We start from the raw sequence: 224,769 nt of genomic DNA, 5'->3' as shown, positions 1-224,769 counted from the left end.
GGGTGTAACACTAGATGGAGACAGATGCCTCTTCTGCATTAACCACTAGATGGCAACGGAAACCTGCACCTTGGTTTCTATGATCAGTGGCTGTTCCACAAGTCTACTCCAATCCATATTTCTGTGCTCAAAGCATAAAATGCACATCTTTTTAAAGGACTGCTGTTGCTGTTGCTCTTTTGTAGCTCTCTAATATCAATTCGGTGGACGCTAAAAACAACCACCCTATTATGATAAGAATCCCTCAGTTGTGCCCTTTGTTCCTTGCACTTTTCAAATGTTTTACAATATCACACTCTTTGCATTGCAGATTAATTCATCTCAAATCACTGCTCTGCTGCCTTTTGAGCATTCTTTAATAGTTACTAACATTATACTTCCTGTTCCACTTTAGGCAAAGTCTATACATGACAAGGCTGGGCTCTTGACCAACAGATTCCTTCTTTCAAATATCCAGACACAACAGCCTGAACGATTTTGCCCACTCCTGGTTCGTATTAGCCACTGTCAGAGCAGATGTAGTTTCTGAAACCTGAAAGAATTTGCACCAGCCTGAGCAATGTTTTTTGGCTGGAATCTACTACGGCAGGGGAACAGTTAAAGAACTTGTCTGGACTTCAAAGTTCTGACTCAGGAGACCTAAAGCTCCCTGAAAGTTATTGTTTTATCAAATTCTGGCCCAATGACAGCAAACCATGAATCAAGGGAAGGCTGCTCTATTGGAGAGTTGACTTTTTAAGGAAAACGCGTCTGAGGCTCATGTCAGAGGACTATACACTCTGGAAGCTCTTATATTGCTCTGCACTCTTGCTGAGGATGTAATGAATACCAGGCCTATTTTCCTTCAGTATTCGCATGTCTAACTCTTCCCTCTTTCAACTCCCTCTCATGGTTCTGAACTCCAGGGAGATTTCACTTTTCCATGGGTAACAATACCATAGGAGAAACTGTGCAAGCAAGTCTATGATCTCATCATTGTCATCAGGGGAAACCAGCCCCTGACAGAACTTTTCCATTGTGTTTTTCCATTTCTGCATGCAGGGGGTTTCCTGTAAATGGCTCGTGTGAACTCTACCAAAAGCAGCAAGGAAGCTTGATTATATAGATTCTCCCCAGGGGAAACCCAGCCTCTGTCTCTCCCCCATATAAGGAATTGTGATTTATTAATCATAGCTTTTCCAGGAATGTGTGTCTTTTATACTGGGTTTTCACATTTGGATATATTGTTTATATTTGCGTATTTTTTGGGCAGCAATTGCTGGCTGCATTTTATTGAGAGTACCAAAACTTGCTACAGGTCCCTGTCCCTTAATGGATTGCAGAGACTTTCTGGAACCCAGTATGTAGTATGCAGGAGTTGGGGGAGGTGGATTTCGATGGCTACCTGTCCCAGATGATATATGGCATACCCTCTAACACTTCTCTGATGAAAATAGGGACATCCTAAGGAAAAGTGAGACAACTTGGAGAACCTTGAGGAGGGATTTGCAATGAGTCAGAGAGGTGGGTGTTCTGAGGGGAGTTCCAGGACTTTGGGGAAGCAAGAGAGGAGCAGAAGATACTCAGGCAACGGAGGGGAAATCCTGTGGAAGGAGATACTGGGGTGTGCGGTCAAAGGGGGTCACAATTCCTCCTATTTATTTTAGTCTCACTGTTTTGCTGAAGTAGCCTTTTCCCCTGTCTGGTCTGTGAATGACACAGACTAGAATGGGTGTGGGGTTAGGGTTATAAGGCTTACTCACCAGTTAGTCATCAGCTACTCGCTCTTGGGGATGATGGGTTCAAACGAAGTTCTGAAAGGTGACCCAATAAAACTGCTGTAAAATGTCCCAGGTGAACGAAAACCTGGCTTGAAGTCTGGATCCTCCATCATATGTGGTTTGAAATGAAAAAGCAGCATCCATTTCCCCCAACTAAGCTAAAAGCCATATGGACAGGCTGAGCCACAACATTAGTTAATCTGTAGACTGAAACCTTATTTTTCACAAGTGTGACAGCGATACCTTCAGGAGGCTGTTTCTCAAAAGGGAAGCCTGAATCCCATGAGCACTTGGTGCCTGAATACAATTGTAAATGTCTTGTTGGATTATTCCAGACAGAAGTGGCTCCACAGCTCACAGTCTGAAGGATCAAGTGAATGTATTCATGCCCACTGCTCATTCTGGTAAAACATGTTCAAATTGATCCAGGCAGACTATGATGTGTGGGAGTCCATATCAGAAAACAGGCTTGGCTTTTTAAAAATAAAAATAAATTCTGGGACTTAAAATTTCTTCCATACAAACTGATTCCCTCAGGAGCAATCAAGTTTCATAACCAAGTTGAAATAAGCTCTTGAGGTCCAGGGGCCTCAGCGCACTCGTTGGGAGGGGATAAAATTCACATTGAGTCAGAACATTTGCTTTTGATAAACACATAAATAAAAATATCTGCACATTAGTTTTCCATTGGTTTCTAGGCTTGGGATTACCCACTGTGTGCAGGGGAAGGGGTGGAGGAAGATGGGAAGAGGAAGACTCATCCATTCTTGGACAGCTTTCAGGAAGCTTGGCTGAAAGCTGGTTGGTTTCCAGCAAGAAGTCAGAATTATGTATTTATCAGATTCCTCTTGCTTTCTCCTCGCCTTTAAAGCCAGAGATGCAAAACTTAAAATATCACATTTCTAGTTCTGAAACCTGGCATTGATTTGATTATTTGATTTTTCTTTATCAGAGTTGTGTGCGTCCTACATCCTTATTTCAACTGCACTTCTTATTCTGTAAGTACTACAGAGTGCAATATAATATGACCAGGAAACCTTTCTTTGTGGGGTGCTGGATAATGTACTACAGAAGTTTTGGTTAATGTATGACTCTGTGTTTCATTGATAGTTTTTTCGCTTGCTTGAAATAGTAGTTCTATAAAAACCTGCTCAAATAGTTAAGGCGTTCTAGATACACTCTGATGAATATTCAAGTAGATATGAAAGCCATGGGAACTGATTCCAGACATCTAAGGTACCCTGGCGAGGCTGTAAGACAAACACGTACCTGCTAATCTTTTCCCCAGAAAATGAAGAACTAGAGAGAAAAATGTGAGTTTAGCATTCTTAAGATCTGAGACATTTTAAAGAGAATTTAAGGTACAGTATGATCACATCTTATGCACATTTAACTTGCACAATTTCAACTCTGCATGGTTGAAGTTAGGCTAGTTAAATGTAAGCAAGGCAAAAAGCTCGAAACCTATTTTTGTGCTCTCTGCCTTGGTGTCCTAGTGTCTCCTGATATTTTCCAAAGAAATAGGGACAGTCCATTTCAAGGTGTGTCACATTTTGTTGTACAGTGAAACCTTGGTTGTTGAACATAATCTGTTCCGGAAGAGAGTTCAACTTCTGAAACATTCAACAACCAAGATGCCGGCCTGCAAAATCCATTGAAAAAATGGAGAAACGCACCTCGGAAGCTGTTCCACTTTCAAGGCATGTTCAGAATCGGAAGCATTCACTTCCGGGTTGTTGGCGTTCAGGTTCTGAATTGTTTGGCTTCCAAAGTGTTCAACAACTGAGGTTCCACTGTACCTTGATAAAATCCTGATGATGAAAGAACTGAAGTAGATAGCTTATGAGAGCAACCAGGATGTATGTTCCTTGGAGCAGGTCCCTAAGGATGCTAATAATGAAACTTACATAAATGCATTTTCTTGCAGCTAGTTATGTACTTGGGAGGTACTGTAGGTGGCTGACACCCAGTAGGAAGAGAAGGTATTTAGCATTTCCAAGGCATCCCCATCAGTGTTGCAAGCTACTACTACTACTAATTTATGATTTATATGACGCTCATCTGACTGGGTTGCCCCAGCCACTCTGGGGAGCTCTGAACAAAAAATAGTAAAAGCACAATACAACACCACACACTGAAAACTTCCCTGAAGAGGACTGCAGCAGCAGATCCACTGCTTACCCCTGATTAATAGTGTGGTGGGCTCACCCACTAACTGCCCCCAGTTATATATGGCACATACGCCTCACTGTATGCCATTTATGCCAAGTTTTACAATTTACCATGGGCTATCATGTGGGGAACTTGTGTGAGGGAAAACTTTGTGATTAGAGTCTCAGGCAGGAATTGATCAAATGAGCGGGAAAAGTTTTATTAAACAAAAGAAATTTGTGAAACAAAGTGGGCTAGGGAATGCATTCTTTCAAGTAGAATTTAACTTATTACTAAAACTATATATAAAGGTGTCACAGGCTTAAACACAGTGTTATAGTCACAGCTTCTCTTAACCTCTCTTTACTCAAATTCAGTTTCTGTTACTTAGTTATGACAGTTAAATACTTTTAACACCATACAGCTTCCTTCACAGATGAATACCTTGGTTCATGAGCAAGGGGCACTCAGTTACCCACTCTTCACAATCCTACACAATTGAGGGTTTCCAAATAGTATAACAGACATAGGGGATCCCCTCACCTTTGTGACTGGTTTGGGAGTCTTCTCTGCCTAGAAGAACCCTCCCCTCCTGGCTAGAATGAGACCCAGGTGTCGCCTGCATTCTGATTCTCCCGGCTCAGACTCGGCCCTCCAGGTAACTCCTGTCTGTGAACCTTCCCCAGACCCTCAACATGTCTCCCTGTCTAAGCTGCAAGGCTCTGCCCTCTTGCCATAGGCAGTCTCCTCACTCAGTGTTTAACTCAAATCTGAACCAGTTCTCCCTATCTCACAACTCAAATCAAACCCTATCTATCTTCTCAAATCCAGCCCTATCTAACTCTCTCCTTTTATTCTCCTTTTTATGCTCCTCTGCCCTCTGTGGCTAGCGGACTTTGTAGCCAATCAGCCACAGGCTCCCGCACTCTGGTGGAATTTCAGGGGGATTGAAATGCATCACAGCTGCCTTCAGGTGTCTTAAAAATCACATAGCTGACTACCGAAAAGGCCCTCTGCCTGGTTACCTGTAACCTCTCCTCTTGCAATGAGGGAACCACTTGAAGGCCCTTGAAGCTGGATCTCAGTGTCCAGGCAGAACGATGGGGATGGAGATGCTCCTTCAGGTATACAAGGCCAAAGCCATTTAGGGCTTTAAAGGTCAGCACCAACACTTTGAATTGTGCTTGGAAATGTACTGGGAGCCAATGCAGTTCTTTTAGAAAATGCTTTTTAGGATTGTTAAATTATTGTGGTAAACTCTTACTACATTGCCAGCTTAGTATTAGACCCATTACTCAAGTTTTTGCAAATGGGAGCAAGGTTACAGTTGGGGTGTGAACAAGGTACAGCTTTTGTGGAAGCAAATAAATTATTGAGGTTGTTTACAAGACACAATGAAGAGTCCCATGGCACTTTTAAGACTAAATGAGCAGAAACTACACAAGCACACTGAGGCACGCTCTAGCTGTATTTCATGTCCAGATATATTTTCCTTCTGAATGCTCCCCCCCATGTTCACTTTCAAATGCGTCTGTTCAGGACTGCTGCCCTGTATACATACCTTTAGCTCTTATTAATTAACACAGAACTACAAATTATTTCTTTTTTTTTTTTAAATAATATTTATTAAAATTTTTCAAAAAATGCATAATCACTTATGGGACTCCCCCCTTCCCCCACCCCCACCATATTCCCATTTCACATTGTTGGCCGCACAAATTCCCCTTTCAAATTAAAGCTTAATTTGTTTTACCCTTAATAATAATAAACAACCCAATGTTCTTTCCCCAGGACCCACCCCCTTTCATTCCACAATTTCCATTTTTGATAAAAAAAGCACCCCAGATAATAACAATAGAAAAGGTAAAAAATAAGAGATATAATGAATAATAAAAAAGAAAGACCAATTCAACAAAAAAGAACAAAGTTGGCAAGCCTTTGGAGTTTTAGTTCTCCCCCCCCTGTCCCCGGTTTAATTTCCCCCTGACCATCAACCCCTAGTATCTGCCTGGAATTCTTAAGGCCATAAATCACAACTTTTCCCCAACTCCAGCTGGCTTTCCCTTTTTTTTTAAAATTAGAAATAAATTTTTTGATAATCAAAATTATTATTATTATTATTATTCTCCAAAGCTTTAACTTCAGTCTTTAAGAAAACTGTAGTAAAACTCCCTCCGTTGTTCTTTCCGGTTTGTAGTCTAATTTCCTTTTGTTCCGCTGCTTAAACGTTGTAATTCGCAAATTTGGTAAGTCTGCAGGGATGGTTGTTGTTCAGGGGCAAAACCTTACGTTCAGTCCCTTCCTTTCTTCAATAGAAAAGTCTATTGTCTCCTTTAAAAAAAAAAAAAAAAAAAAAAAAAAAAAAGAAAACACCCTGCAGACGAGATGTTGTTTCCGTTTTGCAGCTTTCCCAGAAGGTAACCAGTTCTGTAAAATTCCATTGGTGTTTTTCCACTTTCCCAGTCCTTGTAATGTCCCGAAGCTCCTCGAGGGGGATTGTTATAACTTTGTTTCCTCTAGTCCAAAAGTCAAGTTGTTATCCATATTCGCCATTTTGTATCCAGATTTTAACAAATTGTAGCAAATTGAAGCAAATTTAACCAGCCAAGTTCTCATAATAAAATCCACTCCACTTTCCGACTTTGACAGCTATTTTGAAAACTGTCGAACTCTCCGACTCCTTTCACCAGGCTCTCTCTTCAATCGCCCCGGTTCCCAGGGGGGGGGGTTGTGTTTCCCTTCTCCAGTTCCTCCTCCAGCACAGTTCTTGTAGTTCCCCATCGTGGAATTGTAATTTTTATCAGCAATGCAAGCCTTTTTGGGTCTTGGTTTCCCCGTCTTTGTTTTAGACAATTTACAATAGGGAGGGGACTGACTTCCTTTTTGAATCCCCCCCGCTCGTATCCAATTCGAAAAAAAAAATTTCTTTTTTCCTCCTTTTGAACCCGATTTCCAGATTTACTCACGGGTTATTGTTGAAAAGTCCGAATTTTCAATGGAAGAAGTCAGCGCTCTCCGCCGGATGGCATGCGGCTGCGCTCAGCAGGGGAAGCAGAGGACTCAAGGCACCACGCTTCTCCCCGGCACCCGATCCGTAGCCTTTAAAAAGGCTCCTTCACGAGTCGGGAGGGCGCTAACGGTGCAAGCCGAGTCTCCATGTCCACGGCCTCCGTGGCCGTGGTTTCTAAGGGTCCCCGCATCGCCGGTGCGGTAGGACCCAGCCCCTGCCGAGCAGACTCCCTCCGGAGCTCGGAGGGAGTCCGCCATTCGGCGATGGCGCCAACCCGGAAGTCCCCAAATTATTTCTTGATTCTATATTCACAGTCACTAAAGTGAATTAGATGTTCCAGTTCACTTATCAGCATTGACTGAAGTGGAATATCCATTCTTTTAGCACCCTGTAAATATAAAAAGATGGTTAAAGGGTGCTAAGGGAGATTTACTTCTGTTTATCCAAACAGCTGCAGCAGCATAATAAGGACCAAGTGAAAGCTGAAATTAATGATGATACAGCTTGGATTCTGCCCCACCCCCACCAATGAATCTCCACGGCTGCCTGAACTTTTGGGACCTTGACTATGAGTCCTTCTTTATGAAGATGTATATATGGGAGGGCCCCACCTTACTTTCATAAGACTTGCTGCACAGAGTACATCTGTTTCCTGTTTCATAAACCGCAATTTAATGCTTGCCATTTTTGAGCAAGCTATAGTAACAAAAAATTGTTCCCACTTCCATCTGCTGCATGAATGTGCAAATCTGGCAGATAAAACTCTGAACGCTTTGTGTCAAAATCATGGTTTGTCTTCCTATATTTCAGATTCTCCCTCATCACAACCTCTGGGACTTTTAGAGTGTTATGCTGCTCTATAGAAGCGCAAAAGTAAACTGTTATTTACGTACCAACAGTTTTAATTGATTTCCCCCTCATAATAAATACATGACTAAAATGCAGTTTGCAGCATACTAATTTTGACATTATTGTTGAAGTTATTAGTATTTTATTTTTATTAAATCACACAGCAGCATCAATACATATGCCTTTTTAGTTTATGGGAACTCTTCAAAATGCTATGTCTAGCTAAACCACACATTACAGAGAATTAGGCAGCGGACTGATGTGGTACATTTCTAGACCATGTTGGCTTCTGTCCTCTTGCTAAAATTGTTGCGTGTTAGTTTGCTTGAGCGGAGGAGCTTTCTTTCTTTCTTTCTTTCTTTCTTTCTTTCTTTCTTTCTTTCTTTCTGGGTGTCTATAGATGTTTTGCATATTGTTTGGAGGGAGTTGTTTGTGGTGCCCAAAAAAGTCTCTTTGTGGCAAACTGTGTTCCTAGGTCCCCAAAGGCTCCTTTTCCAGACCACACCAGTTCTGACTGCAGGTGGAAGCAAGGCTGAGTGAGTCATACTTGCACGCATGCTTATTGTTTAAAAAAGGAAATAAAAAGTAAATTGCCTGTATTAAAGCTACCGCTTTAAAGTTTCGGCGTATCATTCTCTCATATATGCTACACAGGAAGGGAGGTGTTTTGTCAGAGCATTCAAAAAATATGATGTCCTGCGTACTCATGGAAGTGACACAGCCCAGAATCAAGCTACCTTCACCGCCCACCTCACTCTGTCTGTCTGGGGTGGGGAACCTGGGGCCCTCCCAAAGTTGCTGGACTTCCACCTCCCATCAGCTTCAGCCAGCATGGGCAGCGGCCAGGTATGATAGGAGATGCAGCACCCAGAATTGAAGCTCTGCTAACTACTTTCAGTCAAGTATTGCCATTTTCATTTCTGCCAAGGCTCCAGTGTGTTTAATAGTCACCAGGCATGTAAAAAGTAATTTCCTATTATCATTTATCTTTGTATCTGCATCTTTGGCTCTCCTGTCCATTGCCCCATCCCCATCCTCCTGCATGTCCTCTTACCGCATAAGGTGGGCTGTAGGTGTGTTGCACACCACAGAAACATGCAGAATGCCATAGCAGAAACTGCAGGGGACACTTATGCAAAAAGAGCCAGCTGCACAAATGTGAGATGGGGGACACCTGGCTTTCTAATAGTACATGTGAAAAGGATCTAGGGGTTGTAGACCAAAAGCTGAACATGAGTCAATAGTGTGATGCAGCAGCATAAGAAGCTAATGCTATTCTAGGCTACATCAACAGTAGTAGTAGTTGTTATTGGGATGCGAATGGTGCTGTAGTCTAAACCACTGAGCCTCTTGGGCTTGCCAGTCAGAAGGTTGGCGGTTTGAATCCCCATGATGGGATGAGCTCTTGTTGCCCTGTCCCAGCTTCTGCCAACCTAACAGTTTGAAAGCACACCAGTGCAGGTAGATAAATAGGTACCGCTGTGGCACGATGGTAAAAGGCGTTTCCATGTGCTCTGGTTTCTGTCACAGTGTTCCATCGTGCCAGAAGTGGTTTAGTCATGCTGGCCACATGACCCGGAAAGCTGTCTGTGGATAAACACCGGCTCCCTCGACCTGAAGCAAGACGAGCGCCGCAACCCCATAGTTGTCTTTGACTGGACTTAACTGTCTAGGAGTCCTTTACCTTTATAGTATAGTGCCCAGATTAAGGTAAGTAATGTTATTTCTCTATGATCCTATTGTTCTATGATTTGAGGAACAGTATTGAAATCCTGTGTGTTAGTGATGATGGCCGTGAGTTTAATCTTTTCTTTGTATGCTGACACTGGAGATTGTTATCTGGTGGTGAAAGAGTTAAATGAAAATGTTGCAGTATTTTGTACTGTACAGTATTTGTTTTCATTCTGGATGCCACAAGGAAATGTGGTTGAACCCTCTGGAACTGTGCAGGCCTTTAAAATGTTTAAACTGCAGAAGAGGGCATTGGTTAAGTTAAGCTGTGATCATGGGAACAAGAGATAAAGATAGTCCCTCTGGGGCTGGAGTGAACTTTGTGATGGTGAGTCTTGAAATGCAATTGCTATGGAATTTCAGTTACAACTGCTATGAACCACCTGTGGATCCTTCTGTTTATGACAAAAACTTTTATTTCTGTGTTGAAGAACTGATCTGGAAAAGGAAGCGGTGGTGGAGTGGTATAGGAATGCGAGGGAACATGGCTCCAGCACCTGTTTTTTGAGGGGATCCAAAATTTCAGGGTTGCACATTGATCATAGCATTGCCATATTTCAAAAAGTGGAAATCTCCAAAAAAGAGAGCAGTTCTAAAGTTATTTTTAAGGGAAAAATAAACACTTCCAACACCATTTTCGACGGACGAATCCTGGCTGTGTCCAGGAAATTCCAGACGCATGGCAGCCCTACAAGAGCAATCGACAGACCCTCCCTCACTAACCTAATCCTTATCTTTCCTGTGTGTTGTGTTTCAAAGTAAACGAAGCAGCTAAAGAATGTTCCATCTATTCTGTTACTGCTGAGCTCCTACTTCCATTTCCCGTCAACTCATCAGTGTATTAGTATGCTGGTTACGTACAGTTAAAAGCACTGTGGAAAAGCCCTCTCCCACTCTTTTGATTTTATTTCATCTATGAAAATGGCGAAAAGCTTATTTCAGGTGTCCTCGACCTTTGGGTGACTGAAAAGCTAGTAGGGTAATGATGTCACTGCACTTCATGCCGCTGTAGCCTCTCAGTAACTGAGATCTCATGCAAGGTTTACTTTCCCTCAGGTGATGAATTCATTCAGGGGTTTAACTTTCAGTAAACATATGCATATTGCTTCCCAAAGTGAATTGAGGGCTTTTTCTTTAGGCTGCCTAAAACATTTTTTTCCTCCTTCTTTGGTCAGACAGAGTTCTTTTTATTTTCATACACTCCCTTCAATTAAATGTTCTGACATTTCTGAGTCACCCTACGTTCTCCCTAGGAAAAGAAGGAAATTTCTGATAGCTCCATGCTGGAGGGAGGGTGGGAAAGCAAGCAGAAAATTATTTTGCAGTTGAGAGCAGAGGAGGAAGACTTGGAGGTTTGTTAGCCTTCTTTCACATTTCACTCATTTTACCACTCATTGCTAAACAGAATGGAATGATACCCCTGCCTGATTCTGATGTATTTTTTCTCCTTCCATCTTTCATTCTTCAGTTCATAGAGGACCTCTTGCATCACCATCATGAAGATCATGATTATTTATTTGATTATTAATGGTCTATTTGCAGCACTTGTTCTGAAACAAAGGTTTGAGGACTGGGCAAGAAACTGGGGGGATATGATATTCCATTTTAATCCCACATTGTCTTCTTCAGTTGACGGCTTTGGCCAATGAGATATGTCCACAAGTATAATTCTAATTATCAGATCACTAAGACAATGGTCACCACTGAGGGATTATCCATGCTTCCTCTTGTCCATTTGCTTTCCCTCGGGGGGGGGGGGACTGCTCTTTAGCATTCACTTGGAGCGAATGGTAATTTGGGTTTTCTAACAAAAACCATTCAGAGCTACGCTTTCTAGGCATGGGACAAGTGGAAGTGTGGATGAGCCCTGACTTGCTGCTTCATCAGTCTTTTGACTGCACTGAGTGGCAAAATGTTAGTGTAGTTTGTCAAACATTTGGGGTTCCTTTTTTCAGTTAGCAGAGTCACTTAGAATCTTCCAGAATCTCCTTTTTTAATTCAGCTGCTCATCTGTTGGTGAACTCCCATGTGAGAATAAACACCTCACCTATTTCAGTTCTTCATAGAGTATTTATTGTAGAATTAACACTACAGTGTATATAACTTACATAACGAAGAAAAATAAAATGGAACTATATTTTATTGGAACCTCGGGTTACGTACTCCTTGTGAATGCTTCGAGTAATGAGCTCTGCTAACCCAGAAGTAGATGCCCCTAGTTGTGATCTTTGCCCAGGGATGCGAGCGGAAGTCGTGTGCCGGCGGTGCGGCAGCAGTGGGAGTGCGCCTCGTGTTAAGAACAGTTTCGGCTTAAGAACGGACCTCCGGAACGAATTAGGTTTGTAACTGGAGGGACCACTGTACCGAGAATCATTCTATCTCACTGCTCTTCAGCCAACTGGCCAGAGTAACAGTCTCCACACCACACACTCTCTCCTGCAGAGCATGCCTTATAAAGAAGTCTGTTGTCAAGGGCAACCCTGTTACTGGGGGAGTCTGCTCACCTTCTAGGATGGGCAGTGTTGCGGTATGGCCCCGAACCATGCCAAGTGATCAGACAAATGACAGGCCAGATTGACCAGCAAATTGGCCAATGCTGGCAGACATTAGCTGGGAGTTCCTTTGGTGGCAGGCCCAACCAACCAACCAATGGTGATGCTTGGGGCCACTTCCAGGGGAGGTTAAATTGTGGCATGCCTGGCACCCTTCTCAGCCCTTTTGTTATTAGATGCACTTCCAGCAAATGGGAATAGCAATGAGTGGAATAGCAATGGCTTTACCCAATGCCTATGCCAAACCGTTCACTACTGTAATCAATAAAGTTGTGGCCTTATTCAAACCCAAAACCCAATATGCTGTTGTCCAGTGTGGTTATTTATCTCCCCAGGGAACTGCGGAGTCACGGGGCCTTGGCACACAAGGCCTGTTGCTAGGGGCAAAACTTTTCAAGGATCATTTCAAGTCTCTTCTGTGGAAATGATGTTTCTCCTTTTGTTAAGGTCATGGTATATACATCATTCTAAACTTTTCCATTACTGCTATACAGGGATGACACTTTGACTTCCAAGAGCACTTGTTTATAGCATGGAGGGGATAGAGGATGATTCAAGTCTTTAGGGCATAGTTTATTCCAAGTTTTAAATGGTTCCTCAAAGTGCTCAGCAAAAAATGTTATGATTCAGATTTGTACTTAAGGTTTACCTTAAGTAACAACAGCCCACTGTTTCCAGAAATCCTCAACCAGTGCAGAGAAAATATTTATTTATTTAAAGCATTTTTACTCCATTCTTCAGCCAAAAAAGGCTCCCAGAGTAACTTACAAAGAAGTACTTGTATGTGTGTGTGTTTGGGGTGGGGTGGGAATTGGAAAAATATTCCTCTAGCTGCTTGGATAATATCCTTCTAGTTACTGCTAGGCAGATTTCCTCCTGAGGTCTACATGCATGCCTATATGCATAGACCGTGCAAACATCTGTAGCAGGGAGGTCTTTACAAATACAGCTGTGCGCAGGAAGGTTACCATGCAGTTAGGAACCCAATGCAATTAGGGTTCCCAGTCATGCAACCTTTGTGCAAACAGCTGTACATGCAAGGGCTTCTCAGATGACTGTGTTGTTTCAAAGTTATAACAGCTGTTTTGCCTCAGTTAACTGAATGATGAATACATACAGATGTCCTCAAGGCAAACCAAACGTTGAAAAGCAGTGGTGCTAATGAGCTTCCCATGGAAGAACTGTCTTTTACTCCTTGCAGCCATGTTCTGGGATCATTTTCCCAATTCTGTGATGAAGCAGTAGTAAAATAACTTGGATGATTTTTATGAAGCACGAGCAGTTCCTCTTCCATTTATATTTTATCAGAAACAAGCCTATAAGGACTTGCTGGAGCTGAGAAGGTAAGAGAGCAGTAGAGGTGACCAAATTCATCAGCAAGTTCCATTCCCACCTCACCATAAAGCATAACCATTCATATGACAGTCATTCACCTCTCTCATGATAGTAGAACACAGAGGTCACCCTACGAAATTGGTTTTCAAGTCAGTTTAGGCCAGACAAAAGAAAATGCTGGTTATACAACATATAATTATGGAATTCACAACCACAATATCTGATGATGATCACTAAACTAGATGGTTTATTTAAAAGAATAGACATATTCATAGATGGTAGACCTCTCAACGGCCTTGACAGCAAAATGAGGTCTCCAGATGCTGTAGTCAAATCATAGGGGATGATTTTCATGCCTGTCTTATAAGCAGGGCTTTTCCAGGGAGAACTCACAGGAACTCACTTCTAGCACCAGGTGGGCGCCACTGCCATTCTAAGAGAAGAAGGGGAGGTGTTCATGGTGAGTTCTGGCACCTCTTTTTCTAGAAAAAGAGCACTGCATAAGGTTTCAGAGGCCACAGTCTCTGAAAGGCAATAACCATTCAAAAATAATGCTAGACTATAAGGATGTTTACCTAATTCTTTCTGGCAAGGAATATTTGTATGGGGAGCAATTAAATCTTTGGCCCTACCAATGTGGTTCCTTCATCTAAATGCTAACCAGAAATAGATGGAAAGAAGCCACGAGGAAGTGATTTCTGCAGTAATGTGAGCATACACAGAGCAGGCTTTGCTATCAAAAATGATCTTGTGAAGCTCTTGTCAGAAGTCCCTGCTGGCATTAATGAACAACTTTCAACCCTTCGAATACAACTTGCCAAAAGCCAGCAGGCAGCTATTTTAAGTGCTTATGCACCAACCCTGGATGCTGATGAAGACATTAAAGAAAAAAAATATTCTCAGCTGGATGCCATCCTATCAGAGACACCTAAGGAGGATAAAATTAGAGTTGGGTGATACTTCAATCTGTGGTCAGGGACTATTGGGAAAGAAGGAATTGGCAACAGCAACCAGAACGGAATCTAACTTTTGACAATATGTGCAGTGCACAACTTATTACCACCAACGCACTCTTTTGACAAAAAAGTAAATTAAAAATATAATGGAAGCACCCTCAGTCGAAGCACTGGCACCTCTTAGACTATGTAATTCCCCGAGCTAAAGATCACTGTGATGTGCTCCTTACCAGAGCTATGACCAGGGCTGTAGCTAGGGGGTGGCGAGGAAGGCCCTCGCCAGGGGTGCAGCAGCAGCAGGAGGAGGGAAGGGGCTCCCTCCGGTGTTTGCACCATGGTGTTCACACCATGTCCCTGCCTCCTCTATTGTCCCTGCTGCCGCTCCCAGCTCCAGCTCCAGTATCTGCAGCAGCAGGTCTCTGCCAACCGCGGGGGCTCCCAAAAAGTTGGTGGCGCCCCCCTTGACCAAGCGAAGCCTCCTTGGAAAGGTCATGGCAGCGTCCCCGCAGAGTGCCCCGGTGCCTTCTCGAGCTCTTGGCCCAACACATCTCTCCCAAGGCAGCTGCTGTGCAACAGAGGTGCCCCAGCCACCAGGAACCCCCCCCCACACCAGCTGCCCTGGCCATGGTGGCGCCTCTGGCGGTGTGAGGCCACTCGGTCGTGGGGCTGCCATGCTCAGGCGTGTGCTCCAGTGAGAGCCTTTGTGCGGCATTGCAAGTGGGGTGTGGAGAGGCCGCACTGTGCTTCTTGCTCAGCCTGCCTCTCGAGGCCATCTGGGTGCTGAAGCACTGGAGCCTGGAGAAGCAGCAGCAGCTGCAGCAGTGAACACATGGGAGGATGCCCCGCTGCTCTCTCTGCCTCCCAGGATGCCACAAAGCGCCCCCTGGCTGGGTGCTCGGCCACCGCCGGCCAGGGACTTGTGCGCCCTGCTGCAGGTGTCGCTGCTCAACGAGCGCCACCGCTGTGATGATGTGGAGTACAACGACGACGTTGGGGTGGCCAGCGCCCCTGGAGTGTGGGCGGCCAACGAAGTTTTTAATGGAATTATGTCTGAAATGAAAAAAAGATCTCAGGTATATGATACATCAGATTTCAGTTTTCTAGCAGGCAAAGTTTAAAATGAAAGTCCATCTTGAAAAATGTGCCACAGATTTTGGTACCAAGTACAGCCGAAGAAGGTTTTGAATTTGATATCCCGCTTTATCACTATACATCCCTTAACCCATACTTGGTCATACATTTCAACATATCTAAATAGGAAGCCGTGCCAATGTTTTCAAGTAGTTTTGCTGCTTGAAATTTGAAAGAAGCTACTTCATTTACCAGTTCCACTGCATCAATGTCTCGTAAATGTGTGATGATAAAATGGGCAAAAGATCTGAGATATAATATTCAAATGAATGATGGAAAAACTTTGGAAGGTGGATTTGAAATTCACTGCATGTACAACACTGAAAGAGACCTATATGAAAATGATGTACCGTTGGTACATAACACTGGTAAAACTTGCCAAAATTTATAGAACAAGTTCTAATAAGTGTTGGAAATGTAAAGAAAAAGAGGGTACCTTTTGTCCTCTACAATTTCTCTTTGAAATCTGGATATTGTATAACTAAATCCTGTCTTTTTATCCTCCTTAAAAATCTCATTTAATTGAAAATATTGTAACCAATCTTGAATTGGTTACAATCTTGAATCTCATTTAATTGAAAATATTGTAACCAATCTTATTTCTTCAAATTTTCTTAATTTTAATTGAATTTCCACTTCAATTAGGAGCTCTCTATATTTTGGCCAATTTGTCCTCATATTTATCTTTTTGAGAGATATTGCTTTCATGGGTGACAACCACCATGGTATCTTTTGTTCTATTAATTTTTTTGTCTCTCTCCCTTAGCAAACCCTCTCCTAACTATATCTGAGGATACCCTTCCTGAATCTCCTGAATCTCAAAATGGTTTCCAACAGTGGATATGATTCTCACTGCCTGACAGCTTCAAGAAAAATGCAGAGTGCAAAACCAACCCCTGTATATGGTGTTTATGGAGCTGACTAAGGCCTTTGGTACTGTAAATTGTCCTGCCCTGAGGACTATCCTTCTGAAAATTGGCTGCCTGGATAAATTTGTGAAAATCCTTTGTCTCCCCCATGATAATATAACAGCAACAATCACTGATAAACACGAGGTAGAAATTATATCTCAAACAGATGGAAAGCTCTTTAACTTGAGTAGGCTGAAAGCAAAGAATAAGGTTACCATAACTTCCATCATAGGGACGTGGGTGGCGCTGTGGGTAAAAGCCTCAGCGCCTAGGGCTTGCCAATCGAAAGGTCGGCAGTTCGAATCCCCGCGGCGGGGTGCGCTCCCGTTGTTCGGTCCCAGCGCCTGCCAACCTAGCAGTTCGAAAGCACTCCCGGGTGCAAGTAGATAAATAGGGACCGCTTACTGGCGGGAAGGTAAACGGCGTTCCGTGTGCGGCTCTGGCTCGCTAGCAGCGATGTCACGCTGGCTACGTGACCCGGAAGTGTCTTCGGACAGCGCTGGCCCCTGGCCTCTTTAAGTGAGATGGGCGCACAACCCTAGAGTCTGTCAAGACTGGCCTGTACGGGCAGGGGTACCTTTAACTTCCGTCATGGAGCTTCAATATGCTGATGACAAAGTAGTATGTGCACACTCAGAAGATGACCTCCAAACCATCCTAAATATCTTCACAGGAGCTTTTAGAAGACACATGAAGGCAGCCCTGTTTAGGGAAGCTTTTAATGTTTGATGGACTACTGTTGGAAGCCGCCCAGAGTGGCTGGGGAAACCCAGCCAGATGGGCGGGGAATAAATAAATAAATAAATAAATAAATAAATAAATATTGTTATTATTATTAAGAAAAGCTTGGCCTATCACTCAATAGCCAAAAAATTGAAGTGCTGCACCAACAAACACAAAACAACCCCTCCGCAGCACCACAGATCCAACTAATGCTGTAACAGTGGAAAGTGTTGATCACTTTTCCTACCTGGGCAGTTATCTTTCCACAGGGGCTGACATCAGGGCTGAAATCCAGCATTGCCTGAGCTCTACGAGTGCAGCTTTCTCCCAATTGAAGCACAGGACTGGAACATTGACAGGGAGACCAAAATACTTGTTTACAAAGCTATTGCACTGCCAACTTTATGGTACGCTTGTGGACCACTTATATACGCCATCTGATGGATAGATTCCATCAACGGTGTCTCTGAAAATTTTTACATATCACTTGGGAAGACAGGTGAACTAATGTCAGTATACAAGAAGAAGCAAAGATCACCAGTGTCAAAGCAATGATTCTTCAACATCAACTTTGTTGGACTGGTCATGTTATTTGGATGCCTGATTATTGTTTTCCAAAGCAACTACTTTATTCCCAACTTAAGAATGGAAATTGAAATGCTGGTGGACAACAAAAGAAGTTTAAAGACTCTCTCAAGGCAAATATAAAAAAATACAGTATAAGCACGTATAATTGGGAAACACTGCAAGTGCTCCAATTGAAGTGCTCCAATTGAAGAATAGCCTCTACCAAAAGCGTCATGGACTTTGAAGAAGCTCAAACTCAGGAATAAAAGGGAGAAATGTGCTAAGAGGAAGGCATGTTTGGCAAATCCTCACTGTGACCAACTCCTGCCCAGAAACCTATGTCCTCAATGTGGAAGGACATTTGGATCCAGAATTGGCCTCCATTGTCACCTATGGACTCACTGTTAAGACCATATTCATGGAAGACAATCTTACTCGGCTATGAGTGATTGCCAAAGAAGAAGAAGAAGAAGAAGAAGAAGAAGAAGAAGAAGAAGAAGAAGAAGAAGAAGACAGTCTTGCTGTATGGTGAAGATAGTTAATCTGTCCTCCCAACTAGCATGGCCATACAGCCAGTCTTCTGGATATTTCTGTCTTTAAACTGCTCTGCCACTGTAGCCATGACACTTTGGATATGGATGGAACTATGGTGGCAGTCATTTACTTATACCTAGAATAGCCCTCAGCTAGTGAAAATAAGTCTCTCACTGAAGCCTCTGCTGTGTGGTTTGTTGTCTTCCTCCTTTCCCGATTGAGTCACAGAAAGTGGCCTCAGTATACTTCTTGGTCTGAGGTGGCGATGTTTTGCTTAAATGGAAAAGTCTCAATAAAATTCTGGGGCAAGGTCAATTCTCTGAGATAGCATTGCTGTCAAAATTTAATTTGCCATCATATTGAGGCCTTGGTGCAGTGTTGATTCAAGGGGCAGAGGAGGTACACCACCTGAACTGCCAAACACCACGGAACTGTGGTCTTTCCTGGCTATAGATCTAGGGAGAATATACTTCTGTTTCTCTTTTGCTTTTTATTTATCCTAGGTTATTTTCCACCATGCTAGACTTCCTTGAGTTCTTTCACTGCTGTGAGATGTTTGACTACTTGTCTAAGATTTTGTTCAAGACATAACAACTGGTGTTTAATCAGTGGCTGAAACTAACCACACAAAGAGAGAAGTGAATAATTCCTTTTGATGTGAAGCTGCCATCCAGCCCACATGACATCTCTTGTAAATACTATTAGAGATGGAGTCTTTTGGTTATTTGATGTCAATTCTATAACTGGCCATTTCGCAGTTGTCTCATTTAAAAACAGAAAGTTCTTGTCATATTAGCTCCCGAGAATGATATCGTTTCAGTCAAGTTTAATCAAACTGTTGATGGGGGAAGCTTTCCATGTACATTTCAACCTACAGTGAGATGCACCCAGGTTTTCTCCTTATCCTTTTCCTGTATGTGTGAGTTGTGCAGTGCAAAAAGAAAGCATGCAATACACTTGTCCTGTGTGTGCTCAACCCTATATTTGGCATTCATGTGTCAGTGATTCTTCATTGCCAGACCCTTCATGGCCCCACTCAACTGCAACCACTGATTAGTTTTCCCCATGAAAAGTGGTCCCATTCCTTCTAGTAATACTGATGTTGCCATGCTGTCAATCATGCATGATGACGTCACTGAGGGTAAATGAAGTTCAGAGTGAGGGTACTGTCTATGCAAAAGTTGGCGTCATTTGTTCTTGGTGAAATAGTCATATTACCAAATCTGAGTGGCTGTATGACCAAACTAATAGGGAGAAAGAAGACATACTTTTAAACAAAAATGGTACTGAAGTTAACTGCTAATTGGGACTGTGAGCCTATGAGCAACAGCAAATAGTTTTGGGAAAGGTAAATTTTGGGGGACCTTTCAGAAATCTCCCACTGCAGAAAGCTCTTATTTGTATCCAACATGTTCACTGGAGAAATTCTGCTCACTATCCCTATTGATGGAAGCTTCAAAAAAGAAAACCAGACATCCTTCTGATGGTGTGATAGTATGCAAGAATTTGAAGAAATTGTGGTAGGCTTTTTTGTTACTTCTAATTTAAGGACTGATTTAAAATAGTTTATATAAAAAGCACCATTGATAAGATTAAAAAGCAGAGCTAAAATAACTCTATGTTTATCCAAAGATGACTAAATGTTCCCAAATTAAAATAGTCTTACACTGAACATTTCTTCCAGATCTGCTGAAAACTCTCAAACTAGGGTTGCAATGAGCCAAGAAGAGGACATCTTCACTGACTTCTAACTATGGCTCATGGTGATGACTCTCTTTTAAAATGCCCCTCCTATATGTAGGCTATAGAAGCTGCAATATATTGCTAATAGCCATGTTCTTGACTTTCCATGGCAGAAGAAGAAGAAGAAGAAGAAGAAGAAGAAGAAGAAGAAGAAGAAGAAGAAGAAGAAGAAGAAGACAGAGATTTGTATTTATGTGATGGTGTCAACATGGGAAAGGAATGAGAGATCAGGAATTTGTAGTGCAAGTGATCATATTGGTTGATGTGTAATCATCTCACAAGGTCTCTGACCTTGATCATCTCTGACCTTGAAGCCTATGTGAAAATATCCATATGCTGTTCATGTGATTTTTTAAAATGAGAGGTTGAATCACCTGTCTTGGACGCTTGAGCTGAGATTCCTGCAAAGCAGGGGGCTGCATTAGATGAGGCTTGAAGTCCCACCCAACTCTACCATTCTATGATTCTATGAATGCTGGGGGGGGGGGGGAGGTTTAAGAATCATATGGATGAAATTGAATTTGAGCTGAACATGAACCAAACTACCAAACACACCAGACAACAACCACAACGAAACAACAGTGAACAAATGGATGACATTAAAGAGGAAAAAGAATAAGCAGAAACGAAAGGACAGCGCAAACCAACACAGCCAAGCACTGCTCACAGAACAGTCCTGTCAAATATATGACACAAAACTATGAACCAACCTCAGCTAAGCCCATACACCATAGATTGACAACCCTGCAATAACAACCATTGCGTACGAAGCAGCTGGAAACCACCTTGATCTGACAAACTCTACCCCCTGCTATTGTTATCACTATTACTGTTACTATCTCCCCCACCCCTTCATAGAGACCCCACAACTCCCACCCTCACCCGAATACTAACCCAGTTGACACTCTTCCTTTCTCTCCCATCCCACCAACACCTTCCCCACCCCCACCACACTGCCCCACTGAAAAAATAAGCACACAAATAAAAAGAAAACTCACCTCTGCCCCTTCCTTCAACACACAAATGCAACAAACAAAACACACAGGTAAAAAAAAGAAGACAGAAAAAAGGAAACTCATACTAACGAAAACGATACCCCCAATCTCAATAAAACAACCAATAAACAGGCTACAATCTGACACACAACAAACATAGTGATAGCACCAGAGCATGCCAATACCTATATCCCCATCCTAACATCCCAAAAAACCAACAATGCTGGTAGCTATACTGCCAACATTGTTTATAAACCTTGTACCCAACACAAGCACCACAACGACACTTGACACCACCTCACTGACCCTCCCCTATCTCAAGTGAAAGAGAGAAGACCTGTTCCTAAACAAGGCCCTCCACACTGGCTGAGACCCAGCACCAACTGGTTGGAAGCCAAACGGTCTAAATTACCCCTATATAACTACATATAGGCTAATTTGTGTAATCTACCCCCCCCCCACTCCCCAGCCCAACTCTAACTCTAATTTCCCTCTTCCCCTACCCATCACACTTTAGGTCAGTGCAACACAGTTGGTTCGATAGACAATATAAGGTGAGAGATACAGGACAACCCAGACGGGTTTGCAGGGAATCATCTTATACAGTAGATATGCAGAATGGCTACCTTAAAAGCAATCACACTAAATGTGAGGGGGCTGGAAAACCCTATCAAAAGAAAATGCATCACCTCATACATAAACACCATGAAACCACACATAGCCTTCCTACAGGAAATATATAATCCACCCAAAGGAAGCAAATGCCTAAGTGAACCCCCCTTCAGTCAACAATGGGTTGCATCTGACTCAGGAAAGGCTAATGTAGTAGCCATAATACGCAGTAAAGGTAAAGGGACCCCTGACCGTTAGGTCCAGTCACGGATGACTCAGGGGTTGCGGTGCTCATCTCGCTTTATTGGCCGAGAGAGCCAGCATACATCTTCCGGGTCATGTGGCCAGCATGACTAAGCCGCTTCTTAGTCATGAGAACCAGAATAGCGCATGGAAATGCCGTTTACCTTCCCGCTGGAGCGGTACCTATTTATCTACTTGCACTTTGACGTACTTTCGAACTGCTAGGTTGGCAGGAGCAGGGATCGAGCAACAAGAGCTTACCCCGTCACGGGGATTCGAAATACTCAGTAGAGACCTGAATTTTAAAGCCACAACAGTGCTAAAAGACAAAAGAGGCAGATTCATTTTTGCCAAAGGGTTGTTTGTTTGTTTGTTTGTTTAGTCGTGTCCGACTCTTCGTGACCCCATGGACCAGAGCATGCCAGGCCCTCTTGTCTTCCACTGCCCCCCGCAGTTTAGTCAAACTCATGCTGGTACCTTCGAGAACACTATCCAACCATCTCGTCCTCTGTCGTCCCCTTCTCCTTGTGCCCTTCATCTTTCCCAACATCAGGGTCTTTTCTTTTCATGAGGTGGCCAAAGTATTGGAGCCTCAGCTTCACGATCTATCCTTCCAGTGAGCACTCAGGGCTGATTTCCTTAAGAATTGATAGGTTTGATCTTCTTGCAGTCCATGGGACTCTCAAGAGTCTCCTCCAGCACCATAATTCAAAAGCATCAATTCTTTGGTGATCAGCCTTCTTTATGGTCCAGCTCTCACTTCCATACATCACTACTGGGAAAACCATAGCTTTGACTATACAGGCCTTTGTTGGCAAGGTGATGTCTCTGGAGGGACCTGTCAGGAATAAACATGGAACACTGGTATTAGGTAGTATGGGAAACAACCTTACTAAAAAAGCTAGTCAATAGACTGAAACTGACACAAGGACAAATAGAAGAGGACACCTTCATTCCAGTATGGCTCCCCTTTATCACATACACAGTCCAACAGGACAACAACATGAATCCACTGACATAATATGATTCAAAATAGCTAACTTAACAAACAAATCCCACTGCAGCCAACCAGAGACAATCAAACACACCCTAGACCACCCCAGCCTCTCCCGCCATAGGAAACATAACAAGTGACTAGAAAGAGAACCTACCCCAGTGATGCTGACACAAAACCCCCACATATACACTAAGCAAAAGAACATAAGCTTTACCACCCCACCCCCTTCATCCCATCCCCTCTCTTTTCTTCCCAACCCTATACAGTGGTACCTCGAGTTACAAACACCTCAGGTTACAAATGCTTCAGGTTACAAACTCCACTAACCTGGAAGAGTTACCTCAAGTTGAGAACTTTGTCCCAGGATGAGAACGGAAATCGTGCGCCGGCAGCGCAGCAGTAGCAAGAGGCCCCATTAGCGAAAGCACACCTCTAGTTAAGAACAGTTTCAGGTTGAGAACGGACCTTCGGAACGAATTAAGTTCGTAACTAGAGGTACCACTGTACTACATATAACACCAATGTCTCACAACAAATGTAACTGATCTGTAGAAAACACGACCTGAAGAAAGAGACAATCTCTCTCTCTCTCTTTCTCTTTCTCTCTCTCAAAAGCATGAACCAAACTAACTGGTTTTGTAAATGGATGAACATGAATTTGAATTAATTCCTTTTTGGACATGTTGAACCAGTTCCCTTTTAAAAATAGAGCTTTCCAAGAATTTGCTATTTGGCTTTTTGGTTCATTTCATCACCACCCCACACCAGCCAGCTGTCCCCGCTTCCCGGTCCCCTCATGCCCTCCTGTGCTGGACAACAACCATGGTCATGAGCCTGCATGACTTTGGCCCACTGCAACTGAGACAGCGCAAGCTCCTGGCTGCATCATCGTCAAGGCAGGGAAATGAACTGCCAGCTGTCTGCACGCACATAAGGGTGCCTGCGCATGCCTGCTCTCTCTACTTGCCACCCAGCCCCTTGCACTCTGCAGACCCGCTGCCTTGCTCAGCCTCTCTCACTCTCTTGCACCCGCGCCTGCCCACTCGCTCCGACACCAAGGGCACCAAGTGTGCCATCGGCCTGGATGCACATCCGGAAAATAAGATTACACAGGGCTGGACGTTTCCTAAAAAAGAGGACAGGTCTGGGAAAACCTGGACTCAAGCTGTCTAACTAAGGAGCTTTGTTGGGCTGAATGGTGGGATAAAAATATTTAAAAAGAATGAAATATTGGATCAAGTTAACAGTAAAGGAAATCTTGCAGGTGACTGGATCAAATACATTCAGAAGGAGTGGGAGATTTTTTTATGTTTTGCAAATCTGGACCTCCCAAGGAGAATTCTTTTGCTGAAGTAGAAAAGAGGACCTTGTGTAATTAAATGTTTTGTTTATAAAGGATTCTTTAAAATTTGGGCCTAATTAACTCAAAATATGCAAACTGGTTCTTTTTTATAAAAGAAAATGGCTAAAATACACTAAGGAACTGTTATGGTTTGCATTAAAAAGATTATTGTGCTAACTTTCATGCCAACATCTGGTAAGGCATGGAGTAGAAGTCCTCTCTCTCTCTCTCTCTCTGCCAGATGCTAGTATGCCAAAGAGAGCATGGAAAGTATTCAGTATCAATGCGTATCATCATTTTCCGTTTAGATGATTCTCCTGATGCTGCTGCTTACCTCTTTTTCTTGCTAGTAGAAAGGAAGAAGGCTTCATATCTCAAAGATTCAGGGCTACTGGCAGGATCCTTTAAACCTGGTAGAGCTTTTAGCTCTGTGTGTGATTCTGCATAATTCTCCGTTTACCTGGTATCTCTTCTGGTTCCATTTTCACATTTTACAGTTAAATCACAAATCTAAATTTACACATCAAAACATCCAATCATTGGCCCCCCTCCCCCCTTTCTGCGGTTACGTATGTTACATCTTTCCCCATTGCATATCCAGTTCATATATATTTACTAGTCATCCTTTATGTTCTGTTTAAGTTTTTCTCACCGCACATTTTTATTTCAGTCCTGCTAGTGATTTAAGTTGTTTACAATAATTATTCAGATAATCAATAATCTCCCCCCATTCTATATTAAAGCATCTCTCTTACTGATTTCTTAATCTCCCGGTAAGTTTCACCATTTCTGCACACTCCATCAGTTTATGTTGCCAATCTTACTTAGTTGGAATTGTTTCTTCTTTTCATCTCTGAGCATATAACGTTCAAGCAGCCATGGAAGCATACATAGCGTAAATAATTTCCTTTGCTCTTTGGGTATCTCTGAACCTATTATTTCTAAAAGAAAAGCTTCTGGATTTTTACAAACATTTTTTTCAGCATTTTTTTCAACTGTATATATCATTTTCCAGTATGCTTTTGCTACCTTGCAAGACCACCATATATTTGAAAAGTACCCTCTTTCTCCTTATACTTCCAACAGGTATCAGATTCTGACTTATACATTTTTGCTAGTTGGTATCTGACTCCTAGTAAACTATCTATACATCATTTTCATATAATTTTCTTTTATCCTGTAACATGCAGCAAATTTCATGTCAACATTCGACAATCGCTCCCACTCAGTTATTTCAATATTATGACCAATATCTATTGCCCACTGTATGCCCATTGATAATCTATTGCCCAGTGTGTCATTGAAGATTTCACCTGTTCATCTTTTGTTTGCCATTCTAGTACCATCTTAAACATTTTAGACAGTGGTTTATTATTATCTAGCAGGTCTCTTTCCAAGGACTCTTTTGAGTCACAAAACCATTCCTCTTATCCAATATGAATACCTCATTAAGCTGATGATATTGCAACCAACTTGTTACTATTTCTGCAGCCTCATCAAATCTCTTTAGTTTAATCTCACCATCTACTTCTGTTATTACATTTTTATATGTTACTCAGCCTTTTCTCATGTTCCCTTTTTAACCTCTATGACTTCTAAAGGTGAGAGCCAAAAAGGTGCTTTCCTTTCCAGAAAGTTTTTATATTTATCCCATACAGTATATAGATTTTTCCTAATTACACGATTCATGAAACTTTGCTACATTTTATTCTTTCCCTACCACACATATGCATGCCTGCCATATATATTATAATGACCTTCTAAATCCAAAACCTATGTGTACACATTGTTGCCTGCTACCCCAATCTCCAAGTGGTGTGAGGGCTTCCAGGGTTCATTTCCCTTGGAATGAGGGACAGCAAAGACTGTGATGTCTTTTTGATATATGGTTTATTTACACACCTATAGAACCTGGGCCTACAATGGAGTTGCTCCCAGCATCAATACCCCAAGAAGGTCTTGCTTCTCCCTTAGTTAAATCCTTGGATTCGAGCAGACGTCAAGGATGACGCTTGTTCTCTGGTTTCTGCCCAGCTCACACAACTCAACTCTGGCCTTTGTCCTTCTCACTGCTAGCCAGGTGAGAGAAGGGGCCCACCCATTTGCCATCTGGCACAAAGCCATTTCCTTTGTTATGGTAAGGAGCAGACTTAGGCCCCTAAACTCACCAAGAAGCTGGCCGGGCTACTTGCACAACTGAATCCTCCATTAGATTTTAACCCTTGCGGGATTCCAAGAATTACAAGGGACTCGGGCATCATGCAGACTAACCCTTCAAACTCACAACAATATATAAATTGGTTCCTTGGCATCTGTCTGTCTCGAGAGACACTGGAAGAATGTGTGGTGAAGTCAAACTGTACAAGAAGCAACTGCTCCCCCCACCCCCTTAGATCTGCTTATAGTCCACATCCACCCTTACATTCACGTAGAGAAACTGCAGCAATGCAGCTCTGGGATTTTAATGATTTCTTGGGACTATAACAATTTCATTTAGAAATACAATAAAAGAGCTTTAGCATAGCAGAGTGGCTAATAGACTGAGCTGCATATTAGGATATCCCCAGTTCAGATCTCAGCTCCACTTTAAAAGTAATGTGATGCACTTAAAAGAAGTGTATCCATGTGAGGTTACATCATACCCTCTAACATTTCACAGATGAAAACTTTGACATTCTCACAATGTCCCTATTATCACAAAAAGGGTCACTTTGCAAGCCCCACATTTCCCACTATGACTCAGTGCTGAAGGTGCTAATTGTCTGCTGTAAGTCATGTGTTCGCCTGCTCTGCAACAGCCTGTCTTCCACTGATCTAAAATATTTTGGTTAAAGATACACTTCAAAAAAGCAATTTGTCCCATGAAATGGTATCAATAGTTCAAATATACTCTAGCAGCTGCAGTATGTGAAATACCAGGCTGCACATGCATAGTGTTGCACGGTGCCTTAGTGTTCATGTGCATATATTTACTTGCACATCCACCTACCTCCTCAGAGATTTAATTTATAGAGACTCTAGAGGAAGGAAACCAGATCCTGGAAAATGACAAGGCTGGCAACTCACACTAACAACAACAACAACAAAGTAGCAAGGAATTCCCCAAAGGCAAAACAAAAAGCGCAGGTACTGGAAAATAGGGATTGCACCTGGTGGAGAGAGGCTGCTGAAGCAAGTGCAGTAGTTTCATTTTAATATCAAGTAAAATTATCACATGCCAGGAACCCCCACCTTGAAGCTTGTGGTCAGGGCCGGATTTAGGTTTGATGAGGCCCTCAGCGACTGAAAGTAATGGGGCCCTTTATATGTCCAGCTGTCCTGTGTCAACAACAAATTGTCGCTGTTTTTTGTGTTGAATATATGCTATATGGTAATTTATGGAACTAATAGGTATCTAAAGCCATTTGCCCATAACAAAATATGTGATATTTTAGGGAGCAGACTAGCAGGTGGGGCCCATTACTTACATCATAGGAGCATACACAACACAAAACACTGTTGCTGTATCTAGGTTTTATTTTATTTGTTTTTTATCTTATATTTTGGAAATGTACATCCAGGTTTTTTCCTTTAAATTTTTTTGGGGGCCAAGAGAGTGGGGCCCTAAGCTATAGCTTGTTTAGCTTATACGTAAATCTGGCACGGCATGTGGTGCATGCAAGTGGAACACCCCAGGGCACTTCCACATGAAGCCGCCTGCCAATTTATTCCCCCTTTTTATTCCACTTTTATCGGACCATGTGATAGCATGGCACTTTCCACACCCTTCTGGATCTTATATTTTCCACATTCATGGTATCGCATCCACACCAGAGGGTGTCGCATGTCGGAAAATGACCATCTAGTACAAAACCAATACAAAACTGGAAACCTTCAGCCAAAGAACTGGCTGATTAGTCCAAATCCATGAAAATTCAGCCCTCCCACCACTGCCTTTTGGCCCTCATCGTCTCCTGTGAGCAGCGGGGTCACAATGCTGCTTTGACTGCAACTTGGAGAAGAAGAAGGAAGGAGGTAAAAGTCTCAAAGTAATAAGTCATCTACCAACAAGTAGTTATTCACTGCAAGCCTTGTTGGTTTACTCCCAGCAAAGCTGGCGGCTTCCCCCACATAATCTGGTCTGCACCTTCTTTATTTCCTGAGAAACTAAATGCTCTGAGCCATCCCACCGGCTCTGCCATGGCAGAAGGCTTCACCGGCGGAAGAGCAGAACAGCAGGTGTGTGGTGAAAACTAATGCATAACATACCCGAATACAAATTAACTATTTCTCTTTAATATGCTCCAGTGAAAACATATTTAAATCTGATTTATTGTGCCTCAGAAACCAGAGTTTTAGAGCTAGATTAATGGCCGTTTTCAAAGTTACATCATGCACACAAATTGTCAAGACAGAACAGTACTAAAATTGCAAAGGACAGTTTAGTCATAGTCTCTTGTTAAAGGAATGAAATGACTGCTGTTTCTAAGTAACTCAGCATGATAACCTAGCAGATAGGTTGCACAAGGAATAAATCTGGAAATTTTTACCATCTTACGTAGTACTGTAGCAGTAGAGATGGGAGTGAATGCATCGTATTACATGAGCTGTATATTTTAAACAACTGAGATGTGACTCAGGCTCATGTCTCTGCTCTGAGTTAATGAGAGTGGTTTTCGCCGTAGATCATACTTTCACACATTGCAGGAAAATTTAGTTTTACTTGCACTAGACATAGTGGGAGTTGGGACTAGTTCCAGTGGACTATTTTTTCCACACAGAGGAATGGCCTGTAGGGTAAGATGCTTCCCTGCAGTCTCTTTCAATTCAATTTCCCATTGTTGAAGTAATAATAATAATAATAATAATAATAATAATAATAATAATAATTCCCCTGTCATTGTTTGCATGCAAATTCAATATATGAGGTTTACAGAGGCACAGCAGGATAACATATTGCATTTCAGATGGATAATTATGTAGTTATTAGACTACAGTACTCTTTTAAAACCAACATGTTGATGTCAATAATTCTGAAAGTCCAAATAATCTCGGACTGAATTTGAGCCCCAGACATCAGATTCTATAAGAGCCAGCTACTAGGGGCAGAGGTCCCTTTGCCCCCCCCAATAAAATATTTAGTGGGCATTGTTAATGGGCATTGCCATTCAAATGGTTTGCATGTGCTGCATGATGCGATCAATTATACCGAGTGGGGCTTACCTGCCCCCCCCCTATTTTATTCAAGTTGTATCCCTGTCAGATTCCCTACCCCTGATCTAGACTTTGGAAAACTTTCCAAAATGTGTATTGAAAGTGCACAGTCGTTTGCAGTTTTGTATGGGGGCACTTGCCAGAATCTGGCAGATGCACCCACAAGAAAAATATGTTGGGACGTGCCATTAGACTAAAAATTACCAGTCTTATGGGTGTTGGAAAATATTATTTTTAAAAAATATTTCTGTAAGATCTGTACATAACTATAGGATCTATCTTCCTTTCCTAGAGTAACTAGGGAATCAACTCATGCTGTGGGTTCAACTTTATCTATCATAATTCAATCTGTCTTTCTAATTCCTCTTTTTCCTTATTTCTAAGAAGCAGAGGGATATTTATGGGCATATGTATGACAAGGCAGAGGGAGAAAATGTCAATCAGTTCTTTTCTTTGCATTCTGCTGATAGATTTCCTATCCTTTCCAGATACAGTGGTACCTCGGGTTACAGAGGCTTCAGGTTACAGACTCCGCTAACCCAGAAATAATACCTCGGGTTAAGAACTTTGCTTCAGGATGAGAACAGAAATCGCGCAGCAGCAGCAGCGGGAGGCCCCATTAGCTAAAGTGGTGCTTCAGGTTAAGAACAGTTTCAGGTCAAGAACGGACCTCTGGAACGAATTAAGTACGTAACCAGAGGTACCACTGTAAATTGAAACTGGCTGTCAGAGTTCCCATCCTTCCACACAATTTCATAATAAGACCTAGGGTCCAGACAGATATTCCAATCCCTGAAACAATGATAACGTCACCAGGCTATTGTTTGCCTGGACATGCAGTCACAAATGCTCAAAGCCTGAATGTGTCCTGTGCTGGAAATTTTAAGTTAGGTCTGTTTGCACTCAAATGTGGCTTGGCTTTGTCTTGAAGCTATCTCTCAAAGACTTGTATCAAAAAGTGGCAGGTGGGGGGAGCGTTTCCTCCTGTGCCAGTGCTGTCATTTTCCACTGTGTGGATATTGCTGATCCTTGGTTTCTTGCTGGGTCCAGTTTCTGCTTGCTTGCAAACTTCTGCAAAATTATTCTGCATTTTTGCAACTGTGACAGGTCTGTAGAAAGGCAGGGCACCGCCTGGATCTGTGTCTGCTTCCACAGCATGAACAATAATTTGTGTTGTCATTTGCAGCTTCATTCTGGGGTTTTCTTGTACAGTTCAAATTGCAAAATTCTGCCCTTTTGAGCCTGCATGCCCCATCAGCACTGAGACTGGGCTGACCCACTCCACTCTTGCATGATTGTCTTACTTTCCCTCCAAAACCTGCAATCTGGTCTGGTTTTTTTTTCCAGCTTGAGAAAAAATCTGATTGATTTTTCTGTTTAAATCTAGGTTCTCAAAGTACCCTGTGCAAAACCAAAGTTGGGGCCCACTGCCTCTCACCTTCCATTCTACTCACTTCACTATGTCATAGTTGTGATGCCCTGCTGCCCCCCCCCAGGCTTGGCACCCAGTGTGGTGGAACTGGGCATGCCGTCCTAAATCCACACCGTCCTGAATACTGGACACCAATTACAACTTGAGAATATCCCAGGTTTCCAAAATTGCGCAGATCTGTAATGGAAGATTCAAATTTTCCCCACTTTGCATGTACTTTCATATAAAGCTGACAGATCCCAAAGAATATATTTAGTTTAGTTTAGGGGGTGAATTATACCTAAAATTCCTACAACTCTGTCTCATAACCATTTGACAGATTCTTAACTAACAAGAACAAAACCTCATTTCGCTGTCAACTGTGGTACGTTTGTATCTTTCTGTCTCTTGGCAACTGAAGGTCCCATTATTTCTCATCTGCACTTTCATAATTCTCACCCAAATGGCATTATAAACAAAGAGTGTCTTGTCAAGGCTTCACTCTGATGACTTCAAACTGTTCAAGATAAGCTTTTGGCAGTTCTGTATCCGGCTCGCTTGTTGCAAGCTGAAACATGCTGCTTTTGTGTACAAATGCATTTGTTTTTCAGTGCTTTAGGGCCACAGTAAATGAAGCAGTTCAGCTGACTGCCCAAGAAAACAAAATTAAAAGTCTGCAAGTGTATTTTTTTCTGGCACTTTTATGTTTACTCCAAACCATGGGATCTTGAAAGCAGCCAGATGTGCCATGAGCAGGCCTGGCCCTGCCTTTACTCAAAGGGACCATCAGGTGCTGGGTGGGCAGGGACAGCAGCTGCCTTCTGGCTGTTCCTCCTAAGCCCCAGGGCTGCCACACACACACCCCCCCCACTGTAAGAAGAGTTGCAGGGCTTTCTCTGCTACGTGGCCAAACAGCCCTGGATAACCCCTGTATGAGCCTGCTGCCTCAGGTACAAGGGGGACACCTGCCCATCAGCAGAACTGAAGTAAGATCCAGCTGCCAGCCCTGGTGCCTCCGTAGGTGGGGAGGGGGAAGGGGCTCCGTGTTGTCTTTTGCCTCAGGCAGAAGCATGTCTTGGGTTGGTCCTGACCAGGAGAAGCCATCTATACCCACTCTAATTCTGTCTAACGGCATTTGTACCTGGCTTAAAACACCATTAGTGGTACCACACTAGCGCTGGAGTAAACGATATTGTGTACACAGCCTTAGTCTTTCACAGACAATACTTATTTTCTCTCTGGACTCTTTCCTTCCCTCTGTTGTGTTTCCTTTCTTGTTGCTGGCATTAACATAAAATCATAGCATTGTAGCATTGGAAAGGACCCAAAGGACATCTAGTCCAACCCCCAAATGAGAGGAGAGGCCAAAGATTCAAAGGATGCAGAGATCCACTGAAGGAAGCTAGAGATTTCCAAAGAGAAGGAGCCCTGGGAGAGAGCAAGACGCTCAGTTTCTGCTCCTAAAGAGAAAGTTCTGCTTCCATCCACTTTCTGACTAGCAGGAGGAGGCCCAATGACAGTGGTTCTGGGTATGGCGTGGGTGGTGGGGCACATGGCACAGGCAGTGAGTGACTATGCTGTGTGCCAGCCCCTCATCAGCCGCCCTTGGGTCTGCAGCTGCTGTTGAATGCCAGGTCAGCACAGAATAAAATCTCTCTCATCCATGATCTGATTATGGATAAGGAGGCTGATTTGGCTCACTATCACTGAAACCTGGGTTGGTGAACAGTGTGGAGTTGATCTCACCCAGCTGTGCCCACCTGGGTACTCAGTGCAGCATCAGGCCAAACGTGAGGGTCAGGAAAGGGGAGCTGCTGTGGTCTGTAGAGATTCACTCACTATCTCCAGGCTCTCTGTCCAGCTGTGTGTTCCTGGCATCTGGCAATCAGGACAGATTAGGGATTCTTCTGGTTTACCGTCCACCTTGCTGCCCAGCAGTCTCCCTGCCTGAGCTGACAAAGCTGGTCTCGGAGGCAGTGTTGAGGACTCCCAGACTGCTGGTTCTGGGAGACTTCAAACATCCATGCTGGCTCTGGGGTGGCTCAGGACTTCCTAGCCACCATGACAAACATGGGGCTGTCCCAACATGTCACTGACCAATGCACATGGCAGGCCACACTCTGGACCTTGTTTTCTCGACTAGGCAGGAAGAGGGTGATCTGAAGGTGGAGGACATTGACATCAGTCCCTTGTTATGGTCAGATCACTTCCTACTGAGATAGAGGCTGTCAGTACCCCTTAATAGGGGAGACCTATTAGGAAGGTCCGCCCTTGGAGGCTGATGGATCCAGTGGGATTCCAAATGGCTCGGGGGGGAGGGTTCTGGCTGATATGACTGGTGCCCCTGTTGAAGCCCTGGCCAACCTCTGGAACCCCCGAATGGCTCGAGCCATTGACATGATCACACCTGAGTGCCCTCTCCCACTTTGTGGAGTCTGTTGGGCCCCCCGGTATACGCCAGAGCTTAGGGCGAGGAAACAAGCTGGGAGACGGCTTGGATGCAAGTGGAGGAGAGATCCGAATGAATGCAACCAAACACAGCGCCACCCGCGTCCCTGGGGAACCACCTACACCACCCTAAATCTGGTGCTGAAGGGGGCCATCAGCCAGTCTCACTCTTTCTTCCTAGAACTATCAGCAGGGCACAGTGTCATTTCAAATAAACAATTATTAAATTAGGATCTTCATTGTCAGGCTTGGGGAATTCTATCCTCCCCCGGCGGCAGCTTGAAGCAGGAAAAAACAAAGAGAGTTCTTAGTAATGAGTTTATTCAAACATCATGGTGAGAGACAAAGAAATCCAGTCAGTCTCCCATGATGGTGTTGTTCCAACTGAGCTCCTCCCTTCCTAGCAACAGCACTTCCCCTTATGGTGGCTGCTAAGGGCTAATTGTCTCTGCAAGGGCTAATTGCTCTTGCACCCTCAATGAACGTCCAGTTCTAGGAGAAGGGGGTGGGGTGGTCAGAAATATTATCCAGTGATAACGTGTCAGTTGTCTCCCCTGGCTCTGCCTCCCCCCTCTCTTATCCCAACACCTCCCAACTTTTCTGTTCATCTGTCTCTCCTTCCTCAAACCACTTCTGTAATTTAATACTCCCTTCCTTTTCTCTGGGGGGGGGGGGGATCTCCACCATTCCTCCTCCCCTTCAGTCCAGTCCCTGACATTCATATATCCTCATTTTTGGTGGGTTATGAGTTTTGAAAAATATACATGATTTAAACAGGGTTTTACAAAAAGCAGTGGTTTGGTATTAGCAAGCAGTACTGTTGCAATATTGTTACAAAGTGCTATGGAGTTTCATTTTAAAGTTTAAATGCTACTTGCAGAACAGAGGAACAGATAGAAGCATAAAGCAATACTATTGGCTGAATCATCTGGAGCCAGAGCCTAAATGTATCCAGCAATGTGATTTGGAATGATGTACACTAAATCAAAGTCCCAAGAGGAATTCAGTCATTAGAAAACAATTTTTTTACACTGAAGTTGGCTTGGCAAGTCTTATTACAAATGAAATTCCCCTTTAAGGGTGACATTCTGGGAAACATTTGCCGTGTGTTACAGGTCAAATTGTGAGTTGCTGGGAAAACCATTTCCGAACTTGAGCGGAGGTGGAGTTGCGGGCTTCACGCCCCCTCCACGTGCGCGGGGGGGGGGGGGGCTGGCTCTCAGCCCCCGCGCGATTGAGGGAATCCCTGGTCGCATCAAACCCAGGGACGCGGGTGGTGCTGTGGGTTAAACCACAGAGCCTAGGACTTGCCGATCAGAAGGTTGGCGGTTCGAATCCCCGCAACGGGGTGAGCTCCCGTTGCTCGGTCCATGCTCCTGCCAACCCAGCAGTTTGAAAGCATGAAGTGCAAGTAGATAAATAGGTACCGCTCCAGCAGGAAGGTAAACGGCGTTTCTGTGCGCTGCTCTGGTTCACCAGATGCGGCTTAGTCATGCTGGCCACATGACCCAGAAGCTGTACGCCGGCTCCCTCGGCCAGTAAAGCGAGATGAGTGCCGCAACCCCAGAGTCGTATGCAACTGGACCTAATGGTCAGGGGTCCCTTTACCCTTTACCTATGGTAAGGGAGGGAGAAGGCAGACACTGACAGAGGAAATAAATAACAAAGCGGAGGGGAGGGACACAGAGGAAAATGGTGGTGTTAAAAAACAGCAGAAGATTGAATAAAGCAGAGATGGAGGAAAACTGAGAGAAAAAAGTGGTGATCTTAAACAGGCAGAGGTCTGAGTGAGTCAATGACTATATATCTGTATTCTTTTGCTTTCATAAATTATATGTATATGCATACATGTGTGTATGTTTCTCTCTGTGTATATGTGTCTGTGTGTACACACACACAAACACACACACACACACACACACACACACACACACCTGAGAGCACCCCTTGTGTTTGTTTTCCACCTCCAAAAGTTATTCAAGCATGATAATATGAAAAATGGTATCTTGTACCTGCAATTTGAATGTATTTCATTCTGCCTCCTCAGAGCTTTGACACCTTTCATTTGTTCCCTTATTCTGTTAGATCTAGACCAGATCCAAGAGAAATAAAAAGATCTAAGAAAAGCAATCGAAGCAACAGTAACAGACAATATGCCTTATTAAATGCTCTATCTCTTTTATAGACCTTTCCCACATTCTGGCAAAGATGCAGCTTTCTCAGAAGAGGCAGATACTGTATAATGGTTAACAAAGTCATCAAGTCCTAACCAAGAGCTCCTTGTTCCGTATCTCTGAGACTTCTGCAAATGGTTAGTCAGAGGTAATGATTCTGGCCTGTCTGCTTCTGAGTCAGGGGCCAGAACTGATAAAATTGCTTGTGTTGCATTATCTATGTCCAGCTTTTTCTGGGTCTGGCCTCCATGAGTGTCTGTGCAAAATCCCTTGAGGCCTGAATGTCCTGAGGCTCAAACTCCTACGCATCCCACGCAATGTGATTTTCTTCCAAGTTTTTGTCAGGGATTAGCTGGATGAGGAAGAGTGATGGGAGTCACCCGCCCAAGAGCCCCCGGCCTGGGAAGGCACTGAAGACAACAACTTAGATCCCAGATCCTGGTGGTGGGCCAGTGAAGAACAGTCTGCAGAAGGGATGAGTTGGGAGGTGCCAGAAGAAGGGGATTTGAGTGATCAAGAGGGGTCAGGAGAAGGAGGGTCTACCAGGACAGGGTTAGAGGCTGAGAGTCACAGTGTGAGTGCAGACTCAGAGAGGAATCAGAGGTTGCCCTTGCTACACAACAGCAGGACAGTCCCAGGCCTGCTATCTCTCCTCCCCCTCTGACAGATCAAGGAGAGTTCTGCACGTTGCTGAGCAGTGGGCCAGACCGGGGGCCCATCTGGGAGATCTGGGGGGCCAAGGGCCCCCCAAATTTCAAGGAGGGGGTTTCCATAGTAGCCGTGCACACATGCTGTGGGGCATGCTCATGTCACTCACACATGCTGCAGGGCATGTTGCACAGTGTGCATGAGTAACTTCAGCATGCCCTGCAGTGAGTGCATGGCATCAGAACCCCCATAGCATGCATGTTGCATGGCCCTGGTCCCCTTAGTCTTGGGGGCAAGCCAGCACTCTTGGGCCAGACAGCCCAGAGGAGGAGCTTGCCTCCTTCGTCTGCTTAGGAGTGATCCAGAGGGAAAGGTTAGAGATGGGAGGGGGAAGCTAGCGGTCACTTTTGGCAACATCTCAGCTGGATTAAGGCGAACCAGAGGACTCTGCTGTGTTGTTATTTTCTGATAATAAAGAGCTAATTGCATCCCATGCCTCCCCTTGGTTGACCTGGCTTGTTGACAGCTCCTTGACAGTTTTTAACTCAAAGGAACTGCAGGAGGATGCAATCTTAATTGTTATAGGGTTTTTTATTTATTTCTTCCTGGAGGATCATAAATTTGACACTGCAAGAAAGATGTTTGCGCTGACTACTGCTCATACGGTGCTGGTGTCATGGTTGTCCTCTGTGGCCTGGTTGGCATCCATTCTTCTGTGTATTCACTGAAGCTCAGCATAAAGCCTGTGCATTTCACACAGCTATTGGGATGCAAGCCCCACTGAGGCTGTATCATCATTATAGCCTGTTCTACAGAACATCAGGCCCAATTCATGGGGTGTAAATGGGATTTAAGCCATTTTGCCTCCTTTGAGTTTCCTCCACTGTGGTGAGCCTATGAGCGCTGATCATGCTTTATGCTTCCTGCGCTCATTGCTCCTTCTCCAGTCCTCAGTCATCTGCACACCAGTGAGAAGGTCTAAAGTGAAAACCTGCTATAGACCCATAGCCTTTCAAGTTGATAAGGCAATGTGATTGTGCTCTCTTTTCAGGCTTTCCTCCTCATGAATGGATGGGGGGCTGTGCAGACAGGGCCAGCCAGTATGCCCTGCTACCCCATTCATCCAACTGTAATTGTGTGAAGGGACAATGCCTGAACAACACATAGGTGTATGCCTATAAAATCATAGTTCCGTAGAGTTGGAAGGGATCTTGATAGTCATCTAGTCCAACCCCAGCGATGCAGGTTTCTCAACTAGCTCATACATGACAGATGGCCATCCAACCCCTGCTTAAAAACCAGCACTTCTTGTGGGAGTCTGTTCCCCTGTCAAACAGCTCTTACCCTCAGGAAGTTCTTCTTAATGTTTAGCTAGAATCTCATTTCTTGTAACTTGAATCCATTGTTTCGAGTCCTACCCTCCAGAGCAGGAGAAAACAAGCTTGCTCCATCTTCCACGTAACAGCCCTTGAGATATTTGAAGATGGCTGCTATGTCTTCATATCAGATTGCTCAGAACCTGGAGTTGTAGACTGGTTGTAATATTGGTAGCTGACCATCCAAACCAGTGCACGGGGATGACTGTGCAACCAAGTTCTAGCCGCCAATTTAATACAAAATGCTTTGCAATGCATAGCAGAATAACAAGAACAACAATATCCCATTTTCACTACCAGGTTTATTTTTTCCTTTTTACTTGACTATTGACTAATGAGTCTATTGAATCTTTTAGTAAAAATGCTGAATCATAGTGTTTAGCCCCCATGTTTTGAACATCCTAGTTGTACTTTGGAAAGCAACATGACAACAGCCAAAATAGAAATCACCCTGTTCAGTAAATAAACGTAGGCTGTCTGCAGATTTTAGCTTCAGACTGCATCATAGGAAATGCAGACGGGTGAGTCACTAGAAGATTTGAGACACCCAGCCTGAAAGCCACCTACAAAAACATCCAGATTTTAATGCAAAGCACAGAGGTCTGCAAATAAAATTATGTTTCAAAGCAAGAGGCACACAGTAAAACAAATCCAGCCTCTTTTTTTAAGAGCCGGGGTAGCAAAGCAGGTAAGACTCTGGTTCTGATTTAATCTCTGCTAGGCAAACCAGTCACAATCAGCCTCACACCTGTAATTTTGGGATAATCACATTTACCTACCTTACTGGATTGTTGTAAGAATTACAGGTTAATGTACTGTATGTCAAAAGTGCCACAGAAATGCTAAGTTCTGCTACACAGTTGTCTGCCCCCTCCGACAGCTTCTGCAAGCAATGGAAAGCTCTAGGGGCAATACTTTATTCTTTTAATGTTTATAATCACAACAGCAGTGTCATTATTGCTGGCACTCCAAATCAAGCATAATTTTGGTCTGTATTAAATCCCACAAATTAAGCAAGGTTGTCGAAGCCAAAGCGGTTCTGTGTAAGTGTGCATTCACTTTCCTTGACGAGGAGTATTGCTGATCCTTCCAAACCAGCCTTCTAGCAAATACACATGGACTGTAAGATACATGCTAATGTTAATGGGTGCACTGGCACACGAGCAAATCTTATAACAGGCTCTCCACTTCAGATGATTACTTGGAAGATGATTGAAATGCTCACCAGGGGCGGGGCGGGGTAGCAAGCTATTCCCCATATCCCCTCATTTGCTAGTTGATACTTTAATACAATTTCTACACAATAATATATAAAATCCATTAAAACAACAACAAAAAATTATACACAGTAAAGAAGGAATTTGTTTCGCTTGGCATCATCAGTAGCACCTGTGCTATCCAATAGGTGCTACAGTGACAGTCATACAACCACATTTTAACAGCAATCTCAGCTGCAGTCTACATGCTAGTTAAGAGGACACTGAATTGTGGTTTGGATCCTGGATGTTCAGTATGGGCATATACTGGAGGAAATATGACCCTGTCCTGTGCATACAAAGGGTTAATACATGCCACGACACGAGAGAATAAAACTAAGAATTGTCTGCCCATACAATGGCCCTGCAACAAACTTTATTTGTCAGATAAGGAATGGATGAAGAGACTAGGGCAGCGTGTTTCATAAACCAAGGGAAAAACAACATCAGAGCACATTGGCTTGCTGGTTTGCCTCTGGATCCACACCCAGTGGAAAATAGTTCTGTTAGCCACCAAAGTTCCCTGGTGTGTGCCAGATCCGTTCATGGGCAAAGATGTTTGCGCCAAGCTAATTCACACCTCAGGAAGAAATTCTAAGGGTAGGGCTGGCACAGTTAGTATGGGGTGTCGGGGTAAACCCAGATCAGTGTTTCTGTTTCAGCACCCTCCTGCAAAACTAACTCTAATGACATTCTTCTTCCTGTGGCAGCTACTCTAGGTTGACTGGAGTTAAGCAGTGTTGGGTTTCAAACATGTCCTTCCATTGGCATTTCCAGGAAAAACGCAATAAATGTGTGGATTAAGGCTGGGAAAAACCTAAAAGAACACAAGTGAAATCTTAAAGGCATGTTTAGTTTTAGAGGTTAAAAGGTACTGAGGAGGCTGGGTGAGAAGTTAGATAATTCCATGTATTCTGGGCAAATTTGCTTGTGAAATCACAGCTCCAGGAGGGGAAGAAAAAAAACTCAGCCAAAGGAGTGGTTCTCTTCCTGTCGCTGAATGAAGACAAACGCCTTAAGCTTTCTCAGCTAACTTTATATCAACCTCGCAAATAACACAGAAGCAAAGCAAGAAGAAATTTAAGTCACACTTCTATACATGCACATGTTCTATACATACTTATGTGTATCACAGCTCTTAGGTGCATAACAGTGCCCCAGCAACTCAGCTTCTTGGACTTGGAAGCAATACTATTGGGGTGGCAATCTAAGGCCACCTCTTTGCTATACATTTGAAACCAGTTAGTGGCTTCACCCAAATAACAATATGAGGCGAATGAAAATTATTTGCTACAAGATTTCCAGCCCTTCACAGAGTTATAGTGCTGGGAGCCACGGCAGTGAAACAGTTATGACACGCCATAAAATTACTTTTGTATGCCTCTTTGAAAGAAAGAAAGGAGGGAGGGTGAAGAAAGAAAGAAAGAAAGGAAGGAAGGAAGGAAGGAAGGAAGGAAGGAGGAAGGAAGGTGTTGATCCATGTCAAGCTATTCCAGGGTGTCACCTAAAACAGTGAGCACTAGTATTTATGCATTGCTCCCCAGTGAGAGATGGTTCTATCTTACCAATATTTATTATATTGAAAGAAGGCATGTTAATGATAGGAGCGAGATTCTGGCCCTTTCAACATTAGGGCCTTTTAATGCTGTTACTGCATTGGAATTATGATTGTGGTTCGACATGGCACCAAATTCCTGACTGCAATCTTACAAGGCACGGGCAAAGTCCTAAAGAGTTTACATTCTGTTTGGTGTAGTGAGACTTAATTCCTTGAAAGTCTTCAGGACTGCAGCTTTCAGTCAGCCAAGTTCTCCTGCATTTGTTTTGATCTAAGCAGCTTCTGCTTCTCCTACCATTACTGCAATTGACACTTTTGTTTTCTAAACTGGTTTCCTTCCAACCATCAGCATACAGTCCTCAACTCATTTTACACCATTACCACCACCACCACAACTTTATTATTATGCTTGCACAAAATCAGAATGCATTATCACAATCACTGTAATAATCACCATTATTAAAATCAAGCCTTCACAAAGGCAGCCTAAGCAAACAGAAGATTAAAAATAAAAATCAGAGCCCTAGGTGGGAAGTCCAAAAGCTTCTGAGAGGGGGAAGGAAGAAGGGAGAGTGGAATGTTCAGAAAAAGTAGCAGAGTGACCTCTCCAGTTCCAGCAGGCGGTGGAGAAGGCCTTTCCTGTTCCCACCCTAACTGCACACAGCGCTTCCCGAAAGAACCTGGGTGAGGCCTGCATTTGTAAACAGCCCAAGTGGACGGGAGGCGGGGAAGATGAATATGGTGGACAGCGAAGTGTCCCAAGGGTCCCCAGTCACCAGCATAACTGGCCTGCCTTCCACCAGCCGGCTGACTCAGCTGTGGAGAGGTGGCACTGCTGGCAATTCAGACGGCCAGGTCAAACCACCATGGTGACTGAAACACATCCTCTCCTGCAGCCAGGCTTAGAGCCTCTTTTCATGGCCTCAGCTAGATGGTTTTTTCTTCCCTTGTGCTCCCGTCTCCACTCCGCCAAAGGGCCAAGCTGAGAATCCAAAGTGCTTTGCCAGCCCACACCAGACAGGCAGTCACTGCAATCGCGGTTCAAGTCAGGATGACAACGTTAAAGAAAACACTGAAATGCAGTCAGTTTTAAAGGAACATTGTCCGGATTCTCCAATAACATCAATTCTAGAGAAAAGAGCGAGTGTGCAAGCAACCTTGGCCTCAAGCAGCTGCATGGTGGGAATGTTTATTTCTTTGGCTTTCTTCCCATGGATTGGCTGATGGGTTAATTCTGATTTGGCATCTGACTGAATCCAGAAAGAGTCCTCAGAACTGGATTTAAAAATAGGGTTGTGCTTGGTGGGGTCAAGCAGCTGAATTTCTTTGGCAGTTTTTATTTTTATAATGAGGAAGATTCATTGTTATAGAGAAAGGCCTAAAAACATAGCATTCAGAATATCCTTACCCCATGCATTGCCGCACCCCATCACCTAACACCACCTGCGCTTCTTCAACACAGCGCAAAATTGTGCATCCTCTTCTCTTTCCCTTTTTTTTGCCAGAGTATCTGCTGGGGAAAAGAAAATAATATTTAGACAAAGGCATGTGAAGTCTGATAATAATGCTCCCACTTTACAGATTGGACATTGTCAGAGAAAGCATAGGCAGCCCTATGAGTTGAGGGCTGTGCCCAAGGCCAGATGAAGGTGGTTGGGGGCCCTGGTGTAGTTCCCAAAATAGGGTCCTCCTTGCCTGCAAAAGGAACAAGGACTTCAAAAGAAGTCTTGTGGGATCTAAAAGACCAACAAACATATTATGGCTTAAATTATCATAGACTACTCTGAGCATGTGTAGTTTTGTACCTCTCAGCAAAAAACATTCCGGCAACCTGGATAAACAAAAAAGAAATTATGTATGTGCAAAATGTGTGTATTGGAAGGGTCCCAGTTTCATTTTGTATATTTCAAATGATTGATAATTCAGTTTTCTGATTATCTGGATTTCTCCTTTTTTGCCAAATTTTAATCCCCCCCCAAATGATTACAGATCATTATCAAATTTATTCAATTTAAAACAGTATTCCAAATTGTTACAAATATTTGCCAAATTAATACAATTTAATACAAGTTTCAAAAACTGGTTTCCTACTCTCCTTGCAAGATATGTAAACCCCTGTTACTGCATTACTTCTCAGACTCCAATTAACATCCCTCAGTATTTCTCAGTAATATTTTCATAAGCTGCCCCTTTATTTCCTTGCATGCAGAAAAAACATCAAGGAAACCTTAACATATATATCCAATAACTGCATGTGTTTTTTGTTTTTGTTTTTAAAACCCATCTCACTTTAATAATTTACTTGATTATTAATAAGTTCTGTTTTTTCCAGGGTTCGGTGGTGTTTTTCAACTTGTGTCTTGTTCAAATCCAGTTTTTTCCTGTTTGACTACAGATCTTGTTCACTCTGCCCAATGCTGATTATCTGGGTCTCTGATACTCTGACTCTCTGACTCTGCCACGGCTGAGTGAAGCTGAAGGTAGATATATGAAAAGCGGACTATTGATTGTAGGAAGAATGAATGGGACATCATGGGATTTCAGGGGTCTTTCCCCAAGTAAAATCCAAGGGAAATGTAACAAAATCACCCAGCCCTGGACAAAACAAAACAAAACAAAAAATTGCTGATCACACCTTTCACTTCACTCCTTGTCTAAACCCACATGAGCAGTCAGGCTGACCCATCTCACAGAAATCACAGCTTGCCTGTACTTTTTGCCTTCTAACTTTCCCCCAGGGAAAAAGCCTAGAGGCTTTCAAAATGAGAACTCAGAGTATGGGGCCACTGATGGCCTTGGTCCAGTTGGTCTGGTTGCACCATAATAATTTGGCTGTGATGTCATTTGAATGCAGGTCTGTGTGATCCAGATCTAATGATCTGTTTACAGAATGACACTAAGTGTCTCATTTGAAAATGAAAACGAGAAAGTCAATCTACTAGAAATTGTTTCGGACCTCCAAAGAGTTGCTGCACTCCACACTCTAGAAGCTTTCTTTTACTTTCTGAGCATGCTTTTTGCTACATACAGTATCTGACAAGCCTCACAGGCCTAAATTATCCCAGCTGAGTCTGACCACAAGCTTGTATTCAGCAAATTGGCTCCATATTTGTTTCCAATGACAACAGAAGCAAAGAATGTATGGATCTTGATAAACCCACCCATATGGACACAGACTGAACACCCTTTTTGGAAAAAAGCCATTTGGAAAAAAGCTGCTAGTTTATAGGCTCTGCTGACAGGAAAGCTATTTATTTTGCAGGTTTAAAAGAATGGTTTTGGTAAGCAAATATCAGTCACTTTCTATCAGTTACTGGCCACACATATATCTTACCTAATTGGTGGAGTCTCACAACACAGCTCAGTGCTGAATGGAGGCCACCTGCTTCTGCAGCATTCTTGAAATGGGTGCGAGCTGGATGGATACCTGAATGGGGGGTCACCACGTCCCCCAACTAAGCAAGCTTTCTATTAAAAAATTAAAAGGGAAGAACTGGGTATAGGTTGAGTTGAGTAAAATATTCAGTTGCGCAGCGTCTGATCAAGCTCAGTGTGCTGCAAAACTAAAAAGAAAAAAGGATAAACATTTTGTTCATGTGAACAAAGGCACACCGTATTAACCCTTTCTGCTGGGGGGTTTACTGCATTCCGAATACTTATTTTCCACTTTTCCCCAGAGGGATACTGGTGTTCTTCTTTGCTTTGGCCCCCTCCACTGAGCCGGCCCATTTAGTATGTGCTTCCAGAGTTAATACTAAATACAATACTTATGGTAAATGAGCCACCATAGCTGTGCCCCAGGCTTTTTAGACTCGCCCATTCATGTACTATCTGAAACCAAAGTGGCACATACTTGGCATTATTTTCAGCTCCGCCGCCCCATGAACCTGCCACCAGGCCCATGGAGCTAAAAAGGGGAAAGGGGCAGTCACCAACACGGGAGGCTTGCTGGTGTGACTAGGCCCTACAGTGGTGCCTCGCAAGACGAAAAGAATCCGTTCCGCGAGTCTCTTCGTCTTGCGGTTTTTTCGTCTTGCGAAGCAAGCCCATTAGCGGATTAGCGGATTAGCGGATCAGTTCCAATCTGTTACCTCCGAGGATGTGGACAGGCTGCTTGGACGAGTGAAGCCAACCACCTGTCTCCTGGATCCTTGCCCATCCTGGCTTATAAAAGCTAGCCGGGAAGGACTGGGCGATGGACTTCGTGGGGTGGTGAATGCTTCCCTCCGTGAGGGAGTCTTCCCAGACCCGCTGAAAGAGGCGGTTATTAAACCGCTTCTTAATAAACCATCTTTAGATGCGGCCACGATGGCCAACTATCGCCCAGTCTCAAATCTTCCATTCTTGGGCAAGGTGATTGAGCGAGTGGTTGCTGAACAACTCCAGGCACGCCTGGAAGAAGCGGACCATTTGGATCCCTTCCAGTCGGGATTCAGGCCTCATCACGGGACTGAAACTGCCTTGGTCGCACTGGTTGATGATCTCTGGCGGGCTAGGGACAAAGGTGAGAGCTGTTTCCTAGTTCTGCTGGATCTCTCAGCGGCGTTTGATACCATCGACCATAACATCCTTCTGGACCGTCTTGAGGGGCTGGGAGCTGGGAGCACTGTTATACAATGGTTCCGCTCCTTCCTCCTGGGCCGTGTTCAGAAAGTGGTGGTGGGGGATGAGTGTTCAGACCCCTGGGCTCTCACTTGTGGGGTGCCTCAGGGTTCTGTCCTCTCCCCCATGCTTTTAAACATCTATATGCAGCCGCTGGGAGAGATCATCAGGGGGTTTGGGCTGGGTGTTCATCAGTATGCGGATGATACCCAGCTCTACCTCTCTTTCAAATCAGAACCAGTGAAGGCGGTGACGGTCCTGTGTGAGTGTCTGGAGGCGGTTGGAGGATGGATGGGGGCAAACAGATTGAGATTGAATCCTGACAAGACAGAAGTACTGTTTCTGGGGGACAGGAGGCGGGCAGGTGTGGAGGATTCCCTGGTCCTGAATGGGGTAACTGTGCCCCTGAAGGACCAGGTGCGCAGCCTTGGAGTCATTTTGGACTCACAGCTGTCCATGGAGGCACAGGTTAAATCCGTGTCCAGGGCAGCTGTGTACCAGCTCCATCTGGTACGTAGGCTGAGACCCTATCTGCCCGCGGACTGCCTTGCCAGAGTGGTGCATGCTCTGGTTATCTCCCGCTTGGACTACTGCAATGCGCTCTACGTGGGGCTACCTTTGAAGGTGACCCGGAAACTACAACTAATCCAGAATGCAGCAGCCAGACTGGTGACTGGGAGCAGCTGCCAAGACCATATAACACCGGTCTTGAAAGACCTACATTGGCTCCCGGTACGTTTCCGAGCACAATTCAAAGTGTTGGTGCTAACCTTTAAAGCCCTAAACGGCCTCGGTCCAGTATACCTGAAGGAGCGTCTCCACCCCCATTGCTCTACCCGGACACTGAGGTCCAGCACCGAGAGCCTTCTGGCGGTTCCCTCACTGCGAGAAGCCAAGTTACAGGGAACCAGGCAGAGGGCCTTCTCGGTAGTGGCGCCCGCCCTGTGGAACACCCTCCCACCAGATGTCAAAGAGAACAACAACTACCAGACTTTTAGAAGACATCTGAAGGCAGCCCTGTTTAGGGAAGCTTTTAATGTTTGATGTATCACAGTATTTTAATATTCTTTTGGAAGCCGCCCAGAGTGGCTGGGGAAACCCAGCCAGATGGGCGGGGTATAAATAATAAATTATTATTATTATTATTATTATTATTATTATTATTATTATTATTATTATATAGCGCTATTAGCGGCTTAGCGGGCTTAGCGGATCAGCTGTTAAGCGGCTTAGTGGCTTGGGAAAAAGGGGGGGGGGAGGAAAAAACCCCCGCAGGAACTCGCAAGACATTTTCGTCTTGCGAAGCAAGCCCATAGCAAATTCGTTTTGCGAAGCACCTCCAAAACGGAAAACCCTTTTGTCTAGCGGGTTTTCCGTCTTGCGAGGCATTCCTCTTGCGGGGCACCACTGTATTTATATGGCTTTCTAGAAAAGGATTATTATGGTGCCCTGGTGGATGGAGGCACATACTCTTTTGAAGGGAGTCTTGCTCCCTTCTCTTTTTGGAGTAAAATTAAATTGAGGTAACATTTCCTGTGTATATAAACCTTCATGAGGATGCAATATTACAGTTGTAACTAAAAGTCTGGCCTAGTAAGTCACTAAATAGGATTCAAGTCCTGCATTATGTTTTCAAGCACTAGCAGCCAGGTGTCTCCCAGAAGCCTACAAGTGTGGTATGAAGTCAGCACCCCTCTTTTGCTCCTTGCCCCTTAGCAGCTGGTTTCAGACAGGAGTCACTCCAAGCCCTAAATGGAGATGCCTGAACTTCTGCAAACAAAGCAGTTCTCTGTCACTGAGCAGAGGGCCTTCCCAACTCACTGTATAAACAACACTGAGTTACGATAACTTTTTAAGTCATCTGAGTTAGTGGCAATGACCACATCCTGTGGTTGTGGAATAACACGCTTCCAACCTTGAATACTGGACCCAACAGTACAGCCAGTGCAAGCTGGGTTCAAGTTGTTCAACAACAGAAAGGCTCACCAGCAAGTTGTGTTGATCTGACCACAAAATATAATATGTTGTTACGTTAGCTGACAGGCTACACAGGCACAGTTACTATTTCTCAGCCTTTGTTCTCCATATGTAGCATAGTAATGATTACAAGACTGTAATAAAAAAACCCACAATGCTCTTGAATACAACTGAATATTAATATGAGTGGTGTACGTTGGATTTGGGCAAATCCCAAATCCTGAGCTGAAATAGCTGCTTTGGAAAGATTTGGAGCTTTTCAAACTGAAACAGGATCCCTTCAAAGCACCCTGAACTGCTACAGGAAAGAGCCCTCTGGAGAGTTTCAGAGCCCTTCAGATATTTGAATGCTGAAAATGCACTGCAGACAGCAAGTCTGTCAAAAGTGAAACCTTAAGAGCATAAGAATAGCCCTGCTGCATCTAGCCACGGACCCATCTAGTCCAGCATCCTGTTCTCACAGTGGTCATCCAGATGCATGTGGGAAACCAAGGAGCATGTGGGAAACCAATCAGTGGCTTCCAAAAGCTGGTACAGTGGACGCTCAGGTTGTGAACGTGATTTTATTTTATAGCCATCTACGCTGGTGACCATCACTGCCTCCTGTGGGAATGAGTTCCATAGTTTAAATATACACTGCATGAAGAAGAGCTTTGTTTTATCTGTCCTGAATTCAGCTTTGTTGGATACCCATGAGTCCTAGTGTTATGAGAGAGGAAGGGGAACTTTTCTCTAAAATTTTTAAAAGAAGAACAAAAAATCTGCAAGGAAGAAATAAACATTTTTTGAGTGGCAAAAAGGGGAAGGTTTTCTCTATCTACTTTCTCCATGCCATGCATTATTTTCTAAACTTCTGTCGTACCACCTCATACTTTCCCCCCAAGCTTGCCATATAAGGAAAGCGCCATGGTGGAGAGAGCTTTTTATGACTGACAGGTCTACCTTCTAATCAGAAGAAATAATTTCAACGAGGCTCTTCATTCACGGTGCTTTGGGGGAAGGATTTTGAAGTAATAAATGCCCTTGCTCTTCTTTGCTTGTTGCTCTTGACTAACCAGCTTTGTTCGCTTGAGTTGTAGCTGTCACACTCACTTTCCTTTCCCCGCCTTACTGTCAGGAGGACGGCAGGCAGCCATTCATTGAAGCATTTTGCGCTTAAGCTCTGAGCAGCCATGTTGGCAGGTCACCCTGTATATTTCATGACAAAGTGTTTGCAAAATGCTTAATCTTTGCCAAAAACATCTCACCAAATCAGAGCTACAGATCCTGGCTGAACGTGTTCCCTCAAAATTTATGCTGTAAACACATTAATTTTTTGCTTTTGAAGATTGGATGACTCAGCTATAAAAAATGTGTTCACATGACATGAACGTAGCTATACCCACCAAATTTAGTATTTTTCCTAAATGCTTTAAAAAACAAACAAACCCCAGAAAATTCCCGGGCCTATTGGAGGGAAATGAGAAGTTTGAGTGAGTTGTTGGTGCTGATAGATCTTAGTTTATTTCATTATTCATATTTATATTTATATTCCATTCTTCCCCCAAGGAACTCAGGGTGGTGTACTGGGTGTTAACTCATTTTATCCTCATGATAATCTATGGCATATGTATTGATGAGAGAATGTGTCTGGCCCAATACACTTCACAGGGTTTGGTTTTCAGTCTCAGTGGTCCAAGCCCAGCACAAAACTACTATGCTACACTGACTCAGCCTAGTTGCATGCTTTAGCCAGAGCTGGAGCTAGAACACCTATCTTTGGCCATATATCTGACACCCTAAATTTATTCTCAAAATGCATTTGGAAATATGGATTTCTTTCAAACACCTTGCCGCTTCCACTATTTCAACTTGGATCTGATAGCAGTAAAAATATACAAAAATATGGGCAGAGTGCTAAAATGGCTTATACTTTAGTGCCCTTCAGAGGCTCTGCCTTATTTATTTCCCTCACAAAGGCCACTTTAACACACACACAGCACTGTGCTGTATTTGAAGTTTTATTCAAATGGAACCAGGAAGAGCAGTAAAGAGTAATGAGTTAAATACCAGCAGAGACAAAGAAAGTAGGATTCAGGCTGAGACAGCAGAGCTGTGCATAAAGAACTATGAGCCCCCACTCTCCAAACGTGGAATAGTATATCTGGGGAGAGCAGAGGAGCCAGTTTTGTTCTTCTCTGTTGCCTTTTTGCTGCTTTCCAACTCATGGAAGATGACTGTGATGTGGGAAATATTTTATATCTATGGAGATTCCGTGTGTGTTCTGGAATCTTGGAAAATCAGTGTTCCAAAAGGCATGAAGAGCTGCCACAAACAGAAAGCGCTTCCCGCCCTACACAGTAACCTTCCATGTGTTAATTGTGAGGGGGGGGGAACACATCTTTTTTTCATAAAGATGGAGTAATACATGCATCTCTCAAAACAAAAGAGAAAATAAGCATGCATTCTGTTCATATTGGTGCATGCACATATATCTCCCTGGTAAGAGGGAAGTGTGTTCTCCCTTGGACATTTGCAGAGTTCTTTGGAGGGGATCACATTCTCCCATGCATTGGAAGATAGAGCGGCAGGAAGATACACTAGCAATACTCATGCTCCATCTCCATGTCCTTATATCAGATGTACCACCCAGGCTGATGGCCAACAGCCTTCATGGTTGTGCTAACTGAGATACTCTTGGCTGTGGTGTTGGAAGATCCCAATATCTTTCAAGCTCAGGGATTCATCACCCCCAGAGAATCCAAGAGGGGTCCCTCAGTTATCCCCATGAGCATAATTGTGAGCAAATTTGAGCAGACAATTCAACAGTCGGTCTGTGAGCACTTAGAAAAGGGTGCTGGGATTACTAAAACCCAGCATGAATTTCTCAAAAAAACCCAAGTCATGCTAGACAAATCTTATTACTTTTTTTTTATGGAGTTACAAGCTTAGTGAATCGGGGTAATGCTGTGGACCTGGTGTGTCTTGATTTCAGTAAGGCTTTTGGCAAAGTCCCCCATTATATTCTCATGAAGAAGCTGGTAAACTGTGGGTTGAATGAGCTAACTGCTAGGTGGAGTTGTAGCTGGTTTGCTGAATAAACCTGGAAAAAGTGACAAGTGGGGTGTTGCTGAGTTCTGACCTGTGCCCATTATTGTTCAACATCTTTAGGCCCAGCAGTTCCCACTGCTGCCACTGTTGCCTCCCAAGGTGAGTAAGATGGTGGCCTTACGTTTAGCTTTGCCCAGTCTTCATTGGGCCGCTAAGTTTGTGGGCCTCCTCTTCCCAGGCTGCTGTGGGGCAGTGTGAGGAGACACCTCTCTCTGGGGCAGCTCAGAGACCAGGGTCAGTGGCAGTGGATGCCCAGAGGACTCCCAAGGAGAGGGGAGAGGAGACTGACGGAACACTCCAGAAGGGAGGGTTTTCAAAAAAGGGTGAGAGGCTGCCAGCTCTGAAGGCAAGGGATGATATAACTGGGCCCCTGAGCCCCACAAGGGTGCCATAGAAAGAATATAGTTGGTCAAAGGATCCGTGGACTCAAAAAGGTTGAAAACATCTATTGTAAATTGCTGTCTGAAAAAAGCCTCAGTTGAGAACTTCCTTTGGTTCTTCAAATCCACACACAATGTATTTCTTAAGTGAATTGTTTCTCATGTATCTGAAATCAGTTTTTTGTGGCTTCTTCCCCTATTCAGGAACTCCTTTCTAAGCAAACTTTTCCATAAGAAGAGGCTGAGAATAGAGAACTATTTTGGAACTGTTTTGGAAAATAAATTAATAGATCAATCAATCCATAAGTTGCAAAAGAAACGTAAATGATACTTTTGACACAGAATAAACTTCGGCACAGGGCTTTTATTTGTGTGTCAAAAGAACAGACAACTAACTGAATATACACATGCAAACTTACATGGACCTTCTTCCTCCAAAGAAATGTGAATGTCCTGGCCTGGGTTAAGTACCCTAGTGATGATGTCTGCTTTCCCAAATCATCACTTTACTAAAATATCAGACCGCGACATGTTCTTCTGCCAAGTTCTTCATCAGAAGAGTCCTTGTTTATCCTAGCAGAGCTTGGCAGAGGGAAATGACAGCATCTGAGTACTCATCGCAACCATTTTTTATGTCTGTGAGTAGCTATGTCTTCAGTCACAAAAAACCTCCAGATGGGATGCTCATTAAAGGAAACAAGGCTGGGGAGTGTAATTCTCCCTTTTACAAGTTTGCCATCATAACCTGGCCTCACAAAAGCAAAAATAAAATGTGCTGAAATCCAACTCACACCGAAGCCAATAGAAATCTTTCCGCTAATGTCTATCAGATAGAAAATGGGTCAGTTCTCCAATTAATTTAATGGAAGTTTTATTGTACTCTTAATAAGCCTTACAAACACCCCTGCATAGAAATGTAGACTTCTTCATTCAAGTCCATCCCGTTTAGCCCTTTGCAGGGAGTGCCTTCAATTCAGTCCCAACTAATAAACATAAGGTCAGTGCAGCTTTTGTAGTTTCTTCATTGCGTCATTCAGTGTGAACTGGCTTGGATGGAAAGCTCTCAACTCTACTAATGCTATGCCAACATGTTCCTATTTAGCAGAAGTAACTTAATCCTGAAGTACCTCAACAGATCTGTTTTATGCCATACATTCACAAATTTATCCCAGTGTAAATATTCCAAGAAATCCATTGCATCTCTCAGGAACTGAAAACCACAACTTAAAAGGCAAGTTTATTGGCCTCGTTTTAAAAACTGACAGCCCAGAAACCAGAAGTAGCCTAGGATGGGCTTCCAGGGGCAAAGGATGGAAAAGGTCTTCTCATGTTTCTTCCCTATTTTTGGTAGTGCATCTCAGTGTGGTACCGAGAAATGTTGTTGCTTAAAATAGCCTTTTACCCACTTGGATGTCAGCCTGTCAGGATGTTGGGGAACATTGTGTAGGAGATTAAACTAACCTTCAAACTTCAGATGCAGAGCCAGCCTTGGAAATTCTTAAAACTATTGGTTTGGTAGGTTAATTTGTGTACTTTTCCAGCAACGTAACACACTCTGCCAAGCAAAGTCAGAATCATGTAGGCCAGTGTCACGTAGGCAAGAGTTGCATCTGGTTGTGGGAAGCCGAAGTTCAGCTCCCCACTCAACCATAAATCTCACTGGGTGGCCCCAGGCAAGTCACTATCTCTCCTTTTAACTTCAGTTATCAGATCCTCAGGGCAAAAAAAATGAGACAAGAGTTATGAAGTGTTTTGTACAATGAAATCCTGTATATAATTTATTATCACTCGTAAAGAATTATTTGGACTATAGGCATTTTATACTGCCTCAGCCCCTCTGTATGAAACTATATGCAGAGCCAGAAGCGATAAACTTGCTGATTATCTGGGATGGGGATGGGAAGATGAGATGATTTTTTTCATGAAATCTCACCCATTAGAAAATAATCCAGGGGTGGGGAAGACAAAGCAGCCCCACTTGGTTAAGGTTGCTGCGTTTGGTGATGAAGAAGCAAATGAGTCTCAAGTGAAGCTACCCAACTGAAGAGTCAATCTTCTCTGTGGTAAATTCATGATGTGAGTGACTTGCAATTCTAAAACAAGACTTCACTTCACCTATTCTAATGTAGGAGGTGACTTTTCTAAATTGCTTGGGCAGTATTGAACGTGTGACCTATATTGGGGCCAATACAGTAAGTATTTCTCATTATGGGCTCCCTGTATGGACCATGTGTGCCAAAACCTACTTCAGGCATGGATTTCACAGAAGACTTTATAGAAGAAAGCACAAGGTGCTTGTAGAATTGCCTAGTGGCTGTAGGCGATTGTAGATGTAACTATTTGACAGGAGCATGCTATTCTTATATACTTATTTTAAACTAGTTCTTTAATATAGCAGTGGTCCTAAATCCATAAAATAAGTAGCCTACAAAATGTAGCAGACAATTGGTGAAGAAGGTAGAAGTATTTTCAGCCAGTAGTTGCCATCCTTCCTTGACTACTGACACCTGTTTGCTAAAACCTGAAACCTTCTTCCAAGCTTTGAGGCTTGCAAACATGACTCAGTGATGAGTTACAAAAATTACAAAAATGTGCCTGGCAATATACACCCAAAGGCAAGCATTCTGTTTCCAGACTCACTCTGAGTCTGAGTCTGAGTCTTGTTCTCCCCCTTTCATCCCCTTATGCCCTTTTACTGGGTTGGTTGACGCCTTTGACAAAATGCATTCATGTGCCACAGCCTGAAAATTACCCAACAACCAGAAACCCACAGGTTCTGCCTATTAATAGGTGATTAGGAGATGGGTTGGTGATGGTGGTATTTATTTCTGACAAAACGCAATGGGTTTATGATGTTGGAGAAGAGTTATTTAAACTGCCTCAGTGTCAAGCAAGCGCATGATTAAAACAAGCATTTCTATTACATATCGGAGAGGTGAAGTCTAATAAGGTAAGATCAGTGCTATTTTTCTAGAAAAAGAGGTGCTGGGACTCACCACGAATGCCTCCCTTATTCTCTTATAATAGTGGCGCCCCCCACCTGAGAGGTGCTGGAACTGAGTTCTGGTGAGTTCTGCTGGAAAGTAGGACACCACACAGAACCTACAGCTATAAGAAAACATCTTCTGTTTGCACTGAGTTCCTTCATATGAAAGGAGTTCTGTGCCTCAAGACTGAGTTACCCAAGGCTCTCACTTTGTGGAGACAGCTCCCTGCTGGTTATGGGCAGGCTCACCTAGATGAAGGATGAAGGGTTAAAAATCCGAGGGCTGTCAAAAAGTTCAGCACCTTCTCCCACAAAACCCATCAGCCATACAAACACTCCCCCCAGCCTCCATTTCACATCTGGACACAGCAGATCTGTGTTTAAAGATTCAGGTCTCATTATGTGTTGTTTGCACCTTATGTAAGAATACACATTTAGGATCACTTAATACAGATGAGTTATGTCAAGTTGTGAGTCATGGGGGTTCTAATTTAACCTACCCCCCCAAAAAAAACCCCAGAAGATGATGTGAGACTGACGTCAGTTCCTTCCAGGCTGAACGAGCTATGAGTGTAACTGTCCCAGAGGAGCTGCAGACGCTGGTACAGCCTGCACCAGCCGCAGCTAAAAGTAAACAAGAGCGTTCCTGCTGTTTACCAGCTACTGCATTTCAACTGCCATCGTCCCACTTGCTACTTGTGCCACTGTAGGTCAAGTTGATCCATGGACTCAGGGTACAAGAACATCCTTGGAAAACCTTGGAAGTACCAGTGAAGATGAGGCCAACCCAAGACTCCAAAGCAATAGGTTGCATCCAGTGCTAGTCTTACTCAATGTAAACTCATTGAAATTAATGAACATGACTAACTTCAGACCATTAATTTCAATGTGTCGGAGTAAAACTATAATTCTATAGGATATACCCCAGTGTTCCTTCTAATATTCTTTCTTTCAACCAAGCAATGGACAAAAAGGAGTACTGTTCTTTATATTTTCTGTGGTGACAATTGTTTTAATGACAATTGGATAGCTTTCTAAAGCTAACAGAGGTATGCGAGTTGAATGCATTTTCCTAACCATGAGCCAGCTGTGCAGATTTACAACAGCTGGACTCTGGGATACTAACAAACCTAATTCCGTTAAATTGGGCTTCTAGTCCTATATTTTGGTGCCAACCACTCCTACTATATTAACCAGCCACGAAATAGTTATTTAGTACTGGAAGTTTACTGTAAATCATTAAACAGGAAAAGAATATTAAAAGTAAATGCATCTGATCCCAAAGCTCTGGTTCATATCCAACTCAAATGTACAGGGACTTTCAGCAGAATTAGCTGTGATATATTTCAGTGTTACTAAAGTGCCTTGAATCTGTCTGACTTCAAAGCTGTCTACAGAAATGCTTTTAATAATTTGCATAGCACTTGCATTGTACATTGTGTTTTACCATCTTCAACTTGTTTCCTTTTGCAAAACCCCCTTAAGAGTGGTCTCTAATTCTTATTCCCATTTTTCTGGTAGACAAATTAGGCTGAGGGGCTACCCAAGGCTACCCAGTATATTTTTGCTTGGAATGGAATTAATGTTAAATCCACTTTGTCACTCTGGCTTGTTGATCTCATTAAGCTACTGTGGCTTAAACTCTGACTCCACTATAGGTTTTCTGGAGTCTTGCACAAATCTGTTTTGCTTCAGGCCAACAATCTCATTCACAGAGACCTGAGGAGCCATTCAGGCAGGCCTCAAATAATGTTAGTACACTTCTGCAATAATTGCAAGCAAGCCATGTTGCCTTTAATTCTGGTCCAGACACAGCAGATCCCATTACAGAGAGTCTACTGATATGCAGTGGAAGACATGCCTGACTGGTATTCCAGCTTTTGATGGCAGCAGGTCAATGTACACTTGCACTTTGGAGCAGCCTGTCTACTGAGAGCAAGCAGGTGCCTCCACTGGGCTCTTTTTGGTATCTGCTTAAAACATTCTTGCTTAGCCAAGCTTACCCAGGTGCTTAGAAAGTTGAGGTAATTTAAATGTGTTTTTGTATTTTGACTTCTGTATGTTTTAAGGTATGGCTGTGGATTTTTCTGTTTTATTGTTTTATCTTTGAGGGGTTTTTTTAGAGTCAAGCAGTGTATAAATTTTATGAAATGAATGAAAGAATAAATGAATGAAAAAAATGAATAATATTTTGGTCTGCTTATACTAGACAGAAAATGGTGCATGTAAGAGCATTCTTGGTTGTCTCACACTGCTGATTCTGTTGAGAATGATTATGTTTCTGGGGTGTTGTGCAGTGAGATCCAGCACGTGAGGCCAGTGAAGGAAGTGGGGATACTTGATTTTTGCAAACTCTCTGTACAAAGAGCTGCTCCCGCAGGTTAGGGAGCTCCTACAGTCAAGGCCAGAACTAGGGTGGGGTGGGGGGGGGTCCTTGTCCCAGATGCCTGGTTCAAGGGGGTATCAAACGACAATGAAATATAGACAGTAGAACCTCATCAAGCACAACTCTGTATACGACATAAGAGTATATTGTATACTAAATATCTCAATGCAACATGTAGTATAACCCAAAATAATGCGAGCTTAGAGAATGTATATATACAGTCTCAAATCAGTCTTGAAGAGATACAGTTTTACAGATTACTATTCAATGTCACCAGGTTCAAAAGGTCAACTGTAATGTACTGAAGACCAGAGTGCAGATTCTTTGTGTTAAATCATGTAGTTAAGAAACTGTGTACGAGGAGGACTCTGACAAGTAAAATCTCTGTTTCATCACCCTTCTTCAGGTCGGTCCAAGTACATTGCTAAACAATACATGCCAAAGTGTTAATAACTCATTAAATACAATCTTATGTGCAAAACGCCACCAAAAATAATCCAAAAACATTGTAAACGCTCAACTGTTTCACTTACATGAACAGGCAACTTAATGTTCAACAATTAGGCCAGCTCCTGCCTTATGTGGGCGCTCAGCTCCTGGTGAAATGCTGACATTAAGTTTTCTGCTACATTAAGTACCGTAGCCCCCAAAGGGTGGAGTTTCAAAGGGACCATAGCATTCAACCACACTCTGAAATGTTGTGCAGTAAAAAATACCAGAACAATGCACTAGAAACTGCTCAAATCCAGGTTAAGATTTAAACCTTTAGGAATAACTGTGTTCAGATGCAAAATCCATCTGGATTTCAGTTGTAACAAAATTTTTCTTACATCAGGTCTAGGTGTGGTTTATATACTTGTAAGACCACGAAACCTTTGCCCTCATCAGTGTGACCATGTTGTATGAAGTATTGTACCAGGGGTGCCTCCATTTTTGTGTCTTATTCTGGACATGTGTTCTAAAATCCTGATTTGTATAGACCGGAGTGTACATCATGTTGCATGGGCACATGGTCCCATACGCCACCTTGATGTTTGACAAGTCGAAAAATGGTTCAGTTTCCACGTGTGTCCTGTTTGTGGATGTTTAGCACCATAGGACATCCCAGGAAATGTCCACATTTAAAACGGCTCCTTGGGTGGTATTGAGTGGTATCTCCACTAGAAGAATGTCCGGTCTGGTTTTGGATTCCTTGATGGTTTTGCCACAGGATGTCCCGTTACTGGGGGAAATTGACAACCCGGGATATGCTGAATCACCTGCCAGTGTTTGAGTATTAATTTTCTAATTTTTGTGGACAAACAGGAAGAATCAAAGGCCCCAATTATTCTGTGCTCCTAGATGTTGGTCCGGTTATGGAATAGAAGTTGGTCACTTTCCAACTTAACTGCATTGTTTATGAAGTGTTCCAGGTATCCCCTGTTCAAAAATTGTCTGGCTAGTCTTTGGATTCTCTAGCAAAAGCCCCAGGTAAAGTTGAGTTGCATTTAACCCTAATCATCTGGCTTAAGGAGAGGCTGTCTTTTAAGTGGGTGAAAGGAATCATATCTCAAGAAGGAATTTGTATCCGTTGGTTTGGTATAATTCTTCACTCCCAGTTGCCCATTTGCACTTCTATATATGATCGAGTTCAAGAAGGTTCAAGAAGGTGGCAGCAACAAAATATGATTGACGATATGCATATAAAAATAATATACATATCACATTATTTACAAAAGTAAACCCATATTTATTTTAATAATTATTGATAATGGGTCAGATTCAGAGTGGAGGCAGGACACAGCTGGAACAAATATAATAATGTGTAAAGTAAGATTGCTGGCAACTGGGCAAAAGTTACAAGAGCTGGTTAGGAAGCACGTGACACAGTCACAGATGGCTCTGCTCTGCTCTCGGCATACATGAGTGCAGAGAGCATGTTTGTGTCAAAGCAAAGCCTTCCCTCACAGTGTCACAGTCCTATATGCATATGAGCTTGATGTGGGTCTTGTCTTTTTTCCTGTTCTGTTCCTGCGTTGGGTATCTCACTCATAGTAGACTCACTGAAGTTTCTACCCATCTTGACTTACTTTTGGGAACTACCGGTAAATTGTCTATGGTGAATGTTACAGAGCTAACAAATGTGGTAGTGGATGTGGAGCTGAACTATAATTATCTGCTGCATAAATTTAATCAAATTTAAATTCAAGAGTCAGCAACAAGCTTAGATCGCCTGAAAATAATAATCCATTTATATTCATGAGTTCTCATTGCTATTTCCAGTTTTGAATAAGACTCTATTAGTGATCTAAAACTGGAAATAGCAATGAGAATATTTTAAATTAGGAGCAATTAATGAAAGAAGCTTTAGCAAGTTAATTCAAACATATCTGGGCCAAGAGAGATTATCAGATAGGACAACCCTTTTGATTGAAATGAAATTACAAAACAAATTATTTTTAACCAAATAATTGGAAGGTTACATTACAAGTTAATGTTTGAGGGTGTTCTGATTTGAATTTTTAATAATTTTGTAATACAGTGGTACCTCGGGTTAAGAACTTAATTCGTTCCGGTGGTCCGTTCTTAACCTGAAACTGTTCTTAACCTGAAGCACCACTTTAGCTAATGGGGCCTCCTGCTGCTGCCACGCCGCCGGAGCACAATTTCTGTTCTCATCCTGAAGCAAAGTTCTTAACCCGAAGTACTATTTCTGGGTTTGCGGAGTCTGTAGCCTGAAGTGTCTGTAACCTGAAGCGTATGTAACCCGAGGTACCACTGTATTTAAAATTATTTTCTAGTGTTCTGTGTGATCTAATAAGTATTATTTTATTAACACAACTGGAATAAATAAATTTACCAATGTTAATTTTTTTACATAATAAAATACAGGTTTGGCTTAGAGGTACAATTTCATGCCATTTGTCCTGGGTGCCAAGATACCTGGCTCTGGCATTTATTGTGGGGGCTGCAGCAGGTAAGGAAGATCAACTATTCAAAGGGATTGGCTAGAGCAGAAAAGGAGGAAATTTTCCTGACCACACAACACCAAGGCTGCTTCCACACTGGGCATTTACTGTGGGCCAGCAATACTTCGTTCACTCACGTCTTCCTAGGCATTTGCATTATGTCACCATCAAATGGTCCCCCTTCCATGCTTCCCTGTTAAGCTTCCCGACCACACAGCCAAGGCCCCTTTCCAGCCAGAACTTGCCAGTTCTGGAACCTCTCAGGTGGGCACCATTGCCATTATAAAAGAACAAGGGAGGCGTTCATGGCAGGGGCACCAACTATAGGGGCGGAAGGGACTTTGGCTCCCTCAGTATTTGTGGGCAGGGGACCAAGCCCCCCATAGGGAGGGGGCCTCAAACAGACTGTCTGCAAACACTCCCTCCGCGCTCCCCATCTGCTGCCATCAGGCTGGTGCTCTGGGTGGAGGCAGGATGTGCGGAGGGTGAAGAGGGTTTGTGCCCCCCAGATGGTGCATGGCATGCGTATGATGTCACACGATGCTGGGCCCCCTCAACGTGGGGGGCATTGGTGCCCCTGCTTCATGGCGAGCTCCAGCTCCTCTTTTTCTAGAAAAATAGCAATGCCCACAACTTCGTCTTTTGCACACGATAGAACTCCTGCACAATCTTACTGCTATTCCAGCCTATCATGTGGCTAACCTGGTCAGTTGTGACCTGTGCAAATTGTGCAAATTATTTTCTAGACAATGGAACCATTTCCCTCTCTAGGAATAAGCCAACGTTCTATTTCCAAATGGCATCGTCTTTTTAATCAGTTTCACCCCCTTGCCTTTATTGGAGGGGGAGGGGTCATGACCGGAAGTTTTGCTCTTCTCCTGTTGTCTTTGTGTGCCAAAATAGGACAAACTAGACTCAGTTCAAAGATTTCCTTGAGTTCCCCATATTTAAAACAATCCTTGAATGTCTTGCCTTGAATATGCTGAGTCTGCTGACCTTAATTGAAAGCTGCATTGCAGTGGCTTATCATTTAATTAGAGAGTTCAGAACAGACCATAAAATCTGTGTGGCAGGGGATAGAAGGTGCCAGACTTTTGCACATGTGTATGACTGTGCGCACACACTTACACACCAGTTTCTTTTGCTACAGCTGCTTAAAACATTTCAAAGAGCTTTCTGCAAGCTGTAATATTTTCTTTCACTGCTGGAGAAAAGTTTTCCATTTTCAGACTGACAAGAAAAAAACTTTACCAAACATCCAGGTTGAGAAATCTAACACAAAAGGTGAAAAATATGCACCCTCCACAGATTCTCGCAGAACTGAGTCCGTCTAGACAGGAAGGAATGAGTAATTAAGTGGACCATTCCAATTGCACGGGTTTTAAAGGAAATGTACTCCAGCAAATAGTTCATTCCCCCTCAGTTTACTCTTCTTAGGGCTCTTGCATTTGATGTTTCAATTATTATTTCTGATTAAAGGTTCTGTTCCATTCTCCACAACCATTTAAGAAATAAGGTTCCCTCTAAATCACAATTTATTTCTCATTTTGCTTCTTTTGTTCTGAAGTGCAACCTGCACAGCCTAATCTGCAGATTCCCGGCTGGAAACCCTACAGTTGTTGCATTTGACTGGGCTCTGTCTTCCAAGGTTTGTCCATTTCACCAAATTGTCAGGAGAGGGTTCCCTTCTGTGAGTAAAATGCAGAAGGAAGGTGAGTATAAAGACATCAAAAGAGCCTTTCTGGATCAGACCAAAGCACAGTCCAGAACGTCTAGTATCCCTGCTTCCCACGATAGCCAACCAGATACAGGGAGTGAGGAGGACTGCCTCCTGCTCATTGGCATAGTGAAGTCCATCATGCTGTTTTAAAGGTTTTCAGATGCTCTAAATGTTTTGCATTGGTTTTAGCTGGTATTCAGATTGTTTAGAAATGTTTTAAGGATGCTGGATTTATCTTTTATTAACATACATCTTTATTGAAAGTTTAAAAGTACACAATTATATGTGCACTAAACATGGTGAGACATAAATGAAAGAGAGAGAAAGAAAAAGAGAATTTTTAAAAAGGAATACAAGCAATATATTCAGAACAAACTGCAAAATTAATTGTAAATCAGGTGATAACGAATGAATGTAAAGTACAAAAAGGAGCAAGTCAAGGATGACCTCTATCACCGTTATTATTTATCCTGGTTCTGGAAGTACTTGCAAGAAATATAAGAGCAGATAAAGAGATCAAAGGGATAAAAACTGGGGAATATAAATTTAAGTTGAAAGCCTTTGCTGATGAACTAGTAATTAGCATAGAAGATCCAAAAAACTCTCCCTAGAGTAATAGAGAAAATTCAAGAATTTGGAGAAGTGGCAGGATTCAAATTAAACAGAAATAAAACCAACTTACCGTATTTTTTGCACCATAACACTCACTTTTTTTCTTCTAAAAAGTAAGGGGAAATGTCTGTGCGTGTTATGGAGCGCATGCCTGCGGGTGGCGGAGGGGATCTGCTGCAGTCGTGAGCAGAGGATCCATGGTTCCCCTTCCTTCCCTCTGTGGCTTGCTTTGAAACAGCAAAGCGGGAGAAGAGCCGTGGAGTGGGGAGGAGAGAGGGACAGAGAGCCTGCTTCTTTAAAGGAGCAAAGCGGGAGGGGAGAGGAGCCTTCTCCCCTTATACCCCTCTTCTGCATTATTAGCAGCATCCTTCTCCACACACCCCACGCGTGTTCCTTCTCCCCTTAAACTCCTCTCCTGCATTATTAGCAGCATCCTTCTCCACCCACCCCACGCGTGTTCCTTGTCCCTTGAGTGCTTTCCCTTCCTTCCCCACTTAAAACGTGGTTACAAAGCACGGATCCACATGGATCCTCAGGATTTTTGCACTGGGTCACCCCAAATTCACCATCAGATCACATAGCATGTCCATGGCTACATCTTGCACCAAAAAAATCACGCACCCACTGTTGCCTGGGGCCTCAGTGGTGCAAAAACGTGGTTACAAAGCATGGGTCCACATGGATCCTCAGGATTTTCGCATTGGGCTACTCCAAACTCACTGTCAGATCACATGTCTGTGGCCACAGCATGAACCACAAAAATCATATATCCACTGTTTCATTTAGAATATTTTTTTCTTGTTTTCCTCCTCTAAAAACTACGTGCATGTTATGGTCTGGTACGTGTTATAGAGCGAAAAATACGGCATTAGTTAAAAATTTAAAAGAGGAAGAGAAAAATGATTTGGTGCAAAATATTGAGATAGAGATCCATAAAAGGTAGAATATTTAGGGATATGGTTAACAGCAAGAAATATAAATGTGTATAAAGACAATTATAAAAAAGTATGGTCCGAGATAAAAAGGAATTTAGAAATATGGAGTAGAATGAATCTTTCCCTACTAGGAAGAATTGCAGTGATAAAAATGAATGTGTTGCCGAAAAAGCTCTTTCTCTTTCAGACAGTCCCAGTAATGGTTAAGGATGATTGCCTCAAAAGATGGCAAAAGGATATTTCCAAGTTTGTCTGGGGGGGACAAAAGGCCAAGGATTAAATATAAGATACAGATATAAAAAACAAGGCTTTGCCTTCCCAGATCTCAAACTGTATTATGACGCTGCATGTTTGGTCTGGATTAGGGACTTGATAAAACTGAAAAAGGAAGAAGCATTTGATTTGGAAGGTCATGATAACAGATATGGATGGCATGCATACTTATGGTATGGGAAAGGGAAAGTACATAAAGGATTTTACAACCATATAATTAGGAAATCATTAATGAGAGTGTGGGAGAGGTATAAAGATTTAATAGAACAAAAAACACCTTGGTGGTTATCACCAGTTGAAGCTTCGTTACTCAAACTTGGTAAAAAGGGAAAGTGGCCTACATATAGAGACTTATTGAGAGATCAAAAAGGAAAATGGAAATTAAAAGATTATTGGTTGCATTACAGACAACTATATGAGATGTACAAGGAAGATAACAAAAAAGGGTTTTCTAGATTCCAAAAGGAGGTTATAGAAGAAGTGATGCTGTTGAAGAAAGCATATAGTATTCTGCTAGAATGGGGAATGAAAGATGAGTAGGTCAAATCAGTTATGATCAAATGAGCACAAGATATAGGACACAACATACAATTTGAGGACTGGGAAAAGCTGTGGAAGGTAGACTTGAAATTTACAGACTGTTTTCTTTGAAAGAAAACTATATGAAAATGATGTATAGATGGTATATCACACCAGTAAAAATGGCAAAAATGTCAAATACATGTTGGAAATGCAAAGGAAAAGAAGGTACCATATTTTTCGACCTATAGGACGCACCTTTTCCCCTCCAAAAATGAAGGGGAAATGTGTGTGCGTCCTATGGGGCGAATGCAGGCTTCGCGGACCTCTCCGCAAGCAGCGGGAGCGCTCCCGCTGCTTGCGGAGAGCTGCCTGCATGCTGAAGCCTGCGCGCGCTGAGCTCAGCATGTCCAGGCTTCGCGGACCTCTCCGCAAGCAGCGGGAGCGCTCCCGCTGCTTGCGGAGAGCTGCCTGCATGCGGAAGCCTGCGCGCGCTGAGTTCAGCGCGTCCAGGCTTCGCGGACCTCTCCGCTAGCAGCGGGAGCCAGCACTGGGCTCCCACGGCTTGCAGAGAGCTGCCTGTTTGGGGGCTGGGGTCGGGGGAAGCTCGAGCTTCCCCAACCCCGCGCCTGGGGGGGGAAAATAATTTTTTCCCTTTATTTCCCCCCCAAAAAACTAGGTGCGCCTTATGGGACGGTGTGTCCTATAGGGTGAAAAATACGGTACTTTGTATCATATGTGGTGGGAATGCAGAGGAGTTAAAAAATTTTGGGAGATGATATATAATAAATTGAAAACAGTGTTCAAAATGACATCTGTAAAAAAAACAGAAGCATTTTTGTTAGGGATTTTAGACCTGCCAAGAAAAACAAAGAACTTATTTATGTATGCTACAATAGCGGCAAGAGTCTTGTTAGCACAAGGATGGAAGAAAGAGGAAATCCCAACAAAAGAACAATGGCAAGAAAAACTGATGAGCTCTGTGGAGTTGGCAAAGTTAACAGAAAAATTACGTGAGAAGGACAACCGTGACTTCAAGGAAGAATGGGAACTTTTTACAAACTATTTAAAAAGACAACAAAAGGATTTGGACTCCTTGGCAGGTTTTGCATAAACACCCACAAATCTATTAGTAGAACATATGATAGATAAGGCACTGATATGCACAACTGTACAACATGCAGAGAATAATATGTCTAAACAAATCAGAGAGGGAAGCTGAGGGAAGCCTTTGGTGGGTGGGAGAGGGAGGGAAGGGGAAAAAGGGGGGAAATGTAATTGGTCATACTGATTTATAATTTGACTTGTTAAATTTGTTCAATAAAAAATATTTAAAAATAAAATAAAAGGATTTCAGACCAATAAAAAGAAAAGAAAAAAAATTGAGATCTCTAATTCTTTATTCCATTCCTCCCTCAATACCTGTATATCAAATTGGTTTGCTAGTAACAAAGATTTATATATGTTGATGGCCGTTTTTTTGTTGCATAAGAATTAATCAACTGCCTCAATATCTCTGGGGTCTCAGAGGCTGTAAAAGCTGCTGGTCCGTAGATGGTGGTTAGCAAGTGTTTTATTTGGAGATACTGCCCCTGAGCATTTCTAGGTAATCTGTATTTGTTTCTTAAAACGGAATATGTATAAAATTCACCCTCTTTGTTTATCAGCTGGTTTAACATTAATATACCCAAATTCATCCACCTCTTCCATACAACCATTTCTTTCCTGATTTTTAAAGATGGGTTTCCCCACAATGTCATTTTGTTGTAGGAGAAAAGGTCAAATTTATATTTTGGGGGCATGTGGTGCCATATTGTTCAAACTGATGTTATTGTTTCAATAGCATCTCGAGTATTAATGTATTTAGACCCGAGTGCCGCCCATCTTTCTAGAGGTGCTACATAGGAATATTCCAGAGTAGCCCAATTTGCACAGTTGTTTTCAGTTGTGGGTCTCCAGAATTGTGTACCTGACAGTAAAGATGTTAAGATTTTTTAATCACTGTTTATTGAAGAAATTAGGTGATAGTTAGCACATTGCATTAGGTCCTTGCTGGGCTTTGGAATAACAGTAATATAAGCGGGTTGAATAGTGTTGAGCTGATTCCTTCTCTAAATACAGTGGTACCTCGGGTTTGTCTCTTCAGGTTACAGGTTTGTACGCTTCAGGTTACAGATGCTTCAGGTTACAGACTCCGCTAACCCAGAAATAGTACCTCAGGTAAAGAACTTTACTACAGTGTGAGAACAGAAATCGCGCGGTGGCAGTGGGAGGCCCCATTAGCTAAAGTGGTGCTTCAGGTTAAGAACAGTTTCAGGTTAAGAACGGATCTCCAGAACGAATTAAGTTCTTAACCCGAGGTACCACTGTATCTAGGTGACAGGAGATCGATATATGGTTTATACCATTCCACTGGAAAACTGTCTAGCCCTGTTTGGCATATAGCATTTGAGATTGTTTCCCTAATCTTGGCTTCTGATACTGGAACAAATCAGTAGTTGTTTTTGTGTATTTTCTAACCCTGGTAGTTTAATTTTTTTGAATCCCCCCCCCCCCCATAACGTCTTCTGGTACCTCTTCTGGTTTACTATACAGGTCCAAATAGAATTTTAGGAACTGGTTGTTAATCACAGTTGGAGATGTATGAACTTCACCTAATTCACCTCTGATTTATGACATTTTTGACTTTTCTTTCTTTTGCATAAGTCGATTCGCCAGAATCTTACTGTCCTTTTGCCTGTCTCCCAATACTTTTGTCTGGCTTTATTTTAAATTGCATTGTTTTAGCTTTTTAATGTTTGTCGCCCTGGGGTCCTTTGGGTTGGGTAGAAACTCAACAGACAGGCCGTGATAGAACAAGAATCCACATGCTTCTCTTTCTCTCTTTGACAGCCTTCTAAGCCAGTGGCCAGCATGTCATCTGGTGGAGGAGAACTCTACAAATTAAATGTGCAATGAGTGAAGATGTGCTTCCCTTTTCCTTTCCTGAATCCACTGCCAATTAGTTTCATTGGCTGATCTCAAGTTACTGTATACCCTTTTACCTTTTACCTTTATTGTATGAGAGAGCTAAGGGTAAAGAATCTGTATACAGTGGTACCTCGGGTTACATATGCTTCAGGTTACATAGGCTTCAGGTTACAGACTCCACTAACCCAGAAATAGTACCTTGGGTTAAGAACTTTGTTTCAAGATGAGAACAGAAATCGTGCTCTGGCAGCGCGGCAGCAGTGAGAGGCCCCATTAGCTAAAGTGGTGCTTCAGGTTAAGAACAGTTTCAGGTTAAGAAAGGACCCCCAGAACGAATTAAGTACTTAACCCGAGGTACCACTGTACATTTCTGCTGCCACATGCATCACCTTCATTCATCGTTTAGTTCATTGTAAACTAAAAGAGCCAGAGTCCACTCACGAGCCTGCACAAGGTCTCCCACCAGCGCAAGGGTGGCCCCATGTGCCCCTCCACTTGGCTCAAGGGAGGGGGGGGTCAGGAGGCCCCTCCAGAACGACCCACAGAAGGAGGAAAAATGCTTGTGCTGCTGGCACAACCATCACAGCACTGCATTGAATTCCTCCCAGTGGCCCCAAACTTTAGGGCTCAGGCAGAACTGTATGCAGTTCAGCTGCACCAGGCAACTCCTCCCATCTCGTGCATCCATGCAAGTAGGATTATGTCTCAGGGAGAGAGGAGGAAGTGACTAGTGCATTAATTCTGAGGAGCAGCACATTTCTGTACATAAACAGTGCTCATAAGAGTCAATTAGTCAGGATGTATATTTAAAGATTCAGCAAATACTTGCTCTGGGAGATGATTTCTCAAACACATCAACAGATGGTTTTATCAAAGACCCTTTTAACAGACAGACGATGGAAAAATATATTCAAAGACTCATTTCAGCTCTGCTGGGTGTTGCTTAATGTTAAATTATTTTAGTGCTTTGCAGTCAAAAATTCGGCTCCCTTACAGTTGTGGGCGCTATAGATGGGGGTACTTGAATACGAATGGCAGCTATTGCACTGAAAATCAAAACAAAGTCTGGCAGCACTTGTGAAACCCAGATGCTTTGAAATTTATCTTTTTTGCTGCAAGTTTCTAGTTCCCGAGCTGATTGAGGACATTTGAGTGGGTGTTTGTTTTTTGCAACTGGAGGCTAGAATAAATTTTTCTAATATTCGGTAGCCGTGAGTTCTTCTCATGTCCCTACCTCCTTGTCCTGCTGCCTTTGCAGAATTACCCATAGTTTTAAAAGTCTTTGCTGCTAATAGATGATTTGTGTAGCTGGGGAGGGCGGAGAATCCTCTTACCTGATAGCGAGATAACTTGTACTGAGAATATTTCCTTAGTTCAAATGTTGAAAACAGATGAAAACAGAATTTTGAAACTGAGCTTATATACCAAATGTAGTAATGTCAATTTGATTGCGTAAGTCACTTTGAATTGCCCTTGGCAAGATAAAGCAACTAGAAAATATAATAAATTATTATTATTATTATTATTATTATTATTATTATTATTGTTATTATTATATATAATAATAATAATAATAATAATAATAATAATAATAGCTATTTATTAAACTGTTTGGATTTATTTATTAAACTGTTTGGATCCAAAGCATGTCTGTCTCCTCAAGGGAGTTATACTTATCAGAGAATTATAGTGAATTTGACTCAACTGTAACAAGGGTGGCAAACCTATAAGCAAATAAGTAACCAAGACACTTAGCTTTTTAGCAGTTAAGTTGAGGGTAGGCAAGCCATCGTAAAGCCAAATTTGGCAGGCAGAGGCATTTCCTTTCAGTTCCTTTCTTTGGTCACAGATGGATGGTGACATTCAGGCTGAATCCCCATCTGTCAATATCAGGTAGTCAGTTTGAGAAACAGTTTGAGCTTGGTCAGAGGCTGGCTCCAACTAAGAGGCAAATCACTACTATCGACACTAGATGAAGCTCCAGAAAAATATTCAAGTTCAAATCCACACTGAACAGTAACCCTGTCTCAAGATTACATGAATTATGGTTTTGGATTATGGTATGCCTGTGTCCAAAATGAATCAAAGAATCTTGGAACTGTAGAGTTGGAAGGGACCTTAAGGGTCATTTAGTCCAACCCTCTGCAATGCCGGAATTTCAACCAAAGCGTCCATGACAGATGGCCATCTAACCTCTGCTTTAAAACCTCCAAGGAAGGAGAGTCCATCACCTCCCGAGGGAGACTGTTCTACTGTTGAAGAGCTTTTACTGTCAGAAAGTTATTCCTGAAGTTTAGTCAGAATCTCCTTTCTTGTAACTTGAAGCCACTGGTTCGGGTCCTGCTCACTGGAGCAGAAGAAAACAAGCTTGCTCCATCTTCCATGTGACAGCCCTTGAGATATTTGAAGGTGGTTACCATATCTCTTCTCAGTCTCCAGGGCTAAGCATACCCAACTCCATCGACTATTCATCATAAGTCTTGATCATCTTGAATGGGTCTCTCTGCTGCCCATCAGGCAAGGGCTTGTTCCACCTGCCTTGCCCCACCCTCCATCCCTCAGGGCCCTAGAAGCCTTCAGAACAGAGTTGTTGCCAAATGCACTTTGTGTGTGTGCCTTTTGAAGAACTGAGTGGAAGATTATGAGTCACGCAGGTTGGGAGAGTGTGTGTGAAGTCAACAATGCTTTGCTTTGGGTTGTTAGTTTGTTACTGTTGTTAATATCGTTTTGTGGATTATGAGTGCCTGTAATGCTTTGTGAATTTTGTAAAATGACTTTTCTTGTGGCTGTGCTGTTTAGCCTATTTTTAAAGTTGTTTTGTTAATAGTGTTTTATAGAAGGTGGTTGCTTTACTGATGATTTGATAATTATTTTATATGATTTGTGTTTTAATTGTGATGTTCTACCTTGTTATTATTTATTGTATGTAAGCCACTTTGTGGTTCGTATGAGTGAAAAGTGGCAAAATAATGATAATGAAGAAATGAAATGAAATAATCTTTAGAAGGAAAGCTGAGGTAAGCATTCAAACAAGTAATGGGTAAAATCCAGTTGATGACCCATGTTCATTCTTTATTTGAGCCAAGGGTGCCCAACATGACAATATCACTCAATCATGGATGAAAAACTAGAAATTTGCCTGGAAAAATTATTATCATAGTGCTAACTGAGAGGAATGGCTGTACTATCATCGTAGGTTTTGCCTGCACAAAGTCTCCAGGCTCAATCCTGGGCATTCTGGGAAAGATCCCTTCTTGATATCCTGTTTCCAGTTTTGAGCAAGAAGGACCACTGGTCTTGCTCCGTATTAAACAGCTTTCTATGTTCCTATTGATTGACATGGAAAGTATGGGAGATGGTCTTCTTATCAAAGAATTTGCTCCTCAGTCTCCTCTAACTTCTATAAAATATTCAGAGAAGACTTGTAGCCTTCTGTGTATGAGGGCTAGGTTTAATATAGATCTGACCCTTCCTGTCTGTCAAGTGTCAAGTTCTACAATGAGAACAGTGGTGGACAATGGGAAACTGACAGAAGAAAGTGGATCCCATGAGACTGGTGCTCTGCTTAGCTATTTCTCCCATGTTATTTTCTCACGCTGGTTCATACTGCTTGAATTAAATATATTATCATTGGTGACTCATTGCGTGGCTGATTTTAAGCAAGGCTGTGGCCTTTTGTACAGAGCTGCAATTCATGTTGAGCCCTCTTCACCACAGGGGAGGAAGATCCCATGGTAACTGTAATCAGCACTATTTTTCTAGAAAAAGAGGTGCTGGAACTCATCCTTGTTCTCTTAGAATGGCAATAGCACCCACCTGAGAGTGGCTGGTAACTGTGAGTTCTAGCTGAAAAAAAGCCCCGACAGTAATATATCAGATAGCCAAAAACATATAGCCACTAAAATATGTTGAGGAAAACTCACTTAGAATGTGCCTTTTAAAGAGCCAAGTGAATCAGCTGCTTCCCCAGGAAGAATCAAGGTGGAATAGAACATACTATTTGCAGGTAAAAGTAGAGACATCACATTGCCAACAAAGGTCTGTATAGTTAAAGCTATGGTTTTCCCAGTAGTGATGTATGGAAGTGAGAGCTGGACCATAAAGAAGGCTGATCGCCAAAGAATTGATGCTTTTGAATTATGGTGCTGGAGGAGACTCTTGAGAGTCCCATGGACTGCAAGAAGATCAAACGCATCCATTCTGAAGGAAATCAGCCCTGAGTGCTCACTGGAAGGACAGATCCTGAAGCTGAGGCTCCAAGACTTTGGCCACCTCATGAGAAGAGAAGACTCCCTGGAAAAGACCCTGATGTTGGGAAAGATGGAGGGCACAAGGAGAAGGGGACAACAGAGGATGAGATGGTTGGATGGTGTTCTTGAAGCTACCAGCATGAGTTTGACCAAACTGTGGGAGGCAGTGGAGGACAGAAGTGCCTGGTGTGCTCTGGTCCATGGGGTCATGAAGAGTCGGACACGACTAAACGACTAAACAACAACATTTGCAGGTAACACAAAACCATACAGTACTTATCTTGCACTTCGCCAGGTATTTTGCTGGATGGTTCACAAAATTTCATGGTAAGCAACAACTAAAAAAGTATGTCGTACTTTTGGGTCTAGAGTTTGCTGAACTCCTAAATAATAAAAAGTCAATTAAACAACAATGCTCCTTTGCATTGTTGGAATACTTTGAGGATGGTATATTGATATCTATAGACCCATTTCATTCTGGGTTCAGGCCTTGGTCACCCTGGTGGATGCTGTGTGTGGGAGGGAAGTGTGTCACTCTTGATTTTGCTTTTAAATAGGTTTGCTGTGAACCTGGACTAGCTGCAGTCCGTTTTGCTGAATTTTTAAAATTTCATCTTTAAAATTTCATCTTTCAAAAGTGCATCCCATTTTAATTCCTCTCTTTCTATCATTGTGATCAGCAATTTCGTTTTCTTACATTGTATCATATGATTTTGAGTAAAGGGTGTCGAGCACCAAGTGGCCATTTTATATATTTAATTTTTTTAAAAACAACTTACTCTTTTATTTCTGAATAATATTTGCTGCTACATTTGCAAGCTGTAATTCAGGATTCTTGTTCTGATAATGCTATTTTATTTATTTATTTTCATAATGTATATTGTACACTGACTACACACGTACACACTTTCACACACCCTTCAACATTCCTCAGATGAAAATAGGGGACATTTCTTTTTGATAAAGTAATTATTAATACTTTTCACATTACAATTAAAGACAAACTAAATACATAAATAATGATAATAATAATTAGAACAAAAGAACAGAGAAAAGATAGTAGAGCTAGATAAGTACAGAATTCCCTCTTGCAGTTAAATCTGAAATTTTGTCCCATACAGAAGACGGTGTGTCCTTGCAGCTCACATCTGGGAGCATCCATCTCTTCTCTCAGCCTCTCACCCTGAGAGATTTCCACCTCCAATAATTTCCCCCAGAAACTTCAAGGGTTTTGCCCATTATAATTTTTTTCATCTGTTCTCTCTGTTCCTGGCATAAATCTTGTAACACTGCCAGGCCCAACTTGGTTAATTATATTTAGGCTCTGCTAGTAATGGCTGTTCTGTCTTCGCATTCTTGGCATTCTTGGCATTCCTTTCTGCCTGCCCCTGACACTGCAGCCGCCATTCATTTTCTCACAAAATCTTGTTTATTTAATTATTAAAGATTTTCTTGGGTTACAAAAGTATGTGCTTTGTCTCTATTTTCAGGTCGTGAACTCATTTCTACAGATCAGTTGCATTTAATATGAGCCATTAATGTTGTTTACAGTATAAGGTTGGAGGAGAAGAGGGTTTTGGGGTAAATTTACATTCTTTTACTTAGTGTATCTGTGAGGTTTTTGCATCAGATCACTTGGGTAGGTTCTCTTTCCATTCACTTGTTATGTTTCCTTGGCAGTGAGGAAGGTTGGGGTGGCCCAGGGCACGGCTGGTTACCTTTAGTTGACTGCACTGAGATCCCTTAAAAAACAAACATTCTCAAAAATTAGCAAAATAGAACAAGACATCCTGGCCCTCTCATCATGCTACAAACAGGAACTAAGAAACTCCTTAAACTCATAGAACAAAAAAGAAGGGAAACTGACTCACTCAAAATCAATAAAACAACAATCAACATCCTATACCCAAAAGAACACTTCTATGAATATGGAGGGAGAAACTCCAAACTACTGGCAAACAGCTGCAGGGAAAAAATCACTCAAAACAAGAATACATTGCATAACCAAAAAAACACAGTAACATAACATTCTCCTCCAAAGAAATAACCTCAGAATTTGCTGAATTTTACTCTATACACCTCCACAACACATCTGAGCAGGAAATCAGAAACTTCCCAGCAGGGCTGACCATGCCAACCTTAACCACAGAGGAACAAGAATTCATGGATAGTCCTGTCACCCTGGAGGAAATAGAGATGGTTGTAAAAACCTGAAACCACACGAAGCCCCAGGTCCGGATGGCTTCACAGCAGAATTTCATGAGACATCATCCTTTGGGGGAGTGGATATTTTGCCCATTGAAGAGAACACAATGAGACATGCTAAGCATGGCTGTTTGTTATCTTAATTAACATTTACCCAGAAGAAAGCTTGCACCCTGGGGCAGTCTATCAAGATACGTTTAAACAAGCTGGAGTGACTATAAACACTTCCGGAAATCACATCTGCCATCTGGTATGTTCCTTGCAGGGAAAGTTTTAGATTTACTATGACATCCAAGAGTGTGACGTTAACCAATGGCCTTTTATCTGTAATCGTCTTGAGATCTGAAGAATCTTGCTTGAAGAGTGACAGTCCTGGAAAAAGTGCTTTAGAAAAGTTCTTAGCCCACTTCAAAGGAGAGGATGGGTTTGCAGTTTGCTGATAAATTTGGAACCTACTGTTCATGGAAGACAATCTTACTAGGCTATGAGTGATCGCTGAAGAAGAAGACACATTTACAAAAGAGGAAATCACAGATCACTTTAAGGCACTTTAGTGATCTAGTCATGTTCATTCAAATATTGTGGACAGTTTGGATCAGTATCTACTGCCTTATATACTTCAGCTATAATTATGAAAAATAGTGAGTTTCGGAAAGTGTATAATTTGAAGCCACCAGGTCTGATGTTTCATAATAAGTGATAATATATTAGCAAAATTCTTTCTGAACTCTATTACTGCCTATAAATTCCATCATTAATACTTATGTTAATATGTCTAATTCCTGAAGAGGAAAGAACAATGTCCAATAAGCCCCAATAAAAAAAAGAAATTGTAAAATGTCCATTTACCTTCAGACATCAAAACAGCCAAGAAAAAAAGTGTAATTTCATATCTGAATTATTTCCTGTATAAACAAGCAACTAAATATATGTTTAGCAGGGAACCAATCTGATCTTCCCATTTAGATGCCCAGTAATAATTCACATAAATTCTCTACTTGGATTTCAGATCTATGCATTTGTTTATTTTTCAGACAGAAGATACAAGTAAATTTGCCATTGATGTTCTCAATAGGAATTGCAAATGATTGAAAACTAGATAAATCTAGTTTGTTCAGACAAAGACGGGGGGAAAGAAGCAAGAAGGTATTACAAGCAACACACTAGCATTCTTCTTTCCCAGATGTGCTCTTTGATCACTGTTCAGAACCAGCTCATGTTCTTACTAGTGAGCCTGGACTTGTCAGAAAGGTGTGTTTAAGTCAAAAGGTGAGTCTAGGGTGAGTTACAACTCCTGTTAACCATTATTGCACTCCAGTATTCCCATCATATCCATTTTTTTTTTTTATCTGCCGTGAACAAATTCTTTGCTGGATCTCAGCTGCAATAATTCACATTCTTCACTGCAATATACTTTTACCCATGCAATTGCTCACCAAAACCTTATTATCTCAATGGCTGTGCATTCCTATGCATCTGAAAGTCCTTTTGAGTTCAGTGGGGATTATTCCCAGGTTAATGAAGTTGGGACTGCAGTTTTAGCATGTGTACACACTACACCCTTGTGCAAATTAATTGAAACAAAGCATGTTTTCTATGCCACATCGGTCAGTCTGTCAAGCACCCACAAAAGAAGATGTTTTGGGGATGCTTCAGTTATTAGGGTGTTGGAAGCCTGCAGCCAATAGAAGGAATGATGCTCTCGCCACAATATATTGAGGTTCTACGAAAGAGAGTTATTCCAGAGCTGGAAAAGAGGTATCCTGACGATACTGGGATATTGCAGCAGGACCTAGTCCCCTGTCACACATCGAAAATGGCAGCAAATGCAGGTACTTGATTGGCCAGGGAATTCCCCGTACATAAATCCCATTGAGAATTTGTGGGCTACAGGCAAAAGTCGCCTCCGTGCTGTAGACTGTACGACTATGGAGAAGCTCATTCAGGTGCTGATTCAAGTGTGGTACAGCGATCCGAAAATCAGCAGTGACTGTTCAAAACTAGTAGACTCCATGCCAAACCATTTTCAAATGCTACTTAAAAATAGCGGAGGCCATATCCGTTACTAATGTACATATATTTGAGTTTTGTACATGTATATGTGAGTTTTGGACAATAAACTACTGTACTAAATTCATTGTTTGTTTCAGTTAATTTGCATATACCGTCAGGATACTTCTTTTCCACCTCTGGAATAACTCTCTTTCATAGAACTTCAATATATTGTGGTGAGCACATCATTCCTCCTATTGGCTGCAGGCTTCCGACACCTTAATAACTGAAGCATCCCCAAAATATCTTCTTTTGTGGGTGCTTGACAGACTGATCGATGTGGCTTAAAAACATGCTTTGTTTCAATTAATTTGCACAAGGGTGAATACTCTTAAATCACATTAAAAAGAAATGTTAGAATATGAGTGAAACAAGATTTAATTTACAAACAATAGGTGAGGTTTCAGAAATGTGTAAGAAATTAAGAAGGGAAGGAGTATCAGTCAAGTTGAGGGAAGTCAAAAAAAGAGATTGGATGTAAAAAAGATGTATGAATTGTATTAATTTTTCTTTTATTGGAAAATTGAATAAAAAATTATATATATATATAAATAAATCACATTATTTCCCTCTAAAAATTCTGAACACCCAGCAACACTTCACTAACTACAGGGACCCTCAGATTTGTTTGCAGGAAATAATGTGCTTTAAAGGTATAGTGTGTGTACACAGCCTTAGTCCTGAAGATGCCACAAGAACCTTTTGTAATTTTTGCTGGCCAATGACTAAGTCAGGCTAATCCTCTGGAATTTGTCACTTTCATCAGATACGGATCCGATATAGCAGTCACAGAGCAAATTGAAGGGAACAATTTTAGCTTGCAGAGACTCCATGCCGGGGACAGCATTTAGCAGCAAGGGCAAAAGACAAATGTCAGCTCACTTAACTTTCACAAATGCGCAAAATTAGCTCCCACCGCTGTTGAGTTTTATTTCAGAGCTGTCATATGAAAACATTACATTACATAAGGTTTTTCTCCAGCATTCAAATTGTGACCATTATTATTGTATTTCCAAATGAAATTCAACCCCATATTTTCCTCAAATTCCCTACCTGCATATGTAGAGGAAAATCGTTGTTAGCAAATGTATTTAGGTAATGTTATCTTTTATTATCTGTTTTTGTGCAAAAGTAGATGAATAGGGGTATAGAGTGCTTCAGCAGTTGAATCAGTACAAGTTTTTTTTAGAAAAAAGAATCCTACACACATTGTTTGTATAGAAACATGTTTGTTTTTTAGCATGGATATATACCTTTCCTATGAAAGTCAATGAGGAAAGCAATGACAAACCTAGACAGCATTTTTAAAAGTAGAGACATCACCTTGCCAACAAAGGTCCATATAGTAAAAGCTATGGTTTTCCCAGTAGTGATGTATGGAAGTGAGAGCTGGACCATAAAGAAGGCTGATCGCCGAAGAATTGACGCTTTTGAATTATGGTGCTGGTGGAGATGCTTGAGAGTCCCATGGCCTGCAAGAAGATCAAACCTATCCATTCTTAAGGAAATCAGCCCTGAGTGCTCAGTGGAAGGACAGATCGTGAAGCTGAGGCTCCAATACTTTGGCTACCTCATGAGAAGAGAAGACTCCCTGGAAAAGACCCTGATGTTGGGAAAGAGGGAGGGCACAAGGAGAAGGGGACGACAGAGGACGAGATGGTTAGACAGTGTTCTTGAAGCTACAAACATGAGTCTGACCAAACTGCGGGAGGCAGTGGAAGACAGGAATGCCTGGCGTGCTCTGGTCCAGGGGGTCACGAAGAGTCGGACACGACTGAACGACTAAACAACAACAACATGCAAGTCAATGGTAGGACCCCCCCCAATCCATGGGAAGGCAGGAGCCCACCTGCCACCAAACCTTGGGGTCACGGAGTTTATGCTGAAGAGGGAGTAACACCCTGCTCAGTCTTTCCTGAGGATTTGTGCTGTTTTCCCCACCATCCTCACCCCCCATGAAAGTCAGGGGAGAGATCTTTCTCTCTCAGGGAGAAGAGGCTGTATCCCTAGTAACTGAAACACAACCCACACCCACCCTAAGATTCATAGGAGTGGTCGGCTTGTTTGCCTCATCAGGGGTGGCCATGCAGATCCGCACCCTCCCCAATGTATCTGCGTTAGTATTCCACACCTCCGATGCTGCAGATGAGATTGGTGTTAATCACATGCCTGTCTGGGAAGAGTGTTGGAACATCTCTTCCGCTGTATGTACTATTGTACTGTACTTTTGATTTTACTTGTTCCTGTTCTTCTCTCGGAGCTGGAGAAAGAGGACCCCATGAGTCCTTTTTCTGTACATAGTGTGTAAATAAATATGTAGATTAGCTCTACGATGTCTCACGCTTCTTGCTGTGTTATGCTGGAAGATTAGTGTGCATATATCATTTGATATATGTCGTTGAAGCGCACTGGAGAAGAAGGGAAATGCCTTTTCCAGAGCTGAGCATACTGGAGAACGCTCAGAGTTCGGGGCTGCAGGGACACCCCCAGGGCGTTTCCCAACAATCTGCTCACAAACTGGCATGCTTAATCCACTCTGTAAGGATTCTACAGTCTATAGAGGTATGCCTGCAAATTTCATTCAGTTCTGTGAAAAGGGGAGAAATTAATAGTAGGTTTTAGATTAACCATTATATTGAATGGGGATGGGGAGCAGACTCCCATCTTTGATAGATTTAATTTGATTCCAAATAACAGATCTAATTGGAAAGACACATTTTGGCTCCAAAACAGACTGTGTTGCTTTTCCAAAACTATAGATACAGGTTGAATCTTCCACAATCATGGTGGAATTGTTCATTATAAAGGCTATGTGTATACTTTTAAAAAACTAATTACGTTATTGATCAAACTGAATAGATTCACAAAGGCAGCAATTATTGCACTATGGATTTTTAAATGATTGTATTTAAAATGTTGTCTTAATCAGGTCCAGTTTTATTAAGAATGTATAGTTAATGTCTGTTACAATGCTTGGTAAAAAATTTTTAACATAGCATATGGACTAAGGTCGCAAAGGCCTTAGGCCTTTACACAATTAAGCAACTACAGCAGGGCAGTGCTTCATGAGGCTCTTAATCTCGGGGTTATGGGTTCAAGCCCCAAATTGAGTAAAAGATTCCTGCATTGCAGGGGGTTAGACTAGATGACCCTGGTGGTCCCTTCCACTTCTTCCACTTCTATGATTCTATGACTACTGTACCAATGGATGCAGGTCCCTGATCAGGGTCACCTGATACTGCATCCAACTCACTCAAGTGAATGGAGAAGGAATGTTCAAAGTAAACAATGTGGTTTATAAAACATCCCCAGAAAATGGAATGAGTAACTAAAGAGTTAAATATTTCATTTCATTTCTCCACTAAGCTTTTTAAAAAAAATAAAAATATGAATCTCTTAACAACCTTCTTCTCTCACAGTATAAGAAGAAAAATCTTCCCATGACATCCTGCAGTGTTACTATTTTATTTACTTTTGGCTAAATACTTTGCAAACAGATGTTATTCTGAGAATCTGGTCCATGGGAGCCAAAGTTGCTTTCTTCTTCTTCATGCTTCCTCATCCTTTCCTTCTCAGATTCTTCCAAACGTAAGATGATATAAATGAAATAAATGGAAGGCAGGAAGCTCTGTCGCTGAATATATTTCTGCATGCAGAGATCTGCAGAACTTTGAACTGTTGACATTTTACCATTTGCTGCTGGCAGATGGTTGCTATCAATGGCCCATGCACAAAAACATTATTTTCTCCGCATGAAGGCCACCCCATTGGCTGAAACTGGGTTCCACAAGGATCCGCTGGAAGAGGCAAGCTAGAACTGCTCGCCCAATTTAATCAACTTGAACACTACTTTAGGCTCTGTTGAGACTCAACATTTTTTGTCTGCACTTCTTTGAAATGAATTTGTGACTCAGCAGTGAAACAATGCCATAGCCATACGTGCATAATGATACCTGCCTGTTTTCTGATTTACTGTATTTTTCGCTCTATAAGACGCACCAGATCACAAGACGCACCTAGTTTTTGGAGGAGGAAAACAAGAAAAAAAAATTCTGAATCTCAGAAGCCAGAACAGCAAGAGGGATTGCTGTGTAGTGAAAGCAGCAATCCCTCTTGCTGTTCTGGCTTCTGGGATAGCTGCGCAGAATGCATTCACCCCATAAGACGCACACACATTTCTCCTCACTTTTTAGGAGGGAAAAAGTGAATCTTATAGAGCAAAAAATACGGTAAACTTTTGATCCATTTCACATTATGTTTCAAGCGGTTCCACAATGGGCATTATTGGCTGTATGAAATTACTTACAGATATTATTGCCAGCCAGGGAGACCTCGGAGGTGACACCAGATTGTAGCAGCTCTTCAACACTGAGTGGTATCAAAACAGTTTTACAACAATGGCACAAAACAGCAGGAGGAAATAACTTTGCACCCCAACTACCGGTAATCCCCATAAGTACATGCCCATTTCTCCATATCGCCAGCTGACCCCCAACACAAGTGTACCCTAAATGTGAAACCATTAACGGCGCTTTCCAAATACAATCTTCATTTTGCTAAGCTGTATGCCTAATGAAAATTTCCAAGCAAAGTTTACTTTTCACTCTAATTCTTTTGTATTGCTTGCCTGTTATCTTTGCTTATATAGAGTTTGATTTATAAATGTCCCAGGCTTATGGAAAACAGCGGACTAAGGAATGACTGGCACTCCTCCAAGCTTAGAAAACTATTATGCTCTTGAGTCACTTGGGTCTTGTTTCATCCACTTGCATTTCAAACTATTTATTAAATATGGCTGGTTTCTAGAAGCCAAAGTGTGTTCATAAGGTGTCCGGATAAGAATGATGGGAATGACAATAATATTGTGGTTGTAACACTAGTGGATTAACCAATTTGGAATGAGAAGCTTTACTATTATTACTTGAGGGAAGTAACCTTAATGTTACTCATGCCTTTGGAAAATACATCTTCAATAAACCTCTCCACCCCAGTGCAAAGTGTTCCCAAGGAGACCTTTGTGCCTCAGCCATAGTACAGTCAAGCTTGACCAGAGTCCTCTGAGGGAATTCTGGAACTCCAGAATCTGAGGCTGAAACTCTATCCTGGATTTGGGAGAGAGTAAATGTCCTTGGCATTATTTATTCTAATGTGTGGAATGGCAGATGAAAGTTATTGACTACATGGAATCAGCAGAAATGACTGGCAGAATCAAAGACCAGGGAGACGAGACGGTGAAGGAAGACTGGAGGAAGTTTAAAGACTACTTACAGAAACACTACAAGATAATGAATGTTTGATGACACCAGATTGAATTTAAAAGGCTATTAGTATAAAAATTTAAAGAATAAGAAAGATTAATAAATTTAAAGATATATGGAAATGTAACTATATTAAGACACTAAGATTATGATGAATCTAAAATATGACTGAGGGAAGGAATTTACTGTCAGAATATATGATCTGGAATACAGAGAGGGAAGGTCTGGGGAAGTCGCAGAAACAAGTTAATGTAAAGATTATAAGGAGACAATGATTGTTTTTAATACTTTTATTTCTTTTTCCTTTTAATATTTTTTACTGTATGGTATTTGTATGTTGTTGTGCTGTCTTTTTTGTATTATTTGTTAATGTGTATTGTGCTTTTTCTTTCTGTTTATTGACTGTAAAACTTAATAAAATATTATTTTAAAAAAATTTATTGTAATGTGTGGGGACAAAACCTGCAGCGCAGCTCCAAGACTCACAAACTAACATTTGCATACATGTACCCAAAATTAATGTCTGATCTAAAACACTACAAGTTCCGAAACTATTTATTTCCTTAATTTTAGGGCATGGAAATACTGGTTTGCAGCAGATACTGTTCAGCTAACACAGAGTTATCTTAAGAATGCTAGACTCAGCCAGCCATTAAACACCTGATACATAATAAACAAAGAAGAAATGCCTCTTGAACTGTAGGGATTGCATTTAGTCACTACAGTGCTAATCACTGTGTATCTGAGATAAAGCAATATCCTGAGCTCTGGCTGCTTAATCTACCCACAATCCCTGCCCCTAAATCTACTTATTTGACAAGCTTGGGTTGATAATTAAGGTTTGGAATTTTTGTAAATAATTATGCCAATAATGCTGTGCTATAGCTGGCAAAGATGTGTCTGGAAGCAGTGGCGTAGCGTGGGGGGTGCAGGGGGGGCCGGCCGCACCGGGCGCAACATCTGGGGGTTAGGGTTAGGGGGCGCAAATCCACGGGTTAGGGGGCGCAAATCCACGGGTTAGGGGGCGCAAATTACTTGCCTTGCCCCGGGTGCTGACAACCCACGTCACGCCATTGCTGGAAGGACCACTTCAGGACCACAAGTAAGGGTTCACATGATTAAATGCTCCTCCACACCCTCAAAATAGATTAATATCCATGCAGAAAACTAGCATGCAAAGTATAAGAATTTTAGTCCAGCCCTCTTGCTGACATTCTAGTTTTCTATGTGCAAAGAATACATTATGTAGTATATATAAGTGTGTGTGTGTGTGTGTGTGTGTGTGTGTGTGGAGAGAGAGGGGGGGGGGCTCTGTCCTTCTTTCCTTCCCTCCCTTCCTCTGATGCCCTCTCATGTCTTTGCCTCCCAAAGGCTCGTGTGGTTGCAGTGGCCCTGGCTCCAAGCTGCACATGCAAACGGTGCCCCTGGGGCTGGCTGTGGGGTGCTGGTTGCTGAGGTGGCCTCCGAGTAGGCAAACAAGTGGGTGAGGGAGCCCAGCCAGCCCGTCCGCCAGCCAGTTGAGAATGGGCGGATAAGTGGGAGGCTGGGCAGGAATGCAGACGCCGCCCTGGCCTTTCTTGTACTTGCTGTGTGCAAGGCCTGCCTGGGAGCTGAGTGTCCGGGTCCGTAGAGGAGCCTTGCTGCCATGCAGGCCTGGCGGCATCTTTTGCTGCTACTGCTGCCTCCCAGAATGAGTAAGGGGCCCTGGGAGCCCTGCATCATTTCCCAAGACTTGAAAAAATGCGAAAATGACACAGAGTATGTGGGGTCCGTGAGCAGGTATGCGCTCTGGCCCTTGTGAGCCCAGTGCTGCTTTTGTGAGTGGCACTACTTGCAGGGAGGGTGCAGTGGGCTGTTGCGTCCTCACTGCACCCTCCAGCTGGGGGTGGCTGAGAGGGAGGGCACAGGCACGTGCCCTGGCCCCTGCGAGCAGCACCATAGCACTGGTCTCACAGTGTCCAGGGTGCACGCCTGTTGTGCCCTTCTCAGATGCCCTCCATCTGGGTGCTGAGAAGTACAGAACTGCTCATGTCGGGGCAGGGTGCTGTGATGCCCCACCCAATAAAACTGTGCCCAGGGTAGGAGAGCCAATTTGGGCTGCAGGTTATGGGTGCCCAGTGCGCCCCCGACCTCGGAACCTGACTTCCAGTGGCACAATACCTTGGAGATGCATCTTCCAAGGTCTCGCAAGGTCTCAGACATCATCTCCAAGGCCTGTTGAGGCCTCAGAGATGCTGTCTGAGGTCTTCCGCAGAAGTTGCGCCGGGGCCCCTGTGGTGTGGGTGCTGAGCCCACCAACAATTTTTTGTGGGGGCTCAGGCATCCAGCCCCCTTTATAGTTGGCACCCCTGGCCTGGGGTGACAGCCCCCTCAGCCCCCTCCCACACGCTATGCCACTGGCATGCTTGACTTGGTAGCATGTTGTGCTGCTACTGAATTAAAAAGCAGCTTGGTGTACAGAAATTAATTGTTTTTCTAGCCCAGATAAAAAGGCATCTTCTGATTAATTTGTGTCTCCTGTCAGTAACAGTAGTATGGCCAGTTTTTAAAAAATAAAATAAATAATTTGGTCACTGTGTGAATGGATGCAGATCAGGTAAGTCAGGGATGGGATGCAGTTCTTTTCTGAATGATGATATTTTGGTTTCTGAAGGAGACAGAATAAAAAGCTGAAAAGGAAATGCTGGACTTTGGCTATCAGGTCAGGAAATCCTCCAGCTTTCTGGTTTGTCAGCATGAGAAAATGTTGCCATTCTATGTGCCCCTCCTTGCCCCTCAATTGCCTTCTCCCTGAGCAGCAGGGAGGAGCAGCTGATACAACAAACGCTCTGCCGATTCCACACACCTTTTGTGCAAGTGAAGAATTTCCTTATATCTGGGGAATAGCCTAGTTTTGAACTTCATTTGGCAGCCATCCACTTTTTCTCACCTGGGCACCATTGCGCCATGGATGGTATGACACAAAGTATCCAAAGTCAGAACATTTACCGGTATACTGTGAAGAAAGGTCACATTTGTTAAATGTTGTCATCCTGGCAGGAGATCTGTTTTCATTCTCATAGGTTTAACAGCCCATTTGCTGATTATGCCATTAAAGTATCCATGTATTTTCTGTCTCCACAGGGTCATTACTCTTGCAAAAGCATCATAAATTCAATTCACTGGAAGGTCACCAACACAATTAAATTCCTATTTAAGTCTATATGCAAGTGTCCACCGGCTGAGAGAGGCGTGGGTCTGTCTGTTCGCCTGTTAGCAAACGCGCAGCTTAGGTTCAAATTTTTCATCACATGGCAATTTCATCATTGGCTATTTTACTTTTCTGGCATTTCCATATACTATACACGACGTACAGCTTATACGGCACAAATCTGTGGCTCTCGCATTCCCTTGCTTGTACATCCCTGATGCCTTGCTTGTACATCTGTGCTTACACTTCTTGTTTACATTTAGCACCAATTGCAATCACTTTAAATTCAGAAGTTGGGACTAACAGTTGTATTAGTAAGAAGCTAGTCAAATTTGCATATCTGTGTCAGTGAGGCACAGGAGAAGCAGAGCAGTGTTGGAGGGGATGCTGGGGGCAAGATCAGCCCTGAAGGAATCCTCTGCACTTAAGTGCTAGCAGCTGTTTGCATCCAGCCAGAGAGGCTTTGTAAACAGGATGTGCCTTGTTCTGCATCCAGAGAACACAATTGCTGAGCTGACCTGGGACGGAGAGGCTGCATTTAGGTCTGCGTACAAAAGGAAAATGTTCCTAGATTGAAAAAAAATGTCCTAGGTCATCCTCTTTATATTAGTAGATGCAACAGTAAGTATAAATCACCAACACTGGTGGAGAATTAGGAGTTTTCTCACTGACTCTCAGTATAAAAAGATAAAGAGAAAACAGCTCATAAAGACTTGAACTTCCAGCCCAATTAGGACAAACTAGAGTAGATATGTGAACAATACCAGACTGATTTGTTTGAATGGATAGGAATGGAGTGCAACAGCAAGAGCAGCACAGGCAGCTCCACTCTTTTCCTTGCCATTCTTTGTTTGTTCAAAATCATCCTTCCAAAACATCAAAAAATGACTCCACCACCACAGCAGAGGGGACACAGAAATGTCCCCTAGGACCTCCCTGCCCTGGGGCTACAAATATCAGCTGCCTGACAACTCCCAACAGGCATGTGTGGGAAATGTGAACTGTATATGTTATGGTTCTTTTTGTCATCCTTTTCTTCTTTCCTACCAGTCTTTGCCCCCCTCAATATTTGTTGGAAAGGGCCAGGGACCCCTCAATTTAGACATCACACGCAGCACGTGGTGTGCAGCACAGCTTCAGCGGCCAGCTCCTCCAAAGCACTTGGACTCCTCCAGATGACACAACCTCATTAATTTGGTGTTGTTTTCTTCTCCCTTTCTTTTTCCCTTGGCAGATACCTTCAGTCCCTTTGCTTGTCTGTCTGATCCCTCCTCTTATTTCTCAGCTCTAACCCTCCCTGTTTACTCTTTCCCCATCACTGCTACAAAGTGATATAGTCCATCTTCAGGTCCCAGTTTCTCATTGGAATGTGTACGGAAGCAGATGACTTTCTCGGTGCAATTTTGTTTCCCATCCCCCTCTATTTTGTGAAGCAATTCACCTTATTGTCATCCTCTTTTTCTTAATTTCCCAACTGGACTTTTCCATCTGAGATGATGAAGCTGTTCTGGATGAGAAGATTGCAGTGGATGCAGGTCCATCAGGGGGAAATGGGACACTGCCCAATTAACGCTGCCCTTGACCATTCTTATTTGCAACCAATCTATCGGCTTCCTCATCCTTAATCTCAGTGTTGCCCTGTAGACCTCAGCAAGGTGTAAGATGGGGCAACATTAGAATTAGTTGGCTCTGTTTGTCACTGGCAGATAAATGGTCTCCTTGCATTCTGCCCTACCAACCTAAATGGGCACCAGCTACCACTGGAAGGATTACTATTTGTGCATATTCCACATACCTGTGACTACCCATGACTTCAGTGGGTTATCAAATGGCTATAGCAGACCCAACTCCAAAGTAATGCAGGTTTATATTCTCACATGGTCAGTTCAAGTGGTCCAGAAAACAACAGAAAAATGTAAGGTCTCTAAACATTTTGCCAATCAATAGATTTTGTTGTATTATACTGAGGTTCATAGTGCGCAGGAGAAATATGACTCCTAGCTGCTAAATGTAGTCAAGAAACAGGAGTTGGGAGAACAATAACAAATCCCAGGAACAAGTTCAAACTGAAGAAACTTGCCTGCTGAAATGGGAAACTGGGGGAAGCAAAATGGTGTAAATTGGCTTACTCCTTTATTTTGTGCACCTGAGAATTCCATACTAAGAAAATTATTGCTCTCAAGTGTTGTCTGCTTTTCAGTGTTAATAATAATCGGAGAGAATGAAGTGTATGTTTTATCACAGGAAAAAGAAAATTCCAGACAGCTAGACAACTGTGTACCAAGGTTCCTATCTCTGGTCTTGACTTGAGCAGACAAAAGATCTTTTAAGTCTGCACTGCTGTTCTTTCTTCAAAAGACATCTTATCTGGCTGGCTATCTACAATAATGCAAGAAAAGAACAGAAAAAGGAAAACCTGAAAGCTTCTCCAGAGAAATAGCTGAAAGTCGGAGCGTGACCTCAGCAGTTGTTAGCTCTAGTTATTTGACCTCACTGTAACTGAAATTAAGTGGTTTGTTTTTTTTTTAAAAAAAGAGATCATTTCTCATGTAGCTATAACTTTCATGCTGTTCCTTATTTGGTATTGTTTCAGTCAAGCACTACAAAGAAGATTAGAAGTTTATCTTCGGGGAAGTCAGAGGTGTGCCACATTTAACTGCCATTTGTTATAATTTACAAATCCCCAGCCCTGACAGTAGACAGACATTCTGGAGCCCTTGACTTTCTGCACCACAGGTCTATAATGTCTGTCATATCCATTAATAAATTGCTGCCTTCATAACCGTTTAGATCTGTGATTTTTCTGATTTGTTTGTTGGATTTTGATTTTATTTGGTTTAAATTATGAGTAACAAATAGTTCAGAAAGTAATCAGAGGCGTGACCAGTTAAGCAGCCTTCCTAACAGGGGGCCCTCCAGACAGGCTGGTGGGAGTTGTCGTTCAAACCATCTGGAGGGCAAAATGGCAAGAAAGGCCAAATTTCAGCAGTGCTTCTCAAGAAGTGTACGAGGTTCCTTCGAATCTCCACGCGGCAACCAGTAATGATGTTAGGCAAACTTCCTTGAAAGACAACTTGCCGCAACGGCCATCAACTTTGCAGCCCCAGGAGAGTCTTTAGCATATTTTGGGGTGCACGCTTAGGTGAGACGCAGGAAAACTGTGTTTTGTACATGTTTTGAATTGGGCTCTGAGCCTTGGTGCCGTAGGGAGTTGTTTAAACCTTTCCTTCCATGCCACCTTCCCACACTTATCCTCTCCCAGAAACAGCTGCTTGCTGTATGAGGGGAAACAAACACGGACCCACATTTTAAAGACCAGCTTTGAGAAGTAGTTTAGATTTGGGGGCGGGAATGTGGGCAGGTGGTGATTAAACTTTCCCTTCTCGGCACCACGGCCTGGATCTGCTCTCCCTCCCTAATACATTTCTGCTTTTAACTTTAAAAAGGTAGATGAAGATTCTGACTGAGTGTCTCTTGCATTACACCTAAGTTACATTACACCTCAGTTCTCAGAGTGATGCTCAATATACCAGTAAAATACCTCATGTGAACAAAGGGCATCTTGTATCATGCTGAACTGGAATCTATTAGCAGATGTGACATTGGACCCATTCAAACATTCATGTCAAAATGCAGCTACTGTAGCTCTTGATCTTAAGAAATCCTGAGACTGTCTAGTTCCCTACAGAAAATAATTGTTCCACCTCCCATGAGCTGATTTTTTTTAACATTATTGATTTTGCCATGTCTATTTGTTACCAGTAGATTTTCATCAGGATTTGAGTCTCACCCATGTTGGCTGGATCTTACATTCACTTGCCGGGATTCTATATTAATTTGTGCTCTGCAAGATGGCGACAACCCTATCGCTATCTGCTGCATCGCTTGAACTTTTGGCCTCACTTTGTGAATCAGCAATTTGAATTAGAGAACTAAAACAAAAACTTCCACATATGAAGACCAATTCATTCTCTGGAAGCAGGGAGGAAGACGGCAGATGTCTGTTGCAAAGCTTTGTTTGCTCCAGCAGACTAACTTTGTCTTTAGAGGCACATTCAAGGCAAAGAGTGCTTTTGAGTAATTGAACTACATTATCACATGTAATTCCATAATTATGTTTTTTTTCTGCCTTAAAAAAAATACAGTGAATGTAAAGTATTGCACTTGGGCAAAAAAAATGAGAGGCACAAATACAAGATGGGTGACACCTGGCTTGAGAGCAGTACATGTGAAAAGGATCTAGGAGTACATGTGAAAAGGATCTAGGAGTATTGGTTGACCACAAACTTGACATGAGCCAACAGTGTGACGCGGCAGCTAAAAAAACCAATGCAATTCTGGGCTGCATCAATAGGAGTATAGCGTCTAGATCAAGGGAAGTTATAGTGCCACTGTATTCTGCTCTGGTCAGACCTCACCTGGAGTACTGTGTCCAGTTCTGGGCACCACAGTTCAAGAAGGACACTGACAAACTGGAACGTGTCCAGAGGAGGGCAACCAAAATGGTCAAAGGCCTGGAAACGATGCCTTATGAGGAACGGCTAAGGGAGCTGGGCATGTTTAGCCTGGAGAAGAGGAGGTTAAGGGGGGATATGATAGCCATGTTCAAATATATAAAAGGATGTCACATAGAGGAGGGAGAAAGGTTGTTTTCTGCTGCTCCAGAGAAGCGGACACGGAGCAATGGATCCAAACTACAAGAAAGAAGATTCCACCTAAACATTAGGAAGAACTTCCTGACAGTAAGAGCTGTTCGACAGTGGAATTTGCTGCCAAGGAGTGTGGTGGAGTCTTCTTCTTTGGAGGTCTTTAAGCAGAGGCTTGACAGCCATATGTCAGGAGTGCTCTGATGGTGTTTCCTGCTTGGCAGGGGGTTGGACTCGATGACCCTTGTGGTCTCTTCCAACTCTATGATTCTATGATTCTATGATTCTATGAACTCAAGTTGAGAAAATTGGTGGATGAGGTGGGGCTGAGAGTAGGATGTTTAATCCTTCCTTTGCCAGCTATTTGTCAACTCAAAATTCATCCCTTGTTCCAAAATCCTTCCCACTGGAGCAGGTTGAAGGGACTTGGACAAATGGCTGGGAAGATGAAGGTTAAAAAATATCCTCCTTACCTGCCACTCAACCTGAAGCCACCAATAGGAGTTTTGCTTTTCAAAAAGAAGTTGGGAATAACCATCATGTAAGGTATAGTTAGGCCCCATATGTTGTTTTTCCCAAGCAGATTATGACTGCTGCCCCTCAGGAATTTATCTACATGGTATATTTTGTGTTACAACATTACAGTAGTTGTAATGATTTTCTGTCAGTTCTGGATGACTACTCATTTAATTTTCCTCCCACCTGTACTCATGCTTGTTTACAGATAAAATGCTTCAGGTGTTGAATTTCTTCCTTGTAGGGGACTTGCTTCAACTGCCTGGTGAATCTGAGTTGCCCTTTTCTAGCTCTGGAATATTATTTTTGAGGTACAGCACCAGAATTGTGCACAGCACTCCAAGGGTAGCCACACCACAGCAGTTTGTATAACAGCAGTTTTAGTTTCCTTTCCTAATTATCCTTAACGTGGAATTTGCCTTTTTTCCACAGCTGCCACACACTGGTTTGACATTTTCATTCAGCTGTCTACCAGAACCCAGGATCTACCAGTTCCATGGGATCTATATGTGGATCATTTTATTTTTTGGCCCACTTTACACTTGCTTACCATTTGTTTGCCATTTCAAGTGTAGTTGTAGAGTTGTGGGGTAAGAGCATCTTCTATCCCTAGGTTGCAAATCTGAACCAGGATATGATACGATATCTTTATTGTCATTGTCCCATACAGAATATGACCATCAATAATATTTGGTTAATACAGACTAAGCAATTTGGGCTTTTTTGTGTGTGTGTGAACTAATACGTGTCTACTAATACATTACTTTCTGTGCACCGCCCCCCCCCCCCCGCTGCATCATACCCAAAACTTGCTGACGCACATTAGAAAAAGGGTACGGGGAATTTGATAACTCATGGAAGTCCAAATTGCATTGCTTACATTACTGTTATGCTGACACAACTGCTTAGATGTAAAAACTGCAATTTACAAAAAAAATGTACTCTACAACCTTAACAAAGCATTGTTTCAGCCAGTATTGCTTGTTTGAGTAGCATTCAGCACTAGTGTTACTCAGAGTAGATCCAGTAGAGTTAATAGATGTGCAATATTAGACTTGTTAATTTCTTTGGGTTTGCTCAGAGTAGAACTTAGTTGAATACACTCTTTATATCTTATCCCATCCCAAGAGATCAGGGCAGTTAGCTGCAGTTTTCAATGATAGATAGATAGATATATAGATAGATAGATAGATAGATAGATGATAGATAGAGATGATAGATGATAGATGATAGAGATAGATGATAGAGATAGATGATAGATAGATGATAGATAGATAGATAGATAGATAGATGATAGATAAATAACCATGTTCCCTAAAGAGTTCATAAGAAGACAAGGCACATAATTTTTAAAAAGGAAATTAATCAGCCAGCGTACCAGATGGAGCTGGTAGACAGCTGCCCTGGACAAAGAATTAACTTGTGACTCCATGGACTGCTGTCCAAAATGACTTCCAGGCTGCACACCTGATCCTTCAGGAGCACAATTCACAACTAGAGAGTCTCCCACCCCGCCCACCCCCTGTGCTCCAGGTGTGCTTCTGTCTTGTCAGGATTCAACTTCAATCTATTAGCTGCCATCCATCCTGCATCTGTCTCCAGACACTTACACAGGACATTCACCACCTTCACTGATTCCAGGTAGAGCTGGGTATCATCTGCATACTGGTGAACACCCAGCCCAAGCCCCCTAATGATCTCTCCCAGCCACTTCAATGTCATGTTGTGTCATGTTACATCACGTTACGTCACAGACGTCATTGGGCACCCATAACCTGGGGCCCAAGTCAGTACCCCTGCCACCCACAGAGGAGAGAGTCTTCCTCACAGAGCAGTAAATTCAAATACAGTCATACCTCAAAAGTCGAACAGAATCCGTTCCAGAAGTCCGTCCGACTTTAGAAATGTTCGACTTCCAAAGTGCGGCTTCTGAATGCCCTGCCGGATGTTCAGCTTCTGAAAGAACGTTCGAAAACCAGAACAATCACACTTCCAGTTTTCAATCATTTGGCAGCTGGAATGTTCGACTCTGAAGGCGTTCGGGAGCCGAGGTACGACTGTATGCCATTACTGGTTAAATATTGGTGCCTTTTCCTCCTGTTCTCCACCCTGTCTTTGAAAGACGTGAAATGCTTCAATTCTCAAGAGCTAGAAGCAGCACCCCACTTCTGCCCTCATGAGCAGTTTTCCTTTAGATGGACACTTCACATTCCACGATAATCTTGAAGTGATGAAGCCACAGCAAGGAAGGTGGGTCTTGATGGTGGCAGTGGCTGAAAGACAGATTCTCTTGGGGTCAGTCAATATTGACTGACTTGATTGATTTGGGGTCAGTCAATATTGACCCCAGCCTGGCGTCAGTCAATATTGCTGCCTAAATCCATCTGGGGGTGGAGCCAGCTGACAGCCATCTTCAGTCCACATATTTTTTTCCTAACTAGGTTCCAGTCATTTTACAGGAGATCTACTGGCTTGATCTAAACTTTGATACGCTCTTACAGGCCTCCCCTTAGAGGCAGCTACTTCCATGGCTGTGGCTCCATAAAGAGAGCCATTAATAATGAGCACACCTCACCAGTCACATATCTTCCAACATTCCTCAGATGAAAACAGGGACTGCAATTTTATTTTATTATTTGGTAGATTTATAAAAAGAAAAGCACACACCAGTAAATAAACTTTAGAAAGGGGCAAGATTAGATGCGGACGCACAAAGCATTTATCTATTTTTTAAAAATCAAGACTTCTTGTCTTCCACTCCCTCTTTCTTCCCGCTCAAGGCGGCCCGGTCTTCTGCCTGCCCCTCAGAGCTGGCGCATCATATGGGTCTGGGCTGTGGCGGCAGCAACCTCCCTCCTTGCCCGCTCTCCAGCAGTTGCTAAGAGCTGTCCAAGGGAGGAGGCCAGCAGCAGCAGATACAGTAGGATATTTGGCTCTCCTTCCAAGCAGACAGAGCGAATTTGTGTATAAAACAAGAGAGGCACAATCTAGCAGGAGTCCCATTGGCTTGAATGGAAGAGTTCCATATATGCTACAATCTCTAAAGTGCTTAAATGTGACCGGGTGGTGCTGTGGCTGCTTATGTTTGTTGACATCCACCATGGCATTTAGTCCAACAGCAGTCAGGATGAGTTATCATCACAAGGGAACAACCATATTTTTAATGGAAGTGCATCTGGCAGATGCATGTGACAAATGCTCACAGGAATACAGATGGCTGCTTCCTTCCTTCAGCCTGGATGTTGATTCCAGGTTCTTCAAAGGAGATGTGGAAGTCAGGAAGCCGAGGAGGAATTTCACAATACTTTTGGGAAGTATCAAAACTTCACATTTCATACCAACATTTGAAATCTGTAAACTTCAATCACTAGGAATGACATTTCTAGGCTACTGGTAGTAGCAGAGGACACTGTTGATGATGTCAGCGCAAGAATCCAGTGTACTGTCTTTGAAATCTTGGAAGAAAGATGGTCAACAAAAGAATTTCACTAAATGCATATGAAGTGGACATGCAGTTAAACATTTTTTTTCCATTGTGAGACATTCAGTGCTATCCTCATGCAGTTATAAAAAATGTTGCTTATGGCTCAGAGACTTCCTTTTCACTGCTGTTAAATTATCATGTGCAACACACACACACACACACACACACACACTTGATACTGGCCATTTTCCAACTCTAGGTATAACAAGGCAGCAAGTAATGTTTTCAACATTCTGGCAGCTTCAGACACTAATTCATGCTGTAGCTGCTTATGTGTTGGAGTCTTAAGTGAACAGTTTTAAGTCCAACAATTCTGAAAACTACTATGCTTCATCCAAGCATAATTGATTTGATATGGATTGATTTGAATTGATAAAATTGGTGAATCAAAGATGCATTGCTTTTCGTGTTCATGAAACTGATGAGAAGGTTCTGTATCTGCTCAATTATTATTATTTTTAAAGTCTACAATATGTAATGGAGTTGAGCCTGCTGTTCTCTAATAATTAATCAAGATAACTGATATTTATTTGGGAGATGAGTGTGTTTGTTTCTAAAAGCAGACAATGGAAGCTTCAGCCAACAATCTGCATGCTTCAGATAAGAATCTCGTACTTCCCTTCTATCTTAATAAGAGACTTCTATTTAAGGGTTCCCTTTAATGGTAAATCCAATAAAGATTTTCTCACACTTGTGAATGTAATTAAAACAGTCATTAGAGTTTCTGATAAACCTAAATCTCCAATAAATGATTAGCAGTGCAATTGTAGGCATGCTTCTTTGGAAGCAAGTCCAAGGAAACTTGGAGTGTAGCTTACTCCCAGGTAAGTGTGCACAGGATCACACAATGGGAGTCATATTCACACCATACATTTAAAGCACATTATTTCCCCAAAGGAACCCTGGGAACACTCTAAATGAATTACATTTTATTAGCTCCATATTATGGATAGTGCAAGACTGACCTATAGATTTCTCCACCATATCTTTTGAAGTCTTCCAAGTTAGAGATTAAGCATGGTAATTGACTAAATTTCACTCAGAGTGCACCCAATGAAATTAAGGAGCATGACTCAGGTAGGCCCATTAATTTCAGTGGGTCTACTCTAAATAAAACTTAGTTCAATACTACCCTCAGCATTTTCACACAGTTCAAAGTGTAACCCATCCAGCAGAGTAGCAATGTCTGCCAGCACCTGGGGTGGAGCTTTGAGATGCGGACAATGGTTCCGCTGCCCTGCATGGAATTACTACCCGGATGCTTAGAAAATTGAGGTCATTTTAATGTCAGATTTGTAAGATTCTGTGCTACAACTCTGCTTCTCGTAGTGAAAACTTAAACCCATTGGCCCAACCGCTTGTTTCAAACTCGTGCATCGCATCTGTGAGCATTGTTCACACAGGATGGCAAGTGGAAAGCAAACGGTTTTAAGTCCGTTCTAAGTCCATTCTATTGAATGATGAATGTGGCAAATGCTAAAAATTTTAATGACACTTGTGAACATGAATTTAGGCATGAATGGAATTGCAACCCCCAGCCCTAGACAAACAGACAACAATTCAACATGTGGATAAGCTCCCTGATGTAAGTTTCCATTTAACTTATGAACTGTAGACATTACATGGAAATAATCCCCATTGATTCAAGATCACTGATAGGTAACAACCCCCAGTAGCTTCTTCTTGGCAAAGCGGCTTCTGGAAGAGCAAGTAGCTGTGGAGATGAAGCCAGAAGCCCTTGACCCTTCTCCTGCCAACTGACTTTCTTCTTGAAGTCACCCCAGCTGTTCCTCTCCCAATGCAGAAAAACCTTGCACAAAGGTATATGGGGGATTAATGATGTTTAGTTGTTATTTTTACTATTTAGATATTTTCCCCACCCTTTCTTCAAAGAGCTCAAGGCAGCATATATGCTTCCTCCATTTCTCCTCACAAGAACCCTGTGAAGTAGGCTAGGCAGAGAGACATTGGCTGTCCCAAAGTAATCTTTGTGGCTGATGGAAAACAGGGGCTGACGTGGGCTGATGGAAGTTGTAGTCTAAAACAGGCATAGGCAAACTCAGCCCTCCAGATGTTTTGGGACTACAACTCCTATCACCCCTGACCACTGGTCCTGTTAGCTAGGGATGATGGGAGTTGTAGTCCCAAAACATCTGGAGGGCAAAGTTTGCTTATGCCTGGCCTAAAACATCTGGATGGCACCAGGTTGACAAAGGCCAGCATAGAAACAGCAGCCTGTGGTTGTGGGTGGGTGTGTAACATGAAATTTAACAAGGAATATTTCGATTAAAAGTTTGATCTCAGCACTTACCATTCGGTGCCCATTTAGGCTGCTAAAATCCCACTACAGCTTAATGTTCCTAATTAATTGGAAAGTATTGATAGGGCTGGTACTCTTTCCTCTCATTGCACCTCTCAAAAAGGTCATTGTAAAGAAATGCCATATTTCTCAGCAGAAATAGAAACAGGAGCTCCATGCTGCCCTCACATATTTCACTACACCTTTTCTCCTACTTAGCAGGTTACCTTTTAATACATGAATGCGAAGATCTGTAAGATACACTGTTTAAGGAATTTTGTTTTTACCCAGTATGTCCATGACATTACTGTACAGTAACAGACTAGATGGAAAATATGAGTTTGGACTGGAGAGTATGAGATTTGCTGTCTTTCCAAGTCATGTACCTTCAAGTTAATTCAAAGCAGAAGTACTCTGTATATTCAGGCTCCAAAGCTCTTACCCCATTCTATAATTTTTACAAACATATAACAGACAGCAAAAAGGGATTAACTAATCTAGCTAGATGAATTGCCAAATGCACCTGACTAGTTGCATATGGTAAGGCTTATTTTCCTCTTGCCATATCAGACAATATGAAGTTATGTACTACAATAGATATTGTTCATGCAGGCTCTTCAATGAAAGTGGAGCAACCAAGTAGTCACTGGGGTAACATTCTGAGATTGGGGTTAGACTCAATAGACTCAGATAGGGTAGATAAGCTTCATATTGAAAATCTCTTTTGCCTGCAAAACAAAAGAGCTGGCCAAGTACAAGAAACTTGTTGCCACAGAAACGAAATAGCTGGGGATCCTTTGTGGGGGTCCTTATCCTCCTCTCCCTCGGCTGCAGGTGATGACAACATCAAGGTGTCTGCTTCTGAAAAAGAGCATTAAACTGGCAATCCTGGGATTGGAGACTCTGAGAATGAAAGCCCTGACTTGCTATGGCATTTAAAAGCTAATGGGAGAGCAGGACCCTTCAATTTTATATCCAACCTATTTATATGTGCATCTATGTGGTTAGGATTGCTGTGTAAACATAATATTGACAAAATACAATAAACCCCGTAAAGCTGAACATGCCACATGCTGAACATACCCATGTTGGGCATGCCAAGCTACCAAGACATTTCATTTCGTGAACACAGAAATGAGTTATGAGTTAATACGTTTGGCAGAGCTATCCAAACGAGTGCTGCAGTGATTACAACAGAACATGTGCAAACAATTATCAACTTTCAGTGCCAACAAAAGAAAACTTGAACTCCCCATAAGGAATATCTAAAAGTTCAGGACTAATTCAATGCACAAATCACAGAGCAGATATGCTAGGGTTAGAGTTCGAAAGCCTTCTTTGGGGGAAGACTGAGTTAGAAATAGAAATATTTTGACTACCTTGTGAACCTAGCCCAGGTAAAAATGTGTAGAGGTAGGACAGAGGGTTGTGTGCTCAGACCTTGGCCTCTACATGTTCAAGGTGTTATTTGCAAAGCAGGCCATAAGTATACACTAGAATATAGTATACACTAGTATATACTAGGCTGCCTGTGCATGATGCTTGCCCTGCATTAATGAATGAATGGATCCCATGCATGTAGAAAGCTTCTCCAGTTGTATACGGGACTGTATGTGGATGAATCCAGGGCCAGCCCACCCATGAGGCAAGGTGAGGCAATTGCCTCAGGCAGAAGGATCCACAGGGGCAGCAGATCCAGCCTCCAAGAAATGCTGCAGCTGCTGCAGCTGGCAGGAACAGCTGTGGCGCACTCCTTCAAGGCTGGATCTGCCCCCTCCTTGGCAGCCCCACCCACCCACTGAATGCTGCTTCTACAGAGGCCTCTGGGTGAATAGAAAGTGCTGCTGGTCTCCTCCCCATCGCTATTCTTCACTCCCCCTTTCTTCCCAGGCAGGAGGGAGCATCATTTTGAGTGCCTGGAGGTGGTTGGAGGATGGATGGCGGCTAATGGATTGAAGTTGAATCCTGACAAGACAGAAGTACTGTTTTGGGGGGACAGGGGGTGGGCTGGTGTGGAGGACTCCCTGGTCCTGAATAGGGTAACTGTGCCCCTGAAGGACCAGGTGCGCAGCCTGGGAGTCATTTTGGACTCACAGCTGTCCATGGAGGTGCAAGTCAATTCTGTATCCAGGGCAGCTGTCTACCAACTCCACCTGGTACGCAGGCTGAGACCCTCCCTGCCCGCAGACTGTCTCGCCAGAGTGGTGCATGCTCTGGTTATCTCCCGCTTGGACTACTGCAATGCGCTCTACGTGGGGCTACCTTTGAAGGTGACCTGGAAATTGCAATTAATCCAGAATGCGGCAGCTAGACTGGTGACTGGGGGCGGCCGCCGAGACCACATAACACCGGTCTTGAAAGACCTACATTGGCTCCCAGTACGTTTCCGAGCACAATTCAAAGTGCTGGTGTTGACCTTTAAAGCCCTAAACGGCCTCGGCCCAGTATACCTAAAGGAGCGTCTCCACCCCCATCGTTCTGCCCGGACACTGAGGTCCAGCTCCGAGGGCCTTCTGACGGTTCCCTCATTGCAAGAAGCAAAGCTACAGGGAACCAGGCAGAGGGCCTTCTCGGTAGTGGCGCCCGCCCTGTGGAACGCCCTCCCATCAGATGTCAAAGCGATAAATAACTACCTGACATTTAGAAGACACCTTAAGGCAGCCCTGTTCAGGGAAGTTTTTAATCTGTGATATTTTACTGTATTTTTTGTTTCTATGGAAGCCGCCCAGAGTGGCTGGGGAAACCCAGCCAGATGGGCGGGGTACAAATAAGAAATTATTATTATTATTATTATTATTCACCTCATTTGCCGATATGTCTTGGGCTGGCCCTGTATGAATGTTTGCATGTGGCCTTGTTCCCCCCCCTTTTGGAATGGGAAAACTGAACGAGATGGAGAGATAATGAGGCTACCAGTCTCCCTAGTGAATATAGCATACAGACCAGCTCCTTGGCTCCATTGGACTGAATCACAAAGTCTCTTCACAATAAAGTACGTATTGGAAAAGTGCTACTCCAAATGAAGACTCGAGAAAGAAGGGTTCCTAGCTGTGAACTGGACATGAACTTTCCCTAACTCAGAGGGGCATATTGCTCATCATGCCAAAACTTGTCTGAATTTCTTCAGTGGTTTGTGAGGCAATGGGAGGAACAGATGTGGCTAAGAGGGGAAAAGACAGTCAATGGTTACGACACATGTCTATGCTTAAAGGCCCTCTTAGGTTTGTGAACCAATGTGCAGACAGGCTACCTCCACGCTCTGTTTTCCCTGTGTCATCTGCAAGAAACCAATATGAGAAAAGGGGGGTTCCAACCATTGTTCTTCCACTGTAGGCTACAAGAGGAATTTTAATCCACCACCAGCCACACTTAGGGGTATCTTGCTGTCTTCCATTCTCATGCTGGGCATGGCATAGCCGCTGGGGCAGAGTTGACCCCTCCCTTCCCGATTGGTTGTCACATACACCTTTCTCCCAATATGGCATTGCTCCTCTCCGTGCCACTTTGGCACCCTATTTTTGGTGTGTGCTTGTGTGTGTGTTTACAATTTGTGAAGCAGTAAAATTGCATGTGTGTGTGTGGTATTGATTTTAAAAAGGCTAAAAGGACCGCAGCTAGGATGATTTCTTACAAATTGGGCTGTAAATCCCACCTGAATTTCACATGATGGCGTCTGATCAATTTGTTTATTTGTTTATTTAATTATGAATCACTTACTATGAGGCATCCCTAAGCGATTTACAATATAAAAAAACATATATAAAACAGACTAAAGGTGTCCCATTGGACATCTGATGAGCTAGTCAATGGCGCAGCTGGATCCAGTCATATCTACTCAGTTTCCCTATCCATCTACAAAACTTTTCAGTTTAATTTTCTCTTCTTGGTCCCTGTGTTATTCTGCTGTGTGTGATTAAAAAATTACAATAATGTCTGCAGCAAAGGGTTAGCAAATTGCAGTCTTGCAGCTTAAGCTACACGAATCTCAGAGTTTATTCTGTAAGAAAAAAGATGGACAAACCTTGGGAAAACATGCAAGGATTACAACTGGCCTACAATGTCATTGTAAAATTACATGTAGAAGGCATGGCAAGCGCACGCTTAGGTCACATCCACGCAGGACCAGCCCACTTGTGAGGCAAGATTCCTAACTGCCTCAGTGGCAGGGGGCAGTGGATCCCAATGTAGTACTTGCTCCTTATGTAGATCTTGACTCACCCCTTCTTCCATGGCTGGGGTGGGGGTGCCACTTTGTCGTTCACTTCAGGCACCAAAAGGTCTTGGGCTGGTCCTGCATCTGCAAGGCTTCCCCTAAGCAGTGGTTTTCAACCCGTGTGCTGTAGCACCCTGGGGTGCCTTGAATGGTAGTCAGGGGTGCTGCGGGCAAGACTGGCCTCTCTCCCTCTTTCCTTGCCTCCCTCCTCTGATGCCCTCTTGCGTCTCTGCCTCCCAAAGGCTTGCATAGCTGCTTACTGTAGCAGCCCTGGCTATAAACTCAACAGGCAAATGGTGGCTCTGGGAGGCACCTCTCTTTGGAGCAAGGGAGACCAGGGGCGGCAGCAGCAGCAGCAGCCTGGAGGACTCCCAAGGAGAGGGGAGAGGAGAGGAGGCTGAGGAAACACTCCACAAGGGAGAAATTCACAAAAGAGTGAGAGGCTGAAAGCTCTGCAGGCAAGGGGTGACATAACTGGGCTCCTGAGCCCCACAGGGGTGCTGCAGAAAGAATGGAGTTGGTCAAGGGAGCCGTGGACTCCAAAAGTTTGAAAACCTTCCCTAAAGAATCCTGGAAACTGTAATTTTTGGGAATTGTATCTCTGTGAGAGGTGACAGATCCCAGGATGCTTTGGGGGAAGTCATTTGCTTTAAATGTATGATGCAGATGTGATCCTAGAAAAGGATTCCTGGATCTTCTTTCCAAATCTTAGCATTGTTTACAAATTTGTATGCAATCATAAATATTTGGGTGGTGAAGGATGTATAAACTATTTTTTGGCACAGATCTTCATAGGGTTGGGTTCTGGGTTTTTTTAACAGCATAACCCTATGCATATTTATTCACAGGTAAAGTCCACTATACTGATCTGAGTTCACACCATAGGAAGCTTATTTAGGACTACAGCCTGATTATATATTATTGTATGCTACCTTTCTATAAAATTATTCTAAGCACCCCTTAAATAGGACAAAGTAGCCATATTTTAAGTGCCTTAGAATTATAACATTTAGTCTTGCCCCAGAGAAAGTGGTGCAAGTTAATAAAGTTGATGTGTTTGGCAACTAAGGGCTGGATTGCAGCTGGATTCAAGATTACCAGGCAGCAGAACTGACAAAACATCCTGAACCATTTCAACTCCCAAAATGTTCAAGTGCTACAGAAAAAAGTCAAAGGCGTTGTATATTAATCATTTTGTTCAAGTGGAACTGCCAGCATTTAATTCAACAGTAGCACCGCAATAGCTGGATCTCAAATGTCATCTGTACTGACATCTGCCAGGGTCACTTGTGACACGGGATGAGCTGTTCTTCTTCTGCTTCTTTTCTTGAAGCACAGGACTGGATTTTTGCCTTCCACGGTACAAGCAGAACTCTCTTGGACTTCACTTCTGTTAAGTACATGGCAGTAGATAATTTCCTTTAACGGTTCTTAACCTAAGTCTTAGCAAGCAATCCAGCTCCTGCTGAAATTGACTGGAGAAGTCCAATTACTTTTAAAGGTTCAGGATTCAGTCCTAGCTGAGTTTTAATTCCACATAGCTCACTAATCCACAAATAACTTAAGGCAAACTTACTTTAGCTCCATTGAGATCAGTAGGGCTATAGTGCCTTACATACAACTTGAGTATAATTGGGAGATGAAATCAGTTGTTGCAATAACTAAATTTTAGTTATTATTGCAACCCACTGTTAAATCAAAGATCAGCTTTTTAAAAGTATTTTGGATGTCACAGAAAAACTTAGATTTCATCAATAAAAACTCCAATATGCTCCAACTGTAACTAATATCTTAAACATTATATGGAAGTTACATTTACTAAGTTACAAAGGAAACTTGCTCTCAAATAATAGGCCTAGTACTCAGTGGTGGAGCTTCATGCTCCAGCACCGGGGGGCGGAGAACAGGCGGGGGTGGGGCGGCGTGAGTCCTGGGGGCATGGCACACTGCCTGCAGGGGCATGGTGCCCAGTGCGGGTGGTGGGGGCAGCCGTGATGGCACCCCACCAGGATCACGCTGCCAGGGGCGGGGCAGTCACCCCCGCACTCCGCTTCCTCCACCACTGCTAGTACACTGCTGCTGTGAATCATTTGCAGGGGAGAATTTGACCAGAGGTTTCACACCAGGGTGTAGAAGAAAACAGTAAGTAACTGCAGCCACACTTTAGTTGCAGGCAGATAAATGAAAATATGTTAAGAGCCACATTTGCATGTGGGGTGAAGTCCCAATGGGGTATCCCCAGAGAATCTCATGTACTGTAAAAAAAATAATGGGGCTGCCCTTTTAAGCAAACATACTGTATTTTTCGCTCTATAAGACGCACCAGACCACAAGACGCACCTAGTTTTTGGAGGAGGAAAACAAGAAAAAAATTATTCTGAATCTCAGAAGCCTGAACAGCAAGAGGGATCGCTGTGCAGTGAAAGCAGACATCCCTCTTGCTGTTCTGGCTTCTGGGATAGCTGCGCAGCCTGCATTCGCTCCATAAGACGCACACATATTTCCCCTTACTTTTTAGGAGGGAAAAAGTGAGTCTTATAGAGCAAAAAATACAGTATATTTGCGTGTCGAGGCCCCGTGACCACTTAGTTCCCTAGGGTTCAAATAACTTGACAACACACAGAATATTGGTTTTGGGATCAAATAAGGCCACAACTTTATTGGTTACAGATGTGAAGGTTTGGCTATAGGCATTGGGGTAAGCAAGTGCGTATATCACGCCAGCCCGTCTGCTGGTGGTGTCACTAAGGGTGAAGCCAGCTGGAAGGGATGCCCTATGACCTGCGTCAAATTGGAGCGCCTCCAAGTTGGAGGAGTGGTCTGGCCCCAGCCCCTGTCTGAGCACCGGACAGGAGCCACTCCTCCCAGATACTTTTAACAGGATACACTTTTACCCGTGGAGGGGCAGGCAGAGGCTAAACCTCCCCTCCAACCAAGACCTATGCTTACTCAATGCCTTACAAAGTTGTGACGATTGCTATGAGGAAGGCAAAAACCAAATGGCTGGTGCCAATCTGCCAGATGGGGGAAATTCCTGCCTGGCCCCAAAATATGGTGACCAACATCATCCATAGCAAGGTTGTACCATCTGCAACATCCATAATCTGAGGGAGTGTGGGTAGGAGAACCGGCACAGCGAAAAAAGAGGCCAAGATTCTGGCAAGCCCAGAATTTATCCTGGTCCTGGGTGCAGGGCCAAGTGCCACTATCGGGCGTGGTTTCACGCCCAGGGAACGCCCTCCAATTTCTGCCACCATTTGGCGGTGGGGGATGATCTGGCCTGCAGTATGCCAGTTCACAAGGCAGGCCTGGGGCACACCCACAAAGCTGCCCACCCAAGAAGGGATAAATGGATCTAGCCTGCAGAGACATTAGCACTCTGCTGGTTGTGAGTGCTAGCAAGTCAGGAGTCTTCTAGGTTTAGTCAAGACATGCAAGAATTTTGACCATCAGAAGGCAAGCTCTAGAGAGGTAATATAATGGGAAAAGTAATAAATCAGGATATGTCCCTGGTTCAGTTCTCATCCCTGCCATGAACAGACTAGTTGGGCTTAAGCAGCAGGTCATTCATTCTGTTTCAACCTGTCAGTCTTAATGTTAGGACAATCATTCTGACTTAACTTGCAGAGTTGTTAGGATTACACCAGGATAATGTACATGAAGCATTTTGAATAAGGAAACTGTGTTATATAAATGCTTATTGCATCCCTCTCAGTAACAATACTACATAGTTCCAGCAAAACATTTAATCTGCATGCAATGCTAACTGCAAGGAACCCAGAGCTATTTCCCAAAAGGACCAAGCTAAATTGAATTCCACCATAACATCTACCCCAACTTACGGTACTCCATGGCCGAATGTCATTCCACTGTGTGTTTCCATGCCTCAATTAAGCATTATTTGCAGTCACTGATAGTGTACACTGTAATGATGTCAGGACATGAGGTAAGCTGTACTGGATATTACAGACTGGGAGGGGAAAACTTAACATGGACCTGGTGCTGCGGCAACAGCCACCCCCCTTGTCTTCCTTGTAATGTTTAGTTTTGTCTTGAATTCAGAGTGGTAGCATAATGGCATTTGAGAGTTCTAGTACAACAGAGCTCTGGGAATACCAGAAAACCAAACATTTGCTTGCATCACTGTGTGGTGGCTGGCGTCCATTAGAACTGGAAGGACAGAAGGCAGGGAGCCCAACGGTATGTGGAGCCAGAGCCAATGACTTTTGTCCTTATGCTTCTTCCTTGTTGAGTTCTACAAAACCTAACTTCCGTTTGCCCTATGATTTCAAGTGATTTCAAATCACAGGTCTGAGTGGTGCCCCCCCACACTGCCCATCCTGCCACTTTCCCCATGAAAACCTGATGTTTATTGCTGAATATTCAGTATTCAGTTAGCCACTGCCAGGCACCAGAAATGCAAAGATTTCAGCTCCTGGCCTCACAGAGTTTCACTTCCAGCTCACAACAGCGGCTCTTGCAAAACATCTGATAACTCCAGGCAGCACTGCTGGGTCTCAATGTGTCATGGGAAGAAATCCTGTTTTAGTGAGATTTCCACATGACAGGGAGAAGAAGGAGATACCAGATAAATCAGTGATTGCACAATAATTGCACGTTGCACAATGATTTCCTGTGCTTGCTCAATTCAGACATAAGGTTGCCCCTCCGCTCTCAGGTTTAAAATTGTCTGCTGCCTGGTATTGAGGATAAAATAATTAGACAACCAACATTATGGGAATCACCACAAGGTTCTAGGCTTTTGAGTAACTAGATCAGTTGATAGATGGCCATAGCGCCGCTATCTGTGTTCCCTTCCTTGTTGCTACGTGAAGTGGGGAAATGGTTGCCCGTGGGGTGTGATTGAGGAGGCAAAGCAGATGCCCTGCGTCTACAAAGAGATATTATCTCTGAAGGAAAACCATAAGTGGGAGTTCACCCATACTCATCTGGCCCCAAATACTGCCTGGAATTGATGCAGCCTGAGTAGCTTGATCAATGGAACAAATTGTGCTCCCAGTCACCCACACTTGTAATCCCAAGTAAATAAGACTGTCCACTGTGAGTAAGAGAGAAGAATTTATCTTACTGGCTGTGAGTTTTATTGGCAGACAATCCCATTGGGTAAGGCGAGTCAGGAGAATATCTTAAGCATGCTTGGGGTGGTTTCTAGAATAAACAAGGAATCTAAAAGGAAAAGGACTTTTTTTAAAGAGTCCCTCTGACTGTCCCGTCTGAAGCCCAAGAATTTGTAACCAGATGAAACGGAGGGCATTTGACCCCATTAAGGGTCAGGAAATGTAACTAAAAGGCAGTTAAATGTTTGGGTTAAACATTACCATTAAGCAAAGATACAGAAGGTTACTTATTTTTAATCTCCATTGGCTTATTAAAATCCCAGTTGAAAACCAGAGCACACACTACTGACTTTCTAAAACAGGCAGGAGAAAAATCTGATGTCTAACAGCCCAAAGCATTTTCCCACTTAATGCTTTTGGTGTGGTGTAAAGATTTATGGGATTTCTTTGACTTGACAGACCCAAGCCAAGATGGTCGAGCTTGTGAATATCAAAAGATTACATTGGTTTTCAATCTAAGGACAATGAGTTAGCATAATGTCAGCAGAAGAATGCAAAAGTCAGGTCACAGATGTGATTTTTAAAAGGCAAAGATTCATTATTGTGAGTTGAACCCATACCTATGTGAAAAATGTAATTTAAGAATCAGATTAATCATCTCTAAAATAGTATTCACAATTCTAGTTTTGTCCATTGATTTCTCCATTAAATCTTTACTGGAGGCTAGACATTTGACCAAGTTCGCCCAGTGAGCATCACTGCTGGGCAGCCCATCTTTTTATCCATTGCATCACATCCACCTCACATGAGTGCGAGTGAAGTGAACTGCTGTGTGGCAGGCACAAGGCAAGCTGAGAACTACGGTTCACCTCTGACTTTAGCCATGAACTCACTTGGTGGCCTTAGGCAACCCACTCTGTTTCAGCCAAGCTTCTCACAACAGGAAGATAACAATAGTGACCTGCCTTGCAAGCTGAATCCTTTTCTCTCCCTCTGACAGACATGTCTAATATGGACTTACCAATATTCATGAATGCTGTTTAAAGACTTTACCTTAGAATTTACCGTATTTTTTGCTCTATAAGACTCACTTTTCCCCTCCTAAAAAGTAAGGGGAAATATGTGTGCGTCTTATGGAGTGAATGCAGGCTGCGCAGCTATCCCAGAAGCCAGAACAGCAAGAGGAATTGCTGCTTTCACTGTGCAGTGATCCCTCTTGCTGTTCTGGCTTCTGGGATTCAGAATATTTTTTTTCTTGTTTTCCTCCACCAAAAACTAGGTGCGTCTTGTGGTCTGGTGCATCTTATAGAGCAAAAAATACGGTAATTATTTAGCTGTTTCAACATTATACCAGGAAAGAAATTGTGTTGCTGTTAACAATTAGTTTGCAGGAAAAGTTTTCCAAGGTTGCAATCCTAACCCCATTTAGCTGACAGTAAGCCTTATTAAATGGAACAGAAATTACTTCTGAGGTGACATGGTTAGTGTCTGCAAGGTACACATGTAGAAAAATATCAAGCCATTTCATATCGGAAATTTCTCCAAAATGAATGGTTTTGTATATTAGGAAACATGTGAAAAACCAAGGGAAATTAAGATTAGCATCATGGGTTCTTTAGAAAATATTTCTATATTGCTAATCTCTATGCTTCCTTTTGGGGTAATTCATGGGTTCTGAACCTCCTAGCCATCTGGTATCCAAGTTGAAAGTCTGGTATATATACATGGCCAGATCAGTCTGCTGTTGACTGTATTTATGAATGGAGCTCCATTGTCTGCTAGCCAGTCCTCCGGAACGCCCGTCCCCCCTCCCAATTCAGTTCTGGGAGAAAGTGGCTGCATGAGCAGACTGTAACATCACCTCTTCCTTGAGGGCTATGATCCACACCTGCAGGTGCAGCGTCTGGTAGCCTTTCCACATGCCTTCCCATAAGACACTTGATCTTCAGATTCAGAGTTTGTAGATGCCACTAACCAAATATTTTAAATAAATTGTATAAGCAGTATTTCTTTGTGGGGGTAGATGTTCAACTATGCATCTTTTTACAGAAAACTACACAACCAGACAGCAAGGGTTCCATTCTGCAAATGAACATTTAATCCTGAATATGAATATGTGAGGTATTTCCAGTTTTGGATGTCTACTTCTGAAGATATTTTGAAGATTATTTTGAATTAGAGCACAGTTGGCAAAAACAACTGGAAATAATTGTGTTAGAACAAATACAATTTTGGAAAGGATTCTGACAATTATTTTACAACCAAATCATGAGGTTCACTTCTCAGTCATTCCCTCACTGGCATGACTTGGGACAAACCACATTCGCAGTTCTCTTATTTATTAGATAAAAATAAAAATGACGCGAGGGTTGCATTGACAGAAGGCTTATGTCAAACTGAATGACATACTAGAGACTGTATCCAAATTTATAATTAATTAATTAATTGCCACTCAAAGCAATGAATTATAAATGTGTCATACACATTGCTTGGTGGGAGCATTTTCAACAATATTGTCAAAGTAGTCAATGAAGTTCTGAAGTTGATCTGGTTTTGAGTTTATTAGGAGAATGCAAAGTAACATGGAAAGAAACTTAAGGAGGAGTGCTGCTTGTTTCTCTGTTGCTTTGTGGGCATTCTACCTGTGCAACTCATAAGCTTGTATATTACTTTTGAGATGAACTGGACCAGTAAAAGCTTTTGAGCTTTTTAAAGTTTCGCCCAGAGTTTGCTTTCTTGAAAAATGTAGAAAAATAGAAACGTTTTCGAGCTATTTTTAATGACATTCGTCAAAATCGACACTCCTGGCATAGGTTGCCATACACCCACATTTTCACGGACATAAAAAACCCGATTCCCACCCAAACACTGTTTCCGACGGCCGATTTCCGTCTGTGTCCGGGAAATCCCGGGCGCAGGGCAACCCTAATTCGCAATGCTTGGGCGGGGTTGTGCAAGGCGGGGGGCGGGGTTTCTAGGGGAAGCCCCGCAGCTCCTGCCTTGCCAGCACAGGGTCGTGGGGTTCATCTCCGGCATCTCCTGGTCCCCAACCCCGCCGAGCCCCTGCTGCCAGCCCGTGTCCGCGGCACCGAGCTCGATGGACCCAATGGTCTGGCTGGGGGCAAGGCGGCCGATCTGCTCCTCTCCTGTTCCGGAGGCGGATCTGCTCTCAGCCCTTTTCCCGGACCGGGCAAAGTGTGGGGGGAAAGGGCACTTGGGGGGGTCCGGCTCAGGTGCCACAATGTCTTGCAGTGCCCCGCTGCTTCAGGTTGTGCTCTGCCCCCCCCCCACCTGGGCGGCTTTGATGCTGGAGATCCCTGGGGCGGGGCTGCGGGCGGCGATCTGGCGAGGGTGCCCCCCCCCCGGCCCCCCAACTCGACTTCGCCCCCCGCCCGCCCGCCAGCCGCGTCTTTTGTTCGCCCTGGAATGCAACTCCCCACGACGTCACCCGCCGGCCCGGGCCAATCAGCGAGCGGCTGGCCGTTCCAAAGGGGTGTCCCGGCGCCCCTCCCCGCCCCCCCCCCCCGCGCGGGGTCTCCGGCGCCAGGAGCTCCATATAAGCCCGCCGGGACCCAGCGCGCACCCGCAAAGGAGCAAGAGGCAGCCGGAGCAGCAAGAGGGGCGAGCAGCAAGGTGCCCCCCCCCCCCAGCGCGCAAGGAAGAGGCGCTTTCTCCGAAGTCCGCTCTGCTCCCCCCGATCAGATCGCGAAGATGCCCGGCAGTCCGTCCCGCCGGCTGCTTCTGGTGCTGCTGAGCCTCTCCTTGGGGGCCGGAGTCGAGGGCGCCAAGGTCCCGGCCGAGAAGACCCGCCGGCAAGCCCAGCACATCGTCCAGCCCCCGGTGCCGGCCAGCCAGAGCAAGCGTGAGTGCTCCGAGGGGAGCGAGAGAAAGCCAAGTTCGGGGGGGGGGGCAGGGTAGAGCCCGCTGCATGCAGATCCCAGGAACCCTCCAAATTTGAGGCGGGTGAAGGAGGCAGAAACTCCTCCGAGGGTCTCTCTGTTTTACACCCGTGTCTCCCGAAGGGTTTGAGAAACTCGGGAGAGCACAGGAAGTCTGCCTGTGCCAAATGCGCTCGCAAAGCTCCTTATCTCACCCGCCTATTGAGCGCTGTAAACTTGCAAACGGATTACCTGGGAGTGAGCTCCAGTGAACTCACTGAATTGCAGTATTAGTTGGCGCTGTTGTTTTAAAAAAGTAATTAAATCCTGATGTTTAGTGTCTCAAGCAAGACTCATCCAGTACCTTGCATGGGGTTCTGGCTTTTTTAAAAAAATCGGTAGTGTTTGGGGTGTTGCTGAATAATGGAGGGTCCTTTCAGAGAAGAGACATCTGGCAATCCTATTGTGCTTTGGGCAGAGGTGTGAATTGATCTGGAAGTCTTCCTGTTCCTCTCCCTCAGCCCTCCCCCCAACCTTGTGCTCTCGAAATGTTTGGGACTAAAAGTCCCCTTGCAGTCTGAAACATCTGGAGGGCAGCAGGTCGGGGAAGGGTACTCTTGCCCAACTCCCTACCTGTTTTCTTAGTACTTTAACAGTAATTGTGCGGTGTGTGTGTGTGCACTATTCAACACATGGGGTTTCAGAATCCTGAAATATTTGCTTCTGCCTAAAGAACTGAGACATTTGCCAAAGTCCTTCTACTTAAAACCATCAGAAGTGGGAGAGAAAGCTTTCGAGGAGGTGGATGTGAGGGGAATGTTTTCTGGCACTCCAGTCTGTTAAACATGAAATACTCGTTCTAGGGAAATAGGGTGCATAGAATTTACCCATAACCTCACAGGGCTTGCAGACAGGCTCCCATCCAGGCCGTGACAAGACCCAGGTCCACTTAAGCCAGAAAGCTAAAGTTAAATATCATTGATCTTAAAGGGAGTCTCTGAGTAAACATGTTTAGATTTGCACTGTGTTGATTTAACTCAAGTTTCCCATTTTTAAAATTCACACACTTCCTGAAGACAAGAGTGCATATTAATTATTTGCTACAACAATTAAACAGGACAGTAGATGGCTAAATAAAGGCTCCAAGCTATCTAGGAGCTTAACCCAACTACTCATGCAGCCCATAAAGCTATTGGACTACACAGTGATAAATGCTTAGAGAGAAGAGAGGCCACTGTGAAATCCATAAATATCTGTTTGGGTCTGTTTTCTCATGAAAGGACACTAAGCAAGGTTACTTCCTCAAAGATAAGGGTCCACTGCAGGTGTGTTGGTCTGTGGGGCAAATGTCCAGAACTTTCAAGAACCAAAGTCAGCAGCTGCTCAACCAAACAGTGTTTCTGCAAGAAATGGAAAGTAACTACAGTGGTACCTCAGGTTACAGATGCTACAGGTTACAGACTCCGCTAACCCAGAAATAGTACCTCGGGTTAAGAACTTTGCTTCAGGATGAGAACAGAAATCACGTGGTGGTGGCGGGAGGCCCCATTAGCTAAAGTGGTACCTCAGGTTAAGAACAGTTTCAGGTTAAGAACAGACCTCCAGAACGAATTAAGTTCTTAACGCGAGGTACCACTGTATCCACGCTGTTTAGTTGATAGGCCTAAATATCTGTAATATCCGGCTTCCCTCAGAAATCAAATAATTGTTCCTTATGGATTTTCTTCTTTTTCTGCTTAGAAAAGCAGCCTTTACTGCAGCGAGTTTGTTAGAATGCCACAAATTATGTTTTACGAGTTAAATGCAGGATGTAACATTTGTTTTTCATTTTAATAAAAGTTATTTGAAAAAAGTGTCACTCTACCCTGGGAAGTGTCAGTGCTTTTAATGTAAAACTATAAGTGAGGAAAATGCTTGGAACTGGAAGACTGTGCTGTGTCTTGGCAAAGACACGCCTGCCTAAGAGAGAGAGTCAGAGTTTTGTCCAAATGCACTGGGGTCTTTCCATTGTCTTGCATGAAAATTTGGACTAGGCCTCCTAGCTGAGCAATCTTTTCCATCTGTTAATGCATTGCTTCAGAATTTGAAACCTCCCGTGGTTCATTTTGAAACATGGTGGAAAAGAGACAGACAAAATCGTTTTGAATTCAAGCCGAGCGCTGATTATCATGCACCTAAAAACCTTCATCCTCTTACTGAGGTTTCAGGATGCAAAAGGAATGCAGCCTCTGGAGCTAATGTATATTCCATGCATGCCAAAGCTCAGATCCACCCCACCCCCCTGCACATACATCTCCCCCTTGCTTGGGGAACCATTTGTGGTCCAGACAAATGAATGTAATTGAAGACTCCTCTTTCTTTTTCAGCTGGCTGCTATGATAATGGGCAGCACTATCAGATAAACCAGCAATGGGAGCGCATTTACCTGGGGAAAATTCTGGTCTGTACCTGTTATGGAGGGAGCAGAGGGTTCAACTGCGAAAGCAAGCCAGAGGGTAAGCAGAAGATTGCTATTACTACTACCACCGCCACTCCTACAAAAACAATATTCTGGGGAAACTAGACATTTTTTCAAAACAAAAGATGTTGAGATAAACAGAGCTACTTTGTCTGAAAGTATCTTTAAAGGTAGCCTGTTCTTAACTCATTTTACTTCTTGACTATCCTCCCCACAACCTTGTTTGGCTTTGATACCTCTGAGTGTAGGACTGCCATACATCCGGATTTTCCCAGACATTACTGGGAGTTCAAAGGCGGAATTGATGTCCGGGGAAAATTCTGAAAGGCAAGGTGGCACTTTGTCCTGGATCTTAGGCAAGTCAGTTGGAAAATCGTGGGTTTTTTGCGTTTTCATAAAAGAAAGCTCAACAATTTGGGGGGGGGGTGTCTTCGTTTTTACTTTTTGAAGTATGACAACCCTAAGTGAGTGTACCTTTGCTTCCCCTGTCTATTGTCATGTGGAAGTCTTCCGGCCAACCACTGTACCATTTTGTGCCCTGCACTGCTGCTAGTGAAGCGATTTTCAAACAAACTACAGGCAGCAAACCCTCTCTTACAATGATGTGTCTGCCAGGGAATCTTTACGTGGTCAACAGAGAATGTTCCTTTCCCTATTGCTCTCAGCAAGGGCTGCAGAAGATGTTCTAGGGCACACAGAACATTTTGGGCCTCATTGTCTGAGGAGTCTCCAGAAGAGTAGCCTGGAAATGCTTAGCACTCAGTTGCAGAGAAAGCTTTGTGGGGATGGGCAGGCACTCTCCAGGAGTTGGTGTTGGTGCCACCTTTGCCTTAAATGTGTGGGTTAGCTTACTTGGCTTTAAAGGGGAAGGAAAGACAAGTCTATTAGTGGCTAATATCTGCAATCACTAAATTGAGCCTCCAGATTCAGAAGATTTTGGACAGCTTCTTGGAAGCTTCTGACTGGACATGGAGAGAAACGGGGTTCTGGAGCAGCAAACTCTTGGTCTGATCCAGCTGGGTTCCTCTTAGGAATGCAGGTGCCAGGTGCTTTGGTTACACCATGTGCAGAAGGGCACTTGAAATTATAGTATTAAACTAGAAGGAACTTGTGGGGGGTGCACACAGTGTGGAATAGATGGCAATGTGTTAAAGCTAACTGAGTCAGGCTTTTTTATTTTGGGGATAAGATTGGCAAGGAAGGGGAAGTTGAGGGGCAGCATGCATATTAGCTACAGGCAGAAAGCAGATTAGCTGGAGATCAAGAAGCTCTCCCAAATGGAGTGATGGCTATGCCCTTTTTAAGAGCAACCAGGACAGTACAAACCATGGCAATGAGGAATGCCATGAGGAAAGAAGGACTCCTAGTCTATGAGATGGCATCTTATGCCACGAGGGACCTGAGGTGGGACTATTGGGCTGAGTCATTCAAATCAAGATGTGAACTTCACTTCTGGGTGGGCTCTGCTTTGATCTCTACCCAGTCCCTTCCTGTTTTCCTTCCCTCTCAAGACCCTTCCCTTTCGCTCCACCATTCAGGTTGCCTTCTCTGACCCAACTTGTGTGTTTCCCTTCTTTTGCTCTTTCTGTCTTAGGCCCTCTAGGATCTAAGAAGCTGAGCCAAGTGCAGCCAGAGACTTTTCTGCCTGCCTCACCTCCTAGGTGACCCAGTCACCACCCCCTGATCCCTCTATGCATGACAATTTGAATGGTTGGGGAGGGGGATTAGAACCTGCGTGCTACATATTCTGCTATGGTGACCTACTCTTTCCTTCCCACTCAGCGGAAGAAACCTGCTTTGACAAATACACTGGAGCTACATATCGAGTCGGGGAGACTTACGAACGCCCGAAGGACTCCATGATCTGGGACTGTACTTGCATTGGGGCTGGCCGCGGTAGAATCAGCTGCACTATTGCAAGTACGTATTGGAGATGGAGAGGTGCCTAGGTGCTCAAAGGCAAATGTCTCATGTGCTCAAGACATTTACTGACACTGTTGGGGCATTACAGAAGTCCACCATTGCCCACCACCAAATTGCAGGAATAGCAAACAATGTCACAAGTCTGTAAGGAATTTTCTCAGTGGAGGAATTCACAGTTCAGTTAGAAACTTAGCATGTGAATGCTATAGAGAAGCCACAAGGTTTCCATTGTCTACCCCAATATCAGAATAATTATAACTACTATGTAAAGAGAAGCAACTTGCCTTTATAACATGCAAACTTTATGAATAAGTGTTTTTATTTGTTGATATGCATAAAAGAAAATATTTCTTGAGTCAATTATTTCTTTTTAGTGGACACTTATAGGTATTCTTTCTATCAAATGATTAGCTTTTATTTCCATTTGGTGCAAAGAATTTGAACCATAAATTTCACTGTAAAGTAACATGCATAAAAAAACCAAGAGCAGAGAGGTTATCTGTAGTAGAAAATGTGCAAGAAGATTGAGGAGGTGTAGGTTTGGCCTTGTGCAGTCAACCCTTCCTGTGAGTCCTCGCAGGAGCGCTCCTGCCCTAGAGGGTGGCCCAACTGGGGCTGGAGTGCCCAGATTGGGAGCCCCAATCGGCCTGGTTGGGGCAGGTACGAATGGTGCAGGGCAACGTGATCTGAGAGGATGACGGACCAAACACTCCATACAATTGAACTGGGTGTTGTATGTGGGGGAATACCTGTGGGGGAATAGTTTCTTTGGGGTCATTTCTCAGTGTAAGAGGGCTTTTATTGCTGTTTAAGAAGGTTTACTGTTTGAGGGTTTTTTGTTGTTGCTGTTTGTTCCCCCTTTACATATTGTCTACCAAAGATCCTTTAAAGAACCTGCAGTGTTAATTGGCAACGCAGCAATCTCTGCTACAAATGTAAGGTTTTCCAGATTGGAACATAAGACATTTCTGATATTACAGGAATTTGCCAAGTTGTGGTCATTAGACATTTTTTCAAGTTAAGTGATGCTTATTTCTGTTGCCCATTTTGGAAAAGAGCTCAGACTGTTCCTCTAAGAAGGACTGCCTGGTAGGACTGTTGAGGAAAATGGCTGCTTTATATAACACCTCACACTGGCCTGCAGGGCAACTGAATTGGATACAGGATTCTAGGGAGTCAGCGATGCTTCTGCTCATCTATGGGGAGGAGCCGTATTTCAATGGTAGGGCATGTGCTCAGCGGTGGAGCATATGCCCACACTGCCCAGGGCAGGCGTGATCCCAAGGGGGGCGTGGTGTGGAGGGTGCCCTCCCAGGCATGGGATAGCCGCTTGGGTGCACGGAGCACTCTGCAGCCAGGGGCCGCCCGCCCGTGACTCCCAAGCCTCCCCCAGCTTTCAGAACGAAGGGGGAAGGGGGGAATGCCGCCGGCAAAGTGGCGCAGTTCCCCCTTCTCCCAATGGCTTGGGGTAGGCTTGGGAGTTGCGGGCGGGCGGCGTGCTAATGTCACCCCCCTCAGCGAAGACACCCGGAGCGGTCCACCCCCACTGCACCCCCTTCCTCTGCCCCTGCATGTGCTTTGCATGCAGAACTTATTAGAAAGGTCTTGGGTAGCAAGGTTGGAAAACATAATTGCCTAGAAACTTGGAGAGTTGCCACTAGGCAGAGTAGACAATGCTGGACTGGATGGAGCAATCCAGTGTCTTGGTATAAAGGAGTTCTGTCTAATTCTATGTGCAATTTTTACAGATCGCTGTCATGAAGGAGGTCAGTCTTACAAGATTGGGGATACCTGGAGAAGGCCTCATGAGACAGGGGGCTACATGTTGGAATGCGTGTGTCTTGGCAACGGGAAGGGTGAATGGACTTGCAAACCAGTTGGTATGTATTGGCTTATGTTTGTTCCTGAGATATCAAATATGGATCTGCAGGTGCTTCAGATTCAGTAAACAAAGCTCTTTATGGCAATGGTTTGAGGTAGATGTTGGCCTCTTGATTCTTTGACAGGATACTTTCTTTCAAAGATAAATGTGTGTGTATACACACATACCGTATTTTTCGCCCTATAGGATGCACTTTTCCCCCTCCAAAAATGAAGGGGAAATGTCTGTGCGTCCTTTGGGGCGAATGCAGGCTTTCGCTGAAGCCTTGAGAGTGAGAGGCATCGGTGCGCACCGACCCCTCTCCCTCTCCAGGCTTCAGGAAGCTATCCCCCCAGCCCGGCAAGCTCTCCGACCCATTCTGGGGGTTGGGGTCGGGGGAAGCTCGGGCTTCCCCCGCCACCTGCTCCGAGAGTGATGGGGAAGTTGCGCGCAGCTTCGCCATTGCTCTCGGACCCCTTCTGGGGGCTGGGGAAGCTTGGGCTTCCCCCGCCCCCTGCCCTGCAAGCTCCGAGAGCGATGGTGAGGTTGTGCAACCTTGCCTTTGCTCCTGGACCTCCAGCCCCAAGGCTAAAAACGAAGCCAGGAAAGCGAATTTTTTCCCCTTTATCCCCCCCCCCCAATAAGTGTGTCCTATGGGCCGGTGCATCCTATAGGGCAAAAAATACGGTATCTATTTCTCCTCCCTATTTTATTGCTTTGAGTATGTTCTAACATCCTTAGGCTGTTATATATGGAAATCACTTAATGTAGCTGGTATGGCAATTGGGCCTATTTCTCACTCAGGCGGTCATCCTGAATCTGGGGAGAGTCATGATTGAATGTTCTCGAATACGAAACAATTCCTGCCACATAGAAAATGAATATAGCATTCAAGCTACTTCAGAGCATTACTTTTTCTTTGCATGGAAAAGGATTCATTCATGTGATTCCTGCACATGAAGTCTGAAGTGAAAGGTGAACACTGTAGTGAGAACTGGGCCTCATGTTTGACATATTTTCTAGATATCCACATGCTGTTTTTTCACTTCACCTATTAGTGCAGTTTGGAAGGAGATAATTGAAGCAATTTCTCCTTCCCCTCCTCAATTAAGAAATCTTGTTTCATCTTTTGACTGAAGAACTTTAATAACCAAAGTATCTTTCACAAATATTTTTCTGTAGCTGAGCGGTGCTACGATAATTCTGCTGGGACTTCCTATGTTGTTGGAGAGATCTGGGAGAAGCCCTATCAGGGATGGATGATGGTGGATTGTACTTGCTTAGGAGAAGGCAGTGGACGCATTACCTGCACTTCCAGAAGTAAGTATCACCTTAAGGCAGAACGATGGCCATCCACCAGTATGATTTTTGTGGTAGTCCAGCTCCCATTAGCTCTGAACAGCATGGCCAGTAGGGAAGATGGGAGTTGTAGTCCAGCAGTATTTGGGGGGGGGGGCAAAGGTGTGGAGGTCCTCCATACCTGCTGTAAAGTATTAAGTGGAATGCACAGGCTGCAAGACTAAGCACACACTTACTTGGGAGTAAGCCATATTGAACATACTGGGGCTTGCTTCTAAAGCTGAGTAGGATTGTGCTACACCAGTGCAATCTTGTGCATGTTTACCATGTGTCCTGCTGTGTCCTGTGGCTCTTAAGTGTACATCAGTCTGTGGATGAAGTGCTAATCATGCTTTATCTTTTGATGTAACACCTTTCATTCACGCTGTAATTGTCCTCAGGGTAATTTTCCTGCTCGCACTTTGGTCTTGTACTTCATGCTGGGAAAAGTTTTCCCATTCTAGGAATATTGTAAAATTTGATCAGGAAAGCTGTAACCAGTCCTTTCTCTTTTAGAGAAACTGGAGATATACTTGTGATCTTCAGAATCAGCTAGAGTGTTCTCTTAATTCTGTTTCCCAGATACACTCAGAATTACCGACAGATAATTTAGTGCTGCATCAATTATTTTTGCCACAAACTTAAAAGTATCTACAGAAAACCATTGGTTGGAAATTGTGGTTTTGTCTTCATTGGAATTTACTAGGAAGGCGCTGCCTTGGAGCCTAGAATAATTTAGAGTGAGGAAGTTCATTGAAGGAAAGTTTCCTGGCCTTTCTCTGCACCAGCCACCTGTGTCCCTCTTCCCCAGGACCTGTTCCACGTGGTGGTGGTGGTGAGGGGGCCTCCTAAACAGTGTGGGGTAGGTTGAGGACTGAGGGAATGGGTACTTTTCCTTCCATGCAGTTACTTAAGTTAACTTATCTGAGGACACATTGTGATTAGAACTGGAATTTGAAAGATAACCAAAACAGTGAACTGCCTGTACTCAAGCATTGTAGATATGCAGTCCTCTGTATTAACAGCTCTGAAATGGAGCAGTTACTGTGAGGTGGGGGGAATCCCATGTATAGGTGATGGAGCCATTGGCATACATAGGAAGCATTTTTATTCTGGAGTTTGAACCGGTGAAATGTTTACAAGAAAAGCTTCCATATTTTTCTTTTTTTTCCTTTAAAAAAAATCCACTCAAAGTGAGATCACTGACTGAATTTAAAACCCATATAATCTGACTTTGGAAACATCTGGTCTCCTAAACATTGTGATATCTTCTTTTAGTTTTTAATTGGTGAGGCAAAGTCATGGCTTTTTACTAGCATAAACAATAGTTAATAATGCCCAAACGCTCAAAGTATGTTTGCTCTGCCTCCATGGCAGTAATGCTTCTGAATACCAGTTGCCGGAAACCACAGGTGGGAAGAGTGCTCTTCTCCTCAGGTCCTGCTTGTAGGTTCCCCTCAGGCATCTGGTGGGCCACGGTGAGACCAGGATGCTGGACTAGATGGGCCATTGACCTGGTCCTTCAGGAGTCGTCTTCGGTTTTACGTTCATATGAGATTAAACTTTAAAGCCCTGGAAGACAACCTTTCATTTGTAATTGCAGTCTGACTTGTGGTGACAATACATATGCATTACCAAATGGGGAAGACCAGGAGGTATAATGTTTGCAAGTGCCAGTAAAAAGACATGATCCAATTATTTGACATTGATACAATTTGTTCCATGACATGATTTGTCTATCATGATTTCTCTCCTACAGTTTACTGTAGGAGAGAACAGAAAGTTTCAGTATCTTTCTGAAAGTTAATGAAGCATCTTCTACAAATCTAAAATGGAAACAATGGATTCAATACAAATGGTAGATCCATCTTTGCTAATAATCACAGGCTTTACAGTGTTGCCCCATAGATTATCTCAATAGCCCTACGGAGTAGGCAGTGACTGTTCCTTGTAGGCAGGCAAATTCTTGGGCTTATATAGCAGGCATGAGGAACCTCTGGCTCAGAGGCCCAGGGTGGCTCTTGGGGCCTCTGTATGTGGCTTTGGGGACTTCCCCAGACCACATACCTCACTGGCCCAGCTCCATGCTGCCTTTGACCACTTTTTTGCCTGGCTTTAACTGTGATAATGGCGCTTGATTTCTTGGATGGAGGTTGAGAAGCTGAGCGATTGTAGAGGAGTTGTAGAAATGCCTGACTTTGTGTGGTTGGCATGTAGCTTGTTGTACAAAACTAAGGGTTACATCTGTTGCACTGTCCATTTTTGCCTCTGGCCAGCCCACCGCTGCTGTGTAGTCCCCAGAAAGTTTGCTGATGAGGGAATATCTCTCGCAGGCTGGAAAATGGACCCCGTCCTTATACGGCATGTGAAAGAGCTGCTTGCAGATGGCATTGGGTTTGTTTATATGGATTGATTGGCATTTTGATTCCTGGTCTATGTTGATAACCATATCTGTGGACTTAAGCCCTTTCTGTATGTTGTTATGGAATTGCTCCACCACCCACAATAACACAGCCTCTGTTCTCATTTTGCCACACTGTTGTAGTCATTTTGGGGGATCCCCCAAATTCAGGCATCAATTCAGGGGAGTGAGCCCCACTGAGCTCATTATAACATACTTCCGATGGAATGTACTGTTAGAAAGCTTAGTTTTATTGAAGCTTTTATATGAAGCATGCAGCCACTGGCCACCCAAGGATGGAGATCTTGTAAATGAGCAGGCCTCTTAGAACAAACCACCATGTTTTATTCCCACAGAAGTTTCCTTGTTTCCCAGCTCTGAATGTTTTGAAAAGTGCTTTCCCAGGATTCCATTCACACACATGAACTTGGTGTATAAAACCACAGACCAGCTTCCTTTCCAGGCCATGGTATTCTGTCAATCTGATCTCATGGTTTTCTCAAGTATTTCCCACATGTTGGTTTTTGTGGCCAAAGTGCAACAGCTGAGAAACCATTTGGAGTGATTCAGAGGTTTTCTTCTACCCAGCCCCAGTATCTCCAGAGGGTGCCCACCCCATGACCCTGCATTTCTCAAGGGTGGGGTTCAGCTGTCAGGCACAGTGGGCAGGAACTTCCTGGTGCCACTTTGTTTCAGGGAGAGCAGCTGCATGAATGGTGATGTGTGTTTGCACAGAGAGGTGCGGTGAGTGTGGTAATGTGTGCAGGAGAAAGACTTGAAGCTATCAGCATGTGGCAGGAGGAGAGTAGAGGAAGGCGAGCATTGGAACAGAATATTTATTCACTGAACAATGGATGGGCCAGTTTGTATCTTTCTTGGGCACTTGCTTCCTAGGGCACAGGAGGTATGTTTTCCAGTGTACATGACCAGTGGCAGAGTATGCCCCTCTTTGGCCCTAAGGTATATTTTTAATAGTCTCATACATATGTTTGCCATTACTGGGAGTGTTGCCTGTGTATCTGGATGGCAGGATTTATCCTCTCATAATTGTCCAAACCGCAGCAGGCTGTTGAAGTTGTTCATATGGGCTTCGATAAAAAATCCACATCTGTCACTGGGTAACTGACTCATCTCTCTGTTTTAATCCTATAATACAAAATCAAAATAGTGATTTATCTCAATCCATTGTTAACTAGCATGTGCATTTTTCAAGGTAGTAGAAGAATAAATTCCGCTTGATTCTTTGGCAACTAAAATAGACTGTTGGTGTTTAATTAAATCTGTCTGTATGACAGATCAATGACTGTGTGGAAAAAAAATCAAACGTTTTTACTAGTCCAAGTGGATCAAGGTATCTGTAGCACATGGGCTGCTGAAATGGCAAGGGCTTCATTTCCCCATTGTGTGTTTTCATTTCCTTTACAGACAGGTGCAATGATCAGGACACCAGAACATCTTACAGAATTGGAGATACCTGGAGTAAGAAAGACAACAGAGGGAATCTACTTCAGTGCATCTGCACAGGGAATGGCAGAGGGGAATGGAAGTGCGAGAGGCATTCATCTCTCCAAACCACAGGCATAGGTAGGTGATCAACCTGGATATGATCATGAAATCTAAATGCATCACATTGGTGCTGTAACTGATTTGCTTGTTTTTCCTGCCTCCTTCCTACGTCTTCCTCAGCCTCTCACAAAAGAGTCCTTGTTCTATTTGTGGGACTTAGAGGGATGCGGGTGGTCTAAACCACTGCGTCTCTTGGGCTTGCCGATCGGAAGGTTGGCAGTTCAAATCTCCATGACGGAGTGAGCTTCCATTGTTCTCTCCCAGCTTCTAACCTAGCAGTTCAAAAGTACGCCAGTGCAAGTAGATAAATAGGTGATGGGAAAGTAAATGGTGTTTCTGTGTGCTCTGGCTTTCATCATGGTGTTCCGTTGCACCAGAAGCGGTTTAGTCCTGCTGGCCGCATGACCTGGAAAGCCGTCTGTGGACAAATGCCGGCTCCCTCGGCCTGAAAAGTGAGATGAGCACAGCACCCCAGAGTTGCCTTTGACTGGACTTAACAGTCCAGGGTCCTTTACCTTTTATCTTTACTTGTGGGAAGAAGTCAGTTAAGCTGGGATTGTGTATAGAAGGGAGGAGCAGTAGGAGGCAGTGGCACTTGTGCTCTTAATAATTGCAGGCTGTGTGTAGCAGGAGTGGGGATGGGGGCTGGAAGATTACAAAGCCTATGGGCTTTTCAGGTGCCATGGCTGTCCTCTGTTATGCTGTATATAAACTACTAGCAGGGAGTTCCTGGAGCGGCCCAGGTATTCAAAGAAACCCAAACATATGATGACTTATAAATTGATAGTGTAATTTGTGAGAGTTTGGGCTGTGTGCACACACATACACCCCCACACCAACCCAGGACTCTGACCACGTGACCTTGCCCTGAATAATTTTTAAGGGGTGGAAGAACTAATGATTAATTTGGGTTCATTTGGTCCACAAGCTTGATTAAAAAATGGCACCCGGCCTGCAAACATAGATGAAGACCACCTCCTTCTCCTTGGAAACCCTTGTGCCAAGTTTGGCAATGATGTCTCAAGTGGCATCCGGACTTGCACAGGTTGGAACTGTACCACCAAACTGGGCAACAATATTTTCAGTGGTCTCCAAATTGGCACATTTTGAACTCATTGTGCCAAAGTCACATTTTGGACCGCCATATTGATTCAGAATAAGAGCCGGGGTCCCAACATTGATGAAAAGTGAGAACCCTCATGGCAATATATCTGGAGAGGCATTTGAACACACAGAACAAATGAGCAAACCATTTCCCAAAATACATAGAAGATAAGAACCCTTGGTCTGTTCCAGCAAGGAAGTTGGTCACAGAAATAGAAGCCTCTGAATACCACATGCTGGGGAGAAGCCTTTACTTTTTCTTTAACGTGTTCTAAAAACAAAATAGGCTGAACAGTTAATGACTTTTATTTCCTCATTTCAAATCTTGCAGATTTAATGAAACTTTAATTGGTTGATTAAGTGACTCAAAGGAGATAATTAACTGGCAAATATGATTTAATCAAGGGACAGCCCTGGCTTCATGCAATGTGAACTGCAGGGTTTAATTGCTATCACACTCTCCTCTGAAGGAACTGCGTCTGCTACCATCACAGATGTGCGAACGGCGCTCTACCAACCTCAGTCCCAGCCTACTCCCTATGGGCACTGCATGACTGACAATGGCATGGTCTATTCTTGGGGGATGCAATGGCTGAAGACACAGGGCAGCCAGCATATGCTGTGTACTTGCCTGGGCAATGGAGTCAGCTGCCAGGAAACAGGTACGAGGCATTTCAAATTCCTAAAAGATTATCACTTAGGGATACTTGAGACTAACTGTAGGGGCTAGGTTTGATTGAGGTAGGTCTTTTCAAGATTGGCGCACCTTAGGAGAATGGATCACGCCTTAGCTGTTTCACGGCTACCGACCGCAGCAGGACTCAACTGGATCATGTAAAGGTACTGAGGTGCCCTGCTTATTTCTTTGATCTCCTTTGACTGCTATGCCTGAGTCACCATGTAAGTCGCCATGTAAGACTTACTGCTACAATGTGATCATAGTTTAGAGAAGCAAGTCTCCCCATTCAACATCTCTCCTCAGAGAAAGAGGAGAATACAAGAGCATTGAATACAACAGTTGGATGGTGCTGTAGAGTAAGTTGTGATAGCTTCAAGCTGCAGGAAAAAGGGAAAAGGAGAAAAAAGCTCACTGTGAAGGAAGACATTGCATTGTACTTGTGATTAGATGATAGGATAATGATGCAAAGTTTTGTTTCTAAAGCTGTGACCCAAACCTACGGTGGCAACGCCAATGGGGAGCCTTGTGTCTTGCCATTCACCTATAATGGGAGGACTTTCTACTCCTGCACTTCTGAAGGCCGGACTGATGGGACTCTTTGGTGCAGCACAACCTCAGACTTCGATCAGGACAAGAAATACTCTTTCTGCACAGAACAAAATGGTAAAATTCTTTAAAAGGAATACATACCTGGGAGAAAGAAGGTTTTGGGAGGGTAGCACTGTCCACGGAGGCACGGACCCATTAACTGAAATTTGCCATTGCTCCACTGAATTCAGTAACGGACTGTTTTCCCCCTAACTTGTGAGGATGGAGGAAGACACAGCTGCAAGAAACACAGAATATAAAAGTCTGGTGGGTGTTGGTAGAGTGGGATGAGAAGTAGGATTTGAATCATAATGACCTCATAATAGAACCAGTTCAGTGCCATAGAGAAAATATTTTTCTACACCAGAAACCTAGGTTCAAATCTCTTGTCCTTGCCAAATAGCCACAGGCAGGTTATTTATTCTGCATGTTTCCATTTTATAAGACTGGAATTAATAGTAATATGACTCACCAGTTTACTGGCACTCAGACCATAGTCTGAAGAGAATGTAAATCTAAATAAATGAATCCGCCACTCAGGTTCACAACTGGTTTCTTCTTGGGAAAACTGCACTTCCAGAGATTGGGTTGGAGAATTCTTCTTAGGAACGATTGGCTAAGGAATGCTTGGAAATTACTCTCCAATTTCACTCATGTGCTTCTGCCCTGTGTCTCATCAGCTGGTTTCTGGAAATGCACAAGGAGTAGTATGTGAAGTTAGAATATATGTGCATGTGCAGTTACGTATATTTGCATGCAACCTTTTCACTGTTCGTGCCATGCTCAGGGCAGCTTACAACATAAAATTACATAACTACAACATAAAATGTAATTATAAACAATAAATAAAACACTAACAAATACAAAAGCAAGCCGAACAATTTCCGCATAAATCACAACAAATTCAAAAGTAAAGATACAAGAGACCAACAGCAGCAACCCTCCCCTCCCAAAGAATACCCCAGCCCCTATGATGGCAGTTTGCTCCTTCTAGTCCTGTAGGGGAAGGAGATTGGGTAGAAGTGGAGCTGATAGTCGGAATAGAGCTCTGCATCCTTGATCCAGGGCCCTTTCTCTGTAGTTGTCTGACTGGCTTCTTTTCCTTTTTTCAAATTCCACTAAGTCCTATGTCCATATTAGGCCTGAGGGGAAAGATGTCTCATGAGTATGATCCGTGCAATGCTCTGATGTCACTCCTTAGATCCTGAATCTGCAGCCAGGTTGCCATATATAGCAGCAAACAGAACCTGAGTCTTATGTGGCCTTCCCCCCACCCCCACCCCAAAGCATTTTGCCTCTGAGACGGGGAGGGAAATTTGCATTAAAGCAGGGATCTGCCTGTAAGGCGAAATAGCGCAGCAGGGAGTGGAGCTCCTAGCTTTATAATACCAAGGCAGAAGCTGCCTGTCCAAATGATGTTCATGCTTTTAAACAATTCATTTGTCCATTATACGAAAGAAATACACCCAGTGCTAAAGTGCTTCAGATAAAGGATGCCAGCTGGAGTCTCCTTATCTGAATTTCTCCCCAGATTTTAGGGTTCTCAGTTAATTGATCCTGTTTGCTAATGTGCCGGTGCTGCTCCACAATGTGTCTTCCATTTTTTATTTCCATTGTTAGTGCAGCTGAGCTGGTGTAATTTGCTATAGCTTCCAGTTTCCAGTCCCCCATTACAGGCTATCAAGGTGCACAAGTTTTTATAGAGTATTGCTCTAGCACTGGTGACACCACTTATGCACTTGACCCTGAAGCTCTCTGAATGACCTTGAAACCTTGTCAGCTCACTGCCTTGCAGGTTTGTAAGAATAAGGTGCAGGGGCAGGAAGCAGGGAGAAGACCCATATTCATCACTTTAAGCTCCTGGAGGAAAGGCAGGAAAGGAATAGAATACCTAAATAATAAATAAATAAATAAATAAATAAATAAATAAGCACACTGGTTAAAAGATCACATGAAAGGGAGAACTGATGGGATTGCATTGTTAATCAAAATCAAAGTTTGTAATGTCATGATCTGTGTAAAATGTGTTCTCCAGTGCATAATCTAATAATTACTTTGGATCGCTAGTAATCTGCCTTCTTACTTCAAATGAGTATATTACTAGCTCTTTTAAGTTGCAATAAAAAACCCTGGAAGCATTTGAGTTCAGGTGATGCTTTCTAGTAACAAGAAGTGCAATAGCTGGTTGCACGCAAGACTGACAGGACCAGTGGTCAGCTGCTTACTGGCAGGGAGAGGAGTGAGGTAGCAGGCAAGACTGGCATGGTGCAAATGCACCAGCGAAACCAGTCCAGTGCTTCCACCAGTGCAATTGGGTCTTCCTCCTCAACCTCCATCTCAGCAAGCAGCAGCAATACAGCCAACCAGCGGTCAGGTAAGCGCTGCTGCCCCATCATTTCTGTGTTTCATTCCTTTGTTTACTTAATGTTCATTCATTACTTTCATTTCCAAAAGTAACAACAGCTGCTAACAACAACATACCAGACTCAATACAACCAAGTTCTCATGTGCCTGCCTACTCTGTGGCCAGAAATTGGGGCAGTACTTTTATGCTGCACCTACTTTTATCCCACTTTGATCTTTTTAAAGAATGAGCTTCCTTTAGCAACTGGGAGTGGCATTGATTATAATGTTGCCTTGTAAAGGTCCACATGGAAGAGGGGAAAGAATAATTAAAATAGAACCACAGAAGCATCTGCCTAGTCTTACTGACTATTTTAAACCATTGGGTTGTAATTAGGGATATAGGTTAAGATCTTATTTAAAGGCTTAGAGAGTGGTTCTGCTCTCAGGCAATCTGCCCACCATCCCACTGATTTTCCAGAATTTGAGTAAATTTGTCCCTGCCCTGCCCTAGCAGCTACTTCTGCACTATGATGAAGCTGTAAAGTCAGTGAGTTAAGACCTCCCATTGCCTCCAACTTAAAATAGGGGTAGGAGGGAAGTCAAAGGATATGTGCTTTGCTTTTTTTTCCTTTTGATGTTTTGTAAAATTTGAAAAATTCAAAAATTAAAAGAGCAGAGAGATGTCTCTTAGTGCACATCTTCTGCTCTGGTTTTCCAGTGCTCCAGCGATGTGTCTTGATCTTTCCCACCCAGTCTCTGGATTAGAGCATAGATGAGGCCTTGTTTAAAAAAAAGCCTGAGGATCAACTGCATTTCTGAAGCATCAGGGAATGAAAATGATGACTGTATTAGATTCACAATTTTTGGGTGCACAGGAGTCATATCTGGCTTCAACTCTTGAGAGCAGAGTTTGGTTTTCACATTTGCCAGGAACTTTTTTTGAGAAAACCATTTGTGTACAGATGGAGGACTGCTTTTGCAACTTAACAAGAGTGTAGACCATATTGGTTAGATGCTTTGCTAGTTTATTCCATTCACCCTCACAACAACCCTATGTTGGAACCAAAGGCTGTATCTGAGGATACATGAAGTCTTCTCACAAATTTCTTTTAATATTTTATTAAATTTTTCTTCAGAAAGAACATAACTTAATCACATAACTAATAAAGTGATGGACATAATAATTGGGGGGATGTGCTTAGTTGAGGGTAACTCTGTATAGGTTTTTTGAGTAGGATTAGGACTCTGTAAGGAATGCCCTGCTGAGCTGGAATTCAAATCAAGCTTTCTTAAGAGCAAAGACTCTGTATTGCAGCAAATTGCATACTCTAAAGTGACATATCAAAAACACCACTATCCTGGATATTGTGATGTTATGGAGATGGGTCTCTGTGAATGGCAGTCATGCTAAGAAGTCATGATAAGGCTTTGCAATGTCCACTTCCATGAATGGCTATTTCTGTCTTGCAGTCTTGGTTCAGACACGTGGTGGCAACTCCAATGGTGCCCTGTGCCACTTCCCCTTCCTCTACAACAACCAGAATTACACTGACTGCACTTCTGAGGGACGGAGAGACAGTATGAAGTGGTGTGGAACCACCCCAAACTATGATGCTGATCAAAAATTTGGATTTTGTCCCATGGCAGGTATGTTGAACATATATTTAGTGAGAGTCCAGTACTAAGATGTTTGACTGGTGCTCTAATTCTTTGCAGATTGTGAAAGAATTTTGTCTATATGATGCTGAAAGATCACTAATTAAGCCTCAGCAGCTGTCTATAAATATTAGCCTCAATCATATTCAGCCAATATTCCATTCTGGAATCTAGAACCTTGTGGGAATGCATCTTGTTCTTAATTCAAGCTTCAGCAGTAGCTGTAAATTCCAAATTGCATCCCCCTCCCAATGTAAATTAATCTCATTTGATATGCGTTGCTGAAATAGTTTTACATTACAACTTTAGCAAACACATTGATATCAAAACTCTTATGGAATCAGTAAGACAGAATGAAAATTTGTTCAAACATTTTAACAAAATTGTTTGTTCAAAAAAGAAGATTGCCACTGTACTTTGCTTAATATGAGGTATGGCATACACAAACATAGGCCCCAACAAACAAACCTCACTCTTTATTATTCCTTGAACAGCTCATGAGGAAATCTGTACCACCAATGATGGAGTCATGTACCGTGTTGGAGACCAGTGGGACAAACAGCATGACATGGGCCATATGATGAGGTGCACTTGTATGGGAAATGGGCGTGGAGAGTGGACCTGCATTGCTTATTCTCAGCTTAGAGGTATTTTCCCATTTCTGCTTGTATGCTCAACTTGATACATCCATTTGCAGTCTGTATGACAAGGATTAATCTAGAGTGGTCATGTGATGTGGGTTCAAGGGGGTAGGTAATCTTCAGATATGATTTTGTTGTTATTGTTGTTTAGTCGTGTCCGACTCTTCGTGACCCCCTGGACCAGAGCACGCCAGGCACTCCTGTCTTCCACTGCCCCCCGCAGTTTGGTCAAACTCATGCTGGTAGCTTCGAGAACACTGTCCAACCATCTTGTCCTCTGTCGTCCCCTTCTCCTTGTGCCCTCCATCTTTCCCAACACCAGGGTCTTGTCTTCTCATGCGGTGGCCAAAGTATTGGCACCTCAGCTTCACGATCTGTCCTTCCAGTGAGCACCCAGGGCTGATTTCCTTAAGAATTGATAGGTTTGATCTTCTTGCAGTCCATGGGACTCTCAAGAGTCTCCTCCAGCACCAGAATTCAAAAGCATCCATTCTTCGGCGATCAGCCTTCTTGATGGTCCAGCTCTCACTTCCCTACATCACTACTGGGAAAATCATAGCTTTAATTATACGACCTTTGTCGGCAAGGTGGTGTCTCTGCTTTTTAAGATGCTGTCTAGGTTTGTCATTGCTTTTCTTCAGATATGGTAAAGCGCTCTTAATTCTTTATTAATTTCTAGATTGCATTATTCCATTGGCTTCATTGGGAATTGAGGGAATCCCTGCAAAACTCAGGGCATTTAGTGCAGCTATGAGTAATAATGGGCAAGGCTCTCCTGAGCGAAATCTTATGAGGAGTGTAGTAGTCTCTGGTGGAAAATTTCAGTTCCTGAAAATCGCTAGAGACACATAGGCATTTGCTGTGAGACAAAAATCTCACACACAAGCTTCTTGAATCCTTCTTTACCATTTGTGCATTTGAGGCTTGGTACAGACCATTTTTGTCTCCTTGCGGTTGCCCACAGGAGAGCGTGAGGCTGGGCTTGGAAATCCGATGGTCAGCACAAGGCAGTGCCAAACTGGCTCCACCATGAAGGGGTGGAAGTTTAGGTGACGCTGGTGGTCCTTTGCCAGTCTGCTGGGATGGTGTAAATTGCAGCAGCTCCACAATATGGCATGGCAGTGGGCCTGCACTCATTTCTCTGCTGCTTTGCCATACGCACCGCAAGCAATTTGAGATCTCAGGCTGATCTTCTGGCTTCTCAAATGCTGCTTTGTACTCCAATGCTGGATGGGGCCCAAAGCCAGCATTCAGACTTCTGACCTTGAAAAAAGAAAAGAATTGCTGAGTAAATATAATACATTCCCTTTGAAATGGGATAAAGCATGTGCAGATGAAATGCATGCATACTAATTTGCATAAACAGAATCTCAGGCGCTTTAGTATAGGATCTCCTGTATCTACCCTTTTGGTACCATGTAGACACCACTCCCAGATTAGTTTGATTGGTACTGATGTGCCGAAGGAGCTACTCTCCCTTCTTCAGTGATATCTTCCTTGGATGAGGAGGAATCACTAATCTACAGGAAAACTGGGTAGGAAATTCTACTGAAAGTTCCTGAGTCTATGGATAGAGAAGTGCTTAGACAGCTTGAAAGAAAAATAAAAAGAAGGTGAGAGTGCAGACATTTCATCATCTTGCATTTGCCTCACACCAGTGGATTACTGTTTAGAAGAAACAGGGTGGAGAGAAAACTTCCAGCTGCTGCTGAAATGGAATATAATTTATAGGGGACAGTCTGTTCCTGATTTTTCTTTGGCTCGTTATGTAGCTCCGTAACTTCCCAGTTCCCTGTGTTAGTGTTGCCCAAAGTGTAGGTAGGCTTAGAGTGATCTCTAGTTGTGCTCGCCCTGCTGTGTGCTCTCCACTGAAGTGGTGATTCAGAATTAAAGCTGATTTTTATTGCTACTAGGCGATCCAGTTGTTATTCTGTACACCTGAGGGATTGGTGTTGGAAGGAAAGCAAAACACATTTTAAGATTTTGAATTGTGTCGGCTTTTCAGTCTTTTTATGAAATTCAGTATCCCCCCCTCAAACCTTTGTAAAGAAATTGGGAACAGGGCTGGGCGATATTGGGTTTTCAACATTGGGGTGTATCACCAGCCAAACATCATGCTTTGCTGATATACCGTGATGCTGAAAAAAGATGCATTGCCCCCAGTGCTTTGCTGGTTGGGGCCAAAGCAGCTGAACCAGTTCCACTTAGCTGGGGGGTAGGAGGGCTCCTGCCCCACAGCTGAGCGAGCCCATCCTGTGATAGAGCCTGACAGACTCCAATTGCAGGACTTCTTCCACCTTCACCGGCATGGGCGGGTTGGCGGGCAAGCAACCTGCTTCTCTCAGGAGAAAGAGGCAGCTTTCACACACACACACACACACACACTTGCCCAAAGATGGAGGGAGCCCAACCATGCAGCTTGTTTCTCCCTCTGCGCTGGCATGAGGGCAGACGCCCAGCTGTTTCTCCCTCAGCACACTGGGCCCTGGAGGGACTCAGGAGTGGCGGCTGTTTCACTGAGTTAAACTATTATTGGGGTCTGCCCCGCATACCAGTCCTGGGTGATATATTGGTATATCACCCAGGCCTAGAAGACTGATACTGAGAGTAATTATAGCATGAAAGAACCAATGTTAAAACACACATACACACAAACAAGAGTGTTGGGTGAACAGAAGCCCCGTCACATGCAACTGGCTCCGTGAGAAAAAGGGGCTGTGGGGGGGGGGGGCACTGGCTGCAGCTTGGTTTTTTAACAAAGACTAAGGATTGAAGCAAGAGAGAAAGCACGTTGGTCCCAAATATAATACTCGTTATATTCAGTAGTAGTACTTTGCTGCCTGATGTTCAATAGCCTTGTAGAAGAAACAGCAGGATAGTGGTCAGAGACTTGGTTAAGGGGTTTTAGAGAATGAGCCCTTTATAGAAATTGCATATTGTCTAGATTTTATTTCTCTCATCAGAAGCTCAGTGCCAAGAAAAAATGCAAGCTTGTGGAGCAGGGGGTATTTTAACCTGATTGTGTAAACCTATAGTTTTCTGTATTTATGTGAAAATTAGTTAATTCTCTGTAGGTGACTTTGCTGTGCTTTGGAAAAACTTGTGCAACTTGTTTCACAATAGAGCACCATTAATCGGGCGAGAGCTCAGTAACCTGTATTTGTTCAAAGTAATCAATAGCACAAATATTGTACTTGTATCTTAAAACAGACCAGTGTATAGTTGATGGGGTCACCTATGATGTAAACCAGACCTTCCACAAACGCCATGAGGAAGGACACATGTTGAACTGTACATGCTTTGGTCAAGGTCGGGGAAGATGGAAATGTGATCCTGTGGGTAAGTCCATTCTCAGCTGAACTTCCTGAGATATCGAGAGACAGAGAGAAGGGGAAGGAGAAGCACTTAATGAACAGTTAGGCTTTTGCCAAACCCCAGTTTGATAGCAGGTATGATAATAAATGAGTGAAGCTGTGTTTGATGTTAAAAGTCAGATCACGCCATCTTTTAAAGGCTGCATTCTCTGTAAAACTATTACAAAAATCTGTTACCAAATACTGCCTACCTAAAACTTTGCTAATGTAACTAGTATATACCACCTCTTCACAGCATTTGAATGTAGGCTGCTTATAAGCCTGTAGTATACACAAATCTCCCTGCTTGCCCATGAATTGGGGCCATAGCATTTAATTTTCAAAGATGCAAATTGGAATAATTTTTTTAACTGCTCCCATGAACGTTTTGAGATGACTTTGGTTTCTCTTTGACCCGATCCACCCTCTTACTCACCTTTCTCCAAACTAGAAAGCCCCAATAGCATAGCCTCTCCTCATATGGGAACACAGTTTGAAACTTTCACCATGAAGTTTTTCTAGTCTCTTGAACCAAAAGAGCTTCAAAGCCTGTTCTAGCAAATATTATCTTACCTGAGGCTAAGCCTGTTTTATTTGGCTGACTGTACTCTGCTAGGACTAATGAAGATTTGAATTGTGTGAACAGCACTCTTGAACCTGGTCATAGCTAAGACTATTTCTAAGAATGAACACATGGCTGTTTTCTGACCAAAAATACATTCCTAATTTTGTTTGCATGTTTAGGCCTGGGTGTTTGATAGCTGATTATTTAATCCCTGGGGAGCTTTAATGTTTTTCCTGGCAAGCATTTATAAGGTCCTAGTGGTTAAGTTCTTCTTCGTTTAAAATAGATCTGTGCAGGTTTACTGAACCACATTCTGCAGCTTAGTAAATGTGAGGCTGTTGCAAATGGCTCCTTGGGGGAAAGGGAGTTTTGTTTGAAAATGAGTTAGAAAGTTCTGTAAAATGGGCTGTTTCCATCTTTGCCATGCATTTTTGGGGGGAAAATTGCTGCAGTTAGCACCTAGTAAAACTTATTAATAAAGCTCCCATCTGCAATGCACTAAGATAAATGTGAAGCAACATGATTAAGGCTCATTTAAGTATTCTGGAATTTCAGAATCTACTTTCCGCTTAAAACTCTGCTCCTAATAGTATAGTTTAGAATTACAGGGACAGTGAATAAGAGAATACAAAGATCTAAATATTGAAATGGCATGATTCTACACCCCTAAAATACATTGAAATTTTGCTATTTCATGTTATCAGCAGAAGCAGAATTTAAAAGAAAGCAAATTTTGGCCATTGGTGGAGATACAAATGGGATGTATATTTGTCACGTACCCCAAAAGCACTATTTGCTGTTTTCACATTTTCATAATAGAATCCTAGAGAAATAGGAGTAAATCTGCTCCCACCGAAATGATTCCCTTCTACACAATTATTTATGGCACATGTGTCCTACTTATCAGACATTACATCAGAAAGCCGCAGACTCCTTGACTAAATCCTTTCCTCCCAGCTTTAGTTTTCAGTCTGCATGATAGAATTAATAATGGTAAGTTGTGTGACAGTTGTGTTGAAGGGCTCTCTGCTGTAGTCTTTCTATCTGGCCTTGGGCATGTGACTTTCCCTTAATAGGTGGGAAGGAGCAAGGTTTTGAATGGAATTCATTCCATTCAGGCACAGGAACCTGCTGGTGATAAGGTTCCAACCCTGGGCCAGTGACTCAAGTGAGAAATGGATCCTGATGGGTTGCCCCTCTAAAAGACATGCCAAGGCTATGCTCTTTGCAACAGATGGGGAAGCCCCAGCTGGGCCCACTTTGAAACCCCACTTCTTGTGAAGAGCACAGGCAAGTTGGGGGGGGGAATATGGGAATTTCAAAGGGCCATATGGAAATGTGGAAACAGGAGTGTTGAGTCTGTAAGCCTGAAGAACCCCACACTTGAAATTTCTGTTAAATAACCACACATTTCCTACTTGGTTTTCTGCTTCCAGACCAGTGCCAAGATTCTGAAAGCCAGACCTTTTACCAGATTGGGGATTCGTGGGAAAAGCACGTTCATGGTGTTAGATATCAGTGCTACTGTTATGGACGTGGCATTGGAGAGTGGCACTGCCAGCCTTTGACTGCATACACAGGTAGGAAGCTGTGGTATGAACAACCGGTTGTTGTTTCTTAAAGGATCCAGTATGTATCCTTTGAGCATGTTTTCTTGTTTTCAGTGATTCCATGTGAGCAGAACTTTGCATAAGACGCTTTTCTCTTGCAGAGAATCCTGTTTCCTAAGAATCTTATCTTTTATGGTTTTGATCACATTTTTAATGTAAGAGAGAGAAGTTAGAAAGTAATCAGGTCCAAAACATGTGTCCCATGAATTACAAGAATCAAACTTGCATGTCTTTAATGTTATTTCCATTGAATTGTACATTTGGGTCTCTATACCATTCACATTGTGATTTTTAAATTATTATCATTTTAGCATCCTTCCAGCTGCCTCTTCACCATATTGATTTTCAGGGCAATGGTTACTCTTTACTTGCACACACCTTTCCTTCTTTTAGCTGTCCAGACTGATATTTTTTTTTAATGGATTTTGAAGCTCACTGTTAGATACTTTTTTTCTCCTGGTGGGGCTGCTTCTATGCTTCTAACAGCTTCGTGGCAAGGATGATAGCTTTTAGTACCTGGCCTGACCAGCTTTCTGAACAAAATGTTTGAACTGTCCTGATCATCCAGTTCCAGGAATTTTACATAGATGTGGTTGATACGAGTTTGTTTGTTCAGCTCCAGCCTTATGCGCATACATTGATAAGAGAGGCTGCTGAGTTGACCTTTGGGCTTTCAAACTGCATTTGCAGCTTTGTTTTTACGAGCTTTTAAATTTATGGATGAGCATAACAGTGCCTAGTGGTGGCCTAGTTATCCCATAAAATAAATAACTTGTGAGTAAGCAGGAGTTTATTGCTTCCGCATATTGATTCTGGGATTATAGCCCAGGAATTGCAAGATTTGCTTTGGGAAGTGTCTCTTTTTTCTTCCCAATTTTTTGCTAATATAGGATTAGACAGGGTTTGAGGTTGGACTGGAGCTCTGTCTGAAGACTTGTGTGTAACTCAAGCATAGTTGCATATCCTGCACCATTGAAGATGAAGGAACAAACACACCTCTGTTCCAGGCTGAGTCAGTGATGAATATACAGTATTTTGTTAGGGGGAGACCTAGACAGTCTTGCTGTCTTGCTTTGCTGTGGGTCAGTGAACTTGGCTGCAGGATTATATGGCCAGAAAGTTCTAAAAGGTAGTTAAATCCTATCACTGCAAGGCAGGGTTATCCATTCATCATGTGCTTATCATGCGCTGACCCAAACCATCCAGAGCTAGTAGGTGCTCGAAGTGGAAGGTAAGATGTTGCCTACTAAGTGGATCTCCCTTCCTTAAGCAATATGGAACTCTAGTGTTGTGGGGAAAAACATTCCCAGCTCAACATGGGGGGCAGTAGTAGATGCAAAATTAAGGACCTTTTTTCCACCTTGCCTTCCTTCCTTAATAGTCCATTACAATTTTGGAATGGTTTATAGTCATTCTTCTGAGATAATAGTCCATAATTTTGTTGGAGCTTCTAATTTGTTTATTCAAGGGAATGTCTAAGAGGTTGAAGGAAGTACATTTTGTTCTCTGGTGTAGATAACTGAGTACGCATAACTTGCATCAGCTGAGAATGGCACAGTAACACAAACTTTTCTTGGGAAAAGTAAGTAGTAATCAGGAAAGAACTGGGTTCCATTTTTATGAATTTTGTAGTAGAAAGTGGCATACATTTAAACATGCATGCACTATGTTCCACCTGTTGCAAAATATGTGTGTTTTGTACTGAGATGGGAACAGTAAATGTTGAATGAGATGCAGCCCAGACCAATTTCACAGCCCCACTCAAGATTATTTATTTGTTGAGTAATTTTGCACAAAACAATTCCTATAACTGTTCACATGGAAGATGGTTCCCACAGGAAGCCGGAGAACTGGATTTGACTCTTCCCATGACTGCTGCCAGTTAACATTCTTTGAGGGACAGTAGTAGATGGAAAATTAAGGACTGATTTTCTTAGATTTGTGACAAAGTATACTTTGTGGGTCACCAGAGGAACCATAATGTTGACTCTGGAGGGTCAGCATGCATTCAGGGCTGAAGCACCCTGGGATTCCTTGTTCCTGTAGGCAGTGTTCTATTACCTCAGGATAACAATTCTGAGATAGCAGCCCTGAAAATGCAAGACTTATTTTGGGGCTGGTTGAGCAGTGAGACTCAGGACATAGAACATGAGGTGGAGTGTGGCCGGCACGAGTGTCACTACTCCAAAGTGATAGTATTCTGTTGAGAGAAATAGTACATCTTGAGGCATGTGAAATGAAAACACAAGTCCTCAGGTTTCTCTGGTTGGCTTTTGCAGTTATAATTGAGTCCTGGTATTCTTGTGCAACTGTTACAACAACCCATCTCAAGGAGTTATGTGAAATATGTGTACCCTCAGAATAGTAGCAAAGGCCTCTTCTTAGATACACGGTGGATGGAAAATGTGGGGGTAAATCAAACAACCGAGTTCCTGAGTATCTCTTTGGCAGTTGAGACCATTTCAAAGCTAGCCCCAGCATGGGAGGGGGCTTGTTTTTATTGAAGCTTTTAAAAGTTTCCACAGGTATGTATGCTGTACAGTTGTCCAAACAAGTTTGCAAAGGGAAACTTCTTTAAAAGGAAGAATTTAATTGCTAAAATAACAGAGGGTTCCACAGAGCCAGACAGTTCCGTGCTGATGGGCTGTGGGGATTTAAGTCTTGCTCACTAAACACCATATACTCATTCAGAAGCTGTACTGAATCAGCATTTAACTCGAAATTTGATGCAGGTGGTACAAAACAAACAAACTGAAGGTTAAAATGAGTTGAGCATCAATAAAATGAAAAACAGGGGCTGTGAATTTAATAACTTTTTATGCTCGTGGGTGACCTGGCAAATCACTAACCCTCAGCCTGACCTACCTCACCTGGTTCTTATGAGCATAAAAGAGGGAAAAGGGGAACCAATAAGTTCTGAGTGTGAGTTGATTTGGAAATTAATGCAATACATTTGGAAAGCCCTTGCATGTGTAATGCAGCAGCCATATCACACTCCTTTTGTGATGTGCCAATATCACAAAAACTTGTATATATTACCTGCTTCCACATTTCATTTCCTGGTGAATCCCACCATAAGAATACCATACTTTCCCATGTATAGGTTTTTTTTACTCCAAAAGAATGTTAAAAAACAGGGATCATCTTATACACGGGGGTCATATTCCCTCATTTTCATAAATTTAAGTCCCCCAAAATAGGGGTCGTGTTATACATGGAAAAATCCAGTAACCCTTGAAGATTGTGTTGTGTTTTGCCAAAAAGGAAAAAAAGTTGAACACAATCCTTATATTACTGTACAATGTAGGTGGGTTATGATTATTGGAGACAGGCGGGAAATATGAAAATAAATTTACTTGAAAAAGATGCATAGATGTAGCTGCAAGTAAATTAATGGAAAAAATTATATTTTAGGTTCTACTGGCCCTGTCCAAGTTATTATCACAGATGTCCCAATTAATCCTGATTCTCATCCTGTCCAGTGGGTGGCACCTGAATCCTCTCACATTTCCAAGTACATCATCCGATGGAAACCAGTAAGCACATGTTTCATTTGTGGAACAACTTTTTCTTAGTCCCAGGAATCTAGAAGCCTTGCAAGCAGAATGGAAATTTGTCATTGCAATCTACCATGACAATACAATAGAAGTAATTATTACTCTTAAGGCTTAATTCATTTCAGTACTTAACAATCTATATATTCTGTAAGTGTGCTGAGGTTGGTGGCCTAGACTAAACGAAGAGGGTGAGCTGGGTTAAAACACCCATCCTCAATTTTGCAGCTGGATTTTGCGTGGAGGACTGTGGGCACTGGTGAAAATGTTCATGGTAGACAGGGGAGCCTATTCCATTGCTGTGATCACTTGGCTGATGCTTCCTAAGCAGAAGTCAGTAAAAATGGCAGTGACGTCATTGCCATAGTTACAGGAATATGTTCCTTTCCGTCATTTCAAGCAAAGTCAAGAGATGCAGCTAAATCTGATTGGCTAAGTGGTACTGTGCCATCACATCCACCCAATGACCCATAATTTGTCTGGGTTGTATAGCGAAGAAGGAACCTTTTTTGAGATGAAAAGAATGGTGTCAAAGTAGCTGTCAAGGGAGGCAGGGATTAGGTCTTGGAAACAAGCAAAGTTTCCCAAATATCATGTATTTGGCAATGAGTGGCTCAGTCGGGGGAGTTGGGGTAGAGCCACCAGCTTCATGGGGTCAGATGGAAGTCTAGTGGTTCCTTGCTTCACCTCACTCCTGCTGCAATAGGAAACATGCAGCGGTTAATGGATGCGTTGCACGTCAGGCCTCCAAGGGGTTACATAGAGGCACTTCAAAAGATCCAGCCTTCTAATGAAAGAGATTACTAAAGACTGTTTGGGGACCAAATGAAGAAGAGGGCATGTGCTCCTGCACATTTAATAGTTGCACTGAAGAGGGTTTCGGCAGGTGTTGCTTGTCACACAAGCTAAAACTACGCAATTTCCTCTCCTACAAACAAACTGCAGGAGCCTTGCGTACATTGTTCTCTGGCCAATTTAGGGACGGAATATGCACCATGAGGAAAAGAATAAGCCATATATGAACTATTAGGATCTGTTTGGTTTGGTTTTTTGTTTAGTTGGTTTACGGTACATTCCTCCTTTTCACTGAAGTCTTTGGACCGGCTCCCATGACATGTGTGAACAGCAGTGGATATATCACAAACCATGCATTCAAAATGGTGCCTGTGTCACTTGCTCTTCAAAATATGGCTTGGTCCATGAGATACATGTTGAAAGAAGCTTTTCTTCTGCGTTCCTTCCATATCATTGTCCCATAAAGGAAATGCAGATGATATTTAGAAATGGATGCAAATGAGAATCTTCCTCATAATGAGGGAAACACATGGACTTCTTCTGTTGTCACATTCCTGTCCTAATATCCTCTGTGTTTTGCTCCTTTAGAAAAATTCTAGAGTGAAGTGGAAAGAGGCCACCATCCCAGGCTATTATAATTCTTACACTATCTCAGGCCTGAAACCTGGTATCGTTTATGAGGGGCAGCTCATTAGTGTTCAGCACTACGGCCAGAGAGAGGTCACCCGTTTTGAATTTACCACCTCTAGCACCACAGCTATTTCAAGTAAGTATTATTTCATTCTCTCCCAAGACAGACAGATGCTAACATCCAGGTACAGGACGGTAGACAAATTCAATAAATAATTATTATTAATAATAATAATTAATGAATTTGTTTTGCGTTGCTGGTAGTATTCGCTTTAATGTATATCAGTCTTGAAACAGTCTTGAAACTTCTGATAGTTGCTGTGCTGCTAGCACACGGCCAGCCTTAGTTCTACAGTATTGTTTGCCATAATATTTCTTATACCAACAGTAATGGCATAGAACGGTATCCAGTAGCCTCACATTTCACCTTGTCTCTGTGCATTTTTAAAAAATACCAGTCTGCTTCCTTGTCACTCTGTGCTTTCTCTGCTTTGATCTAGGGCTGGGCGATATCTGGTTTTCAACATTGTGACACATATCACTGGTATAACATTGTGATATGCTGATATATCATTGTGTGTGTGTGTGTGTGTGTGCGCGCGCGCGCGCCCAGCCCTGCTTTGATCTGTTTCTGGTTCTGAGACCCTCCGTATAAAACAAACCTCTGTGTTCGCCATTCACTATGATGGGGAATCTAAAAATGGCTGTAAAGTTTTCACCTTTTTGCTAAAGTGGAAGAGATTCATAGGCACACAAGCTCCTCCACAATGGATTAAACCTGCCAAATTGCAAACAAGCAAATGCAGGGCTTTTTTTGTGGGTGAAGTCAAAGTGGTTCGCTTTCCACCATAATATCTTATTATGTGGAGGGGTGCAGGGGGTATTTATTTCCCTGGTCTTTCTTACCTTAAAGTAAGAGGTCGCCAAGTAGTATGCATATTTGCTTGTACATCTTAAAATCTATAGCTGCCCTTTGGTCTTCCCTTTCGAGTGCATGTTTGTGTCTTCCGTTGGCCTTACAATGTGAGCCTGCCTAGAACGCTGCCTATGGGCTTCTCAAGAGCCCTGGGGTTTCGCAGTTTTTTTGCTAAAAGAACCATGTAGGATTTATAAATGAAGCTTTAAACCTTTTTTTTTTAATAATCTACTGCTGTGCTTTAACAATGACAACACCCAACACCAACCCAGAGGTCTTGAGTGTTCTGCCATCAGGGAGCCAGCCAAGAACACCCCACCCCAAGTTGCAAGGGGTTATTGATGTCATGGTTTCATTCGGGGGGGGGGAGAGAAATACCCCCCAAATCACCCCATTGTTCAGCCCTTTTACTATCAGTTTTAACTCATAATTTAATTAACAAAAATAAAAAAGTATTAAAAGTCTGTATTAAAACATACTTTTGCATAAAATCAAAGCCTATGTAAGGCAATAGCTCTTGATTTTCTCTGTTTTTCCTTCCATGAAACTATTGCTTATATATTAATTTTGCCTTGCAGGTACTCATGTGATAGGAGAGACAACAGCACTTCCTTCTGTGGTTTCTATCTCGGAATCCATCACAGAAATTACAGCCAATAGTTTTGTGGTTTCCTGGGTTTCTGCTTCAGACACTGTCTCAGGATTCCGCGTGGAATACGAACTGAGTGAAGATGGGGATGAGCCCAAGTACTTGGGTAAGATTGGATGAGTCACAGATGACATAAATAGGGTTAATTTCATTTCAGCCTATAAAGCTTATCTAGTATGGTTGTCCTCATAGCCATATCTACTCAAAAGTAATTCCCAGATATGTTAAGGATTGCTGCCTAACTTTTGTTCTGCTATTGAAAATATAAGTCTCATAATTATAGATATATGAATTATTTAGAATTTTCTGAAACTGCATACAATTGTGTATGGAGGCTTCATTCAGGCAGATCATGCCTCTTAATTTCTTGCCAAGTGAGTTTCACTCCAGGTTTCTGGAGTTTTCAGAAGTGCCCAGTGCAGTCCAATCTGATACATGTTTTCTTCAAAAGAATTCCTGCTGAATTCACTGGGGTTTACACCAAAGTATGTGCATGGGATTGTAGCACTAGAATCCTGGTTGTTTGTTTATTTGCACATAACAAACATTCCCTGTTTTTCATTTGTTCTTTTTAAAGATCTTCCAAGCACAGTCAATTCAGTTAGTATCTCCGACTTACTTCCGGGTCGCAATTACATTGTCAAGGTCTATGAGCTCTCAGAAGAGGGAGAGCAGGATTTAATTCTGTCCACCACACAGACAACGGGTATGTTGGATTGCACAATATTTGGCAAGGAAAGACACCAGGAAAGATACCATGTTTTCCCTTTGAAGCTGCTCACTTTGTGCCATTGGACTTTCATATTTCTCTCTCTCCTTAAACAGCACCTGATGCTCCCCCTGAGCACCATGTAGAAAAGGTTGATGACACTTCAATAGTCGTGAGCTGGAACAGACCAGAAGCTCCAATCACAGGTCTGGCTCATTTACTTCTCTTGGTTTAAATTTTGGTGCATCTTGTTTTTCTTCAGTTGTAAGAGAGGCAAACACATGGCGATATAGCCGAGGACTAAACTCTTTATACACCAAAAAGTATATATTTCAGGCATGCAGGAGGTGACTATCAGTCCTGCTGCCTGTCTAATAAAAACAGAGGGCTCTGAAGTATTGTGATTCATAAGGTTATAGTCCTCCTAAATTTTAATTTATGCAGGCTCACTAGGCCTCAGTTTCTGAAATGTGCAGGATCAAATAAAGGCTTGAATAATAACAGTGGCTAATTCAACATAGGGGTGAGCAGATGTCTCCCATTTGGTTTTGTTTCTGTGTCATGGGATAACCATGCATTTCTGGCTACCTTAGGTTACCGAATTGTCTATACTCCATCTGTGGAAGGCAGCAGTACTGAACTCAACCTACCAGAGTCTGCTACCTCGGTGACACTCAGTGACTTGATGCCTGGTGTTCAATACAATATTAGTATCTATGCTGTGGAAGAGAATCAGGAGAGCTCTCCTATTTTCATTCAGAAGACGACCACAGGAGCACCACAGGAAGGTAGTGCCTACTATATTTCCACTGCTCTTCCCTATGTCCCTCCAAAGCTATACCACCCTCCAAATGTGAAAGAGGAACTGGACTTCCTGGATTCATCCAACTCCACCAGAAGCTGATTGGTTTTCTTGAGTGACACAATGGGAAGGACTTTTGAGGGATGTTGGAAAAGGGAAAATCAATTCCTCTGTGATATGGTAGTGGGATGTAATGGGCATTCTTTTACTTAGTTTTGGTTACATTTAAACCATTCCCACCTGGCAGCTACTTTCAAAATGTGGCAGCATGAAAAGGGCAGTTGTAATAGGGGTCCAGGTTAGCCCCCCCCCCTTGTCATTGCGGTCACTTTGCAGTTCAGTAAGGGGTGTGCTTTGTGCATCTTTCTGGCTAGGTGTGATTCCTTCACCCAAGGATTTGCAGTTTGTGGAAGTCACAGATGTCAAAGTCACCATCATGTGGACCCCCCCTGAAAGTGCTGTGACCGGCTATCGCGTAGAAGTGATCCCAGTTAACCGCCCTGGTGAACATGGCCAGAGGCTGCCCGTTACTAGGTATTCGTTTGCTGAGGTCACAGAGCTTTTGCCTGGAACAACCTATGTTTTCAAGGTCTACGCCCTCGGACAAGGCTCAGAAAGTGAGCCACTGACGGGAGAACAAACAACCAGTAAGTACATTTCCTTTAACTATGTTTATATATTTGTTCCAACCTCATCCTGCCAGAAATCTCAATATTTCACAAATATTTATTTACAATTAGAAATGTGGACGTTAGTGGCCGGGATAGTTCAGCAAGAGAATTTATTTATCAAAAGCTGCTTTTTTGGTTCAGGAGTTCCTTCCAACTGAACTTCAAACTTCCTTTTTTTTGAGATCATGAGTTGGTGGTGGAGACTGTTGAATTAAATATTGTGAACATAACATAGGAACTCACACCTAAGCTTTAGTGAAGGATTCTTGGTCACAGTCACTGTCTTTGTAAAACTCAAAACACGTCTTAATGCAGAATGTCCACATGATCTTGTCAGGGTAAAGCAAAATAGCAATCTACTGTGCTGTCATTGTGATACAGTTTTAAAATTGTGTATTTTGAGGGCAGTGATGGACCAGATCCTAAATGTAGTGCTGAGTACAGCTATTCTTAATAGGCTTGAGCTGGTAACAGGTGTCTGCAACTGTGCTTTCCATTCATTATGATCATGACCAGAATTGCTTCATCTAAACCACAGTTTGACAAACATTCACATAAACCCTGTGATATAATTGAAATACCCGTATTTTTCACTCTATAAGACGTACCAGACCACAAGACGCACCTAGTTTTTGGAGCAGGAAAACAAGAAGAAAAAAAATTCTGAATCTCAGAAGCCAGAACAGCAAGAGGGATCGCTACGCAGTGAAAGAAGCAATCCCTCTTGCTGTTCTGGCTTCTGGGATAGCTGTGCAGCCTGCATTTGCTCCATAAGATGCACACACATTTCCCCTTACTTTTTAGGGCAAAATACAGTATATGGGAAAAGAGAACAGACAAGATTTCCCAATGAATAATCCCCCACCACAGTCCTTCAAGATAACTAGTCCTTCAGACCAACTGAATACTTGCTTATGAAATCTATGGATTTCATCTATACAACAAACATATATAATCACAATTTATTTTAAAAGTTTTGGAAACATACAAGTATTGCCTCTTGGCTATGCAATGAAGGGATAGAACTGTAGATTTTGTGATCATGGTTGTTAACTGCTGTAACTAAAGACATTCTGCATATGGGGAACAGTACAATAGTTGGCACAGTATGTGTTTATGTAAGAAACAAACCCAAGGAAGGAAGATTAGGTACCTGCACCCCTTTAAAATACCTCTAAATATCCAGGACAAGTACAAAGCACTGTGCCAACTTGGAGAAGAGCCCAGATTCCAGTGGTTCATAAGAAGAGATTGCTGGATCAGGCCACTGGCATCCAGTTCTTACAGAGGCCAACCAGATGCCTGTGGGAAACCAAGGAGCAGGATTGGAGCAGGAGAGCAGCATCCCATCCAGTGGTCCTCAGCAACTGGAATTCTAAAGCATTACTGCTGCCATTGTGGCTAGCAGTCCTCAAGAGCTCCATCCACCATGAATTTGTCTAATCCTCTTTTAAAGCCACCAAGATTGGTGGCCATCACTGCCTCCTCTGGGAGCAAGTTCCGCTGTGTGAAGAAGTACTTTCTTTTATCTGTTCTGATAAAAGGTCGCTGTTATGAAATAAATACTGACTAGTGGTAGCAGTAGCAACTGTTGTGTGAAGCCCTGCTCTATATGCTAAGGGGGGGAGGAGGGAAGAACAATGGCTTCCTAAGAAGATGTAAAATGTTTGTTTGGCTTTCCCTACTAGGACTGGATGGTCCAACTAACCTGCGTTTTGTCAATGAGACGGACTCTACTGTGCTGCTGACCTGGAGGCCCCCTCGTAGCCGCATTGCAGGATACCGGCTTACTGTGAGCCTCACAACAGGAGGGCAACCCAAAGAGTTCACCGTGGGGCCATCAGTCACCAGATACCAGCTGAGGAACTTGCAGCCTGGCTCTGAGTACACTGTGTCCCTAGTGGCTATCAAAGGAGACCAGCAAAGCAACCCGGAAACAGGAATCTTCACAACTTGTAAGCAAGAAGCCGTTTTGGATATTGTTTCAGTTATCCTGATATTTCCCAGGCTTATGATGAGGTTGTGTCTAAAAAAAGAGAGAGAAAAATTTATTAGTATGGAACATGAAGCTGTGTGAGGTTACACGTAGTAAGGTTTGTAGTTGTGTGTGCTGAGATACCTGCTGTCATCAGTGGAGTATAAAAATAATAAAACTGCCAGCTCCTCCCTGTGCCCTAATACTACCAGATCACCTTCCATTAGCATTGGAAATTGCCGCCCATTTTTTACTCCTTTACTCCAGTCTTCCATTGGAACCTCCTTAAGAACAGTATCTAAGGTGGCCGGTACAAAAGGCAAAGGAGTGGGTCAGGGTCCCTTTCGTTCCTTGGTATTTTGAGCATAGCTTCTGCCTAACACGTTTTGGGAATTACTTACCTGTTAGTTGAAGAGAGAGTTCTAAGTTTTGGTTTCATATCATAGCCTGTAATAATCTGATGACCACAGCTCAGCAAGATCAACCTTGATGGATACATATTGCCACCTTGCATGATGAAATGCAGATTTCTACCACAAGATCCAAAAGCCATCTTGAAGTGCAAGAATCATGTGAATTGCCTGACTCTACTGTGATAGAATTAATGGTTGGATGACCATCTGTCATGGATGCTTTAGCTGAGATTGCAGGGAGCTTAACTAGATGAGCCTTGGGGTCCATTCCAGTGCTACAGTTCTATGATTCCTGTTGTATTTCTTCAAGGGAAATTGTGCCTCACTGAAAATGCCAATCAGAACTGCTTGTGATCCAGCAATATGATTGCAGATTGCAGATTGGCCATGCAACAGCCTTCCTGGCATTGCAAAAACAAAGCATGGGTATAGGTTTCTCCAGCAGTGGCTAGTGTGGTGGGTCAGAGTAGCACACCCAACGCAGGCATCGCTGCAGCTTACCTTATGAGGCTGGGGCAGGATAGTGGCAAGGTCAGGGTGGCGGTGATGCACTGTTGGAACCAACTTGCATGCCACAAGTTATGTTGACCTGAGTAGACTCTGCTGGTCACCTGTAGGTGGTGTCTCTGCAATTTGTTTTGAGATGAGACTAAAGCTTCAGGCTGATTCCAAGGCTGAGTTGATCAATGACATAACACATGTACAAAAGAGCCATATTTGGTTCAGACTTTTAGAATATTTGGTTTAGAAACTTCCTGATTTTAAACTGATGCCTTGGTTTTTTTTTAGCTGTCCGCTGGCTTGTATCTGTTCCAAGTTAAATGTGCCTGATAACCAGGATCTAAGTTACATATTAATACTCTAATATTGCTTCCAGTCCCCACCCCCCCGCCCAGTAGAGTCATTCTGGTCTAGCACTGCTGGAAGTGATAGCAGGCTGTGACTCAGAAGTGGTCTGACGCTTTCACCAGAAGGAACCAGCGACAGATTTTAGAAGTTGTCACCCTGTCATCTGTCTGGGAGAGATGGACACACTTGGTATATAGGTGTCTTTTTAATATAGCTTTTGATTCCTGGGCAGCTGGCTACATTTTTTATACTAGCTCAGCTGGCTCACCAGACCTAACTTTGGAGCCACATCCTAAGTCTATTTAATTAAGTGCATTTGGGTGTATACTTAAAGTTGCTACTACACAACAGCCAGTGTGTCTTGCAGACATTCCTTCAGAGGCAGTTAATTAGGGATTTTTATCCCAAATTGGCAACATTTTACTTGTTTACAGAGGAAGGGAACCCGTTGTTTTGGTAGCCATGCGGTGTTGTTTTCTCTGCTGGGTAGTACTTTGAACTCACTTTGAAGCTGATGTAAATAAGCTTTGCAAACTAGAAGTAATGCACAGTGCTCAGGCCTTATGCCGGCTGCTTCCAGCTTTGCCCCCAGGAGTTGTATGTGACACTCTTACAATAAGAGGCAAAATATAAAATACAGTTCATGGCAAGCTGGCATCTCTAAGTGTCGTGATGTTGTTTAAATGGGAGCTCTTTTTGTGATTTCCTCTTACAGTGCAGCCCTCAGGCTCTGTTCCTCACTATACCACTGAAGTGACAGAAACATCTATTGTTATTACCTGGACACCAGCTCCAAGAATTGGGTTTAAGGTAAGAAAACAGCCACAAATTCCCACCCTACCAGTACTTCAGGTATCACTTAAACAGACATGAAAACCAATCTACCTCAGCAGGGGGAGAGACCCCTGGTTCAAAAGGGCTTATTACAACTAATGGCTCATGGCTATTTGACAACTTGTAGTAGCAATTGATACACTGGCTGAACGTCATTTGTTTTAAGCCTGATGTAACAGAGTAGAAGTTAAAGGAGGTGGCATTCATTCAAAGGTCAGCCTGGAGCAGCTACAAACATTTGTTTATGACTTATAAAATCCACAGTTAAAAGTGGTTTGAATGTAATCTCCTAAGCAGCTAACAAAGAAGCAAAAAATAACAAGAAATCACACACGCACAAAGCATCCTGATGAAATGAAGTTGTGAAAATGTTGTCTAGCATATGTTATCCTGCTAATGTGGCCTTGGTGCAAAAAGGGAACCTTGCTCCAGTGTGCATAAGATTTCATGTTTGTTGTTAATCATTCTTAGTTCTAGTAGTTCTTGTGCCAAAAAAAAAAGTCCAGGCTGTGTTTCAAGAAAACTCTTAGTTCTGAGCCCAGAATGAACAATTCTACAGTGCATAAAATTGCTTAATAAAAATAATTAAACATTTCCAAACTTGGTATTTCATTTGGTTGCAGATAGAGTTGTTGTGGGTTTCTTTGATAGAGTGGTTAAGAAGCCAAGGGAGAAGGGGCAGCAGAGGCAATATGGGTAGGAATGGAAAGTCAGCAGAGAAACCAGAAGCTGTTAGAGCCACAGAACTCTTTCCCTTTCCCTCCCTGCTTTAGTCTCTGCTCTCTACAATACTGAGGACTAGATATCTACTTTTCTGAAATGAAATCCTGAAGTTCTCAGAAAGCTCGGGTTCCACCATGCATATATCTTTGCAGAATTCAACTTCTAATAGTTTTGATCATCCACATTAAGCTATACTGGTGTTCTTCACAGGAGTACATACTACAGCAGCCATTGTTAGCTGTGAATAATTCTTCATTCTTTTCCTACTGCAGTTGGGTGTGCGACCAAGCCAAGGTGGAGAAGCTCCAAGGGAGGTCATCTCTGAGTCTGGGAGCATTGTCATCTCGGGTCTGACCCCTGGGGTGCATTACGACTACACCATCACAGTACTCATGGATGGTCAGGAGAGGATCACACCCATCACCAAGACAATAGTTACACGTATGACATATTTTAACTATCACATAATGAACACTGCTTTTTTAGGCCAAAGATCCCAAAGCCATTATCCCCCACAGAAGTCTGTGGAATTATTTTGGAGTGGTTTCTTTGTAAAATAAATCGGGCAGATTTGAGCCAGTATATGTGGAAGAGGGGGTAGCACAGGTGTATTCCTACCACAGACAAGACTTGTTTCCTGCTAACCTGGGCCTGGTACATCCTGACACCTCCAGCAGACCAGCCCATAAGGATCAGACTGCCATGAGGTGCTGCTGGGTTAGAGAGCAGGGCAGTCCATGACTCAGAGAAAATAGTGTAAGTTGGAAGAATAGCTCTTGGAGGAACCTCTTGATGTTCAGGTTTTATATTTCCAGGTGGCTTTGGTGGTGCAAAATGCCTTCCATCAGCTTCAGCTGCTGGCCCCACCACCCCTACCCTAGATGGACAGGGATATATTTGTGTTGTCTCTGCTCTGGTAACCTCTAGGTTAGGTTACTGTAATGGGGCTGCCTTTGAAGAGGTTTCAGAAACTGCAAATGTGGGGAATTCTGCAACCAGGTTGCTCATGATGGTCTGAGCACATAACATCAATCCTGGCCTGTGTGCAGTGGCTGCCAGATGATTTCCTGGCCCAATTCAAAATGCTGGTTTTTACCTTTAAAGCCATATGCAGTTTAGGACCCCAATGCTTCAAGGACTGTCTCTCCCCACATAATCTAATCTGCGCCCTGCATTGCAAGGGAAGTGCAAAGGGGGGCAGCGTGAGAATAGGCTTTCTCTGTGGTGGCATTCTTGTTTATCCATACCTTTGGATCTTAACTTTCTGCTTCTCTTTTAGTGGGGTGGGGTGGAGTTTGAGTCTATTCTATTTATACATGTTATATGTATGTAGTTTGGGCTGTTTAATCATTGTTTTTAATGTTTTTTGTAAGTCACGTTGAGTTTCATTTTTGAAAAAAGCAACTAATACTGAAAACTCTTTCTGTTGCCTATCTAGTGAAATCTTAAAACAATGATTTTACTACTTATAGCTCTGTCACCACCAACCAACTTGGAACTTGATTCCAACCCCAAAACTGGAATCCTCACTGTCTCATGGGAAAGAAGCACATCTCCAGGTATTTATATTGTGCATGGCTAGTAACTGCCCTTTTGACTGAAGATCCTCAGCAATCCTGCTCATTTACTTGCTTGGTTTATACCAAGCTGAGCTGTCATTTGGGGCATTGTTAACCAGATACTGGATACATCTGTTATTGTGCCATTTCTAGTACAGAGGGAAAGGAGGGCATTTTGAAAAAGAATAGCACCACTGAAATCTGCCCACTAAGAAAAGAAGGAGGGTAAGAATATGGTAACTCTTCTACAACGTATTGCATTTCTTTGTGAATGCCCCCCCTCAAAGCTATCAAACACCTTTAAAAGGTTGTCTTTCACAAGATTTGTGTTAAAAATAATGTCTTTAGCAGAAAAATGGAAAATTAACATTGAAACACACCATAGATCTGTGTCTCAGTATGTTCATGAAGCACATCTCATTGGATTATATTGAAAGTATATATTCCTGCAACTTCTATAAGTCTATAACAAATGGAAACATCAGAATGCTTCATACTTGCCCCACATTCTGTGAAAACAATTATGTGTCACAGGCAATTGGAGGGGACCTTCTTGCTGTCAGATTTCCAGATTTTAAGACCATTTAACATCTTTAAATAGCTGTGCTCCTGTGTAGTTTTAAGGAAGTACAGTATAAGTGCCAACTAAGCCCTTTACTTCTGTGCTTTAGATGTAACTGGATACAGAATTACTACTGTCCCTACAAATGGACAACAAGGTTTCACTCTAGAGGAAGAAGTTGATGCTGAACAGACATCCTGCATCTTTGAAAATCTGAGTCCTGGAGTGGAATACAATGTCAGTGTTTACACAGTCAAAGATGACCAGGAGAGCTCGCCCATCTTTGAAACCATCACACAAGGTAAAATTTAAAAACTGAGCAGCAGATTTGACAAATTTCACAGGGAGCCATCCTATAAATTTCTGTACTTATGAAAGCCGTACCTGAACATCTTTCGGTGAAGATTTTTCATTGGTTGTGTGTATGTTTATTCATAAATAAATCCTGTTCATTTCAGTGTGATTTACTTCTAATTAGGATCACAGCCCTGGACACCAAGACAAACATACTTGCTCATTCCGTATGGTTTTTATACTATTGTCTTATTTTGCATAGGTATACAACAGTGTTGAGCAGACTGGCCTTGGATTCGCTGCCTCTGACTCAGGGGAAATGGATCACTAAACATTTTGGTTTATTCATATGTTACATTTTGTGTGGGTTTCCGTGTTGCTGTATCAAATCTAGACAAACCAGATCAAGCACCAGTTAATAATGGTCAGAGGTGTGAAGAATGTTTTAGAAAATAAGGTTCTTATTTGTTCAGGTGACATTGCCCATTGAAAATCAACAGTGCTTGAGGTTTAGAAGGATTCTGGTGGAGGACCAATGTTCTCTGCTGCCGGGTAAGCTCACTGAAGAGTCAAGTGTACCGTCTCTGTATTGAGCTGTTGTCATGCTGATCCCAGATATCATGAAATACAAAATGAGCAAGTTGGTCCAGTTGATCCCTAGTAAAATATTAAGCCTTCATCTGTGTTTACTCAGATGTTAGCCCTACTTTATTAACAGTGAGACTTGCTCACAGGTAAATGTGCATATGATTGCAGCTATAGACCAAGAAAAAGTATCTCTTTGCTCTTTATTTGTGCTCAGAAGTATGTGTTATGACTGAAAATGTACACCCTGCCCTTCTTCTGTTGTAGAAGATGATGGTCTGGGATGTCTCAGTCTAGCCTTGTGCTTGTAGTGCTGTAAAACCCCAAACCTGTCATTATGGGATTTTGCCTTATCCCCACCCCAATGGCTCCCAGCTCCCGTGTTTCACAGATGCTTGCCATTAACACTGCTTGGCATTTCTGTGCTCTTGTTGAGTCTCTCTTTGCTCCTATGGGCAACTAACACCCTGGTTTGAGTTAATTCAACAATCAGGTCCTTAACCCAATGCCACTTTCTAACACAAAGAAGCACTGGGGGAAAACTTTTTGTATGTCTTTAGTGCTTTCTTTACAGGTGATATGGTAAGCATATCCCACAAAGATAAGTGGTTATTTGGTAGAAAATTGATACTTTCTTTTTCAGTTCTGCTCAGTGGTTCTCCATAACAGAATGGAAAAAGGTTCTGCAATTATTAAACCAATGTTTTGCACCAGATGTAGACCACCTTTGAAAGATTCCTTATCAATTTAAGAATTGTATACTCCTCCCACCAAAGAAAACTAAAACACACATTTGCCCTGAAACAGGCTGTGTCCCTTTCAACATCTTTCCCATCCCTCTATAGTATAGTAGCACATAACATATTTTACGTAAGCGCCTCAAAACTGTGCCTACATTCAAACACAAAGTGAGGTAGGATTATGTTTCAAGGCTATGATCTTTCTAAAAGTTTGCACTCAGAAAAGAATGGCTTTGTTAGATACTGAAGTTGATAGGAGTGAACGTCTGTAGTGCAGGTCAAAAAAGCAGGTATGAAAGAAGCAATATTAGTCCCCTTAGTCGCTCTTTTTTTAAAGTGCCTTCTCGGTTGTGTACTGGTTGGCAACTTCCCCCGCCCATAAGTCTACAGCCTTCTGGTCTGTGACATGACACATAGAAACTGTTTCCTCCCCACTTTATCCTAATTGAAAGTAGAATATTTAACCAAGGCAATTGCTTTCGAGTAATACTGCATCTGGCAAAACAATCTGAACCTGATTATCTGTGTGGAACATGTATAACCCAGGCAAGCTGTCATTAACCACTAATGATTTGTACAAGGAAAACTTGGTACGGGCAAGCATATGTGTTAGTTGGAGAAGCAAACTTTTAAGACTGTGGGGCTCAATCATTAGTTGATAGGGTCTCATACATTCCTGCCAATTTGATTCCCCCGGCCCCCCAGAGATGGGCTCCTTTGTTGTTTTACATATGCTGGAGCAGGTGCCATTTTGCTCCATCCTGAAAACATATTTGCTGGCAGAGTGTTTCATGAGAATTGGCTGCAAATCCTGCAGAACAGCTCTAATGACATTCAGAAGAGATATTTTGCAGGTATTGTAAGAGGGTTTAGCTATCTAACCCATTGCTGTATGTTGTAAATGGTGGACTTGCTTTTCATAGGGAAATATCGCATATCACCACAATTACTTCGCTAGTTCTTCACTTTTAATTCACTGCTGAATTCACTGATGATCACTGCTTTTTCTCTCTCTTCCTTCTTGTTGTATTTTGCCTCCGTTTGTCTTTGGCTCCCTGTTTTGCTCTGTAACACAATAGAGGTGCCCCACCTCACTGACTTAAGCTTTGTTGACGTAACTGATACAAGCATCGGCCTGAGGTGGACCCCACTAAATGCCTCCACCATTATTGGCTACCGCATCACAGTAGCTGCAGCAGGAGAAAGTGTCCCCATTTCTGAAGATTTTGTGGACTCTTCAGAGGGACACTATACGGTCACAGGCTTGGAGCCGGGCATTGATTATGAGATCAGCGTAATCACACTCATTAATGGCGGAGAGAGTGCCCCTGCTACGCTGACTCAGCAAACTGGTGATTGTTGAAGACCTCCTGTGTTGAGAGGACTGTTTCATGCTGTCACTAGCTGCTTGGACGACTGGTTTTCTCAGTGGAGAAATGGGCCTCTTGCTTTGTTTAGGGAGAGGTGGCCAGGGGACATTTTTGGAAGTTCAATGGGAACAGATATTATACACATAATTTCCTTTTAGTATTTCCACCAATTTGAGGTTGAATCTTGCATCTAAATAGCAGGTTGAAGCATCTTGCCAAATTCTCAGGGGATGATAATTTATTTGGCTTTTGCAATTCTATCTCCTAATGTTTTTGTGGCTAGAAAACATTTCTCTTTAACATTTCTTCTCACAGCTTTATTATCATTTCACTGTGCGTATCTGAGCTGGGCTTGAACCCACATCTCAGAAGTTTCAGAACCTATGTGATGTATCCTCATTGGCTTTCCTAGCCACAATGGAGATAAATGAAATAATCCAAATACAAAAGCAATATCTTGGAGTCCATTGTCCTAATCCTCACTTAGTGGCCCAAGAGTTCAAGTGATTCCCCCAAAATGGTCTGGGGAAGAAGGCTTCCTCCAATCACGCTAGTGACAGGCATGGCAGTCTTTGAAACCTCTGTAGTGCATGTACAGAAAATGACCTGGGAGTTTGTTTTGCATGGAAAGACTAGTATGTTCACCTTCGCTGGGTAAGGCTTTATAACCTTTTCCTATGTAAGTAGTTGTAGAGTCCTAGAGACTTCACAGCTGTTGTTCACCCTCCCCTCTGTATGCATGTTAGTGTTATGGAAGTGGTGCCTTTTCCCGCCTCTGAGCTGCTGTGGAGCACATTGGGCCTCTCTGATTTGAGACGGACTGCAAGATCCAGGCAAAAGACAACAATACAGGAACTCACTGCTTGTCTTTTTTCTTTTTTAAAAAAGTAGTATTATGGAATACATTTGGAATCCATAACGGTTTTGCTGAGAGGTTAAAGGTGCTTTACATCAGCTTTAACTGTGTAATGAAAGACTGAAAGATTACTGCAGCTTACTTTCATGGAATGAAACATAGTTTAGTAGTATATTTGCATGGGTTTGATTTTGTAATGGATTCCTCCCCCCCTTTTTTTGCATGGGATTGTTTGTATATTTTTGAAACACTATTGAATCGAATTCCGGTGCTTCTAAAATTACTGAAAATATTGTCCTTTTACCTCAGCTGTCCCTCCTCCCACTGATCTGCGTTTTACCAATGTGGGCCATGACACTATAAGAGTAACTTGGACTCCACCAACATCCATTGAACTGACCAACTTCCTTGTTCGTTTCTCACCTGTGAAGAAAGAGGAGGATGTTGCAGAGCTGTCTATCTCACCATCTGACAATGCAGTGGTTTTAACAAGTAAGAGACAGATTCATTGATACGTTTTATCCAGTCATCAAACTGATGTGATTTGATACTGGAATTGGTAGACTTTGGGGGAGATGATTGGCTAGACGTCTACTTTAGACTCTTGCTGTCACTCTTTATCTGCATTTTCTATGGCTATTTTTCATCCCCCCCCCCTCAATTCACCAAATCTCATTTTGATGGCCTTTATTTCATTTTTCTCTTTGTTGTTACTACTTTAAACTCTATGCAAAAATTCTTATGAGGAAATCATGTACTGGAAGAAACGTTGTATTAAATTATAAATACACAGTGGGGTAGCCCTGAAAAATTATGTTTCTTTTTGTTTGGAATTTATCCATCCCACAATAGAATATGAGCTCTGTCACCAGTACCTGAGTCCTGGTAGGCCAACAGTACATGACACATCTGACCCAGCCTAAACTCTCTGAGATGCTCTTAGGTTAAACATTTTCTGCTGGCAGTGTTTCTCATCTCTCCCAGACAGTGAAAATGTCAGAATTAAAGAGTTGGTGCCATTTGTACTTTAGTTCTTATGTGCATTTTTGACAAGTACACAATTTGCCAAGGCCTTGGTAGAAAAAATTAAAGAGTTTTGTTGATGGAAGTAGATATGGAAACAGTACAAGCTTCAGGGCAGTAAAGAATATGGAAATTCTACCTGGAAATGCTTTGTGAATAAATGACAATAGGCAAAACTGTCAGAGAGTGAGAAACTTCTTTTGTAGGCTGGAAAGATCCATTGGGGGGAGGGAACCAGCTTTTCCCCCAGCATATAATGCTGCATGCTCAGGTAATGTAACATTTAGAACTTTGCTAAACAAAATAGCTGGAAATGACCATTTTTGTTTAGCAAAGGAGCTCTGCTGGGTAAAAAGCTGAGATTTGTAATTGTTTCAAGAGAAATTTAAATATCCTAAATCGTTGCTGTTTTAACTCTTCAGATCTTCTCCCTGGCACCGTGTATTTGATCAGGGTTTACAGTGTATATGAACAACGTGAGAGTAAACCTCTGAGCGGAGAGCAGAAAACAGGTCTGTAGTATGACAAATATTGAAAATGTCTTCACTTTCTTTCTACTAGTTTTATTTCAAACGAGATTTGTGTGGTATCAATTTATTAAGATTGTTTTGCTATTTCAGTTGTTCAAAAATATTAAGGATTTTGAAACTTTTTGTGTAGATTTTGCTTTACAAATTGGTCTTAGCAAGCCAGTTTTAGAAAGAACTATCATGCCATGATGGCTCTGTTGAAGTTGGTCCAATACAATTTCATAACTTTAGGACTCCACATTCATAGCCTTATCCACTATTGTTATTCCTTCCCCTTTCAGTAGAGGAAGGGTTTGGTGTTTGAACAACCTATTATGGCCCACATCTCATAGAATCATAGAATCATAGAATCATAGAGTTGGAAGAGACCACAAGGGCCATCGAGTCCAACCCCCTGCCAAGCAAGAAACACCATCAGAGCACTCCTGACATATGGTTGTCAAGCCTCTGCTTAAAGACCTCCAAAGAAGGAGACTCCACCACACTCCTTGGCAGCAAATTCCACTGTCGAACAGCTCTTACTGTCAGGAAGTTCTTCCTAATGTTTAGGTGGAATCTTCTTTCTTGTAGTTTGGATCCATTGCTCCGTGTCCGCTTCTCTGGAGCAGCAGAAAACAACCTTTCTCCCTCCTCTATGTGACATCCTTTTATATATTTGAACATGGCTATCATATCACCCCTTAACCTCCTCTTCTCCAGGCTAAAGTTACCTCCAGGCTAAAGTTACCTTTACCTCCAGGCTAAAGTTACTCTTTACCTCTTAAGAGCTGTGGTTGATGGGACTTTGGTTTGACTGAATGTTTCCTATCTATTTTAATATATATCCAATGTATATGCATGCTTTTTCTACAAAAAAAGACATTGACTTTACTGTTCAGCTGGTTTACATCTCCTTTATTTTCCTATGAAAATAGGCCTTGATTCCCCAACTGGGCTTGATTTCTCAGAAATAACAGCCCATTCTTTCACCGTCCATTGGATTGCTCCTCGTGCCACCATCACTGGCTACAAAATACGCCATTCCCTTGAGCAGGGGGGAAGCAGACCCAAAGAAGTCCGCATTGCTCCATCTCGCAATTCCATCACACTCACTGACCTGGTTCCAGGGTCTGAGTACGTGGTGAGCATTTCTGCATTCAATGGCAAAGAGGAGAGCTTGCCTTTGATGGGACAGCAAAGTACAGGTAAGACCTAGACAAGGAAAATAAAATACAGCTTTTAAGTTCTTGAGACCAGGTCACAGAGTTAATTGAAATGGAACACATAACATCAGATATCTCCCTTCTTGGGCTTAGATATGGACAATTCCTCTAACAGCTCAGGGGAAGAAATCGAGTCAAGAAATTTCACAATGGATTGCAAGTGAGGCATTGACCATATAACAGTAAGAACCTACAGGTTTACTGGATGGTTTTGAATGGCAGCTCAGGAGTTATAGGCATCATTCTCAGTTTTATTCTGCTTCTGTTACTCATGGAGTTGTGGAAGGGACTGCAGCCAACTGCTAGGAAGCCAGTCAAGGCCTCTCTTCATCCTTTCTGAGATTTCCTCAGGCACATTTTCAACCCTATCAGTGTGGCCTCCAGAACTAGAAAGTTTTGGCAGGTGTTAAGAAAAGACTAGAAAACGGAACTAAACAATATACAGCATATGTACACGATGCTGAAAGTAGCAGCTTCATGTCCCTTGCTCTTCCCAGTAACATGGAGGCAAAATACGTGACATTTTATTGAGTTTCCCAATCCCTTCATGTGTAGGTAGGGACACACGCAGCACAGTGATTTTTCAAGTTGCTGCATTTTTGGGGGGAAAAACAGCATTTCTGGAGAAAGTAGAAGAGAGTAAGCAGGACTTAGAGCAGAGCCAGCTCTACAATTGGCGCACTGAGGTGGCAGCCTCAGGCAGCAGAAACCTCCAAGGTGGCAGCCCCACTAGGGCCCCTCTGTCGCTGGTGCAGAAGCAGTGCCAGTATCGGCACCAATTTCAGATGAAATTGTGGGAGATCATGTGGAGCATGCAAAGATATCTTATGATTTTGGCGAGATCTTGCTTGAAATTGACGCCAATGCCGGGGTCACTTCTCTGCCAGCAGCGGAGGTGGCAGTGGCAGGGCATTTGCCTCAAGTGGTGAAACAGGACATGCCGCCCCCGACTTTCAGTGGCAGTATTTGTTTTATATTGTCTGCTTTGGACCATAGGTTTTCAAAGTGCTGAATATCACATGTCCAGTACCCAATTCCATGGATTCTTGGTACAATCACAGAATCAAAACCCAACTGAAGATTCAGATATGGGTTTAAATGGCAGCTTTCTAGCGGGCTTGCAGTTACTTGGCTAGTTACTTTCCTTCAGAATTATTTCCACTCCAATAACATGCAAGTGCTAGTGAGGCATCTCAGAGGGGGAATACAATGATGAAACATTGCCTGCCTTGGAACCAGTGCAGAATATAGTTCTAAAATACTACCTTGTCTAGAAAGATGTCTGCAAAAGGAATCTAAAAGCTTTACTGGGCAGTTGCACTGTACAGTATGGCATGTGAACTGAGAGGATGTGGAATATTCCTAATTTTCCCTTTCTTAAACCCCTCTGTCTAGTTTCTGATGTTCCAAGAGATCTGCACGTCACTCCCACTGGCCCCACCAGCCTGGTCATCACCTGGGAGGCTCCTGCCGTTACCGTCCGATACTACAGGATCACATATGGCGAAACAGGTCAGTGCTAGATGGTCTTAATACCTCGTATTAGAAGTTAAAGCAAGACTCTGGAGGGAAGGTTTTCAGTGACTTAAGAACACTGCAACACTTTGATTGACTGCTGTGGCTCTGACAGACACTGGATAATTACAATTCAAATACAAGTTAGAAGGGAGGTAAAAGGGATCAGAGCTACTGGCACAGCCCTGACAGCTGCATGTTCAAGGGAAAGGGGCTGATGTTTACACGGAGCATCTTGTGGGTATCAAACCCCTTTCACACTAACGCTAAAAAGATGAATGTCAGTGGTGGGGACTGTATATGTGTGGGAGGGGACATTTGTGTACCCCTTAATTTGTCCAAGTATTGAAAACTTAACATTTGAGAGGACTTTTTCTGCACCTGCTGGTCTGTCATCATTATACACAGTATTAACTGGTAGTAAACGCAATCTTCATGGGTTTCCCAAAGACAGTCCCACACCATGTGCATTACAAGGATCTAATTTAGGCATCCTGGTGGCATTAATTGTCATGGGGGGATTGTAATGCTACTTTCTATGTATCTTATACATGATTGTTTTATTGCTTGTTATTTTTTCTGCAAATTGCTTTGAACCCTTTTTGGGGATAAAGACCATTTGCAAATTTAGTTATTAAATTTGATCTGCATGTCACTCCCCCTGGCCCCACCAGGACAGGAGTGCCAAATCGAATAAAAGAATTGATCACTTGATGTGGTGCACATTTGAATGGCAATGCCCATCATCTTCAGAGGGGCAGCCCCCTCAAATATTTTAGGGGGGGCCAAGACCCCTCGGCTCCTAGGTGTTGGCTCCTGTGACCTGGGAAGCTCCTACCATTAGCAGGATAGCTCATTCGGTAGAGCATGAGACTCTTGATCTCAGGGTGGTGGGTTTGAGCTCCATGTTGGGCAAAATAATCCTGCATTGCAGGGGGTTGGGCTAGATGACCCTCGTGGTCCCTTCCAACTCTGCATTCCATGATTCTATGTACTACCACCATCGTCATTTTTAACAACAGCTGTGAGCTTTTGACCATCTTGTGCTATTGCTCGTAGGTGGCAGTGGGCCTGTTCAAGAGTTCACTGTGCCTGGACATGTCTCCACTGCGACAATCCCTGGACTTAAGCCTGGAACAGACTATACCATCACTGTGTATGCGGTCACTGGACGTGGAGACAGTCCTGCCAGCAGCAAACCAGTCACTGTCGACTACAGAATAGGTAAGACAAATGGACATTTAAGAACTATTTATTCCGCCTGCTCACTTTTCTTTTTTAAAGGGTGGGAGAGCAAACCAAATTATTCACCCCACTGGCTTAATTCAACAATTCTGTCCATCATGCAAAAAGACTTCTAACCCATTTAAAACCCTTGCATCTTGCTTTTTGATGAGCTTGAGATTGCTGGCAAAAACTATGGCTTTGTTTTCTAAAACTTCTTGATTTACATCAGGATGGTAACACAACAGTGCTTTCCATTTGTTTGAATCCAAATGCGCTGCAAATGTGGCAGGCAGTAAATGTTGGCGTTCTTATTCATCTAGTTTAACGCTCGTTTCCAACAATGGCCAGTCAAATGCATCTGGAAGACCAATCCCCAAAGGAGAAGGGCAACAGTGGCCCCTTGTCTGCTTCCACATGTGATATTTCACTATGTTGTGGTCATGTGGAGGCTCTATTCAATTATTGTAGAGCATGGGAGAGGCTTACATGGGATAGGTGAGGGTGAGTGGGTGGAGCCAAAGGAAAGCACAGCATCAGTGATTTGGCAGAGGAGCAAAATGTTTAGGTCCCTCATGGTGGCAATCCATGGTTTTAAGGATTATGCTGGATCCCAAAAGTGGCTAACACAGCCGTGGATTAAAGCAATATTATGCTCAACCATATATATTAATTTTGTTAATATGTACTTTTGAAAGATTTATACCCCACCTTCTCAAAAATGAAGTTCTCAGAAAAAAGACCCTTCTAAAAATACAACATAAGGTAGCATAAAATGAAGTAAAGTAAATCACATAACATATTTAAAATTTGGCAGCACCAGTATAAAACGACAAATTAAGCATTAGTGCAAAAGCTAAAATGATAAAGTAACAAATAAAGTCTCAGGAGCAATGGCTGTTGAATCATTCAGTTATAGGGTAAATAAAATCTTAGCCTGGTACCTAAAACTGAACAGGCCAAGCCTGAGGCAGGTTCCCCGTGGAAAGAGTGTTCCAGAGTTGGGGTCCATAATAGAGAGAGCTGTTTTGGGGGTAGCCACCCACCTCCCTTCTGATGGTGAAGATAAAGGCCTATAATGATTATCATAGTTGGCACACAGGTTCAAATTTGCCATAACATTTTTGTGTGTGAAGAAAACTCGGAGAAGGAGTAATGTATATATATTCCATTATTTAATTCCCCTTATCTGTTAAAATCCCAAGATTTAGCTTGCAGACTAAAGCTTTCTGCTGATTTCCCCCTCTCCCACTTTCTTCACCCCAACTTCCTTATCTACAGTTTTTGAATGCTTGTTCCCCAAGACCACATCATGGAGAAACAAGGCTCTGGTGTTACCACTGCAGGTTCCATATGAAATTCAGACTATTATTTAGTGTCGTTGAGAAATGTCTTCTAACTGAGTTACTTTAGGCCTTGGAGGACCAACATGGCCACACCTCTGCTGAACACAAGGTGGCCAGTCTTCTTTAAGGTCTGTCACAGAAGCCAATGAGAGGTGAATGATTTTAATTCTTTTACGTGCAGAGATTGATACACCATCCCAGCTACAAGTGACTGATGTTCAGGACAGCAGCATAACTGTGCGATGGCAGCCTTCTTCTTCCCCAGTTACCGGTTACAGAGTGACAGCTGTTCCCAAAGATAACCATGGTCCCACAAAAACCAGAGTTCTCTCTGCAGGTAAGAACAGTGCACACATAAAACTCAGAGAGGGACACCCAAGGGAAGGAAAAGTCCATAATCTAAGCCTGACTTACTCGCAAGCCAAAATGTTGGGTCACCACTGCACCTTCCCCATAGGCCAGCTTCTCTCTCTTGTGCTTTTTCAGAATGCACTAGCATAAACAGAAATAAAAAAAATTAAAAGCCTACAGGTCATAAGAAGCCTTGGCAGAATAGCAATGTCTTCCTCAGTTACCAGAATGTTCCATGGAGTTCCACAAAGGGCTGAGATAACATGCTAAAATCAGAATTGTGTACATGACTGAGGCAAAACGTGGTCCCTGGAGAGGCACAATGGCCAGGACCTAAAGAACCACGCAGTTAGTTCCACATACCTAGGTGTGTTTGCATCTGATGCTAAATTATGGTGTAATGCTCTATGCACAAGCTGGAATGAGCTTCAGGGAGGTGTGCCTCTCTTCTCCTCCCATCGCACTGATGTGTGTGAACCTAGGAATCATGGTTTATTACAGACGTTGATTCTTCCCCCATTCATACAAATCAAGTTCTACTCCGATTAGGAGAAACAGGAGGAGGTGCCCAAGCCTGAGGCTTTGCTCAGGTTTGTTCTGGCTCATGCATTTAGTTCTAGAACAGCTTCGCCCAACTTGGTGGCCCTCTAGCATGCTGGCTGAGGCAGATGGGAGTTGTAGTCCATTTAATAGTCACGTGAGACTAAGGCACTGTACATAAAGGTAACATCTTCTGGACCAACATGGTGTTTAGTATACCTCTTCTAGAATGACAGAACAAGTCTGCAGCAGTGGACAAGCATCGTGGTCTTGAGATGTGTTGGCAGCATCCTAAGAGTATTTTTGTCAAGATTGCAAATATTGTTATTCACCTTTAATTAGACATCTGATTTCCTCCTTGCAAATGTTTGTTTAAAAGCCCCCAGTGTACAATATATTTCATTGGAACTGGCTTATAGAGCAAAGAATTTCTGCATTTTTCATTCTGAAGAAATTTGAGTGTGGAATCCATTAACAAAGCATCTTTTGATCTGGAACTATTTGTGTTAATCTAGAGCAAGTCGCCTTTCCACTTGGAGCACAAACGAATACTTGCACAAGGGTCTCAGTTGTGACAGAATGAGGCCATCCATAAATAACATTTCATTCCTGATTAATGTTTTATTGGCCTTTTGTTGCAGATCAAACTGAAGTTACAATTGATGGACTGCAACCTACAATTGAGTATGTAGTTAGTGTCTACGCCCAAGGTCAAAATGGAGAAAGCCAGCCTCTGGTTGAGACAGCTGTTACAAGTATGTATTTTGCATTTTCTGAGTTTTACAGCAGGAACACAGTGTCTCTGAATGCTTGAATTCATTGGACATATCTACTTTCAGAAATCAGTGCAAAACACAGAAAACAGCATCATTCCCACTGATACAACCTAGAGAGGCTGCTAAAACTTGGTTGCTCACCCCAGCCTCAGAAGATGTGCTTTGAGTATGGCTAAAAATGGTCAATGCAAAAAATGAAAAACCTTGACTCTTAATTGCTTTTAAATGTGTGCGAAATATTGTACTTCCTATGGTAAGATAGTAAAGGTGACAGCTGGAGATTACAAACTCCTTTTACATACTATCTGACAAAGATACTAATGCTGAGGTTGCTTATTTCTTTTCTTTATTCCTGTCAGCAGCCTGTGGGGAGGTAAATAAGCAATAACAGTGAAATTAATTTAAGTCACTTGAAAGCATAAATTCAAAGTTTTAAATCTGCATATCAAATTTTGATGAAAAACAAAGTGAAGGAGGAGACGAGCTCTCTCTCTGCGTGGAGCACAATCCAGCATTTTAAACCCTGAAGTAAATCTGCACACTAGCAATGCACATTGAGGCACAAATACTTCCTGGTGAATTCATCAGCTGGTGAGTTTTACTGCTCGCCATGTGCTCTGTGCCCTGACAAATCAGGGCAGACTTGCCCACAGTAATACAGTCAGGGTATGATCATTCCATGTCCAAGCGCTCCGGCTGTGTGGGATCAACAGAGCTCTATTTGCCCCCCCCCCCACCACTCAATGTATTCACAGGAGAATGGGAAGTCTATGTGCACCTTCCATATCCCCATCCAGCCTTCCTTCCTTTGCCTGCACATATTGAACAAGCAGAATAGGGGGAGGGTTGGATAATAATATGTGAAGAGCACGGCTAGATCACACCAAAGGTCCATCTTGTCCAGCTTGTGCACAGGTGGCCAGCCAGATGCATCTGGGAGGCTCATAAGGAAGACATGGGCAGTGTGAGCAGATCTTCTGTTTCCTGCTTAGGGAAGGAGAGGAGAGCAGGGCTCCACTGAGCACCAGGGGCTCCTCCATGCACAGGTGCTGTGCCCACGAAGGGAGAAATTAACCCAGCTAAGGAAAGAACTCTGGAATTGAAAGAGAAACAAGACAGCATTCTGAAACCCCAGACTTGTGCAAAAGAAGTCACCTTTACTATCTGGAAAGCATAGAAAATGCACAACTCTGACATCACTTTGCTGTCAATGGTGGCAAAATATGCAATCATTTGAATCTTCTTTTTAAATGAAAAGACTTCTCCTTGGCTCACGGAAACTGGCAGAGTGCTCAATTCTGTGCATACTTACTCAGCAGCAAGGTAAATTGTGTCCAGTGGGACTTCCTCCCAAGTAAGTATTCATAGAATTGCAGTGCTAGTTTTACCGACAGCTTGGAAAGCGATCCATGCTGCTCTCTGCTGCCTAAGAGCTGCTTCCGATGTTACTGTTTAGGTACATGGAAGCACTCCCAGAAGTCACTTCTGTGTTTGCAAACATCCTGAGGAATGGAAGAAAATATATGAACTCCAGGACTTCTGAAGCAGTCCATGTCTATCCTGGAGCTGATACTAAGCCTTCCAGCAGGCTGTTTTCAGTCATGGAAAAACAGAATCACTAATATGCTGAAATTGTTATATCAAAAGTAACATCCTGGTCTGCCAAATACAATCTTTAATTTAAAGATAAGGCTTCGTATGCCTATTATCTATGCTTATGGCAATAATTTGCAAGAATGGTGTGTGTTTTTTGACAAATTGATATGTGGATGTTAATTTGTTGAAATAGCTACCTTGAGGCCTTTCTGCAGTCACTTACAGCAGCACAAGACAATGATCAGCTTGAGTCTCTGATCTGGCTGGTGTAGAGCGCTTTTGGGAAACACAGTTCCTCCATCAAAGAGGTTCTGGGCTAGCAAAAATAGTTGCAGGTCCGTGGGAATAGTATTTGAGGAGGGTCTTGAGCCAAGGCTATTTTCTGAATTGAGCTTGCCGGATTCCAGGCTCCTTCCTTGCATCTGCCTGGGTTGCAGCAAAAGCATCAATGCAATGGTCAGATCAGGGACGCGGGTGGCGCTGTGGGTAAAAGCCTCAGCGCCTAGGGCTTGCCGATCGAAAGGTCGGTGGTTCAAATCCCCGCGGCGGGGTGTGCTTCCGTTGTTCGGTCCCAGCGCCTGCCAACCTAGCAGTTCGAAAGCACTCCCGGGTGCAAGTAGATAAATAGGGACCGCTTACTAGCGGGAAGGTAAACGGTGTTTCCGTGTGCGGCTCTGGCTCGCCAGATGCAGCTTGTCACGCTGGCCACGTGACCCGGAAGTGTCTCCGGACAGCGCTGGCCCCCCGCCTCTTGAGTGAGATGGGCGCACAACCCTAGAGTCTGTCAAAACTGGCCCATACGGGCAGGGGTACCTTTACCTTTTTAATGGTCAGATCAGCTGAAACCATCAGAGGTGTGCTGCTGTGACTACCAGCCATTCGATTCCCAAAAAGCTTGTGCTTTATGCTGATTGCTGTTTGCAATAGCATAACATACAGCTGAAAAACATGGCACAAGTCTTAACTGCTACACCTCCATTGTGCTGCTGTAAATGGCTCTGCAGGCTGCAAAATAAAATAAATAAATAGTTTCTATTTCGGGATGTGGAGAAATAGAAGATTGCTTTGCATGCCTATAACAAAGTGCTTTGTGCTACCCAAACCTGCTTCCCCACCCTTCCCCTCCACTTAATCTTTCATCATTAATTTGCCTAACAGACATTGATCGCCCTAAAGGACTGACATTCACTGAGGTGGATGTCGATTCCATCAAAATTGCTTGGGAAAGCCCACAGGGGCAAGTCACCAGGTACAGGGTGACCTACTCAACCCCTGAGGATGGAATCCATGAGCTATTCCCTGCTCCAGATGGCGAAGACGACACTGCAGAGCTGCATGGCCTCAGGCCTGGTTCTGAGTACACTGTCCGCATCGTTGCCTTGCACAATGGCTTGGAGAGCCTACCTCTGATTGGGACCCAGTCCACAGGTACACACATAGCAATGCCACCCGGTGGCCAGGGCAGCTGCTGCCTTCGTTGCCTGGCTGGCCAGAATAGTTTCCAAGTGCTGCTGGTTTCTCATCTATGAGATCCCCAGTTCAGGGGAACGCCTTTGGTGTGGGGTCATAGAGACATGGGTTTCTTTTGCATGGAAAATGAAGGATATAAGAAGTAACACACACACACACACACACACACACACACAAACACACTTTGGAATCAAGGGGCGTGTAGCCTTTTCCTCCCTTAAAAAGATTGCCTTTGATAAAAGAAAAGGTGATTAGTTTTCACTTTTTAAAAAAGCCTTGGGCAGGGGTTCTGAAGGTCCCCTATGACACTTCCATTTGCCCTTTCTCACCAGTTTGATCACCATTGCAGCCGATGCCCACAGTCCTCCCTTGCACATCCTTTTAATTTCACTAGTACTCGCACAGAACATTTGAGCACACAATTTGACTGATTTGGGGCATTCCCCTTTGCCAGCCTAGTCAATAAATGTTGGTAAGTCTCTGTAACGTGTTACCGTCATATAATCTTGATTATTGTTGATTCTATAAAATCATCATGATATTTCCAAAATCACATAATTGACCCTGTTTTGGAGCAGGCACAGCAGATTGCTGCCTGGTTATACCTATAACCACTCTTTAAAATTCTAAATCTGTAACCCAGGGACATTAGAAAACAGCACCAATCACATCCACACGTGTGTGTGTGTGTGTGTGTGTGTGTGTGTGTATTACTCAGTTAAATGGTGGCAGCATTGTTTAAAGATGACTTTGTAGCTTAGTTGTTCCCTGTTTTTCCAGCAACTATCTTCCATTACTGATGATCCATGTATAAAAATATTTCAATACATATTTGCCTTGTTCACGGCACCTGGATTTTGAAACTTCCTTTCTATTAGATTTTTTAAAGATACCTGATCACATCATCAAAACTGCAGTCACCTGAAACGATACCGGTGACTTCACAGCAGGACTAGCCATTTCTGTACTCATTACTACTCCCGAAGTAATCTAAATTTTTAATCCTGAATTTGACAGCAATCCCACCTCCTATGAACCTGAAGTTTATTCAGGTTGCTCCAACCAGCCTGACAGTCACCTGGACTGCACCTAATGTTCAGCTTACTGGATACCGAATCAGAGTGAATCCCAAGGATAAGAACGGGCCAATGAAAGAAATTAACCTCTCCCCAGATAGCACATCGGCTGTTGTCTCAGGACTCATGGTAATTCTTCTTTTATTTTTTTGAAAGGATTTTTTATTTGTGTTTTTACATACAGTTCAAAATGAATAAGTAAAGAATAAGTGGAGAAAATGAAAACAAAACCGCTACAAACCAAGGACACAACGCAAAACACCTAAGGACTTCCCTTCCTCTCCTTCTCTGGTATCTTTTCTTTTCTCTCTCTTCTGCGTATTCTTAGTTACCAAAGTTCTACTCTTTGTACTAATTTTCTCCTACTTCCTCTTACACTGCTGATTTTTTTCAAGTCCTTCTAATCTGCCCACTTGTTTACACTGATTTTTAAAAAATACTCTACAAACATTTTCCAATCCTTTTTGTATTCTTGGGGACTTCTGTTACGTATTCCCAGAAGAAAAACTTCTGGTTTCTTGGGAAATGTTCTCTTAAGTATTCGCCCCCCCCCTTAATTCCCATAATTCCTGGATTATTTTACATGACCACCACTTGTGGTAAAATTCTTCTTTTTAAATGCATTTGGTTATAATTGTTTTGAAGCCACAACATTATTTGGGGCAGAAGTTCAACCTCTATTGAGCTTGACTACACATCCAGCCCTCTCTCATAACTGCATTTGAATGAAGCAAATATTCCATTCCTCCAAAAGGGGTTTCCATTGAAGACAGAGAGTTATGGGTATATCTCCTGACAGGCCCTGGGACTGCAGTCACTGTTGCCATGTGTAACTTTCATTCTATATATCTCATAAAAGATGCATAGGGACAGTGGGGTTTTGCTTTTTTGAAAGAAGGTGGTGCTTCTCACCATGAAGTTGTTACAGTAAGTGACATACTTTTAACGTTTGGGGTGGGTGAGTGCTAGAACTGCATACCCTTGAATTCCCCCAGAAAAAAAGCTCTACATGTGGAATATGCAATTCTCCAAAAGAGCAGATAAAAGCTAATTAGCAAGGGATGCAAGTCACTGAAAAATGCTCGTTTCTTTTGTGTCATCTGAATATTTGGCTCCATCTGATTTTCTGATTGCTCAATAAGGCTCCCAACACTTCACAATGCATTGGGTTAGAGAATATAAACGAAGAGCAGGCTTACTGAAGTGGCTTATGCGTCAGCTTTTTGTGACCTCCTGGAGGATGTAAATCTCTTAACCGTCCATGGTTTTGTTACATCTAGGTCGCAACCAAATACGAAGTCAGCATCTATGCTCTGAAGGACTCTCTGACCAGCAGACCTGCCCAGGGTGTAGTCACTACCCTAGAGAGTAAGTTACTCAACATTTCAAAATAGCCATGGAGTCATTGATTCAAAGGCAAAAACATTTGGAGCTCTTTCAGTTTCGAGAAAAGGCAAATAGATGGGAAGGGGGAGGACATGATAGAGGTGTATAAAATTATGCATGGTGTGAAGAAAGAGGATAGATAAGTCCCCACAATTGCCCAGTATTAGAACCCAGGACCATCAAATAAGGCTGAGTGTTGAAAAACTCAGGGGAGACCGAAGGAAGATCATACCACAAATAGCAAATTTTCTACCACAATCTGCTGTGAGGCCCACCAACTTAGACGTCAATAAAAGAGGATTATTCATCAACAGTTGCTAGTCATGATGTCTGTCGGAGGGTCAGAGGCAGCAGGTTTCCAAATAGAAGTCATTGGGGAGCACCAATGGGGCTCTTGCCCTTGTTGTGTCCTGCTTCATTCCTTTCCACAGACAGTTAGTTGGTCGTTGTTGGAATACAGGATGCTAGTCTAGATTGGTCCTATCCCTCTTCTCATATTTGTTGGGCGAGCCTGGAAATGGGTTCCTAGAATCACGAGTTCTAATCCTGAATGAGAACTAGGCAGATTGGGTTTGGAGGTATAAATAAGTGGTAGTTCTAAAGCAGCCTTTTGGTGGAATTTGCCTCAATGCATGTTTGCAAGACTGCATGCACCCTTTAACTTTAAAGCACATTTGAAGCACTATCCCCCACTCCAAAGAATCCTGACTGTTGTAGTTTACCCCTCACAGAATTACAGTTCCCAGCAACCCTTCACTACAGTGCCCAAAATTCTTTGAGAGAAGAAATATGTGTAGAGTGTGCTTTAAAGGTATAGTGTGTCTGCAGCCTTAAGTCTTCCAAACAGCTGTGTATGACTGTGGTACTAGCAGACTGTTGTGCTAACGGACGGTTGCCTGACTTTTGGTGTTTGTGTGTATGTGCAGATGTCAGCCCTCCCCGTAGGGCACGTGTCACGGATGTCACAGAGAGGACCATCACAGTCGTCTGGCGTACCAAGACTGAGGCAATCACTGGTTTCCATATTGATGCTGTCCCAGCAAATGGTCAAAATCCTGTTCAACGAACAATTGGCCCTGATGTTAAACCCTACACTATCACTGGTATGTGAACTTATTCACAGCACCTCTGTGTCTGCCCATCGTCCCATCTGCGCCCTGGCTCTGAGTCTGAGTCTCCTTGGCTCTTCCTTTCCAGACCTCCAGTACTTTTCAGTATCATTTCAGAATGCAGCAGGGATGTCTGTGTAAATGTCTGTGACAAAAGCTCTGCTCACCTTCAATAGGAAGCAGCACAATAGGCCCTCATTCCCATCCCCGCCATTCATGGTGATGCCACCCTTAGGGCTTGTCAGCCAACTTCCCTGGAAGCCCTTCCTAACATGTTTTTATTGACTTGAGGTGCAATGATGTTCAGAACAGTACTTTATATGAGCAAGGTTTATTTTATTTTTAATATTTCACTTTGAATCACAGGCTTGCAGCCCGGCACTGACTACAAGATATACATCTACACTCTGAACGGCAATGCTCGCAGCTCCCCAGTAGTGATTGATGCTTCCACTGGTAAGGGTAGTTTATAAAAACTCATATTAACTGAAATGGTGGTTTCCTTTCCTTTGATCATGTAAATCATCTGTGGCATGCTACAGCAATGATTCTCTTCCCGCCGCTTGGGCTTTGGGGAAGAAGCAGAATGTTCTCAGACTTGTAGCTGAAACATATGGAAACTGTATTTCCCCCTTGAGGGATATGATGTCATATTAAAATACATGCACTCAATGGTTTTATTTGTTCCTCAGCCATTGACGCCCCCTCCAACCTCCGCTTCCTTACAACCACAAGCAACTCCCTGCTGCTCACTTGGCAGCCACCCCGGGCCAAGATCACAGGATACATCATCAAATATGAGCAGGCTGGGGGGCAGCCTAGGGAAGTGCTTCCTCGCCCCCGCCCTGGCACTACGGAGGCCACTATTACAGGTAGGTACCCCTCCCCAAAGAAGTCAGCTGTTCAGCTGAGAGGTGGGGTGAGCCTGTTCCTTGCTTGACCATCCCTGGTGGGTTGGGGGTTTGATAATGACAACTTTTGACCCTGCCTCAACAACCTTGCCCGTTGTAACTAGTGCATTTTGTCCCAAAGACCTGAATAGGAGCAGTTGAGAACTAAGCCTGCTCCTACATGCATAGCAACAGTCTGGGACCATATCCTGGCCATGCTAAAATGTAGCAGGCCAATGGACCACTTTGGTTCAGTTGTTTCAGAATATGAACCTTATTAGCGCTTCTTACCTTTTGAAGCCTGCCTCTATCTATTTATCTATTTAGAAACATGTATCTCCCATCTTTCCACTGTGACTGCATTTACAAGATCTGAACTTAAACAGGACAACAGATGAACAGTATTAAATAACAGGGAGATGAAAGTAACAAAACAAGAAAAACAGAGAAACCATATTAAAATATAAGAAGTTAAACCAGCAAAACGTTATCCTGGCAAGATAAATGCCTATCTGAATAATAACTAGATGGTAGTAAATGGGAGCAGTGTGTGTAAAGAGTACAAAACTAGAAACCTATAAACACTTATCTGGTAGTAAGCTGCATGAAAAACAACGAGGCTTATTTTTGAGTAAGCATGTATAAGATTGCACTGCAAGCTGTTGTGCCGACTTTGAATACTGCTTCTTTTGAATACTGCTTCCTTTTAAAAATGGGTTTCTGCCAATCCTTTGTCAGGTCTGGAGCCAGGAACAGAATATGTCATCTATGTATTTGCTGTGAAGAATAATCAGAAGAGTGAACCACTGATTGGAAGGACCAAAACAGGTAGAACACCTTCAATCTTACTGAGCCCGAAAGAGAAGCTAGGTGCAGTTCTGTTTTGAATTTCAGTTAATGCCATTGCCACACAACTGATGGCACATCACTGCTTAAAATTTCCTTTCTATATCTGGACACAAGTGGAGACACTCATCAATCTGTATACATATATTCAGATAAGTTGGTAATCCTGACCTGCAAAGTACTAACGCAGTTCAATAGATTTGGCTGCGGTTGACAAACCTCCTTTCACTTTTTGTCTTTCTTGTTTCCTACTTTTAAGATGTTGATTTAATATTGCTGCTTACCTCTGAATCTGTTAAAAACTGAGGGTACACTCCAATCCAAATTAAACATGTCTGCTCAGAATTAAGCTTCACAACATTCAATAGTATATGGAGTTGCATCCTCAGCATTTAATTTGATTGGTGAGAGGTAGGCACTTGCTTAACTCTCCTTAACTGTAAATCAGTGGAACCTACAAATGCTAGATTGTAAACCATCTAGCTTTTTATAGATTCAAAAGGAGAAATCTATATTGACTAGCAGATATCAGTTGATGCATGCTGGTCTGAGTGACTTGTTCATACATTATTAAGACACAAGAGTTGCTTTTTCTCAGAAGAAAGGGAGTCAAGAGCTTCAGTCATGGATGACTGACATAACTCTCAGTTAGTTTCAAACCAGATTCACCTTTGAAGTGTTTGGTAAGTAGTTGTAAAGTAGAGGGGAGTTCAGGTGTTATCACCCTAAGCTAAATGATTTTGGAAATAGGTGTAAGGAGTAATGTAGTATATAATATTTCTTGCCTTTAGCTGAAATTACATCAAAGGAACTGAATATAGTGGTCCCAGGGCATAATGTGAGGGTACGTAATGCAGCCTGGTGAGAGTCTGCCTTCCATGGTGGAAGAGTGGCAGGATAGAAATGTCCTGCCATTCATTCATTCATTCATTCAGCAAAAGATCATTTGTGGCAAGAAGGTTCTTTTGCTTCATAGGGGATCATCTCAAAGGTACAAAAATTGTCATCACTTTGGCTCATCTTGAGTTCTGTGGGCACATGCTTTTGCCTTCTGGCTGAAGTGCTCTAAGTAGCCTCTGTAGAGAAACTGCATGATGACTTTTCAGGACCCTTGAGAATGCTGCTAACGTTTAATTGCTTGAATTAGGCAGTGTTTTATGGAGCAGCTGCTTCGTTTGTTTCATAATGAAAGCAGCGCTTGCTGAAGGGTGCTTGAGAACCTGGCTTTGACTGCTTCTAACCTCTCTTTGGCTAGATGAGCTTCCCCAGCTGGTAACGCTGCCACACTCTGGCCAAGGTGTCTCAGAGAACCTGGATGTGCCCAGCACTGTGGAGAACACGCCTTATCTCACCAACAACCCGCATGACAATGGAAATGGTATCCAACTTCCAGGGACTTCTGGTCAGCAGACTATCTTGAGCAAGCCGGGCCAACAAGTCATTGTGGAAGTATATGGGTCTCGGACCCCTACAACTGCCACCACCCCAGTGGGGCGTAGGCCACATGTACAGCCTGGAGACCTACCAGACGTGGATGAACATGCTTATTATCCCCACAACCTTCTGCCCAAGAATAATCACACGAGGCTCCAGGAAGCAGTTTCTCAGACAACCATTTCTTGGACGCCCTATTCAGAGACCACGGAATACATTATCTCTTGTCAACCTGTTGGTGCCGAGGAAGAGCCTGTAGAGGTAACTTGGTTTTGTTAATTTCCAAAATGTAGTGGTAATTCTGGAAAAGGGTTGTTGCCGTTGTGCTTGTTTAGATAACACCCTCACCGGCACTTTACCAAGTTTCATAGGCAAACTGTCTTCAAGACCCCATTCTCAGGGAATTTGCAATCTAATAAAGACAATGATGAAAACAGGGATGGCGTGCTAAAGGTAATGGTTAAATGTACCCATTGAAGTTACACGTACTTTAATCTCAGTTGGATATTACTACTACTACTATTTAAATTTCTATACCACCCTTCTACTGAAGATCACAGGGCGGTTTACAATACAAAAACACAAAAATACATGACATAACAAACAAAAACAACAACCCCCCCCCTCCAGTTTCAAAGGCCATAGGTGGTTTAATTGGAGGCCTGGGAGAAGTGTAATGCTTTTGCCTCAAAGCACCAGGCAAGCTTCCCTGAGGAAAGCGTTCCACAAATGTGGAGCCACGACAGAAAAGGCCCATTCCTGTTTTGCCACCCTCTGGACCTCTCTCAGAGGAGGCACACAAAGAAGGGCCTCGGATGATGATCACAGGGTCTAGGTTGGTTCATAGGGGGAGAGGCGGTCTTTGAGGTTTTGCGGTCCTGAGGATGAGGGAGAAGGAAAGCAGAGAAATGGCATTAATACACATTTTGGGAGGAAATTCCTGGCATAAGGTGCAGTAATGGAAAATAGGTCATTTAATGAGTCATTGCAGGCAGCTAATTAGTCTGCTAAGGTAATGGTAGAGCTACAGGGAGCAGAGACTACAGAACAGATAGAAGAAATGAGAGCTAAGATACCGGAGAAATGTGTTGAATACTTCAAAAGTAACATGCTTTTGCTGCTACAGATGGGAATCCATGGTTATGAAGAGGGGTTTTTTCTTGGTCTAAGGCAGAAATGAGGAGCTTGTGATTCTCCAGAAGTTGCTGGATCATGACACTTGTCATAACTGACTACTTGCCATGCTGGCTGGAGCTGATAGAAGTTGGAGTCCAGCAATATCTGGTGGGGCCACTCAGGTTCCTCATCTCTGTCCTATTGGATAGGAAATGCCTTGTCCAAAACAGGATGGGCTTATCACTCCTGCAAAAAACTGGGACAAATGCTGGTGTGGGAAAGAGACTTACTGTAAGCTCCTCTTTCAACGTTACTAGAGCTGCACAGGAAGACGACTTTGTGGCAGCTCCTCACCATGAAGGTGACATCAAAAAGTGGCCAATCAGTAAATTGGCTGCTCAAATCTCACCCTGTTCTTGACAACTTGAGTAGATCCAGGTAGCCACATCATTGCATTTGTAAAAGAAGGGGGAAAGGTGCTGGAATAAGGGAGACTTGTCTCATCTCTGTTTGGGTAAAGAGAAGCCATATCCTCATTGGATTGGACCCCAGAACCCTGCTCTCTAGAGAATCGACTTGATATACAGCCATTTCAGAGCCAGTGTCTCATTCTTCAAGAAAGCAAAATTCAACATGTTTATACATCTTCTCAAATTGTAGCTCAGAGTTCCTGGCACATCGTCAAGTGCTACACTTACTGGTCTTACTAGAGGTGCCACCTACAACATCATAGTGGAGGCAATTAAAAATAGGAAAAGGCACAAAGTCCTTGAAGAGGTGGTCACAGTGGGCAATGCTGGTAAGTAGAAAGGGAGCACTTTGGGGGAAGGGCTCCACTCTTCTTTTGTGTCATAACCTTGGTTTAGGATCGCTGATAACTATGGTGTCCTTGTTTGGTTGGATTTCACACTTGTATCACACTAATCCTTCATGGAGTTCAGGATGGCATTCATAGGTGTCTCCATGCCACATGCCAGTTTAACCTCCCAGGGAGGTTAGTGAGAGAGAAAGTGACCCTGGCCAGCTTCATGGCTGACCGGGGATGTGAACCCTGATCTCCCCACTACTGCACTCTTAACCACTGCACCATTCTAGCCCTCAAACTCCTCTTTCAATTGTGTATCTTTCAGCATACATTTCTGCCTGTTCTTTGGCTTCCTCTGAGTTATATATTCAAATAATCTTAGTGGGAGAGGAAGCCTGTTTAAGCAATGAAATCCAGATCATTATCTGAACAAAGATAATTAAGGTAGATTTTGTGCTATTTATCGCTGCATGGAGACTTCATTCTTACTGGCACCCTTTTGAGTGTGTGTGTGTGGGGGGGGATTGTTTGCTAAGAAGTGCTGCATGTTGTCATGCTACTTTTCATTCTGTGTCCTTTCCAGTTCCTGGAACATCAAACCAACCAACAGATGACTCATGTTATGATACATTCACTGGCTCCTTCTACTCTGTTGGGGAGGAATGGGAAAGAATGTCTGAAACTGGATTTAAACTCTGGTGCCAATGTTTAGGCCTTGGCAGTGGACACTTCAGATGTGACTCTTCAAGTGAGTAGCTTCTTGAATTCATTTGGCTCCATTTCTAAAATTTGAGGCAATAAACCCCAAATACCTACACCTCCCCCCCCCAGAAGGGTGGTGAGGAATTCCCAGCACAGAACTATACTGCATCACCAACCAAGTGCACCACATAATCCCATGCATTCTAGAAGACGAAACAAAACAATGGGTACACCTGGAGAGAGACGTAATCGAAAATACCCCCACCGTGGCATACCCATTCCTCCCAAACAAATCCCCACTACACTAAACAGGTTCACACAGACCATGCTTAAAGCATGGAAGGAAGAAGCAGGTAAACTGTCCCCAACCCCATCCCCACTAACCCCCCTGGCTCACCACCCACTATTCCACCACACAGCACAAAACCTCCAGATAAAAACCTGGCAAGCCAAAGGCTTATACCGCCTAGCAGGCTTCTACAAAAACAACAAACCCACATTGACACAAGAAATACAAGACAAACTAGGGAACACCCAAATGCCCTGGTTAACACACCACCATTTTCATTGTGCTGTGATGTTAGACAACCCAGAAAAGGGGATAGCACACATTTGCGTAGCTGGTTGTACAATGGACAGTATAAAAGAATATTTTCTACTGGGTCCAGCACATTGAAAAAACATCCGCAATGCCTATCGTTTCAGGAGATGTTTAAATATCTGCCCTTAACAAAAGCTGAAGAAAAAACTTTCAGTTGGCCCTGCGTTGGACTGGAATTATTAACTGTGAAATATAAGTGACCCTGCTATTTGTTGGATTTAAACCATAAAACATAATCCAGCAAGAGCTGTCACTAATTCTGATTTACACCAGTTTTTTTTCCAATTAAAGTTCAGTATTTTGTTTGCTTCAGGACTTTACCAGCTGACACCAAACACTTACATTCTTACGTCCCCCCCCCCCCCCAGATAAAATAAGACACCTAATTGAACATTGATTCTTCTGTGTGTGCTTCACATTTACAGATACTGACAGCCAAATCAACAACTAAATAAATCCTGATAACCTGAAGACAATTTGATAAAACCCAAATACTATGTCTTGATCATATTGCAAGTTATAGCCCTCATTCCCAGCCTTGTCATATGTATCCTAGCAGCATTAGAGCTTTCTAAAATAATCTTAAAAGCCAATTCACTTTCTAAATATGTTCATAATATGTTCCAGTGGCGAAGCACTGCTCAACCCTTAGCAAGATCAACTGCTTCTAGCTCACCCTGGGATAAGTGATGGTTTAAGCAGCTTCACGTAGCAATCACAGTAATGAGACGACCAACCGCAGATGGATGTGGCTGAAACACCCTAGAGTTATTTTTTGGATAGGCGGAGACTGTTAACCTGGGAACAATAACAGGAATTACTTTTTATGGATACTAAGCATGTCAGGCCCCCTTTTACTTCCAAACTGTGCCTAGCTGCCAGTTGACTGGATAAGAGCTCTTTTTTGTTGAAATATTGTTCTTTGTAAAGAGCTCCTTCTACCAATCTGAGGCTTTTGTCTATGGGACCCTAAGCCCCAGAATACATCAAGTGACCAACACATTGTCAAACAGGGCTCAGTGTGGATTCAGCATCACTTTATTGACCTGTTGTTTCTTTGGTTCATTCAGAGTGGTGTCATGACAACGCTGTGAACTACAAGATTGGTGAGAAGTGGGACCGGCAAGGAGAGAATGGACAGATGATGAGCTGCACCTGCCTTGGGAATGGAAAGGGAGAATTCAAATGCGAACCTCGTACGTATGGGCATTACCTTTCTTGATGTATAAAACAACATTCCTGCTGCTCGTGCTTGTCCCCAAAATAACCTAGAAGTGAAATCTGGGTTTCACTCAGAGTAGATCCATTGAAATTAATGGGCCAAACTTATGGATCTACTCTCAGTTAAGCGTAGTTAAATGCCACCTCTAGTGATTTATTTTTCTGAATTAAAATGAAAAGTTGGGGTCCGATTCCTGTCCTCTGGGACAATTCTTCTTACAGGAGTGTTTAACTGACAACGAGGGTGTTCTGCACAGGGTTGTTCATTCTTTATACCACAAAAGGCAAGAAAAATGTGTTCCTGCCATCAGGATAAAGTTTCTGCCCGGTTTAGGTGCTCCCTCTTACAGCAAAGCACTGGCAACTCATGGCCCTACTGCCAATGCTGGCAGCCACAAATCAACAGTACTCAACTAGGTTTTCTTCCTTCCTCCTCTTTTCCACAGGCTGGCAGGTAGGAGAAAACCTGAACAAAATCCTGCCAACCTGTTGATGAATACCACACTGGAGATAACATCCTAAATTGTCTTAAGAATCTTCCTGGTATAGGTTGGCACTGTTAAGGTGGATTTAATACCGGAGATGTTTTGCCCTCCGAGTGACAAAGTACATGCCAATTATTAAAAGAACTGCTTGTTCCTTGGCTTTTTTTTTGTAGATGAAGCAACTTGCTATGATGAGGGCAAAATGTACCATGTAGGAGAGCAGTGGCAGAAGGAATATCTTGGGGCTATCTGCTCCTGTACTTGCTATGGAGGACAGCAGGTAAGCATTTTAATACCAGTGCTGTGACTTATAACAGGTAGCATGGTGTGTGAGAGAGTGCGGGGGGAGGCAGGAGGGAATATGACATACTTTTTTTATATATAAATAATTTTTATTCACTTTCCAATAAACATTTTTTCCAGATTTAACATTTGTTTTGACATAAACATCTTTTTTGACTTCCATCAGCCTATCTGAGAATTCTCCATACCCTCACTACGTCTCATATTTCTTACATTTATATTGCACATTATATCTCTTAATCTTAACCTTTCTTTTTAAACAACATTTCTATCAGTCTTTTTCACAAAGCTTCTTGAAAGGGGAATATGACATACTTGCAGAATCTGGACATATTTTGTGGATAATGCCCACTCAGGTTAAGAGTTCATTACATTTTAAGTGACTCTACAGTAACAAGCACTACAAATGAAATTGTTAAAGGGGAGCCTAAAGCAGAAATAAACATGTGACATTATGCATTTTTCCCGGTTTTACAGGCATGCTCAGTATATGAAGTCTGATTTACCAATACTAATGCCACTTTCAGAACAAAGTACTTTTGCAGCATTGTGGATGAGCTGTTTAGAGCTGCCTGGGTGACACAGTCCTGTTCCTGTCTCCTAACGTGCCTTTCATTCAGATAGCTTTTGTAGTCGTTGAAATATTATTTCCAAAATGATCAGTACTATACTGAAAGCCTATACTGAAAACACTTAAATGGACCTTGACCTTAAAACGCTGTTAGTTCCTCTGCCTACTAAGACTGTAATCATACACAGACTTCTGAGTTCCCATTCACTTAAAATCAGTGAAAATTTACCTGTATGAATGAACCTGTGATACCTAGTGAATCAACTTCTCATTTTGACTGGATCTTTTCCCTTAGGATACGAAGGGAAACAATTGTGTATGCCACTTTTTTTCAGGGACAAATTTGAAATTTGATATATATGACATCTCCCATTCAGAAGCTCATGCTAAAATGTAGTGTTTGTTTATTTAAAGGGCTGGCGTTGTGACAATTGTCGTCGGCCAGGTGCTGCGCTCTCACCTGAAGGTTCTCCTGGTCACACCTACTCACAGTACTCACAGAGACAGCAACAAACTTCAAATACTGTAAGTATAGAAGCCCCATTCATCTGACAGCAGTGGCTGTTCAGCACTGCTCACCATCGTTACTAAGAATGCAAATTCCTGGTAGTCTTCCACTATAGACAGGCAACTTCTGTTAACATCATGGGTCTCCCAGCAGTTTCTAATCTAAGAGACTGATCAGATGCACAGCTTCAGAATCAAGTGCTTCTAGTCCAACACCAAAATATTTAGAATAAGTTAGTCGTCTGCATGGCCAGCCTAAAACAGTTCTAAACCACTTTCATGTGATGACTACTCAAACGTTCCTAGTCTGACTGCCACAGGCTTCCAATTCCCACAATATCCTACGGTATGATATGGTATGAAACAAGACTGGAATGCAGTTTGTGTCGTGAGTGTAATTCTGTGAGGGGTAAACTACAACAGTCAGGATTCTCACAATTCATCTGTTAAGGGTTTGCATTGTGAAATGTCAAGAGATGCAAGTATTTTGGCTGAGCAAGATACTTTCCACCTTCTAGACCTGTTGAGCTCTGATTTCCTTCCTCCTCCTTTCTTCCAGCAGAATGTTCACTGCCCCATTGAATGCTTCTACCCTTTGCATCTACAAGCAGAGACGCCAAATCGACGAGGAGACTAACACCAGCCAAGGAAAGTCTTTCTTGCCAAGACCATCCACTCTAGAATGCTGCTAGAGGAAAGCAGGTCTGCTTCGGGTGGCCAGAGTGCCTTTCTCGGCTTTGCTCAACTCACAGCTTCTCCAAGGGAGAAGTCTCAAGACTTCTTTTCACAAAGGATAGTTGTATACTGTCTTCTCTTTTGCTCAGTGTTTCAATACCATTCAGTATTTTCCCTGAAGATGACTCATACTAACTCATAATTTGCTCAGCAACCAGTAGCCTTAAGGGATTAAGGGAGGGGCTCTCCTGCCATAGGGAATGAATGAAAATCCAAAGTTTTGTGTTCATCTAATTGCGCAGCTACCAATAGGGACTGCAAAGCCCATCACTGTGATATCTGAAAATATGCACAGTCCTAATCTTTCTAAATTATCCTAATTTCTTTCCCTAGCGGTATGTTTGTATCTCGTACTGTTATTTATCAACATTGTTCTTCCTTTCCCTGCTCCCTCCCCTCCCCCTCAGTGTTTTTTTAACAGGAAAATATATTAAAGACACTTAGTACACCATTGACAGAGGAATTTGGTATAATTATGATCAGTGATTATTTTTTATACTGTAAGTGCCAAAGCTTTAACTACTGTGGGAGACAACTCTTTTAATAAAAAGATTTACAATCCAGCTGTGTGTCTAGTTGTCTCTCTCTTCTTTGGATTGTGTAGCTCATCCCTGGAACCAGAACACAGAGCTCTTCTACATCCCATTTCTAGGCGCTGAAGTACAGGTGCTGTATAGCACCATTGGTGCAAGCGTGGATCTATCCCAACATAAAAATACATCTCCTTTATATTTTTTGAGCTTTTTATTTTTCAAAACATCACCAGTCATGTCTCCCCTGCTCATTACATCCCTTGTTGTAAGATAGATTAGGCTGATAGGTGGCAACTGGCCTAAGGCTGCCCAATGAGCTTTGTGGCTGAGTGAAAATTGAAACTGGAATCACTAATTCATACAGCAAAGGAAATTCTCTCTCTTCGCCTTTATTGCTATAAGACGCCTGTCTTGTGAAACAGGTGAAGAAAGCCCACCCTGAATTTATCATGGGGGTGAGGCACCTGTAGCCTACCTTGATGGCCTTTTCTCTACTCTTGCCCCATTCTGATCTAGACCATTTGAACTAGTCAGGGGAGGAGGTGATGGTATGGAAAGATTTTGCTTTAGGGCAACAAGAGGGGCTGGTGTTGAATGTTGATGCTCTACGCCCAGTGACTCTGACCCTATTTTTAAGGCATTTGGCAACGGTACTCCCTGAGATCTTAACCGTCTTCAGTCACAACATGAAACACAAGGCTAAAAACACACAGAACCCAAGACTGCCATGATTACAACAACAAAATGCTAATACTGTAATACAGCTTTTGTTACACAGTATAGCTTGCAATACTGTTAATGTTGCTATCATGGAAATTGCTGTTTGCAGTCTTTACTGCAGGTGTCAGGGCTGGAGTCTGATGCAGGCCAGAAGAAGCAGAGCCAGTTGTGAGTGAAGTTAACTTTACTCAAGGCAACAAGCATAAACTCAACAACACTCTGAGTAGGTCTTGCCAGGACTGATTGTCCCCACCTTCTACCCCCTCTAAGACTCCTCTCTGCCAGATGTTTCCAAGCAGTCTCAAACTGCATCTGGGCATCTTTGTTCTGGCCTACGCATCCCTCTGCGTCTCCTTTGAGACAGGGGGGGGGGGAGCTTGTCAGAGTGAATGTTAGCTATTTGTGATCAAAAATAGTTGAATACATAAATGGTTGAATATAAATCTTTACTTTGTGAAATACATTACAAATACTAACAGGAGAGGCAGGCTTCCTGTCGTCTTCTGCAGCCTCTTGCCTGCCCTCCTCTGCTTCAGCCTCGCTGCCACCAACTTGCCCTGCTCACTAATTCCTGTTGACCCAACAGCAGTCCACTCCTTGAACTCTCCTGTGTGCAATCTCCAATCCCTGGGCTCTGAGCCTTCCTCTTCTGGGGTTTCCCTTGGTGGTTCCTCAGCTGATGCCTCCCACCCAGCCATTCTCTGACAACAGGAAACTTCCCGGGGGGCGGGGCGTATGTTACGGGCCCTGTGTGCATAAGCGAAAGTGGGGAACCCACTGCAGCTTCCCACCCAACAGCTGTTTAAAGGTTTGGTTGATTGGTGGCAGGGATGTTGGGTCCAGAGTGGGAGAGGGAAGCGGTGGGCAGGGAGGGAGACTGTCTTGCCCCTTCCTACCGTTTGCATGGCTGGCGCTCAAGCCACTTTGTGGCTGGACTTCCTCCTTTTCCTCCAAGAGGACAGGTTGTTTTCACCTCCTTTTTTCTGCCTCGTTCAGGGGTAGGCAACCTAAGCCCCATAGGCGACAAGCAGCCCACGGGGGTTAACCGGCCCATGAGCCACCCCCAAACCAAGCTGCCTGCTCGGCAAGTCCCCGTGCGCTGCGCTAAACCGGCGCAGCACGATGTGGGGACTCGCTTCTGCGGCACCAGAAATTGCATCTGCGCAGACACCGGAAATCACACGGACGTGTGCTCAGGTGTGTGCGCAATCCAGCCCAGAGAGGGATCTCTGGAGTGAACCGGCCCAGGCGAGGTAAAACTTGCTGACCCCGGTCTCATTGTTGGCATTTTTAGCAAGGTTCCATTTGTGGGGGTAGCGGGATTTGTTGGGTAGCGTGGGAGTGTCTCAGAATGAGCTCTCTCTTCCAAGAAGTCCCCGCCGTTGAGTGGGAGAGTGTGGCAGCAGTGAGAGCGTCCGCACACCATTTTGGAGCTCTTGGGAGTCTTTTTTTTCTGGACTTTTGGCTCACTGGCATACTCTACGGCCTCTGAGGAGTGTCTCCTTGGGGGTCACAAGGACTTTCCAGCTCAACCCCACCATTTCAGGTTAGAATTGTATTCTTTATTTATTTCACAATGCTGCATGTATGCAGTCGCATGTGACTCAATTGTGCGCAAGTAAGGGGATGACTGTTTTTGCTCCTAGTAAAACTGTCCTAAAAGGCAGTTTATTTTTTAATCAATGCAGGCCACCAGTTCAGTATGTTTGGCACCAAGCTGGTGCCACATGTATTGTCCTGCTTTCCTTTGGGGCACATCAGTGAGGCAGAGAGGGGTCTTTTTGTCTGGGCAGCGCAAGACCTACATACACCCTGCCAAGGCTTGTGCCCTGGGGAGGTCACTCAGTGCTGCAAATGCAGCCGTTTGACTTCACCCCTGGAGGCACACTCCATTGTCCCTTGAGACAGATGGATGCCAACAGGAGAAACCACCAAGCACATTTTCCTACCTTCATTTGTCATCCAAGGCCAGTTCATACAACCGCATAGTTGTAGAGTCACAAACAGCACAAAGCATTCCCTTCATAGGCTGGGCCACGTTAAACCTTGCTTTCAGAGAAATTCATTCAAGTCCCACCACCTCCAATGGAGATTCCTCCAAGTATGATTACAGAAGTCTTTGTTTTGGCTGTGCACTTCCAAACGAGAAACTTGTTAGACAGTGCTGCTTGTACAGGTTGTGTCCCCCTAGCCAACTACAGCACAACTTGAAATGAGCCAAGAGTCAGGGAGGTGGATGCTCTTCTGTTCCAAGTTTCGTTCTCCTTCACTTGAATACAGCCAGCGTAACTTGGTGCTCTAGATTACACCACACCTGTCTAGCAAGAGCCTATGAAGGGTTTTTCTCCACCAGCTGCAGTTCATTCTCATCTACCATTGCATCTCAACTACACCGAGTGTTAGATGAGCTGGACAGAACCATCTCTTCAACACTTGTCATTGGTTAAATTAAAAATTAAAAAGCTTTAGCTCGCCAGCTATTGACTTTGTTTTTGGTATAGAAAGTAAAGTAAAATCAAAAGCTCTTGTCTATTTAGATTAAAGTGAATTACCGTACCCAGGTGAACATACCCACACTGAGCATATGCCCAAAATGTTTCTTTCTCCAGGCAAATTAAAGGCTTTCCTAAAGGAGACAGAAGTGCTGACCCAACTCCCTAAAAAAACACAAAAAACAATTCTCTCTTACACTTTGGGGAAAACCCTTTAGAAATTGAGTCAATTTTGTTGCTTGGTCACTTTCATGCCTGTAACAAATAACTTCTGACACCAAGAGCCCTTTGTTTAAACTGAACATCTGATCTGACAAGCACAGCAAAACATGCTTCAGAGTATTTCACAGTGGAGACATTTTTTAATAAACCACCAAACACGCAGAAACCATGCTGCCAGTTTCCTCCCCCTTGGCAGTGAAAATTGCCTACTCTTACCACGTATTCTGCTGTCAGCATGGCAGACGTTATTTCCATCACTTTATAATACACCTCCCCAAAGACAGTTCACATTTAATAATTCCAACTAAGCATAAGGCAAATCTTTTTAAAGCAGCAGATTGACGCACCACTGCTCCATATTGTAGCTCACTGTTTTGATTTCAGAGTTTTGAAAATGGAAACAAACATTTAGAAAGATGAGGCTTCAGCTTTTGTAAGTCTTTATCTCTCCTGGTCTTATGTGAGAGTATGTAGAGTAGAAGAAGCTGCACAGAGCATCTTGATGTCCCGGTGCAAATTCTGGAGTTTAACATATTTATAGTCGGACCACAAGTTTGTGTCCAGGTACCCAGCACAGGATACAGAGAATAAGCATACAGGGGCCCGATAAAGCTTCAGACACTCCCACACCAAAGTTGTTGCAGATACTCCTGCAGTTGTTCCCCAACCCTTGTTAACAAAAGAATGTGTTGTGGTTGCTTATAACGGCATGGCTACAAACTACGACATTTATTCTATAAATTTACTCAACATGTATTATATTCCTTGTGCTGGACCCCCTTCAAATTCTCACTTATCCGTGTGAGTGCAGCTTCTTCCATGCTTGTAGGTCTATAAATCCTTCCATCCCTTTAAAAAAGAGGTTTAGCTGTTGTGGAGGTAACGTCTGCTGAGGGTGCAGAGTAAGTTTTGTAGCTGCCAGTCACCTCATCCTATTTAACCATGATAGGAGAAACCACAGAAGAAGCTGCAATCGGAGTGGCCAGTGAACATCACCCCAAATTCAGAATATCCTGTCTGTACAGTTGGCACCAATTTAAAACCACCACCCAGGCCTTTGCCTCTATTCCCACTGCTGTGAAGTTTACTTATCTTGCTACCATTTTATATTGTTAATGCTTGCTGATGCATTACATTTTGTTTTACCTATTGTATTAGCAATTGTAACTTGCTCTTCGAAGAGTGCAATAGAAATACCATATTTCACTGCATCATTGTTGCATTTTTAATGCTCTCCCCCCAAAAAAGGGGGGGTGCAACCATTATGTAGTGAATTACGGTAATGGCTGGAAGCCGTCAAGGTGGGTGGAAGCCGTCGTGTCCCAGAGTGTGGGCAGGAGGAGCCGCAGGCCTCAGAGGTTGGGTGTGAGCCACGTTGTGGGGCGCTGGAGTTCCACGCCTGCCAAGTTTGCACAGGCCTCCGGCAGCTTGCGCGCCCAGAGGCATGAACAGATGGAGGGACCCAGAGAGGCAAAAGCAATCTGGCACCTGGGTTGACTGCCCTTCCCAGTCAATAGCCAGCAATCAAGACCATCGGCAGCCCAGCTCCACAGATCCTCCTGCTGTCAAATTATACCCTGCAACTATTATGTGGGGAAAGCACTGGAACCCACTTTAGAGCTGCAAAAATGGGGGTGAGACTATTATGAGATTAAATGTGGTATTTTAATATCAAAGTACAATGATTATCTGCTTCCCATACATACAATGCCCAGCTGATTATCTGCATACTGCAAAAGCCAATAAAACCAATGTCCACGCCTTGAATGCATAAAGAATTTGACTTCAGACACATTAGTGACAAACACTTTTGTCCTTTAATTTTTCAAGAAATGCATCAGCTACTTTAGTTTTCTCAAAGCAATGGGTATCATATGTAGAATATAAAGTGAAATGTTCCCATGAAGACTGGCTTTTTAGAAAGCAAGCAAGAACCCGTTAATGAGGATGCTTCCACAAGCAAAGAGACAAGCAAATGAGCAAGGAGGAATGTCTGGCAACGTGGGGAAGCTTCAGTGGTGGAAGAGACGGAGGCTGGTATGAACTAGAGTTATTCCCAGCTCATCGCAGGCTTCGATCACAACTTGGTCAGCTGCTGAACCAGAAGGGGCGGCAATGAACTGGACTCCACTCTGAGAGAAAAGGAGGAGGGAGACAAAAACAAATCAGCTTTATTGAACCATTTCATTAGCTGTTGCACAATTCTGCACATATGGGGTACCCACAAAAGCTGTCAACCACTTTTAGGGAAGATTGTCCTAAACGGAGGTCAGAGAGGATACTAAGGGTGGTGAATCTTCTCTTTGGAAGGTGCTGAAAGATGAGAATTGCAACCTGTCCGAGTTTGAGTAAGTATCACCAGCTTTTCCTGAAATGCATGTCAGGACTAAATTTCCCTACAGCTACTCCTGCTTCCACTTTGATACCTCTTACTTGCAACCGTAACCTGCAAAACAGACTTTAGGGAGCCAGTATGCAGAGTGAGAGCAGCTAAGTGGACATATTCTCCTTAGGCCCGTTAGTCATTAAGAGTCGCAGTCACCCCCCCTCCCCGCCAATTCCACAGCCTTACCCGCTTTGCTCTATCCACGTTATCCCTGAAAGGGAAGAAAGCATCAGAGCTGAGCGAGACTCCGTTCAGTTTCCCAATCCATGCCTTTTGGTCTGCCTCAGTTAGCAAAGCTGGGACTTCCTCAAACAGCGCCTTCCACTTGACAAGATCTTCATCCTGCAAAGGGGCATTTTTAAAATTCACCTGCTTCATTGACGGCATCTAATTCAACAATGCAGGCAAATACAGCGACAAGAATGCAAACATTTCTCCAAGTTCCCCACTGGAAGGTCACAGCCACGTAACACCTTGCTACAAAATTTGTACTCAGGGGTTTATTAAATTCTAAGCCCCTCTGGTTCCTTTGTTGTTTAAACTAATACACACACGTACCCTTACAGCTTCCTACTACAAAGCACCCTGCTCATTTCAGAGTCATTTGCTTTGCTTGGCCTATTTTCTGCTACTCCAGCCAGTGAGTAAACATCAAAGCACCCAAACAGACCATTTAGTACAAGGAGCCCAACACAACATTTAACAAAACAGGATTTTGGCTCACTGTCCTCTGTCTTGAGTGCCACTGATCCAGCTGCCGTTTGCCCCAAGGAAGCAATCAGACTTCTGACATGATTTGCAGAATGTCTGTTTTAACCACATCCCTGTTTGCTTTATTGCATTCAGACTTTATTGCATTCCGAAGGAGTGTGTAGTTTACCAAGTTATGCAACGTTTGTGGAAGCCCTGAACTTCCTAGAGAAGCATTCCAGTAATTGGAATAAGAAGTCAAACACCCTTCTGCAGCTAAAGGGGGTGGGGGCAGTGTTCAAATTTGGATATTTGTTTTTAATGCTTTCGGCACAAGCTTTTCAACCAGAGAGTTGCCACTCGTGGTCCATTTATTCCCTTAAAGATCTCTGATGAGAACTAGGCGGCAGCTCTGACTTAATTTCTTCTGGTACTTCAGATTGAAGTCTTTAGGAACCTTCCCTCTTTATGAACCAGACCTTCTCGTGGAAGCAGCTATAAAGGTACCCAGTTGGATCTTCTGAAATATCAGTTGATAAATATGATGTGTGACTATTTTTCTTTAAAAACCCAGATCTGGAAGGAAGACACTTGATACTGATCCTAGTTTTATTTGCATCTGACTTACCTTTCAGATGCACTTCATGATGGGAGTGTTGTCTGCCTTGAGAAATGCGGAGATGCCTGGCCTTTTTACTGAGGCTTCCAAGGATCATCTAACTTGAAGGGGGGTGTGCTACCCTAAGAAGTCTAATGCACTTGGAACAAACCTGCCTGTTTTTCATACTGTTGTTTTTTGTAATTAAGTACTATATAAAAGCAACAAGAGAATTGCAGCTTCAATAACTAACAGCACATAGATCCAGCCATGGCAATCACAACCAAGAGCTCCCATCCCAAATACATGAATATGCAAGGCACATCCCTTTCTCCCTAGGCTTTGGCTATCCTATTGAGTATCTGAATAAGGCAGCCCTTGGCACAGAGCTTTCGCAGGGTTGTAAGCATTCCAAGGTGCCTCCTACGTGAGTAGAGGTTGCACGTGGCCTAGTGGTCAGAGTGCCAGACTAGGACCTTGGGAGGCCAGAGTTCAAATCCCTGGTTCGGCCAAGAACCTCACTGGGTGACCCTGAGCCAGTCTCTGCCTCTCAGCTTAACCTACCTCACAAGGTTGTTGTAGGGATTAAGTGAGGAGCCGGGGGGAATCATGTAAGCCACCCACCCTGAGCTCCCTGGATAAAGGGGTATAAATGCAACAAACAAACAAAAGGTGTGCAAGCACCATTCCTGAACAGATTCTGGACTTTGTCTCTAGCCAGATGCCCCCAGGCTTACCTCTCCAATGGTCCCTGTGACATACTGATCAATAGCATTAGAGATTTCCGCTCTTTTCACTCCCGCTTTGAACTTCATGGAGAGCACCCGTGGGTGATGCCTGAGCCACCAGTGGTTTGCCTTGTCTCCTGCCAGTCGGGTGCAATGGATTCGGGACTGCTGCCCTGCCCCAATGCCAACCACCTGAAATAGACAGAGCACTATAATTATTTGGAGGAAGGGCACGCTTCCATGGGCACCTTTTCCTAAGAAATTCACTCAAGGCCTGCCTCACCAGAAAAGCCAAACCTTAAACTGTGTCACCAATATGTACCAGTTTAGAAACAAGATTCTTGAACGTTACACACCCGCCGGGGTGGGAAGCAAAATATTTGTTAAGTTAGGAAACAAGACTGCTTTTTCTTCAGTAATCTATGTATTGAGCCAAGGAAAAGGAAGCACTCAAGTTATGAGAGTTTCTAGGCATCTAGCCTGCTCTGGGAAAGCAGTTGCACTGCGTGGTCTGCGATGAGCCGTTCTCCAACGTGGGAGTCCCAACCACTATGGAGAAAGCTGTAATATTCTCTACTACATCGTAAGCCTTCTTAATTTCCACAATCACTACAGACTTCATTGAAATGGGCAGATAGTGCAGGAGTTTAAGGCAGCCAACGAGAGTCAACTCTGGCTGAGTGAATAGGTGTCACTGGCCTAGAGAAGGCTCACTGCAGCCCTGAACCTCTGGAAAAGATTAGGGGCCCCAACCCAAAGGGGGATTATAAAGCTCCAAGATGTTTCCTTGGAATTCAGTCTTACCAGGTTCAATAGGACCACAGGCTGTGTAACCTAATGCTGTCCAGCATTATATGAACTTGTCCACGTAAGCAAAACAACATATAGGAAAATTGTCAAAGGTTAGATTTGCAAGCATGAAAATACACAGCTCAGGAGAAGTAGATAAATTTCTAGCTGAAATTTATTCATTACTTTAATACAATTTTGTATACTGCTTGATTGCAAAAAATCCCCTGCAAAAAAGCACAAAAAACCCACCATTTTGGTTTACAAAAATGCTGGAACATACATAGAAACTGCTGAGCTTTTTTTGAAGGGGTGGGGAGACACAACTCATAGGCCTCTAACGTTAAGGAGAAAGAAAGAGGGGGGCAAGCAGAGATGCAGAATACCAACATCCAAAACTTTTGAGCTCCAATCACTGTCCCGTCCCTGCATATTTTTTCCTGCTGTTTCCACTTTAGTTCTACATATATTTTCAAACTTTTTTTTCGCAACAATGAGGACTAGAAAAGCAGGCGGAATCTAAATGAAATTTAGAAGGCAGACTGGATTTTTATATACTCCAGGTGCTCTCCAGTCAGTTCCAGGCAGGAAGCCTGGCTGCGCAGGGGGCCAACTGCAGTCACACATTTCCACGTTCCCAAAGAGCGCTGTTCAGTATCAAGGCTGCCTCCTAAGTCCATTCAATATTAAAGTCATTTCCTTGAGGCACACCATCCCTTTTGGCAGTGATGGCTTGGGGCAGAGAGAATGGCGGATGTTGTCCGGATGGTGGTGCTGTGGTCATTAGGCCAGAGGAGCTCCAGGGGAGCTGTGGCAGCCCCACAGCTACACACAATGCTGCTGCTGCGAGGTCACAATTTTCCCCCTGCCCCTTATGGAGGCACTTATACTGGGCATTGCCAAAGCCAGAAATAATTAACTGGTGCAGAAAGACAACTTCTTCTGCTAAGCTAATGCCTTTCTGCTTAGTAGCAAATCCAGTTTCTTCCTATCTAAATTCTACCTGCCTGCATGTGCTCAATCTGAAGCAGAAATAGCAGCAATCCATCAGAAAACCCATGCCTGCGAAGACAAGTTCTTAAGAAACTAGTCTACTTCAAATGGCTGTCCTGTAAGTCCACTAATAAATGAAGAAAGCGAAATGGGGGGCAATCACCCTCATGCGCGAAGTCTGGCTAACAAGCTTCTTTTAGCATCCAAAGTTTTTGTGGTCTCAGCCCTTCTAATATGCTGTTATATCTATCTAAAACGCTCCGGGAAAAGTCATTACATAATTTATTTTACAGGTGGGCTGGAGAGCAGTTTAGCAGACTGACTGGAGAGGATACTTTTAAGAAGAAGACAACATATGTTTTATTTTGCGTAAAGCCAAGAGCAGCCTTACACCACCCTCCCCCTCTCTACAGACCGGGAGAAATGTTAACCTAAAACCAGGTAATTACCAGTGCAATCAATAACAATTTCCCTGCTCATTTTTTCCAGGGTCCGCAATTATAGAAATTAAGTTATTATTATTCATGACTGCAATCCTATCTAGCAGCAGGGCTTAATAACCTTTACTGAAAGAATAGCATCTGACACTCTAAACTACAATCTGGGTGTAGAAATTATGATGGTTGGGATCAGGAGTCAAGGGACCAAATTCAAATAGCCGTTCAGCCACAAATCTAATGGGGTAGCCTTGGGACAGTCACATCTTTTCAGCATAAACTACCTCCTGTTGTGAGGATAAACATCCGTCGGTATGTGTGTATATGTGTGTGTTTTACGAACCATGCATTCTGCTCTGTGCACCTTGAACTCAAGAGACAGATTAAAAATCTAAACAAATCCAGGGAAAGGTGTAAACCTCATTCTAATGCAATGAGGACTCAAAACCTATGCTACAACTGTACATTCACAACCCTGCACTAATTCAGATAATAATGCCAGTTCCATGCTTAGGCAGTGCAACTCTATGCATTTTTACTCTGAAGCAATCTCCATATGCTCAGATTGATCTTATTACTGTAGATTAAAATTCTGAATTCATTTTTAGGCCTGTATTTAAAGAGCAGTTGTAAATAAAAATATGCCCTTTTCCCTTATGGGGTATCCAAGAGCCCATATAGAGTCCTTACATTGGTAGGAGAAAATAACAGAGGCCAACCAGAGAATATTGAGAAGCAAAGCAGCTAGTAAGCTTTGCAACAGATCAATAAAGATCAAGCTTACTAGCTGCTTTGCTTCTCAATATTCTCTTTATTGATGGGCTCTTGGATACCCCATAAGGGAAAAGGGCATATTTTTATTTACAACACAGTAAAAGGCTTAAAAGCAGTAAAAGGCTTACTACCTCCAGAGCCACTGCAACAGGGAACTCAAGAGAGCAAATAGTCTCTTAAGTTAAGCGACTGTCATCAGGGAGGTGGCCTATAATCTCAAATGGCCAAAACTCAAGAGTTGCATCATCCACATGGATTTCATTTTCAGCTCAATTATTTTTGGGGTTTGGGCCTTCATTCTGCTATGTTAAAAACAGGTTGAGGGCACTTCCCACTCTCCTCACCCCCACCCTCTGGAATATTTTGGGACTGTTTTCCTGTTTCCACCCAAGGACAAGCTCTTTAGGAAGGAGCACCAGGGGAGAGATGAGTTCCTTGCTGGGTCAAGAGGCCTGGCCACTGCCTCACATTTTCCAGGCTGGTTAGGCTGCATTTCCAGATGTTAAAGCCCGAAGTCCAAGGCCAAACTGAAAGAAATGAACCATTTGCTGTCTTATTCCTACCGTGATTTCACATCTTGCCAGGATCATTTAAAAAACAAAAATAAGGATCGTTCCCCAATGACAGGGAATGTAAAATCTGGACTTGTGTCCTTTTTTTAGCAGCCAATGAATAATATGCTCCTAGCTAACAAGACAGCCACTGGCGTTACACAACATTGTGCTTGTTTAATATTCCTCAGGGGCTGCACAATGAATGGATTTACAGAGTCCTGCATGCTGGGCAGCTGTAATGTTGTGCCTGCTCCATTAGAAAGGTCTTTTGCCTAACATGGCTTCTCCACTGGCTTCAGGACTGCATTGACCCTCAATACAAGCTGATTTTACACATCAAACAACACTCAAAATACTGCACCTTTAAGCAGGACAAGTGCTTGGTCTATGGCAGTAGCTCTCAAAGGGCAGGCCTTGCCCCATGGGTGAACCAGGAGAGGGTGGGAAGATTCAAGGGCAATCAAAGAACATTCCAACATTTCATTGTAGTATAGTATCAGCTTAAAAAATAAAATAAAATGCAGAATATGGATATCTTTTTAAAATGAGAGCAAGAGCACTGGCTGTTTTTCTACAGTTCTCTACAACATATTGTTGTGAACAGGGATTTTGAACTCTGACAAATATGAAAGATCAGAAAAGAGAGAGGCTTCTTCGTGTTGAAGAGATGAGTTTGTTTGTCTCAAACTACACCTAATATAAATGTGATTACTCATACTTAAGGCACAGATGAAAGAGGCTCGTTTATAATTACATTTTGGAAATGATTCATGTTCTTATGAAGCTGCACTGTTTTATACTTTCTGGGTGTCTCATGACCATATTATATAGCAGTTGTGTTCTGTGTTATAATTCAAGCACTGCTAGGAGTTGTTTCTTTGTGTTTTCCAATGTATTTATTATCAATAAAAAATCTGATGTGGGGTAAGCTAATTTATATTATATTCTGAGAAAAAAAGTTTGAGAACCTGGTCTGTGGTGTTGGATTTGTTAATTCTTGCTCCTTTGTAGTCACTGAGTGAAAGACAAGATGTGTGAAGTTGCTTCCCTTCCAAGCAAAGTGTGCTCAGGATCCTGTGTGAGCCTCTACACTCAAGGAGCCATGCGGCAGAAACCACAACTCCCTCCCAGCGCTGCTCCTTAACTGCCCCATGGCAGCTCCTTACAACCTCCACCTTCAGATCTGCTCCTCCCAGGGCCAAAAAGCTTCTTTAGCCCTGCATGATAGTTCCCACCAATTCCACAAGCCACATGCAGCCCCTAGAAAATCTACCTTGCTTTGGTGGTGGCAAAAATATAGGTGGCCGTGGCTGGGGAGGGGGTGGGTCTGCAGGAAATTACTAAAATCACAGCAGGGGTTTCCGTTGGGTGTGAATGGAAGCAGCCCTTCTGTCCCTGGGGAAGATCAATTCAGGAGCTAAAGCTATGTGCTTCTATTACCTTTACTCCTTCATAAGCATTCTGGGTTGCTTATTATATGCCTCTCATCTGAGTAACTGAATTTGAGTTCCGTGATTCTTAGTTAAGGGGGAAAGCAGCAAATCCTGTCAGCTCTGAAGATAAAAACTCGAGTGGCACTTAGGGCTCCCTCCACGCTCCCCCTTGTCCTGTGCCTAGAAAGCATGGGGGTCTGAGCTGTTCCCCCCCTGCCCTGCACCTTCCCCAGGGAAAACCCTCTGAAACGGAGCCAGCATCAACCCAGAGAAAACCCAAATGGCGGTTTGCTCCAATTGGCTACTGAAGAACTTAGTTCTCAGCTGAGTCCTAAGGAGTAGACTCTTTTCCCTGGGGAAAAGAGTGGGGCAAGAGGAAGTGTGGATAAGCCCTCAATATCAGGAGCTGGACAACACTGAAGCACATCCCAAGGGGGGGGGGGAGTCATGGCACACACCCCTGAAAGTTAAGGGGCCGCCCAAGGGCTTGTTGATTCTGGGTGTGGCCCTGATCCTTTAAGATTTATGGGAGATTCGCCACAAATTTCAATGGCTCTTGAACGGTGCTAAAAGCAACTGAACATTTATACAGCCAACACTATACCAGCCAGGTACATGGTATATCAAAAGTACCCAGTGGAGAGTTGCCATTTCAGGTCTGAATGACTTGTTTATTGCAACGAAGAATCTCAGTGTATTCTAGTTAACTCTCTTGGAATGTTTGCAGAGACTGCAACAGAATACCACCCTCGTGTCTGTCAACTGAAATGACGGTATAAACAGTTCAATCATTTATCCGGAGAAGAAACAGAAGCAGGATTAGAATCCTAAATTATTCCAGAGGCTCCCCTCCCCCCTTGCTTTTCAGCTCAGCCTCTGAATAGCCCCCTGAGCACATAAACAAATCACAGGACGAAGTCAACTAAGAGGCTTTTGACACAGAGAAAAAAGCTCATTATGTTGCTATAACTGCTACCATTAAAAGGGGGGGGGGGCAGGGTAGAAGTCCAACATCCAGAGAAAAACAAGCACAGTTCAAAATGTACCATACACAAACAGAATCAAAATGCACACCATTTGCCCCAAATAGCAAAGAGGAGTCTTCCTTCTGCTTGAACCTGAATGGAGTCTCTTACTTCCCCAGCATCACAGATGGTACAGTCATTATTGCAGCGCTCCAACAATGGAAAATGCAGCTGCCTCTGCAAAGGCTCTGGAGGAAACATCAAGGAGGGATGCTCAACACTGCTCTTGAAAGGGAGCAGCGGCAAACGCGCTTTGTTCCTGGACCAGTCCTATTTATTATGCTTATGGGGAGGACATGAGCTTGAAATGACCTGTGAGACCAGCAGCAGAACAGCTACAGCCCATGAGGCTTCTCTGAAGCACTTTAATAAGATCAAAATTAAAAACTGCACCACCAGCACAGCACCAGGCTCCTCACCCTTCCTGGCAAGCAACAGCGACAGACCTGCTGGGAAGCTCCCACAATCTCCCACCTTGTAAGCTTACAGTGTTGATAAAGCACAGGACACATGACTGCCACCCTAGACTCCTTAGGAGAGCAGAGCAAATTGGCATGTTATAAAAAAAAAGGTAAAGGACCCCTGGACGGTTGAGTTCAGTCAAAGGCGACTATGGGGTTGCGGTGCTCATCTTGTTTTCAGGCCAAGGGAGCCGGCGTTTTGTCCACAGTTTCCCTGACTCACTAGAGGATTTCCCGCCAGTCTGCCCCTAGCAGCACTTCAATGCAGGGAGACATATTGACATTTATGGCGCAGCGGCAGTAAGCCTGTATGGCACCATAAACGAGTCTCCTTGCAAAGGCAGGAGAACTCTTTCAAAGTCAGCAGATTGGTCCCAACAAGCCAAACCGTCTTTAGAAGGACAGCAGCAACTCAACAGGACTCAATATCCCAAACACAGTTTCTAGCTCAACATCACCACTCGTAATTGTGGGCAAGTTCAGAACTGGGAAGTATGCAGAAAGGTCTGCCATGCACTTGAAAATAATAAACAAGATCTGGTTCAGAACTAGACAAACTAACAGGAAGGATTCGAAACCGGAGGGACCAGAAATTCACGGAAGACTGGAGTAAATTTACGGACTATCTGAAAAGTATTTGTGAAGAGCAGACGACGTTTGAAGGTTTGCAAGAAGTTTTGTGAGGAGTATTAATGGAATTATTGCAAAAATGGAGAAGGGGAAGGATAATTTGTTAAGAGATGTAAGGGCAATATAAAGTTTAGAAATGCATAAGAAGTGGTTAAAACGGTAGATCATCAGAGGTGCTGACGGAAGTTTAAAAAGATTGTATAAGTGATAAGTTTTGTGGTACACTTTATAATTTATATGTTAAAATTAATAAAAAATATTTTTAAAAAAAGAAAATAATAAGCAAGAGGTGTGAAGGGGAACACTTTCCAGGCATGCAAGTAGCACTCTGAAGTCTGACGGGGGAGTAAAGATGGCAACGCCTAGTGGAGAAGAGGAAGCGCTCTTTGTGCACAAAAACACACTCAGATTCCGGATGAAGACACAACTGCAGTGACAGTGTGGCGTAAATGGTTTGAAAACACATTCACTGTACACCAAGGTATTTGCTTTCTGGGCAGAGAATGTGCCCTCAATCACTTACAATGTATGTCCATCATCACCCGCTATGCTGCTGGCTTCAATATAGTAAACACACACAAGGGAGTCTGTGAGCCAGGGAGCATAGAAAAAGGTGGGAAGGGACTTACTGGGGAAGAATGTATCAAATGAAACTTAGGAAAACTTTAACTGCAGACCCTGCAGAAAGATGTCTAAATCACTGCACTTGTATTTGTTTCACAGCACCAAGTTTCAAAAGCTGACCTTCTGGCCAGAAAGTACAATGGGATGATCTCCCTTGAACATTTCCAAGCATTTACCTGTCCATTCTTGGCATAACAAACTGAATTAGACTGGGTGTATTTGACAGCGATGCTGGCAACAATCAGATCTCGGACTGCTGGCTCGGGCAGCTGAAACAAGAAGAGAGAGGTGGCTGTGAAGGTATCTCTGTTGAAGTAATGGAAATTGGCTGCAGAGGCAAAAGGAAAGGAAAAACCCACTTCCTAAGCAGCGCTACTCAAGACATAAAACGGAAGATCAGGGCACTTACTTTAATAACTGTTTTGAGTCTTTACTCTAAACACTCTGCAAACCAATTATCTTCTATAACCTGAGTGGTTAGATGACTGTTGAATTAAAATGAAGGCACAACAGTTTTTTTCTAGAAAAATCTAGGTGGTCTTTAACAGAATTCCCCTGCAGAGCAAGGCAGCTGTCTCCATGAGACACAGACATCTCTTCACCAGCCCTGGGTGAAGTCTCTCTCTCTCTCTCTCTCTCTCTCTCTCTCTCTCTCTCTCTCTCGACAGGGCTGCTGCCTCTTCCCTGGAGACCAAGAGGGGAGCTGAGAAGAGGGGGGCTGGGGACCCTGGGGGGGGGGAGTGACATTCATTCCCAGAAACAACACTGAGTTTCCAGAAGATGCTAGAAGCCAGGGCGCAAGGTCACTGTGAAGAATGTCTCTACCCATGCACTCTTCTGTACTGGACAGTTAAGAGATGTTTAGTCTAAACTCTTCTCTCAAACTGTGACGATGTGAGAGACGGTCTGGCAGTTTTTAGGGCCAGGCCTGAGCATTAAGTTTAAACTGCCTCTATCAGGGCTCTAGTAGAGGCTTTGTTTTGTAGAGTTTGTAACAGCCACGCTTAAAACTGACCGTAAAGACTCGTGTCTGTACTCAATCATTTCCTGTGATTTATTTCTACTCTCTGTGCTAGTCTTGGAACTCCCACATGCTGTGGAAGCTGCGTGATTACTCTGCTGCAGAGCAGGCCAGGTACCTGGAAGTGGGCTGGACCCAAAGACAGCTGCACGCCAAACCCCAGCAGGTTATGGAAACATCCAACAAGCACCCCAAAGGATTTATCTGAGCAGGAAAGGTGGACTTTCAGATGAGCAAGTTTCACCAATACAGAGAGCAATTGGCTTCTGCTTCTACCATTCTCACTACATACAGGATCTCCAGCCCGTCTCCAGATTTCTTGGCATCCTTGTATTACTAGTGAAGATGGACAGTTTAGTGACTGAGCATTAGAGAAACAAGCCTGGGGAAAGCAGGCAAGCAGTGATATTTAATGGCAACCTGATTAATGGCAAAGTGTTCTGCAGAGCCACCTGCTGATCTTAAGTGGTACTACACCAACAGGTTGGGTGCCTGCCTGTCTTTGGTGAAAATGACGAGCTTCTGAATGGGCTTCTGGACTTGTTTGAAGGAGAGGTGATTTTGGGGAGGGGGAGCATCGGCCTTTGGAGAGGACTGGTGTTTGGATGCCACTGTTCAGAACTGATGTTTGGTGTTCTGTTCTTTTCAACTCAAGATAAAGCAGGATGCAATCAAGAGGGCTGTCTGTCCAAAGCCAGAGTCCTGTCACTCAATTATATACTGTTAAGACTGAACCATTAAATGGTCTCAACGCAGCACTCTCATTTCCATTCCTGACAGGAGCATTGTCAGTCAGCTCTCCCATCAAGGCACCCTTTCCTTCACTTACACTTTTATTTTTAGTAACGATGTTTTTGAAGAGAGATCGGTCAATGACGCCATCGTTCCTCTTCTGCATGAGGTGCAGTCCAAACAGAGTGCGGATTTCGTTTTCATCCGGCTCATAAGCTGGGTCCATCTAAAAAGCAGGATTCTGATCTTAATGCCATGTCGATTTAATACAGTTTCTCTCATTGCTTATTGTTCATGAAGTGCTGAAAAGCACCTGCTGAAAACCAGGAGCCAGCAAAAGGTCAACCAGAAATGTTCAACTCCATGGTCCTCACAAATGCCAAAACACACTTCAAAACAAGCAAGCAGCACCTGCTGAAAGTTTCTGTGTGGCGGCTTCCCAAAGTGTTATTCATCTTTCAGGGATTCTAGCCTCCTTCTCTTAAAGTGACTAGGACTGCAGTCCTAGAAACATTTCAGTAGGAGCAAGCCCCACTCAACACACTGGGACTTGTTCCAGAGTAAAAATGTGATGGGTTACCCCCCCCCCCCCAGCACACAGATTAAGGGGTTTTGTATATAAATAGCTATATTTTTGTCATTTTATTTCTTTGCAGAACTATTGAGTGCAAAATCTGTTTGGTCCTATACAAGTAGGAAATACGTCCACATTGGGAGATATGAAACAGGAACTACTTTTAAACCATATGCCATTAAACCCTAAATTGATGGCAACATTGCATTCATTACCTTTTGGACCACAGCCATATTGTCAGGTTTTTCTTACTGAAGGCTTTTTCTTACTGTCAGGTTTTCCTTACTTCTCATAGTTTTATTAAACTATCAATGCACCAAATACAAGTTTATATTGCAAACTACAAGCATACTGTATGGAAAACAGTTTGGAATCCCTACAATGAGTCTCCTCAACCTAAGAGGCAATTTTAAGAAACGCCATTGCACTTTGAGGTTTTAAGATGTCATGAGTGTATCTTTATTGGTTTTTGCTTAAATATCACGCTTTAAAAGTAAATTGAGGGAGGGAGCATGGAAGTCTGGACGTAGTTGGATATGACTGAGGAGTTGAGAGAGAGAAATCAGTTGTCATATTCACATATCCTGTAGCAGTTCAAACACTAACCTGGAGGACACAGTAGCTTCCATTTTTCTTTTTGGATAGGATTTTGAGGGCTTCATCATCATAGCCAGGAGCCACAATCCCATCAGATACCTGTATGCACAATACATTCCCTTTTTCTATTGGATGAGTCACATATCTTCGCGCTTATTAAGCAGAGGCTACTGGACCATGAAATCCCAAAACTTCAGCCCAAAACTTCACCCCTCCCAGCCTTCTGTATGCTCATCTGCTCACTTAGGATTGCAGCCTCACCATGGAGTAATGCCTAATTTCTTTTATAATTTAGATACTCCATAGCATTGCAGAGCTTTTATGTTGGCTCGTCAAAGGCATCCCCCTCATCTGTATTGGTTGGAAGGTTTCAGAAAATCCCCTTCCAGAACAGATTCTGCTCCTATATTAAGAAAACACCAGATAAAATACGTCACATAATCTTGGATTGCCCTCTTCTCGACACCCATCGCAGAGGTGTCCTAGTGGCTCCCTTACAGCTCAAAATACCCACTTATAAAGAATCTATAACCCAATACCTGTTGAGGGATGATAATCCCGAAACTACCAAGATTGTTTCGGGATATTTAGCCAAGATTTTTAAAGCTAAATCCAAAGTTGTCTGATTTATTCAGCGGTGGCTAGCGAGCCTTTTATATATTGTATGTGTTTGGATTATTCATATACAGTGGTGCCTCGCAAGACGAAAAGAATCCGTTCCGTGAGTCTCTTCGTCTAGCGGTTTTTTCGTCTTGCGAAGCAAGCCCATTAGCGGATTAGCGCTATTAGCGGTTTAGCGGCTATTAGCGGCTATTAAAGGCTTAAGGGATTAGCAGATTAGCTGCTAAAAGGCTATTAGCAGCTTAGTGCCTTAGAAAAAGGGGGTGGGGAGCAAAAAAATCCCCCCAGGAATCCCAAGACATTTTCGTCTTGTGAAGCAAGCCCATAGAGGAATTCGTCCTGCAAAGCACCTCCAAAACGGAAAACCCTTTCGTCTAGCGGGTTTTCCGTCTTGCGAGGCATTCCTCTTGCGGGGCACCACTGTATTTGGGTGACTTTGTGTGATTTTATTGTTTAAACCTATGCCAATAAAGGTAAAAAAACAAAAAAGTTAAGCCACCCAAGAATGTCCAATATCTTATCAGCAAACTAAATTCTAAGGTAGTGTCAGTCCTCTTGTAGCCAGAGCAGAACAGCCACAGGGAGGGAGAGGGAGGTGTCAGTCTGCTCAAGGGACCCTTAAGGGAATGATCGCCAAACTGCCCAATAAGGAGTTAACCCTTTCAGTGGTCAATGAATCCTGTCTGACATTTGGGAGGGGAAAGGTACAGAAAACTGAACTGAACTGAATACTTTGGAAGACTACATAACTGCTAGCTTGCTAGCAGCCTGAACAGGATCCCTGCCACCACTACTGCAACATTTTGTTGCAGGTTCCACTGGTAATTACAGAAGCCTAAATCCAAGCAGGCTAACTCTGCCCTGCAGGAGGGGCTGGAGCCTCGTCCTAAATGAACCTTTTTGGGGGGCAGAGGGACAGCCATGGATTTGTTAGACAGTCTGCCTTTAAAACCAAACCAAACACAAAAACACAACTTAAAACAAACGCTCAGTCTGGGGGGGAAAAGAAATCTCAGTTGGGATTTCCAGCTTGTATAACAACCTGTCAAACAGCGTTAGGTATCTCCCATGAAATATAAAACAGAAATTGATCAGGAAAAAAAGGCATAAAAGTTAGGTATAACCCTATGTCCGAAGGCTTAGGAGTATCAATTTAACAAAGGGCAGGGAAGAAAAGATCAGTTCAATAATATGTTTTTTATTCTCCAAGAAGTGCACATATTTAGGGGAAATGATTAGTACGGACTCCCTGTTGTTCCATCTCATCTGCTGCTTTATAAAAATCAAGGGGTCACAGGCTGAAACTGAATCCAAAAGTTTTAGGTGAAAGGTAAAATTATGCTCTTGGTGAAAACTGACAGTCGCGAGCAGTTATTCTGGGTCCATATTTCAGGACTGTGAAGAGGAGAGGGGATTTCTTTTTCATTTTTTAATGGCGAATGGCAGGGGTTTAGTCAGGGATTGCTCTGGCTACAAAGGAGCAGCGTTCAGTGCTCAGCATGCTGATCAACCAAGCTTCCCAGTGCCTCTGTGTACTTCAGAAACTCCTTCCTCCCAGCCATTCCCTTGGGCTCACTTCTGTCCTTTATTGCAGCATGGGCAAAACCCAGGCCTAAAGGTCTGGCCTTCCACGCACTCCTAGAGGGTTTCAAGACCAGGGCAGGTTCCCAGGGCAGCACAGGGATTGTGAGGAGGACAGGGGGAGAACAACACCCACTATAAGTAAATTATATGCAACAAAATCACTACCAACCACCTTATTCCTCCCCACCATCTACTCTATGGTCATGTAGTAGCCAGGCCAACTCCGGCCATAGTGACCAGAGAGGTGCAGAATGCCACAGGGACTGACCTCTCTGGAAATAATCTTCGCTGTGGGGACGTCACAGATGTCAGAGAGAGCAATGAAGTCACCAAAAGACGACATCCTATCAGCACCTGGGGGAGGAAAGTAGCATTTTGCACCAGAAAGGTCACCTACCAGAGTCAGGGATCCCAGAATTTAGCTTCTTAAGTGTACAGCTCAATCCCAGGTGCATTTACTTTTGAGTAAGTCCCAATGCGTTCAGTGCTCCTTACTCCCTTGGGTCTCCCCTGGCAGGTTTCTTCTTAACTGCAGCCCAAGTTACCCAGGGGGCAAGCAAGCTCCGTGTAGCAACTGAACATTTTCAACATCACCGTATTGATGTAAGTGGTTCGCTGCAGCATGAATAACCAAGTTGCCAAACCTGTGTGGTACTTGCCAAGAACCACAAGTTAACAAAATTGCTTAACTAGCAGAAGAATCCCTTCTCCACGGAGTTCTTCTGTCTGTTGCCAGGAGCCACAATGTGGGGGGAATGTCTAACCAGCCCAGGGCCATTTCCAACAGACAGGGCACTGCTGCCCAACAATGTCATGCTATGAACAGGGAAAACAATAATTCTACACAGGGCAGTAAGATCAAAGGCATGGATGCAACCCTGATATGAAAACCCAGGCTGGATCTATACAGATATTAAAAACACTATTATCAAAAGCTATGGGGGGGAAACGCTCCCAAGGCAATCTGCCATTGACTTTGGATTCTGCTCTACAACGCCATCTGGTGTCACATTTTTATAACACATTTTAATGTTATACCGTATTTTTCGCTCCATAAGACGCACTTTTTTCCTCTTAAAAACTAAGGGGAAATGTCTGTGTGTCTTATGGAGTGAATGTGTGGTCCCTGGGGCTGGGGGGGGGGGGGAGAAACGGACAGGCTGTGCGCAGATGCCCTGCGCTCCTGAGCAGCTCTGGGGTAGCCCACGAAGCCTCCGTAGGGCAGCAGGATGAAGGCTCCCCACTGCCCTGAGGAGGCTTCATGGGCTACCCCAGAAGCCAGAACAGCTAGAGCAAGTGCTCCCTCTAGCTGTTTTAGTTTCTGCCTTAGTGGCGCAAAGCCCTGTGGAGGCTTTGTGCGGCTATCCCTGGCTTTTGCGGGAGGTGGGGGAAGGGACAAAGCGCGGCTCTATCCCTTCCCCCACCTCCCAGAAAAGCCCCCAAGAGCCGCGCTCCCTTTAAAGAGCTGCCCTTCTCCATCCTCGGGGAAAAGCCTGCAAGCGCCGCACACACGCTCCACCCAGCTTGTGAAAGGGAGCGCTGAGCAGAGCCGGGGATGCATACAGGCTCTGCTCAGCGCTCCCCTTAAATAATATGTTTTTTCTTGAATTCCCCCTCTAAAAACTAGGTGCGCCTTATGGAGCGAAAAATACGGTAAATTGCCCTGAGTCCCCACTCACCTCTTGCTCGCGCATATGCAGATGCCAAGGGTGTCAGGGTGTTGTGAATGTCGTGCACCATGCAGACTTGAGCTTCCTGTTCAGTGAGAGGTATGCCCACAGCTGCCCCTGGTAGGCAAAAGAAGTAAAGGCAGTAAGAAGAGCTTTGTAAAAAAACAATAAATTATTATTATTACATCTGAAGGCAGCCCTGTTCAGGGAAGTTTTTAATATTTAATGCTGTATTGTTTTTAATACTTGATTGGGAGCCGCCCAGAGTGGCTGGGGAGACTCAGCCAGATGGGCAGGGTATAAATAATAAATTATTATTTGTTTCTCTACAGTGGCTGTGGCCAATGGGGGCTTTGTAGCCCAACCTCTGGAAGGGCCACAGGCCTACAGATGCAGCACCATTTGTGAATGGCACTCCCCACCTGCAAATATCGGAACCTGAGCTTCAAATCGCAATTCCATTATTCAAAGTACAAGAAAGAACAAAAAGACTTGGACTAAGCTATTTGAAACTGGAAAAGACTGCCTTGGAAGGTGGTGGATTAGCCTCTCATAGAGGTTTTCAAGCAGGTGTTGGTTGGTGACTTTTTGGAGAAGCTATAGCAGTAGATTCCCTGCATTGGTAAGGGGCTGAGGGACTTTTGAAGCCCCCTGCCAACTCTACGCATACAAGCTACTCTGAGAAAGAGAAGCGCACAACAGAGCTCTAGTTCACCTTTCTGTTAAGCGTCTCAGTTCTTCTAGATAGGACATTAGTGCATCTTTGCAGATGTAACACAAGAAATACAGTCTCCTTTAAGACATAGCACAGCTGGAGAAAGCCAAGCAAGTTAACCGGGCCCATCCTTGAAAGTCAGAGTCTTACCTGCTGGACTGACATGTTTGAAGGAGGCTGCGGCTGGAATGGCCAAAGCCTGTTTGAGCTCCTTGACCAGCTGCCAGGCATTCAGAGCATCACACAGGTTTATAAACCCAGGAGAGCCATTCAGAACTGAAGGCAGAACATAAAAGTAAATTCAGTCATAAAGGCCTTTCTTATGTAGGGGCACCAACAGCCAAAGCGGAAGGTGCCATTCATTTTAGGAACAAAGTGTTATGAACCATTTCTCTTTGCTTTTAATCCTACCAGTAGTAAACGCAAGGGAAAAGAAAGGAAGGAAGGAAGGAAGGAAGGAAGGAAGGAAGGAAGGAAGAAGGAAGGAAGGTCCCCCTCCACTTTTACATTAACAAGAGCAATGAATGAAACATCTGAGGGCTTGAAGAACTTGACAACATTCCAACCACTAAAGCACACTGCCTCCTTCAGTAGCATTACTGAGAGCTGGGTGAAATGTAGTGCCTAAGATTATGAGGTATAGCTCCTAATTTCACCTCTTTTACCTGTTTTGAATGTACTGAATAAGTGTTGTTCTCTGCAGTCTGTGATGTGGAAATATCAATTCTGACCTACCTGATAGTAGTTCTTGTAAAGATTACAGTAGAAATGTGTTCCGTATATTCAAAAGAACTGTTTCCTAGTACACAGGTCCCACTATCAGAACTCTTTTTATAAAAAAAATCTGTTATCTGAGCACAAAAGATTATGCCCAAACCTCACTACACGAATGGCTGATTCAGATATCCAAACAGCCAAAGTTTGCCCACTTCCTTGTTTGTTTGTTTTTTGCTGGTTGGCGGCAGCCATTAGGGGCAGAAACCGTGGTGGAGGGAGAGAGATCAAAGAAATCAAGAAGCAGTAGAGATCAGGGAGTTCAGTTTTTCCTTTGTATGGCTTTTGCTGATTGGCTGCAGCAGTTTCAGGCAGAAATCATGGAGGAAGGGATGACAAATCACAGGCTATAGAAATGTTCCCATAGGAAATTATCAGTATTCTATGCAAACGCTCATTTAATGATTCCCTGGGAACGCACTGTGTTCAGAAAGGAGGATCTGCGTGCATTGTTACAGTACCATTATAAGGTTATTCAGAACAGACTTACAAGGCATCCTACCTGAAAGAGGAAGCTTAGACCTCAATGTGTAGAGCTGAGCAGGAGTCTGGTGTGGGTTCATGCCATACCTCAGGGGAAGTTGAGACACCCCTTTGCTGTACTGTTTCCTGAAGTAATCAGAGATGGCCATATCATACTGAGCCGTATGAGTGAAAGCCTGCAGAAAGCACATTGAGACTAGTCAGTCACCAGCATACTTGGAAAGTTGTGGGAAAGCACCGTGCACAGTCAGAAAGCTGACCTTCAGAGCCAGTTGCTGCCGAGTTTCCAAAGTCGTATCCTTAGCGCTGGACGCCTGCATTTCCTTTGCTATGGTGGGATAGTCCCCAGGATCACACACAACAGACACGCGAGCATGGTTCTTTGCAGCAGCCCTCAGCAAAGCAACACCTCCTGCAATTAAAAGGAAGCCAGGAAAACCATTACCATTCCTCTGTACATCACAGATTGGGAGCTTAAGGTCCTACCTTCAAAAACACCAAAAACATGCAACACGCTGATCCATCCAGGGTCTGCCAGAACCCTCAGGGGAGGTGCCGGAACCAAGTTGGAAAAAAGCCCTGGTCCTCCGGATGTTGCCAGACTGCAAATTCCACCATTCCTGACCAGCGGCCATACTGGCTGGGGTCATGGGTACTAGAGTCCAATGAAGTCTGAAGGCCCTCAGGCTCCCTAACCTTGCTATACAACATCTCAGACACACCAAATCTAGTCATCTCACATACAACTCATTTCCTCTCGCACACAGGGTTTGCAGGATTTATAGCATGTGTTCTACAGCCAGCCTTCCAACAACTCAACAGATTATATTACAACCACTGGGTTGTATCCGAAGCACCATATAGGCGCAGTTCCACTATGATGGGACTTCTCTTAACTTCCCTCCCCTCCATGCTCCCTCCCCCCAAAATCTGCTGCAGAGGGTCCTTCAACCCCCTGGAGTCAACTTTGATTGGGGGGGGGGGACTGGAGGGGACAGGACAGGAGCCGAAGCCACACTGTGGGCATGGAAGTCCATTGAGTCAGCAAAGCTTCATTGTTGGGTAAGATGGACAACGCAGCAGTAGTAATTGGCTTCTCAAAGTAATTTCATAATTTATGAAATTTTCTCTGGCGGAAAGAGAACCTTTAGAAAAATTCAGCCAATTACTACATACAAAATAGATTTTAAGGACCCTTTTTGTCCAAGGAACCATTTCCAATTCCGTTTCTGCTTGTCCAGGTCACAGAAAAGCCACCACGTGGCCAGAAATGCAGCATTGCGAGACAAACATCAGGATACCCAGTGGTGGTGGGCTTCCACACTTGCATTCCTTTCCACACCCCTCCCTGTTGTCTGTTTTCCAGGAAAAGATGAAGCAATGACAGCCCCAAAGTTGCTGGCACAAAGTTGCAAGGCACAATCCATTCAAACCAATGTTCCTTTGACTTACCTATGTCAATCTGTTCAACTGCTTCTGGGATAGTTACACCTGGAGATGAGACTGTCTTGACAAAGGGGTAGAGGTTGCAAACTACAACTCTGGAAGGAAGAAGATTGAAAAGCTTTAAACTGTTCACTTCAGACAGGCAGCTGCAAAGCTATGGGGCTGATGCAGCCCACAGCACCCTGAACCTAGCCCACATCTCCCCAACTTGGCCACAGCCACCTACTTTAAAAGTGCGGGACATCCTGTTTGTGCAAGTGGGAGCCCCGCTCTGCTAAGCCGACCTGCTGTGTGATATGTGTGCGTGTGATTCATAGGGGACGGCAGCTTAAGGAAGGGCTACCCCTCCCCTCCACACATGATCCCTGAGAATCGGACTCCTCCCCTGAAGCCACCCATGCCAAGCTTTCTTGTGGAAAGGGGGAATTGTCAAAAGGCAGGAAGGAATGGAAAGAGGGGATAAGAGGGTGGCAGAAACAAACAAGGGAGCAACTACAAGCTCTGGGTCTGCTGACTTTTGGGTCTGCCTCCACCACCTGCTTCACTGGTATGCAGTACCCCAGACATATCCTTCTGAGGGAAAATGTGGTCCTTGCCACTGTGGCCCTTGACTCCAGGAAGGATGGCAGCTATAATGCAGCAACATCTGTAGAGGGTGCAGTTCCCCATCCCTGCCCTAATGCAAAGCGATCATTTATCGGATCCCTGCTGAAGCAAAGCAGAAACAAGACCCTGACATGGGGCACTCAGGACACCCCCACCCCAGCAGCTGCTCTTCCAAAGGGCAGGTTCAAAAGGCAGGACGGGAGCAGCCTTTGCAACAGTACCTGGCTCAGCCTAGCAATCCAGAGTCAGGTCATCACCTTAAAGTTGTTTTAGGTAGCCCACCAAATAACAGGAATGTGCATTTCATCCATACGGAACCCAGTTGAAAGGAAGCAGTGGGCAAACAGCAGATGATCTACACTGCTGAGATTGTGACAGAATGAGAAGTATGGGCACAATCCACCCACTAGTTCTAACAGGAGATGGGGGAAAGAGTATTACGCATATGCTTAATTCTCCTCTGAAATCAGTAAGATGGACCAAATATTTTGGTTGGATTGTGCCCATATTGTCCTTTATTAGGTTAAAAAACCCAGTTATCATTAAGGTGGCCCAGAAATATAAAACACTAAAAGTCATCTTTCCAGGTCACTGGGTGCTGATGGTACAGAATCAGGTGACCAGTTGCCAGACAGTGACCCACGTTACGTTTCCACTGTGCTTTACGCAAAACTGGCCAGTTAAGAACCACTTTTATTTAACTTTGATGCTTAACTTTCTGATTTCCATTTAATGAATAACTTCTGTTTGGCATCCAAAGTCACACTTTGCACCATACCCACATCAAGTTGGCCAATCGAATGAAGCTGAAGAATTATTGTGCTGCCTCTAAGTTAAGGGATGGGGCAAGAGGCGCAAAACTGAAAGGGGGCGGGGGGGGGGGCGTGCACAGACCAAGTCTTCAGCCCCAGGGTCCTCAGCCTCTGGCCCTGAATTTATGCACTCTTACGTATGAAGTTGACTTACATGTTGAAATCTAAACAGTACTGTGTAAATCTCAAAAGGGTATGTTTGCCAGTGTTTCAAAATAAAAACAATGAATAGAAGTATAGAGTCTTTAAGTCTCTTACGCTATTATTTTTTCTCCCCTTTCCTTCGCTCCAAAAATGATGACAATGACACCATCTCACAAAATTTATGCATCTGATCTATTTTTTACTCTAACACAGAGATAAAGGCTTGTTTATGGTGCAGAAGCCCCGGTGTCTACGGCAAGTGAACATTGGATTGGTTGCAGGTTTATGTCATGATTATTTATTAACTCACAATGACCCTTTAAACATTTTACCTTACAAGACTGAAATCCAATTTATCCATGTCAGCTTTATCTTGTGGGATGTCCCGAGCCAGAATACCTAATTGGGGGGGGGGGGGGGATAAAAGAATTAGAGAAAAGAGTAGGAAAACCAATGTATGATTAGCTAAGGCTGAGAATGCCAGATTCTCCTGTAGAGATTTCATAACTGAGATAAGTGCCAACTACTTTCCTAGTTACTCAAATATTACTCATGAACATCCCAGTTAAGTCTTAGCATATAGCTATCAAAGTTGAGACAGCATGAGCCAAAGTATTTTAAAATCTAAGTGAGACCCACTATGTGTGCTGGGCTTATTCCTACCCAGGTCTATAAAGTGTTGAAGCCTTAAGTCTCAAAGGCACCTACTTGACTCAGACTCTGAATTGCTCTTACAGCACAAGCCTATTCAAGCCTACTCAGACCCAGCAGGTTCAATGGAATACTCCCTAGTAACTGTGCACAGGAATGGAGCTTAGAAAAAGTTGCCTCGTGAGTTTTTTAAGGCTTCCAAATTATGACAGAATACTGACCTACGTTTCTAGCAGTATTTGACATGCCATTGGTTTTTGGATTTCTAAACCAACATATTTTCACAACACCTAGTCTTTCAAAAGGAGGGGGAAGGGAATCCCTCACGTCATCAAGCTCATGTTATAGGAAAGTGGCTGAGCTATGTATAAAGACAAATGACATAGTACTGCCCTGGGGGGACTATATAACTTCAGAATGCAGGTGAGAATCACATAAATGAAAGCGCACATATGCTTAAAAAAAACACAAAACAAAAAAACAAAAACCTGACACCCAGAAAACTCAGCCTAGCCTTTCCCTGATATACCAATTCCCAACATTCTACCTTTGCAGAGGAAGGCAGTTTTTGACTGGGAAGGAAGACTTAAACAAATATGTAGTTTCTTGCATGCATTTTGGAGCGACACCACTATCCTGAGAAAACTGTAGCACATGATACCTTCCAACTCTTAATTCAGCTGTAAGGAGCCACAAAACTTTTGACTTTATGCTTCTAAAATGAACACCCAATCTTTTTAAGGAGTTGTAAGCAAGGAACCACAAACATATAATCACTGTGGAAAACTTACATAGGCTACAGTGGTACCTCGGTTTAAGAACAGCCCTGTTAACAAACTATTCGGTTTACGAACTCCACAAAACTGGAAGTAGTGTCCTGGTTTGCGAACTTTACCTCGGTCTTCGAACGGAAGCTGAACAGTGGAAGGGCACTGGCGGCGGGAGGCCTCATTAGGGAAAGCGCACCTTGGTTCAAGAACGGTTTTGGTTTAAGAATGGACTTCTGGAACGGATTAAGTTCGTAAACCGAGGTACCACTGTAGTCAGAATCATGGGCCGCAATAAGGCTCACAGATTATCCTCCAGGAAGATGCACAGTATTTAGGCCCAATTCCAGTTTCTACACACACACAAACACACAATACTGGATCTCCGGGAGAGGGGCGGCACCCTCTATTTCTATGGGGAAGGAATTATTCTGTGAGGACGCATTCAGGGATGCAGGTCCCCATACGGAGCTTGGAGCAAAACAGCCCAGACCCAAGTGCATCACCTCTGTGAGAGGAAAGCTTGAAAATGGGGTAAGCAGCTTTTTTCCTGGCAACGAGTAATCTACTGAGATTGCATGCTGAAGTGGCCAGAGCCAATGATGGGTGGAGCCAGAAGCAAAAGAATTGACTAATCTGGAATAAGTGTTGTCAGGGATGGCATAAAGTGAGATCAGAGGCCATAAATCACCCCCCCCCCGCCATGATTTAGACGATGTGCACCTTCAGCAGATCCACCTTTCCCCAGATGCCACACAAATTCCATAAAATACAGCCAACAGAAGCACGTTAGGACCAACCTACCTGCATGAACAGCAGGATGAAGGGTCTTCACACGCCCTCCCAACATTTCCGGAAAGCCAGTGAGATCAGAAACATCTCTGTGCAAGGGGGGGAGGGGGGAGAGGAATAGAGAACGAGAAGAAAGTCAGAAGTCAGTTACTTTATTTCTATAGTACTCCTTCGGTGCAATAAGCTGTTTGACTAAAAGACCGATCTGCCAATAGAGATGGTATAATAAGTATTTGGTTAATATGAAGTACATGGTAGAAGATTCTTTTCATCTCTTCTTCTCTCCATCAAATAACACTTTTAATGTATCTGTTCTAGTGAACATCCAAAAATTGGTGAATGTAAACAATTATTTCAGGAATGTTGACAATCCAATATGAATGTCTATTCTGTCTATGTCTGAAAATGCAGCAGCAACCATTGCCTAAATGAATGTCAAAAAGTCAAGAAGCACATGCTTATTTTCACAAAATGCAACAGGGATTGCCAGCACTGACCATGTGGATACCCACTGAATTCTGGGCAGTCACTGTAGCATATATATGAATTGGCTTGGCCAGCCTTGTTCGGCCTGACAAGGATGCTGTGATAAATCACTACTTTAAATGTACAGGTGGAATATGGAAGCTGAAAGAGGATTATTTACTCAGTGTCACCCAACGTTTCCAAGCTAGAATTTGAACAAACTCTTCTGAATATAAGCAAAGTACCTTCTTAGCCACAGGTTCTCTGTACAGTCATGATAATGTCTTGGGTATAAAATAAAAAGAGTTCTTGTAGGAAAATGTCTGAGCTCCTAGAAATAGAGCTCCTCTTAATCTAAACAATGTATGATTTTCCAAGGTAAAGGCAAAATTCAGTATTTTTTTACCCAACTTCTTTGCAGCCAGTCATGAAAACCCCAAAACCCAAGTTTGCATTTAGAGCAAGATACATCAGATATCCATGGCAACCTGACAGCTTCCTTGCCCCTCTGTGAAACATTGTGCCTACACCACAAGGTTGGTAGGAAGATAAACTGAAATTTACTGGAAACTGAGGAGAACAGAAACAGCATCATGGGGCAAATTGCTCAGGAGTTGAGCCCATGCTGCACAGCTCCACACTCTCCAGCACACTACGGTTACACCACTGTTCACCTTTCTTTTTAAGAAATACTACATACTTTGTGTGATACAACATGATGACCAAAGATCACTTAGTAAAGACCGGAGTTGGAAAATATGAACTTTTTGCCCAGGGAAATGTCCATGGGAGGCACGTGTTGCCTCCTCTTGGAGTAATCCTTTATCATGGTCTTGAATGGGTATTTTGTTTAACGCTTGCCTATCTTAATGGATTTCCTTCTCTTAATGGCACACAGCCTCAAACAGATGACAGATTACATGAAAGGGGACAGAAAGGCTTTCAACCGCTCATTTCAGAAAGCCTTTCTAGACATCTAAAAAGCATTAGTTCCCTTTCACATGACCACAGCCAAATAATGCATTCCCTTTCCTCTAATTAAAGTAAATTTCACCGGGAAAGGCTATTGAGGAAAGAATTTAAAGGATTCTAAACTCAAGACAACATTACACTCTCCCCCCCCCCCACTTTAAAGTCCATCTTCAGAAAGAAAAGCAACCTTGTCTTGTACCTTGGAAGTCAAACAGCTTAGTTGCTGAACATTTTGGTTCCTGAACGCCACAAACCTGGAAATGACTGTTCCGGTTTGCAAACTATTTTTGGAAGCTGAACGTCCAACAGGGCTTCCATGGCTTCTGATTGGCTGCAGGAGCTTCCTGCAGCCAATCAGAAGTCATGCTTCAGTTTTCAAGCTTTTTGAACAGACTTCCGGAACTGATTCTGTTCGACTTCCAAGTTACAACTATATTTCAAAGCAGCCATTTGTATGTGGAAACAAACCACACCTTTAGAAATTTGGGTGGAGAGCTCAGTGGTATAGTCCATGTTTTGCCCAGAGAAGATGGTTATGAGGACAAAATGGGAAGGGAGAGAACGACATACGTCACCATGAAGGAAAGGCAGAACATACATGCCATCATATGTAAATAAATGTAAAAATGGAAGCCTCTCATCCCTCCCCCATGAACATTTCTTCAAAGTCTTGTACTGGCCTCCTTTTTCACATACCCCCCACGTTGCAGGATACAAGAAACCTAGGCAAAAATATGTGCACAACACTAATTTGCAGGTCCTTTGAATCTTTATACCGGGTCACATCACAGGTCCATCTGGCTCAATACAGTCTACTCTGACTGGCAGCACCTTCGCCAGGGTTTCAGGCAGGGAATATTCCCAGCCCTGGCTGGAGATCCTGGGGCTTGGACCTGGGATCTTCTTTATGCAACGCAGGTGCTGTGATGCTGAGCTAAGGATTTCTGTTCAAGCTGTGACAGAAGTCCAACGTGAGAAAAATCCCAGAGAACAGGGACAGCAAAGGAAATTAAGTTATCATCTAGGATCTGTCAGCTCAATATGCAGAGATTTACTTAAATTTGCCTACTCTCTGGTTTGAACTGACTAGAGTCTGCCACTTCACCCAAACTGGCAAACTAACAGAAAACGATGGATTAATGCAAAGTAGCACGTAACTAAGAAAGGAGCGGATGAAGGGATTGCACAGGAAACACAGAATCACAGAGCTCGTTTCTATGAAACAAATCCATGGTTTGACATTAACAAGTGAAGTGGCAAACCCAATCTCAAGTTTGCAATGCAGAAGCAGGCAATGCCAATTACTCTCAAACACTTCATCTGGGCATGATTCTGTGAACCTTCAAACAGCTTTTACCTGACGTTCAGGCCTGCATCCCGAAGGGTTTTTGCGGTTCCTCCAGAAGCGACCAAACCCAAACCCAAGGAACTGAGGCATTTTGCAAATTCCACTAGGCCGGTCTTGTCTGAGACACTGAATAAAGCTAGAAGGAAAGCAAAAGATAATCAACATTTTTAAAAAGACTGCTAGCATGTAGCAGAACCCCCAAATACACAACGAGTCACTTGTATTTCCTTGTGCGCAGCTCGGGGAGTCAAGCATGCATAATAAGGCTGCAGTCGTGTGCACTCTTAACTTGGAAGCAGACAGCGGAAATTTTCTAAATAGGTATGTTTAGGATCAAAGTGCAAGGTTGCAATCCTAAACACATTTATATGGAATAATTTATAGCCAGCCAGTGTGGCGTGGTGGTGGGAGGCCTGAGAAATCAGGGTTCCAGTTCGCCTTCAGCCACGATGCTCACTGGGCTCCCTTGCGCCAGAGGCTGCTGCGAAGATAAAAACGGGGCGAGGAAGAACCAGGCAGGCCGCCTTGAGCTCCTTGGAGGAAAGATAGGATGTAGCAAATGTAGCAAACATGCTAAATGTAGCAAAGAAATAAGGCGCAGTCACATAAATGGACTTGCCTTCCGACTAAATGCCTTTAGGTTCACGGCGCAAGGCCTGTTTAAACTGAAGAAACTCCAGAGGGCCTTACTCTGAAGCACGGCTCCTAGAAAGTTTGAGTCTTCCGTTCCCATTTTAAAATTAAACAACAAAGGTGGGGAATCTGATCACAGATCTCACATATCATGTGTGGCTCAGCCCCAAGGAAGAAGGCAGGATGCTGAAGCCCATTTCCACACTCCTTATCAAAGGTTCACACATACACAAAGAACCTCTTCAAGGTCAAGCCACAGAGAGCACATGAATGCACAGCGCAGTGGAGCCACCCTGTCATAGAATCATAGCTGGAAGGCACCCTGAAGATCATCTAGTCCAGAGCTCTCCAAACTTTTCATGTTGGTGACACATTTTTTAGACATGCATCATTTCACGACACAGGAATTCAGTTTTACTCGCAAACTCGGAGGAGCACGGGGAGCATTTGTGCAACACACCTACGCACTGCAGCCGACACACTAATGTGCAGAGTTTGGAAAGCGCTGATCTAGTCCAACCCCTTGAATGCAAGACTAGGCATCTGTTCCACACAGGGATCAAACCTGCAATCTTGGCATTATCAGCAACGCACTATTTATTTCTTACCATCTTCTTACAATGTCTTGTATTGTCTGTCCAGAAACGTAACAGGCACAAGTTTTCAGAAGCAAAACGATGGGAAACACTGATTTGTTTTATTTATTTATTTTATTTTATTTATGCCATCCCTACACAAGAGGTTTCTTCAGTGCTGACTCCTTCGTTATTTTGCACATTTGCAACTTAGGCTCCAAAGCGTTGCACTTTCTAGGCAATTCCCCCCTCCCCAACTTTTTGCCTACAGCTTGGTGGCACAGTCCAGAAACAGTTTCACTACACAAGAACAAAGGAGGATCCTGCTGGATCAGGCCAGGAGCCCATCTAGTCCGGCATCCTGCTCCCACGGGGGCCAACCAGAGGTGCCCTCTTCTCCATGAATTTGTCCAATGGTCTTTTAAAACCACCCAAATTGGTGACAGTCGCCGTCTCTTGCAGGAGTGAGTTCCATAGACTGCACACTGTGCGAAGGAGGACCACCTTTTATCTGTCATAAATCTTCCAACATTCTCCAGTGCTACAAGAGAGGGAGAAACACGTTCCCCTATCCCGGGGATCAACAAACTTTTTCAGCAGGCGGCCAGTCCACCATCCCTCAGACCTTGTGGGGGGCCAGACTATACTTTGGGGGGGGGGGAGAATGAATGAATTCCTATGCACCACAATAAGCCAGAGATGCATTTTAAATAAAAGGACGCATTCTACTCATGTAAAAACATGCTGATTCCCGGACCATCTGCAGGCCAGATTGAGACGGATCTGGCCCCGGAGCCTGTGGTTGCCTCCCCATGCCCTATCCACTTTCTCCACCCTGTGAGTATTTTCATAAGCTTCTATCAGCAGGGCTGGTCACCTGACCCCCCAATGGCAGCTCCCTCCCTGTCAGGGAAGAAGGGGCGAGGGAACGTCCACACCAGGAAGGGGGGGGGGGACTGGGAGAAGGACTGACACTGGGATCTGCTGCCCGAGGCAGTTGTCTCCCCTTGCCTGCTGGGTGGGCCGGCCCTGCTAAAACGGCCCAAATGCTGCAATCTTTTTTCATAGGGGGCGAAGTTGCTCCATCTCCCTGATAATTTGGGTGGCCCTTTCCGGAGCCTTTGGCAACTCTTACCCTAACCCTCGATTCTGCAGCAGAGGCGAAAACTTTAACTCTTCCAGCCACGCCACCTTTATATATATATATATATTTCTTAAAAACACGGCTGCTGGGGCTCTGCCCTAAATCTGGGTCCCTCCGGAAGCAGCACGGCTCCCTCCGACCCGGACGAGGTTAGGATGTGCAACCCCGGAGCGAGCCCGAAGGAGCCAGGCGCCCCTCGCGCGCTTCCTTCCCCTCCTCGCTCGCAGGTGGGCGGACGCTGCTGCTACGGGAGCTGCTGCCCAACTTGCAGAAGCGCCCTGAGCTCCCCGTCCCGCAACCCCTTCGCCCCCCGAGCCCATTACCCAGCTGCTGCCTGGAAGCCATGCTCGCTGCCCTCCGAGGCGCCGCAGGAGGAGAAGGCTCGCTCCCACCTGGGGGGAAGCCTAAATGGGGCTGGAGGGGGGTGGGCCCAAAGGGGGGTGGGGAGGGGAGGGCTCGAGGGGTGCATGCTGGGAAGCGGGGCCAGGCTCGCTCTCGCCAACTTGGGCGGGCGCGCCTCCCGCGGAGGAAGGGCCGGTCCTGCAAGCCCCAAGGAAGGGGGGGGGGGGCGCGGGGCGCCTGATCTCCTTCTCCGCCTGTTGCATTGGGCGCGGGCTGGCTTGCTGCTGCTTCCTCTGTCTCTGGAAGTGAAGCGCCTGGCCAAACTTAAAAGGGCGGGCAAGAAGCAGGCAACACCCCCCCCCCCCCGCGTTTAAAAGCGCGCCCGCGGCGGGGATCATCGCGGCCGAAATGCCTGCCCTGTTGCGGGGGGGGGGGGGGGGGCAGCAGGGCGCCAGGCTTGATTTCCAGAACGCGCGCGGACACTTTTCTGCCGCGGGGCGGCTTCCTTTTCCTCCTGGGGAGCCCCCCCCCCCCCGCGCCTTGGGAACCTAAAACTCAAGGCAAGGTTCAAGAATGGGGCGGGGCTGGAGCCCCCCCCCGGATGCCAGAGGCGCCCTGAGCTGGCAGCGGAGTGGGGGCAAAACCAGAAGGGCTCTGGCGGAGGGAGCTCTCTAGTTTGTGTGTTGCGTGAAGGGGGAGGTTTTTTAAAAATCTGTCCTAAATCTTCCAACATTACTTTGCTAACCCTAATTAAAGAAGGTGCTGCATCTAAATTTCTGTCCACTGCCTCATTTGGCTTCAGCCCACCCATAATAATCCTCTCTTCGCCTAAGAGAATATTGACTGAATGCTACGCTCAGTGTGCCATTTAAAAAACCGTAAGAGTCCAGTTAATATAAGAATATATTTACACTGCACCTTTTCCCCTGACAGAGACTGAAGGCGGCTTACAGGTAAAATAAACGGTCAGTTCCCCAAATCCTGTTCCAAGGAAGTCCTCACCTGCTGGCAGAAGGCCAGTCTGGCTTCTCCAAGAAGGGAGCAGCCACCAAGAAGGCCCAGTTCTTGTTGCCTCAGAACCAATCACAGTTTGATGATCAGGTTGTAGTTCTTCTGGTCCTGGAAAGAGGAATGACTCTCTGGCCACAGGTCTGTGGGGCCCTCCAGATATTTGTGGACTCCCAACTTACACCAGCCCCAGCCAGCAGGACTGGTGCTCAGGGATGTTGGAGTTGTATGTCATCTTGAGCTCCATAGAAGTGTAGTGTAATATAATCTGGAGCATAGAAGGTTTCCCTGCGTCAAGGCGCAGAAAGCCACTAAGCAGCCTATTTTTGCAGTTGCAGTGGCACTGCTCTGCCACTTTATATTACTATGACTAAGCCACATTAGAAATTTAAGTGGAAAACTAATCCATCCTCAGCAAGGAAGTGGAGTTGCTTTTACAGATTTAAACTGAGCTGCCCAAGTTACTGACACTGGAGCAAGATACAGGATGTGCAGCTGAGTAACCACTCTGGAGGCAGGGCTGGCCCAGGATACTTCGGCACTGAGATGAACCGTAAAAATGGCACTGCTCCTGCTGGGGGGGGGGGGGTGAGGGAAGCTCTACATCAGGAACAAGGGTGGGAGGAGACCAGCAGCACCTCCTGTTTGCCCAGAAGCCACTGCAGAGGTGGCCAGGGGGTGGGGATGCTGAGGACGAGGCACATCCGGCCTTCAAGGAGCGCATCACAACTGATAAACCACCATGGCGGCAGCAGCAGCAGCATTCCTGGGAGGACAGATCTGCTGCCCTTGTGGCTCTTGCTGCCTGAGACGGTCGCCTCACCTTGCCTCGTGGACGGGGCAGTCCTGGTTAGAGGCATCCATAGAAGCCCAGTGCAGCCCTGTTTCGTGTGACTTTTGAGCCTGAAGAGGCCTGGAACCTGAAGGGCCGGAGCCCATGCATCTTGTTATGTGCTCAGAAGTACACAGGCTGAACTGTGGGGTGATCACGTACTTCTGCCGGGGAATCAGAGCTCTAAAAACAAAAGCTTATTCACAACTGCATTTGCTTACTTCAGCTATACTCCTAATTGGCCTTCACTGTAATCTTCCCTGAAATAAATGGAAATGCTTTGAGGGTTGCATGCTTAGTCCAGTATTGCTGTCCCAGTTCATCTGGGGAAGGAAGAGGCAGGCCTCAAAGTCTGAGCCAGGAAGCAAGTGCCAGCATGCTCTTGATTCTATGAGGAATGCCTGATGCCTTTTGACCCTGACTTCACATAAACTCAGGAGGATACTAATGTATCTTTTCTTTTTGATACAGCAAAAACAGCTTGTGACCTGCCTCCTCTTTGCTCATTTAATGTTTTTCTGTTGCCAGGGATGGTTTTTTTTAAATTTTGCATTTGCTACATTAGACGAGCCCTGCTGGATCCAAAGGTCCATCTAATTCCACATTCTTTTCTCGCAGAGAGAAACCCCAAATCAGGACACAAGTGCGGCGACACACTTCCCATTTGTAATTCCCAGCAACTGGCCTGCAGAGGCAGAACACAGCCACTGGGGTTAGCAGCCATTACAGCCTTACCTTTCTGGTCTAATCCTGATTTAAAGCCACCACTGCTTGTGATACTGTTCTCTTTTAAATTATATTTGTTTCAGTGGCCAGATCTGGACTTCAGTCTGGCCAGTCCCTTAATCTCAGCCCCACAGTCCGCTTCACTTCTTGAGCTGCAAAGGCCTGCAGCCTGAGACCTTGCCCAGGTACCAGGATGTTTTTTGTTTCTTTGAGGAGCAGATTTAAATAATTGGGAGGTGCTAACCCTATACTGTGATGCGGGTGGTGCTGTGGGTTAAACCACAGAGCCTAGGACTTGCCGATCAGAAGGTCGGCGGTTTGAATCCCTGCGATGGGGTGAGCTCCTATTGCTCGGTCCCTGCTCCTGCCAACCTAGCAGTTTGAAAGCACATCAAAAGTGCAAGTAGATAAATAGGTACCACTCTGGCAGGAAAGTAAATGGCGTTTCCGTGCGCTGCTCTGGTTTGCCAGAAGCGGCTTAGTCATGCTGGCCACATGACCCGGAAGCTGTACGCCGGCTCCCTCATCCAGTTAAGCGAGATGAGTGCCGCAACCCCAGAGTCGGTCACAACTGGACCTAATGGTCAGGGGAACCCTGCACTATCTCATCTTTAAACCTGGCTGCTATCCTTGTGTTTGAGTCAAGCGAAAACATACAATTTATGGACATTGCCCTTCTCCAAATAACAGGATAGATTAGAAAGAAAAAGGTCAGAGGCAATTGGAGAAATCAGTCATCCATGAGACAATAGGATTATAACCCAAACCTTTATTTTATTAGATTTCTTACCCACATTCCAACACAAGCCTCCAGAGTTGGTTGCAACAATAAAATGCACAGTTCTAAAACAAACAAAACGGGTACATTCATGAAACAAATGAACAGATATGTAAACCAGGTCCATATCTCACTGTATACAAGTTGTACAAGTGACAATAAAGTATTTAAGTTCAATTTCAATTTTCAATTCAATATGTTTAACAATTAAAAACCATTGCACCTGCAAAAAATAACACATTTTTACAACAACAACAACAAACCCGACATAAAAACAGTTCAAATAGTTCCTGTACAGAATCAGACTGGGATAAAGATCTCCATTTAAAATTTTCATTGAAAGAAAAACTCTCAGCAGGCACCAAAGAGACAAGAGGGACAGAACCTGTGTGCCATGCAATGGGAGCGAATTCCACCGCATGAAAAAGCTGAATCCTCTATCATGAGGAATGCACCTCCTGTTAAGATGGCATCTGGAGGAGGTCCTCTCCTGTAGTGATGGATTAAGTATATATGAAATGAGACACTCATTTAAGTGCCCTGGTCCCAAGCTAAATATACCAGCACCTGGTACTAATTGGAGAACACCATCATATCTACGCACATGACAGCAAGCCAATAATCTATGCATAGAACACCCTTCGTGGCCGGCAACATAGCTCCCGTTTTTGGTCTCCACTGCTCCATGCACACATCCCTAAATCAATTAATACGTTTGACTTATTAGCAAGCGACTTTGGGAAGGACCAAAGTGTTGTGCTAGAGCACAGAATGGGTATGTCAAAGTTCTGGTGCTGAGCTGTGTCTGCTCCTTTTCCTTATAACGAGGTTGCAGGGGGCGTGTCACTTGGATCAGCAATTTGATTATGTATTGCAATGACTTGGGCATTAAAGATTTTGGTAGAAAATGCAACATAAGTTCAAGTTCTCCATTGAGTGGGAGCCACAACAATTAATTTTAATACTAAGGAAAAACAATGGGGATGGGGAAGTCATATATATTGTTTGCAGATTAACAAGAACACCGCAGGATGCTGGGAGTGGTTTCCATTCAGGACCTAGGATGAGTAAGACAACATTAACAATTTCCATTTCCACTGGAATACCCACTGCCAGGACACAGTCTCCAACAGAGGACCACTGATGGAATGTGACCCTTGACCGAAGTGCAAAGCTGTTCCCATTCCTGCTTTAAAGAGTAGGTGAACACATAGTTGATGGAATACATGGACTGATTCTGGCAAATGATTAACATCAGTTGAGGAATTTGCTTCTTCCTCTAGGCCAAACACAACACAAAGAAATACAGAGAAATAAAGAAACAGCTCACACAACTCTGTATGCAATTATATCAAACTTCCCAAAGACCAAAAATAAAAATACTGTAAGACATTTATATTCCAAGTGTCCTGTTTCTTTAAATACAGCTTTTATATTATGCATGCAATACCAAAATCATTTAAGTGCAATACAAGATGTCTCAAAGCCAAAGTTCCATCCAAATATTCATTCGTTCAATAAAGAATCTCCTTATTGTTAAAGGATAATCCACAGACAGGGAAAAACTGTCCGCATCTCTGGGAGTGTTGTAGCTTTGCTCTCCATCACTCAAACCACAGTGGCAGGGCCCCGGCTGTGTGGAATCCTAAGCGAATTTCCTTACAAAATGAGTAGAGTGCCTTTTCACTGTTATGGAGCTGACTTTTCTATTTTAGCATGTGTTTTGCTGTCATATCATCCCATTGCAGACTGACCAGAGGAAGACATTTGAAACAGAGATTTGCATCCAGCAGTCTTGCTTAGGATTTCACACAGCTGGGGCACAGCTATATTTAAAGAAACATACACTTGGAGGAATATAAATATCTTATTTTTATATTTGGTCATTGGGAAGTTCTATATAATTGCATACAGAGTTGTGTGAGCTGTGTTTATCTAGGCCAACAATTTGCTCTTTTTGAGGATGTGTAGCACGACCTGTGTTCAAGCCATGTTTGATGGCATGGATCCAATGAAGTTGACTCTGGTTCACTGGTTAACCTGGTTCAGAAATTTTGATAGGATTAGGGTTGGGATTAGTGTTAGGTTTAGGGGTTGGGGTTTAGGGTTAGCAGTTTGGGGTTAGGGGATGGGTCTTAGGGGTTGTGGTTTAGGGTTAAGGGTCTGGGTTAGAGGTTATGGGCTAGGGTTAGTGGTTAGGATTAAGGTTAGTGGTAAAGGTTAGGGTTAAGGTTTGGAGGTTAGAGGGTGATGGGTTAGAGTTAGACTTTATATAACTCCTGACTGAGGAAAAACCTCAAAGTGGTTTATAAAAAAGGATGGCAGCCTAAAATGTCTTATTTCCTTTTTATTCATATTTTAAATCCTTCACGGCCTAGGACCCTCGTACCTACGGGACCGCCTCTCCCGGTCTGCCCCACGGAGAGCCTCAAGGTCCACAAATAGCAACACCCTAGAGGTCCCGGGCCCTAAGGAAATTAGATTAGCCTCAACCAGAGCCAGGGCATTTTCAGCACTGGCTCCAGCCTGGTGGAATGCTCTGCCTCATGAGACCAGGGCCCTGCAGGATCTGATTTCTTTGCGCAGAGCCTGTGAGACAGAGTTGTTCCGCCTGGCCTTTGGCTTGGAGCCAATTTGATTCCCTCCCTCCCTCCCTTTCTTTTTTCTTTTCCTTCTCCTCCTGCGATGAGGCTACATTTTAATATTTTAATGTTCCATTATTTTAATGTTGTATTTTACTTTTGTTTATAAGTTGTAATCATTCATCTTGTTTTTATTATTGCTTGTAAGCCGCTCTGAGCCCGGCCTTGGCTGGGGAGGGCGGGGTATAAATAAAAAATTATTATTATTATTATTATTACTACTACTACTACTACTACTACTACTATTATTATTACTATAACAGGAAAATTCAGTCTGAGCTGCTGTTCACAGTGAAGGTGCAGGATACAGGATTCCTTTATTTGTGACCAAGGAAATGAAACATTGCACTCCACTGGAGACGCTTCACTTTTTGAAAGCTCATTTTGTGTATTTTTTTAAAAAATCAAGCAAATGGAAAAGCTCCTTTGTGGGAGGTCTTGCTTAAATCAACGTGAAATGCTTGCAAGTGGTGAGTGTTTAGGGCTGCTTGTCACATTCATTTCCCAAAAAGGAGCAGGTAGTTTCATTTTTAAAACTGTAGTAATGGAGATTCAACACAAGAGTGTGCCAGTGCATTTGGAAGCTGAACTGATTTTCATTTTCAGGTTTCACCTAGAAATCCAAGCAACATCAAAGCAGCTGGGATGCCTGCCCAGCCCAGCAATGTATCACAGATGAAAATGCATTGGCAATCTTGCAACACCTCCCTCTTCGTAAGGAGGATCACTGTGAACCCTCCTATTAGGACACATTGCTGAAGGCTTTCCTACTCTTTCGTGGCCATTGCCTCTGCAGTAGCCTGTCCTCTTCTGACTTAAAAGCCAAGAGGGTAATACAGCAGTTCCTTTTGCTAAAGACATACCAGAAAAACATAATTGGCTTGCAATGACTTTTTGACAATTAGAAAATATGCCTTTGTATATGAAATGGCAGACTGTATGCTGCATGGTGTGTGATGTGCCTGCATTTATATGCATGTGCACTAGACACAAGGAAGGGAGGAAGGGAAAGAGAAAATAATTCAAGAGACTCTGGATACAGCATATCTGCATTAATTCTCCATTGTTCATACCATGTACTCTAAATCACTGCCTTCTCACACTTATCCCTCCCTCCATATGGATTTCCTCACACTCACTCCTTTTTCAGTATCCCTGGTACAGTATTAGAAAATCTGGACTGAGGGAAGAGAAAGTGTAGGAAGGCAAGGAAGTAGCTCCTAAGAATGGTTAAAAGGCTTCCTATAGAAAAAGACAATTGAGGAACCAGAACCTAAGGCTCTTGGTCATTGTTCTTAGTCACCTGTATGACACTCATGCATGTAAATGAGCTCTGAATCATTTCATTGGAGAGGAAGAGGGATGGTTGTAATTCTTTTTTTTTCTTGTTGATGGAACAGGTGAGTGACAATCTCAAGGCGGTCAGCCAGGCCTCCATGCTCACAGCATAGCAGCAAATGCAAGGCGATCATAAAAGCTGTCACCCATTATTGTTGACACCTGGCCCCTGTCTGTCTTGAGAGACAATGGAGTGTGCCTCCAGGGATGAAGTCCAGGTGCTGGAGAATCACAGCACCCATTGTGACTGCAGAGACCCATGGTAACTTGCAACTGCCGCCTCCCACATTGTTTCTGCTGCATTAGAAGAGCTGAAGTAACCTCCTTGGGCCACCAGCCTGGCCAGTGTGTCTGGAGGTCCTGCACTGCCCAGACGACAAGCTGAGCTGAGCTAAGATGGGGAAATTGAGGATTGCTTTTTACAAATAGCTGTAATTTCGAAAGACTTGTGCAGCCACCATATGCTTACCTGTCATCTGTTTCCACCTACAGACTCTTAGCCAACAGGTGGATGCTCACCGCACCCTTTCTAGTTTGTTTCCCAAACTGTTCTATAAGAAGTTGCCTGAGACTCACAAGAAAAGATACCAGGGGAATTAATTAAATATGGTTTTTCACCTTTGGACCTTTTGAAAATATATCACGTGTTTGAAAATCACATCCATAGAAGTCTGCAATTAAGTCCCATATAGATGATACATATTGGATGATACACCTCTGAGATGCATAGTACAGGTAACTTGTAAAGTGAGTGTTATGGTGCAAAAAATACGGTACCTAGTTTAGGTAAAGTAGGTACCGTATTTTTTTCCCTCATACTATGTCTAAAAGAGATAGAAATAAACCTCTGATCCAATGTTTGAAATGACTTGCAGGCACGACATGATGTCTGTATGATTTACTGCAGGGATGGGGAATCTGTGACCCTGTGGCCACTTCCTATGCGTTGTCAGTTTGAGGTGGTCAAGGTGGGAAATGGGGCATAACAACTCCCCCCTCCCTCCTGCCCCATCAATTAATGAATTGATTTATTTCAGTTGCTGACCAGAGTGCAAACATATACAGCAACAGTGAGCATACAGCTATAAATAGATTAAAAATTAAAATTATGAGCTGATACACGATAAATAATTCACATATAAATATATATAAATTAAAACCTTAATCACTAATTTAAAACATTTTAAGACATTGGCCATTAGATTCATTCAAAGGTTGTCTCCTTAGTTTTATAGCAGCAGCACAGAATTTAGCCACTTTTAAGGTAATCTCCCTGTCCTCTATTAAGTATTTTAAGTAGTAATCATCAGTTCTTCTTGGGGTTTGCTGCATGATTGGAGTGATAAATATATAATGTATAGCCTTGTAATAATAACAGTGTAAAGGTAATGGACCCCTGGACGGTTAAGTCCAGTCCAAGGTGACTCTGGGGTTGTGGTGCTCATCTCGCTTTCAGGCCAAGGGAGCCGGCGTTTGTCCACAGACAGCTTTCCAGGTCATGTGGCCAGCAGAACTAAACCGCTTCTGGTGCAACGGAACACCATGATGGAAACCAGAGCGCACAGAAATGCCGTTTACCTTCCCGCTGCAGAGGACCTATTTACTTGTACTGGAGTGCTTTCGAACTGCTAGGTTGGCAGGAGCTGGGACAGAGCAATGGGAGCTCACCCCATCGCAGGGATTCGAACCACCGACCTTCTGATCAGCAAACCCAAGAATGGTTTAGACCACTGCGCCACCCGCATGTGACAGTGTGACAGGGCATGCATAGCAGTTTCGACTTCCTTCAAACCACATAAGCATATTTGCTCTGAATATGGCTTGCCTTCAAATTTCACCAGCGCTAAAGCAGATGGAAGGACATTGAATCTGGCAAGAGTAAAAATCTCTTCTAAATTTAGGTATTTATAGTTTGGCTAAACACTTCGCTGCAGTAACCCCCCTCTCATTATCTTTAATTTCTGGATACCTGGTCATTTCACTCACGTGGCATTGCAACTCAGCATCCCATATCCACTGGTTATCAGAGCCTAACTCCTGCTCCATAAACATTTCCATTTCAGTAATTCTTGGCTGTCTTTAAGAGGGGAATATCCAGAGCAGGAGAGAACTCTGCATACTGTTGTAGACCCAAAGCTGATCTGCTGACAGCTCCCACTGAGGTGCATCTTATGTGCCTAATGAATCTCAAGTTTCTTTTATTCAATGTATGATAGAAAATATTGGTTGAAAGAAAAGATGGTAATGGATGATACCCAACTATATCATAGGAACATAGGAAGTTACCTTATATGCTATATACCTTATACCTTTGGTCTGTTGAGCCTTGTATTGTCCATACTAACAAGCAGTAGTTTTGCTTCTGGAATAGGCAGTCCATGAAAATCCCATTGTGTAAGCAGAAGTCTGTTCCACTAGCAGATGGACACAATGGATATTTATTTATGCTATTTATTTATAAAGATTTCTTATTTACAACCACAAAATTGTCATAAAAGTATGAATAAAACAGACATATAAAAATCATCAGAAACTTTAAACACAAATAAGGCTATTGGGGAAATATCTCTGGGTAGATTTGCTTCAGCAGGCATCTAAAACAGTTTAGCAAGGGTGCTTACCTAATATCAATATCACAGTATTACAAATATCCCCGGTATAGTTAAGACCACCAATATTGGTACACAAGGCATTTACTATCAAAAATATATATAAATTATATACAATCACTATATTGTTAAACATTTCTGATGATAGATTCAAAAGAAAGTGGAAGAATTCTATATAACTTGTTAAAAGTGGGCAAAGGTTTGCATACCTATTAGCTTCAAAGCAATAGCTGGATGTAAAATCGAATGAAAACTGCATCCAGGTGGTGCACACATAGCATTGTACACCATAGTAACTATAAAAAGGATTCACAGCCAGTTCTAGGCAATTCTTAGTTCTGGAGGTATAAATAACAGTATTCTGACCTCAAAAAATGTCTTCATGTAAATCTACAACGACTTTTTGGAAACATTATTAAAGTTATTAAATGAAACAGCAGGTAAAAATGAACCCATAAATCTTCTTGTCTCATTATTAGGACTGTTGCAGCAACCTATAAAAAACAACAACTATTATATGATTATACATTTGATTGTGACACCTTGGATACAGATTGCAAAACACTGGAAGAAATCAAGCTTATCTACAACAGATGAATGGCTTTCAAGTGCCAGCCATACGTCAATAATGATAAACATCACACCCTTCAAAATACTCTGAGACAACAGAAAACCCGCACTTATAGGCAACTGTACAAATAAAATAGTGGTTGGAGAAAAGGAAAACAGGGGTCTTTTGTTATGTTGGGGTCAAATTAAACCATACAAATATGTATGGAAGAGAATACAAATATTGTTTAATCTTGTTGAATTTCAAGTCCCAATTAATTTTTAAATAGAATCCAGCAGGAATTTTTGTGGGGGTTTTTTGTAGAGATGTTTTTTGAAAAGTCAAACACCACCCCTTATCTTGGTAAAAATACAGCAGCTTACAGAATTGATAATATGCCTGTTAAAAATATCTCCAAATTTACTACAGGTGGAAATGATTTGGGTCTCAAGATTTAATATAAGTTTTAGAATTGAAGTTTGATCTTTGACCTCAAATGTAAACTGCTTTTTTCCCTCTGAATCCTTATTTACATTTATTCGCAAACTTACACCTTCATTTTGAGAGTGATTTTTTTTGACGTTGTGCTGCTCCAGCATCTTTCACATGTGCTCATTCATTTTCCACATCATGAAATCAGAGCAGTCTAGAATCCATTTCATAATGTGCCATAATAATCCTAGATTGGATTTTGTTTTGTTTTCTCTGTTCAGCAACTTAGGGTAGAATTTGGAATAGGAATTACCAATTGTGTTCCCCATTTGTTGTTTCTGTGATTATTTTTTATAAATAGTTTACACCATTGTTTTGTCCCAGTCTAGCCCCACTGCTTTGGCGATGCGGATTTTGGATCAAAAGTTAATACAATGTGACGTATTATTGATTAGGAATGGCTCCCACCATCATGACCGCCTGGACTTCAACTCTTGTCAGTCTGGATTTTGTTTATTTAAACTGAGATCTCATTAGTATTTACATATGCAAGAGCACAATATCCTATAGTCATTTGTCAAATGTTCTGAAATTTGGTCAAGGTGCAAACAAGCTTGCAGCAATTAGGGAAAAATATACAATCTACATGAAAGTCACATTGAAGGTAGAAAAGACGGTGGGCACAAGAATCAAATTCACTGAATTCAAATGCTAACTAGTTGCTGAGAAGTTATTCTTTTGGGATTCAGTCATTTGGGGCATGGCAGCTCATCTCTCACTTTGAATTAATGTGATGAACAGTCATTACTTAAATATAATTAAATGTGTATGACTCACAGAAATTATTGGTGCAGCCAACCACTTCCCCTCCACAAAACATTGAACCAGTGCCTAACCACCAACTTTACAAAGTTGTGACGATTTGCTACACAGTAGGCAAAAACCAAATGGAATCAGCCAATCAGCCAAATGGCAAAATTCCTACCGGGCCCCTGCTCCAAAACAGACGACCCCTAGACAGGCATAGCAAGGCCAAAGAACAACTCTAAACAAAGGGTGGGTGATCCGATGCACGGCGCAGGATAGAGAAAGCTCCTAGCAACGTGCAGCAGCTTAAATAGCCCCTCGGTAGCCAATAGACGACCCAACAGGCCAAATTTCTGCCCCAGCAACCAAGGGGCAACCAAGGGGGTGCTGTGGCTATCCAAACGGTCCTGCCCCACAACAGGGAGGCGGTTTAGGTGATCTCACCGCAATACGTGCCCTCCATGATGGAGGACACGATTAAGCAGAATTTTGTAAAGCCAGAATGCCCTCCATAAAATGGGAAGAAGCCCATTAAATCATTCCAACCTCTTCAGAGGACTCTCCAATGTCCTCCACAAGTCTCTCCTGCTTCTTCTGATCTCTCTCTACACTCCACCTCCTCTCCAATCACACCCATAAGTGAAATCAGTGTAAGGTGTGGTCTACCTGAACAGGAAAGTGCAAATGTCCTTGCGAATTATCTATTTTTGCTAGGGTTCAAACTTTTCAGTCTCAGTATCCCATCCCTGGTGGGCTAATAAGGAACTGGAGTTGCTTCCTCTTTCATAGGCCAGGTGGTTTAGAGAAGATCCCGTGTTCCTTTCCTTAGAGTCATGCACTGTAATGGAAGTTCTTATGGTTATATCAGTAATTTTCACTTAAGTATATAATGATACAAAATTATGTCAATGGTTTTAAGCTTTGAAGCAATATACATTATATATATATATATATATTTAATGGTTGAAAACTTAAATGCTTGTTTTTGGAACTTGTGTGATGTATTTAGCCTCCCCCTGCAATACAGTCCCCGAGGAAGGCTTAAATTTTAAATAGGGCAAAACACGTTGGGCTTCTTTGTAAAGAAAGTGTGGCATTTTTACGTGCCATCCCAATCTCCAGGAACAGTGCAGGATTCCAGGGGTTCCAGGAGCACTGACCAGGGTCTGTGTTCCCTTTGGGGGCAATGAGGCACAGCGGAGACTGTTGTGTCTTTATGGTATATGGTTTTACTTACACATATATACAGCCTGCACCTGGATGAAGGGCTTGCAGAGCTTTCACATCTTACAATGTCCTGAACCAGGTAAGTCCTGATAGTGCACACAGTACCAAGGGCAACACCAGAGAGAAGTCAGACAGTGCAAATGGTCAAAAACCAGTGCAGGTCCAATACAACAAGCAAGGTCCAAAGTCAATCCACACAGTCAGGTTCCTGCCTCTGCGGAAGATCCAGGGTTGGAACACCTGAGGTCAGCCCCAAAATGTGAAAGTTTGGATTTCCATTTCCATAATATTTCCATTTTTGCTTAGCAAGGCTAGGGAAATGTTTGTGGTTTTTGTGTTTCTCTGGGAACTGTGAAATCCCGCAGGCTCAGTATATATATATATAGTCTGCAAAAGTTTGTCATATTAAATTGGTTAGTCTTTAAGATACCACATTCCTCCTAGTCCCCAATTAAAGTGTAGCAGCTAGTGAATAATAAAATAGTAAAAGTGAACCAAAATGGCTCCCAAGCAGGGCTGTGCTCAGGGCTCTGCAGACCACTGATTCTGCTCTTTTATAACAAATATATACCGTTATATCTTCTGTGCTTAAAAGGAAGCTAAAATATATCTTTAAAATTGCAAAAGAGAGAGGCTTGGGAAGAGCTTTAAGGAT

The 224,769-nt window shown here is 43.3% G+C and overlaps 2 protein-coding genes across 10 annotated transcripts; one reads left to right on the top strand and one right to left on the bottom strand.

Annotated features, from left to right (window-relative positions):
* The first annotated feature begins 106,219 nt into the window (after positions 1-106,219).
* FN1 (fibronectin 1) lies at positions 106,220-176,171 on the top strand. Of its 8 annotated transcripts, none has more exons than XM_083400372.1 (46): positions 106,338-106,657; positions 109,040-109,168; positions 110,914-111,051; positions 112,803-112,934; positions 114,098-114,235; positions 118,080-118,238; positions 119,795-119,986; positions 120,487-120,666; positions 124,408-124,584; positions 125,088-125,240; positions 128,445-128,573; positions 130,589-130,732; positions 134,177-134,298; positions 135,700-135,877; positions 137,236-137,412; positions 137,884-138,012; positions 138,132-138,221; positions 138,609-138,803; positions 139,192-139,464; positions 141,177-141,443; positions 143,441-143,535; positions 144,555-144,723; positions 145,755-145,841; positions 146,513-146,704; positions 149,102-149,374; positions 150,558-150,740; positions 151,694-151,783; positions 152,716-152,985; positions 154,399-154,515; positions 155,578-155,742; positions 157,270-157,425; positions 158,621-158,734; positions 161,510-161,779; positions 162,839-163,026; positions 164,178-164,265; positions 165,210-165,386; positions 165,759-165,848; positions 166,085-166,264; positions 167,021-167,110; positions 168,384-168,823; positions 170,339-170,477; positions 171,067-171,231; positions 172,857-172,982; positions 173,666-173,772; positions 174,781-174,891; positions 175,436-176,171. In XM_083400372.1, the coding sequence occupies exons 1-46, from the start codon at positions 106,507-106,509 to the stop codon at positions 175,508-175,510; spliced, it is 7,410 nt and encodes a 2,469-aa protein (XP_083256498.1). In that variant the 5' UTR covers positions 106,338-106,506; the 3' UTR covers positions 175,511-176,171. The 8 variants fall into 8 exon arrangements, with proteins under 8 accessions (XP_083256502.1, XP_083256501.1, XP_083256504.1 ...); XM_083400371.1 differs by having other exon boundaries at positions 175,433-176,171; XM_083400376.1 differs by lacking the exon at positions 149,102-149,374 and having other exon boundaries at positions 106,220-106,657.
* A 5,047-nt stretch (positions 176,172-181,218) lies between these two features.
* ATIC (5-aminoimidazole-4-carboxamide ribonucleotide formyltransferase/IMP cyclohydrolase) lies at positions 181,219-211,459 on the bottom strand. 2 transcript variants are annotated; one of them, XM_083401841.1, is made up of 16 exons: positions 211,147-211,459; positions 208,481-208,607; positions 205,699-205,775; positions 203,809-203,875; positions 201,921-202,009; positions 200,729-200,880; positions 200,488-200,644; positions 199,362-199,487; positions 198,506-198,613; positions 197,095-197,180; positions 194,631-194,720; positions 193,548-193,676; positions 191,874-191,966; positions 183,987-184,169; positions 182,148-182,303; positions 181,219-181,707 (listed from the first exon to the last, which is right to left on the bottom strand). In XM_083401841.1, exons 1-16 carry the CDS (start codon positions 211,166-211,168, stop codon positions 181,588-181,590), a joined length of 1,782 nt encoding a protein of 593 aa, XP_083257967.1. In that variant the 5' UTR covers positions 211,169-211,459; the 3' UTR covers positions 181,219-181,587. The 2 variants fall into 2 exon arrangements, with proteins under 2 accessions (XP_083257967.1, XP_083257968.1); XM_083401842.1 differs by having other exon boundaries at positions 210,815-211,179.
* Positions 211,460-224,769: the final 13,310 nt, after the last annotated feature.

Source organism: Podarcis tiliguerta (assembly GCF_965153285.1).
Source record: "Podarcis tiliguerta genome assembly, chromosome: 1".
Classification (NCBI taxonomy): Eukaryota; Metazoa; Chordata; class Lepidosauria; order Squamata; family Lacertidae; genus Podarcis; species Podarcis tiliguerta.
The sequence above is the reverse complement of the archived record's forward strand: the minus strand, read 5'-3'. Positions and strand labels throughout refer to the sequence as shown.

What these genes read in the sequence shown, in the direction of transcription:
- FN1 (XM_083400375.1), top strand. Translation starts at nt 106,222, where the DNA reads ATGCAACTCCCCACGACGTCACCCGCCGGCCCGGGCCAATCAGCGAGC. An exon ending in CTGCGAAAGCAAGCCAGAGG is followed by an intron (nt 109,169 to 110,913) that starts GTAAGCAGAAGA and finishes CTTCCCACTCAG; the next exon opens with CGGAAGAAACCTGCTTTGAC. An exon ending in CACAGGAGCACCACAGGAAG is followed by an intron (nt 138,804 to 139,191) that starts GTAGTGCCTACT and finishes CTTTCTGGCTAG; the next exon opens with GTGTGATTCCTTCACCCAAG.
- ATIC (XM_083401841.1), bottom strand. Translation starts at nt 211,168, where the DNA reads ATGGCTTCCAGGCAGCAGCTGG. An exon ending in AGTTGAACAGATTGACATAG is followed by an intron (nt 200,881 to 201,920) that starts GTAAGTCAAAGG and finishes TTTTAATTGCAG; the next exon opens with GAGGTGTTGCTTTGCTGAGG. An exon ending in GTCTAAGCTTCCTCTTTCAG is followed by an intron (nt 199,488 to 200,487) that starts GTAGGATGCCTT and finishes TTCTGCCTTCAG; the next exon opens with TTCTGAATGGCTCTCCTGGG.